The following is a 288,358-nucleotide window of genomic DNA, read 5'->3' on the forward strand; positions in this document are numbered from 1 at the left end:
TGCGTGTGAAGGTTGAAGGAATTGCATGGTGAGCATTGTTACCTGAAAGCTGCGCGCGTAAGGAATTCCACACTGCTTTTACCTTCTCAGCACTCAAGGGTTACACACCCACAAATGTGTGCAGCACATAAAAAAAAATTATGCTAACTTTAACTTTATTTGCATTTTGAATTCTATCATTTTCTGAAGGAGCATTGATGCTTAGTGAGTATGTTGATGTTTTCTGTCCAATGGGAGCATCTATCATCTCGCATGTTGATGTCTTTACAGAATATAGTTCGTTTGCAAATAGTACAGTGTGAATATGAACCGCACTAAAAGAAAAAGCAAAGAAAATTAGGTCCGCCAATCAACATTATGTTGATATTTTATAGTCTTAAAAATAATCTTGCTTATTTTCACACATTAATGTTACAGGTGTCACTATTGTTCCAAAACAATGAATCGCTCACCTTAATTGTCTCCATTTTCTCAACCTCATTAGTGTCATGTGTAAGATGGGAACTGTTCGAGCTGATTGTGACCGTACACCCGGGACAAGTCGTTTGTAGAAAACCCCTTACTAATTGAAAAAGCGCTGGTCCAGTGTGGGATTAGCTCGAACGGAACTGGTCTGAATTCTGTATTGTTATCAGTCTCATATTTATTGATGAAGTCATAAATGCCTTGCTTGTCTTGTGGCCTGATATCTAATAAACTGGTTCTTCCGGCCCCTTCTTCTCTTTTTTTTTTAGATATTAGACAGATTAGATATTGTGTCATAATAGTTGATGCCTCTATTGGTCGGATTAGAATTGATTTATCGGATTAGGTATCAGTAACTGCGGTAGAAAAACATGCTTGTCATTAAAGTGGATTGGAAATCCGATGGATTCCCAGCTGACCACTTTCAGTTGAATGGGCAGTTTGATGCTCAATGTTGCGGAACGTTTGTGATGGTAAGAATGTCTTTTTACAGTTTGATCTGCTCTGCTTCAGATGACAGAAGGCTTGTGTTTTTTACTATAGTATGTGTTTGTTGGACATGTTATTGATTAGAGTAAATGTTCAACCATAAAGTTGCTGTGTTATATTGCTGTCCTGTAGTCGCTGGTTCATGGCATCCAGGCTTCATCTGTCACAGTTGCATGTAATAATCGCTTTTATTCTCTCCACTATACACACAAATGAGGAAATTATTTCTTTGTTGTTTGTATGAGTTTGATTGTGGTTACATACAAATATTTTTATTATCAGTCCATAACTCTAACTTGGCAACAGGAGGTTGTCTGTAGCTTGGACATTATAGCAGTCAATTACTAAGTTATCATGTCTTTTATTTAAATAGGATTTTTAACCACAGAAGAACAGATGTGAATTGAAAAGATATTTTTGGATCTTGGGGCGAGGGACATCTTGATGTGGTAGCCCGACGACCGCATCCAATAACATTTCATTGCCTATTATTTCGATGCTCATTTGGTAGGATTTAGCTTTTTAAAGTTCCAAACAGGCAAAGGGGAAACCAGTGCCTCCTGGTATGATTTTTAAATAACATTTTAGCCGTCCCATTCCTTAGAATGAGACTTATTTGTTGCCCTGAGTGACTGAGGTCCAGTGTCTCTTGATTTTCTGTGACAATGTTACTAGTGAGGACTGGTGAGGCATCAGCAGTCAAGTTCCAACAGTCCATAAAGTTGTCGAAGTGCCAATTTCTGATCATAAAGGAGATTGCAGTGAAGAGCGAAACCAGGACAAGCAGTTTGGACATAAAATTCAAATCGTCATGTTGCCATTCTTCTGCATCATCTTTTGCATCATTCTTCTGCTGATGACTCATTAAATTAAGCCACAGGCTGTCTGGTCACCTCGAATAGGAAGAGGAATTAGAACACACAGGACCCCGTAACTCATCCAAGTTGGTAAGGCCTCAGGTTCCCATTTGGTAGCCACTTAAAATAATTACAGATTAAAGGCTTACTTATATTGTCTAGTGAATCGGTTATTCTGCAATGTTGCCGTCAAAGGCTCCATGTTACTCTGTTCTATGTTCAGTACAAGTTATGGAATTACATTAAGGGATGCGTGATAACAGTTTTATTTCCACCAAAACCAATAACCGATAACTTCTTGCTTCTCCGATCTGATAATAATAAACGATAACCAATCTTTTTTGTGTATACTGCGAATATATATGATGTTTTATCTTAAGATTTAAAAAAAAAAATCAATCCCATCCATATATCCATTATTTGATCGGCTCCTCCTCCATGCTGGAGCCTATCCCAGCCGTCTTCTGTAAGGATGGCGTCGCCGGCAGGGCCGGAAACGCCGAGGTGGACTCTTTAAGCGCAGACAAGGACAAGCCCAAGATTTTACCAAGGAATTTATTATTCCGGCAGAGATCAGTATTTACAAAGGGAAAACAATCAGGAATGAAACGAGGTGACAAAAACGAAACCGAAAGTGCTGGTGGGAAGTCCACACCAGGGAAATAACGCGATGAACAAAAAGAGCTTGCAAAAGGCAAGAAAACAAGGGCGAACGAAAATCGCTTACCGCGGAAGGGTAAGGAATGCCAATCCATATGCGAACGCGGCCGACAAGGGTTAAAGATAGAGACGGAGTCGAGGAACAGGCAGGAGGTCGAATAACACGTGAAGCACAAGACAAGAACAATCGCTGGGAACATGGACGTGAGCAGGATAATAATCCGACATCGAACCGTCGGACGCGGAGGGTTTAAGAGGACGAGGTAATCATGACGTGATCAGGGTCAGGTGCGTGGCTGGCGGGCGCGCTTCTCCAGGCGTGGCCGCGTGCCCGGGGAAGAGCGCTGGAGAAACGCCCCCGAGTCAGCTGGAAGAAACATAAACGAAGAGCACGTGAGGCATGGCAAGAGCAAACGGGTCATGACATCTTCAGGCAGTCGACGGGGCACACCTTATATTTGCTTGCCAGCCAGTTGAAGATTTTTCAATCCCGCTTCGTACTATTTTAGCAAGGTCGGAGGTTGACCAAAGAAAAAGTTGCCTGTGACAACATACAGTCAGTCACATTTTGATACTTTCTGAATTCTTCTCACTTCAGATGGTGAGGCAATGAGCGATCTCAAAATGTATCAGTTCCTGATGTTTTTTCACGTAGTAAATCTTCTCTGGTGGTTTATTGTACGTAACCCAAGCACAAAGTATAATGCCCGTGTTTTGCATTTTAATGAAAGCGGAACACATACAAAGTCTAGCCGGTCATTTATCACACTATAATGCTACCGTGTTCCTCATTCCCAAGTAGGCGCAAGTGCAGGGCTGTTCAATCCTGTTCCTTGAGGTCCACTTTCCCGCCTGTTTTCCATCTCTCCCTGCTGCAACACACCTGATACAAGTGATCACATAATCAGCAAGGTCTGCTGAAGCTGGATAACAATCTGATTATTTGAATCAGGTGTGTTGCAGCATGAAGAGATATAGAAAACAGACAGGACAGTGGACCTCAAGGAATAGGGTGAAGACTCCTGCGTGTGTGGAAACTACAGATTCTGTCCTCATTTTGAGGACATTTGGGGCAAATGAGCAGTTTCTTTCTGTGGCTGAAAAAAAACGTTTTTAACTAAAGACTCCAACTTTCAAGGTGATGTGTGGATGTTGCTCTGCCACTTCATGTCAGTCCTGTGATATGGCTAGTGTGGCCTGAGTGGTAGAGCGCTCATCTCAAACTGAAAGCTGAGGGTTTGATCGCCTGTTGAAGTGTCCTTGAGCAAAATATTGAACCCTCGCTCAAATGAGCTGTTAATTTATTTTCTTGACAATAAGTTACATTAATCATGAAGGTAGAAAAATGAAGCCCGGAGCATTTAACTCAAGGATCAGCTGAGGTATTACTGGTGTTAAAAAAAAGAAAGATGGGTGGGCAGTATCCCTCCAGTCATGAAGTACATTTAATAATACAAGTGCATGTTTTATTTAGGGGTGATTCGTTATCCTTAAAGTCGCAGCATTTTCATACAAAGAGAATTAAAAATCTTTTTTTTTGTTTAGCTGCAGAAAAGTTGTAAGCTGTACTAGACGTCTCTATCTGTAACCATCACTGTTGTATAATAGGGTGGAGGAAGGAGTGTATTACATAATCATCACCCTATGCAAAGTAAATGTGCGTGTGTGTGTGTTTGTGTGTGTGTGCGTGTGGAGGAGGTTATTGTAAAACAGCTGTTGTGGTGTTTCTAATTAATAAAATCCCTGTCCTGGTGATGTGTGATCCCAATACTGTACGATGTGAGAGATTAAAACGCAAAGGGATTTCACTGTCTTTCTCTCAAATCCTTTTCATGCCCTCTCCTCCCGCTGTCATTTCCATCATCCACCACTTTTGCTATCCATATTACTATAGATGTTATTGGAAATTGCATGAAAGATTAGAGAAGGACTGGACAGGACAAGATGGCGGCGCGCATAGACGCAGCGGCTAACAGCTCTCCCTCCCAGTGCTCCTTATTCAGTAACAGACCACGGGAGGTGTGGCAGGGTCTACGGAGCATCACCAACTTCCGTGGCGGCAGCACGACCTCTGTAGACCCGAGTGCATCGCTGGCAGAGGAGCTTAACTGCTTCTTCGCTCGCTTTGACTCGCCCCAACCGTCACACCCCCGCACTTCATGCTCCAACTCCCCCCCACTCATCATAGAGGAACACGATGTGAGGCGCGCGCTCCTGGCGGTTAACCCCAGAAAAGCTACTGGACCCGACGGAATACCAGGCAAGGTCCTCAGAGCATGTGCCCACCAACTGGCACATGTTTTCTGCAGGATCTTCAACCGCTCCCTGGCTCAAGCAGTCATCCCCTCCTGCTTGAAAACTTCCACCATTATTCCTGTCCCCAAAAAGTCACCAGCCGTCCACCTGAATGACTACCGTCCTGTTGCTCTCACACCAGTCATCATGAAGTGCTTCGAGAGGCTGGTTCTCCAGCACATCAGGGACTGCCTTCCTCCCACTCTGGACCCCTACCAGTTTGCATACCGGGCTAACAGATCCACTGAGGACGCCATCGACACTGCTCTGCATGTTGTGCTGGGCCACCTGGAACGACAGCAGAGCTATGCAAGGATGCTCTTTGTGGACTACAGCTCGGCATTCAATACGATCATCCCAGACATCCTCGTCGCCAAACTGGACACTCTCGGCCTCCCTGCCCTCACACGCATCTGGATTAAGGACTTTCTGACCAACAGACCCCAGACTGTGTTGCTCGGCCCCTACACGTCCTCCACCCGCATGCTGAGCACCGGTTCCCCTCAAGGATGCGTGCTGAGCCCTCTCCTGTACGCCCTCTACACCTACGACTGCAGCCCTGCCCACGGCAACAACACCATCGTCAAGTTTGCTGACGACACGACAGTGGTCGGTCTGATCTCGGAAGGTGACGAGACAGCCTACAGAGAGGAGGTAAAGAGACTGACAGCTTGGTGCAAGGACAACTGACTGCACCTTAACACTGCAAAAACAAAGGAGATTGTCGTCGACTTCAGGAGGAACAAGACGGTGCCGCCCCTCCTCTGCATCGAAGGCGTGTGTGTGGAGAGGGTCCACACGTTCAAGTTCCTGGGAGTACAGATCTCCGACGACCTTTCTTGGACTCACAACACCACAGCAGTGGTAAAGAAGGTCCGCCAGCGTCTGCACTTTCTGAGAGTCCTCTGGAAATTCAACCTGGACAGGAAGCTGCTGCTAGCCTTCTACCACTCGTCCATCGAGAGCCTGCTGACGTACTGTGTCTCCACCTGGTACAGCGGCTGCACTGAGGCGGACAGAGTGAGGCTCCAGAGGACAGTCAAAACAGCGCAAAGGATTATTGGCTGCCCTCTCCCCTCACTGTCGGACATCTACACCGCCCGGTGCCTCAGGAGGGCTCTCAACATCGTCAAAGACAATACCCACCCAAACTCACACCTGTTCGACCTGATGCCCTCTGGCAGGCGCTACAGATGCATCAAATCGAGGACCAATAGACTGAGAAACAGTTTCTTTCCGAGAGCCATCTCCATTCTGAACTCTCACACACACACGAGAACACCCTTACCTTGCAGAACAGCATTGTGATGAGTTTTTATATACACTATTCAGTACTAAATTCCATTGCACTCTCTTATTTATTTATCTAATTTATATATTTGTCTGTATTATTGTTGTATTGCACTGGAGAGGGGAGCCCTCTAATCTCGTTGCACACTTGAGTACAATGACAATAAAGGGATTTCTAATTTCTAATTTCTAAAAGGAGGTGTGCGGAGGAGTCCATCAAGCCAGAATTTCCACAGCTAAAATGTGAGATTGTGAAGGGTTTTGTACAATGTGAATATAGTTCATATTGTCAGCAGACATCGCAGCCAAATCAACACTTTGTAAAGCTACCGGGATCTGTGGGGAAAACGTACTTGCTCCTTTAACATAACTTGAAATCAAGCATTTACTGAGTCTTTTACATCTCTGTGGAGATATTTTGGTCCACTCTTCATTGTGGAATTGATTTTAATTCAACAATATTAGAGGGTTGGTCATGCATGAGCGGCCTTTTTAAGGCTATGTAACAGTATTTCAGTATCAGATCCGTGTCCAGACTTTGATTGGTTGTGCTCTAAAACCATTTTCTTTTGGTTTTGAAGGCCAATTGGTTCCTGCTGCAGAACACAAATGTACTTCAGCTTGAGGTCACAAGAATGAACACTCTCCCTTCGGATTTTCTGGTCAAGAGTCAATTTTTGGTTGAAGTGGAGGAGGGCCCAAATTGAGGGAAACAAGTCAGGAGTAACTTAAAGGGTAATTTAATGTAAAGAAAGCAGAAAGACAACCAAGGAACTTGAAAAAGATCAAAGTAACAAACGAGCGAAAAGGAGGACTTGGATTTGGGCTTGGGCTTGGACTCGGACTTAACTAACAAAGAACAAACAGACAATGAACCAACAAGGACTGAAAGGAACTAGGGAACTAAATACAAATAAATTGGCGACACAACAAGGAACACCTGGACAAGCCACAAAGGGTTGTCGGGAGCTGATTGGTCAACACAAGGGATTGGGAAAACGAACACAGGTGGACACAATAAGCATTACGAGAGACACAAAGGAACTCGAGGAGAAAAATGAAACTAACTACTGAACCAAAAAACAACAAACACAGATCATGACAGTAAAGAGCAGAATTTATGCTTACAATAACTTCATCTTTCATCGCATCAGTCCATGCAATATTCTTCCATAAGTATTGTGGAGTCATGCAAATGATTTTTGTTTAGTTTTTCTTGAAAACCCTTTTTGTTCTTTTAGCGCAACAGGCGTTTTCGACTGGTACTCTCTTCATTATCGTTTGTTAAGTTATGACCATTCGCCTTCACTGAGTCAAAGAGAGTTGCAGTTCTTTAGATATTGTCCTGGATTCCTTTGTGACCTCTTTGATGAGTCGTCGATGTGCTATTGGGTATATTTGTCGGCCAGCTGTTCACCACCTTTGTGTTTTCTCTATTTGCGGATAATGGCTCTCACGGTGCTTTGCTGGAATCCTCATGCTTGAGGAATGTCTTTTTTTAGACCTATAAATGTCAATTACTCTGTTTCTCACCAGGTCTTGAATTTCTTTGCATTGTGGCATTTTGTTGCAGCTTTTGAAATATTTTGTCTTGCATGTGCTATCAAAGTTTGTTTTTTTTTTTTATTGAACAGGTCTGGCGCTAATCAGGCTTGAGTCTAGTCAGTGAAAATTAACTCGGCTTTCCAAATAATGTGATTAGTCGCACTTAATTCAGGATTTAACAACTGTGGTGTGTGTTAATTCACACAGTAGTTTTGAAATGTTTTTTTTCCTTCATAAATAAGTAGATAAATATGTAGAATTTATATTTTATGTTTTCTTGTGTTATATTTGTCTGATATTTACATTTGTTTGATCATTTTGCACATTAAAGTGGGGAATTTGAGAAGGGAAAAATTTGAAAGCACGGCATATGGCGTCGAACATGAAGGAAACGTGATGTGATTATCTTTGTTGACGGAGTGTGTACATAATGCTTTTTTGCCGTTAGTGTGAATGTTGCATGTTACTCAACGTAGTAGGTAGATAACATCACCTGCCAGTTAGAATTTACTGTCTATTTGTTTTGTTGCTATTGAGATTTGTTTTCTTTTTTCTAGTCATTTCTAAAGTATTTTATACTCGGGGGAGATTGAGCGTTACCAACCTGTTTGACTTTGAGTAGTGTGAAGGCACTAACATTGAAACAACAGCAGATTAGCATAAATGTGAAATGTCCGCTGACCAAAATTGTGCACACATACTCTACTACAGAACTTAGCACAAAGGCATATTATACACATTCAACTTTACACTTTACGTGAAACAACCAAAAAACACTTAAAAATGTTTAACAGCGGAACTGGCACTAACAGCATGTAATTATATACTGGGAACATTGTAAAGATGTTTATGCATGGACTGGACATACTGGAAGTCAAAACTACAAACTGCAGTTGAAAACTTTATGAGAGAAAAAGCACTCCTGGGAAAGGAACAGTTTGTGATGTTTCAAGTGTGACGAACATAATTATATTGTGCCTCCTCAGCAGAAAACTGTTCGTCTGTGCAACATGCTGAATGCGTGATTTAAGTTGCAATGAACCATGGTGTGATGACAACAAGCTTTAAAAGGGAATGCAGGATTACAATGTCAGTTTCTGTTATGTTGTGGATCTCAAGGTGGGCGAGGGTGCACATACTAAAGACCACACCACAAACACATAAACAAAGGCTAAGGACCAGAGTTTAGGATGACGAGACCCGACTGTGCCAATCCGTAATAGGTCGAAAACACCATGATCAGTTTACTAGAGTACTCGGTAAACATCTAGTTGTCATGTACTTTTAGTCGTTTAATTGCAACTATCACAAATCAATTTTCATCAGAATGGCATTTTTTAAACGCCTGCCACTAAATCTACTTTTGGTGTATGTTTGTGTGTGTGTGTGTGTGCTTTTGTGTGGTAGGTGAATCAGGAGAATGTGGTGAAGGTGGGCCACAGACAGGTGGTCAACATGATCCGCCAGGGTGGCAACCGCCTTTTGATCAAAGTGGTGACAGTGAGCCGGAATCTGGACCCCGACGACACAGCGCGTAAAAAAGGTAGAATCCTCTCAAATTCTGCAGTCGGATTGTTCCAATGAAAAAGATGTTTAAAAAAAACATTGTGTCACAGCATCCTGACATATCAGGTTCATTTCTTTTAGTCAATTAAAAAATCATATACTGCTGAAACTTTTTCATATAATGCGTCATCAACCTGCAGTCTGCGATAAGTCAATTGTGCCCCTTTTTTATTGTCATTATTCCACATTGTAAACTGACTCATCTAGCGGATTCTGAAATGTCAACTTTATTACAAGACGTACAGTTTGAGCTATTGATATACAAACTGAAACTGAAATGAAAACTAAGAGTCAGAGAAGAGTTAAGCAAAGTATCTTCTGTGTATGTCCTCTACATTTAGGAAATGCACTTTCCTACCTTATAAAACATTTCTAAGGCTGTTTCTGGAGTATTTTAACCTTTGCATTATTGATATCCATTTTACTTCCTCACTGTCTACTTTTTTTCCTTTTGGTGCATTACAGGCACTTGTAAGGACATCTTTGTTAGATCTGCATCTTGTGACTGCAGTTTATCAAATGACCTCACGTGATAACGTAATCAAATTAATCAATAGAATCGAATCTTTGAATGATTTTATTGAGTGAGACACAATAAATGAATTAAAGATCACCTCTATTATCTTAACATCATGGCTGATACCCGTGCTAACTACTGTACGTCTGTTTGACCCTCAGCTCCTCCACCTCCAAAGAGAGCTCCCACTACTGCCCTGTCCATGCGCTCCAAGTCAATGACATCCGAATTAGAGGAACTCGGTAAGAGCTTGCTGGATTACATTTGACTCCAGACGCTCAGTGGTTGGGAAGTCATTGTCTAACATGTCTTCTCTTTTTGCTTGTGCCTTTATCTTATTCTAATTGATTGACTAACTAGTGGATAAAGGTAAGCGCTTTATGCTGCACAACCTTTCGTTGCCCATTTTGCCAAGCTTGTATCGCCACCAGCTTGCAGCAGCCGGATGGCTTTTAGTTGGCGATGGTGCTGTTCAAGTTTCCATTTAATGTACTCTATTTCACTTGAGCTGGCCTCTCCTTCTTCATTTTCTGTCCATTCTCGCATTAGTGCATGAAAGCCATTGGCGGCTGATAATATGAATGTGTTTATTTGACTGTTTGAGTTTTTAAGCATCTGCGTTGATGAGCATCGTCTCAGGCTAGTCTTATCGTTGCTGTGCTTGCCATTGTGCCAAGACGACGAGGGGATAATGAGAAAGGAAGGAGTGACAACGATACGAAAGAGCAGGATACAAAGCCATCATTAAATTAGCATGAGATCGAGGCAGATAGTGAAGTCAAATGAATGTATCCAGTTACTTGGTGACATGCAAAAGTGACGCCAAACGCTTTCCATATGGTGTAATATAAATTAGCGGGAAATTAGAACACAAATGAAAACACATAAACGCATATACAATAGATACCAGCAGAACAGCGACAGTTTTATGTTGAGTTGGAAGACAAAGAATAAAAATGTGTCTTCAAATAAGTTTTAAAAGTAGGCAGAGGAGGTTTGGCTAACATTCAATTGGAGGTCATTCCATAGGGAAGGACCAGCGACAAAAAAGGTGCGATCCCCTCTGAGGCTGCGCTTAGTCCTTGGTATATCCGGCAGCATTTGGTCTGCAGACCTGAGGCAGCAGGCAGATGCGTAGAGGTAGATGAGTTTGGAGAGGTACTCTGGGGGCCATTTAAAGATTTGAAGATGAACAGAAGTATCTTAAAGCGAACTCTAAAGTGCACCGGGAGCCAGTGAAAGGAGGCCAAGATTGGGGTTATGTGATCCGTCTACCGAGCTCCAGTTAAAAGACAAGCAGCAGCATTTTGGACCAGTTGGAGGCGCTTTAGGGAGGACTGGCTGACTCCAAAGAAAGTGCATTACAGTAATCTTGCCTAGATGTAATGAAGGCATGGATTACTGTTCATAAGTGCTGCTGAGAAAGAAAGGGATTCACTTTAGCCAGCTGCCTAAAATGAAAGAAGCTGGATCGAACAAGAGCTCTGATTTTCCGATCTAATTTAAAATCACAGTACAGTTTAAAACCCAAGTTTGAGACTGTTGGCTTTAGATAAGATGTCAGGGGGCCAAGGTCAACAGGGTTGAGAGTAGAAGGGCCACTGGGACCGAACAACGTAACTTCTTTCTTCTTTTTGTTGAAATTCGGGAAATTAAGTGCAAGATAAGACAACGGCTCTTTCAAAATGTGATTTTAAAATCCTCGTCTTGTGGAGTGCAGGAACAAAAAATAACTTTCTGCATTATTTGACTAATTAGCAAGGGGCGTGTGCAAGACGGTCTGTGTAGTCTCAGCAATGTAGAGCATAGTGTAGCGTGCTGCTTTTATGAAACAAACCAAAAGTTTCCGTGTTCTATCCATCCATCCATCATCTATAACGCTTCTCATTACTCGGGTCTAAAAAAAAAAAACATTGAACCTCCTACGATATATATATATATATATATATATATATATGTGTATATGTATATATATATGTATATGTATATATATATACGTGTATATATATATATATATATACATATATACGTATATATATATATATATATATATATATATATACATATATACGTATATATATATATATATATATATATATATATACATATATACGTATATATATATATATATATACATATATACATATATATATATATATATATATATACATATATACGTATATATATATATATATATATATATATATATATATACATATATACGTATATATATATATATATATATATATATATATACGTATATATATATATATATATATATATATATATACATATATACGTATATATATATATATATATATATATATATATATATATATATATATATACCGAAGCATTACAGTAAGCGGCCACACACCCAAGCGTCTCTGGCCAAATGAATACAATATAGTGTGCAGTCTACAAACACTCTTCCTTCTTGAAATGTGCGTTCACGACAAACAAGACGTGTCACAATTCTCCGTGAACTTTAGGGTTAGGGTCACAAAAAAGTTGCGTATGGCCCTTTGGCGCGAAGACAGAACCACATCCCTAGATTCTAAACACGCCCCCTAGGCAACAAATACAATGTCTACTGAAATGACATCAATGAATGTGATGAAGCCGGAAGCACATAAATGTAAGTAATAGATTTGTTTTTGATAGTAGTGACATGTGGTTTTATCGGATGTTCTCTACTTTGCTATAATGATGTGCGCTACCTTATATTACACCATATCGAAAGCGCTTTGTTACAGCTCCAGCTGTTGTGCACGCGGTCGGGGCTAGTAGGATAGAGGAGAGGCTTCTTCTGCATTGTTTGGCATTGTTTCGTTGTGTAATCAATAATGTAGTAATTATTAGGAAGTAATGCCGCATCTTCCTTAGAAGATTGTTTTTCCACCCTTTGTCTTCATCTCCCTCAAACAAGTTCAATGGGAAAAACAAAGATTAAGTTTAAGGGGAACTAATGGGATTGAACTCAATTTAAATCTCACTCAATTGCAGAACGTTACGTGCCAGGTCCTATGCGCCTTCACAGTGGGCGTGTTCATGCTCCCTTACTTTTGTCATCTTCCTGCGCTTTCTACCGAATATTAGGCCAAAAATATGAACCAATCATATTTGTCCAGTTTTGTTAAGATTATAAAATCTTAAAAAGCATTTTTATTGTACATGTATAACATATTTTGATTAAAATTGAGTTTACTACTAGAAATCATGCAATCAATTATGATTCCAAAAATTTGAGAGAGACAGAGAGAGAGAGAGCGAGAGAGCGAGTGAGCGAGAGAATTGAATTATTTCTCCAAGCAGCTCATGATTTATTGTACACATTTCATCACTAATTGCAGTAGTGTGCCCTGTGTCAAAGGTGAACATTAGGGCATGCAAAGCGCTCAAGGGTGAATTGACTTCTGCAGAAAAATGCTGATGAAAACCTAAACTTGGTCAGCATGTTTTTCTGACCACAGCTGCTGATTTTACATGTTCATGTTCCATTTACTTAATATTTCTGTTTTGTAGCGTTGATAAGTGACTGCATACAGAATGTATCATAGCAAGCCTGCTAGTGATGACAATAATAATAATAAGAAGAAGGTTTTATTTACAAAGTAATTAGAATGAAAGGAGTGTTTATTGGTGTGGCATTGAAACCCAATTTTAATGATGAGAAGCAAATTGATGAAATGTGTTTTCCAAAGAAATGGGGTCTGTCTTGTACTCGCAAGACTCAACAATGTTTTCTGTCACCCCAAGCCACTCTAAGGAAAAAGAAAGGTGGTAAGTTATCATAGGCATGCTAATACTACAAAAAAAATGTATATCGACTTCATTTTCTCCACCGTTCTGCGATGAACTAACACTCATTTTAATTTTTTTCCAATTGTGAGTGACTTTGACTTCAGTCAAACTAAATAAGGTCACTCAATGTCATAATGTTTTTGATTTACCGTGGTTTTTGGTAGTTGTCTTTCTCAGCCACTGCATGATTTGATGTCGTATCGTGAAAAAGTTCTTCTGTCTATTCGGCGCACTTGCTATACCATAATGTTTTGTTTTTTGTTCATTTGGATGTTTTTCTTTTAAGTATATATTGCACTGTTGGGATGCTATTAAATGGGAGTCCATCAAAAATTGTTTGTTAAATCTTTTATGAGCGATGACACACTATTTTTTTGTGCCACTAATATCAAAAAGCTGTCTAAAACATGTCATGCTGAGCAATGTAGTGTTTCTGATTGTGTTTGTTTGTCAGCAAAACAACTACAAAAACATTGTCTGGGCAAGTCAGTGCTTCTTAATTAGGGCTGACCTAAAAAAAAAAAAATCTGTTGTCTTTTCTTTTTCCTCATGTGTGTGTTTATTCTTTCCCCATGTGTCACTGCAGGCTTATGTGTTTGTGTGTGGGTACAGCACATGTGTGCATATGTGTTTGCGTGAGGAGAGAGAAGGTTTATTCCAAGAAAGAAAAGAGAAATGTTCCAGTCAGAGATAGGTTTCCAGGGCAACCGTGTTACATGTTGTTTGCTATGATGTAGCTGCAATCCAATTGGGAGGCGGCTTCCAGAGAAACGAAATGTTTATCTTTGTGTACGTGTGCGTGTGTGTGCGTGGACGTTGTGTGACTGTGCTGACTGTAGTAAAGGAGTTCAGGTCATTGATGCTCCTTTCCTTCCCTCCTGACTCCCCTCTCCCCATTCCTCTCCTCTGTGTGTAGATGCGCAGAAGAAGAGGATTGTTTTCCGAGTCACTCTAAGTAATCACACCCCATAATGCATGGAAGCTTTCGACATACTAAAAAGAAGCAGTCAGGGAGGTGTTGTGAGGCGAGATCAGGGCTAGCATGTAGCTTCTATGTGCAAAACATAAGGTGGGCTCTATCTAATGGCATCATCTCAGAGGGGGAGTTCAGTCCAGACAAGTATGCCGTTACTGTCTTTTTCATGTTGGAGATTCAACAAACAAAAGAGAGAGAGAGCGAGAGAGAGAGACCAGAAAGAAACTAACGGCATACTTGATCCACTAGATCAGCGGTCGGCAACCTTTGACACCAAAAGAGCCATTTGAACCCGATTTCCACGGAAAAGAAAACACTGGGAGCCGCACATCTAAAATGAAAAAAAAAAAAACTTCTACTACTTTACCGCAGCATGTTTCTCATGAAATCCACGTGCTACAGAGAAAATTACATTTTATTCATTTAATGAACACATTTTGAACATTTTGAATTCTTGAAAAATAATAACAATGAATGTCTCTTTCAAATAAATTAAAAAGCTGAATTTAAATTGTCCATGTAGCAAACGAAAGCAGAAAAATGCCATGAGGCGTCATCCTTATATCCATTTATCTTATCTAAAATGAAGATAACACTGTATATATTGCTTTTTCTTACCTTTACACTTTGTATAAACAACTATAGTGTGGTTATGTCTTATGAAGTGCTACGGAGAAAATTATGTGACGTCTATTTTGAGCGACGAAAAAATTGTCAGGACCGCTTCCCAGCCTGAAGCGGTGTAAGGTGGACCCTTAAGCGCAGACTCAGGAGGTAGGTTTGACAGGGCGTTTATTGAAGGCCGACAAGCAACACACAACAATCACTATAGGATCAATATTTATAAATTTACTAACCGCAAGGGTTCTATGATTACCACCGCCGGGAGGGCGAAACGGAAAACGCTGGGTGACCGGGTCACTCCAGGAAATAAATAAGGAAAGAACAGAAATCGCTTGCAACGCAAGGAACCAAAAAACAATGCTTACCACAAAAAGGGTGAAGACAAGACCAATTGGAACGAGAAAACTTAAAGCGAGCCGTAAAGTAGCTGTGAGCAAACCAAGGACAAAATACGCAAATGACAAAAACGAGAGCAAATCACGAGGAGAACAAACTATGAACAAGACCATGAGCAAGCGCATGAGCAACGCTTAAATAGTCCGTAATCAGAGTCCCAATGAGGCGCAGCTGTGGCGATCGGGAGCGCGTCCGGCTCGTGGCCGCTTCCGGGAGCGGAGCCGCCGGGCCACGCCCACTCGCTGGGAGCGCAACAGACGGATCGTGACAAAAATAATATCAAATAATTTAATTAATATTTTAATATTTCAAGATCACAATAATCTTCAAATTTAGAACTAAAATAATATAAAAACTAACACAAATAAAACACACTTCAATTAAATAAAAAATAAAAAAAAATTGTAATTTATTTTCCCAAGCCAATCAGAGCCGCATTATGAGGATGAAAGAGCCGCATGAGGCTCCGGAGCCGCGGGTTGCCGACTGCTGCACTAGATGAACAATGAATTCCTCATTTGGTTTTGACTGCGGAACAACCCCGATACGTGGATGATGCTATTGAGTCGGCTGCTTTGAAAGAGTTTGCACGGCTTCCACGGCTTGACACACCCACATTTCATCGCAGCTCACTGCCCCCCCTGTATTACGTTTCATCCGCAACTGATTGTGCAGGGAAGGTTTTTGTGAAACATTACGATAGCTCACATTTGGCTCACGAAATCATTATTGAAGCTTTGCAAACCTGAAACCAGCTTGATTGTTCGCCTTATTTGATCTTGACATTCTGCATTTGCTTTTTTGTTTTTTGCAGATAAAGTTGAAGAGATGACGCACGCCCAAAAGACATCGCCGGTTGATATGAAAATCGCAACAATCAAGCCACGCCCATCCAGTCGCTGCTTGATTTCACCCACTGAACTAAATGTAAGATTACAATAAAATACAACTTTATTTATATAGCTCATTTCACAACAGCTGAAGCTGTAACACAACTGAATTCAACTGGAAGTGTTTTTTTTTTTATTATTATTTTAAATGACAACACAACAGGTATAATTCTAGAAAATGTTTTGATGTGTTCATGGTAGATCACTTTTTTTTCTGTATATGGCCATTTGCAAAGGCAACTTGCTTCTGAATTCCATTTCCATTCATTTTAATGAAGGGAAATGTGAGAACTGAGGTTTCGACGTCACTAAATTTGAGCAGTTTGTGTTTCTTGATTAATTGATTTGAAACAATAATTGGATTTATTCAATTTGTTCAAACTAATCTAACTTATTTTCTTCCTTTGCCGTTTTGATGTTTTAAGCGCGACTTTTATCCCTTTACCCTTTACATGCTTCCTTGAACTTGGGACTTTTTTCTCACTGCTTGCCTGCTTCGCATACGTCCATTTGCAAACATGCTCTAATTAAAACCAGTTTAATCAGTTAATCATGTCATGTCTGCTCACCATCAATTCATGGGAGTGGTCTGTGCATTATTGTGTACTTATTGTACATCTACTACTAAAACATGATGCTGAATAAATTGCAAGTGATCCTCAAAATAATCTAATAATATCTCTGTGTCCTTGCAGAAGATTGTCTAGCTCTAGAACTGGGCTGCGGTCTACTATTTGCGACCTCATGGGACTGATTAAAAAATATTGGTCCCAGAGAATGATCGGCTCACTATCTACTTTAGCTAGACTTCTTATTTCCGCCAGGTTGTTTCTGTCCATTGTTTGAGTTTGCTGCAAGTTTATGAAAACTTCATCCTCAAGATTGCCGCGGCGTGCTGGAGCCTATCAGAGCTGTCTACGGGCACCCTAAATTGATTGCCAGCCAATCAGGATTTGGTGTTCAATTAACCTACCATGCATGCTAATAGAATGTGGGAGGGAACCTACTCCGGTTTTCTTTTTTTCCCGAAGAAAACCCACGCAGGCACTGGGTGGACATGCAAACTCCACATAGGAAGATTTAGGGCGGTTTCGGACCCACGACCTCTGCACTGTGAAGTAGAGATGCTAACCAGACGACTATCGTGCCATTTATGAAAGCCTTTCTCCAAATTTCAATCATCATCAACACATCATCCACATTTGTTTTGAAGTTCCTTTCAGAATATTACATCTTCCCGTGGGTCTAACTCAATGTCAAACTAATTATTCGGACAAGTGAGGCCAGCTGTTAGTGTAGTGTAGGAGTACACTGAATTTTTAGAAACAAATAAGTCATGCTCGGTAATTAACTATAAACATAATTAATGGAAAGGGATTCAAGGGACTCGTTATTTACCTTATGGCTAGTTCTTCTGGAGACAAGCAATTCTGTAATGATTGTTAAGAAGGAGGCTTATAGTTGTATCATTGTTGATGTCTTTGGGGAATAGATGTGAACCTTGGCCTTGTTCCCAGCGAGTGAATGTGTTTTTTAGGTATTATGTTGACGCGAGCCTGCAATAGCAATATAAGGTATAATACAACTTGGAGCGGTGGTGTGCCATCTTGTAAAGGTGTCATTATGACACTCCGAGGATTCCAGCCTAGGGCGATATATATATATATCGAGGCATATCACAGCAGCAAGGAGCCGCTCTTACATAAATCATTATCTCACAGCTTGAATTCTTTAAAGTATGTCCAAATTGAAAATTAAAAGACAATTACGATGATTGAACTTTGCAGCTTGTGCCGGCATTCCTGTGATGTTTATAAGTGATGGTGCAACTTAAATTGAAGGTGATATTGTGGCCTTAACTTTTTTTTGTGTCGTGCGTTTTAAAATAGAAGCAAAAACTCTCCACTATGCAGAGTTACAATAATACTATGAAACAATTTATAAAAAAAATTTGGAAAATGTGCTGTGCTAAAGAATACTGGAATAAACACTTGTGGTTTTTATTTTGCTTTTCTTGAACCTTCATCCCAAAATATTGTTTTCCTTCCCAAGTATGGATAATTTAAAAGTAGTACAATGTATTTAGACAAACAACCAATCACAGTCAGAACTATAGACTATTTCAAGTTTTCAGCGATCCTAACTTTTATGTTTTGGAATGTGGACGAAAGCAAGAGAAAACCGGGAAAAACCCCATGCATTATATGATTATATATACACAAACGAGGCGAGTAAGACAGGGAGTTCAAATCGCAATGCCCCGAGCAGTTAGTCGTTAGGTATCTAAAGCTGAGCACACCATCCGCGCCACGTGTGTAGGGCCATGCAGGTTCAGGAGCCAACTAATATAAGACATTAAAGATAACAGACAAGCCTTAAGAAAGTATCGCAAAACAATACAAAATAATAAATAAATGAATATTAATAACCATAAAATAAATAAATGACAAGAAAGAAAGGGGATCACTAGGGGCTTTCAGCAAGGTTCGACTGCTCTACTAATCTATAATCAACACAACTTTAAGTGGCTATGTCAACACTGCCTAATGTGCGTCATCAGTTCTCTGGAGCACAGAGTTGCGATTAAGTCACTTGGGTGCAGTTCACAAGCAACTCCTGAGACGTAACTTTCAAGTCTTGAGCAAGGCCCAAGTTCCTGTGGGGGGGCGAAAGAAAAAAAAACACGCAAGTCATATCGAGTCACTTCCTCATTTCAAGCAAGTCATTACTTTGTTCAATTAAGTCACAAATCAAGTCATCCAATCTTGCTCAGTCGCAACACATTTTGGAGTGATTAATTTATTTATTTTTTAAATTCACTAATCATGACACTAACTAGTATATTTACACAGTAAAAAACAAATAAACAGCAACTGAGATCATGATTGAATTTATTGTACTGAATTGTTGTTGGAAAAAGTAAATTTTACTTCATTTTGTTTCGAACCAAGTTTTTTCCCCCGTCATGAATGTGACATGTACCTGATACAACTCAATTGGAAAACAAATTGGAACCTTTTTGAGAAAGAAAGTAAAATTTAACAACTGAATAAATGTGTGCTTTGCTTCTCATAACTCGGGAGGGGGCTGTGTTCGGAATTAATCTCATTCTAAATGGGAGTCAGCACACGCCTGCCACTGTTTGAACATAAATTTAAATAAAGAGACTTGTTTTCTCTGCACAACTGAATGTTAGCAACATGCCACTTGACTTCTTTTGCATTCAGCAGTTGGCGACTAGGTTTCATGTACATAGGAGCTATTTTAAAGTACACTTTGCTTCACATCGTGGGGGGAGAAGTTGTGTTTCTATACGAACCGATCCGCAACCGTGGAAACGAAACACTCAGGCAGATTTAAATTATATTACTTAGCTGTGTTAATAATCACATCATTTTTAATGGTCCAAAACCTGTATTGGTAGTGTCAGCAAAATTGTGTGTTAGCTTACCTGTCTTTGTGGGTTTTGTTGTAGTTGTTGTGTCTTTAATCTTTGCGCCACAATCCATGCATTTTGAGCAAATCTTCATCGGCAACTTAATTCATCCATGAATGAATGAATCCAAATGTACTAATCCTTTCATCGCTGTTGGTGTTCAGTGTAGCTACTGCACTGTCTGGGTTGGCACGAATGAAACAAAGCTCTCATTTTCATTCTATCCTTCCTAAAAAGACAAACTGTGTTAAAATGTCCAACCAAAAAAAAAAAAAAAAAACAAGATGACTTGCAAGTCATGTAATCTAATTTAAGTCAAACAGTAAGGTACCAAGTCCCAAGTCAAGTCAAGCCATTCCAAAGTTTCTGGCAAGCAGGTCACAAGTTCTAAAAATAGAAACTCGAGTGAGACTCAAATCATTTGACTTGACTCTGCTGGAGCCAAGCTGATGGCTCTTCCTGTGCGCCGGGCTTTACTCATTGTCCAGCAGCCAGCCTCAAATTCCATTGATCTTTATTCATAACATGTTTTCTGTTTTTTGTTCCTTTTCATACCCGTGTCCTTCCAGTCTCAATGCCAAGTCGTAATAGACTTCCATGCGACTACATCCCACTGAAAGACAATCACGTCTGTCTGACTTGACATACACTTTGATTTAATGTATATACAGACTCTCAGCGCGGATGCTTAAGCAATAATGCGACTCCCAATCAACTGTAAAATCACCCTTTTAAAATATACTAATTGCAAAACTTGCTCGTCCTTCCTACATTCACTCTTGTGCATCTTATTTGTCATTCCTGTTTTTGAAATTTTCCCCCTCCTTTCAGTCTTTGTGTGTTTGCCTTTTGCATGACCAATAAATATTGCAGTATGTTCTGAAATTTAAAATGCTTGTTTTCTCTGTATGTAATTGACGTTTGCAGTCTATGTACCATGACCGTCAGGGAGTAGCAGTGGTCCCACCCACTGTGCCAGGAGCCTTTCTGGGATTACCAGAGAAGGGCATGCTTAGGAAGCAAAAGTCCATAGGTATGATAATAGTTATGCGTGTGTGTCTGTACTACATAAGAAGTTGCAGTAAATTGTGCCTTTACACTGTATCACTTTAATATCATATTGCTGCTCAGAGGACTTACTCTGTGTGCTCCAAAACTAATTATGGATGAAATACAATGATAAAGTCAACAAAGTGAACTCTTCATTGATAATACTGGAGGTTCTTAGGATGAAGATGAAGCATGACCAAGTCTTTCGCCACTGCGATGCAGTGCCGCAAGATGCTACTAATAACTCTGTGATTAACAATATTCTTATGGCAGCAAAATTTAAGGCCATTTTCCGACATAACATTCTTGAGTCTGCAACTTGACGACAGGTCTTCTAAATTTGACACTTCAAAATTGATCAGGTAAAAAAACAGAGCATCTCCTCATGAAGCAATGCTAGCTCATATCCATTTGTCAATAACGGCAAAACATTTTTTTGTCAATAGTAGTACTCTGACCTTCCATATCTATTCGATGGATGGAAAGTGAATAGATTTTGATTCAAGTTTCATGTTGATCATTTATTTTCAAATTGATTATTGTCCTTTTTCCCATTGGCAGTTAAAATCATTTGCAATGATTTTTGTGTAAGCGTACCATGCCCTTTAGCTTTACTTTAATTTGATGTTTTCTGACTGTACTGTCAAATGATAAGAAATAGGCTCACTAAATTATTATATACTACTCTAACTCTAATTAGTCATCCCAGGAATCGACTATCGCAAAATTTACCACTGATATCAAAACCGTCTTCATAACTGCATCTGCGTCTCCATGAGGGTCAAGGACATGCTGGAGCCTATCTCAGCTATCTTCGAATAGTAGGCGGGGTACACCCTGAACTGGTCGCTAGCTAATCTCAGCCATGGAAATGTATTATTTTTATTATGACTATTATTATTATTAACTGGATCTGGCCAAGAGGGACAAAGAAAATTTTGACTATTTTAGAACTACAAGGTTTCACAGTTTTGCAAATAAATTCCGTAAAGAATTCTTACTTCATTGTCACATTAATTAGCTTTATCTCTGGTTGATTTTAGTTTAATTATTTATTTTTTTAATTACCACGGAAAATCAACTTTCAACGGAAACAAGAATTGCTCTCCGCAGAATCAGGATTTTTCTCCACGGAATTGACACTTTTTCTATGCAGATTCCTGCGGGTAACTACCTAATTAATGGAAAAATACAATAGAAACCCACATTTAAATTCTTGGGCAGTTTGTTCATTCAATGTAAATTTTGTGGCCAATTTTGTTTTGTAATTTTATGGTGTTGCCATATTCTAAATTTCTATTTTCTCTCTGCCCACTTTCTTCAAGGTACAACGGAGGAGGAAAAACAAGGCTTCCTTACACCTCCTCTACTTAAATTTTCCCGCAGCCTCTCAATGCCAGATACTTCAGAGGATATCCCTCCTCCCCCAGCCATTTCACCGCCCTCGCCACCTGCCTACAACTCACCTGCTGGCTCAACACCCAAGAGTTACAGTACCACAAGACCCAGCTACACCCAGAACTCACCTAACGCCGTGACGACTATTAGTAGAACAACAGATATTGGTACATTGAGGAGGGGCTATCACAGACAGAGTTCAGAGCATTTTGAGAGCCCGCGCACTCGAGGGCGCACGCCCGTGCCTGAAAACCCTTACTCTGAGGTCGGCAATAAAAATTTGTATGTGCCAGCGAAACCAGCCCGAAGGAAGGGCATGCTTGTAAAACAGTCAAATGTCGAGGATAGTCCAGAAAAAACATGTCATATGCCAGCAAGCCCCTCGGGCCCAGTTTCCATGCCTACTACACCTGTAGAGCGGACATGCTCTTCCATCCCCATTCCTACCATCATTGTCAAGGAACCGTCCACCAGCAGCAGCGGCAAAAGCAGCCAGGGTAGCAGTATGGAGATCGAACCCACTACTCCAGAACACCCATCTCTAATGCCAACTATTGGTGGAAGTGGTGGTCTGCGTCCTGAAGATCCAATGTCTCTAGGCAACCCATTTGCGGCAGCTATTGCTGGGGCAGTGCGGGACCGTGAGAAAAGGCTTGAGGCAAAAAAGCACTCCATTGCGTTCCAATCAATAGATATCGGGGATGATGACCTAATTGGTCCTACCCCAACACCTCGCCTTCGGCAATCAAAGTCTATCGATGAAGGTATGTTTAGTAGTGACGAGCGACTTAGAAGAATGATGGCTCCCCCAGTGCACCTTGGACCTCCTGTCGGGGGAGGCAGTGGAAACATGACAGATTTCAACACTCCAGAGCCCACAGTTGTTCGGGAGCCTCTGAACACTAAAACAGGGCAGTGTCCCAACTTGGACAGCCCTGTTAGTCTCCCAGCCACTCCCCCAAAGAGCCACTACAGGGCCAATGGTACCTATCTTCATCCTGTCACTGGTAAACCTCTAGACCATAATTCTCCTCTTGCTTTGGCCCTTGCGGCTCGTGACCGAGCAATGAAAGAGCAACAAAATCATCATCAAAATCAGCAACAAAATCCTCCTCAGGTTACGCAAACTTCCAAACACGAAGCTCAGTCTCTCCCCCTGCAACCAAGCCACAAACCAGACCTCAACCAGCCGCTCTTTATTGATACCAAGTTGCGTTCTGGGATTGAGACGAGTTTTGCAGCAATCTCCTCGGCAACCATGGGCCGTCCTGGGCGAGGTGGATTGCGGAGGCAGATGACTGAGCAGAAATACGAGTCTGACGCGGCCCAGGAGGAGCGGCAGCATAAGGCAGTTGAGGAGAGGAAAAGTGCGCCTGCAGTTGTGACTGACGCACCCAAGTCAGCTGGGCTGTTAATGGTTCACACCAGCACAGAGGCAAACAACAAGTTAAATAACCAAGAATTGGAAGGGCAGGATAGCAACAGGCCGTCTGAGCTGAAAGACCCCAATCAACCTGATCCTCGCTGTGGCCCAACATTGTCTATTAATCCCCAGGCCTCCTCAACACGAAGACGTAGTATTCCATTAGGCGAATCCATGGATGAACCTGTAAAGCTACCGTTCCGTATCCCCCCTCCTCCTCTGGCGTCAGTTGACATTGATGAGGATTTTGACTTCACAGAGCCACTCCCACCTCCCCTAGAATTTGCAAACAGCATTGACATCCCAGATGACCAGGCTAGTGCCATTGCACAGATGCTTCAGCAACAAAGAAGGAATGGGGGACCTCTGCTACCCCCATACAATGTCCATGCCCCTCCACTTGTCACTGACCAACACAAACGGGTGCCCAACAGTTTCCCCCCAACATATCCCCCTCCCCCGCCCGACCCAGAGTCAGGGATCGGTGACTCTGGTATTGAAGAGGTAGACAGCCGCAGCAGTGGGGATCCTCAGCACATGGAGACCACCAGCACCGTGTCAAGCATCTCCACCCTTTCGTCAGAGGGAGGCTTCTGTGACGCCACTCTGGAGAGCCTTTATGCTACTGCAGATGGACATTCCTTCCTGGTGGATAGACCCCCTGTTCCACCTAAACCCAAAGGCAAATCAGTCATCAACAGAACCTCACTTTACCATGATGCCCTAATTGAAGAACCACCAGAATCTTATGTTTCATCACCTCAGGCTCCTCCAGCTCATACTTCGTCCTCTGAACCTCCGAGGACCACCACTCAAAGGACATCAAAGCTGTGGGGTGATCAACCTCCTGAGCTTCACAGCCCTCCATCTACACCAGACACCAAGAACACGGTTATCACAGAGTTGAGCTCCATTCTGCAGCACATGAATCGCGATAGACCACCCAAGTCAGGAGACAGCCTCGACTCCCCCACAGGGAACCAAGTGGCCTTTGGAACAAGGTATGTGATGACTCACTTATTTCTTTCTTTTAAACTTCTGGCTTAGTCATTTGTTGAGAGATTTTTTTCACCAATATGGTTATGCATATATCAGAAATATTTCAAAGTAGTGAGTGTTGACATTGGCCTACTCAACTAATCATTTTTTTGTGTTAGCAGTCTTAGATTGTGTGGTATTCCAGGTTGTTTGGGGCTTGTGACCCGTGGTTAAGAAGAATGCATGCTGAATACAGCTTCATGCCCATCTTCAGTTGAGTTGGTAATCGTGGAGAAAATCAAAATGTCTGCCAGCAAAAGAGCAACGACATTTGCTGCCAGCTATAAAGTATCAGGACCTGCGGATTTGGAATGATTATCTTGTGTCAAAGGCGTTGTGGACCTCACAAAATTTAAAATGAGATAAATTAAGTCTTAATTAACGAAAGTTTGTCGTCAGATTATGAGGACTGTCTGTTGTCGGTTTGAGAGATTCAAATAAATTACCCTATGGTTATAAAATATTTATGAAATCAATTGGTTTTTCGAGAGTTATGAGGCGTTCTTTGAAGTTTTGAAGTTTGTGTCTCATTATTTCATTTGCCTTATCTGACTTTTGGCCACTGCTTACTTTCCCCCCGTTTTTGTGAGAATGACAAGTGCAGATATGACATGTTACCTGATGATATTCACCCCCGTGTTTTAAGAGAAACAGAATCAGTCAGAATCCAGTTTATAAAAATCAAATATATGTGGGACAATGGTTTTGTGGAAATAGTCCCTAAACTACATGAGCTCATGTTTTTTTTAACCACACATCTCGGTATGAGGAGGGCCGGGATAAAAAGCAGAATAAATAATTCAATGCTAGCATGCATTTTGCATGGACAGTCCATCGCTCATCAGAGAGGTGTAGAAAGCGGTAGGAAAAGGGTTGATTGCTTTGGGCACTTCTTTTTTCTGTTCCAATAAACAGAGTTAGCTCAAAATGGTTGCATCCATTTTTCTTAATTACAGTGAGATGCCCAGCAGCTGCTTAAATCCTGCTTTGAATCACTCCATTCACGCTTCATGCCGCATGCTACCGCATTATCCTTATTTCCATCATTGTTGCTTGGTCTGTTGACCTTACACTTTGTACTCATTTCATTTTCAGCTCATCTCCATTTTTTCCAGTCTCCCGTAGTTCCTCCATCTCTTCTTTCTTCATGTTCCCCCAGTCCCAGTCCACCCTCACAGGTAGGGTCCATCGGCTGTTGTCAGAACACACTAAGCGCTCCACTTGTGTCTTAATTTTTATGTCAGGCATGGGACATGAATTTTACCATGTAACAATTTGATACGGCCATATTGTACCCAGCCATGCTCAAGAAAAGATTTTCTGGACTGTAAAGTTGTCAGTCAGTTTGGAAGCCAGGAATGTATCAAAGTGCATGTGTCAAGCTAGTTAGTAACATGCAGTGTTTTTTTTAATTTTTCATTTCTGTTCAATGCTTGTGAAAATTATGTTTCATTTTAAATTAACCAGTTGATAATACAATATAGTAGCCCAGTCGTCAGGCTACTTCGCTTTTGACTCTTCCTGGAGTTATATTCACTTGCGCTACCTGTATTGGATAATGTATTAAGACAAAGAATTTAAATACAAAAGTTACTGTGATATTAATTCTGTTTAATTATTGACATTCACAGTAATTGTAAATAAATATTCAAAAGTTTCAGAAATTTTCAAAATCAGACATTTGGGACCAAAACCAAAAGTCAACAGATTGAGGAAAACTGAACAACAGAGTGGCCACATGGGTAGTTGGAGGTCACACCTGAAAGAGATTAAGTTGTCTGAGGTGACCATGGAATGGATCCATTAGAGAGACGACAAATCTTTGACTAAATGTCTGCCATTCAAATGACTCCATCTGTCAATCCATCTGTCCTGGAATAAGGCAGTGCAACCCAAGTTGCACCTGATCCGGAATCAGTGCTGGAATTAAACACAAATCAACATCAACAATTTCTTGTCATCTCTTAAAATAATTAGTACGTAACTTTTTTTAATCATTATCGCTCATGAAAAACAAGAGGGGGTGATCTGAATAGACCTTTAAGTATTTGAATGCATTTTTATTCACGCTCGGGTGAAGAAAAATGTTGTATGCTGAATTGCCGATATCAGATGTGATGGTAAACACTTTTAATGCCACTCTCTATTAAGATGTGTGTTGTAACGGAATGAATTATGAATAATGCTTGTGAATTATCTTTTTTTCATGACCTTGATATCAATGTTTCTACTGCAATAGTTATGACAGCTTTCGTCTTGGGGCGCTGGTTGGTGAACACATTTCTGTATGGTATATAGTTGATTTCTGTTAACGCAATGGTCATCATTTGTTTAAAATGACATTTGCATGCAGTTCTTGACTAAACTGAGGGTTATCGGTGGGTGTCTAACTCATGACTACTCGAATGGAGCTGTTGCAATCAGATGGCTGTGGCATATCCAAAGCATATTACACAGGTCTCGAATTGCACAATCTTATATAGCTCAAAATATTGCACAATGGGTGACGTTTTATGTGAGTGTAGTTTGAGGCAATGTCGGATGTGATTAGTTCCAATAAAGTCACCGTTTGGCTGGTCTGATGAACACGTCCTATTCAGTTGGGAGGCCGAAAGCGGTGTTGAACACCCCGGTAGCGTCTACCAATTGCTTGTAATCTGTTGTTTTTGTTTGTTACTCTGAAACAATTGTGTGGTTGTGTCAGCATATAAACCGGCTCCTATGCACCACTGGGGTCTACGATTATCAGCCTCTGCACTCTGAAGATTGAAGAGTTGGAGGGTGAATTAGAATTCTCGTGTGTTTGCAAGGTAGTTTATTGAGGAAAAATTGTCAGAATTTCTGCCATTAGCGAGCACCAGATAGTGACAGTGCCCTCATGTTATATGCTCTACGGAGGGTATAGGTGGACCTGCTTCGACTGGCAAACAGATGGCAACATGCAAACAGAAGATGGCCTAGATACTCACATGGCCGGCCTCTCGCGCTCTTTTTTTTTTTTTTTTTTTTTTACCCTGACTCGCTTCATCTTCGGCTCGCTTGCTATTGTGCACAATCTCCTGCTCTCATTCTTCTTTGTCACTGTACTGGAATGAACATCTGTAGCAGTGGTAACATCCCTTTTTCTGTCCCTTCGGCTGCTGATAGGGATTTTTTTTTCTCTTTCTATCTTTTTTTATCCCTGTCTCTTAGCCTCCCAGATTAAATGTGCGTTGGTTGTGCCTGTGGACGAAACGGTTGCCAAGCAACCAGCTGATGAGAGCAGCCTTGAGGCATGCGGTGATGTCAGCCTGAGTTGGAGGCACATGTTTGCACGTGCTAGTGAGTGCATGCGTGCATGCATGTGTGAGCAGTAGGATGGCGAGCCTAACCCACAACAGAGTTCAACTTTGTATTATTCAGGTCACGTGCCACGCTGCTTTAGTAGACCACCATTATGTAACCGAGCGCAGCTGAGTGTGTGTGTGCGTGCGTACATGCGTGCATGTGTGAGTGAGTGAGTGAGAGAGAGAGAGAGAGAGAGCTTTTGCTTCTATAAATAAATGCAGCATGTGCATGTTCACCAATGAGTGTGACCCTATATGTGTGAAGCGGAGTGTGCTAGAAAGAAGCAAGGAATCGTAAGATGTGTAGGCGTGGTGCAAGTGAGGTCTCCCACCACCTCACCACATCAACATAGCTCTGCGTCACTGAAGGCCAGGACAGGACGTTTTAGAACTCCATCAGCTCGTTACTGCTGTACCGACTGTATTTCTTTCACTTTCATAAAAATATCCATCTCTCCTGCGTTACCATGTAGTTTAGTGAGACATTTTTTTGGGGGGTTTTTTTTGGACTGAGTAGCTCACAAAAGTGCGTACACCATAAAATTTTGGGAAATATTAATATTACTTTATTTGTCCAGTGAACAACATTGAATAAATTACAATTTTCTCTTTACAATGTAAAGCAGTTCGTGTACAGCTTTCATATCTTTATTGTCCCATCAAAATAAAAAGCGGGGGACATTGAGTCCAAGTGAACCATGTAACGCGCCTCCGTTGTTGAGGTGGCCAATTGGAGCTGTGGCTGTAAGGTGGTTGGTGCCTGTCGTGGCGGTCCCTGAACCCGCTGGTGGAAGCCGGCGTTAAGAGATGACATCAAGATGAAAGAGTTCAATCGGGCCTTCTCCGGAGGCAGATGATAGTTGGGCCAAGCAAGTTTTTGAGGCAAAAACACAAACATAGGAGGAGTTTGGTGAGACAATAGAAAGCGACACAAATTCTGGTCCTCCATCAGGCATCTCAGGTGGGCAAAGAAGTGCACTATAAATACTGTGTATAGTGGAGATGGGGCACTGCTGACCTCAACTCGAGACGTTGGGAGAATACTTCAAAGACCTCCTTAATTCCTCTGAAAGGCCTTCATTTTAGGATGCAGAGTCTGGGTCAGAGTCTCTCTGCGGTTGAAGTCATCGAGTTGGTTTAGAAACTTCTTTGTGTCAAAGACACGGGTGGATAAGATCTGGCCAGAGTTCCTAAAGGCTGGTAAAGTCTATTCAGGTGTGTTGGAGAGGAGGGTCTGTCGGGAACACAAAGCTCAGATTCAGGAGCAGTAGTGTGGTTTTCGTTCCAGCCGTGGAACAGTAGATCAGCTCGAGACCTTTGACAGGGTTCTCGAGGATGCTTGGTAGTTCACCCAACCAATCTACATGCGTTGTATGGACTTAGAGAAGGCATTTGTCCATGTACCCCAGGGGTAATGTGGGGGGTGATCGAGGAGTTTGATCCCTGTACGACCCGTGTCAGAGTTTGGTCCACATTGCCGGCAGTAAGTCATATTCATTTCCAGTGAGGCTGCCCTTTGTCGCCAATTCTGTTCAAAACATTTATGGACAGAATTTCTAGGTGCAGCCGAGGCATTGAGGGTGTCCGGTTTGGTGGTCTCAGTATTACATCTCTGCTTTTTGCAGATGATGTGGCACTCTTTTCTCCAACTCTCCCTGAAGCGGATCTCAGCTGAGTATGAAGCAGTTGGGATGAAAATCAGCACCTCCAAAGGGCCTCACACGTCCCCCTTGCTGCACAAGTCGTGCAAAATGTCATTAAAAAGGTCATTAATCTTAACTGTAATGTCCCAGCTGAGGTCAGTCAGTGTATCGAGTATCAGATGACAGTTTGAAATTGATTCAATAAAAAGTCAACTTAGAAGCGGTTGAAATGGTCCAAATCATAACTTTCTCCATTAACCCCCTTTCAAAGTGGGCAGCGGAAGAACTTTCCTTACCCGTAATGCACCGCGCAACCCCGATATCTACAAGTGATCTATTGATACAAAGGTTGAATAAACGTAATAAAATCAGTCAACAATGTAATAAGTTATTCCATTATTGGCCAAAAGTTATGTTATAGGTTCTGAACTTTAACTATGATGTTGGTCAGTTTTTGCGCTAAGAGTTTATGACATTTGTAAAAGGTAATATTTATGACATTATGGGTCGTTATTATGTTACGGACTCATATTACTTTATGAGCTTCTACGTAGCAGAAGGCAGACAGATGGCAGAGACTTGTCACTTCATTAATGCATTATGTTCTTCTGTGCCTCCTATCTCATGCATGTGTGTGCGTGTGTTGATACATGATGTTTACCTAATGTTGTCTCAAATGTCTTCTGTCTCCATTTCACCCAGTTGACATGATTTCCTGTAGAGAAGCTGGTGTTGAAAAGTGCCCAACATCATCCTATAAGTGGGCATGCACCTCAAATGGCCCAGTTCCGTTTTGGCAGAATGATCGACCCTCTTAGCCCCATCACTTGCCCTCAGGCTGTTCCATATGTTCCAAGCAAGGGGAACGCCATATCTAGGGTAGATGTGGAAAAATAAAGAAAGTCATTTTGATTGTAAGAATGTCAGATGCGTCCTGTTTTATGCCCTCAGCGTTGCTCTCCCATCAAAGTCAGACATTAATAGCACACTTGAGGCTAATTTACGAAGAGCTAAAATAGCGGCCACTAAATTGCATGTTCACATACTGTAACCCGTTGCGCACGCTGTTGACAATATTTGCAAGAGTTATGAAAACCCCCACCGTATTTAAAAGATGGTTTTGTGGTTTGGGGAGGGCTGAAGTTTGCAGTGATGAAATTGGAAGACAAACAAACGTACTGTATTACTAGATGGCATTGAAGAAATCGACAAGTGACATCCTCTTTTAGTCATGATTTCTTTTGTGAACACTCATCTGAGCCGCAACAAATAACACATATGCATAAACAAATACATTGTGGATATTTTCATGAAGTCTTGAATTAAAAAAAGGTTAAATGCCCAATAGTTGTTGATCCTAATCACATGTTTAGAACAACAATGTGAAGGTTTTATCCAGGTTAATACTAGGATTGGATTACCCAATGTCATCTGATTTCAGAATCCTTCATTCCCTTTTGATCAACCCATTTTCAAAATTGGATTCAATCCAATCAGCAAAATCCATTCATCTGACTTTTGAACAACAGGTTCTTGTGGTTACCTCCTTCAGCAACTTGAAATGGTCAAAGTTTTAAGCACAACTGTCTGTATGAATGCATTTATGCAATCCTGTTCTCCCACTTTGCAAACTATCCACCAATTTATTTTCTCTACCGTTTATCATGTTGGGGGTCACAGAGAACCGGAAAACAAACTATGTACTGCTTAGTCATTAGAGGCCACAAACACGACACTAACAGTCATTTACTACATTGGCAAGAATAAACATTGTTAAATTCATATTTCTTTCAAGCAACATATAATATTGTCATCTTGTAATAGCAAATCATCCGCTGCAAACCAGTTGGAAGGCTTGTAGTTGCTGTCCTGTCCCAAACTGTTTTAGGGTCAACAAAGAATTTGTGTACACTGCCATCTACTGCTATTTCAGTAGCATTACAAGTATGTGCTGATTAAATAAACGTCTTGATGATCCTCTTAATATAGGCGTCCCATATCCAGTATTTATTAACATACAATAACAGATCATATGTTAACAAATGACATTTGTCTAACATTATTTAGAAAATTGTTTTATTTGCGTTTGTTTCATCAGTTTCTGCTTGCTTCCATATTTTCTCTCAAGTGGAACGTATCCTTTCAAATATAGTTTTACTGTCAAAAAAGAAATAAGAAACGTTTGAATATTTTTATACATTGTGAATGGAGTTGACTAATACACTACACACATCGGTGTCAGTTGGTACTTTACTGGTGAAAAAGGTCCAAATTAAAAACTCAGAAAGGACTGTAGTTTGGCATTCATTTCAGAGATGAATTTATGGAATGCAAAGTGGTCATTCGGCTCATGAGATTTACTTTATTTGTATTATTTGCACCACAAATGCCATAGTGGTAACTTGTCCTGTCCTCTCTGCTCCCCTCAGGCCCCCCTCAGATGACTCAGGAATGCGTAACAGCGCTGCTGCCACCGCCGCCCTCACCTCCACGCCTCCGAGTAGCCTCCCTTCTCAGACACACCCCTGCAGCCCTCCCGACTCCGCCTCCTCCCTCACCCCCTGCTCCTCGCTCCCGCCCTCGGTGTCACCCACCCTCACAGATGTCTTCGGCTTGCCCACCCCGCCCATGGGCAGCGGCGGCGGTTACAGTCTGAGCTCATCGTGCGGCGGGAGCGGGAGCTCACGTTCGCCCTCGCCGCTGACACTCATGCAGGCGGTGGTGGCGTCGGGCAAGCCCTTCGCCTCCAAGCCCGTAGAGCTGTGGAGCAAATACGACGTGGCCGACTGGCTGGAGAGCCTCCACTTGGGAGAGCACAGAGACGCTTTCCTGGATAATGAAATCGAGGGCGCCCACCTGCCCTCCTTGCAAAAAGAGGACCTGATAGACCTGGGCGTCACAAGGGTGGGCCACCGCATGAACATCGAGAGGGCCCTCAAGCTGCTGCAGGACAGATAAGCCCAGAGGACGGCGAAGAGCGGGTCGCAGGAGACAGCGACGGCCCCACATTGACCAATCTCTTCATAGGACGTACACTCCAGTCGTGGAAGCTTTTGTCCAAGTTGATGCTGCCTCTTGCCTTTTTTTGTCCTCTCTCATCCTCACTCTCACCTGAGCACTGAGCACCAGTCCAGTCAGCCTCCCTCCTGCCGTCCCTCACATCAGGGGATTGTGGGGGGGGAAGGTGCCCGGTGACATCGAGGGGAGTGAGAGAGAGGCCAGAATGAGGGACTGTCTCTGGAACTTTGAGTCCTCAAACTGTGGAAGTCATTTATTTTACATGGACACTTGCGCTCATCCAACTGCAGCTTTGGAATACTACAGACTTTTTCCATGTGCCCCACGTGTGGGCACATGAAAACCAGCTGAGCTGGTCTTTTTCTTTTTTTTTCCTTCTTCTTTTTGATCCTTTTCTATCTTTGCTAGAGAATAATATGTGAATATTTCTTCACTAGAGTCCTACCAGAGTTATATTTCTGGGTGCATCTAAGGTTGTAGAGGAACACTTTTGGTTTTCACCTGTTTTTGTCGGAACCAGAACAATTAGCTCACGTTTCAATTCAGATGTGGTGGCCACACACACGCGCACACAATTACTGCACACAATTCTATTGACATTGTCTTCACCAACATGCACACGTGAAGAATGAATATACACACACTCTCACTGCAAACGCCTTCTCCTGCGAGAGTCGATTGTGGATCGAGGTGGTCGTTTGAGCCGTAGCTCCTCCAATTTGGCACCAAGCCAGCCAGCCTCCGTTTTGCCAGAACGCCAACACCAGTCGTAATGCCATCCAGCGCTTCAAGAATGCTAAACATATTGGAGCAGTTCACATCAGCGTGTCTGATGACAAAAGGGCACCTTGTCCTCTCTGTGTGAGTGTGTGTTTGTGTGTGTGGTTAATACGAATTAGGACATTCCCTTTCGAGAAGCCAGCGCTTCACTTCCACTAATTCCTTCCGTTGAGCAGCACTGTGAATCCCTGCAGTGTTGACCTCCATTACTCAAAATTGAGTTTATTGGTCATCTTCAAGGAACAGTTTGACTGATTAGTTAAAGGTGAGAGGTGGAGATGCATTTAAAGAGAAAGTAACGTGGAATTCAACTTTGGGGGAAACTCAATTTTCCAGTGCTAATTGGTAGGTCCAGAAGTATTTGAATAGTAACAAAGTTTTCTTGATTTCACAATGAAACAATTAAAATGTCATTGAACATAGACTTTAATCTTAACAGTCACCGTTTTGGAATTAGAGATAATTTTGGCATAGCACATCCATTTTCGGGGATCAAAAGTATTTGGACTCACAAGGTTATTAATTTTTTTAGGTTTGAAATAGATAAAAGTTTGTAGGTCTCAGGTATTCATTTGGTGTTTGGAGCTATCGAGCAAAAAACAACGTACAGTATACCTGCGAGAGACTTAGTGTCATGATTGGTATTTGTTATTTTTGGTTTAGTATTTAGTTTCATGTTTTGGCCTTGTGTTCCTGTGTCTTGTCTCATCTTGTCTATTGTGTCCACCTGTGTTTGTTTACCCAAGCCCTTGTGTTAACCAATCCGGTCCTTCCAACCCTCCAGGTCTTGTCCAGGTGCTCCTCGTTGTCTCGTCAATTTGTGTGTATTTAGTTCCCTGGTTGCTTTCAGTTCTTGTTGGTCCATTGTCATTGTCGCTTGTCCCTGTCGCTTGTCCCTGTTGCTTGTCCCTGTTCCTGTCGCCTGTTCCTGTCGCCTGTCCCTGTCGCCTGTCCCTGTCGCCTGTCCCTGTCGTTGGTTTTCTGTTTATTAAATTCCCTTTAAGTTACCCCTGCCTGGCTTCCCTGCGTTTGGGTCCTCACCAACCTCAACCCGGACCGTGACACTTAGGACCTTTGCGATTAGCAGTTTTAATCAAATCACGGAGGACAAGTCAAGTGGATGGTGGTTGAATGCATTCTGTGGTGAAAAACTGTATTCCAACCAGAGTCAAAAATACACATTCTCAAAATCTCCAATTAAGACATGCCTTCATCAATGTAATTCAGAAAGTTGGAATATGGCGCAAGGTAGGGCTGCTCAGATCTGATCAGCGTTTTATATTGGCGATTCCGATACCAATCATCCATGAGCGTGATCGCCCAATAGTGATCAGAAGGATTCAGTGTAAAATTGTGTATAAGACGATACACTATTCGATAGCCTTGTGTCTATACTGCTCGTCTTCTTTTGGATTATGGGTGAGCGGAAGCCTATCCAAGATGATTGTTTTTTGGGTCATACATAAAAATGATTAAATGCCTGACTACATCTTGGAAGTTTAGGATCAGATAAAAATATGAAATGCAAAAATGGACCACATGTTTTAGTTTGATTTCAATCTTTGTTTTGTCAAACTTATGTGACCCAGAGGTTTGGTAATGAGCATTAGAAAATGTGGTGAGGACGCAACGCAGAAGGAAAAGAAAATCATTCCAAACTGGTTCTGATTGACTGTCGCTACAGATATCGTCTGTGTTACAATGCGTGAAGCCAATAAGAATAATGTTTCAAATATTTAAATATACAGGGTCACTTTTAATCTATTTGATGTAACATCAATCATTTGATGGATGCTGGTCATCGTCCGAACTGATTTTGGTGGCTAACAAGCTAATGCAGCTATGCTAATGCTTGTTGTAAACCCGATCAATTAAAATTACATACATCTGAGCCCAAAGTTGAAATATCAAAAATCACCTTTTTTTCTCCACATTAACAGAATACTCACTTTGACATTTTGATTTTTAATTGTCAATTGAAAATGGGAACAACAAACAATGGATGCACTGGAAGTGTCATGTGTTGTCACACTTCACTTACTTTTAGTCAAATCTATAGTGGGAGTGGAGAAAGACGAAAACGAAAAATTGGGATTGACCAAATACTTCTGGACCTTAAAGGATTGTGTACCATTTATTGCAATGGTGGCTATATATTGAAAAGTTAGCCTTTTTAAAACACAAGACCCACTTTTCACGTGATATAAGACCACTTCTGCTCAAGCACTAACACGGTGTTCCAATGGAACTAATCAAATAAATCGCTGTAATGATTTTATTTTTGAAAGTGTGTGTTCATAGATCATAGTGAGCAATACAACCATAACGATTAAAGCTGAAAAAGCACAGCTCGACAGATTGATAGTGGGCAGGCGCAAGAAAACACACCATGAGGAGGCAGAGGCTGCAGAGTTGCGGCACACTCAGATTAGATTGATGTGCTACTCTACCAGAGATGAGCTGAACCAGTGATCGAGGGAAAATAAAAATGAAAAATAAACTTACTAGCTCCACATCCGTCCCACCCAGAGTTCCTGACCGGCCCTCACCGTGACCATGAAGTCAAAGTACAACGTAAAATATGCCATGATTTTATTTTGAAAGTTATGCTTTTACTTTATGTGCACGCATGTGGACACTAGTACAAATGAGGTAGCGAGCGAGAGCTACGACCTGCGTCTGCAGTGTTGCCAATTTATCGATGATTTCACTAGATTTAGCAACTTTTCCGGCAACTATTTTTTTCCCAAACAACGTGCCTAGCAAAAATGACAACAGTGGTCCGAATTTAGCGACATTTTTATTCCTGCACAGTACCAATATAATTGAAAAGTGTAAACGTCATTTTAATGCCCACTTGTAATTTTGTTTAAAATTTGTGCTCCCTAACTCTAACAAGACATACCATATATACACATGCGGCAATTTATTTAAACATGCTTTTTCGAAATACATTAAAAATAATATCGACAAAGTTGCTTGTTGGCTTGGCCCTCGGCAAGCATTCAGGTTTCTCCTGTAGCCCCTTCACAAAATTAATTGCCCACTGCTGATACAAATGAAAATTTTAACGTGCACAATTCAATGCAGATGTTTGCAAAACATTTGTCATAATGTTACTGCAAGTTTTATTAGTATGTCTTATAACGAGTCCAACCAAAACGTGATTGCTGAGCACACTAACTTTGGTTTGTAAGCTGCTTCGCTAGCAACACTTTGGCCTGTATGCTTTTCCTCTTCCGTTCTGCTTTCTTCAGTCTGTCCACTATAACTCACCAAATATCGCAAGTGAATAGGCAAAGTAATTGTGAAGTGGTCTGTTGTCACCATGAAGAGTTATTTGCCTTGAGGCATATCAAAATATCAACTATTTTGTCATATGGAGCCAGATGATAATTTTTTTACCCACACACAAAAAAAAAAGACCTGGAGGAGCCAGCAGTTAGTCTGGCTCAGGATTTTTTAAAAAGTGTGGACGAACATCAAATATATATTTAATTAGGGTTTGATTATACACAGAGTTAAAGCAGCTTTGTGTTTCCCCGGAATGGGAGTGAGCCCCTTCTCGTCCTTGAAAACTACAAGTGTGTTGTTTCCTGATTGCGGAACTGTCAATTGCAAGAGTGTTTTATGAATCTGAATCCAGAATTGAATCTTTCTTTCATCGTTTTCCAGTTCAATTCACCTAACGACTTTTACAAAACCAATATCACTGCAATATTACTCAATGTTTTTTTCATATTTATACAAAAGCTCTATTTAGATGAAACAACATCATTTTGAGTAATCAGGATGGTAGTAGAAATAGAGAAACCTCAAGTTGACTTACCTTAACATCCACTGTAAATTATGCTGCAATAAGATAGATTTCAATGGCAGGGAGCAAAAAAAAAAAAAAAAAGCGAAATAGTAGGATGCACACAGTAGTAGAGGTTTGTCTTTGAGAGAAAGAGTGTAAATATTCCTCTCATAGCCTGAGACTTGCCCGGAGTGGTTGACTGTCACAAAATATCCCTTGTCGGCTTCAGGGTTTTATGCTGAAAGAGCGTTAACGCACACATACTTATACTCGCTCCCTTGCCCTCTAACCACTGCAAGAAACAAGATGACACAGATGTTTTCATCAGCTTGGATTAAACGAAAGGATAGAAAGAATTGCAACTGGATCACTTTTTAGAATGATGGAACTGCCATGCTTACTGGCTGAGATGTACAAGTCCAGTACAGGGTTGAAATGTGTATATAAGAGTGTTTTAACAAAAGTAAACATGTCTAATTGAGTGCATGTATAAAATTATTAAAAGGCCTCAAGCAGAAACCTATTCTTCGGAAGATTCCTCTCTGACCTGACGGCCAAAGCAGCGCTTCATCATCCCAGTGAGGATGCCATAAAGGGAAAGTCAACCGCAAAATTTAATTTGCAAGACTATGTTCAAGGCTGGCCCACGCGTCTAAACATGACATTCTGGTTAATATTGTGTTGGTGGAATATTAGTTAAGCAACAAAATCCGCCCATTTTTAGCCATCTCAGGAGGCGGCCATTGTGTCACTTTCTATCGACCGAGAATGACATCACAGTTTCTGAGGTAACAATCAATCACGGCTCACCTGTTTTCTGAAACTGAGCCAGGATTGGTCATTAGCTGAGTGCCATTTTCAGTCGACTGCAAGTGGCAAAATGGCCGCCCGTTGAGATGGACAAAAAATGGGTGGATTTTACCGCATTACTGACTCCACAAACACAATAGTAACCAGAATGCGATGTTCAGACTAGTGAATGTACATAGAACATATTCTTGTACAGAAAGTTTTGGGGGTTGACTTCCCCTTTAAATAAAGTTCTGGGTCGCTATGGTTTTGTAGCCAAAGCGCCGTTCGCTACTGGGCCAATTCTTTTGGCATGTACTTCCTGTGTGATTTGATACATGGTCTGCAAAAAGATATAGAGTAGTTTTAAAGATTGGTTTTTATCACGCTTGGCTGCGACGGCCAAGGCACAGCCTTGGAGGAGTTGGATGAAACCGACAAACGCTCTGTGTTCTATGAACATTAGCGGCAGAGAGGCTGGCACGGGACAATGCTGCTATAAAGCCGCAACTTATTTTCAAACAAACAAACAGTGACGTGTCAGCAGGGGTCGAAAAGCACAGTATTTTTAAACATTTGTATAGAGTTCTATGACATTTTATAGAGATTATCTTGAAAAATATGTTCGGCACTGGTGTGTGGATTTGCCAAATACAGAAATATTAAATAGATACAACCGTGGATATTAGACTTATGGGTTTTGTAAGAAGCAATATTTATTCTGAATGAATCTCCTTTGTTGTGTTTTATTTTCCCATTTTAAAGTGACATATCACAGTCTGCTTACTTGTCTGTATTTCAATGAACTGTTGCCTAGATATGCAGTCTACTAATGTGGTAGATTTCAGATATGTTGGCCAATCAAGTGACCACAAAAACCAGGTATCTTCTGACCGCCACTTGCCTATTTGTCATTCTCTAAAAATCCCTGAGTCAAGAGAGTGCAACTTGTGTATTTTAAAAAATCTCTCTCTCTCTCTCTCTCTCTCTATATATATATATATAATATATATATATATATATATAAATCTGTACATGTTTAATATATGTCTGCTGGCCACCTTAGTAGGAAACTAAAACGACTACGTACACGTACATAAATGCACCAAAAAACAAACAAAAAAATTGTTGTGGCTGTTGTTGGTCAACAGGTCACTAAAGAGTGTTCTGTGTGAAAATGTAGAGCCGAGTAGATGTAGTAAGAATCTTCTGAGTGTCACCAGCCATGTTTCGGACAAACATGGCTCACTAAACCCACTTCCACTGCCACTGCCCCCTTTTGACGCTGCTCCCACTATTCTCATTGTTCAACATTTGGCTAACCCTGTGTCTTTTTCTTAAAATATTTTGCTCTCATTATTACATTTTATTCTTTGATTAAGTCTGGATATAGACTAAGCTGTTTTCAGTAATTTGTGAAAAGACTTGTGTTTGTTTTTTCTATGTTGCTGTAATTTTGTGCTTCAAAAGTCATCATAGAATCAACTAATTAATGAAATGAATAGAGAGAATTTTCCTGTAAGTGCACTCTTCATTCCCTAACGCCCCCTCAAATCCTCGAGAATTCTTGTATGGCAACCAAAAGTCACTGTAAGAATTAAATATAACATTGCACTAGTTTTGTTGTCCTCTCTCTCACTATTTTTGTGCAGGCAAGTCACAGTGGCCCGGCATGCTGGGAACGTAACGGATCGAGATAAATGAGGTGACATACAATATACTGTGTGGACCTGATCATTGCGCCTACCCGAAGTGAAAATGGAAGAAAATATTAGTTTGTCTCATTTTTGCGCCTTGAAAAGCTTCATGTCTCCTCTGAAGAGTTTCTGCGAGTTTCTAAAGCAGATTAATTGTGGGATTTATTTATTGTTCTTAATTACAAATGTTTACACTTCTGGAGTTCAAAGGTTCTGAGATATTTTTTCCACACACAGAAAACATGCAAAAAAAAGAAAAACTTCTGGACATTTCTTTGTGAATTACTATTGTGCTGAAACAGAAAGGGACCTTCACCCAAACTAGTCTAAGTAGAATGCACACAATTTTCAAAAAAGGTCCTAAAAGAAAGATGAAAATTGCCTGTCATCTGCATCCTACAGTTACTGTGGTAATGAAACAATAATGTAATATTGATATTATTTTGCCGGCAACAGAAAGCCTCTCTACATTTAAGCCATCAATTGTCAACACATCCCCATAAATACGTATATTATTTTCTGAATTATTGGGTCAGTCAGGGCCAGAGGAGTCAAGTAATAAAGTCAAAATATTTGTACTCTGTACTCCATACACACACGCGCACGCCGCACACCCTTTCCCCTTCTCAAGTCCAAATTGGTGCCAGTCAACAATGAAAGGACATTTTGTCCCTCAAATTGTTGCAGCTGAACACCACACTACCATTCAACCTTTTTTGAAAAGATGTCCATGACGTTACTGTGCTTAATCTGCCATCAAACTCCCCCGACATGAATCAGATGGAGAACCTAAGCGATGACGGATGCTATTAAACCGACTGGTTTCTGTGAGAACTAAGCAGTGCTATAGGTTGATCGCCTCAATACCAAGCCACGTTGATGCAGTAATTCATGCAAAATGAGGCCCAGCCTTCATAGAAATGAACATACTTTCCAAAAGTCTGACATTTGTTTTGGGATTTTTCATTTTTATTAAATCTATAATGTTATACATAATATATAATATTCAGATTATGAGTGTTTCTTTACAATTATAATTGTTTTCACCTTATTAATGATTCAGAATAACCTTTTCATTTCAGATCAGATCAATATATGCGGGCAAAGCCATCTATAGGTTGTGCCCGTGTGACCTCAACGGCTGAATAAATAGCCATGGTTTTTTTTGTTTGTTTTTTGCTTGCAATGATGTTAAAGTATTTTTTTAATTGATATTGGCTGTAGAATCAAAAGCTCTTGCGTTAATGACCTTCGCAGACTACACGATTTTTGTTGTTGTTGTTTTTCACATCGATCGCGCTATCACACCACAAGATAATATCGTTCTGTGTCTTGGACCGGGCAAGCCCACGGAAGAAAAATATAATGATTATAATCCTGGCAAAATTTTATGACACAAAGTAATAAATTTACAATTATCCATATATTAAATTTACAATGCGTTGGCGGCAACAGTAACACACTACTTGAACGAGCCTGCGTATCACTTGAGAATAACTAATTAGGCGAATTAGGATCTTTGCTGAGTCACCTCAGCAAATTACCATACTGTGTCCCAGAAAACTTAATTTATATTGATTGGTAGTTGAATTCCAGATAAAAAAAAACATCTGTATTATAAGGATTCACTACTCACTGTGAAATATTTCATAATTTGGATTATCTTTTTGATGAGGCTACAAATAGGAACTAACCTTAATTTAAGCATGATCCTTAATAGAGATATTCTACCACTTTTGCATATCCGATACTGAGATGAATATTGCTGCCTCGAGGATCAGCCAATACCAACCCAATTCTTCTTGTCACTCTAAAAGTTTTTAATTTGTGGATGTAATTTTAATTTGCTTGATAGTGACATCTAAAAAGTTAATTAGTTGTACTTGAGAGCCTCTGCGATGTGTTGGGCAATATACAAAATACCGTATTTTCCGGGTCATAGGGCGCTCTTTAAAGTCCCTAATCTTCCCCAAAACAATCAAAGCGCCTTGTAAAGCGAAGCGCCCATTATAAGGACTAAGCATCACTCGCGACCATCAACCCTTTTACTCATTGGGCTGTTCGGAGTGCATGTTAGCCATCCCTGCTGGTCAAGGTCTGAGTCACCTATGCTTCGAATTGACTGTGACTCATACATTATGTGACTATGGTGTTTGGGTGATGGTGTGGGAGAAAGCTGGACAAAAGGGCAGCTGTCCACAATGTTGTAGTCTGTCTTATCATTTATGTTATTGCAAGCAAGAAACGTCCCAGGTTTAGACAACAGACAAAAAGCCCAAAGCATAACAGCACATCTCTCTAAACAGCCATGTGATTGGCTGAGTCTGAGTGGCTCCCAAGAAGCCATTGCTATAATCTTTGTGTTATTTTTATTTCTTTTGGGTATATTGATGGCATGAGAGATACATGTTTTGTGTTAATCTTATTTCTTTGTTTCATTGTTTGCTTGTATGCTGAGTTTTTTTTTGGTTTTGATTTGAAACCGTGACTCTAAGGAGTGTGGTGACCAGTGAGGTCCCTCCCCTGACGTTGTCTAGTAGACTATTGCCAAGACACCTTGTATTGATTAGAGTCATTGTCATTAGCAATGATTCTTAATAGTTTCATGACATCTGTCAATGAAGTGGGGTGTGATACCTCTGGCAATGATCTCTTAGGGGATTGAGTCCTGATGAGCTAGCGCGAGCAGCCGAGCGAGCGCGGACAATCTACCAGTTGAACTAGCTGAGCTAGCGCAAGCTCCTTGTAGTGCGGCGCGCCTAGTATATGCATTAAATACGGAAATGGCACCCTCAACTGGTGTTGCGCACTTTGATGCAGCGCGTCTTATGACCGTAAAAATACAGTACATCAAATTATTAAAATAAGACACAAAGTTGACTGCTCAAGTTGACTTGATTTGCATGAAGCACATCATCTTGAAAAATGCATCGTGAATGTTGTTTCCTTCCTTTTTCCTTACAGCACTTGTCTAAAATGCAACAACGGAAGAAATCCAAAACAAAATAACACACTGGTTCATTTTGAGAAACACTTTTAATGTGGACCTGCGCGGCGTCACCGAAAGGGCCAATTAAAGGGCGAGCTCAGGACTGTTTGCTTAACTTGGCAAAGAAAAAAACAAAGAGGAGCTTTAACTGTATTTCCAATGAAGGACCGTATTTCTCCAGTTCTCGAAGCAAAACTGCTGCCCTTGTTTGTGTAATGCGGGTTTCCGGTCAAAATTGTTGCATTGGGGGAAAAAAAATGAATATTTGTAACTCCTCAAGGTCAAAATAGTTCAGCAATCTTGAAATAGTCTCAATCTGGAACCAAAGTAATAACATCTACGCCATTATACATTTCATATGTATTGAGGATACAGAAGGGGAAAAAAAACAGGGGTGATGTAACTCAAGCAGACAGAAGTACAGAAAAAATAATTCATTTGAAAAGGTCACTTTATTATTATAAAACCCCAAAAGATGGAAAAGAATGAAATCTCTCACACACAAGTGCTCACCAATGAGCACTCACGCAAACATGCACACACGCATCTATTTACGCTGCACAACCAACCAGCCGCCTGTTAAAAATATGTTATGTTTGGAGGATGCGCAACATTCCAATAACAATTTGATATAACACCTCCACTGCAGGCTTTTTTTTTTTCTTAAGGGACCTCACTGAGGTGGACACATCACCATGAGGGATTTTACGGTTTCTTCTAACAGTGCCACAACCACAACTCACCTCATGCCAAGACAGACACAAGACCAAGAATTTGGACACATACAAATCCACAAGACATGTCTACATCCAAAGAAGCCGCGCACAAAAAAAAAAAAAAAAAGCAATGTATTAAAAAATATGTTAGTGTCTTCAAAGCATCATAACTCTTGATCTCTCTGTGCACGATTGATGGCATCAACAATAATCAAAGATGAGCTGTAATGTGGTTTGCAATTTGCCAAAGAGTACATTTACATCAATGACCCCTTAAACGGTGAACAGTTTAAAGACAAAAACAAATGTGTCCACAATGGTGGACTCAAGCAGATTTGCATACAGTATTATCTTCGCAACAAAGCTTAAGGTTTTTATGCAATATCAAAAATCAAAAAAGGGGGCAATGAAGGAAACTGTGACAGCAAGCACGGAAGGCAAACCAAGAAAGGACAAGGGGTTATCATCATCATCATTATAATTATTCTTACGTTTTGGTCCCTGGTGGAGGTACTGGACAGGCTGTATTATGCCCTACGCAGTGACCACCTAAAATATTTACCTCTTGCAATGTTAACACACTGGTCTTTGGTAAAACTAAACTTAATAGGAGCTGTACCTTTTGTATTCTGATATACAATGTGTGGAAAATGCATCAGGTTGTTTTTTGTTCGAGATCAATCCAGCCAAAGCTTTAACTTTTTTTTTTTTTACTTTCATGTTCTCTCTCGGTGTTGAGTCATTATAAGGTAAGAGTGTAATTCAATCAAAGGAATCACGTCAATGTAAAAGAAAAACGAAAAAAGCAAAAGCAAATGCTTGAGGTGTAATGAAGAAGGCGCAAAAGAATGCTGATTTTGAAGACCTAAAATGTTGCACAGTGGCGGGGCACTCCGAAATGAAAGGAGAGAAAATAGACCAAAGCATGAGAAGTGAAGAAGTTGACGGCCTCTCCTTTATGTCAGCGAGTCATCATTGCCGTACTTCAACGTAATTGGCGGGGAAAAGACCGTAAGCCCCTCTGCAAACGCCACGCCACCAGCCTTCATCAATCATCTCAATGTTGGTGATGATGTCATCGGGGTCAAAGGAGATCTCATCTTCCCCAGCTGAAATAAAAATTGTACTAATTGGTCATGAACGTAGACACCAATCAACTGAAGCTGAGACACAAAAATGAAAAACAGTAATTCAATCCAATATTCAAGTATTGTCCCCAGACAAAGCTTACCATATTTTCCAGACCATGGGGCGCACCGTATTAATGGACGCAATCTCAGATAAATGTGCTCTTTCAGTATTAAGCTCATACATAGATCGCACCTTATTATTGGACGCAGAAACGTCACATGGCAGCAGAAAAAGCAATAGCTGGCAAGCAAGCACGAATGTCACTAGTCACCTCACTCCTTACAGTCGCGGTTTTAAATCAAAACCGAAACTATCACCCAACATCAACTAAACAGCATATAAAAAAAACACAATGAAATAACCAAAACAAGGAACAAAGAAATACAATTAATACAAAACATGTATCTCTCATGCCATTCATATCCCAGACAGAAATAAAACGAACACAAAACAAGCGATACAAAGCTTTCTGGGAGCCTCAGCCAAGCAGAAGGCTCGGTTAGAGAGATGTCATGAGTGGTGTGCTTTGGGCAGCGTGTGTTTTTTTTTTTTTTTTCCATAGGCTGTCGTGCAATCTTTGATGTGACTTGTTTTTAATAACATTAATAATAAGACACCTTTTATCCAGCTTTCTTCCACACGTACGTGCTGCTCTGCTGTCAACTGACTGTCTCAAACCGTCACCAACAGGGAGTGCTTTACACGATGTATTTCTCTCAGTCAATACTGCACTGTAGTGTAGAGTCAGACTTTGCCAACAAGGGGTGCCAACTAGCACGGTGAAATGCCTCCAGCTGGTCAGTCAGGTTGCTCAAGAGTGTAACACGTGTACAACTCTGAGGATCTTAGCCTTGTCAATTTGGGGGAAGATTTGGGACTTTAAAGTGCGCCTCATGCTCGTGAAAATACGGTACTAAGTTCACATGATAAATTTTGGCTAAAAGATTCCAATAACACGATGAACAGCATCCAATTAGTGTAGCTCACCTGCTTGGTAGTCATACAGAGCAACCGCGGTCACCCCGGCATCCTCACCGGTCTCATACTGCTGCTCCACTGCAATAGAACAGTCGTTCATTAAGATGGCAGACTGAGTGTCGACTACCTTGACTCATTGAATGTTATTATTAACAACTAATGGTGTGCATCTACTATCTCGCAAGGACCAGGTCAGTGACACTTGGCCTTGCGGTTCAGGGTTGGGCTACTTGAGCATCATAAGCACAGCTGATACATTCTATAAAGAAAGCTTACCTTCAGCAGGGGCCTGGTAAAGCGACTCCGGCTGTTCGTAGTGATCTTGTGGTTCTGGTTGATACACCTGCTCTCCATTCTCATCAGCAACTTCGCTGGTAAAATCATCTGCATTCTAATGACGATAATAAATTCTGTTATGTGTGCCAAATTAACTTGGACATCTGTCTAAAATGCGCTCACATTTACTGCTCATTAATTTAGCAGATAAAGACCAAATGATATATAAAAGTTTACAGTACATTAGGGTAGCAACAATTCAAAGCTAGTCATGTTTCTTTTGCCATTTTGAGAAGATGCCAACATACAGCACTGTGCTGTGTCATTGCCATCTAATATTTTCTCTGTACGAATGTATAACAAAGGCAAACGTGAAAGTTTGCAAGCCCACCTGGTATGCTGAAGAAAAGGCAGGCTGGATGGGTGGAGTCGGGCTGGGAGTGGGACTGGGGCTGGGGCTCGCCGCAACAGGAAGCGGAGAGGGAGCTTTGGCCTGCTCTTCAATTCGACGTCGCGCCTCCTCTTGCTCCTGCTTCTCCTTGGCCTGTCGACGTGCTCGTTCATCTTCAGCTCGCTTTCTGTCCTCTTCCTCCTTCTGCCGGGCAATATTCTCAAACTGGGCCTTAATACTTCCTGTGCTGCTGCCAGCTTGATGAAAGGAGGACAATTGGAGAAGTGAGAAAGGGGTTCAAATTATGAAAGCACTTATTTGACTGCACATTACATACTCACCATTTACACTTTTCTAATTGCACAACCAGATATCAGTTCTACCATCTGCGTAAAAATATGCTTATTGCAATGAATTGTCTGCTTAATTGTGTCTTTGAAGAAACTGGGGGAAAATGATGAATGCACTACAGTAATACCCCGCTACTTCGCGGTTCACCTTTCGCGGCTTTGGTGCTTCGCGGGTCTAAAAAAATATTCGGGGGCATTGTAGTTTTGCCGAGCGGCACGAGGGGGCGCTGGAGCAGATAGACGGCCGGCGTGCGCCGAAGAGGCGAGTGGACGAAGAAGAGAGTGGACGAAGAAGAGCACGTTTCCCCCGGACACGATTGGTGGCGACGTTTCGCGCGGTTCGGACCGTACCAGAGCCCGGAGGAGGCCGGCGTGCGTGGCAGTTAAGCCGTAGAGGAGCACCTTCCCCGGGCACGGGCGGTTCCAAGCGGCCCCTAAGTTTAACCGAATGGAAGCTCCGGAGGAGGAGGGCGGGCGTGTGTCACAGTTAAGCCGAATAGGAGCACCTCTTCCGCCCGGGCACGAGCGTAGCGTGAGGCTGTCAGTTATGAATGAATAAATAAATAAATGAAGAATGCCACCTTTCATTTCACTGTCATGATCCGTGCCTGTCATGCCGCGTGTGTTTTTGTTTTTTCAGCTGTGTGGGCGTTCCTCCAGCGATCATCTCGCGCCATGCCGTCAGCTGCTGCGAGATGCGCTGATTACACTGACTATATTGTGATTATAATAAATATCTTTGTATCACCACCTTTTTCCCGTGTCTGCGTTTGGAGAGTCCTGCTCAATCCTCCAGCTCTGCTGGAGGATCATAACATTCACAGGGCACACCTGACGGCGTACCAGCAGGTAAAAGTCGAAGTAATTAAATAAATACAAAAAGAAGTAATTGAATAAATACGAAAATAATGGCTGGGGAATAAAAAATAAGTTTTAATAATAATTTGTTTTTTTTTTGTTATAACATGAATTTCACTCTCTCTCTCTCTCTCTACCCATATATGTGCGAAGTATATATAAGTATTTTATTTATTTATATATTTTATTTTTTTTTTTTTAAGGTGCGCCGCTACTTCGCGGATTTTCAGTTTTCACGGGTGGTCTCGGTCCCCATTAACCGCGATAACCGGGGTATTACTGTACTTGGCTGCAACCAGCAGAGGGATTGTTGTTTCAGTCAACCAACTCAAGTGGCGTGAAGAGAAACAATACAACAATATGCTGTTGACTCTATCCACACAGACTTCTCTTCTGAGTTGACAACACTGGCATCAAAACTGTACTTTTGGCTACATAAACTCAATACCGGATTCAGAGCAAAAAGCAGAGAAAACAAGCTTTTTGTGAAAAGAAACGTCAAGCAGAACCTTGACTTTGATGATTTTGTTTGTGCTTCTGTTGACACAATTCAATACAACTATTTATATAGCGGATTTCACAACAGCTGGAGCTGTAACAAAGCGCTTCCCATCTGGTGTAATGTATACAAGCAGGAAATTACAACACAAATTAAACTCAACCTATAAAACAAAAACACAACTAACAAAGGGCTTTTGATGGGAAAATAACAACAATGAAACCCGTGACTACGAAAAGCAAGAGTTTTCAAGGGACGACAGAACTAAGCTGCTCATGCATGAATCTCACACATTGAGCACAACAAGGCTGACCACAATATTGGTGCTCATGAGTGATTGACAATCATGGACAAGAAAGTGAGGTTATATTTCTCAAGGGCTGCTACCAGTGCAATTAATATTAAAACGTCAGGGAAACACAAACACACCGAAACATATACAAATTGTGCATCTCACCTGGCACACAGAAGTGCTATTTGCTTGTTGTTTAACCCTATCATGGTAATTTATTCGAACCATTTATTTTTCTGTAAATTGTTTTTTACGTATCTATTTTAGATAGGCAGTATCGTTTGGAGTAGTAGTAGTAGTAGTGTTAAAATCTTAATACCTACCCCTTGTCATTATGCGGTTTAAAAACCCGAGTTTCATGGAAAAGCTGGGTGCCTACATGTTGAAAAACAAACCCAATGAAGACCCACACTTGGATGACAATAATAAGTTGGAAACATCCACAGCAGTGAATGAGTTCATTTTTAAAATCGCTTCAGTTTACATTGCATTTACTCATCAGTTGTCTGTTTTCATGCTTGCTACCCTCAGTCTACTCCTTGGAAGGGAAAAAAAAGGCAATGTAGGGAAAATATCTTCCATTTTTGTTTTTTACAGTGTGTAATCCAAAGAATTTAAAGAGGTGGTTTTCTCAACTTTCAAAGTCGTCAGATGTCACAGTGGTGAGTCTGAGGTTGCGACAAACAACAGAGAGTGATCAATGCTTACCAGCCTCCACAGGTCGAGTTTTCTGGTAAGACGATTTGGGCTTCTCAAAATCCTCGAATGTGCCTGCACTCTGTCAAGCACAGTCAAAGAAACGTGTAACATTAAATGTACATAGACACACGCATGCAAACATAAATGCACGTACCTTATCCATCCTGTCATTCTGGACACCAAATTTCCCTCCAAACCCTTTGGAGTAATCTAGAAAAGGAGAACAGGTCACAAATTGGAGGCTATATTGGACTTCACATCAATTATTTCAACCACAGTCAGTATCCAAACTTGTTTTTCAAATAATTATCCATCCGTTTTCTGCACAGCTTATCCGCATTTGAGCATTTCATATTTAATTTCTCATTCTAATCCTTTAGAGATACCTAAAAAAAGGATTTCTAGAAGACCTCATAAGAGTTCAGATGAAGCAGACTGTGGTTGAATTATTTCACACAATAGTAAAATGGCAGGAATCAAAAGAATGAGCTGATGGACTCATGCAAACCTGTATACGGGAGGAACAGAAAAATGCACAGCACAGAGACAATTTAAAAGCCAGGCGCTTGCAAAGTCAAGCAGCCATTTTGCTTTTGCTACAAACTGAAGATCAGCCATGGCGCAGCTTGATCTCTTCGGGAGGCATAGATAAAAACGCAATCATCAGACCGCTAAGCAACTATCATGCAACAAAATGCACTGGCCCAAAGTAAAAAAATAAATCAGTGACAATTATAGCAATGCTAGAAAAGGCAAAAAAAATTACATTTCAAAATCATTCAGCCCTACTGCAGGATAACATTGCACCAAGTCATAAAGAAGGAGAGAACATCCTGCCATAGATGAGTCGCATACTGCAATGCTGAAGCTTCATCAAACAATTAAAATTGTGACATAGAGTTACTAGTTGTACTAGACGGAGATTTACAACACGTACTGCAACTTAATATAAGGTTCAGGAGTAGGTTTTGGAGGAGAAGAGAGAAGCCACATTGCCACAGACTAATAAATTGTTTTTGAAAGCTAGAGCTTTCCTGGAGAATAAGAGAGCGGGTTAATAATAATAATATGTGCATTTAGAAAAGGCTGGGGATACTGACCACTCGCCTGACACTTATCTATTTGTTGATTTTTTTAAGCAACTTTGAAACATCCTATTAATACGACAGCTGAACTCAAGGCACAATTTTTCCCTTGCAATAATATGTTCTATATACCCACAATGGTCTAAACACTGATTCTGATGAATACGGAATACGAAATTAGTAGATGAACCAATTTACTATTAAAATCATCTTCGGGGGCTGCCATTTAGGGCCGCTACTGCTGTCGGCTGAAAATATCAGATTGTGAAAGTGCCACAACTGCCCTCAGGCTCGCATTGCGGACATCACCAAACCCAGAAAACGGATGAGCTGTGACATTCGCAACTCAAACCCATGGACAGTTTAATGGTCAACTTTGACTGCAGAGGACGGAAAAAAAAAAAAAAAGTGGATTGACTTATCTGCTTAAATCTTATCCCACGAATGCAATATTAATCAATTAGGCTCATGGGCACACATAGCACATTATATTGCAAAGAAAAAGCTGCCTTTAGTTCTACTTCACCATTAACCATTATTTATCTAATTTATATATTTGTCTGTATTATTGTTGTATTGCACTGGAGAGGGGAGCTCTCTAATCTCGTTGCACTCTTGAGTACAATGAAAATAAAGGGATTTCTAATTCTAATTCTAATTCTAATTCTAACAATAATGTCCTATAAAACATCCAGGCCTCAGTCAAACTGACATTGAGGGTGATGGCGCATATCAGCACTAGAAAGCTTGAAAAACAAATGTTACGTGAAAGGTTCACAGTGAACAGAAAGTGGAGTGCAGCCCAGGGTTGGTGGGGGTTAACTGAAAGAGGATGGCAGTACTTCAGCAAAGTAGGACATGGCCAAAAAAACAAAAGGAGGGGAGTTTAACAACATCAAAAAATATAAATAATTCAAAAAAAATATAATAAAAATCAATCAATGGCTATGAAGCGGATGATACTGTCTGTAGTTTTGTCAAGGGAAGGCCCAGGAGTGGGTTCTAAAATGGGAAACCAGAGGTGAAAGTGTTGAGGAAAGTCTTTGTGCCTTTCTGTGACTCATGCTTGGCCAGGTTCTCCTTGTACTCATAGCCCAGGGCACTCTGGTCCTGCCTCTCCACCTCTACCCCATATTGACCTCCAAACCCACGCTTATAGTCTGCAACATAACACACACACACACACACACAGGATGGACGACACAATGCAATACAAACATAGATAAGAAAGCGCAGACTTCTCAAGGATGAGACACAGACTTCTTGTTGCATGTTTCGGACACTGGCTTGAATTGGTTTTCACAGGACTGATTAGGCGATATCCTTTTGAATACTATTTTTTTTAAATGAGAGGCGGAATGCACCGCTACAGGATTGAAACGTGAACATTGGAGGTTCAGAGTTGAGAACCCGGAAGAGATGGCAATGGCATTAGGGACAATTGTATGTGTTTGTGCTCAGTTACAAGCGCAAGTGCCTGATGCTTAAATGGGATGGAATGAAGCCCCAGTCGAATAAGCAAGCAATACAACATCCCCTACCGCCGCTGGACCGAGAAGTGCATTACGATTACGGTTCACAACTGAGGACAGAGACAAAACGTTCGAGGTAACAGAGAGAAAAAGCTTGCACGTCTAATAATGCTGCCCTTACATGGACACAGAAAAGTCATTATGATAATGGCACATACAGTACAGAATGCAAAAGACATGCAATATATTCATATAGAATTGTATGCTTGAATCTAACTTTGACCAATCAGATGCAACCTTAAATGCACATCACCATCCAATAGCAGAACTGTATCTAGGGGCATTAATAACAAAGAACTCAATTAGATGAATGAATGCATTAATATTTTTCTGCATGAAAAATCCATCCATTTATATATATATTAAATAATAAAAATCCTAAAGCAACTAACAACAGTTAAAGCCCTATTTTAAAATTATTACTTATTAAGCATGGCATCTTTGCTTTTCATTCCAGTATCTTGAGGCCGGGCAGAGTGTCCTCCTTATGGGAAATCGAAATATGGTCACCCTACCTTTAGCATTCTCAACCTGCAATATTCAAAGTTAAAACAACACAACCTGCTTTATGTGAGAGTATCTCTAAAATAAATGCATGACATTTCATACTAAATTTTGGGCAAGGTTTAACTTTCCTTCTTTGTTCCTCTTTTTGGTTTGACTCACATATTGAGGAAGTAATCCTCCTTTGAGATATTGTACATCAAACAACAAAGAGAAGCGCAATCAGAAAAAGAGGAAGACATTTCAAAGCCCGCACAGGAACTATTGGACATTTTAATATTTATTTGCTTAATAAAATAATCATGGATTAACACAATGGTGAATCAGGCAAATTGTTAAACTTGAAGCACATTAGGTTTGGTGAGTAAAAATAGCACAACATGATAGCAAGACAACAAGTTGTATTTTTTTAATCTTGCCAAAATTCACCTTCGGCCGAGGTTGTTTTTTGACAATTTATCATCACTTTGTGAAATTATAACAATTTGGGACATTTCTACATCTGTGTAAAGTGTAGGCTAATTTTTAATCCTATTTACTGGTCTTCTTTAATTGTGCTCTTTTGTCCAACTTGTGAGCACAATTGATTACTTAATGAGTTTAAGGAAATCTTGTCTTTTTGCATTACATTTATCACACCTCAGCGCACCAATATAGATAAGCATGCATATGCTTCGGATCTGAAACTTCCTATTTCATGGGCGGCCATCAACAAAATCACAGCATGTCTTAACAAGACAAATACGGTACCTTTTTGCGACTCATGGAGCTGTAGTTTCTCCTGGTGGTCCCACCCCAGAGCAGATTTATCCTGACGGTCGGTCTGCACACCAAACTTGCCTCCAAAACCTTTCACATAGTCTGCAGACACATGACACAAACAGTTGTTGTCCACTCATTGAATAAGATTTTAAAAAATGCACTAGATTAATCACTCATTGGGAGATTCATTTTACACACTGTTGGATATTTTTGTTGTGGGGCATACAGAAGTGTCACCGTGGTTCAAAAGTAGTTCAAAAGCTTGCGGCATGCCGTCAACTCAATTTATAAAATATGGCTACCAAAAGCAATATGGGAAATTCTTGACGTGTCTTATTTTTATACTGCATTTTACTGTTACCCAAGCTTGCAGTCCTACAAAACATTGTCAAGTATGTCAGACAAGCAGCTACAAGAGAGTTTATCTGCTGTGCTGTGCTTTAAGTCCAGACAAGTCGGGGCAGACCACAAAACGTCTCATTTAGAGCTTGTGGGCACGCAAAACAACACTTTAGCAATGGCATTTATAGCAGAGTCGATGAAGATTTATGAGAAATCAGAAAGTTATATCAAGATTAAAAAAATAAAAGCAGAGAATTATGTCAAGTCAATTATGTTTAGCGTTATCCATGCCGTTCTTTTTACCTACGTCATGTTATAGTAATCCACATAACTGCAACAGAGCACACGCAGAAAACTGTCATTTATGTAGCGTTAGCGTAGCAAAGCTTAGTATATGACAAGAGTCTAGACTTTTTTTTTTTTTTTTTTTTTAATCGCACAGGCTCAGTTAGGTTTTTGAAAACACTTCCACCAGCTCCCTTCCTTTTTATTACACGCAAGGTGTTGTTCTAAATAGTCTGGTGGTATACAGAAGCACTATATATTTGGTCCATGTTCGACGATTAGCAAGAAAAGTTCCGATTGTACTGACAATATACACAGAATTTAAGATACATAAGGGTTGAGATGACGAAAAAAAAAAAAAACACAAAAACTGTTTAGAAATTCAATTCCTTTACAGGCATCAATTAAATATTTAAGAAATGTCAGCTGGGGCAACAGTATGGTTTGGACAATTAGGCAATGTAGCTGGTGTGCACAGTTGCAAGCCTTCTGAAGAACCCAGTTAATTTTGGAAGCCGATTCATTGAAGGGACCAACAATTAATCGATAGCAGTGGCAAACGCACAGTAAGGCAGATTATAAATTAGCTTGTGTCAAATGTCAGCTTGTTATTATTTATGATATGTTACCAACCTTTCTGAGACTCGTGCCTCTCGGTTTTGCCCTGGTACTCAAAGCCCACAGCACTCTTGTCCACTTTGTCGGTCTCCACACCAAACTTGCCGCCAAATCCCTTTGCATAATCTGCCCAAAGGCCACAAATGGTGCAGTATGAGCGATTCCAATGAGGAGAGAAGAGAGAAACAAGTTAAACACTGATGGTCCCAATCTGGAGGGAGTAGTGATGCACCGAAATTTACAAAGATTTTCATCTAAAAGGGTCCAAAGCAGATTTATGGCGTTTGACTTCGAAATCACACTGCCAAAATAGCAGTCGCAATGACTGAACCATGAGTCGAAAGCGTGTTGAACTGAGTGAATGAGGTGCCTTGAGACTGGGAATTGCGGTCAGAGTCCAAATTTCCTCAATGCACTGTCGGCCAGTGGCCCGGGTGGAAAAGGCTCCGTGGCTGCCATCACAGTGTGCCCACCACTCAAAAGAAACGACAGTGCTCACACTTTGGCAACTTCCGCACGGCATGCAGGGCCTGATGACCAATTTGGATGCTTTGTATTCCCTTATTTTGATGTACTTGCTTGTATACAAAAGCAAATCTCACTAATGTTCACGGGACGCACCCGTGAAGATACACACATGCACAGTAAACAGGATGTCACCAGGCGGAGTTAATATAGAAGTATTGTCTTGCACGTAGTTGTTCATTTTATTTCTTTCATGGACGATGACATTTACTGTTGAGAGGCTGAAATTTCGAGGAGAGCTACAGTTATTTACACTGTGGAGAAACTTTATACATGAAAAAAAAAAATTCACAGACAGCCATGGGGAGAGCACGCTAGTCGTATGCACCAAAATCTCTTACTGCTTCCAAAGACACCTGAGAAAGACTAAAAAAAAGGCCCCTCAAGAGAATGATATTTGGCAGAATACAAAGCTGCAAGTAGTGAAATTTGCATCTGAAAACTAATCTAGCAGTAGAGAGAGAGAGAAGTGAATGAGAAACTTGTTAGGGACGGGCGAAAAGCAAAAAGGCTCATCTTACTGGTAGATGCTCACAGCTCGAGGAATGAGTTCACAAGTGGCTGCTTGAACAGGCTGGTTCGAATTATGCTCTGGAGCGACTTGTAGTCCGGAAAATACGGTACTTGTCATTAATCATTACACCGCTAGGTGGTTGTTCAGGCGTAATAACCATGAACCAGTGTAATTAAGCCATTTTATGATCATAAAGTGTGCCCAAATAGAACAGACACTAAGTTAAACATGTATAATCCTAATTAATTAGGAAGAGTCTTATGTGTGTTAATGTTTGAAGTAAAGACACAAAATGAAAACAAACCTTTCTGGGACTCGTGTTTCTCAGTTTTGCCTTGGTAATCAAAGCCCACAGCGCTGCGGTCAACACGATCTGCCTGCACACCGTACTTCCCCCCAAAGCCAGTGTTATAGTCTACACAGCAAGAAAAACAGAGACGGTTGTTGAGGCACGACCTGCTGGTGTAGTTCACACAACTGCCACTGTCTCATCAAGTGAAAATAAGCAGAAATATAGAGGATGGATGCAGGAACAGTTCAGTAACCAAATTAGGGGAGACAGGCAGAAGCATGCCCCGGATAAGATTGCAAATTTCAAAATGTGGTTTGGGGTTAAAGTTCAGTTACCAAGTTGCAACATCACCTTTCTGTGAGGCGTGTTTCTCTGTTTTCCCAGCATACTCAAAGCCAACCGCAGACTAGCAGAAGAGCAGAAAAAGGAAAACAATATTAGGTCAACAATATATAAGTCATAAAATGACATGTACCGATATTGAAAGCCTTTTAACCCAGTTTTATTGAACTCGTGTCCTGCCTCAAAGTTCCGCATAAACGGACAGTAGACGGACTGAGGGGGGCTGCGCTGCTCTGCCCAATTCTACTTTCAGAGTCGGAGGATTAAAGTCGTATAAAAAACCCGAAGTGTATTATATTAAATAGTTATAGAAATTCAGCCAGAACAACATGAGTAAATAGTAATTTAAAAGTTCAAAATAAAACATTCTGATTAATATTGCGTTTGTGGAAGAACAATTAATCAGATTAATCCGCCCATTTTCATCCATCTCATTGTGGCCTTGTGGACCACCCTCTGCTATTGACTTAAGTTGACGTCAAACTGCTCTTGGGCTCGCATTGCAAACATCACAAAACCAAACAGAACAAACAGGTGAGCTGTGACGTTTACAATTCAAACACGAGGGCCGTTCAACGAGCAGCAGGATGAAAAGGGGATAGATTAAGCTGTTTATGTTATTCCACAAACGCAATACTAATCAAAATGAGGCGCACGGATGTTATTGCAAGCAATATATTATTGCCTTGGGTTCTCCCTTACCTGATGGGTCCTGGCCGATTTGTTTGGTGCAAAACTTGTAGTTTAGCTTCCTTTCGTGGAAATTACCTCAATATTGCCATGTGTCATTTCGACAAAACTACTTTTAAAACGTCATCAAATTTTAATAGGAGTGGAAATTCATCATTTGACTTCACACATTTTGAATAAATGGTCAGAAACTGAAATACCTGGTCCACACGGTCAGATTGCACTCCATACTTCCCTCCGAAGCCCTTCGAGTTGTCGGTCTGGGAGCAGTGCTTGGATAACTTGCTCTGGTATTCATGTCCCACGGCAGACTGTTCAAAACATACCACCATATTGTCAGGGCACAAAAAGGCATTCCGTTGTTTGCAGTGATCAAAAAACAGGTTGATAAAAGAGAGGAAGGGAAGGAGCAAAAAACAGGAAACATCCGATTTCTGATGTCCCTGATGAAAGCAGACTGATTATCGTTGAATTAAAACAAAACATTTGCTTTGACTTTGGGAAACCCAAATGATGAAGATTTTCTGAGATGTTACAGATAAAACCACTAACTTATTCATGTTTAATTTGTCTGTGCATTTTTGCACTGTTTTTTAAGAAAAGGGATGGATGTTAAAACATGCTTTTTTTAATTAATCTTTCGATTAAACAAATATTAAAATTGTCGTTAGTTGCAGCTTTAATTAAAACAAAAGCAGCACCTTGTCCATGCGGTCCTGCTGGACCCCAAATTTTCCTCCATATCCATGCGAGGCCTTGGGCATGTTGTTCAGCTCCTGCTGTTTCAAGCTTGTATGCTCTGTTGACACGGTTTCACGCAGCTGATGGATACTATATGAACGAGACAAATTATTAATTGACACAATTGTGGTTGGTCCTGTAAACAGACTAACAATTGTATTCTCACTTTATGTGCTCCTGATGTCCTGAACCTGCCACTGTCTTGGCACCCCAGCGCTGCTCCTTCTCTGATACATCATTCTGGAAATAAAGTGGAAAATAAATTTTATTAACACAGCAAAATGGTGACCCTGTGCAGCACACAAGCAGACATGGCTGAAGATGGTGTGTAAAGCTACCTCAAAGTCAGGGTCAGTCTCCCAGTCGTCACCACCATCATTTACAGTCACCTTAACGGACTGTCCTGCTGCTGCCTTCCACATCTTTGGTGAGCCCTTGTCAAACACACTTGAAGTACAAAAACACATTCAATGGAATCAATTATGCAAATAGAGGGAGCAGGTATTAACTCTGTTAAATTGGAATCCCTTTGGAAGTTAATAATACCTTGACATAATATACAGATCAAATGTTTAAATGACAAATAATAATGTTATGTTTTGACACTTTCTGATAATGTTCGAAAATATTTTTACTATTGTAATTTACAGCGATGTAGAACTTCACTACTGATGTGTTCAACATCAGTGCAAAGTCAATCAATGCTCATTTGGATAGGTAAGTGTCAAAAAGTGTACATTTCATGCACCCCCCCCAAGAAAAAATAAATAAATACATAAATAAAAACATTGCAGTCTTACACAAACTCCAGGAGAGCAGCTCACATAGACCAGGAAGCAATCCCGCGAGTGTGTGTTGCTCAAATGACATGCATGCCTATCTCCTAAAACACAACCACACCCTTCTGCGAATCGCGCACAAACAGTAAATATCTGTCATTTCCCTGACTATACCCGCAGTGGAACAATTAGGAACTATTTAAGAAGAGTTAATCAAGTGTGACCGAGAGAGGGTAGACACAAGAATCGTGTAATCCCCCAAATAATCCTCATTTCGGTTGAAATTGATTACTCAAATTAGGCGGCTGACCGAGCAGTTAGAAATGGCAGCCAGGGCATCTATATAATATAATACAATTTTATTCATATAGCGCATTTCACAACAGTTAGCGCTGCTGGGCACATTGGGAGTGACACCGCAGCACAAATAAAACAGCAATTATTTTAAACTGGAACTCCACATCTGTAACCTATTTTACCATTTGACCAATGACATTAAAATTTGACAACAGAAAACAACGGAAAATTGTGAACACCTTAGTTTAAGGAGTTATGTTGACACGCACTTGCGTTGTCAGCAGCGGAGCAGTGTGAATTCATGTGCTGGAATTGTGTGCGACTGTCTGTCTGCGGCATTTCCTGCTCCAGTTTTCCACTAAGCTAGCTGCTTATGCTAACATGCCAACTACGATTACGGAGTCGGCGCAAATTCGGAGAGGCCAAGACATTGAATTAAAATTTCCAAGCTCACCGTCCACGACAGATGGAGCTGCGTCCAAAATCCAGGTAGTCAGACCTTTGGGTGAATATAACGTGAGTGTCTTCTCCTCGCCCTGATCCAGATGGAGAGGAACGCTCAACGCTGTTGGGATCTTCCTGTTCTCCCTGTATCCCGTTGTCTGACGTGCTTACGTCACGAATAGGCGTGGTGCGCTGTTACGTAGCGCCTGTGATTTGTCGAGCTCCCGAGGTCAACATTACATAACCAAAATTATCTTTAATTATCGATTCATCAATTTCGAAACATGTTAAATTTGAGGACCTTTTCTCCGTACGGGGCAGATGAAAGCCCGCATCCCATGTGAGCAGCCCAGTCTGGACTTGCTGTGGTTCAGTTCTGACCCTGACGTTTCCGACCTTCTTCTTATATATATATATATATATATATATATATATATATATATATAAGTTATATATAAGTTATTGCAGAAAATGCAAACAGACATTCAGAGGAGGTAGTTTTACGTGTTTCGGAGTTCAAAGAGAGTTTCTGATATTCCATAAAAGGGTTGAAAAGGAGTTTCTTGCGCCTTTGGGTGTAAACGAGCTCCTTGAAGCTTTGATACTTTCCATGCAATCGGTTTGACCCGTGTCGAAGCCTCAAATGTGGTTCAAGCCCCTCTGGCACCCCTAAGTGGACATAAAGTGTATTGACATGCAGGTTTTCTTGTGCAGTTTTGATTAGGAAAACACTCATTTTTACATGAAAAGGGTGGAGGGAAATGCAGTAATTGAGTTTTTATTGTATTCACAGTCTAATGTTTTCACAGAAAAAAGTTTTATCTCATTTATTTTTATTAAATTATTGAGGGGTTTTTTTTCAAATGTTTCAGGGCTCAATCTGTTTCTTTTTTTTTGCCCCTATCCATCCATTTATACCTGCCTGGTAGGGGGCTAGGGTTCAAAACAGCAAAACTTTCCTGAACCCCTTGTCCCCCACAACAGAGAAGGGGTGGAAATCATGGATGACCATGTCACATGTCAACCACACCACTCCTGTTTCCTGACAATACAATCATGTGCTAATTAGAAAATGTATATAAATATTGAATCATACTTGTGTTGGAAAATTACACATGGATCGTTACATACTATCACCTGTGAGATTTGAATCCTTGACTTTGCAGACACCAGACAAAGGCCTAGATCACTGTACCACCACGAGCTGGCTATACCTAAGTTAAGTTGACACTTTTGTCCACTGCAATTGTGTACTCCTTCCAGACAGCCATCTCCTGAGAACACATCTTAAAAAGTCTTACTTAATTTGTTCAAATATGCAATCTCCTTTTCTGCTGTAACAATACTGTCAATAGCCATGATACTTTTGTAATGCACCTTGATAAGTTACATTGCATCTTTTTCTTATCAGTGGGACAGTGCTGTCATCATCTACCACTTGGAACGCTAACTGATACAATTTCTGGTTTCTAGGGTTCCTCAGCTTGACCATACTACCATTGTACATCACTAGTATAGACTTTGTCTCATCAAGTTTTACCTCAGCGTTTAACAGGTTAACAGGTAATACATTACACGTAGCTCTACAATCAATCAGGAACCTGACCACATTTTTGCCGAGAAGAGAATCCCTGCAAACAGTTTCCTGTCGTTTTCCTTGTTAGAGCTTATCATAATCACATTTTCAATTTGTCTCACATATCTAACTTACAGAATGCCCTCATATTCATTTTCACAGTCTGCTACAGCGTGAACAGGTGTCTTTCTCTTGACTTCTGGTCAAGCTTTGCATTTTGACGCAAAGTGCTTGTCCTTACTACACTTTCCATTTCTTGCTAAAGGCTGGTCATTTTTGTGTGTTTCTCTTGAGTTTCCTGTCGTCCACCATGTTTTCTTTGTCTATTTGATGCTGGCGGGAAGCTCCGTGCATGGCGTGAACTTCCTCCACTTGCCCGCTATGGCCCTGCAGTTTTCCAAAGTCAAGGACCTTTCCCTCTGTAGTCTTTCCCGCATGTTGGCATTATTAATGCTGCACACAATTCTGTCCGGAATGAGGGAGTTTCTCAAAGAGGCAAAGTTACAAGTTTTGGTAAGTAGATTCAATTCTGTAACATTGCTGTCAAATGACTCACTGGTTCCTTGGTTTCTTGTGAAGAATTTATATCCCTCCACAGTTTCATTCAGTGTTGGACTGCAGTGGGTGTCGAACCTGTCAATCATGTCCTCTAACTTCCCCTCAACCTGCCCTCTGTCCCCTATTAGCGTATCAAGCAGCTCTCTGCCACTCTCTCCGACCAGATAACTGAAGAGCCTCACTTGCTATTTCTCATCATCCTTGGCAACAGTTAATCCAACATAAAGTTGAAACTCGTGCCTCCACGTCATCCACGTTTTAGACAAGTTGCTGGAGTGAACACACCGCTGAACAAAATCCAATTTGATGCAGTACGACACGTGAACACCTAGACCATTGAAAGTGCTAAAAAGGGCTAGTACGTGCAATAGCATTAACAGATTTCATTCTTCTCCAAGTACAAATATTGGAATTCTATACCTGCGGATATTGATACAGAAAAAGGCGATTGCAGGGATGAAAATTCACCCCGCCTTTGCTTAGTCCATCCTTTTTAAAATAAAAAAACTTCTTGTCCTCCATCCCCAAAATGGAGCCTATCCCAACTATCTTTGGGCAGGAGGCAGGGTACACCCTGAACTGTTCACCAGCCAATCGCAGGGCACACAAAGATGAACAACCGTCCGCGCTCACACTCATACCTAGGGGCAATCAACCTGCCAAGCATGTTTTTGGAATATGGGAGGAAACCGAAGTACCTGGAGGAAACCACGCAGACATGGGGAGAGACATGCAAACTCCACACAGGACGGATGGCGCCGGAATCCATCCCACGCCCTCTGCACTGTGAGGCCATCGTGCTAACCAGTCGGCCACGGTGCAGCCCTTTATAAAGCTCGGAATGTTTCTAATGTTATATTAAAATGTTACGTCAAAGCAGGGGTGGGGAACTCCAGTTCCTGGAGAGCCATATCCTGCCTATTTTAGATCCCTTTGTGGTATATTTTGTTATTGATGTGTGGGTCTGGCTCAGCTTCCCTCCGGACAGGTCGGAGAGCATGGCAGAATTAGTAATGGAAAAAACTTCTCCGACACAGCCATTTTGGTTAGAAAGAGATTTTAGAAAAGAAGTCTCCCCAATAAGAAAAAGGGAAAGGGTTCCCCCTCTCTCATGCCTTCCCTTCTTATAGGGAATGGCCACACCGGACATGAATATCTAATTTTACCTTGTTGCATATGCATTCTCATTGTACTAGTCTTCGATTTGGCCCCCAAAGCCCCCTACAGTGAGAGCAGACGTAGTTGCTCTTTGAAGTGGCCTTCTGTTGCCATCCTAACTTCTACTATCACCTCGATTGCTCCACACCTAAATACTGGTCAAGCCTTTTGTCCTCCCGGGCAGTATCTTGTTTACATTGGAATTTCAATACAAAGGCTGGTCACTTCTTTCGTCTCCAATTCCCTCATCGTTATTTAAAGAGAATTACTCAAATGTTCATCATAGTGGATATAAAAATACACGACACCTTCCTACTCCAAAAAGACCTGATTCCAACAACCAGCACACCAAGAAGCTCTGTAGAAGCCTGAAACAATCCTGATTATGTGGGCACGAAACCCTGACTGCCTATATTTGGGACATTTAGCTACACTAAAGTCGGCTGAAAGCGGCCAGCAGGCGGGCATGGGTCTAATTGTATTTTATTTTGTTTGCTCACATTTATTAGTTCAGTACACAATAATTAAACTACAGACATACTTTAGTTCAACAGCCATCCTATCTGATATATGCGTTATATTGCGTCATAAAATGACAAATACAGATACAGTAGGAAAGGAAACGTTTGCATGGCAAGTTGATTGGACACTCGAAATCAGGCGTGGGCAAACTACGGCCCGGGGGCCACATGTGGCCCGTTAAACGTTCTTGAAAAAAATTAAATGAATAAACCTTGTTAATGTTTTATTTTCTAAATACTGTGTTTTTTAAGACAGATATATTGTTGTAATGCTTTTGCTCACTTTCATTAAATTAAATGTTTGTTTGTTTTCTCAGATGAGGTGAGGTTACCAGAACACTTCATCCATCTGCGCCTGGTCCGGCCCCTCTGTCAAATTTTAGAACCCAATGTGGCCCACCAATCAAAAAGTTTGCCCACCCCTGCTCGAAATTGTCCCTTGGTATGAGTGTGTGCGTGGATATTTGTTCATCTATGTGTGCCCAGCGATTGGTTGGCAACCAGTTCAGGGTGTCCCCCGCCTACTGCCTGAAGATAGCTGTGATGGGCTCCAGCACTGCTGAAGATAGCTGTGATGGGATCCAGCACACCCCGCGACCCTTGTGAGGAGAAGACAGATAATGGATGGACGGATGGAATAAAATGTGGGTCAATTTAGACGTTACAAATTATGCTGCCTTGATATCCCACAAGATGGCGCACTTGATTTATCGGCTATCCAACCAAGAATGTAGGTCACGCATACAAATGCTGTTTGTATGATTATAGAACTGCTCTCGACAGTATTTGTAACAGTAATAATCCCTTACTTTTTGTGTCGATGTCTGTATCTTTGCGCATCGTAATAACAGCTACTGTAGAGAAAAAAAACTCAAAATAGAATAACGGTGTGAAATATATATATATATATATATATATATATATATATATATATATATGTACTCATTTATTTATTTATTTATATATACGCGCACATATATAAAGACGAATAATTGTGATGACCAACGTATTATTGCTACTTTGCGAGTAAACTGGAAGTGTACGTTGGACACAATATTTAAAATACTCGTGTCATATTTGGTATTTTTTTGTATGTTGCTGTCATGAAGCTGAGCGTGGCAGCTTTCCCCCTCCCCTCTTGTTGGCAAGCCGGGAAGGGCTCCCCTGCCGTGGACAACCAGGCTCTTGAAAGAGCTCGCGGCCGTAAGCCCACCATTGGCTGTCCCGACTGCCCAAGCTGGCAGGCAGAGGCGTCAGGGAAGGAGTGGACTGACAGACGCTAACGACGTGGAAATACCAAAAAAGAAAGGATATAACAATGGGAACTCCAACAATAGGATTTTTGTGCAACTTGTGGATTTCCCAGCTCGACGAAAACTCTAACGTTCAACGTTGTCTGGAAGTTTGAGAGTTGATCCCGATGTGGTGACGCTACTGCTCGGCGTCGACGGGAAGCTAATGTTAGCCGACGCGCTAACGTTTCTTGAGCGATTAATCGTTTTTGTCTAGTTTATCGTCTTTCTTCAATATTATTAAAGCGTATTGGCACATAAACTCGAGAGATGTTGGCATTTGATCAACTTTTTGGTAACTCGGCGTCGTTATTTTAGCCAAGTTAGTCTTTTAAACTAGCAAGCGTTAGCTACCTAGCTGGCTAGTAGCTAACGTTGGCTACTGTTGACGCCAAACTGATTTAAAGCCAAAGAATTTAGCTTTAAATTAAGCCAAGGCTAGTAAGTGCACAGCTGTTTCTACGTCACCCTACTTGCTGTATCGTTTGCTGTCTACTTGTTTGAAAGCGATACATCCACCCGGAAGAGCTTTACTTTTTAAAGTCGTTTTTCGCTCGAAGGAAAACACTTGTAGATATGCAATCACTGAATCAATCACAGTTTACTTGCCTAATGCTAGCTAGCTCTGACTGAGTTAGTCGGCCGAAGTCGGAATCCTGCCCTCTGCTCGCTGGGCTTGCTTTGAGGCCTTGTCTACAGTGGAAACACATCCAAAGCCTTAACAGACACTATCCCAGCTTCTGAGAGGAATTAATATTTTAATGTCTGGATATTTGGTAGTCCTCCTCACGACGTGACAGGAATACCTGGACCTCGTTTTCCTGCCAGTGGGAAATACTGTCTATTGTCAAGGTATTTGGAACTTCATTTTCTAAGTGCACAAATTACTACTAACATAACGTAGTTGGACTCTATCATAAGCATCCATTAACAATTTAGACGCGTGTGACTAGTGGTTTGTGTTACAGGGGTAGACGTCCAACTTCTTTAAATATATAATAAAATACATATAATCTGTAGACTTAAATTGTTTTTCCCCCCTAGAAAATTATATTATAAATTATTTTTTTAATAAAATTATTACCTGAGCGTATTGCATACTTAATGAGCAATATAGACAATTTTGAAACTACTAAGTTGTAGGGGAAACTTGTTTAAAGTACTTTGAATATTGAGGTAAGTCCCAATGCAAGGTTTTCCACAGAGAGATTATGTTGACCAAGAATAGATAATGTTCCATTTATTTCAACTTTTGTCTTTTGGTGTATTTACACCCACCATCTGTCACTATACAGATGCTTAACCCAACCTCCGCCACCGTCATCTCATTAACTCATAACCTGTTGGACACAGATACCCTGCATAAATTGCAACAAGTATCGGTCTGGCATTTATTTGCCATATATGCAGAACCCAGCGTTGCCGAATGCTGTCAAATTGATGTTTGCTTTTTCACAGCAACACGGCATCCTGCAAACAGCTTCTGGGTGACATTAAAACAAATACTTTGAGCACAACAGAGTGAGATAACTTAGTTTCAGTCAAACTTTCAACTTAATGCCCACAGGCAGCACCCCCCACTATGACACCACTTTGACATTTCTAGTAATAACCAGCCTTTCCATTTTTTTCTTGGTCTCTGTCCTGAATAAAACTCATTGATACGGAATGGCAGATGTGACCTGGACTATTTGGCTATTCATGGCACAGAGTAATTTAGGATCACTTTACCTGATTACGTGTGATTTTTGTTTTGTTTTTAGTTCAGTTGAAGGCTAAACAGAAGGGAAGGCAGTTTGTTAGGTTTACTTGTAAGTATAATCTTAACCACACTTATCAAAAGATGCAGTTCAACAACAAGTAGTTCATGGAAGATAATTGCTTTTGACATGTGAGGCCATATAACTGGTGTTTTCCCAGCACCCACTACCTTATTCCTGGTTCAAATTGTTCCCTTGTTGGAATGCAAAATCCAATTCACATGATTCCAGGCTTTTGTCTCGCAATCTGTCTGAAAGACCTAAACCTCCAGGTTGTAGAGACTGGCTGTATTTCTGTAAAGCGTCTTTACACTGTTGTCATGGTATCCTTTGCCCATAAGCTTCCAAAAATGGGAATACAGTTGTTTTCTGAGAAGACCCAAATAGGGCTGTTTTTGCTGACCAAGTGTATTGCAGCAACCTTGAATAGTAAGCAGTTTCTGCTGATTTGTTTGATAAATAGGCTGTTGCAATAGTTATTTTTGTTGACTGTGTTGTGTCACAGCAAAAGCATTTTTATAATTATAAACACCAAGACATAGATGTACAGAATATTAAAGTTACTTATCTCCAAGTGTAATGTCAAATAAGTTTGCTCGTCACATTAATCTGTTTGCTTTCATGTGTTTTCTGTCATACTTTTTGGTTACATACAGGGAGGGAAAACTGCTGTATGAAATCTCCTGAATCTTACAAGCTGTATTTTTCTTATTGCATTATTAGCACAATGTGAAGCTTACCAAATGTAGTCAGTAAGAGCCTCTTTTTCATTTTAAACAGAAAATGGGCTGTCACTTGTATATGGCTTTTCTACCTTTGGGAATCAAAGCGCTTCACACTATTTACTCATTTACCTACCGATGACAGAGCATCAGGAGCAACTGTGGGTTCATTATCACGCTCAAGTACGCTTCGACATGGTCACAATGGCTGGTGATCAAACGCCCAATATCTGGGTTGGGATACAACCCCTCTCGCACTGAGCCATGTCGCCCTATAAAAACCTGTCTGTAAAAGCCCCCATTTGTCTTTTATTATTATGCTTTCATATTATTCTGATTCTTTTCCTGCCGGTATCCTAATTTGTCTTTCAATCCATGATTGTAGATGATGTGTGAAGTGATGCCCACCATCAGTGAGACCGAAGGACCGAATGGAGGAGGTGGTGCAGGTCGTCGAGGGTCCGGCTCCCCTTTACAATCTGACTCTGAAGGTCATTTTGAGTCGCTGATGGTGTCCATGTTAGAGGAGAGGGATCGTCTTCTTGAGACTCTGAGAGAGACTCAAGAAAATCTGAGCTTGGCTCAGGGTAAGCTGCATGAGGTCGGCCATGAAAGGGACTCCCTCCAGAGACAACTCAACACTGCTTTACCGCAGGTAAGAGGGAACAAGTACAAGGTATTGTTCATCCTGTCTTATATATTTTCTTGCTGATGATGACTTACCAAGCACACAGTACTGGAACTATATTTACTTTGCCCAGCTCCAGAATTGACCTGTAGGCATCACAAATGCGTCCAGTCACTAAAAGTGTTTGAGCTTAAAGGGAAGCTTCACTGACGTTAATATTAGCACTTCTACTTTATAATAGGTTTGCATGTAAACAAATTACATCAGTAGTTAAAAAAAAAAAAAAGAAAGAAAAAGTTTTAACGGGCAGTCCGACTCCATAGTCAAGTGTGGCCGCATATCATTTCGGCTGTTACGTTTCAAATTGGATGGCGTGGTGGAGGTTAAAAAACTGGGGTTAATCCAAATAAATGTGCATGTCTACTCACTGTAAATATCCTGACTGGTGCTTTTATGCTGTGTGCGCTCACCGTGATTAGCAAAGAAGCAGTGTGCGAGTGTGCCCTTCTCCTAGCCTCGTCTATGTACCTCTGCTCACTTCCACAGTTCCTCATTCTCATATAAATCCGCCACGGCGAGGTTAATCCTTTTGATATGTTGAAGTGGTCATAGGTAGGAATCTCCACATGCATTTTGGTGCCAGTTGATCAAAATGTTGGGACGTTTTAGTCAATGAAAGTACAATGATTTCCAATGGAGAGTTTGTAATCGGTTCTGACTCTTGTCCCATGGGGAGAGTGGAGGTGGTTACGGCCATATTCCTCATTAAAAGTAGGCATTTTTCAAGTTGTCACTTATTTCCTAATTTCTCCAAAATGAATAGTTAAAAAAGAAAATTTCAGTTTTCTGATCACAAAATATATAAACTGAGCTTGTTAGTGAAAAACGGTCCAGCTTGGAACGTGTCCTCCTTTAAAGAGATGCAAAGATCATCCTACACTTTCTCAGACCATAAAGTACTCAATTTTGAAGGAAAAAAATTATGCTGTCCATAGCTATTGATACTCATATTATTGGAATCAAAGTTATGATTTAGTTTTCTGATTTAGTCGTAAAATATTAATTCATTATCTGTGAACATCATTGTAAATTGTTTGGGTGCAGAAAGGGAAAAACAATCTGACATTTTGGCAATGATATCTGTGAGCAGGGCAATAATCAGCTGATTAGATCGTCAGGCCCATTAATCGGTTGGGGGCCGAACTAGAACCATTAAAATTTGTTGTTCTCCAGGGGGACTTCAAAATGGTGTGTGTTCCGATTTGAATTTAACATAAGTTTGAATGTCATATGTTAAATGTGAACACAACAACGTCCCCTCTTATAGAGAAGGTTATCACAGGTGTGCATCCTATGTTTGTTTTTATTTCTTCACTCAAAAGAATTTTGTTTTTGGTCACATCTGTTTTTAAATTTCAAAAACCTGTCATGTGAACAGGGTTATCCAATCTTTCTTTATTGACTGTATCAGAAGTCAACATAGCTGCGGCTCAAGGGCCTGTAGCATCGCTGTCATGTTGTTTTTCTTTAGAGCAAAATAGTTCAGACTGAATCAACATTGCTGACGTTGGTTTCAGCCAGGTAGTGCATATTTTGCCTCAAGTGCTTCTAGATGAGTCAATATCAAGCATCCATCCATCCATTACCTATCGCTATCTATCACAGCTGGTGTTCGGTGAGAGGCGGGGTACATCATCCACTGGTTGACAGCAGGGTCCATTTCCAAACAAGAAAATACTTCTTAAAATTTAATTAATGCCTCGATTAGTATGACGTTCCTTCCATAGTGCATTTTACTCTGACATTTGACAATATTAAGAAAATATAGGCCATACCCGTAATTTCGGCTAAGGCTGAAATATTAAATGTGCAGCTTTTAATTAAGCTAGCTAAGGAATATACTCACGTTTTGCTGACGATTGACAAATGATGGGATACTTTTAAAAAAATCACGCACTAAGTGACAGAAGTTTGTTTTCGTCCGTCTGAGAAATTGTCACTAACTGGGACAAGTACTGACTGATCTCAGTCATTTGACATACACCTTTTGGTTATGCTGATGTTTTTTTTTTATTATTTTTTCTCGGGTGGGGTGGTGTTGACAAAATGACGGTTTGACGAGTGCCTCACAGGTACCCAGGCTGCGGACGAATGACCGACCGGCAAAATTTCGTAAGATGCCTACATCTGACAATTTTGTTTTTAGTGTTGTTGGGTATCAATTAATTTTAACTATTACAATTAGCCCCGTCTCAAGCACATTAACTGAGCATGCTGTGAAAGTCGCGAGATAAATTCACGCGGATGCCGCTCACTTGAGGGAAAAACATCTTGCACTAAGAAACGACTATGGGCTTTATATTAAAAAAAAAAATCTTGTCGTCTTTATTTTAAATATGGGCTTTTAGCTCTGTAATATGTTGGTGGATGTTCGATGCCGCGATGTTACCTTGTCATAGGATCAGGTGCCTTTTATTGGAGTAGTGTTACAAGTATGCGTACATGATCGTATCAGGCTTGACACTCAATACAGAGACCAATGCATTGTCCATCTGTTTGATGGATTAATGAGTTGTGTTTAGAGCCACCATGTTCATTCAATAGACAGATCAGTTGTCAGTTAGCACTGATGAAAATTAGACTTAACTGATAAGGTTGAATGATTTGGGAAAATTAGCTAATTGCGATTCAATGACGATTAGCTGTTTGTGACGTGATGCAGCTTCAAGTTATAATTTTCAAACGTCTGTAAATAAGCAAATTTGTAGGGTCATGCTTAACTATCAACTTGAACTACATTGACTTCATATGTTGTTGCATTGTGGGAAATCCTCAACTCGTGTTAGGTATGACCGCACCATAAGTCATCATCCGCCGTGTTTTTATTTTATTTATTTTTTACTTTATTTTATTTTATTTATTTTTTTGAACAAATGAAAATGTCCACTCAGGTTGTGCGTGTGGGCCGCATTTTAGTTGTTTCTCTAAGATGGGTTTCCACGCATTTCCTCTGTTGTATGGAAGATTTCTTGGTTGTGCTGCAAGAGGCTCTCAGCACAGAGGTTAGTCTGATCAACAATATGTTGAAGCAGCTCATCTGTCAGGAACAGCTCTAGGAATTTGTCTGGCTGGTCAGAATCCAGATTTGCCGTGGTATGCCGGCGTTCAGGTGTGGGCGGAAAGTGGATTTTCTTGGGTTTTCAGTTTCCAGGAGGCCAAACAGGATCATACAGATCTGCTGTCTGCATGACCTGTATAGAATCGAAATGAAAGAAAAAATACTGTATCATTTAAAAAAAAAAATTGCTGCAGTACTTTGGAAAACAAACTACTTTGACCTACCCACTAAAAGATGGTGGGGGTGATCCTGCTGCTTAAGCCACAATCTATTGTAAAAAAAATCTGTACATTACCAAAGGACAATTTGTTGTTGCTGTAGTCTCACGTGACATTAATGAACACTCAGACACTTGCATTTACACTAGTGATTACATTTACATCAATCATTTTGTTTCTTATTCCACAGTATCCAATTTTCCCTGTTCTTTTAATTTACTCAGTTGTTTCAGTGGAACTGACAAAATGGCTGTCTTTTCAAAACAACTACATTGTCCGCTATCTTCATATTTACAGAATTAATTATATGTGCACACATGAGTACTGGCAATCGATTTCATGGCTTCTACACACGAATTCGACATTGGACGTTTTGGCCAACTGTCGCGTCGACTTAGAAGTCAGCACGTCCGACTAAAAAATGACAGAAGGGCACACCGCAAAAGCCAAAAGAGACGGCAACTATTCTGGACCTTCTGCGCATGCGGCCGACGTCGGTTTGGTGTGTAGAGGCCTTTCGAGTAAAGGCTGTGAACTGGTAAGCACTTGAGGCAAAATATGCACTACCTGGCTGTAACCAACATCAGCAGTGTTGATTCAGTCTGAACTAGTTTGCTCTGAAGAAAAACATGACAGCTGTGCTACAGGCCCTTGAGTTGCAGCAATGTAGACTTTTGATACAGTCAATAAAGAAAGATTGGATAACCCTGTTCATATGGCAGGTTTTTGAAATTTAAAGACATGTGACCAAAAACAAAATTCTTTGAGTGAAGAAATAAAAACAAACTTATGGGCTGATGGCAGGTGAAAAGGGTGTTATCTTCAATAATTGTCATGGGAGTCTTTTGGTCGAGGCTTGGGAATGACTCAGCTGCTCTCAGTTTATCCTGAGAGCAACCATTCGTGCGAAGAATCTGGATCAATGTCGCGAAAATTAATTGAGTCGCTATCTGACGTGAAACGTACTTTGTGGGTCGGTCGGCAGTGTGCTTCCTCAATGCCGCTTGCCCCGACACGTCATCTGTCAAGAGGGAGGCTCAGGAGAAGGCCACTGTGAAGTACCTGGTTGCTCACCCAGTGGCTCTGGTTCACCTCGTGCCTCTTGTCGACTGCTAGCATGCCTCCTAGATGCAGTTTTCGTTTTTTTCCCCTGTTATTCTCATTTTTAAAATTACGATCTCTTCATAGCTTTCAGGGCTTGGGGGGGGGGGGGTGGACCACAAATATTGGTCGAAACAAAAATGTAAACCTTAAAACGTCTAATTTATTATTGTTGTTATTGTTGGATGGATATCCATTATCTGAGCTGCTTCTGCTCACAAGGTTCACGGGCAAGGGCGTGATGACTGTTGTGTGAACAAGGAGCCGAGGTGAACGAGTGGACGGGTGTTAAGTAGAGAGTTGAACAGCGAGTGTGTATATATACCTTCAATATCTTAACAATGACAACGTAGGAAAGCAACCCACTATAACGTGTGCTCTCAGTACTAGCAGAATAATCTCAGAGCACGACAGAGCATCAAATTTAAAACAATAACGCAAAGCTAATAAAGCCAGCTCATATATCTTACCATTCTTCCAGTCTTGATGAGTCTAGTGCCCACTCCATGTCCGGTGTTCTGACAAAATGTCCTGCCCATGTGTATCGTCCTACTGGAGGCTGATTTGACAGTCGCACAATATTTTCGGTCTCCTGAGCATCTGGCTCGTACATGTATGGTCTAACGAACATAATTCCAACAAGCTCCTCTTCTTCCAACTCCAAATTACCTGGATCCCCTCAGATACGTTTGAGATTTCACTTTGTGAGTCAATTTTTGACTGGCTTAAGACACTTTCTATGGTCTTGGAATGACTTCACACTTCCAAGTTTGTTGCTCGGCAGAATCTCACTTCAGGAAGGCAATTATTTCGTCAAATTTACCAAATTAAAAATATTTTTTCATGCTTTATTAATTGTATTAGGTGTAATTACTTTAAATCTTTTTGTGTCATAAGTAATTTGTCATTTTCCGAACTTACTTCGCACAAGGTCTTTAAAATATAAAGTCAATGTCCAAGTGAGTCAATGTGAAAGTGTTTTTGCTTTATGATTAAGTATACTTTGCTTTTTATATACCCTTAATCTTGGTAAGGCAGTTAGAAACTGATTCTCATTCTCAGTGCCATCCCGGCTGCGAAGTCTTTGTGGCAGTGATTTATATACTTTATATATGATTTATTATTATTATTATTTTTTTATGAAAAACTTTGTCCATTTTATACATTAGCTGAATCTATTTGTAGCTGGCCATGTCAATTAATAAGGACAAAAAAGCTTGTGAGTAAATCACATTGTTTCTATTTGAGTTGATGCATTTGCTTTCATTTTGCCATGTTTTACTTTTCTGTCTGCAAATACCTTACCTGGATAAAAAAAAAGAACAAATTATACATTGCAACTTTTTATTTGTGCATGTTAAAATACAAACCAAACCTAGCCAGAAGTCAAGCTGAACTTTCTAGCCCTGCAATTGGCCTAACTGCATTGTCCGCAACTTGGAGGAGTGTCTGGCTTGCCACACATCATTTTCTGCTCCAGTGAACTCATGTCAGGGATTTCCATTTATGTGATTGAAACTAGGGCGGCACAGTGGATGACTGGTTCGCATCTAGGCCTCACAGTGCAGAGTTCGTAGGATCGAGTCTGACTCGGGCCTTACTGTGTGGAGTTTGCTCCTTCTCCCCATGCTTGTGTGGGTTTCCTCCGGGTACTCCGGTTTCCTCCCACATTCCAATAAACATGCCTGGCAGGTTGATTGGACACTCTAAATTTCTCCTAGGTAGGTGTGTGAGTGCGGATGGTGGTTTGTTTATGTGTGCCCAGCGATTGGCTGGCAACCAGTTCAGAGTGTACCCCACCTGCCCGAAGACAGCTGGGATAGGTTCCAGCAGTGGGGAGAAGCGGCTCAGATAATGGATGGATGGCTGACTGAATCGAAGGTCCGTTATACGTTTTCTGTGAACAGAAATGCAAAATTAACAGTTGGCAATAGCACTAACTGACATTTCTTGCTTGTTTCGGCAGCTATTGGAAGTTGGCTGTTGTTTCACTTGTCCGCTCTGGTCCCACATTGTTGGAAATTTTCCGCCAGCAAAGCTCAACTTGAATTGCGTCCATCAGTGACTGCAGAACTCGGCTAACTGGACTACATTTCCCATGATTATTACACACAAAAGCAGGAAGTAGTTCGAGTTACAGTCTGACGAAAACATATGCCTGCGAGCAATTAGATGCGGATGAGAATCAGAAAGCGAACATGAATGTGAAAGTTCATAGGAAGCAATTTAACACAATGATTGTTACATTAATCATGTAAGTTTTGTTGAACATGACCCGATCAAAAGAAGAAGAATTTCCAACCAATTCAAACCACTGGGCTGGCTGTTTAAATAAAGTGGCAAAAACAGTCTGTAAACTCATGACATTCATATACCGGTGACTATTTCTAAACAAGCGAAAGCTTGACGTGTTGAGAGGCCTAGCCAGAAGTCAAGCTGAACTTGTTGTTGTTGTTGAGAGGCTTTTGTGAAACAAAGGAGCGTAACAGCTGACCCTGGTTTGTATGAAAATAAGCCATAAAAATGTTTCAACTTTGGTAAGTTAGTTCTTAATAATTTTGGGCATTTTCCTGGAAAAAAAATCCTTTGAGTTATGTGACGTGGGGGATTAGCCAGGTAATCGATGAAATAATGGCTAAGATAATCAATTCTAAACATTTTTGTGCCAGCCCTAAATTGTAGTCTATAAAAATGCATCTGTTGGAATTACCACTTCAGCCTGAGTTAATAAATATATTTTTTTAATTTGGTAGTGCTCTCTGTATTAATTTAGTTTTTGCTTTTCCTTGAGTAATTGCTTTTTGGGAAATGTTTTTGTGTAATATTGCCTGTAGAAAATGTTTGAAAACAAACTTTTCACGTATTTAAATAATGTAGATAACTTATTTTGCACGTCTTGTGCAAGAGAAGCAATCTCTTGAGTTGGGTCAAAATATTGTGGACCCGCCTTCAAATGTACTTCAATGCTGTTTTGCCAACAGTACTAGCTAACTAGTGATGACTGCCACTCCACAGGTTGCTTGTCAGAAATTGAGAGGAAAAAAAACAAAAGCACAAACCTAACTGTATTTTTATGGATGGCCCCAATCATCTTTAGGTTATCATCTCCACTTTTCATGTTCAAGAGCTTTTGAAGAGACACAATGGTCACTTTAAACGAGGGCAAGTCTAAACGCTAAAAATTTCATTACTTGTTAAAAATATGCAGCATATCAAAGTTCTAAAATTCCTAGTGCTGAAAACAGTCTATCTATCACCATAGTTTGAATGTGTGCAGGTCCAAACAATGTGTGTAGAACGGGCAATTTATCCATTAAAATCAACAAACTTGCATAAATGTTTTTGCTTTCAAAAATCTATTCTCGCCCCTTAACTGCCACTCTGGCCTGCTGATGGGCACAGATGCACTTTGTGTTTGATCGCAGTTTCTGAGGCGCCTTTCATGCCTTGTGTAGTGCATGTATAGCTGAAAAGGTTTTTACGTTGTTTTGGAACACTGTGGCTTTAATGGGTTGGCACACATTTGTGTACTTCCCATTAATCCGTTCTTCTGTTCAAAGGCTTACAGGGCGGCTCAGTTAAGTTTAAATCTGCATGCCCCTCATTAACAAATACTGACACCAAATAAAACGTGTCTAGCTATATCCAATAAAAGTCTCTGTCCACCACACAAAACGATATTGTTGTTATTATTATTGTTATTATTAGCAGTAGTAGTAGGAAATGTTTGGATATTTTGTTTTGCAACAAGTGAAGGATGGTTTCTTAGTCTAACTCTGGCATGTCCTGCTCCGGTCCTCAGGGGCCGCTGTTCTTCCTGTTTTAGATGTGTCCCTCCTACAACACACCTGATTGAAATGATCAGCTCATCAGCAAGCTGTGAAGAAGTTTGAAAATAATCCTGATTGTCTGAATCAGTTGCGTTACAGAAGGGACACATCGAAAACATGACGATCTAATCTTCCCCAAATATTTTGAAGATAATCTGACAGAACAACAGCAAAGAAAATATGTTTTAATTTCAAAGAGTATCACAAATGACCTTATACTGTGTTCAGAGACATTCAGCAAAAAACTTTGCCTTGAGGGGCATTGCATAACTTCCGCTTCCGAGCCATTGTTATTTTTATGGAGAATGAACTGTTGACTCCTGTCTTGTAAATTGCAACTTGTGAAAATGCAGTCTTTTCTTGTACTTTTACTGCAGGCCATATTTGCAAATTCATAGACTTCCCCTAGCTTTCAGGGTTTATTTTTCTTTTGTCAGGGTAAAAGAGGTCCATTTACCATGACCAAGAAAATCTGTTAAGAAAAGCGGGGTTGAATTCTTTACATGGGAGTGAATCGAGAATCTTAAAAGTGCACTGTACTGCACAACCTTTGCTTCTGCTCTGGAATGTAGGAAGTAAACTACTCTGTAATTACTCAAAGGCCTGCCTCCACTGGCGTATCATTGGCTGGCAAAGAGCAGGCCTTGATAGCCAATAGACAGAATCCGGGCCAGGCTCTGTAAAATCTCCTTGACGTGGCTGATGGCAAAAAAATAAATATAAAAAACAAAAACCTTTAAAAAATAATAAAAACCAATCACTATTGTAGGGATTGTGTATATTGATTGTGTTTGTGTGTGTGTAGTAATAGTGACAGTGTTTTAGTTTCCCATCAATAGTGATTTTGACTTTTTAAACTAAAATAATAGGACACACAGTTTGGGTGAAACAAAAATATCAAAGCAATTTCCTCAAATAAGTGTACTGTGGAAACCTTTGAACAAGGTCGAACCAAACATTCGTGAGGATGTGGAGAAAGGTGCCTATATCCTAATATATTTTATACCATTGGGTCAAAATAGTATCATTGGTAGACAAGAAAAATCCAGCTCCAAGAACCATGGCGGTACCTCCAGTCTGTTGGTCATCTTTTTATCAATCAGGAAATAGCCTTCTGGAGAACATCAAAGGGACAAAGCAGTACAAATATAGGACGTTGTGAATTATTTTCACAACAATTCATCCTTAGTCGATATGTGCGCTGTCCTTCAAGTAATTGCAGAGGTGTGCATTTTACTGACGTTTGCTGGTCAGTCATTTGTCATCCGCCAGGGTTCTGTAAAATCCAATCCAAATAGCGCACTCCAATTGGTGTTTATGTGTAATGCTCTCGTGCTTCTCGTCCACCTCTTCCTCATCTTCTTGTTCTTCTTGGATTATTGGCGGATTACAGGTCTTTGGTGCATACCGCCACCTACTTTACAGGAAGCAAAACCCGTTTCCGTATTTAGTCAATGTCCCGCGATCAAATAATCGACAGTCTTGAATATAAATACTTTAACAAATATTTAACAGAAACACATAAAGTTTAAAGTGGAAAAATTCATAAAATGCATAACATACTAGACTAAAAGGAAACCTTGTAAAGTTGTGTTGTCAAACCAAAGAAGAGTGACTTGACATCTTGTGGGTTCGCCTCCTTAGCCAATCACAGCTGGCTGTCACAGTCCATGCAGAGATCCTATTGAAAACAGGAACACTCACTCTCCCACATTTATAGTCAGTGCAGTCCTCTCTAAAATCCCACAACAAAGACAAACGGGGAGTTGTCAAAAAAACAGGCGTTCATCTGAGACTGAGTAAGAGGTCAGTCTGTACTTAACCAGGTTAGTGACGATTACACTGACGGCCGAAAACGCACTTCTGTTAGTGCTTAGTCCGTTCATTTGAGGGAAGGCCCAACTCCGCTTATTGGCATATGCCATTGTTATATAGCATTACAAGAAGAACAAAACTTGCGTTTGCACTTGCGCAATACAGTGAACCCTCGGTTATCGCGGTTAATGGGGACCGAGACCACCCGCGAAAACTGAAAATCCGCGAAGTAGCGGCGCACCTTCAAAAATGCTTAAAAAAAAAATAAATAAAATATATATATATATATATATATATATATATATATATATACATACACACGGGTATGTTATAACAAAAAAAAACAAATTATTATTAAAACTTATTATTTTTTTATTCCCCAGCCATTATTTTTGTATTTATTCAATTACTTATTTTTGTATTTATTTAATTACTTCGACTTCTACCTTCTGGTACGCCGTCCGGTGTTCCCTGTGAAATGAAAGGTGGCATTCTTCATTTATTTATTTATTCATTCATAACTGACAGCCTCGCGCTCCGCTCATGCCCGGGCGGAAGGTGTTCCTCTTCGGCTTAACTACCTCGCACGCCAACCGGTCTCCTCCGGAGCTCTCGCACGGTCCCGAACGGAGCGAAATGTCGCCCCGCTAGTGCCCGGGCGGAAGTTGTTCCTCTTCGGCTTAACTGCCACGCACGCCGGCCGGTCTCCTCCGGAGCTCTCGCACGGAGCGAAATGTCGCCGCGCTAGTGCCCGGGCGGAAGTTGTTCCTCTACGGCTTAACTGCCACGCACGCCGGCCTCCTCCGGAGCTCTGGTACGGTCCGAACCGCGCGAAACGTCGCCCCAAATCGTGCCCGGGGGAACGTGCTCTTCTTCGTCCACTCTCTTCTTCGTCCACGCTCCTCTTCGGCGCACGCCGGCCGTCTAACCGCTCCAGCGCCCCCTCATGCCGCTCGGCGAAACTACAATGCCCCCGAATATTTTTTAGACCCGCGAAGCACTGAACCCGCGAAAGGTGAACCGCGAAGTAGCGAGGGTTCACTGTACTAGGTTATAGTTGATTTGGGATTGTACATGTTAGTGAAGGAAATGAAAACATGTCGGCCTTTAACATATGATATATGATAGGCTCAAAAGTGTGTTTATTATTAAGACATTATTGCCTTTGTTTTGTTCTAGGAGTTTGCAGCACTAACAAAAGAGGTGAACATTTGCCGGGAACAACTTCTAGAAAAGGAGGAAGAAATTGCAGAACTGAAAGCTGAGAGAAACAACACACGGGTTAGTTGAAATGTTGTCTTGCTTTATGTCGTGGAATGGGCCATCGTTTTTTACCGTCTTCTGTGTTGTTACTTATCTAATTCCTTAATATGCCAGACTGCCGTTGAACTAACCAATGAGAAGTCTTGAAATAAGCAGTTTTACATCACAATTTGAGAGTCAAAATTTACATTTTCCGCTTCATAAAAACCCATTGAATAGAAAAACAGAGAATCACAGACTCAGGTTTTTCAGATGAGACTGTCCCAAAAAGCTTCACTGGGCTGGATGCATTCACGTCACCTAGACGCTAGTAGTCAAAGGTGAAGGCAATCTTGGTGCTATTTACGTCGCACCAGCTAGCTAGCTAGCATCTTCAGCTGGCTAACAAGTGTGGCTAAATACGCTTGCGGAGTCACTGTTAAGTCAGGAATCATCGCCTCCATGGTTGTCATGAAGGCGTTAAAGCGGAGAGCATCCAACTTTGACCAGCAAAATCGCTGGACAACTAATGTGTGTCTGGATTCTGGAGAGAAAACCAGACTCACTAAGCAAAACCAGAAACTTGATATAAATTGAATTTCGTCACGGCTCACGTCATCCTGGAGGAATGGCCTCTTAGATTAAGTGTAATAATGTACTATAAAATATTTATTTCAGTAATGTTTTTTTTTCACAATAGTCCTAAATTTGGATTTTGACTTTTGAGGTCACACATTAAATGCTCCCAAAAATACATTACTGTGTACTCCCCTTTTTTTTTGTTTTTTGGAATCCATAATTTAGCTTTGCCATACAACCCAGAAATACAGGTAAACGGAAATATATTTTTTTGCGTAAACAATGTAAATAATCGTGCCATGAATTATACTTGAAATAATCTGGGTGGCAATGAATAATTTTAGGTTTGTCTGTATGATGCAATAAAGCAGTCACTATTATTTTCTCACATTATTCTTGGTTTGTGCAGCTCCTCTTGGAGCATTTGGAGTGCCTGGTTTCTCGTCATGAACGTAGTCTGAGGATGACAGTAGTGAAACGACAAGCTCAGTCTCCTGCTGGAGTCTCAAGTGAAGTGGAAGTCCTCAAAGCCCTTAAGTCACTTTTTGAACACCATAAAGCCCTTGACGAGAAGGTACGATTTGGATCTCTATTTCAGAGTTTATTCTGAAGTACAATTGTATGCATGCACTTTCATGACTGTTAAATGGTATCATTGTGTCTGAATGTTTTTTTTTTTTTTTTTCAATTTTCTAGGTAAGGGAGAGACTACGAGTCGCCTTAGAAAGATGCAGTGCTTTGGAAGAACAGCTCACTATGTCACACAAGGAGGTGAGATAATTTCTGTCGTCTGTCAATACTCATTTGTTGATGAACTGCTGTTCTTCAAAACTTGTTTCCTAATTCATTCTCTCAGTGCGCACAGACGCACGCACACACACACACCCACAGATCCACACACCCACACACAGGGAGATGGAGAGGCAGAGACAAACACCCTTGTCATCAATCTGGTTAGGTTTTTCGGGTTGTTTAGTGATTGATATGACTGCAGATCTTACTCATTCAGCAAGCCATGGTTTCCAATTTTGTATTTAGTGTTCATGTGTCTATATTGTGCAATTACAATGCTTTGATTGTAGTAAGGTTAGTGCAATTGTATTGTGTTTAGACACTAAATATGAAATGACCATTTACATCGTATTATATTATGAGTATACTGTACCACTACTGGTTCTTACAGCCCACCACAACCTGACTCCTGGTGGCGCTATCACAAAAGCCTAATGGCGGACCCTGGCTCTATACGTAAAAACCCCATTGTGCAGGCATCAGTTGCCACTAGGGCTGTTATTATTGAATATTTTTTAATATATTATTATGTTAATTATTCTATTAATTGATTGACTAATTGGATAAAAGGTTATTTTTCATTAAGTTCAATTTTTGTTCTTTGGTTTTTTTTTTTGGTGAAAAATGCAACGCTTAAACAATATCACACGAGTCTGACTTTTGTACTCGCCACTCCTTTTTTTAAACTGTTGCTGAGTTATTGTCAAAATTGAAAACAAATATCTTATATTAATCAAGCACAAGATAATCAGTCTGCTTACATGAAGGACTACAGAAATCAATGAATAATTATTGTTGAGTGGCTAGAATCAGAGGATTTGGGCAATTCAAAGTTAAAGAATGGCTATAAATTAATTACTAATCAAAATAGTTCTTGATTAATTAGATAATCGATTTGTTGTTGATTAATCAATTAATTTTGACATCACTAGTTGATACGTATTTCTAGCGGTTGTGAAATGCGCTATATAAATAAAGTTGTATTGTATTGTTAATGAAATATTGCTTTTACTGTACCAACATTATTTTATATCAACTGCTCGGGACGTTTTTCTTTTAATTCCATACAATTTATTGTTTTGTCCATTCTGAATCTGAGAAATAAGAACTGGTGCTAGCCGTCAATGTGTGCACATCCTTTTAAAGGGAAGGCAAGTCTTGAATTCTCCCTGTTGAATGGGATTAAGATTGACAAAAGCCCTAGAGCATGTTGAACTGTCCTAGATTTTTTTTCTACGCTTCATGATAAAGCACTTAATGCTACAGTCATCTTTTGTTCCTGAGATATGCGCACACCCACACATGTCCTCAAAGCCCTGGGCAGATTTTTTTGTTTTTTTTGTTTTGTTTTTTTAACCATTTGCTGTAACATAGTAACATGACATATTATGATAGAAATAAGAAATAAGGTCTCCATATTCACAGCTGATTCATCAATGACTTGATTCTGTGTTAACAAACTCTATCTCTGTAGTTGGCTTACCTCAGGGAGCAGAGCTGCCAGAAGAGGGGATTGGCAGATGGAACCAGTGAGGTCAACCACAACTCTGAAAATACACCAAGCACTAATGGAAAGGTGAGGTTACTTATTAGCATGTGGTTGAAAGACAAGCGTGTGAGAAAGCCAGTGGACAAGTGTCAGCCATATGTTTGGTTAATCTAATTAAATCATTGATTACAGTGATATGAGAAAATTATTTTTCATAACATGCTGTGTAAAATCATTCCTCATGTCCTGTAATAATTGAGCATGCATAGATTTCATCAATTAAAATTACATATATTTATCCAAAGTAAATGTGTTTTATCAATTCCGCCGTAAAAATTCAATTAAAAGCTTCATTCAAGCAACATAGATATGCAAAACTGAGAGGCATTCACAAGATTAATTGAAAAACTAAGGCTATTTTCACATTGCAACTCAAGATAACATTTTATAATAAGTGCAGACTAATAAGCATTAGCTAAGCATTTGTAAATAATGAAGTCATCATTTGTAAAGCATTTTTCTGACGTAAATAATCATTTGCATACAGTTTGTAAATACCTTATTATTCTTTCTGCTTTCATTTGTCATTTCGAGAAATGGTATTGGCAGAATAAAGTTAATGCTGAGATTCATATTACATTAAACACTGCAAAATTATTCAATGTGCAAGAGCTTCCTGTATATTGTAGTTGGATAGCAGAAAAAGTATCAGGTGGTACCTTGCAAAATAATGATGAGTAACACTTGTTAATAAGGTATTTACAAACTTTATGCAAATGAGTTTTCATGTTTCATTTTTTAAAGAATTTTTTAAAGAATCAAAATCAAGAATCGTTTGGATCGTTAGGAATCGAATTAGAAGAACCAGTACCAGAGTCGTCCAAATTTAAACGATGCCCACCCCAATATCAATTCCAAATTTGTTCCTAGATTTCAAAATCTCTAAATTGAGATTTTATACCGCCTGTACTGATTTGTAATTGTAATAGTTTCCTTGTCATTGAAAACAAATGTTCAAATACTTCTACACAAAGCCTTCGCAAAAGTAGCTCTGTCAGACAGCAGTCCCATTCAAAATATTTCCTTGGAATTTATCTATCAATCAATCAAATTTTATTTATATAGCACTTTTCATACATAAAATGCAGCTCAAAGTGCTGTACAATAAAAACATCCAAATTACAACAAAAAACTAAAACCCATTCCACCCACCCAACATAAACACAAGACACATCCACATACACGCCTGAATTCGCATACACACAGAACACTCGCATTCACACACTTAATAAACCATCTTCGTAGAAAGACAGAAAGACATGGCAAGGCACAGAGAAACCATATGAGAAAATGTACCCAGGGTAGGTCATCCGCGCTGAGAGGGATGACGGCCCACGGCCACAGGGAGCTCCGCCAACACACAGACCCCCGGCCCAGACTGACCGGGGTAGACCCTACACATAGTGCAGAGGGCCCCGGTCCGCCGGGCCTAAGGAGCCTCTGGGATGAAGCCCCCTGTGAGAAGGCCAGCCACACCTCCCAGCGTGGAGGCCCCCCTTGAGGAAACACTGAATAAAAACAATGATAATAGATAAAATGACAGTCCTGAATTAAAAGACTAAGATAAATTATTTAAAAGCCAAATTAAAAAGGTGAGTCTTGAGCCTCCTTTTAAAAATATCAACAGTCTCTGCGGACCTGATGTCCTCCGGCAGGCTATTCCATAGACGAGGACCAGAATGGCTGAATGCAGCCTCGCCATGTGTTCCAGTCCTCACCCGAGGAATAATTAACAGGCCGGTGCCAGAGGACCTCAGGGTCCGCGAGGGAAGAAAAGAAGGTCAGATAAATAAGATGGCCCAAGACCGTTAAGGCATTTAAAAAGTAATAGAAGCACCTTAAAATCAATCCTGAAACACACGGGGAGCCAATGCAGCGATTTTAATACTGGTGTAATATGTCTAGTTAGTAATTACAATATTACAATTGAATTACTGTTTTGAGCAAGTAAATTATGAGTTATTTATTAGTAATAATAATATTCTATTTGGCTCAAGGACTAACATCACATCAATAACTAGAATGGAGTAATAGTCAATTAAATTGTTTTTTACTAATGTATTTGATATCTTTCCAACGTGCACCTCTTCTTTTAAAATAGACTTGTAATATTGCATTACTCATTCATCCACAGCGGTCATCTGATGAATCACTCAGTCAGGAGGATGAGCCGATTCCTGCTTTCGGCAAGGTTGGAGAACTCCAGGAGGTGGTGGACCGTCAGACGTCTGATCTGGGCCAAATGAAGGAGCGCATGGTTGCAATGGCATCCCGAATCAGTGAGCTGGAGGAAGATCTGGACACAGCAAGAAAAGACCTCATCAAGTCTGAAGACATGAATACACGATTACAGAGAGACATCAGAGAAGTAAGCGCAATGTTGTATAGGGCTGAACCATTAATCGATTTTGGCTTGATCTTTAAAACGTTATAATCGAAGCAGCACACTTAATGTGCAGAACGACCAGGTGCTTTTTTTGGTTCCGGATGTGGAGTACACCGTTTCTTGCGTAACAAGCATGTATCATATTTGATTCTGCCGTCCCTGAGCGTTCTTTAAGAATTTTATTAACATCCTTGTAAAACTAAACACACTAAAGAGAATTCCACACGTTTTCTTTTTAAATGCAAATCATGCTTAGTTTTTAAAACATTGCTCGCGCTAATGCTTTAGTCAATAGAGGATCCCATTCAAATGCTAACGGGAAATTAGCTTTGACTTTGGGAGTGATATTCCTTCCTTCCTGGCAATTAATGTTGTTGTGCTTTTGTAGTCTATGGCTCAGAAGGAGGATATGGAAGAGAGGATCACCACTCTGGAGAAGCGCTACCTGGCTGCTCAACGGGAGGCTACGTCCGTCCACGACCTCAATGACAAGCTGGAGAATGAAGTAGCTAACAAGGAGTCCCTCTTTAGACAAGTAAGTTAGCTGACTATTATGATGTATGCTGCAGCATTTTAACTGAGCTAATGGCTTTGCTGAAAGCAGAGATCGCAAGTTGTTGGAATTTGAAGGTGGAGACGTCTAATATAAAGTAGTTGGAGCTTTTAATCTCCAAGTTGTCTGCCAACAGACTGCCTGCAGTTCTTTCGAAATCTGCTAATGAGTTAATGTTGTGTTCTCTCAATGCCTAGAGAAGCTTACTTCTTCACATCGCCGGGTGCACCGCTTCCGTATTTTTTGTCCCTTTTGCGTCTTTCTCACTCTCATCGCACACACACGGCTCCTCCCACAGGTGTAAAATATATTTTTCCAACTGCAAATACATACATATCTGGGTTTTATTTATTTTTGCTTGATGGTTCGAATATAAAGCTACTGGCCTGGATTTACAATAGAAGGGTCTTCGACTTTATAGCCGTGATTATTTCCTTCTTTCACAGACTGAGGACAGAAACCGGCAGCTCCAGGAGAAACTGGAACTCGCTGAGCAAAAGCTGCTGCAGACTATCCGCAAAGCAGAGACTCTGCCAGAGGTGGAGGCTGAGCTCGCACAAAGGGTAGCAGCCCTCACAAAGGTATTGGCATCTGCCCCTGGTACTGTATTTATACAAGTACTTATAGGCTACTTTACTAATTTTGTCAGTGTCAACAGTCAAACTGTTAATATTTTGACAATAATGCATTTGATCATTTTATTGACTCTTAAAAAGGCATTTTGCTACTCGCTGGCGACTGAAAATGTGTTGAGGGCTCAGGTAACAACCGATCACAGCTCACTTGGTGTTTACATGCTGAGTTGTGACTATTTCATCAGGTTCTGCTTCAGCTTAAAAGTATATGTGCATTTTAATCTTGCTGTAATATTTAATTTTTGTGTGGTCATGCCTTTACCTTCATCACTTCCTTCTTATACCTGTAGTGTGTTCCGTGCAGCTTTAAAGGCTCTAAGACTCAAAAGGTAGTCCAACTTTTTCAGATGGGTAAAATCTTTGATCTCCTCCTGGGTCCACTCAACTACATTTTCTTCTGTTACTGAATTTAACCAGGCATATATATGTGTATATACATACATACATTTACTTACTTACTTAGTTACTTACTGAGTTACTACATTATTAATCCGTAGAAATACAGTGCTGTGAAAAAGTATTTGCCTGTCTCCAAGTCTTTCTTCATTGCATATGACCCACTTTAATGTTTAAGAGCAAACAAATGTGAATATCAGACAAAGCTAATCCAAGTAAACAAATCATTTAAAAACTGCATTTTATAAGAGTGAAAAATACTTAGTTTAACTTTTTGGAAGGCTTAAATGAAACACAGCACTTGAGTTCTGCAGTAGGACTACGATCCAAAACACTGCGGCAAGTTAACTTAAATGGTTTGAAAAAAAAAGAAAAACAAAAGTAGGCTAAGTCCAGACTTGACTACTACTACTACTACTTACTTAGTTACTTACTTACTTAATTACCTAGTTACTTACTTAGTTATTTACTTAGTTACTTACTTACTTTGTTACTTACTTAGTTAAATACTTAGTTACTTTCTTACTTAGGTACTTACATACTTAGTTACTTACTTACCTAGTTACTTTACTTACTAGTTACTGACTGAGTTACCTACTTTGTTACTTAGTTACTTACATACTTAGTTACTTAATTAGTTTTTTTAGTTACTTGGTTGGTTACTTGTCTAGTTGCTTACTTAGTTACTTTCTTAATTCCTTACTTGCTTAGTTACTTCATTACTTAGTTACTTACTTAGTTAATTACTTACTTACTTAGTTTCTTAGTTATGTAGTTACTATACTTAGTTACTATACTTACTTGGTTATTATACTTATTTAGTTTATATACTTACTTAGTTACTATACTTAGTTAGTTAGTTACTTACTTATGAAACACAGCACATCTGCAGTAGGACAACAATCACTGTGGCAAGTTAACTTGAGTGGTTTGGCAAAAAAAGAAAAAAGTAGGCGAAGGCCAGACTTGACTCTTACTTAGTTACTTACTTAGTTACTTACTTTCTTAGTTACCATACTTACTTAGTTACTATACTTACTTACTTTGGTACTTACTTACTTATTTAGTGAATTATGAAACACAGCACTTGAGTTCTGCAGTAGGACAATGATCCAAAACATCGCGGCAAGTTAACTTGAATGGTTTGGGAAAAAAAGAAAAACAAAAGTAGGCTAAGTCTGGGCCTAAATTTGACTGAAATGCCGTGGCCTGACCTAGGGCTGGGCGATATGACCTCAAATCAATATCGCGAGAAATCGAGCAATTTTACCTCGATAACAATAAATGCACGATAAATTCCCACGTGGACTAAAATCAAAATAAATGCAGGAATTGCATATTGACTGTTTTTTTTTATTGACCAACTGGTACACTTTACTTTCAATGAAAAATAAAAGTACAAAAATCATTTGTATGAACATTCCAAATAGCTTGCTTTGCATGACTTGAACAATGTCACAAAGAAAAAGGGTACCTCTTGCAAAATCTTTTTCTGCAAATAGATTGCGCCAAGATGCTCTCATGATGTAAATAATGGCAAATAAAAAAATGCTAAATAAAATGAAAGAAAATGTCAATGCAAGCCAAATAAACAAGTGTGCATCATCAGGGAAAATGTGCCGTCTCGAGTACTCTGGTGCGCAGTCGCCACTTGTCGTCTATGTAATGCACAGTCAGGCTCAATCAGGGATCCATGTTGCGACCCGACCACAAGTCGGATGTAGATGCAAAATGCTTGACATGTCTAAGCACCCGGCCCGATGTAGTCCATATCGGGAAATACGGCTTTCATGAAGCGTTTAAATCCTGTGCGCGCCACTGTAACTAGGGGAGCTTTATCTTTAGCTATGTGCTAGGCTATCGCGTCCACCTCTGAGACGTTCTCTCCTATGGTGTCGCCTCCGTTCATGGGCTGTTGTCACTTGTCAAACCTTGCTTCTCACTCTGAACTTTCAGCACAGCATGGTTGTGTTGTGGGTGGTGAAAAAGCTTCTGGATTTGAATCGCCAGCAACGAGAGCGACGTCTGTTTTCTTTCTCGATCAGACGGGTGGAGTCACGTGACTAGAGGCGCTGTAGCGGTCTTAAAGGGGCATGAACTTTGCCGCAGACAGAAAAGGCTTTTCTTTTTTATTTTTTTATTCACCGAATTTACCGACATGGGCAAAATGATTTCGGTCATTGTAATAAATTTCGGTAACGGTAAATCTTCGGTTTATCGCCCACCCCTAGCCTGACCTTAAAAAGACAGTTCATGTGAAAGTTCTGTCATCGAAACACACTTGGTTTCAGTTGTTGCTGCTGTGGGTGGCCCAACCTCTTATTAGGTTTAGGGGGCAAGTACTTTTTCACATATTTTCACAGATATTTTTTTCACCTTAGTCAACACATTAACCATTTAAAAGGTCAATTTTTATGTTATTTATATATTTATTATATTGTTTTTTTTCTTTTGTTACAATTTTTCACTTTTTTTTTTTTAATTTGTGTTTATCGTTATGCTTTATTTGCTTGATCTTGAAACATTAAAGTAGCGAAACCATGCACTAATTTGAGAAGAGGGCAAATACTTTTTCAAGGCTCCGTACAACAGTATTACTATATATATATATATATATATATATATATATATATATATATATATATATATATATATATATATATATAAAAAACAAAAAGTCATTGTACTCTATGGTAAGGTGCTTGGTTAGGTGAGGTACCAGGACTAAATTTAAAAATGTTCTTATTTAGCCGAAGTTCTAGCCCTAATTACCCCTTGTCTTTAGTCCTCTGTTTTTTTATGTACTTGCTCCGTGGCTTGTTTCGCCACTCTTTTCCTCAAACACACAACCCTGCTAACACAAACAGGAAGTGCCAGTTGGTTTGCTTATAGACCTGAGAAGACCTGTTCTAATCACATGTCCCCACTAACTGGAAGAGCCTGTCACGTAAAGTGATATTCAAATTAAAGTAATGCTAAATGTTGTTTATATTCTGCTAGATGTCTGTCTTGATCCGTGATGAAAAAATAGATCTGCTTTTGGTGTTTTAGTTAGTTTTGCCTTGTTTTGAACTTGTGCATCATTTCTGCTGGAAGTTGCTGTTGTTTATGTAGAAACGTACTTCATGTTATATCTTTGTCTGTTGAAGTTGATTGCTTCATCCTTTTGAAGGACTTCAGCTTTGTCTCTCAACCTTCTCAAGGATGACCGCAGCCTAGCTATTAAGGCATTACTTTTGAGAAAACTCAAAATGGAAAGCCGCTGGAAAAAGTAATAAATGTGTTTTTATTGTATATCTTGCTCAGGCAGAGGAACGCCATGGTAACGTGGAAGAGAGCTTGAAGCAGCTGGAGGCCCAGTTGGAGGAGAAGAACCAGGAACTGCTCAGGGTAAGAAACGGGAAATTTGGGAAGTCCAAAGTTATTAAATTGCACCAATTTCCAGTTGGATTAATCAACATTTGCACTTTTTATTTGTCTGTTCAGGCAAGGCAAAGAGAGAAGATGAATGAGGAGCACAACAAGCGTCTCTCAGAGACAGTGGACAAGCTTCTGTCCGAGTCCAATGAGAGACTCCAGCTTCACCTTAAAGAAAGGATGTCTGCTCTTGAGGACAAGGTAGTTGGCATCAATTTATTTTTTGGATACTAATTTAGTCATATCCTAACTCCAGTGCAAATATCGCAATACTCAAGATGAATCATCATCATCATCATCTTTATTTTTTTTGTACACTCTTACAATACATGTAATTTGATCCCTGCATTTGACCCAACACACTGGTGGACACAGCAAACACACACTGTGCATTGTTTTAATGTGCCAAGCGGTACTTGGAGGGTGGGGGATGAGGTCGTAATATATATTCGGTCATTTCAAACTCAAGCAGAAAATTCTCCATTGCACGCTAATAGTAACAAATATTTTGGGCTTTCTATCTATTGATAAAAGCTGTAATATTTGAGGAGGAATGATGGGGTGAAATCATGTTGCTCTTTTATTATTTATGTTACAATATCTCGACAAATCTTCAAGTCTTCCATTCTTCTTTCTTATTCCCATAAGGCGTAAATCATAAACAACACATCTTTTGGCACCAAGACTTTTCTGAAGTCCTTGATATATATACAAATACTGTGTATTTCTTTTTTATCATCTTCCTTTGTCTAAAGTGTTAAAAAAATGTTTACGATCTGTCTTAATAGAAAAAATTAAAAAAACATTGTAATTAGTATGCTTAAAGGATTTTGTTGAACTCATACAAGTAAAATTATTTTAAGTTGTTTAGTTGTCAGCTGTTATTTCACTGCTTTTTACTGATATTTTAAGTTCTTGCCGCGGTATTGTTTCATTTCTTTTAAAGTTATATGAAGTATTTGACCTTTATTTTCAGCTGCTGCTTGTTACAAACAAAATTGTTGCTACAGCAAAATATTTAGCAAATAAATATGAGTCACTGACAATATTTCGATCATACGAAACTACGCTATGCCAAATGAGATGACTATACATCAGCAAATGGCCATGCTGCACTGCGCCAACGAAGGGTGTGAGCAAATTCTGTCGGTCGCACCAGTGGTAGCAGCGCAAAAGTTAGTGTAGAGCCCTGAGCAGGGGGGGTGTTGTTCTCCCAGACTACCGAAAAGAAAGAATTGGGAAGTTGAAAACACTGTTGTTTGCAACAGCTTTCGGTCATCTAGCGTATTTGTCTTAATGGACCGTCCACGTAGCTTTCAAGTCTTTGAAGGGCCGTGGTGCAAAAGTTTGAGCAATGTCGTGTGATGTGGCACTGTTGGTGAAATTTCTGAACGTGGAGCAAAACCCGCGTCTCGCTTAAACCAAGTTTAAGTGTTGTCATTTGCAAACGATTCAATTAAATGTACAAATCCTTTCAATTGGACGGGCAGATTGTCAGTTCAGTTGAGCTTCACCGCAAGCATGCCAGCCAGGAGCGGAATGATTGCGTTGTGTAACTCACTCATGAATCTTGGGCAAATAACGTGGACGGGCCGGGGAAGGACTGTTGACGCTCGAGTGAATGTAACTCGTGATTCGTTCACTGCAAATGATCATATTTACAAACTAAGTACGTATCTATTATCAACTGAATAATGAATCCCTGAAAGATTCAATGAACGAATGATTTAAATGAATAGATTCTAGGGATTCACTCCCGGCAAAATAATTGCTGTTCCTATTACTACTGCCCTCCTTTACTTTTTAGTAGTGACACATCATGGTGCACACGAGAGTCATTTTGTGTCTTATTGTTCTGTCTCTTCAGAATGCCCTCATAAGGGAACTGGAGCACACCAAGAAACTGATTGAGGAGTCTCACCATGAAAAGGTGAAAGAGTGTCTTTAAAGGTAAAAGGTTGCTCCGTTAACATTTTTTTTAAAAAAATGTCCCGTCCTACAGGAGCAGCTCTTGATTCAGATTGAAACGTTGAGGGCCGAGAATGAGCAGGGTAGAAGCAGGAGCAACTCATTATTACATGGGTAAGTGGGTTTGTGTTTAACCCCTGTCTGTCATCTGTGCGATCTTTGATGTTTCAAAGTAAAAGTAAACAGTAAATGTCCATAAACATAATGAATCTAATATTCTTACTGGTTGCTTTGTTTGGGTGGGTTTTGCTAGTCGATCACAGCTGGGAAGTACCCCTGACTTCAGATATCCAGTGTCTGCTTCCTCTATGATGGACAGTAACTCAGACCACTATGGCAGCGCTCTTGTCTTGCGACGGCCCCAAAAAGGAAGAGTAGCAGCACTTCGAGATGAACCATCCAAGGTGACTCATCTGATTTGATTATTTCATTATAGAAACGCATACACTAACATGGTATTGAATTATTTTGAATATCTAATGCATCAATGCAATGCATTTAAAGACCGTGTATAGCAGAGGTATTCAATTAAAAGTCACAGAGGTCCACGACAAAAATTTCTTCCAATTAAAAGGTCCGAACCAAAGTCCAACTTCCCTTAATGTCTAGCCTATGTTCACATTTTTATATAGTTTGATTATTTAGTCATTTTCAACAGAGCGCACTTATACACTAAATATTTCGCAATGTTCCCATTAAACACGTTTGCCAGTCAAACAAATATAAGGCGTTTATTTCACATTCAAGAAAAGTTGGCTCCGGGAACTTAAGTTTGCCACTTCCAGAAAAAAACTGTAAAATATCTCCTGCAGAAATATATCAAGTCCTAAGCATTGAATTAACATCTTTTACCTTTTTTTTCTTAAATCAAAGAGTGATGAGCCTAAAAAAAACGGAAAGCCTAATTATCCGAGTAAACCAGGTCAACATGTTCAGTACACAATCAATAAAAATGGCTGTCCTCATGAAAAAGTAATTAAAAATGAGCTTTGACCCCACCTTTTCTTTTGAATATTTTTTTAACTTCTCTTAATGAGAAACATTTGTTTGTGACTACCCTGCCAGTGACTTAATTCTGGGTTGCAACGGATTCAGGGCCATTGGGATTTGGTAGATTATTTCACACATCTGGGCTTTGTGTTTTCCTTTAAATAATGTTTGTGCAACCGTATTTAAGCACTCCTTCACAATTTCCCCATCACTGAATGTTTTTTTATGTTTCCCCAAAATCCATGATACTTTTAGTGAACATTCGTTTGCATGCTGCTGGGCTGTAAACGAAAATGTAAAAATCTGTTATACTGCACTCGAAGTTCGATGTTTTTGCGTGCGCTCACCTCAAACTTCAGCGGTTAACTTTGCAAAAAAGGGCGGTGCTTTGTTTCGTAGTGGCGCTTCGAAATGTTGCGACGGTTTCGGAGCATATGGTGCACACTGGTTTTGAATCGGCTGCAGCCAGAACGAAACTAAATTTCTCCGTCCATTCATTTAAAACAACACGCATCGACTTTGCTAACTTTTTAGCAAGGCATACTGTCAGCAGCATTCCCTTCCGGTCTGCTGCGCATTGGCAGTGGGTCGTAAACAAAAGATTTGATTGGCTCAAATCAGTGACGCCATTTCCGTATTAACTAGAATTGCAGCTTCAACGTTTGCGAATGCGCCCTGAAAAAAACCATCACAGATTGGTCATGGGTCCGGTCCGAACCATCCCAAATGGATCGCGGTCCGCCATTTGGTGATGCCTGATGTATAGTGATATGAATGTATATATTTGACACACCCGATGAGTAAGTGTTAACAAGCCTGCCAAATTGACAAGTATATAAAATCTGGCTTTAAAATGAAAACTTCTGACAGCTGTCTGCTGTAAAAACTGCAAACATACCTTGCTCGATTCTTACCTGTCACTTACACGCATCTCACAGTATGTGCCCAAAGGTCTGTTGTCATATATTGTATGAGCCACAATCTGAATACCGTGTGCCACTGTTTTCCTTAGATAATTAGCTTTCTGTTTCTTGTCCCTCTTACCATGTGTTGATCCACACACTGAAACAACAAAAACCTGTGAGCTTGTGTGTTAGCTACCAGCTATTCCAATTTGCAGTTAACAGAAACACTTGAGGGAAAGTTATGTTGATCAACGCACGGAGCAAGACAAATTGGACAGCCCTGCCGCCTGTCCGCTAGTCTGCAAGCCAGCAATCTACCTAGCCTGGTTAGGTAGCCACTAGTTCCCACTAGCAGACTAGTGGGGGGCTGGTCATAGTAAAGAATAAAAAATGTATGTTCTCCGTTACCTCAAGTCATTTGGGGCCTCACAGCAGATGTTTCTTCTGTTCTTCACCTTTCACGGCAAAATCTTGATTGAGACACCTGATTAAAATCTGTTCAAAGATTGTGGGCCAACCTCTGGGCGAACTGTTGGAAGCCGCCTATAACAACACCATGTGATTGACTAAGAATATCATCTCCGACCCCAGCCATGCTCTGTCTGAACCATGGGTCTTCAATTTTGTGTTTTTTTTTACCTTTACAAGGTCTTTAAAACGGATTATTTTTCTTTCTGAAATATTAGTTTGGTATTTTTTTTTTTTCCCCACTTATTTTTGGTTATCTCATACTTCTCTGTTTCTTGTCCCTCCTATCATATGTGCTTCCAGCAAATGTTGTAGTTGGTTTTAAAAATCTGTTTTGTCTTTCTGTGTGCTTCCGTCGGTGGATATCAGCATCACGTAAGTCACCATGAGGTAGCTAAATAAGCCGTGACGTCCACATGTCTGTTATTTATTAATGACTAATGAAGTATCCTGGTAACTTCTGAATCTCCCCTGTGATTCTTTGTTTTACTATATTTGTTCTTTTCAATTCAGGTGCAGACTCTTAATGAGCAGGAGTGGGAGCGTGTCCAACAGGCCAATGTGCTTGCAAATGTGGCCCAGGCTTTTGAGAGTGATATGGATGCCTCAGACCTGGAGGAGGATCGAGAGACTATCTTCAGCTCTGTTGACCTTCTGTCCCCAGGTGGTCAGGCAGATGCACAAACTCTGGCCTTGATGCTGCAGGAACAGCTTGATGCTATCAACAATGAAATTAGGTACTACAGCCACTGCAGAACCAGCCACCAATTGTTTTTTTATTTTGTTGCAGTGTAATTCACAAGCATTTTCTTGTCCTCTTTATTCTTTTAAGAATAATTCAAGAAGAGAAGGAAAACACAGCCATCCGAGCTGAGGAAATTGAGTGCAGGGTGGGCAGCGGCGACAACCTTGGAGGACGTTTCCGCTCAATGGGCTCCTTACCGCCTTCACTGTGTGCTGGCTCTCCAATTAGCAGCTCTCCTCCAGGCTCTGGCCACTCAACACCAAGACGTATCCCTCACAGCCCCCACAGAGAATTAGACCGAATGGGTGTGATGACGCTGGTAAGACTTGTCCTGAAATTGGTTTTCTCTATGGAAATGCCTGTGCGATTTAACCAAAATCTTAATTCCTATTTGAGCCTTCCATTGTTTCTCACGTTTATCAATTAAGAGTTTATAAATATTGCCCGCGCACATTGCTTGCTCCATGCAGGGCGTCTTACATATACAGTAACGAGGATTGATCCTTATTCGCACCATAGTTCTTAAAAAGTTTGAGCAGGTAATAAAAAAGCGCCATTGTTTCTGTCATGGCCATTTGAACTCAAAAATAATTTTAAAATGTTTTTTTGCATCCATAATGAGGCTTTTTCAGTTGATTAGGAATCTGCCACTTCTCTAGTATTTCCTAAAATGGCGGCCTTGAGGAGACTCAGCCTCAATTTGTGGCCGGGTGCATCATTCAATTGATCGAATAAACATCCATGTATTCTCTGAGCCGCTTATCCTCACCTGGGACTCTGGATAGTTGTTTTTTCAGCATAGCAGAGCTGTACGTGCTAGCATGGAATCATACCAGCAGGACCTGGCAAATGAATTGCAACAAGAAAGGAAGGTGTCCTTAAATCTTCTCTGTGATGTAATGCATGTCTTTAAGGCTGTCGTGAACAAATCTTTAAAGAATCCATTATCCTATCGATTATTTCACAGATAACTCGAGTAATGCCTCAGAAAATTATAGCATCTTCATTCTGAGACACATGCGTGGCACTGTATATGTATTTTACATTGTGAGACAACTACACAGCTGCAAGGAACATTGGCCCTCCCTCATCAAAACTTTGGCATATGCATAAGCACCCTGTAACTGGTGAAGCCATTCCTTCAGGACAAGCACAGCAGTATAATAACATGGTTGCACCACAGTAAGGGGTGAAAAATTGTTCGAAATCAGGCTGGAGCCTGGCTTTTTTTCCCACTTAACTGGCTCGTCCTCTTTTACCAAAGCTACACATTCTGAAGTAGAAAACAATTTAAATCAATTAAGTTGACAGACTTATGTCATTCACTGCATGCAGCTGTTGCTTCAAGCGTTTCGGCCTGCTCTTTATGCCAAAACATGATTAGCAACGAGTCGACATCCAATGTCAAAATCATTGTGGCGTAGTAAAGTCGACTAAAGTCTGTGAAATCCTAATTCGTGTGTGTGTGTGTGTATGTATGTGTAGTATTTATATGCAAGTTGTGGTCATGGAAGGTTTATATAGTATATCCCGGCATGTGAATTGTTAGAAATTTCTGGGAAAATATGGCATGAACAGGCACGATCATCTTAGTTTCATTAATTGCTTTTTTGTTTCAAAATTGGGCCATTTTGAAATGACTCATAACTATGTGCGCAGGTGTCTGTTGTTCTGCATGTACATGCATTGTCTAATTCAGGGGTGTCAAACTCCAGTCCTCGAGGGCCTGCATGCTTTCCATCTCTCCAGGCTGCACACCTGATTCAAATGAACAGTATACTTCTCAGGCTTCTACAGAGCTTGCTGATGAGCTGATCATTTGAAATCGGTGTGTTACAACTAGGAGAGATTGAAAGCATGCAGGAAAGCGGCCCTCCAGGACTGGATCTTGACACCTCTGCTCTAATATTTCATGCTTATAGATTTCCATCTGTTTGTTTAATTTTGTCAGGCTTTATTGTTTTGCTTATCCAAGCTGTCCCTTCATTACTCTAATGAGTACACTAACATGCTGTTTCTGTAACCATGTGACTGCCCCCCAAACTGTAGCATTATTGCATTGATCCCTACGTCATCCAGCGCTCCCTCTCCCAGCAGACAGTAACTTATCTACCTTTTGGAGCAACTGGCTTTATTCCACATCCTCAAGTTTGTAGCTATGTACCATATTTTCAGGTACTTGCAGATCTCTCTCAATTTCCCTACTTCCATTCTATGACGGGTGCAGTCTGGCTATAGTCTTCAACAGGGGTCTTCAATCCTGTTCCTCGCGAGCCGGTGGCCTGTCTGTTTTCCATCCCTCCCTGCTGCAACACACCTGATTCAAATGGTCAGGATCGTTACCAACCTTATGCATACCTTGTGGATTAGCTCATCATTTGAAACAGGTGTGTTGCAGCAGGATGAGCTAGAAAACAGGCAGGACACCGGCCCTCGGGGAACAGGATTGAGGATCCTGGTCAATTCTTTTTTTTTTTTTGGTGGGAGGGGGGGCGGAAAATTGCAACTGAATGTTTTTGACAAAGCAACATTGCATCCTACAATCAGATAATTAAATATACATATTCTTGTTTGACACAAAAGGCTCTGTGTGGATCGAAACAATTGCTATCGTGTTGGGTGTGATGTGAACATCCATGTCCTCTCATTACGTGCCTCTATATTACATCCCAAGGCGAAAAATGGCCAGCTCCATGTTGACAACGCCAAATCAACTGACAAGTTTAAAATTACACGGGTCTAAAACCTGGGGGAAAAGTCAGTCGACTTAGCCTAAGTCAGTTTTGGAGGGGAAAAAAAAGACTGAGTGGTGTTTGTACTTAATTGGCTTTTGAGGAATAATTGTTAGTACTGTAATACTGAGTTCTCGTCATTTCTGGACTGCTAATTCACCACTGAAATTGTTTAGAATAGCCTTTATCTAACCCAAGAGTCATCATAGAAAGCAACAATTTGGCTGATCAGATTTACTTTTCTGTTCACCCCACAATTTCCGCTTCCCGTTTCCCTTTTATAGTTTACTAATCTCTTCCATGCCCTGACCTCACAATGTCCGTAGAGGAAAGGAAATGAATGATATGCTATTTTGCTCTTAGGGCAAAACAAACTTCCATAGAAATGGGGCAGGCTGATGGTTTATTTGCTCTGCTAATGCCAGGCCTCTGTGGAATGCAGAGGGAGGAGGGGGTCTTGCCTACCTTCAAGGCAAACAATGGAAAAAAGACCAAATGTTGTGGCGTTTATTTATGTACATTTGGAATATGACCATGTGTAATATCACGCATAGCAGCCAGCTAGCCAACCATGTTTTTTTTTTAAGTTGGTATAAGTTTGATCCGCCAAAAACATTTCTTGCCAACCCAGAGGTTTTTTTTTAAGCTTGGCTGCACCTATCCAATTGGTCTGACTTTCTGCAATTTCCAGCTTGGTGGTTTGTTGTGTTACCATTCTATATTCACTTGTGTTGTGTGCCCTGGTGGTTCAAGAACATGTTGACCTTACTATTTACAAAATCATTCATTGACTGTCTACTTTGCCTGTGTTTGGTTAGTCAACAAAAACCGTGACTATCCACATGTTCCTCTTGGTGTGTTTGGGCATGGCTTGATTCCACTGGTGTTCAATCTTACTTCTCACTAACTGCTTTTCTCCTGTCTTTCTTTTTTTTTTTACCATGCTTCAGCCTAGTGACCTGCGCAAGCACCGCAGGAAGGTAAACTAGATGCCTGCTTCACTGAGTGTGTCTGCTATTAGTACCCTCACTCCCCTCTTGTCCCAACCATGTTTAGCTTTAGTTTCTCCCGTTCTCCTGCAATGATGTACAGTGGACCCCGCGTAGTTTATTTGTTTTTAACACTTTTATGACTCCAATGGGTTTTAAACAATTCCTTTACTATGACATAGTTAAAGTTAAACAACTTTTTATAGGACATTAGCATTGAGGTCTAGCCTCTTAGCAAGCAGAGGCCTTGCTAACCGGAGCTCGACGTGAGGGCTCATTCGATAGAAAACAGCTCCCCACGTCAATATATTGTCCTAACAAGCAAGCAACTCATTAGATGCTGATAGAGGTGAGTTCATCATTTTTAAAATATGATTTTCAAGGAAGATTGCGTCTTTGATCACTCTGCTGATCAGTAACTTCTTGACCATGTATTAGAGGTATGAGCCACCGTGTGGCGAAGTGATGCATTACCTCTGAATAGCACAGGTTTTCCAACCATGCATTTTATGTGAGTTACATATCGGTTTCTGGTTTTATGACTCAATATCGGGTTATGATCAGGAAAATCAATAGATGAATGTTTTGTTTGTTTTGTTTTGTTGTTTTATCCGAACTCTATGAAGCAGTGGTGTGTGCTATCAGGCCACCCACAGGAGCATCAATATTAACTCCTGCACTCTGCGTTGTGGTCGAATGTGGTTTTACAACAGACTGCGCTCCTACAGTAATTCTTAAGCAACATAGTTACAATTGTTGATGTGCATGTCTATGAAAAGGTTTTGGGGGCATAGTTTGTTTTCTATTTTTTTTTTATTAATATAGGCCATCACTTCTCGGCGAGCAAGTTATTTACATCAATTTGTGATTGGGCTGGGCCCCTATTTCCTGCAAATAGTGGAGGTCCACTGTACGCATTTGTCATCCAATATGTTGTCCAAACCCAACTGTCATCAAGAAAATGATAATCCCATCTATTTTTTTTATCAAGTGTATTTATCAATGGTGTGTTTATCTACCATCAATCTTTTGTGTCTGTAAATGAACTGTAAATGTCAAAGGAAGTGAATATCAACTTCAACTTTGAAGTGTTGGTTTAACTGTTATGTTTTTCCTGACACTCTGTTTAGTAGCCTCGATGTAAAATTTTCAATTTTACCTGTGGCCTTAAGTGTGAAATTTGAGTGCTCGATCTCATTAATTTCTTCTGCTGTGTACAGTCTGCTCAGGATGACAAAACCACTATCCAGTGTGAGACATCACCCCCCACCACTCCACGCTCTATGCGCCTAAACAGGGAAGCAAGTCATGCTGCGAGCCACGAGGACATAAGAGACATTCGAGGGTCAGCCTTCTCCTTGTTACTTAAAACATAGTTTATACCTGCAGTTTGACATGAAATGAAAAACTCATGTGGCATTGATCCCTGGATGTTTTTTTAATCCTTTTCTTTATTTTTAATTTCATTTACAGTCTTGGCGTACAAGATGGACAGGGGAGCAACCCCAGTAGCAGTAACAGCAGCCAGGACTCTCTCAACAAGGCAGCCAAGAAGAAAAGCATTAAGTCGTCCATTGGGCGCCTTTTTGGGAAGAAGGAGAAGGGCCGACCTAGCATTCCTGGAAAGGACTCTCATAGTCAAGGTGAGGTAGTAATGCGGGTAGCAGTGTTTAAATTCCTGTTTTGGTTTATATTGCTGCTATTGTGTTTTATCTAGAAAATAATGCCCGTAATGTGGATTTTCATATGGATAAACTGAACATGAAATATGCTTGTTCTGTACCGCACATGATGTGCAGGGCATTTGGGAGAGCATTTCATGCACAGTATATTCACAGTAACCTTTCCGAAGAAATGTAGCTGGACACATCTTTTTATTTGAGTTGTACACCAGCTTAAGAACCCGATAACAAACATGCCAGCATGCAAGAAGCTATGTCAGAGTAAAAAGGGCGCATCCACTCCTAAGGGTGAGGGCAGAGGTCAGTTTTCAGTTCAAGGACACCTCGACAGTAGTCATGGAGCAAATGGGCATCACTCCCAACAGCTATTTGTCATTTCTATTTGCTTGCAACAAGACTTGAACCGTGGCTTTCCAGTTCTAAAGCCCAAGTCTCTACAGATGAGCTACTGCCATTTTAAGTTTTATGCTTAAATCTAGAATCTTCTGGACCAATTTATATTCCTATATCATGCCCCAAATGCGTTGAAAATGTTGGATACCTTGAGAATGATACTTGAAGCTATTTTAGCTGTCTTAAAGGAAAAAGATCAACTCAAATAAATGTTAATTTAAAAGACTGTACAAAGCACAACACACGACACAGGATAAGAGTATTTAGTTTGGTTGTATATGGTTATATTACGGTTGTTGTTTTATGTTTCGTGTACAGTAGTTAGGTACAGTTGTGAAAGTGCTATATAAATAAAGTTGAGTTGAGAGCACAAAAATGAAGTTCAAGAAACCAACCGCTCTAGAGGATGGAATGAATCAATGCTTCAGGTCTCTTAGCAGCATTGAACGCTGTCCCCTTTGCTCTTAGCTGGTACTCCTGAGGCAGAGAGCTCACCTAAGGATGGCTTGGGAATGGGAACCTTGGGAGGCCCAGCTGAAAAGAACAGAAAACTGCAGAAGAAGTAGGTGTCACTCAATTGTTGACAGACTGTATTACCTTCAATTCCCAAATATACTAGTGGTCATTGTTAGACCTTTGGGCTTGCGCTCAGGCTACATTCAATTACTCTCACATTGCCTGCCCACCTGGCACCTGCTCACTCCCATCATCACTTTATTATTATTATATTCTTTCCATTCCACATAAGCCTTTCCGTTGCAATCACCTCCATGATGCCTTTTTTTTTTTCAAACGCCAAACAGTTGTTAGGACTTTGAGTACTTTTAAGTATCAATTCATGTTGCTATTTCTATTTAGTTTTGCCAACCCCCCCATTTTTTTATCCTCTTCTCATTTTCTGTATAGTCCAAAGACAGGGTAAGTTGATTCATTATTGCTTTATCTTTTTCTTCCCACACTTGGATCCTCATTGCTGCTGTTCTTCTGACTGTCTGATCACTTTTCCATACTGCTCTTTACCTAACATGAATGTGTATGCTGATTTGGGCTACTGTTTTGCTCCAAAAGCATGAAGTTCTGCTCAAAGGGAATATGGTTGCTTCTTTATATATATACGGCGGAATGCATAATCAGTCAACTTTAGTTGAAAACCATTTTTAGAACAATCTTTTTACTTGTTTTGTTGCCCTTTTGTATGCATGTTAAATGGTGAACTGTCCCATCTGGTGGCCATTGACGCAATTAGCATTTATTATAAGACGTTTCCACACCGGTTTAGTGAATTCCCTCTCAGAGTCCTGACATATGCCTTCCAGCATTCTCAGATCTTGACCGGGATTGTCCTTTAATAAAATTACTCCTAATAATTAACCAATGCTATATATGAGTTGAACGTAAACTTTTCTTATTCTTCATGCATGCTGTGGCACATTTCTGGTTTCTTAGTACTTAATTACCATAGTACCTTACTGGGACTGAGAGAAAATACCTAAAGAGAGGCTGACTACCATTTAGCTTTCAGATGCTTAACTAAAGAGCCATCTGTTTGAACCTGCGTAGTCAGGGCTTTGAAAAGGCTTAGGAGGTTTTGACACACTTCTGGCCTTCAGAGGCATCAGTGTTTTTTCATGTTTTCCAGATAAGAATGTCTTGTTTACTTGCACTGCTTGTCTCTTTGTTTTTGCCTGCCATGATACTGAATGTGTTTGGGTGGGATGGTTTTTTGTGCTTAAATTTGATTTGGTTAAATTTAACTTAACTTTAACTTTAATCATTTAATGTTTTCAATAACATTTTGTGTATCAGGCACGAACTGTTAGATGAGGCGCGCAGGCAAGGGCTGCCTTTTGCCCAATGGGATGGACCAACTGTTGTCGTTTGGCTGGAGGTACAAAATATGATCTGAAAAATGATTACAACAATGAACTGTAATGGTTTTTATGTGATGAATCTGTCTCCTATCTCTCGTCCTTTGTCCAGCTTTGGGTGGGCATGCCTGCTTGGTATGTAGCCGCCTGTCGTGCCAACGTGAAGAGCGGAGCCATTATGTCAGCACTTTCCGACACTGAAATCCAGCGGGAGATTGGCATCAGCAACCCGTTGCATCGTCTGAAACTTCGTCTTGCCATCCAGGAAATCATGTCGCTCACCAGTCCTTCTGCCCCTCCCACCTCCAGAACGGTATCTGACTCATACATAAGTAACACACTAACAATTCTTCTTCCCATTGAGCATGTTACTCTCACAGGATTAACATATTAAGCATTTTCTTTTTGTTATAACAACCACTGCTTCCTGATCTTTTCTTTTCTGTCCTGCACCACTCTGCCTTCTCTGCACACTTCACTCACTTGTGATTGGGGGTGTCAAATGATCAGACCACAGGAAACGTTTGGGTCACACATGAAGAAATGGAAAGTTTGGCAGCTACACCTCCCACGGTTAGTCTTTCTGGATTGGCTGAACACTCGTTTGTTTCTCACAGCTTTGATGACTACTGGACCTGTTCCAAGTTGGCCAAAGTTGGCCATATAGCAATATCTGCCAATTGACAGTATTGTTCTGGCTTCATTGTCATTTGCCACTCTACACAAACAAAAACAAAAAAAAAGACTAAACCTTGTGCGCTACTTGGAACAATGTCTTATCCAGGCAGTTTTCCTGGAATGCATTTGTGATGGGCTTTAGGACTATGATGTAATATGCATCTCTGCTCAGAATGAGTACTGTCATTTTCCTTGACTGATTTTTGCATTAAAATTTGACTTCCAGCTCGTCTAACCCAGCACTGCAGTCTCACTAACCCAGCCTTTCTTTTCTCGTCACCATGCTCACTAACCATGCTAACCCCAGGAGGATGACGAAAGTAGCTGGGCCCAGGTTTGAACATATGCATCTCACCCTTTCAATTGTCTTAAGCTCGACTAGGCCTCTAACGATATAGTATCAAAACCAAAATTGCGAAACTCAAAAAACTCTTCACTGTTGCAGTCCAGCCAAGAAGTTTGAGAGGAATGGGGGAAACTGCCAAAAGATAGGTTGTGCAAAGCTTGTAATATTATATTTAAAAGACTTGTCAGCTAGCACTGCTATCAAGCTGCATCAACAAAGTATTGAGTTAAAATTATGAATAGTGGATATGTGATACTTTTAGTTAATGTTTTTTTTTTTGTGATTTCAACAATTTCCTAAGCTTTACTTCGTGTTGATATTAGGGGGAGTTGTGGTGAAAAGTTTTGGGTGAGAAAATAGTGCATTCTATTTAACAAAGCATTGCAAATACTTTTCACATGTACTGTGTGGACTAGAGACTGACATTTTTGAGGGTTTCCCATGAGATGGGAGTCAACTTACCCTTTAATCACAGAATTTGGACCGTAGCGGATAAAACATTCACAGGAGTAGCGAGATTATCCAATTTATTATTTACATTTTGTTGGTTTGTTTATTTATTTTTATTCTAGACATTGGCGTATGGAGACATGAATCATGAATGGATTGGTAATGAGTGGCTACCTAGCTTGGGTCTACCACAGTACCGCTCATATTTCATGGAGTCCCTGGTGGACGCCCGCATGCTTGATCACCTTACCAAGAAAGACCTCCGTGGACAGCTGAAAATGGTTGACAGTTTCCACAGGTAATAAATGGAGGAGAGCGTGTGTCCATGTCTGTTTAGTATAGCAAACGGCTGCATATAACTGATCAACAATGGTCACATTTCTGGTCAACAGGAACAGTTTTCAGTGTGGAGTAATGTGTTTAAGGAGGCTCAACTATGACCGCAAAGAGCTAGAGAGGAGAAGGGAAGACTCTCAGCTGGAGTTTAATGGTAACAAAAGCAGTCATAAATATGTATACATTTTATATTCACCTTTGAGACAGAATTATGGAAAAATAGAGTGCATAGTAAGTTGCCTATGTCTGTTTTCAGATGTACTGGTGTGGAGTAATGAGCGTTTGATAAATTGGGTTCAGGCTATTGGGCTGAAGGAGTACAGTGCCAATCTTTATGAGAGTGGTGTCCATGGTGCACTGCTCTCTCTGGATGAAACATTTGATCACAACACCTTGGCACTCCTGCTGCAGATTCCCACACAGAACACTCAGGTATATTAGCACACCAACATGCTAATTTCCACGCCTTGAAACAAACCACAGAATAATACATAAACAACAATGAGAATAGAACATGTTTTTATTTTTTTTCCTATGATCTTTTTGAACTTGGTAATTCATGCAAACATCCCAAACAGGGAAATAATCTGTCTGCCTTGTTCACTGCATTTTACTCAAAAGCATCGTGTTCAGTAATGCAAAGCAAGCAAATAGGAAGCAAGCAGATGAAAACACACACCTACAGGCAGTGACCAATGCAACACGAGGCGTTTTCAAATCTGTCTTGTGAAACGCTCTTTGTATGTTCCGAAACAAGTTTACCAAGTAATAAAGCAAATCTGAGTATTGATTATAGCAATGTCAGCTGGAGTCAAGCCAAGCAAGCACAGAGAGATCCTCAGTCACTGTGTGTGCGCGTAAGTGTGAAAGGAAGTGCAGTGTTGAGACTTCTTTTCTACTTGTGGCAATGCCGCATACAGTTTACCTTTTTATTTGCTTGCAACCCACACACGTTAACAAATTTGTTGCAGTTTCACTCCAGCCGGAGGGTGTCGCTATGGCTAATATTGACGAGGACACCGCAGGGTGGAGTTTCATCAGCAAGAGTGCAAAAGCATCATCACAATAAGCAGCTGATGTAAAACGTGTGGCTCCCCCATAGCTTCACCTTAGGCACATCTTGTTTTGTTGAGTGACTATTGTCAATAAGGCAGCGGTTCGCCTTATTCTGTCGCGGACACAGTAAAAGCAGGATGAAAATCCTCTTAGAAATTACAATAGTTACAGAGAGATCAACGTACTTTTCACATGTTGTGCCTTTTTGGGAAATTTTGACGCAGAATATGTACATTCTACCGCATTATGGAATTCCAGAACTTACAGTACAACAGCAAGAAAAGCACCATACAGGCTTCTCTAGAGCTGTAGTATATTAAAGACCATCTGACGTTTCGACTATCCAGTAGTCTATTTCAATATGTAATGGCTAGAGAAGGCCGAAATGAGGAATTTCGAATGCAAATGAAGTGCATTAGTTGACAAAACTAAACTTGCTCTTATTTTGATGCCGCGTCTGACTCTGTTCAAAAATGCTTCCAATGCTATATTTTTCATCTGTAATCCTGCAGGCGGTGGAAGTGCACTGACTGGGTGCTTACTGTCACACTCGCTGTCACATTCTTGTCAACCTAGTGGATGCAGGCTGCTAATGGGGTGGAGAAAAAAAATTAAAATGCAATCCGTTTGCGGGAACTGATTGAAAATTGAATGGAGACTTCCTAACCCTCTGTTTTTTTTTTTTTTTTTGCATAGTTCTGTTAAATAACAAACCAACCAACTATTACCCAAAATGTGATGGGAACATGCCTGCCAGTTCGCCAATCTTTTCTCTTTTTTTTTTTTAAATCAGAGATGCAAATTCACTATTACATTATACTTTTTTTCACTAGCACATCAGTCATATAAATAGAACAATAGAATATGGAATGTAGTAATTAGTGCTGTCGAGTGATTATTTTTTTTAACTAATTAATCACAAAAAATTCCATTATTGATTGTGATTGATCACATTTTTCCACTACTATTTTTTGCGAAGCTTATAACAGAAATTTACTTGAACAATATCTTGGAATTGATGCAAAATCACCAAATATGAAGTATATTTAATTCAGACTGTTCTAATAGCTTTATTGGATTCTTGAATACGATCTAAATGGAGACATCTTTGCAGACATTTATTTTGTAAAAATTTCTCAAAACTGCCCACAAGCACTACAATCCAGCAGTGTTGGCTTGCAAGGCCCAGTGGTAACTAAAACACAGTGTTTTGTTCTGAGATGTGCTAAAGACAGCTAATATGGCACAATATTTGCAAAGTATGCAAATTACTTTTTAAGTAAATCAAACTGAGTTAAAAGATTTTGGATTAATCACCAGAGTTAATGCTTTAATTTTGACAGCCCCAATAGTAATATAATAACATTTATGAATTAACGGTTAGGTTCAGTAACAGATGGAATTTTTGTATATACTAAGGCACAGATGCCCATTACGTCGATCACGACGCCCCGGTGACAGTCATGGAGCAGAGGGGCGCCTATTAGTGATGTGCCTCTATTAGTATTAGTGATTAGATCAAACCATACCTGTTAACAAACAGCTGTTTAGTACATAAAATGGCCACTCAAAAATTATTTTCCTTCCATCGCTTTGGCGCCCTTTAGCGTAGCGCCCCTGTGCGCCTCATATGCCGCATACATACTTTTGGCGCTTCTGTGGGAACGTGTAAGCTAAGCATTTACAGAGTGAAAGGAGGATTTTTGTTTTGCGGCGAGCTCCGTGGCGGGAGATCTCGCACTGGCTGAAGAGCAAGCGGGCGGTGTGTTAAGGCATGCGCTCGCAGTTTCCCCGGTGCTGGAGAATGTTGCCCCGCAGGACGGAGGAGCCATCCACCACCACAACCGTCAGCCGTCGCACGAGCTAACAAGAAGTCCAAGTACCTTCCCAACGTGGCCAATATTCATTGGGAGGTGTGCGCAAGGCTCGCTATCAGCAGCTCCTGTCCGGACTCTATGCTTGACTCTTTCCTTTCAGCGCAAGTCGTCAGGAATGCAATGGACATTAAATGTGCGCGAGTTGTATTGTGCAGTATGATTTCATACAGTTATGCAAGGGATATCATTATATACTGAACCTTTAAAGAATTCTATTTTCCAATCTATAAATAAAGTAGGTAGATCACTTTGACTCGGTTATTCTATAAGTAGCTCGCATGGTGAAAAAGAGTGGGCACCCCTGTTCTAAGGCATGGTAAAATCCGTATTGTGCAAGCTTTTATAGGTCAAACTGAAAAATTGAAAATATCTGAAAAACCTAATGTCCTGGGAAAAAAGTAAAGAATTGTCTTTTTTGTTGTTTTTTTTTTTAAATAAAAATAACTTTTGGAACGATTAAACCATCTTTGATTACTAATAGCTGTTGACCATTTTAATGTAATTGTGGTATTCCTGTGTAAGTAATGTGGCTATTGAAATGTGTACAGTGAACATTTGAGCTGGGGTTCTGATTTGCAGAGAACAGCTGGTATTTACAATGTTGTTGAAAAATAAATAAAAGATGCACCATTTCTATTCTTATCTCCTAATGCCCTTCTGCCTCTCTTTTAGGCCAGAGCAACTCTTGAGCGGGAGTACAACAGTTTGCTGGCTGTTGGTACCGACAGGAGGTTGGAAGAGGTGATGGAAAGTCTATTAACCCAAGTGACATTCGACATGACAGAAGAAGCCAATTTCTTTGCCCCCATTTGTTCCAGGATGACGACAAGAACTTCCGTCGAGCTCCGTCATGGCGAAAGAAGTTCAGGCCCAAAGACATGAGGGGGATGTCTTTGGGCGTGTCAGACACTCTGCCTGCCAATTTCAGGGTGACGAGCAGCAACGCATCAACTGCCTCCGCACAGCCAAAGAGGAGCCCAATGGACGGTAAGTGAGAGTTGTCACTGCATGTTTGCTGTGCTTAAAAATGCCTTGTTATTATTGTGGTATCATGAGATTCTGTAATGTCTCACTTTTCATTCTTCTTGAATGGCCTGCCCGCTGTGCATTATGTGATGCTGTGACTAACGGCATGTCTTTGCATGTGATTTTTGCCAACATGCACACACAGGAAGCCAGTCTATACAGAGGCTGGACACTGCTACTGTCAGGACCTACTCTTGTTAACATAAACCTCACACAACGGTAAGATCACCTCACGCAGGCACACAATTGATGTGGCTTGCATCTCATCAAGCGATTCTCTTCACAAGCAGAGCGTAGCTTTGTTGACCTTTTCAGCTCCAATGACGCACGTTTCACACCTTTTTTCTGTCCTCTTTTTGTTTCCCTCTCTGTCCTCTGTTGTGGTCCCCTTCGTATGTCCTCTCAGTTTATCCTCATTATTTCTATAGGTAACCGCTGGTCAGAAGACGAAGGGGAATTCCCTGCTTTCAAGACCAGAATGATGAACTAACACATTTTTTAAGGACACTAAAATATATCACAGAGAAAGATCTCACTCACCAGTCTCTGTGTCCCCAGAGGAAACTGTGTAGATGTATCCGCATTTCTTATTTATGTAAACCAATGGGACATTTATATGATTTTAGAATATAATGTAATCTTTTTGCATCAATCCCTTTCAACTTTTTATATTTCCTCACTGTGCTCATCAGCTCTCAGATGTATGTAACTGAATGATTCAACTGTCTGGAGTTTGTATATTTCTACCAACAGACATTTTATCTAATCTTTTTTATAATCTTTATTTGACCAGATGTATGTTTTTCCTTGTTGATTTGAAATATAATCAAAGTTTAAGTGACTTGTGACATAATTTAATTCAATATCGTTACCCTTTTTAACTGTTTGTGTTTGTTGCTTATTACTTTTGTTTTCTTATGCAAATGTGGCTGTTATGTAGGTCAGTGGGTGTGTGAATATCAAAAACTGCTGGAGACCATTTTGCAAACTGCTCAACACTGTGACCATCACCATTAAAATAACTGCTGGCAAGCCAGGTGATGTGACGACACATATCACGTGAAACACAGTATCATGCGCATATATATATATATATATCACGAAACTAAAGCCATATATCAGTAGCAGGAAAATAAAACTAGGGCCACTTTAAATGCGAGTGAAAGTTAAATCCCAGGTTCTCTATTGTTCTCTTGCATGCAAGAACTCTTTTCCCTTTCCTTGTCCCTGCCAATTTTTAGTTGAAGGGACACCAACTACAAAATTATTTGCACGTGAGGATGTTTAATATGCAGAAGAACTGAAGACTATTTGCTTGGGTGGACCAATTTCACTGAAGCCTCTGCTAATCCCCGCTGCAAGTAGACAGACTAAAAACATTTTTTAAACCTTTTACAAAGACTTTATACTCAGCCTTATTGTTTATTAACTAGACTGTCTTCTGTGTCTTTATTTATGATTACTCATTTATGTTGTCTTTACGATCATAGCTTCAGCTCTATACTGTAGTTATTTTTCCCCAACATATGTCTTGTCTACTCTCACATTGTTTTTACGTTAAGCTCCATCCAATTGGAAGAAAACAGCTTTCTTTATCACTTAGTGTAGTCGAAACTACATTTTTTTTTTTTTTTTTGTAATTTCTCTCATTGGTGCCCTGTGGAAATCATGTTGCTTTTATAATTCCTGCTCTTCCCTTTTGAATTGTCTGTTCATGTAACAATGTACAGTCCGAGTACTTATAAACTATTTTTATCACAGTATTATTTATTGCTTACTTTCAATAAAATACTGAAACAGATTTTCCTTTTCAGATAAAGACCAAAACTTTATTAAAAACTTGAAAAAATTATTTGGTCTTGGCATTGGCATTCGCGTTAATTAGGACATAAAGTAAGGGCTTATCTTGAGAACACAAAATTGCAGAAAGGGAAAAAAAGTACAAACACACAAATAGCAAATTCAGATTTCCTTTTCTGGATTTCTTGAGCTGTCAAGTTTTATGGGAAGGACCATTGGACGCAATCCTTAAAGGGACGCGTGGTGTGTGTTTGAGGACGTCTATTTCAGATAAAGACCTCATCAAACACCGCAGGTGGTCTTCTTGAATGGCTGAGGGGCATGTGCTTTTAGCCAGGGCCGCTTTGGGCCCGGTTGGTCCCATTATTTTGACTTTATTCGTGACATTTACAATGACTGTGAATGGACAAGTTGTGATCAATGGCAGTGAATGAGTTAATAACAGCAAGACCCGCAAGGACAGAAGGCAATGGAGGACGATTATTTTAATGAATAGGGACGAAAGTGTAAAGACAGCAGGGTGCCCAGCTCGCGGACGGAGGACAGTGGACGGCCTGACAAAATAGGGTAAAGTGCCCATCTATGCTAATACCCAATGTTCATTTTGAGTTGTAAACATACTCATGTGAACCTGACCTCACAAAACAAGCAAACTCTTGATGTTAACTGCTGAGAACTTCTCACAATGTTGACGTGGACAGTGTTATTCCAAACAACTGGAAAAACCAGACTGAATGGACATTTGTTTTTACCATAGTATGTATGATTGACAGTTTAATCTTTATGCAGTCAAGCTGTTTTGTTTTCTCTTCACAAACGGCTTTAATTGGCCCTTTGCCATTCATACAAAAACTCAGTGCAGTCAAATAACATTTACAATTTTTGTCCTTTAAGTGCCGCATTTCATCTTTTGGGCATCCCCAAGTCATACACAATGTGTTGACATTGACAATATACATCTGTTAAAAAAAAAAAAAAAGGCATACTTTTTTAATTGACTTGTGCATATATTTGATGGCAAAGAAAGCAAGCAGGGGCTTAGAAAGATTTCGCTGCCATATGACGTTTGTTACAATCTTCTTTTCCGCTTAAACAGTGTCACTTTGCTCTGCATCTACATTTTTTTTTATTTTATTTATTATTTTATTTTGGAAAAAAAGCACTAGAGGTTGTTTTTATATTAAGTAGGATCAGAGAGAGACATGACAAGTATCCCCAAGTCCAATTTGCTCATGTCAATGGTGGAGCAAAATTGTTTGGTAGGTTTTTCAGCACTGATATGCATTAGGATGTGTCATAACCTCCTTTCGGGAGATGTGGTTAATTGGGTGATGTGGGCTGTCAAAATTAAATTGTTAACTTGAGATTCTTTTTTTTTTTTAATTATGCAGTTTAATATTTTAGCTCCGCTAACTCAATTTGATTTACTTTATATACTTTGCAAAGCCAAATTCAAACACTGTATCGTATTCGCTGTACATCTTTAGGACTCAGAACAAAACACCCTGCTCAAGTTTCCAGTGGACCTTGCAAACAAACACTGCTGGAGTGAGGTGCATGTGGGCAAATTTTGAGGATTGGTTAGATAGCATTCAAATATCAAAGAAAGGCTATTAGAAATATATATACTTCATATTTGGCGATTTACAAGATATTCAAGTAAATACCTGTTACAAGCTTCACAAAAAATAATAGTTGAAAAATGTGATCAATCGCAGTTAATGAATTTTTGGCGATTAATTAGTTAAAACATGTAATCACTTGACAGCGCTACTTATAATACAATGTAGTTCTACTGAGATTCACTACCTGATAATGTGTATGGTAAGCATTGTTTTTAGTCCTACTTTTATTAGCAAACTTTTCTCTTAGTATACTGGCCCTTATCCAGTTAAATGCAAATAACTTTGTCTATAAGAGCTTATTGCCATGACAACATTCACAACCACATGGCTAAGGTCCGAACAAATCCAGGCCTTTGTCAAATCATTCGACCATGAACCTGAATAGAGAAGGCCCTGTCATAGATTTGTGTCAGTTTGAGGAATAAGGTTGGTTGGTTAGTTACAGTTAACTAACTAGTCCCATTAAGAAACCAGAAGAGACTTCTGATCCTCTCCTTTGCTCTTTCGTATGTAGTAGGTGACAACCACAGCCGACACTACCATAGATAACGTGCACGCACTTAGAAAGACCATAGTGCTGATGTTGGTGCTGAGCATCTCCTTAATTTCCTGGCGTACTCTGCTTTCTCCAGAAACTGCCAGAAGACATGAATGCAGATGTTAAATGATACACTAAGCAGATAGAATCAAACATGGGTTCTACAGTATATTTATGCACCTGGCTCAGGAGCGTCATTCTTTTTCATCACATCACCATAGTCCAAGTCGGCATTCTTTCTCACGTTAGCTTGAATCATTTCAGCATCATTTATTTTGATCTCACCGCCGTTGTGGTGTACAGCTCCAGTAGGAACAACGTCACTCACAAACTGAAAAGGACCCTGAGTCAGGGTTTGGGTCGAGGTCTGCATGCCCACTGCTTGCCTGCGCCTGCGGAACTGCTCGTTCAGACAGCCCATGGCACATCTGGAGAGGAGATCGTTGAAGTCACACATGAGGACCGTGCAGGTGATGTAGACCTGTAAGATGGCACGTCAGTATTATTTAAGGAGCAAACATTCAATGAAACCACTTTGTAATAGTCAGTTCTCAACTGCTGGGTCGGACGTCGATCGGCCGAGTTTTTGCTTTGACAAACCCGAAATGTGAACGCTGTATGCTGGTCGGTGACTCAACTGTTTTTACAAGTTAACAAATATCCTTTTAAAAAAATGGGCTTAAAACTGTTTATTAGCACTCTTAGCTGGAGGTGACTGTCTATCTAAACATAAAGAATTACCGTTATGGGGGCCCTTATTTTTCCATTAACTCATTCACTACCAGCCGAGTAAAAAAAATAAAAATAATCTTTGACGTCTTAAGCCGTCAATGGCAGTAATTTAGTTACTACAGAGTGAATGTCAGTTTAGCAGGTTGATCAACTTGACTCAAAAACTGCTGATCTTGCTGATGATCACAATGTGTAATACATACAGCAAAATAAATCTTATCACATAATGCCAGAGTAACTTACACAATATACTGCAGTTTTTTAGCATTCAATCAGACCCACATTAAAATCGGAACTTGCTGCCATAAAAAAAAAACAGAATTAACCATTAAATATGTCCTATTAACATTTAATCAGACATACTGAACCCAGCATGTAGTGCCAAATGTAAATGCAAATGGTTTATTGTTGACTTTCTTGTAAGAAATAAGAATGTATAAGCAATTGGAAAGGCAGTTAAATGAGAGAGAGGTCGAATTATGTTCTTCAGTCACCTGATCATTGTCTTCGTTAAATCTGAAAGCTTCCAACTCCAAGTGGTATGACAATTCATCAACCTTTTTGACCCTTAAAGACTGATCCTTGACACACCTGGGGAAAAAAATGTTAGATGCAGTAGAAATTAGCCGACACTGTGATTTACTCATTATTATTTGTTATCTTTAATAAAGATGGATTGCATTGTATTTACGTTGATAGCCCAAAAGGTGTACAAATTATGGCCCCAGTCTAAAGCCAGACCTTTTTCACCCCTATACCGCTGAAGAGTAATGGTTTGGGTGTAATAAATAAATAAATACTGAAACAAAACAAATCTCAAGTGGGGCGTCTTGTGGTTGAATAGAGAATGAGAATAAAGCATAAAAATGGAAAACATACGAAAATGATGTGAAGAATATGTACATGATGGCAAGTGTGGTAGAACAAGGTTTTGTGGAGCCAATTTCAATTGTAGGGGGGAAAAAAAACAACTTTCTGTTTTCAAACGCAGTTTGGGTCAGTACTCACCCCTCCTTGACAAGGTCATAGAAGTCATCATTGTCAGGATTGTCCTCAGGTGTGGCTTTACATGAGTCCAGGAACAAACTTGCATTGGCTAGTCCTGATTCTGCCTTCAGGCCCAAATAAATGTTTTGAAGTAACTCGACCTGCACTGGATAAGCACTGGGCTGCACCTTCCTTGTGAAGTTGCCGTCTGTATAAACGTCAAATGAATAGCTAAAACTGTCAAATCTAGAATCACTGAAAATGTAATCCGTTTTCTCAAGATTATAATTTGAGGAGATGCTGGCTGTTTTGGGGAATTGGCAAGAAAATCCAATTATCACCGTCTTTCTTCGGAATACAATTTTCATCGGATCATGTAAGCTGTGGATCTGATTCTTGAAAAAAATGAACTTTTCTTCATCCTGTTTTTAAGAGAAAAGGAAAATATGTGATATTGACAGAAGAGAGGAAACAGACAGCATTTCATATGTGCTTTAAAACAACCCATTGTTGCAGAATAAGTTTGATCAATGTGGAAAATACAATATGTAGAAAAAAGAAGTCTCTACCTCAATTGTGGTGCCGCAGTTGCTGAACAACATTGTGCCAATGATATGTGTGTCATTGTAAGTGACCAAGCATGACGGGTCATTCAATGAGAGAGAGTTCACATCCACATCAGGTAATGTTGATCTCTCGATAGCAACCATCATCTGATTGGCGGTGCATGTCACAACTGTTTGACCTGTTTGCACTTTTTATGAAGAAAACAACCAATCAGTCAAAGATCATTTTAAATTAGACCATAACAAGTATTCTCCAACGTTGTGTGATATATAAATATATATTTTAAGAATTTATTTCGAACATGTATAGAACCAAAATGGCAACGTAATAGAGTAACTTGTGGGGAAAAAAATTGAGGAAAGCAGCCCAGAACAAAAGTTATATAAATAATCAACAAAACAGATACTAAATTTTCTCATTAACATTCCCGATCTCTCACATGTTCAAAAAGGAGCAAGGGTAAATATGAATTGATCTTTTTCTACCCATTTCTTCCTTTATTTCATTACATTTCAGAATACTCGTGTCTGTACATCAAATGAAATGTAATAACTACTGTAATATTCCAAGTTGCAATACACCTTCCTGTCATAATACCATCTCAAAGTTGTAAGTAGCAATATGCGCAGTACTTATCCATAATATTTTATTCACTTTCAATGTATTACTGACCTATTAATACACAATGTAGTTCCTACACGCCTTTTGCTAAACAATCCTCTCTCAACACTTATTTTACCATGCTAACACCAAACTGTTCAGCTAATTGTACTTTGTGGTGTATTTTTGGTTGTAGAATTGTGTGTCACAAGATGATGTCTTTGGTCTGTGACAAGAAAGTTTATTGGTATTTTATCATGGATAGCATATATTTTTTCTGTATTGAACGTAAAACTGAAAGAACACATCAGCAATTAATACATACTGTGCAATAATATTTACATATTACAAATTTATGGGGCAGGCTGGAAGGACAATCATAAACAATCATCCTTTCATCTGCATGGGGAACAGTGTTCATATGTGATTCGATTTTCATTCGACTTTAAACAGCATAAAGTGGAAATTTAGAGTGTTATAACTCCTACATAAGTCGACTTCTCCTCACTGAGTCGCGATAAGTATTGTGTAATAAAGTAAATTACAATTCCCAAACGACTGTTTGACCTTCCTTCGTTTTATGAATAGTTTTATAAATGTTGTTTTAAAAATGTAATTTGTCATTTTGTCTTGTTCAAAGCCTTGTTTTCATTTTATTTCATTAATGAATTTTTTTTTCAATTTTAGTCTTCGTCAGTTCCTTAGTTTTTGTTGCGTATAATAAATAATAAAATCATAATAAAATCAAATATCAAATAAGATAATTTGGAATAACAAACCATGAAAGAACGTTGGTTTGCTCACCATGACAACAACACACCTCATCTCTGATTGGCTGAAATACAAAGCAGATACCGATAGATTTGATTGGTGTTGTTATTTTTATGATCAACAACAAAAATGAATCAAACATTGTCAATATCATTGAAGTCTCACGATTCATTTGTCTCTGCAGTGAAGCAGACCGGTACAACTCTGTGCGCATCACTATGTTGTGGTGTCCACGTTAAGGTGAGTTCAGCTTTTCCATGTTCACCGTCGCTGAATTCTTTTTTCATGTTGTTGGGGCCACTGACCTGAAAGCCATTAATGCTTCGAGAAAACAAAGACGGACAAAAAATGGGAAGTAATGATCTCTGAATGGATTGAATCTCAGTAAGGTAAATGTTTAAGAGATAAGTAACACAAGCAAGGAAGACCTACGTAGCACGATGAGCCTGTGCTTTGGCACGAAGAATCAACTTGGCACCAACTGTGGCATGAAGCTCAAAACCATGTTTGGGTGTTGGGTCCAAGAACTTGGGTTGCACATGACCAAGGTCACAATTTGGCAGTGAAGGGAGGACTGAAACAAAGACAGAATTATTGAGACACCAAAAAAACAACAATTGACTTTACTGGCAGCTACTTTATTTGTGCATCTTGCAAAGAAAAGCAATGTTACTCTTCGGCCATGAGTGTAGTTGACGTCTGACACTTTCCAAAAACTGTCCCCTCTGTTTTGGGAGACAATCAAGTTAAAAGTAACGGCATTGGAAGTGCTATTTAAAGAAGCAGACAAATATTTATGAGTTACAAAAACTTTACCGTACATGTCTAAGTATCTGCTGAGTGTTAGTTACTCGTTTGTTCTTTTTTTATTGCACTAAACTGTTGTCAACCTTTTTACCACCTGCCTCTGTCTCTGCCTTTTGGTGTCCAGACTAAATAATCCATAATTGACTTCTCCTTGTGACTGTCTCAAATCAAAGTCAGCCATCAGATCATTCAGAAGCTCCAAAATTGCATTGGGCTTTGGCTGCCGCCTCCCTCCTGCCTTTCCAATCATCTTTTCGTTTTAGCTACAGTATCAGAAAGTTTTTTATTCATTGTTGAGTTAGGTAAGGCTACAACACTTTTTAAATGGGTTTCTAAAAGTTGACCAGTCTTTTACTGTAAAGGCTGTGTATGAGAAACATCTTCAAAGTTCTGATCAGCTCGTAAGTTTTCTTGATTTATCGAGTATGAGTTTGTGAAAAGGTCCAATAATTTATTCTCGAAAATGTCCAGTATATATTTTTGATGTAAGGGAATCAGCAACAAAAATGATCAAATCAGAGTTGAACCTTGATAGCAATTCTGTTGTTGTTAAGATCTTTTCACACGGCACTCACTCAGAAGCGTGTTGACAACAGGACGGACAGACAGCAGCACCCTGGTGGTCAGAGTGCCCATATTTGGAAGTGTTTGACGTAGCAATCTACCAGGAAGTAAAGGCGGATACTTTTGTCTCTAGTTTGAACTTGAAGTAGATTGCACCTCAACAAAATGTATCTTTCCTTGTTGTAAAAGAAAGCCCTGGCTTTCTTCATTTTAAGAAGGACGAGGGCGAGATGAGAAGCGGAAAAAGGAAATTGGTGCGTCCTTTACTGATGACTTGACATGCACTTCGGGTCTTAAATCTCGTTTGTGACCTTCAGTTCCACAGAGATCGATTCAAAGTATAGTTGAGGTTGAGCAGGGAGCAGTGTCACTGTCTGCATCTATTGCGTGTCCCAAATGTCGGGACACTCAGACATTGCATTTGTTAAAACACAGTCTAAAAGCACAAGGTGGCTTAGTGTCAGAAAACTACGAACAATTGTTATCAAAATTCACATGTGCAGCTCGACTTATGTCCACGTCAACATCTGAAAATATCAAAGCAGTCGCCGCTGTATTTTGGATTTTATGGGCGTTAAGCTTTTTCCTTTGCCCTCGATTCACTGGAGCAAAAACGCATATGTATGTGCTTATTTTTATTATTGACGGGAAAATCACAAATTTAAAGTACAATGTTCACCATTTGGACCCAAAATGTTTAATGAACAATAAAAGGGTTTATTAAGTTATTTGTTGGAACTATAAAGTCAACCCAAAATGTCAATGTGTTCATGTGTTTCTGAACGTGTCCGAAAAAGATCAGAAAGAGAGCACAGAGAACGAATGAGAGCGCAACACCAGTGCATGGCTGCCGACTTTGAAGAGGGTCATCTGGTCTATACAAGAAATGATTCCGTTTGGGGGAGGAGTAAATGTCGAGATTTTTGGGATGCTGCCCTTTATCCCTTTACAGTTCACCCTCCACCTGAAAAGACAGTTATCTTTTCGGGTGCTCCAGTTGGTCAGGAGGGGCATCTTTGTCAACCTCAATGGACAGATTTAAGGAGAGTTGAACTGTATTGTTGAAGATGCACTGGCAGATGAGAATGACAATCTGAGTCGGAATGTATATGGCTGTGGATAGTAATTTAATTGTTTCTCCTGTCAATGATGAGTTGTCGGATATTCACCAAGAACCTACAAAGGAAACCGGGTTGCCCTTCGTCTTTGAGCCTGCCAGCTTTTTAGAAAATATTTCAAATAAGAGCAACATTATCTATTGTGTATTTAATTGATCATGGTTTTATGATTGCTTTTTGATCTACCCAGCTGTCTCTTCGGCATCACGTGTAAACTCTTCACAATTATAGAATATAAAGAATCACTTACTTTCGAGCAAGAACTGCAGCTTCAGCTTGCAAAGAGGTGATGCGTTTTCATCGGAGTTCTCCAAGTATATCGATGTTCCATTTGCAGAGGATAAACTGATTCGTTTTGTGGGAAAATCCTCAAGCATTAATTCAAATACGTAGACACCATCACGGATCTGTCCTGTCTTTTCTAGTGTACAAGTATTCTGGGGAAACAAAAAGTGAAGCAGTGGAAGTTGTTACCATTCATGTTTAAATAATTTTTTAACAACTTTTTATTCTGAATGTAGAGTGGTACAGTCGACCCCCGCATACTGACGGTTCCGCAAATGTGTCAATTTTTTTCAGAGTTTTTCAGTTTTTTTGTCCCCGCAGCATTATCCCCCCCCCCCCGCACCACCCCGTTTTCATCAGCATTTTTTTGCACAATATTTTGTTTTTTAATAAATAATAATTCTCTCCCCGATGCATTTCAATGGCTGTCAATTATGTGGATTTTTTTTATTCGCGAGGCGGCCCAGTCTCGATCTCCTGTGAATAGCGGGGGTCAACTGTCTACAGATTTTTCAATGTTGTGAGTTGGCCACGCTTCCATAAAAAGCTACAAACTATGTTTCCCTTTTATTAACGAGGTACCGTATCCCAATATTCAGGAATTACCTCATTTAGGGTAATGTTGTTATGAACTGCGGCATCTGCAGTCAAGTGACACTTCACATGATCTCCATCTGGATCATATGCTAAAAGAGGAATATTTGCAAAACAGTTCTGGGGCACCCTGCATAAAAACACAGACATAATTCATCATTAAATGAAAGATGTGTCCATGATAGAGTGCTCACTGAAAAGTACAGTAAGTGTTTTGACCCATCCATCCACTTGCTGACAACAACTGTACTTCAATCACATAGTTAATTCAAAATGAACTGCTTAATCGTGTTGGATGTGCTTATGTGTTTTATTGCATATTGAGTCTTAGGAAACAAGTTTTTTACCTTAGGGAGGACACTGTAGTAGTTACGGGACAGTTGTTAAGGGCTCCAGTGTCAGATCGTATTCTGAGGTCCACATGTGCATGGGCTGTCCAATTAGTTTTCATGTCGTTGTTAGTTGCCCAGCAGCAACCTGTGTTACTGAAAAGAAGTATTGTTCTCTTGTTGGTGTTGAGCATAAATACACCTCAAAACAGCACATTTTCAACATAACTGGTAGTATGGTGCTATTGTGTTGTGACACAAATGATGGTGACGAGAATGAAAGGGACTGACAATCCAAAATTGACGACTATCAATTTAAAAGTTGCCTTGACTTATACTGTAAACCTGTTCCCTCGCATCCACATAAAGAAATACTGTGTTGGTCCAAAATTAAGTGTGCGAGTTTAGCACAGCAGGTAGACATAGAAGAGGTACAGTCACAGATTCATTGTCGTCAAGTGGCATGTTGGTATCAATACGATGGTACTTGCTTTTGCTGTCAATGATTAGACAGGATATGATATTTATATTCTTTACTTGAAATAGCTCCATTTTCTTTATTATTGTGTGATGATTTGTTATAAAGCTATTATGACAAGTAATCTTATATAAGATAAATATAAATGTGGTATTTTCTAATACAAATACATATTGTAAATATACAGTGAGTCACTATCTAATAGATTTTCATTTCACGAATTACGTGTAACTTCTGCTAATATAAATTACAAAAAAATAAAAATAAATCAATGGGAGGCCAATAAAAATGATTTACCTCAGAGACATATGGGAAGCATTCAATAAGACGTTTGCCAACGTAAGTCTGTCCGATTGACACCACCTGTCCTGGCCTGTGTTGTCCTGGTCTGTTTCTGTGACAATACTGTTGACCAAGCTGGTACACGCCTCACATGTAAAAGTTGATGGATGAACACAGTTATTCCTGCCGTTCTGTCTGTGATGGCAGACCACCTACAAAGACAAGTTGTGGAGAATACATCAGATGAGTGTTTCAACTCATGCCTGTTGCTATTATTGCACAACTTCAGCTTTGAATATGGACTAATATTGTTTGGTATTATATAAACTGTTCAATTCCTCCCATACATCCATTTATATGTTGTGGGTAAAAGGAAAGCTAAAGTGTCAATCCCAGATAATTTAAGATAAGACTAATTAGTACAGTATACATTTCATCATCTCTCAGGCGCAAGACTGACACATGGAGGTAGAAAACCATTCACCCTCACATGCAGACCTACAGTGGAACTGAATTCTATAAGGCTGTTCAAATTTCATTTTTTGTGAAATAAACAAAAAAAAAAGAGCCAGAGATAAATAATTTCAAACATTTCCACCAGCAATGAAACCAATAACCTGTACAATGCATTGAAAAAAAAAAAACATTTTAGAGAGGGTAAGTAAAAAACACAAAACTGATCAACAAATCTGCATCTGTGGCTATGATTTGGAATAACCACTCACATTCAAAGTCATGTTAAATCGGAGTCAGCACCAGTGAGGTCTGTAATAAATTACAAATTCAATTTTTTATTTTATGAACTGACTCTAATGATTCAGCTCACTGAAAAGAACTGTCATGGCCATCACTATGACAACGTAACACGTCACCACAAAATGTGTGTGTTTTCAAGTTGTGACCAGTGACTAGTATAAAACATTATTTTTTCCAATCACGTAATCAAACTACAATTATTTTTCTTTGGTTTATCTTATCCATATCACTTAACTCCTGCTTTCGCGTTGAATGCACCATTTATTGATTAGTCCAAGTCACGCAAAGCCTTAAGTTAGAAAACACAAACCATAACATTACCATGAAGTGGAGCACAATACCTTAATATTTCCAGCAGGTTCCTTGTGTGGCTTCATAAAAATAATGCTGTCCCCTCGAAAATCTCCAGCTGAAGTTAACCCCAATACTGCCAATAGCATCAGGAGTAGGACGCCTCCTGCCATGGTGTCTTCACGAATCTGTTCAAACCTTGCTTTCGTTACTTTCGCAGCTCTGAAAAGGCGTTTCCTTTGGAGTCCACCCAACAGGTCGAACCTGATGCCGATTGAAATGTTTTTTTTTCTCACCCCAAACATCCCTTTCTTAATCTCATTTTTTATAATTCTATCCTGAACTTCAGAAAGTCATTGTTCCATGAATTGACCTAACCCCTGACAGCAAGAAAAATGAAATCTGATTGCACTACGCTGTTTTATATTTTCTTTCTATAGAAAAATGGAGGATGGAAGATGAACCCAATGTAGCTCTTATCTCAGTCGAAGGTTTCAGACATTTAATTATTCAAATGAGGAGATAAAAGATATGGAGGACTGAAAGTGCCAAAATTAAATAAATAAATACACCTTGAAATGTTAAATTAAAATTGTCATTAATGAAATGTTTCATTTATTAATTAATTATGGAATTAAATAAATAAGTTTGTAATCAATTAAATTACCAATGATTGTATGTAAAAAAAATATCTATATAATTATTTCGGTATTTAATTAATTATTTCTGACCATGCATCCATTATCTGTAACACTTCTCCTCACAAGGGTCGCGGGGGGTGCTGGAGCCCATCCCAGCTATCTTCTGGCAGAAGCCGGGGAACACCCTGGACTAGTTGTCAACAAATCGCAGGACGCACAAAGACAAACACTCAGACAAGCGCTCACTCTCATACCGAGGAGCAATTTAGAGTGTACAATCAACCTGCAGTGCATGTTTTTGGAATGTGGGAGGAAACCGGAGTACCCGGAGGAAACCCACGCAGGCACGGGGAGAACATGCAAACTCCCCACAGGAAGGCCGCAGTCGGAATCGATCTCATGACCTCTGCACTGTGCGGCTATTGTGCTAACCAGTCGGGCGTCCGTGCCGCGTAATTATTTATGTATTTAATTAATTATTTCATGGACCCACGTTGCAGTGTTTCATGAATTTATTTTATCTGTCAATCTCGCCCATCAGAGTTAGTGGGCGGGGCTAAACGCTGACTAACTCAAATCTTGTCTCAGCCATTGCTGTGGCCTGGAGTGGTTGCCAACATGGCGGCTAGGACGATGGCGGACTTTAATGGGCCACCTTGATTGAGCGGTCGAGGCTTTCATTTATTTGTTTTGCTTGAGTATTCAAACCAATGTAAATGTGAATAGTGTCTGTCAGTGTGCCGGAATATTGTCATGAGACACTTGGTTGGCATCAATCCATTATTCTGGAATTAAATTGCCTTGACTTGATGAGCAGCCCAAGCAATCAGGTGTTAGGACCTGGCCACCAATTTTTAATGGGTGAGTTTGACAGACAAAATTATTTAATTAAATACTACAATGCAAAAGGCCATGAAATAATTAATTGAATAAAGGAATATTGTTTTATATATTTTTTACATATTATCATTGATAAGTTAATTAATTAATGACACATTTATTTTATTAATCCACATTTAATTAATAACTAAAACATTTAATTAATTAAACTTTTATTTCATTATTTAATGGTACAAATTACTACTTAATTAACAATTATTATTAAGGGCTCTATGCCAATTGTGTAATCACTAATATACAATGTTTCTCCAATTAATGTTGCCCCAAAACCCTCGACAATTCTATGCCGCATTGTGAAACGAAGTGGCCACCCTTAGACGACATTATATTCGCTTCTTGGCACGACATTGTCATCGTTCTCCTGTTTCGTCTGGGACACGTTTTCAAGTGTATAAAGTATCGCTTCGTCCAATTTGGGGCACATGACTTCCCGTAGTTACGTCATTGAATGGAAATTGTCGGAATAGCAAGATGGCTGCCGAACCAAACAAGACTGAAATCCTTACTATTTTCAAACGACTGAGATCTATTCCTACCAACAAGGTAATTCAATACGATACATTTATTGTACGTGTACCATCCGGTCGATGTGTGGTTGTTTGATAGTTGTTGTCGAGCTTCGTGTCTTCTGAAGAGGCCCAGCTCTTCGGTCGGAGCTAGCTATGGCTAACAGCTGCTAGCCTGCCGGTTAGGCAGCAAACATAAAGGCCACGTAGACGATTTGTGCTGGCCGTTGGAAGCGAATCACATATGGTACACGTGTAACACCGAGAAAAGGGCCCAAATACGAATTAACCGATCCAATTTTACAGTAATACGTCACGTTTTTAAATGGGCTGGTGGAGTTAGAAAGTCATTTGACATATCTATTTTATATCGTGGTCGGCTTCATTACACGTCACTCGCCATGAGTAGTTCTTCTTTTCCATGACTTGGTTTAAATGTTCCCACGTACTGTACTCATCCCCTCTTAAATATAAATTAGATTGCCAGAGTTTTAAGTTTACGTTTGATTGAATTGACAGCGCTGTACTATAGTCTCTCCCTTGCCTCAAAACCTTTATATTTAGCATCATGATTAAAAATGACAATACAAATTATTAGTAATAAAATCAATATTTATTTATGTATATCCCCTTGACCGTGTGATTGATGTTAAAGCCAGAACAGGCGATTTCAGCTCATGTATGGCCTGGCCTCTTAATAGGTTGTGCATGAGATCATTAAATTGTGTTTGTGATCACGAAAAAGACAATTTTCCAGTCTCTATTGTAAAAAAATGTTGTTGTTTTTTTTTATAACTTGGATTTAAAAAATACTATGATTATTTACTGTCACCCATAAGTTAATGTAAGATGTGGAGCAAATTTAAGAAGCATTTGTTTTTTAGAGCTGCAAATGTTTAAATTGCTGGGCTTATGCCATGTTCCTCTGCAGGTGTGTTTTGACTGCTCTGCGAAAAACCCTAGTTGGGCGAGCATTCCTTATGGCGTCTTCTTGTGCATTGACTGCTCTGGAATCCACCGCTCCCTTGGTGTGCACCTCAGCTTCATCAGGTGGGCTGCAGTGTCTTTTTTTTCTGTCACAAAAAGAATTAGAAATGTACAAGTGCTGTTTGTCTTTCTGCAGCATTCCTACACAAGTATGGAAAAGTAAAGATTTAAAACATTTCCAGGTCTGGAACGGTATGGAAATATTAGAAAATATTAAGTTTCCAAGACTGTTACTACAGTTTGATTTTGTAGAGCAAAAAATTTAATTTAATTTCGATTTTAATTTAAAAGATGTGAGTCCATCCAATCAAACTGAATAAAATCATCCATCCATCATCTGAGCCGTGTATCATTCCACTTTAAAATTGACCCGTTCTTTAATCCATGGCACACCCCATGCATTGAGATCTGTATCGAATTGCCTTTTATTGGAGGGACGCACACCCCTAGTGTACACCATAATCTAATATTTCAACTCAATCCTATTATATAGTGCTTTCACAACAGTTGTGGCCATAACAAAGCACTTTGCAGAACACAAGATAAAACCATAATTTAAACCAATAAAATGTTTTTCTCCATTCCGACATGCTCATTTGTTGTTTGAAGCAGTTAAAGAGTAGCGATTCGTAGTCTCCTTTCACCACTTGATAAGTGATGTCAGGATCACAGCATGCTTGACGTCACTCATGTCTGCTACAAAAACGTTTGAATGTAAATGACCAACTATAGCGTCTGCTTTTTGAATTTAAAATTGTCACATTAGAAAATGTAACTGCTGCTTACTAAATCGTGTTTACATTCCCTTAGTTATAGGATGGACCTCAGCCATTACAAGCGGGAATAAATTGTTTATGTGAAAGTTTGTATTCCGACTACAAAACATAACAAACATAATGGCAGCCATGGTATAAGCGGGTTGATGCCTTCGAGGTGTATAATTATCATTAATTCATGGACTTCTTCGAGACACCCATCCTCTGTAAATGTTACAAATTATTCAAATTTTTTTACTGGGAAGTCTAAAAATTTCAAGTATGTACGAATCCTGATGATGTAATTTCTCTTGATATACCATTGTCTGTTACTACTGTAAATACTTTGTATTTGTCCCTCACATTGAGGATACTTTGCTTCTTTTTGTTTTGTCAGATCCACTGAGTTAGATTCCAACTGGAACTGGTTTCAGCTTAGATGTATGCAGGTTGGAGGCAATGCCAATGCAGTAAGTTGACACTGTCCTGACAAATACTAGTCTCAAGTTTGGCCTGAGTAAAAATAGTGTAAATGTATTTTTTTAAATAATGAACAATTTTGTCAGTTTTCTATCACTGCGTCCAAGTGCAATGTTGACAGGTCTAGACATACTTGAGATAACTCAATTTTTCTTTCCCTTTTGAAGTCTGCATTTTTCCGCCAGCATGGCTGCTGCACAAACGACACCAATGCCAAGTATAACAGCCGTGCAGCACAAATGTACCGGGAGAAGATTCGACAGCAAGCAAACGCTGCACTGTCCAAGTACGGAACTGATGTGAGTATAAGCCGAGCAAAACCAGTTGGGAAGGATGTGCTTGACAGATTTTGGAAGTTGCCGCTGTATAATTATTTATATGCTGACAGGCATCGTTATGAATCTTGACTAGAGTATATTTGTCTAGTGTCAAGAGGTAGATAAGTACGTGATTGTCAGTGTGCAAGCCACATTGTAGGCTATGTTCAGAGTCCACAGGTTGTATACTAATGCCAATATCCAATGATGTACAGCTGCCAATACGCTATCAATATAAACGTTAGAATTCTAAATGTGGCCATAATGGATGTGTTTGTGCCCATCCTTGCTTTTTCAATTGTAGCTATGGATTGACTCTTCTGGGGGAATCACTGCAGCATCTCCGGAGAAAAAAGAACAAGACTTCTTTGCAGAACACACACAGGTAGGTTAGGAATATTAAAATCTCATAGATTTTGACACCAAGTTTGGTAGAGCTGCTCAGCAAAAATAGATGAGAATTCCATTCGCCTTTCACACTCAAATGAATTGACATGAGAAATGACTCATTTGAATGTCACTTTTTGTGTTCTTACTGCCACACATCCTATTCATGTTTCAACGTCAAGGGACACTGGTCAAATCAACATGTATGGCTTGATTGGTAGCAATTCAGTTATTTAGACGAAAGAAAAAAATTAAAAGCTGAAAAATACTGATATGTTGGTTTATTGCACGTCACAGCAACATTTTCAATCCAATGGGGTCATCCATATTGGCTACTAATCATAGAAGTTTATGTCGTCTTGCTGCCCCGCTAATCATTTTTAACAGATCTTAGTACCAGTAACTTATTCCTGACATTATTTGAGACCAAAATGCACATGAAGGTAGGCACATCACTGTTCACAATTACGCTGCATGCACCCTATTTATTGATTTATTTAACTAATACAGACGTCAAGCCAGCCGCCTCAGTGATTGTTTATCCTGTGCATTGTTTTGGGGCCAACTTATTCATTCATTCATTCATACATTCATTATTTGTTTTGATTTTGCCCTAACCGTGTTGGCGTTTTGCTGTGGTGTGTGCTGTGAACAATTGGTGTGGCGGATGGCTTGACTTGCAGCCGCCGATGCTACAAAGACAGCTTTTGATGTACAGAAAATGATATACGACAGGTAATTTTAAAATCAGGCTATCTATGCTGTAAGAAAGGGCTATCTAAAAGTGACACACTTCTGAATTTTCCTGTCTACCTTTGTCATTATTTACAGATCTCTATAATTTGCATGATTTACATGAGCTCATGTATCCTGTTGACAGGCACGGTGCAAATTATGACATTTTCCATGCCAAGAGAAATTTTAGACTCAGGCTTAAATGCCTCCGTTATCATGATGGAATTCCATCATTTGGAAGAATTAAGTGGGGGAAAAAAAACACACACATACCAAAAAAAAAATATATATATATATATATATAAATATATATATATATATATATATATATATATATATATATATATATATATATATATATATATATATATATATATATATATATATATATATATATATATAATTATATATATATAATTATATATATATATATATATATATATATATATATAATTATATATAATTATATATATATATAAATATATATATATATATATATATATATATATAAAATAAATAAATATATATATATATATATATAAAATAAATAAATAAATAAATAAATAAAAACTGGCGGTATCATGGGCGCCGATTTGATGAGCGCCTCGCGGGTTGTCTTCCTCCGGCGTGTGTGCTTTGTCAAAGAATGCATAAATAAGTCAGAGGCCTTGCCGGTATACTCTATTCTATTCTAACGTCATATGTGCAGGCTTTGGCGATTTGGACAGAATTTCACATTTTGACATTTTTGCCAGATATCTTGATAATGATATTACTGAGGTAATTGAAAACTAATGATTTTTTCCCCAACAAGCTTAAACCACATTCCATTATTTTCGTCTTCAATTGATTGACGGGTAACGAGAGATGCCATGTAACAAGTTGGGTCGAACCATTCTAGTATGGGAGAGAATCTGGGTGTTTAAAATCAGGATATTGAATGAACTACTGAATAGAACATTTGTTTTATGAACTTCTATCTTCTTCCTGAAACATTTAATTTAATCAATAATTATTCTTAAAGGATTTTTGCTGATTTGTTTTTATTTTAAATCTCACGTACCCCTCGGAGCTCCTTCAAGTACCCCCAGAGGTACTCGTAACCCCAATAGAGAACTATTGCACTAATACATGTGAAATTGTAATTATGGTCACACCATTTTTTAAAACACAATATATTTGCTCTGTATATACTGTATTTTATTGCTTGAATGTTTATTTTTTACGGATGTCTCGCAACTCGTTTGTGTCCTGTTCTTCTGCGGCTCTGCGTTTCCCTCGCGGGCCCTTTCTCCTGCCGCAAGATGATTCTCATTGGCTAGCTTTTGATCTTCATCTACGTCAAACTTAAAAGGCGAAATGTTGTTGGTTGGACGGAGCTTTACATGCAACAAACCTGTGGCAAGGTCACATGATCGATATCGTCCTAATTTCGATGTTAATACCTTGAATGTTCAAATCTAAGTTTCGATACGATAAAGACATTTCGCCCAGTTGTGCTGTTGTTGTGGGGCCTCGTCACAAGGAATGGGTCTATTCCAGCTATAGACCCTTACCATGTGACATCAAATTTGTATTTTGCATGCAAAGGCTACCATGCTAGAGGGCAGGTGGTCGATTGAGATTGTGTCCGGAGGCAAAACAGTCACTCAGTCCATTCTGTATTCACAATGATGGTGAACACCTGTGCTGTTTACGGTTGCTGTAATCAGTCACCTCGAGATAAGAAATCTTATTTTGTGATACCTGGCGTGATTCTAAACCAGGGGGGAAAAAAGCTAAGAAGTTGTTACAGCGACCACTCTGCACTATGGTGATGCACAAAAATATGCTCTGTTAATTTTACATCATATATATTTTTTCTTTTCCATGTGCTGTGGGGTGCAAGAATCATTTTTGATTGTAAATTTGTGGCAGATGTGTTAAGAGATCTATTTGTTAACAGCTAACAAGCTAAACTCATCTGAACGACAAGATTAGTTTATTCGGACAAAAATTATTTAAAGGGGGAGTCAACGCCCCAAAATTCTTTGCAATAATATGTTCTATGTACCTTCACTAGTGTAAGCATGGCAAATTTACTAGTATTTCGCCATGAGCCTTTTTTGTCATTTCATTGATTTATGCATTCATTCATTCATTAATTTATTCAGTCATTCATTTGCTGTCCTGTGAAGAACATGTCCAATTTCAATGTCCAATTTAGTATTTTTCTTTTATTTTTTGTTCATGTTAATGGGATGTCTGTAATACAAAAACCCTATTCATGTGAAATGGAAAAATCTGAATAAAAAGGACTTGTTCACAGGGTAGCGCCGATATAATATATCTCACGGTCATCGGGCCAAAACCCTGTACCTCCAAATAGTCAAGTTTACTATTGGTTTGACTTCACATTTGCAGATGGCAAATTTGGACATTTTCACACTTAAGAGTTTAAAAACTTTTTTGTTTTGTTTTTAATGTTTTCAGTCTTGTCATGACTGGAGCATGACAGCAGCCTCAGAGTTGGAGCAGAATGGAGCTACTGTCTCTGTGCAGCTGAAGGACAACATGGCCAAAAGCCAAGATGACAGCCGTGAGTAGAACTCTCACCGTCAGAATCATTGCACCAGTTTTAGACAAAACCAAGCCATTATGTGGACAACTCCAACTCGCAACACTCGGCACAGTGCTCATCATGTATAATACTAGGGGTTTTAAAAATGGGGGATGCAACCCCTGGGATGGGGGGGGCGGTGTTATGAAGGGGGCGTGGGTTCCATTAAAACTTTTTGTTATAAGGTTATGCTACATGCAAGGCTCAACATTCCAGTTGTATGTTTCTATGGATAGTCGTTGCAGTTTGCATGGTCAGGTGCGGCTGCGTAACCGGTGCATCTGAAACGTTGGAAGTGGTAATTTTCCTTTTTTTTTTTTTTTTAACTTATTTTTTTTCCCGCTCAACACACGCCCACACACAATGTGTGAGGTCAAATAAAAACAATGTCGGACAACAATATCATTGCTCTTTGGGACCAAGAGACATGCAGCACAGCAAGCTTCCTTCAGCGGCCGAGTCTGAGACAAAAAAAGGAGCAGTGGGCTTGGAGAATTGGGAGCAAGGAAGTTGGAGGATTCTTGTGAGTGGACTGAATTGTTTGTAACTTTTAGCCAAGATACCATTTAGGAGCCAACACAACCGTTGGGCACCAGATTGTCTGCCGATGTGTGAACTGTTTTTTTTTCCTTCCATTAGAGGAGACGTTCCCCTCCCGTTATGTGTAGTCACCACTGCATGCAAATGCGTTCGAGAAAAGTGCCGTTATAAGGAACGTTAAATTTTAGCAGACCTTATTTATTTGTTTTTGGTGGTAAAATCGGCCCGTATAATTTTTCAACTGGAAAAGTTACCACTGCAGTGATTACTTATGTTTGTTGATGTTTTTGCATGACTCACAAGAAATAATGTTTGAAAGTTAAGCTTATGTATATGTATTGAAAACAGTTCAGTTAGTCTTTGGGGAGGGAGATGGGAATGATGGGACTGAAAATAATTTAATCTTCATATGGGGGGCGCTGCAAAAAAAAAGTTTGGGAACCACTGTGTTATACACGTGCATAAAAAATACCAAGAGCAATTTCAACACTTTTTGTCTCTCATTTCAAAAAGATAAAACAACATTGGATAGATTCAGGACAGAAGAATTAAATATTATGAGCTTTTAGTTTTTGCAATTTGATGATTATTGCCTTGAATATTGGAAAAGGACCAACATTGAAGTCAATTGTTAAAATTTACCTATAATGCATTGTGGTCTTTTTAATTCTATACGTGTTCAAAATTCATCGTTAAAATACCTCCCAGTTTCAATAATCTGCAGCAAATCATTAATATCATTAATATGCTGTAGACATGTAACTTCAAATGATTTGATAGCTGTTTGTTCTGCTTCATCCAGAGCCTGAGGAAGGCCCGAGCATCGATGGTTTGAGCACATCACCCAAAGTCACAGTTGGTGAGCTTGTCAAGTTTTCTCTAGCACATCACCGTCATAAAGTTAACGCTTGTTCTAAAGACTCCAAACTCGGTTGTGAGAGAAAGTGGTTGGGCCCTGTCCTTTTCTGACGTGCCGCTTGGCATTAGAAGCACAATGACATCCAGTGATTTGATAAAATACTGGCTTTCGCAGTTAGACGCTCACTGGATAGATTCGTGTACGCATTATGGCACATGTGGCGTAGCATAGCAGTCAACAAAAAATACGGCTACCCTGCTCCACTTTCTCCTCGATTTGTTGCTCCTAAAAATAGTCGGACTGACCCCCTACTACTAGATAGCACACCCCTACCTGGCATTCACCACTTAGTTCAACAGCAACCAAACTCCACTTGACATACTGGATTATGGCTAACACTTGTAATCGCTCACATTCCTTACCTGTAATTTGTTTTTTTTCTGTTCAGACACAGCCAAGAACACACCCGTTTTTCCCGACCTTGTAAAGCTACACAAACAAATAAAATTTGGTACTCAGTTAGTCCATGTAATAACACGCCCAGGTCATTTAGGAATTCATTACATATGCTATACAACTAAAGAATTTAAATGGAGCTGTCATATTATATTGCTTACTCATGTCAATGAAATCGATGCAACCGGCTACGTACAGTATTTTACTTGTGTAGTAAAAGTAGCCCCGAGCACTTTGTAATCGCTTCCAATTGCTGCATTTTGCACGCTGATTGTGGGTTTGTCCTATCCCATTCACTAGATTCCATGCGATTGTCGTCACAAGAGCAATGGGAATCCACAGGTGATTTTTGTGCCTGTGCAATTTCTCTCTGCCATAGAAGCTGAAATGTGCTTTGCCTGTCGTCTCATTGCTTAGTTACATGATCCTAATCTCACTCTGCTGCTAATTGAACGTTCAGAAAAAGCTCACAAAAATGCTTCATCTGCTTTGATTAGCTACACGTCAGTGAATTCAACATTATCACTTCTTGGTATGGCGACTATTTTGCCGCTGGCGTCTAATACGCAGCAGCACCTGGACAAATGGAAGCCAAGGACATTCGACAATGCTCAGAGCTGACAGCTTGGCATGTGAAAGATGAAAAGATTTTCTTCTGCATTGTCATTTCTCTTTTTCTCATGACACATGTTCTTCAGAGGTCAAGCATGACTGTGAGTAGTCTGTGAGCTGAAACTTGCTCATCTTTACTGTTATGCCAGAATGTCACAGCAATTGACTCATTCAGGATGTTAGCAATCTTTACAACTTTACGGTTTACGGTCCAATGTTGCAAGTTCCTAACACAGATTCTTTCATGCTTCCGATATTATGCTTGACTTTATTAACAGGTTGCACTTAATTTTACAGAGGTTAAGCCAACCATTATTGGGAAGAAGAAGCCAATGGCTGCCAAAAAAGGGGTGAGCAAGTATTTCTGTATTTCACCAATCCATAACACATCCAATATGAGTGTTAGCATCAGTTCTGCTGAAAAACTCTAAGTCATTTGGATGGTCATGGATGCATTTAACGAAGATGCCGACCTTGTTTGCTACGTTCTTATCATGCAGCTGGGGGCAAAGAAGGGCCTCGGCGCCCAGAAGGTGAGCAGCAAGAGTTTTTCGGAGGTGGAGAAACAAGCCCAAGTGGCTGAGAAGATACGAGAGGAGCAGGCAGCCGAGGCAAAAAAACAAGCAGAGGAGTCCATGTGAGTCTCCCCAAGAAGGATTCGGCCCTTGAAGAGAATGTCAAGCATTTCCAAACCCGCATTTTGGCCTTTGCAGTGTGGCTTCCATGCGTTTGGCCTACAAAGAGCTGGAGATTGACAGAAAGCTTGAGGAAAAAAAGCTGAAGAACCTGGAGGGCAAGAAGAGGGAGCAGGCCGAGAGACTGGGCATGGGCTTCGGGAACAGGAGGTGACAAAAACACTTTCTTACTTTATTTCATACTTGCCTTTGTGATCTTGGAACTTTTGACACGCTATTAAGACGACGAGAACCTGGATGGGACGTGTCGTCACTCTTCGCAAACATGCGGGCCAGCCAAGCTATGCTGTTTGCTGCGTCATTTTACGGGGCTCCAGGATATATTTGTATTTATTTATTCTTTAGCTATGAGCACAGTAGCCCCTAATTTAAAAATTGAGGAATTCCGGGAGAAAATTGAGTTTTCAATTCACCTTTTGTTGACACACCATAAGCCTTAAATTGATGTCATGCAGTTTAAATTCTAAAAATGTCAAGCACATTTTCTCGATTTACCGGTCAATCTTCGTTCCTACCCTCACCGATGGTCACGAGCTGTGGGTTGCGACCGAAAGAACAAGATCTCGGATACAAAAGCGGCCGAAATGAGTTTCCTCTGCAGGGTGTCTGTGCTCTCCCTTAGAGATAGGGTGAGAAGCTCGGCCATCCGGGAGGGACTCAGTGTCGAGCCGCTGCTCCTCCATGTTGAGAGGAGCCAGATGAGGTGGCTAGGGCATCTGTTTAGGATGCCTCCTGGGCGCCTCCCTGGTGAGGTGTTCCGGGCATGTCCCACCGGCAGGAGGCCCAGAGGACGACCCAGGACACGCTGGAGAGACTACGTCTCCCGGCTGGCCTGGGAACGCCTGGGCGTCCCTCCGGCAGAGCTGGAAGATGTGGCTGGGGAGAGGGAAGTCTGGGCTTCCCTGCTGAAGCTGCTGCCTCTGTGACCCGACCCCGGGTAATGGATGGATGGACATTTTTTGATGGGCAGTGCAAGTGTAATCTGCTAATTTTGCACTCTGACAATTTGCCTTTTCTCACACACATGAGGTTTATTGGGGAGAGGTTAGGCTCTGATGACCTTTGGTTATTGTTAGTTGCAGCATTTAGGCCTTTTCTTTGGAGGGGGGGTTGTCAGAAACTGTACTGCCCCCATATATTTATGATAAGATGTCTTATATTTTAAAGACATACATTTATGGCTATGACTATATCCTTCAAAGAATACAAAAGTATTTAAATATTTAACGTTGCACTGACAACCCAACAATGCAGAAGCAATTTTTTTCCATCCTTAAAGATAGCGCTCCCTAAACTTTTTAGAGCCTCTGACAATGTGAAGGCATAGTTTCAAGGACCACTGAAGTAACGGATGCAAAATATCACTCACCATTACTGACGCTTTATTGTTACTGGTTGTGTGCCGTATTCCAAGTGTTACAACAGTTGTATCAAAACATTTTCAATGACTAAAGTAAACCTTCAAGCACACAGTTGTTGTCCGTGTATTATTGGACATGTTAATCTGGTGACAAAGCGTCACTTTGCCTCATCTTTAGGCTAGTGTTGATCAAGCTAGCCGAAGCCAGCGACATCAGGCTAACCCAGATTCATGCCACTTTGTGTTTCCTTCCCGGCGTGCGCCGGCCATGTTTCTTCTATTTAAGCACATCCTTTTTCTGCTAGCGTTTTCCGGTCTTTTGATCCGAAATGTGGAGCAGAAGTGTGTCAGCAACCAAAAATATTTAATTAAATGAATAAATAATCAAATCCAGTCGCACTGGGTGAGTGAATGAAAAATGTGCAGTCTCATATTCAAGTGGAAATCTGGAGAACTGAATTTCATTCTTAATTTCTTAAAAATTTGAATTCATCTAGGAATTTGTTTATACACATTTTTATTTCAATGCAAAAAATATTGTAATTCAGTCGTGGTACTCGCGTTGGTTTGAACATTTTCTGAACATATTTTACAGCTGAATGTTGCTCAATGTCTGACGCTGCTAAACCGCACGAATTCCAAATGATTGACGAAACGTCTCTTTGGAAAACTAGCTCCTCTTAGGGCACTGCATGACGTCAGTGTAGACCAGGAGGACCCAACCAGTTGATCGCGGTCGACTGGTTGGGCCGGGGACTGCTCCCAAGTTAACCGCGTGGGGTGTGGGGGGGTAATGAAGGTGTGTGTGCATGTTGTTATATATTTTGTGTTAGTGTTCACTTAACAGCCTGAGCACTATGGCTGAACAATTATGAAAAAAATATTAGTCACGATTACTTTGATTTAGATTCAAACCACGATTATTACGATTATTCATTTTAAAACTTAGTATTTATTTAACTACTAAAACTCACCTACCCAAAACTCTCATTATAGCCTCATGTCCGTTCATCTCTGCATGTTGGACAAGTTATTCTTAAGCAATCGTCTTTTTAAGTAAAAACTGACCTTCTGAAGTTCAAGGCTTGGATTTTATGCCACATTATGTGGAAATATTTACTTTAATCCTTCAAAACTCAAGCCCAACTGTGCACCCTACCAATCTCAAGGCCGCAACTTTTTTTGTAAGTCAGACACGAGTCGGTGGCCCAGAATTTTATTTCACTGGTCAGCGCTTTGTGCTCCCAAACCAGAAATTTGTTGGCAGGGCCAGATGGATCCCCAAGTTGATCCACCAAAAATAATGGATGAATGCACATCTCTGACACCATCACCCTCAACCCCGCATATACAAAAAAGCAAAAAAAAAAAAAACAGAACTCGATGCGTGTGTGTAGACTGGTGGGATCAGTTATTTAATTTTTGTTAAACTAGTTTATTTTTCTGTTTTAGTGCTGTGTCACATTCAGTGATGTCTGAGATGCAAGTGATTGAGCAGGAAACCCCAGTGGGAGCCAAGACCTCGACTCGTTCCAAATTGGATATGTTTGATGAGCCCGGTTTCACCTCTGGACCCCCCAAGTACATGTGGCATCTTCGCTTTGCGCCTCTTGTTTGATTCTCTTTGCACTGTAAACATTAAAATACGTGCTCCGTTTTGTTCCACTGTCCAGATATAAGGATAACCCCTTCTTGGTGGGGGACAGTTTTGGGTCCCGCTGGGATGCAGATGGAGGGACCGCCTCCTTTAGCACCTCCTGGACTCTGGAAAAAGAAGAGCCCAAAGAGGAAGTCACCATCTCCAGTATTCAGCCAATAGGAGAGAGGTATTAAACAGCTCTTGTTGTGAATTGTGCATCTCATCCAAACATATAAAAATTAATTGTCATTTTATACGTTCAAGACTTCCCAGTAGAAGAAAAGCTGAGGTGTCCGCTCCAGTGTCGGAGTCGAGCGAGGCCAGGCAGAAGTTTGCTAATGCAAAGGCCATCTCTTCAGACATGTTCTTTGGCCGTGAAAGCAGTGCTGAGGTGAGTGAGCCCTTCAAATTGGGTTCGAAAACATCACCTTTGCTTAACCCTTCTGTACTGCTCGGGTGAAATGTGCCCCGTTTGACAGCAGTGTCATTCCTTCACCCTTGATGGACTTTCCTAAATTGACCAAATACACCAGAAGTGCTTCAAAGTTTGTCAAATTTGACCCATGTCCACTACAGTGGAATTAAGATTGTGTGTTAAATGGTGGAAATTTGGAGAGTGTACGTGACATAAAAAAAGTCTACGGGACAGTGACATTTGCACAGATATGTACAAAACTAAGACAATGACCTTCCTTAACCTTGAACAGGATATGTGCTGGAAAAGAAATTTTGTAATGTTTTATGGATGAGATGTGAGGGATTGATTTTGGTTTCTTCATGTCAGTATGAAGCAAAGAGCCGACTGGAGGGCATGTCTGGAAGCACAGCCATCAGTTCAGCTGACCTGTTTGGAGATGGAAATGACCATAAAGGTACGTCGTATCACTACTTGTAACATTCTGCTGTTGTCAGTCAAGGAACAATTGGACATTGTGTTTTTCGTTTCTTGTCATCCTGGCCTCAGGACGCTCATCGGGCTTCGACAGCGTTCTTCCTGCTGGCCCAGACATCACCCAGTTCAAACAAGGAGTGAAGACTGTAGCAGGCAAGATGGCCGTCCTTGCAAATGGGGTCATGAATACCATCCAGGTGAGTCTTGATTGGTGTGGAGCAGCACTTTTTTAATGAATGTTGACTCACGTCTGCGCAATGTTTGTATGAGCTCAGGATCGCTACGGCTCCTACTGAGCAGTTTGGAGAGACTGGCACCGGTGGCAGGAAGAGCTACAAGCGAGATGACCGCCGGCCCCGTTTGACAGATGCATTTGGCCAGGGATGAAACTAGGGATGGGTACCTCTGGTATTTGAATTGGTTTGGTTCCGATCCACTGTACCTGGGAATCTACCAGTACTCAACTGTACCAATTTTCTGTACTTTTGTGCTGTTGTTTGTGGCAAAACGTGTTTATTTAATAACAATTATCATTTTTTTAATATATAAAATGTGACAAATAACAATGAATTTAAAACACATGAGACGAAGGGGATGGAGTAAAAATGAATGAATAAAATGTTACAATTTCTCAAGTATAAATTATACAAACATTGAATTAATATTACAAAGTGCAAATCAAAGTTCCTTGCAATGAACAACACAAGGAATGAAGTTACATCATTGTCTTCGTTCCTTGTGCTGTTGTTTTTCAAGAATGCAATGCCTGCTGCACACGGAATGTAGAGTTGGAGCCCAGCTTGGACTAAAATATTGGAAAAAAAATTGACAGAAGTTTTCAACGAGAACAGAGAAAAACTAGAATCATATTCATCCTTTGAACTTTTTATGTATTATCATTTAAATGTGTATATGTATTGAAACAATGGTAAAGTTGCACACGTTCCCGCATGATTTGAGTCAATGGGGGAAGACGGACGGTGTTGGCGTCGGATGCCGCGGACAGGCACCTGCCAGAATGAAAGTGAGGAAGCCACCCGGCACCGATTTCCAGGAACTAGAGAGATTGCCAACCACCTGCCGGCGCTAACAGAGAGAAGTACAACCCCAGTCGCCCTTACTCAACCAAAGCTTGCTAGGCAGTGCAAAGCTTCACTATTTCTACAATATACTTCAGAATTTGAGTTTGTTTGGCGGCAGGAAAATCTCGCTTCCAAACCCGGAAATGTATATTTAGCGTTGGTGATATTCTGATGTCGTCATGCTGGGCTCCATGCACTGCTGCGTTGAGGTGTGCCATGGGCAATCGCCAACCCTTGTACTCCTTTAGAATTGAAAAAGTGTATTTTTGATTTCATGTGAATCAGTGCTCGATAGTACTGACCTAAACTGTCCGGTCAGTACTACTACGGTACCCATCCCTAGTTGAAATGAGAGAAGGGAAGCTGAAGGCTTTGCATGAAGAAAAAAATCTTCCTTCTCACTCACCATCTTTTTAGAGACTCTTGCTGGAGTGAGTCAGTATTTTGCTCTCTCAACATTTGAGTTTTTATTTTCATAAAGCAAACCACGTGTGGTTGTAGTGAATCTGAAGCAAGAGTTGTATCTACAGTTGAACATTTTTTTGGTCTTAGATTTTCAAAAAAGTTGTCAGAGTTAATTCTATATTTTCTTTGGTCTCTGATTGTCATCAAATACTTCCATGTTTTGTCTTGATTTGTCATTGTGATACAAAATAAAAGGTGCCACGGTATATTTTAGCATCACTTTGAACTTTGCGTTCGGTGTTCAGGCCAAGTGTTTGTCATTTTGCACAAAGCACTGAATGCTGACGATCTCCAGAAGCCGTGAGCTTGGACATGTACATTTCTGTCTGATAATTAAAAGTCTGATATCCTGATGTCTTTTTCTTTTTTTTTATTTCAACATTTATTCAAGCACACGATTTCAACAGTATGCCTCAAGCAACCACTTGGTTAAAAAATCTCCATTGCCATTGGATCCGGCCAGTTACATTTTTGCTCGTGATGATAGTCCAAAACATGTCTCCTGTGATGAGGCGCCCTATTGTTAGTTGAGCTGCAAAGAATCTCTGATCATAAAACAATATTCACAAGACTTATTAGTAACTGATCTATGGAGTAATAATGCATCAGACTATATGGCACTTTTCTGGACACTAATGCGCTCACAATGGATGTTACAAATGAGTGCACAGACTCAGTAGAATGAGGTTGTCACGTAGTAACCCAGTATGAATTAAAGAATGAGGAACTACACAGTTTTTGATAGTACAACAGCTGAAAAAGTGCTTTTGCAGTGTCACTTTTTTTTATGTGCACCGTGTGTCAAAAACTGCATAGTAACTGTTAGTGTCAACTGATTCCATGCAAAACCTGTCTCCCCAGCATCAAATCGTTTTGTAACTGTCCGCATTTATCAAAGGAATTGTTGAAATGTCTTTCAGTTTCTCAGTCATGGTTTTTCTGTGGGCGCATTCTCAGTTTTGCTGCAAACGTCACAAAATGTTGGACGAGTTATCTGACATGTAGACAGTCTCCACCTGTCAGAGACGCAGCTGCAGTGTTGTGCTACAAATGCTAAGAACTGCAGCCAAGGGCGCTGAGAGGGGAAAGACAAATTGTTACAAAATATTTATTTCAGATGGGCTTCTCCATCTGACACTGGACAACATTTCTATTGTCTAGACAGGATTGATGTGTCCTTCCATCTACTTTGTGGTTTTCTGCCTTATCCCCAGTTGTAGAAGTAGATCTTCTGCCAGGTGGGAAGGTAATCCATGAGAGGCCCTGAACAAACATCCATTTTTTTTTAGAGAGGGACAATAACACTTGAAATAAAACAACCAAACACTTTGAAAACACTTTTTACAATTGCAGGTAATTATCATGGAAACTGACTTACTAGACCTGGTGATCAATCAACCTGAAAATTAAATACTTTTTGATGTTGATTGTTATTGTAACTGTTGTATCTGACTTTGTAATACATCAATCCGACTGAAGTCAAAATTCAAATTAACTTCCCAGTGAAATATTTTATTGAAGTGTACAGTATTAAATGCCGGATCTTTATAAAAATAGGATTTCCATCCAAATACCGTATTTTTACGGCCATAAGACGCGCTGCATCAAAGGGCGCAACACCAGCTGAGGGTGCTATTTCAGTATTTAATGTATATATTAGGCGCGCCACACTACAAGGCGCTAGCTCAGCTCCAGCTCGCGCTAGCGAGCTCAGCTCGCTCTAGCTAGCTCAGCTTGCTCTAGCTAGCTCAGCTTGCTCGCACTGGCTAGCTCAGTTTACCCGCGCTAGCTAGCTCAGCTCGCGGTGGCTCGCACCAGCTCCGCTTTCTAACTGATGCTAACTCACCAGGACTCAATCCCTTTAAGGATCACTGCCAAAGGTATCACCCCAAGTCAATGACAGACGTCCTGAAACTATTAGGAATCACTGCCAATAACTCTGACCCTAATCAATAAGAGGTGTCATGGCAATTCGTCTACTAGACAACGTCAGGGGAGGGACTTCACTGGTCACCACACTCCTTAGAGTCACGGTTTCAAATCAAAACCAAAAAAACTCAGCATACAAGCAAACAATGAAACAAAGAAATAAGATTAAGACAAAACATGTATCTCTCATGCCATCTATATACCAAAAAGAAATAAAAATAACACAAAAAGATTATAGCAATGGCTTCTTGGGAGCCACTCAGCCTTAGCCAATTACAGCAATGGCTTCTTGGGAGCCACTCAGACTCAGCCAATCACATGGCTGTTTAGAGAGATGTGCTGTTGTGCTTTGGGCATTTTGCAGTCTGTTGTCTAAACCTGAGACGTTTCTTGCTTGCAATAACATAAATGATAAGACAGACTATACACATTGTGGACAGCTGCCCTTTTGTCCAGCTTTCTCCTACACCATCACCCAAACACCATAGTCACATAATGTATGAGTCACAGTCAATTCGAAGCATAGGTGACTCAGACTTTGACCAGCAGGGTGTGCAAACATGCACTCCGAACAGCCCAATGAGTAAAAGGGTTGATGGTCGAGAGTGATGCTCAGTCCATATAAAGGGCGCGTCGCTTTACAAGGCGCCTCGTTTGTTTTGGGGAAGATTTGGGACTTTAAGGTGCGCCCTATGATCCGGAAAATACGGCATTCAATTTTTTTGGGGTGAATTACTGGACACATGCAAAACGAACAGTCGACTTATCTCTGATTGTATTTGTTACTATTTTGTGGATGAGGGGACTCAGCCATGAGATGACATCATACACACTATTTTGCATCCTCAATAAGGACCTCAACATGATTACGGGGTGGCATTGTGTTGCTGTTGGCGGCAGCAGTTTGTGACGGCAATAACAACTGGCCCAAACTCCTGTAGCTGCCATACCACTAAGTGGCAACTTCAAAATAAAAGGAACTAAGGCATTGATGTCCATGTATTCTAAGGTTTATTTTGAAGCTCGCCTTCTCACCGGGTTACCGTCATGCACAACCATGAATGTCGTTGCTGTTTTCCATCGAGAATGGCATGAATGTTCCGATTGGGAACCTTTAGTGGCCAGGGGACCCTAAGCAGCTGCTTATTTTGATTACAGGCTGGGCCAGCCTTGATTCTAATAGTATATTTAAATTCCTTTAAAAAGGATGTAAAATATTAGGAGTATGGAAGTACCTCAATAATTGATAAAATAAATTATAGCAATTTCAGTGTTGTCATGTTGAAAGTGTCATTTTGAGAAAAAAAAAAACATTTCAAATTTTAGCACATACCTCTTACAAAGGTCCATAGAAACCAGCACCTTATAAATATGATATTGACTGAACTTTCATTACGTGTTGAAAGACCACTCAGAAGTCAATTCCAATAGCTAATAAGGGCATATCTAAGATTTTAACCTTTTAAAGCCCAAGTCAACCCAAAATAATTCTTTACAATAATATCTTTTATGCACCTCCATTAGTCTAAACATGGCATTCTGATTAATATCTCATTTGTGGAATATGACTTAAGCAGCATAATTCATCAATTTTTGGCCATCTGGGGGGGAAGGGGGGGCATTTTGTTACTTTTTGTCAACTGAAAATGACATCACAGTTGCTGAGGGTTCAGGTAACGACGAGTCACGGCTCAGCTGTTTTCTGAAGCTGAGTCATGATTGGTTGTTGTCTGAGCCCTGAGCAACTGTGACGTGTGATCTAATCCAATTTCAGAATCCTTCTTCCCCTTTTGAACAACCCATTTTCAAGATTCGGTCAAATCCAATAATCAGATTCTAGTCAGATTACCTGTGAACAAAATATTGATACAATTTATGTGAAGGTTTACAAGTTTCTATTCCAGTTACTGTATTTGTCAAACGACGACAGGAAATGAACAACTCATCATGATTTTTAAAAGTTTCACACCAGAGACAGTCATACTTACGTGCTATGAGGCCTATTCCAGGAACATGCTTGGCCAGAAGTTGCAGTAGGAAGAGAATCTTTTCCCTGCAAAAATAAAAAGAACATTATTTTACTCCGATTTATTTAATTTTAAACAACTGTGACTTTTCTATCATCGAGGTCCGCCGTGGAAGACAGATGATGTCTGACAGAAGTTGAAATTCAGTAGCTGAAATTTCCCTTAATAAATTTGGAATTATTCTGTTCTCTGGTTGGTTTTCAACAGCAAAAACAAAAGTTGGACTACCAAATGAGGTGTGAACCAATCTGAAGACATGAATACATTTAGGAGCATACTGCATATTTGTATTGACGCGTTCTGAAAGATGTAAAGTGGTAGTGGTGATATTAACATATCAAATGCACTTTTATGATCATCAAACCGCGAACCAGTTAAAATGAACATTGTGTAACAACTACAGGTGATCGGATCACCTGTTGTGTATGTTAAGTTGAACTAAAAAAATAAATCAAACATTGTCATATGTGTGTGTTTAAACCAAATTGTCAATCACTAATCTGGTAACTCTGAATTAAATAATTTTAATGTAGCACCTTCATCAATCATCAAGGACTTTTCCACCATTTTGCTAGAATTTACATTAGTGCCCCATAGTGGTGATCCAGATTTAGTGCAGGTATTAAATCTCAAACTGTCGTCCATTTATTAAATATATTTTCATAAGATTGTCGCTACAACTGGTATGGATTTTGTTCATGAAATACAGATTGATGAATGTTTTCCCACATCAGTACCATAATCACCAGAGATGGGCATTCCGTCCCAGGGATGCAACAGGCCGTCCATCCGGGACTCCCATTTGTTCAGTGTGTGCTTGGTGGCTTTCAAGCATACTCACTCTGAATATCTGTCATAAAATGGTGAACGGACAAGGTAGTAGAGTAGAAGAAAGGTTCTTCTCCTCATCTCTTCCCTCTCCCATTTGTTGTTAAATATTCTCTCGTGGAGCACTGCAAAGCTAGACAGAAATACGGAAAAAAAAAGGAGGCAATGAAAATTCTGAGTACTTTTCGAGAAGTGTCAAAAGACAAAAACAATAACATCCTACTTTGACACTTTGGACAATAGTTTTATGGAAAGAACATATTTTTCTTTGGTATAGTTAAAGGAATTATCCAGGTGTGACGACCCATTTGTCATTAACAAGCGTAGTTTAAATATTTTTGGATTAGGAAACTGAACTTAGTCATCATTTTCATTTTTATCTATTCATTTTGGGAAATTTGGAAATAAGTGATGACTTGGAAAAAAAAACCGCCCCCTCCACTCTCTCCATTTTACACTTGAGTCATTTGAAGGGTCCGATTACTAAACTCCCCATTGGAAAATCATTGTACTTTCGTAGCTTATTATGTCCAAAACGTGATTAATTGGCATCCATGTGGACATCCCTACCTATGACCACTTCAACATATCAAAACTATTGGATGGTTTTCAAAAAAACGTTCCAACATTTATGGTCATGCCTGACACCAGTTCTATAAAGATTTAGTCCAGATATGAGGGGGGAAAAAAGAGTGATTTACAAACCTAGAAAGCTCCAGACCTGCGGAGACAAGCCATGGCTTCCAGGATCGTTTTCCGCACAGTCCGAGGCTGAGTACTGCAGTCAAAAAGGACACATTAAGGACAACTGCCTAATTTGAGCTTCAATAGAACATTCACATGTTTTCTAGAGTGTAACTTTTAAATTGTGTTTTTCTTTTTTATGCATGTGAAAATGGCTTGTTCGTAATGTTCGTAAGAGTTAAGTGCATCATCAACGTTAATCAGGGTTTTTTTTAACAAGATTTTACAACACCTCAGGCTAGCAGTTTGACCTCAACACAAATAATGAAAGAAACCTCACGAGGATTCAACCAATTAAACAGTGATTGGTGGGAAATCCGGTCATACATTTTAATAGCATTAATCCTCATTAAGAGCTTTGGGTGAAATTGAAGCCTATCCTGACCTATTTTGGGGTACGCCCTGGACGCGTCGCCAGCAAATCGCAGGACACAATGCAATGAACCATTCACAATTTAGGACCAATTTAGATCATGGCTATCAGACTTAAGGCCTAGGGTCCACCAACTCACATTCTGCTGTATATTTGTGATGCAAACCAAACTTTTCTTTTTCAGAGATGGTACAATAAGCAAGGATACAATGTACAAGAGGTCGACTGATGTACACAGTCTCAGCGATGGTCTCTTGGAGCCTCAAAGGTGTCGGTTTGCTGTGGAGCTTCTCTTCCCTCAAGTTCCGACTCATCTTCTTCTCCTCACTGGCTGCGCCCCACTGCCGAGGCTGCGCGGAGGGAGCTGCCACATCACAGAGATGTGGAAATGTGGAGAATGTGTCTTTGACAGATTTGACCTGGCAACAGGTGTTCCTAATATAGACTTGCATGTAATTTAGACAAAATGTTTGACCAAGTTTGTATGATGCAGTGCAGTTCCACACAGCTGAAAATACTGTCATTTACATAATGGAACGTAAATCTAACACTCTAACGGTGGAATATTTCATACACATTCATTGTTTAGGAATGCAATATCATATGCATTTTTTTTTCATATTTTTTGTCAGATACTAATTTGGAGACTGAAGTCCAAACAATATGGCCTAAAATTCACATCATGGAATACGTTGAATCACTGCACATTAATTGTGCCTATTGGAAAATATACTTATATGTAAAAAGTATGATGGAAGTATCAAGTAAAATGTGAAAAGTCAATTATTTTAGATTTAGCATTTCCTGTTAAAAGAGGCAGAAAGAAACTGGTTTATTCCTCTATGCTTCTTTTCATTCACATTTTCATGTAAAACATGACAAATATGTCTTCTCTCATTACAAAGAGGAGACTCATGTGAATGTAAATTATGCAAATTGTAGAGATCAGTAAATAAAAACAAAGTGAGACAATTAGTGAGTGTCTTGCAGACGACGCTTACTGCTGCCCAGGGATCTGATGACGCGGCCTGACCTCTGACCCACAAAGCAGGCATCACCTTGCTGCTCCACACGACCATCATCTGTGCACAACAGGAAATGAACACAAGCAACTGCCTACATTATCTTTGTTGGGTCATCTCATTTTGGGTTGTAACATATAAATGTTTCGTTGAAGATGAATACATGTTACAATATTGGGGGGGGAACATGTAGTCAAAATGTCAAGCATAAAAGAGAGCCACCAGAGTTTACATCACTAACCTTTGCCTCCTATCTCCGCACCCCTGTCAAGGGGAATGATGGGCGGTGAAGTCTGGATGCCCGATTTGTACCACAAAAGAAGCACAAGGCGAAAAACTGCCCTATGGGATTAATGGGAGAGGAAAAGTTCATCAGATGAGGACCAGCAAATGATAAACGTAGGTTTGCATGTAAAAATTATATCAGTACTAAAATTCACCCTCCTATAAGACCCTGTTAATAAAAAATAAAATGATTACTACTTTCTGTTTCCTGATCAAAAAATATATAAACTAACCTTGTTAGTGAAAATTAGGGGTCTCCTGATACATTTTCCACTTCCGATCCGATACAGATGTTACGGCCTATAGTAATTTCCGATTCAGATATCGGCTGATACGATATGAGCAGGAATGATACATGTAACTTACTGTTGATCCAGTCGTTTATTTTTTTGGTATAAATTGTTAGAAGAGAGTCGATCAAGTTACACTGTTATACAGAATAACAATAGTCAGCACCGGTAGCGATGAGACGATATGACCCATTTATTCCAAACATGGGGTGCATCAGACTATTAACTGGATACATACATACCCTTACTAGTTACTTGTTAAAAATGCAGTTAGCAATGTAATCCAAGTACCATAATATTAATGTAATTTGAATACATTTAATTACTTTTGGATTGCTCCAATATGTTGACGAAACGAATACAACCAAAAACAACATAATATGATCTTTATTTTTATATCTTACTAATGTTTTTCCGATCTTATGGCTGTTTAATATAAATGGAGGCAGGCCAACAACAGTCGTGCTGGCTGACAATCGAGGCGAGTATGAGCTACGAATCTCATTCAAGTGAATGACAGCTGTGCGTAAGCGTGTGATTTTTTTTTTTTAACCGCAAACTTCAATATTTTTTAATAACTCCCAGTCCGTCTTCACAAGCTCCTTTGCATAAATGGTTGTTTTGATCACGTGGGCCATGCACGCTTGCTCTCGGTGCTGCTGGAGACAAGAATAGGAGCAGACTCCTGAATGGACAGCTTCTCTATGAGTGCTAATGTCGGACATTTTGCATGGAGTCCGATAGAATCTGATACGGGCTTTTGGGCTTATATCAGAACCTGATCCAATAGACATTATCGGATCGGGACACCCATAGTGAAAATGGGCCATCTCGGCTGGATAATTCCTTTAATGTGGAGGTGCATCACTGTCACCGTCTAAATAATTTACTTCTGGATCCAATTATTGTTGTATTGCACTGGAGAGGGGAGCCCTCTAATCTCGTTGCACACTTGAGTACAATGACAATAAAGGGATTTCTATTTCTATTTCTATTTCTATTTCAATTGTATGTACAGTACAGTCACCGCAAATGCTGAGAAAAGTCACTTACTTCAAAATTTGAATGAGTCCAATGACCAGCCAGCAGCCAAGTTCACCGCACAACTTTTGGGTGCCCATCTCCAGGAACACCTCAACATACTCCAACACAGACAGCCAGGTGAGGATTCTCTGCTGTGAGATGGACTGGACCACAGAAAATTATTGTGAACATTACGGCCACAAGACGTCTGCACAAATCCAAGCATGACTTGTGCAAGGAAAAGAAAGAGTACAATGATTAATCTGGATTTCTGTAATTAGTCTCTCTGTTCAAGATCTTTTTGTATCTAAAGACAGTTTCTTCAATCCTCATCCATCTTGAAATCGTTGGCGCTTGAACAATGAAAAAGCCATCAACCTTAGTCATGCTCACCACAGTCAGGGCACACTTCAGCCCTTTGCGCAGAATGCTGTCATTGAACAGAACCAGGAGATTGGAAGCAGAATAGACTGAAAAAAATCACAAATATTAACACATGCCAATAATAAACTAAATGCGCAAATAATTGTTGCTTGGGGGAAGCTAAAAGCTAAAATAATTTCTGTTCAAATAGTGTACATACTGCAAATTACCTGACTTCCTGTTCTTTTTAATCACTTCGGTCACCTACTTTGCCATGTTATGACACAACCGTTTTTTTTCCATTATTTGCATTATTTTATTCTACTACATGAAAGTGACTCTTCACAATTTACATGAAAATGTGGTTGACTTAACATAATACGTAAAAAAAAAGAAAGTCATTACCACCCATTGCATCATTTTACCCATTGCTTTCAGTTTTCTTCTGACTAGGTTTCAGTTTCACTTTAAGACATATTGGTTGAATATAGCAAACTGTTTCTCTCATCAACTTGTACTTCTTTTATAGTATCTCTACTGGACAGTTACAGAAAAGTACACATATAGAACATCCTTTCAGTCACACAATACAATAATTGTATTTTATGTGACCGTATGTGCCTATTAAAAGCTAAAAGGAAATCCGAGGCCGAGCAAGACCTCTATTTATATGAAATAAAATTCCAGGAGCATTATGGACTGTGAACAATCTAGTCGTGTAATCATATCAGTTTGTATCGACCTCCTGTCCCAACAATTCTGGTTATAAATGAGAGGATGGACAATTTGGTGCGTGCAGCACCTTTAGATTTATTAAAGAATTGGGTTTGTGTAAAGGCCATAAATTTTAAATAGAGGCAATAAAATAAAGTTCAAAACCTCGTGTTTTTTCGTAGTTCATGTACCAATGCGATTTCCAACCATTTCAATGGTGATTTGAGAGTGTGGTGACGGAACAAATTAAACTCGTATCTCAAGGCATGCACATTGAGTTAACTGAAGACTCAAAATTGTCCTTCGGTGTGAATGCGAGTTTGTCTAGTCTGTATGTGCCCTGTGATTGGCTGACTGGCACCAGTCCAGAATGTGCCCTGCCTCTCAGCCCAAGTTATCCGGGAGAGGCTCCAGCACACCTGGGACCCGAATGAAGACAAGACACATTAGAGATTGGATGGATGTGATTGCACAAACCTATTTTTTTTCTTATGCAACATTGCATGGTGCCGTTCTCTTTTGACTTGGTGTCAATTGGGTTTGAAAAAGATGTGTGAATAGTATGTATTTGACATAGTGTAGTGCTAACACGCTTGGGCTGAGTTTGATTTGCTCTGCAGTTTGCTGTAGTGTTTATTAGGACTTCACCATATTGTAAAAACGTGTGATATGGTTGCTGAATATCGCAATATCGATATTATTGCAATATTTCACATTTACATAAGGAAATGACATTGTTATTATCTAATAAAATATTTTTCAGCAAAATAAATGTTCTGAGCTAATTAAGTTATGATTCCTTTAGATAATATCAAACTATTGGGTGGCGATACGCATTTAAGTGGTCTTGTCTTTTTTTTTTTTTTTTGCATATTGAATGGATGAATATCAAGATATCAATATTTTTTTCAATATATTGTGTAAGTCCATCATGCAGTCTTGTGAATAGAAACACAAAGCTAGCCGATCATAAATTAATTGATCCCAAATTGAAGGATGCAGTCTCTAAATAAATAAATAATGACAAAAATGGACATACGTGTTTTTCACAGGACGCTGACAATTTTCAAGACTCACTGCCTAAAGATGATTTAAAAAACTTATTTTATAATACCCTTTCCATACATTGCATCATTCTCCTTCCTTTCCGTTTCCTTTTGACATGCTTTCATTTTCATTCTTTCTCATTCAGGATGGTAATTCTATTTGAAGTGCAGTGATGTAGGTGTGTCTCAGTAACTATTTTCATTGAATAGTTTACTGAGTTATTCAAATGACCACCTACTGTTACACTATAACATAGAAAATAAGGCTGTGCAATTAATCAACGATTACTAAATTGGCATAATCGTAAAAAACAACTATTATATACAGTATATATTATTATACACAGAACATTGTTAAGATACAATGTGTAATACTATAGTGAGTATACTTTTGTTCAAAATTTCGGTGTTCTGTTTATTTAGATGTTACAACAGTTCCATGGCAATTTATAAGTGTATAGCAAGGAAATGCCAATGTACTGTTTTTTTTATACAAGGAAATCATACTAGAATTTATACATTTTGACTTTTTTTTATTTTAAGATAAAATAAATATGATTGGTCTTAATATTGTTTCCATTTATACATTTACTTTTGTCTTTTTCTACGAGAATAATCCAAATGAATATTTTTTCATAATTGTGCAGCCCTAATTGAAATAATAAATATTATTATACTGAACCTTTTTTTTATGAATTTTGTTTCGTGCGGCTACTGAATTGCAAGTACATGTAATATAACATGTAATTGAATTAGCTTATTATTCGAATATAAAGACTGGATTACTTGACCATTAAGAATCATAAGAAAGATGGAAATATGAGCCACAAACACAACGGGCAGTAATTTTCAGCTCAATATAACATTGGAATGGAGAACAATTGTTCAGAACATTCTGAAATTAACTGGCCCCTTAAAAATAATAACGAGTCAATTAATTGTTCATTCTTTTTTTTCATCATAGTGGATCAGAAACAGTTCATCTAATGTCAAAGTGTGCATTTGCCTTGAAACCCACCTTTTATTGACAATGATTTAGCCTAATAAAATAATAATAAGTTTGTAAACGGAAAATATGAAAATAAAGAGTCAAGTTGAAGCAGATCAAAAGACTGAGAACAACAGTCAAATAGTTTTATGTCATGTTAATGACATGCATATCGGTACCGACCAAATGCCTACTGAGTGGATTGTAGTGTATGCTGAACATTTTTGCCTCTCATCCATGCGCTCATGTGATATTGTGCAATGTGCATGCAGCTTTACTCAACTCACTTGTATTTATTAAGCACTTTAAGGCAATCATCGATGTAAACAAAGTGCTGTACACAACGAGTAACTTTATGAGTAATCATTTTATTATCAGTTTATTGGGTATTACGAAAGATTGTTGAATGTTAATATTTTAACAAAGTTTAAACTCACCCACCCCCCACCCCCAAAAAGGTGGGGGGGTTGGTGGCACTTAATATCTAGAGTTATCTTTGTGTTAAATATTGCAGGTAAATGACTAAGATTTTTCTTACCAAGTTCAGATAGTTCATGGGAATCTGCAAATCTTCCTGTAAAAAAAAAAAAAAAGGAAAAAAGAAAAATAATCAGCGTTTGATGGTGGTGGTTTCCTGAGGTGCAGTGCATTTTTATGTTGTAACCATTGTTCATAATCGGGGAAGTCCCTCACCTGCGATCAGGTAAGAGATGGTCCGAACTGTGCTCTCTATCTGGGCCGTTGCAGTTGGGTTCCTTCTAACGTACTCTTTATAACGCTCATAAATCCGAGTCACTTTATCAATGTGCTCTTTATAGCGAGACATTTTACAACTAACACAGATCCACACTCAACATTTAAAGGTTGTTCTAAACAACGTTATTTATTAAAATAGATGTTGCAGTTACAGAAGCACAAGCAAACATAATGCACTTCCGCCTACAGGACACATTTCCGTAGAAGTGGTCCTTGCTCTCTTTGAGTCCCGCCCCCCGAGTGCTTAGGTGAACATTAGTTCCGACCATATGTATTTAATGCTCGGTTTCTTCTTCCTGACACGTTATTGTTGCATCAGCATCCAGCAGCGTAGCAATGTCGACCACAGGAGAGCAAGGTACTTTTTCGACTTGATCACCATTGTGGCGTAGTTCTAAATGATCCTTTTAACTGTCTTGATCACTCATGTAACAGTACGTAGCTTCGCTCCTTACTGTAAAATATGGGCTTGCCTAGATGGCTTGACAATCGGAACACGCGAAACTCATTGGCAAAACCTCACCTTTGATATAAATAAGAGACACATTTAAAACATATATATATATTATTATTACTATTATTCCCAAGTAATCCCGTTCTACACGAAATGGACATTTCGCCCCGAAACTATGTGTTTATTTATTTGTGTGTTGTATATTTGTCATTATTGTTTTAATGTTTATTTTTTGACGTCCTGAGCTTATAAACTTTGAAAGTTTTGATTATTTTCTAGTAACTAGTCACCTGTTTAAACAATGCAACACGAAAGAAATTAATCTGATCTTTTCTTATTATTGTGCAAGATTTAGATAACCTTTCATAAATCCCAATTGAATTAGTTTACACATTTTAACAATTTATTACTGAGATGTCAGCTGTTTTCCGAGACATGTTTTTGCGGTTATAGGCTGCTGCAAGTCAGTAAATTTGATTTTCGTTCATCACAAATGTGGTCCATGTTCGATTTAAATCTTCAACTCGAAATCAAAATGATTTTTGGTTATGGTCCCAGTTGCTGGTGTGTTTGATCACAACTTAATTAAACTGTAAGCCCATTTTCTTTCTGTAGAGTGTTGACGGGTCTTTAGTTGTTGTTTGCTCCCATCACTTCTTGTGTATTTTTGGTTTCGTTTTGACGGGATCGGCTTTATTTTCATTCTTAGTCAGTGGAGGATGCTCACAGGAAACCGTTCGCCTTCGCTATTAGTGTGTATGATAGAGCAAAACCTTTACATACCATTTTTTTCAATGATCCAAATACTTGCTTAGGTTTATTTAATTTGTTTCTGTCTGTTGATTTCAATTATTGGTTTATTACACTAATGGTTTATAGAAATAGAAATAGAAATAGAAATAGAAATAGAAATCCCTTTATTGTCATTGTACTCAAGTGTGCAACGAGATTAGAGGGCTCCCCTCTCCAGTGCAATACAACAATAATACAGACAAATATATAAATTAGATAAATAAAGAAGACAGTGCAATGGAATTCAGTACTGAATAGGGCATATAGAAACACATCACAATGCTGTTTTGCAAGGTTAGGGTGGTCTCGTGTGTGTGTGTATTTGATCGTATTCATAACCATATTATGTCTTCATTTTGAAAGACCATTGCAAGGTCATTTTGTGTGGATAATAGTTTTTTTTTTTTTTTAAATGTATGACCAAGATCTTGGTTTCATTTTTTTACATCTAAAACATTCTTTCATTTGAACTGGGGTTTGTAAAAGTTGTATTTGAACTGTACTATAATATTCAAAATATGAAAACTTGCATCACTTTATGACTATATCAGAATAGTGTGATTGCTTATTCTGCATTGGTTACTGTGAAAGCATCTTTTCTTGTTGTTGTTTGTTTGTATTTTTTGTAAGGAGTAAAGCTCCTCATTTTTTAGCCATATGGTGCATTACATTCCGTGTTGCATTCTGTCATTTGTAAATCTACTATTCACTAAAGTAAAATCCAAATTACACCTTGAAACGGTAATGCATGCCATCATAGCAAAGATGAAATCAAAATACAGTCGAAGACAAACTGATCTACCAGTTGCCGCATAACTTTCAGGAGGTTTCTGCTTCATTTGCACTGTCCTTAATTTTTCCTTCACTGGGTAAACTAATCTAATCGCAGCTGCCCAAGGGGGAGACCTGTCGGGGTGTTACTGTTTGTTTCAGGCTGGCTCAGCCTAGTCTTATCTGCAACTATTTGCTTTCTTTCTTTCTATTTTTCAGCCTTTGAGTATGGCTTCTTGTTCCAAATAAAAGAGGATGCTGCACTGGCAGTGGCACTGAATGACTACCTAACCACTCGCAGCTACCTGGCTGGTTTCAGCCCTTCACAGACTGACCACAAAGCATTTAAGCTTCTCCACAGGCCCCCAGACCCACAACATGTCCACGCTCTGCGTTGGTACAGACACATAACATCCATGCAGCAGGACCTGAGCCCAGAAAGCAGCAGTGAGTAGACAGTTGAAGACCTGAGCAGTCGAGACTTGTCTGTGGAACCAGCTAGGATTTTAAGGTCCTCAGGCAGGGAATGTGGCTAGTCACCCCTACAAGCACGATCGCTAGCAATAACGCTTTCGCGTTTGCCTTTCATCATACGCACAATTGCATATGCTACTTGTTGCATTTAATTGCAAAATGTACAAACATTCAAATTAAAAAAAAAAATAGTTGAGTTGAGATATTTTATACTTTTGTTGGTTTATTGCCGGGGTGTCAAATATATGGCCCGCAAACGGGTTTAATGTGACCTGCGAGTCACTGTTCAGTTAGGCTATAGTTACTTTTATATTATTTAGTTGAATACAAGTAATATACATCTCTGTACCTAATTCAATACACTTTCTCCAAAACGGCAAATCTGTTCATTTGTATCGAACATTTCAATGAAGTGGTCAAGGTGTAAGCCTTTCACTCAAACATTTTATTGTTATTTACAAGCCATGCTCACATGAGCATAGCAAGTTGAACAACTGGCATCTTTGTCACTATTTAACTTACAAACTTTGATTTCTAAAGAAACAAACATCTTGCCACATAAATCAAAATATGTTAAATATGACACCTTCTGCTACTGCTAACATAAACACATATGACAAGAATTAACGTCCTTATACCTTCATTGATTAAATGCATTGCACCACACAATGCATTCTGGAAACAGTGACATACCCGTCTTTCCATGTTTGTAAATATCACAAAACCAAACTATTTCAATGCATGCGCATTGCCTTTGATGGCTGGCATTAACATGTGTGAGCTGGCCTGCTCCTTATTATGGCAGTTAAAGCGCTCTTCAATTTGTAATTTGTAAAAAGCTAACATGAATGATTGCTGAAGTGATAGAAAGTGGGGAACTACACAAGCATTCACCTAAGCATTGAGCTTCGTCACTCAGCGCAGGTAATAGTTTTCAATCGCCGCAAAGTGATTCACGCACTTGAATATTCGGCTCAGTCTTATAGTGCATTTTAAAAATTTCATTTATTTACTTTTTAGCTTAGCTTAGCACACAGTGCTCCAATATTTGACGTGACATCATTTCTTGTTCGTGACTTTTCTTTTTCTTCTGTCAAGTACACTTTCACTATGTCATTACGTGGGTGCCACCCAGTGTTCAGACTAAGTCATCACAGTTGAACGTTCGCTAAACAACAAGATGACAAATTTGGTATACGTATAATATAATGGTAAATGGGAGGCATTTGTCAATGTTACTTGAAGTCTTTCTGTATTCAATTCAATTCTTTGCACTTTATAGTATTCCTTGAACATATTTTGATTAGGACTTTTTCCTGACACTTGATAATTGATTTTATTTTTAGTTCTTATTATTCTATATTCAATATAAAGTGTTTATTTTATGAAAACATTTCAAAGTATTGCGTTTTGTTATAGATCATGATTTCAATGGTCTGGCCCACTTGGTAATAGATTTTCTTCCATGTGGCCCCTGAGCTAAAATGAGTTTGAAACCCCTGCTTTATTGCATGCTACTGTATGCTTGCAGCCTTTGCATACTTTTTTAAATTATGGTTGAATAGTTTGAGTGCTGTAGATGGAGACCAGTGCTAACGTAGACCCCGAAAGATTATTGTTTTTGACAGATAAATGCACAATGAAATAGGCACTTAATGCGCGCAGCACAGTTTTTTTTTTTCCATGTTTACTGTCATTGAAAATCTGTTTTGGTCGTTAATGATTCAGTGGAAATGCCAAGTAATTTTTCCACCTCTTCCGACCTTGATTTGGCTCAGTGCTTGAATGGGCCCTGAAAAAGTAACTGATGATAATATGGTAATAATTTTCAAGTTTGACACACGTTTTATTACAGACATCCATTTAATAGTCAACATTTTCAGCCATGTATTGTTGCCTGGAAAGACACACCCAAGGCACATCTAAAAAGATGTTCCAGTTCAGTCACAAAAGAATTCCAAACAGTCAACAGTGTCACAATGTCTAATTGGTCTACTCCCACAAAGGAGGCTGCTCCAGAGGGAGATTGCAAAAATGCCAATTCTGATTCACGTCCTGACCGTGTGACGGCAGGACAAACTGCTTGAGTGGTCACTGTCAGTCTCCAACAGGAGAGATTAGGAGCAGTCATGGATGTTATGTATCATGTTAGAAATATGCTTTCACATGAGCGGTCAATATGTACAGTCAACATTTGTGAAACTAAATCCGAGCCCAACTAAAGTGCATCTTTCCTGCTCTGTAAAGTAAGTGCACTTAATTAATGTAGTCCAATAAAGTGATGGGACTTGTGCTTTCACGGTTTATTGTCTTATATCTAAACAACAACCCAATTAATTTAGAATCCTTGTTTGTGGAAGGTGGACCGAGGAATGACATCGCTCAAGATCAGTGTTTTGCATGGAGTGTATTGACAGTCGCCAAATGAAGTAAATGTTGGCCCATCTTTAATATTTCTGACTATCTGATTTCAGGGAAAGGAAAGAGAGTACAGCCTCAGTGGTCTCCGCCATCTGGAACAGCTGTTCCCCAACTTCGACTCTATAATAGTCTAACCAGAGCAAAGGTATGGAAGATATTTATTTGAAATAAAATGTCATTCACTAATGTTAAAAACTTACCAAAATTCAAGCAGCATAAACCTTGGTTAAATTTCCTTAAATGAAATTCAAACATCAAGGCTGATCAAGCGCAGTACTGCATTTCTTAAAATATGGTCACCGTCAACTGCCTGCCTTTCATAGTATATAAAATTTAGAAAGAAAAAAGAAAATGGACCATGACCATTTGAAAGCAACATGATTATTTTAGAATGCTCTCTGAGTTTCAATGTGTATGGTATTTGAGAAAGAAGACAAGTAATTACAACATTTTGCCGTCATAAAAATACTGCACTGATAATATAGCAACATTTTCAAAGAATGCAAATGCAAAAACCAGTCAGTACAAAAAAGGTACAACATGAGAGCTTAATTTAGCTGCCTTCCAACGATTTTGAATATTCTTTTGTAACATCTAAATAATTAATTTGAGAAAATTCTTATTTCTTGCGCTAGGTAAAGTCCTTAAAATCCTCCTTGTGGATTATTACATAACAAGTATAAAGCATCTCAACACTTTTACTGTACTGAGTTATGACATTATTCAACACTTACTTTGATTTTTAATTTTTATACCCGCACATTGTGATGAAAAGCATCACTCATGTCACTCTGCACTTTATCATATTTGTATATTATTCATTTATAATATTAATAATAAAAAGTATTATTATTATTATTGTAATTATTATTGTTGTTATTATTATTATTATACAATTCCCATTTACTTACATTGTTTTCCGGACACTTCAATTTGGACCTATTCGTGACATAAAAGGTGTCCTAAAATCCCGAATCCTTAACCAATTTGTGCAAACCAGGGCACATTTTAGTCTCTGACTAATGATAACCTATCCTATATTTTGATTTAGATGTTTTGAATTTTCTTTTTTTCACACTTTACCTTACATCGTATAACTTGGTGTGATCTCAGGTTTTGGATAGGCGTGATACTAGTTAAGCCACTGCGTGCATGTCTGATGTTGCACAACATTGTCGAAGAAATACTCAGTTTGCATGAATGCCCAGGCACACGGAAAATTAGGAGGAACGTTAAGTAACAGTTTCATGCATTACTCTTGTGTTCTGTTCAGCGTCAACATTCAGCAATGTCAAAGTAGACAATGCTCAAGCATTTTATCGTCGTATTAATGCCCTTAAAAAATAATGGCATGTTTTTGATTATTTTCCATTTCAGTCCTGCACATTATGATTTGTGAGTGAAAGGCATGTTGTAAAAATATCTAAATAAATTAAAGAAACTGAACTGAAAGTAAGGATGCAGATGAGTTTTCATTGTTTTCAACAGAACACGCACTCATCAACTATTAACTCCGCTCCTGTGAACTCTTTTAGGAGCTATTTGTTCCTCAGAATGGAAACAAGGTCACATGGTACAGCTGTGGGCCGACAGTGTATGACGCCTCCCACATGGGACATGCCAGGTAAACGGGACCCAGTGAAGAGCATTCCACCTGCCCAGACCACCTTCCTTCATACTAATAATTTCTGTCTTTCCAGATCATACATCTCTTTTGATATTCTGCGGAGAGTACTGAAGGACTACTTCAAGTATGATGTTTATTACTGCATGAACATCACAGACATAGATGACAAAGTAAGTAAAAGCTTAGAAAGAATGACTTTTCTAGTTTGTGGGGGTCCAATTTTCTGAATAGAATTTTTGAGCGAAGAGAAATAATGATTGCTTATAGAATATCACTTATTATGAATATCAGATTAAAAAATTACAATGCTGCGGAAAGAATTGTTTTCTGTGAAATGCCTCGCCCCCAACTATGACGTGACCCCAACTTTACCTGTGCATTGTTTAACTCGATGCTGAGGGGAAATGTTCAAATATTGATGTGATTTAAAACAAAACTGCTGGTTTTAAAAGAAATTACAACTCTCCATCACATGGTCTCATTTTTTTGTTGCTATTCTTACACTGCAAAATTTCTTCTTGTTGATGACAAATGATGGCATCCTCAAGTCTGTTATTTAAAACACAAGCATTTTAACCAACACTTTGGTGAACAGATGCTCACGAGGAAGCTGACAAGAAAGCCTTGATTAGTGTCATGTTTAGTACAATTTGTGGACATTTTTTTCCACTCAGGGAAATTAAGGGATTGTGATTCCAATTATGAGCCTGTTCCACGCAGATCCGTCCAAGAAATAGATTTGTATCTTTTTATCTGTGTCAGATCATTAAAAGGGCACGTCAGAACTATCTTATGGACCAGTACAAGGAGAAGCAACCACAAGCTGCTCAAATACTGAAGGATGTGCTGACTGCCCGAGTGGTGAGAAGTTACACAAATCAACTTTGGTGTCATGAACTCTAAGTTTGTGTGTTACAAACAAATGAAGGTTATTCTAAAAGTTTAACTTGATATTTGAGTATAATGCGTTAGCAGTGGCAGTATGATTTGAAAATGTTTACCGTACTTGTTTTCCCTCAGCCATTTAAGGCCCGTTTGGCCTCAACAACTGACGCCGACAAGAAACAGATGCTAGAAAGGCTTGATGCCGCCATCACTGGCGCTCTGCAGCCTCTGCAGGCAGCGTTGGAGAGTAAAGCTGCAGATGATGTGGTGCAACCTCTGGCCCAGGTAGGAATTGACCTTAATTGCAGCAACAAATTTATTTCCTACTATTTTACATTTAGTGATTGGCAAAACAACTGTGTAATTTCATTTGACCTTATCATAAAATATAATAGATGAGGATATAGTTTCAGTATTCGGCTGTTTAACATGAAAATCCACTGGTAAAGTGTTCTTTCCCTTAGGCACTACTGGTTAATTCCAAGGACATGCTGTCTGACTGGCTAGACGGTCTGTTTGGAAGTGAAGTCACAGACAACTCAATCTTCGCAATTCTGCCGAAATTTTGGGAAGGAGAGTACCATAAAGACATGAACGCCTTGAACGTACGTAGCAGGGTGCACTTTTATCAGAAAGATAATGCTGGGTGACAAACCACTCTGCGTCTATCCTGTAATCTATCAAACATGTAAGGACGGAATTGAGTCAATGCTAAATATCAAATCAAGATTATAAAGAGAAAAACTGACACTGTGTAATGTACATTTCAGAAGAAAATGGGGGGAAAAAAACAAATATTTAAAAAAATGACCCGAGAGTATACTCGACTGAACTGTGCTAAAATGATCTTTCTGTTCTCCAGGTTCTTCCTCCTGACGTCCTTACCCGTGTCAGTGAGTATGTGCCAGAAATTGTGGAGTTTGTGAAGAAGATCGTCGCAAATGGCTATGGGTAAATAAAACAGAGGGTGCCAAGCAATGGTTATTTGCTTTAAACACACAACCGACATAATTTCAATTGAAACGCTAATAAGTCAAATGCTGTGTTCAGGTATGAATCGAATAGCTCCGTTTACTTTAACACGGCAAAGTTTGATGCCAGTCCACAGCACTCGTATGCCAAACTTGTGCCGGAGGCAGTCGGAGATCAGAAGGCATTACAAGAGGGAGAAGGTAACATGTTTGGAATTACTGTATTGCATTGCAGAATTTTACAAGACTTACTGTATATTTTGGTGGATTTTTTTTTTCTGTCTTGTAGGTGACCTGAGCATTTCTGCTGACCAATTAAGTGAGAAAAAGTCACCCAATGACTTTGCCTTGTGGAAAGCATCCAAGCCAGGAGAGCCTTCGTGGGATTCTCCTTGGGGAAAGGTGAGAATCGTTTCCTTTCTGCTTCCTAATTGAGAGCCTTTTGTGAAGAGTACAATTGATAGAAGTCTGAAAATATATTTTGAACGTTTTAATAGGGAAGGCCTGGCTGGCATATTGAGTGCTCGGCCATGGCTGGCTCCATCTTGGGGGAGTCTATGGACATTCATGGTGGTGGTTTTGATCTCAGATTCCCCCATCATGACAACGAGCTGGCTCAGTCGGAGGTGCACTTTTTTTTTCTTCATTAATGTTCAATGTTTTGTAAAACATGGCCAGCTCAGCTGCTAATAATTGACGAAATCTAATTTATGCTTTTGTTCTTCCTAGGCTTTCTTTGAGAATGATCACTGGGTTCGTTACTTCTTGCACACTGGTCACCTGACAATTGCAGGGTGCAAGATGTCGAAATCTCTGAAGAATTTCATTACCATTAAGGATGCCTTAGCAAAAAACACAGGTACATCTTTTAGTTATTTTTTTCCCTCATAGTGAAATCAATAATCACATTTTTGTTACTATGTGTCATTTTACTGACTAACTTATTTGAGTAAAAGGTATTGACGCCAATTTTACTCGATGTGACTCTGGTTAAACGTAAATGTCCAATTTGTATTATTGGTCCAGAGGCTTTCTTTTACTGTTGTAAAACACCAATGTCATGCAAAACAAAACTCTTATAGCCAGGCTTTTGTTAGACGTTTACATGCACTTAAATAAATACAATATTGCATAAATTGAAACCACATTTTAAAACATCTTAATCTGACTCTGTTAGAATTATTTAGAAGTTGCATTCACTCAATCAGCCTATTCGTTTGGAATTGGAATTAAAGCCTCATATACATCAATTGAGCAAACGTCTGATCTGGCTTTTTGCGCATGGTCCAGTTTATTGGCAGAATGATTGCCATTAGAAACTTTACATTCATTCCCAAGAGAAGAAGATAACGCCTCAATGGGAGCATTTTTTTGACCAACTAGGAAATAAATATGTGCGACAGCATCTTAAATAAGTCAATATTTGAAAGTATATTGATGTTTAATTTCATCATGGTCATCATATCTCAATGCATTATTTACCTCAAGTTTTTTCAGACCTATTTAAGCAATTTAGCTTTTTTTATGAGATAGTTTCACATTACTGTGATATCTTGAGAGAAAATTTGACACTGAATTGGAAATAGTCTAATAACTTTTCCTGATTGTTATTGCAGCCCGCCAGCTCCGTCTAGCTTTCTTGATGCATTCGTGGAAAGATACCTTGGATTACTCCCCCAACACTATGGAGTTAGTTGTCCAGTACGAGAAGTTCCTGAATGTATGTGATACGGGCCAAGTGGATCTTTCACTCAAAATAAAATAAAAAAGTTTATCCTAAATGGTATTTTCTAATGTGTTGTTTTCATCCTTTTGTGCAACAGGAGTTCTTCTTAAATGTGAAGGACATTCTCCGTGCACCGACTGACATCACTGGGCAGTTTGAAAAGTGGGATGTAGCAGAGGGGGCACTTAACAAAAGGTTGGAGTCAGTGTCGAATGTAGAAGCTGATATCCTCTTTGCATAGATGGACACTTTTCCCAATTTTGCCGGTCCGTCCCGCGTCGTCCATCCGCAACCTGGGCACACTTTCGTCCTCCGTCATAAAAATAATATCCCTCTGTCGCCCTCCACCGTCATCTTCTTAAAGTCCTTCAGTCCTTGCATTTAAGCGTCCCTATGTGCTTATACTATTTTGTTTTTGATGATACATTTTTAAAGGCAAACAACAAAATAACCACATACTGGAATTTTTTTTCTTCAGTGGAAAGGGCGTGTTAGTGTAAATGAAATATCATTAGACGACAGCATAACTGCTAGACTGCCATCTAGTGGTGATTGGTGATTCACATATTCGCAGATTTTCTTTTATTTTTCCATGTTTTTTAACATTTTTATAACAGGATCCACCCTCCATGTTCATATGTGGTATTTGAAGAACTATTTGTGTTTCTAAAAAAAAAAAAATAACAAACTTCATCCCATCGCTGCTGTAAGATGTATGTGTTCATTTTGCAACATGGAGTTTACACTCCGTAACACTGATTTGGGGTCTTGCAGCCGCAATAGTACTACTCGAATTGACAAATTTGTAGGTGTTCCTGCTCTTTTTTTTCTTTTTTTTATACAATACAACTTTATTTATAGAGCGTATTTCACAACAGCTGGAGCTGCAACAACTGCCAGGATGGCCGAGTGGTCTAAGGCGCCGCGTTCAGGACCCAGTCTCCCCAGGAGGCCTGGTTTCGAATCTCGAATTTCCCCATTGTGGGACTAATAAAGGGAATATTATTATGGCTGCCAGGATGGCCGAGTGGTCTAAGGCGCCGCGTTCAGGACCCAGTCTCCCCAGGAGGCCTGGGTTCGAATCTCGAATTTCCCCATTGTGGGACTAATAAAGGGCAAATTATTATTATTATTATTTCCATGTGGTGTAATATAAATTAGCGGGCAATTAGAACATGACAGTAGCAAATAATTGTATGATCTGTGTTCCCTAGTTTTTTCGACAGGAAGTCAACGATCCACCAGGCTCTGTGTGACAACATTGATACCCGCACAGCCATGGAGGAGATGAGGCAGTTGGTTAGCCAGAGCAACAGCTATATCGCCAGCAAGAAAAGTGCCAAGCTGAGACCCAACCGAATGCTCATGGAAAGTATCGCCATGTATCTCACCCAAATGCTCAAGGTGAGAAGATTTGTAATAAGGCATCTGGTGCTCTAAGCCCATTTCACTTTTTTTAGCTCGCATTGGTCACTCTGTCTTGGCACCTCCTGTTTTACTACTTTCAAATTCCCATGATGTCAAATTGTTTGGTCTGTGTTTATGTCTGACCCTCTCATAAAAAGTTGTTGATGTCTTCTAGATATTTGGTGCAATTGAAGGTTCAGAGCCCATTGGTTTCCCAGTTGGAGGACAAGGACAGGACGTTGACGTAAGATGTGATGCCTTTTTTGTTTTTTCTTTTATTGGGGAGGGGGGTGCAGGTAAGGACATGACGATATGCAATAATAATTGCAGGGTTGCTCACTCTCTTTTAAATCTACTTCAAATATCAGGTCATACAATACCACATTATCGGCTTTTAATGAGTGGCTGCTAATTTAATGGCAAACACGGCATTCTGTTTGCTTCATATATGTGTGCCTCACCTGCCATGAATTTCACCACGGCATCCTCATGATACGTTTTGTCGGTGAAACAGTTTTGAGACCACCAAAGAATATATTTTCCCTAATATCATTGTGACGGTGACCAAAGATTTCCTACTTTAGTCGTTTGTAATATTTGTTGGCCAGCCTGGACACAACTTATGTTGTTACAGCATTACATTTGTCATTCATGTGCAGGTAGTCAATGACGCCCATTAAAACTGTTTTAAGAATCAAATCTCTTTTGCTTTCAGAAGAATTTGATTGAATGTTTTGTAACAATAAATTATTGTATGCAACTACAAGATTTGTTAACACTACAGCCAAATACTGTTGCTGTATAGTTGACACATGTTGATGTTTTAATAGGATTGTTATTGAATTATTGCCACTTTTTTGTTTTATAAAGCACATCGTTACAGCTGCAACTGTAAAAAAAAAAAAGTGTTTTACAAATAAAATTGTATTGTATAGCAACTAATGTTAAAAAATTCTGAGATTATATTTTTGTTGTTTTATTTTTATTTTTTTTTTATAGCTGGAGACCACTGTAATGCCTTACCTCTCGGTCCTCTCGAATTACCGAGAGCAAGTGCGAACAATTGCCAGGCAGCAGAAGGGTAAGACTCAGAATTCTGCTTTGCTTTGATTTGTCTTGCAACATTTTAAGTGGAACTTAAAAATAGTTTTAAAAAGTGTTTTTTTTTCGCCATAAGTGTAAATATTAATTTTTAACTTTATCTACCAGTCATAGAGTTGCTGCAGCTTTGCGATGAAGTCCGTGACGTTACATTACCAGAGCTGGGTGTCCGTCTTGAAGATCATGAAGGTAACATTCATTTATAATTTGATCAAGTTTTGCCAGTCAACTGCTGCATGAGTTGACAGTACTATATGATAGAATACAGTTTATGTACACTTTGTACGTGTGTGTGTGCGTGTGCGTGTCTGTGTGTGTGTCCGTCATCGTCAGTCGGTACAAAAAGGATTTTGTGTAAGCATTCACAATACATTATAAATGTGATTGTGGTCTGTCTAATGTGTGAAAATATTGCATCCCCAAAGTGACTTCCATGAGACGACGTCACTCAAGGCGTATTGTTTACGGAAGTAAATGCGGTCCAGCGTGTCAGGGAATTTCTGCAGAAGCGTGATTCGATAGGAGGTGGAAATATAGTATTTGGGGTAATGATGGGTGTGGCTTTTCCATCTCATTTCATGGAGATGTCACTAAGGATGTCATTGCCGTGCGTAAAATTAATGAGTGGCTGAATTATTATTTTCACCATTTTATGCTTCATGTTTCAAGTGGGATTAAATCAAAGTAAAATACAAAATCAACACTTTCACTCAAAGCAACTTTGCATGTTCGATCTCCCAGCGCCAGCACTCTCACTCAATCACATTTTAGGCTCTGGATGACTTCAATGACAGATACACGTGGCCTGGCATGTTCAGGCTGCGGTTGCGTTCCAAAGAAATCCCATATATATCCAATATAGGACCAAATATCAAAGTGGCCCAAGTCGGATTTGAAAAAATTGCTATTGAGTCATTCAGGCTCCCATAAGAAAAATCTGATCCAGGTCGCATACAGGCAAAAAAAATATGATCTGGGTGGCCTTTCCCTACAGTGTGGACCTAAAATGTCCGCCTTAGAGTTCGGAAGTGCAGGGTTCGCTTCCGGCTATGGCTTTCCTGTATAAAGTTTGCATGATCTCCCCGTATCTGTGTGGGGTTTCCTCTTACATTACAAGAACATGCATGGTCAAATAATTTACTGTAACCCAAAAAAGATATTTCTTTTGTACATATCACAGTTTTAACACCAATTCAGTTTTATTAAAGACCTAATGAGCTTTATTCATCATGTAGTTATGCAGTGTGACTTTGTTGCAGGACTGCCAACCGTGGTGAAACTGGTGGACAAGGAGATTTTATTGAAGGAAAGGGATGAGAAGATCAAGGTAAGAAGAGGTGGAAGCATTTACATTGCAATGTGTGACTGAGGACAAAGGCTTCCCTCGTGGGAGAGTTGACTCAAATTTGATTGGCCGGGATGTGTGGCTTCATAGTATCAATCCAGCCGTTACCCGAACCACTTCTCCTCATGAGGGTCGCCCGCGTGCTGGAGATTTGATAAGTTATGTTGTTTTTTGTTTTTTTTAAATCTGCATTTTGACACTGTTTGCCTTAAAAGTTGAGTTTTTAGGCAGGTAGCTAACAGGAATAGAGGAAGTTTGTTTCATTCACGCTAACGTGGCAACGCAGCCAACGTCACTAGTTGGTGTGAAGTGGCGACGTTAACGCCAACAGTGTGGGAGCAACTCAGAGGTTTATTGACTTGAATTAAATAATTATTTCGTTGATGACAAAAACAAGATAGCAAAACACGTTTTGCACCTCATGAAATGAAGAAACAACAAAGTCGAACCCGACAAAAATCGAGTGACAAGGAGTGGTAATAGTTTGTGAAAACTGTTGGAACAGTTCGTTTCGACTATGGCGTTTTCATAAACATAGTCTCGCCACCACTACCCATTTAATTTTTAGAGATAATATCCTTTTGTGGAATGATAAGTGAGAAAATAATATTTTATCACTCCTACGTATTTTGTGACTGTGCAAGGTTTTCTGACTTGACTTGCTTGAAATTTGGTGGCAACTCGACTTGCTTTAATTTTATTTCGATTTTTTTTTTTTCCCACATGATTTGTGACTTGCAAATATGACTTTTTCCCACCTCTGCTTACAGGCCATTTCAAAATGGCTTTAAAGAGTAAGTGCCAGAGTATATCCTGGTGGCAGAACGCAAGTGATTATCGCTGAACTGAATAAATCCAACGGGTCAATATAGACCTGGTCGAAAACGATGTTGGTAATGTGAGACGATTACAAAAAAAGTCTGATTTGCCAAGCATTGCCAAATTAAATATTAAGTGGAATTAGATCCTTTGTTGCTGTACCCCTGATGATCTCTCATGGCAAACTGATGAGCACATCAATCAGATCAGCTGGTCAAAAAACCTCACCAAAGTCATTGAATGACAAAACAGAATCACAGATTCACAGATTCCCCCCCCATAATTGAACTGCAGTGACAGTCCCAAAAAGCTTGGCTGGGCTGCTCGCACATGCATTAACATGGCGCAAGACGCTCATGTTACTTACGTGCGGTAGTCGAAGGTTGAGGCATGCTAGATATTCCTGACTTGAGGCATCTGGGGAGTCAGGTTCATACTCGCCAAGCGCACTGCTCGCCACACTCGTATTCATGGGCAAGGTTCTTTAATAAGTAAAATGAGATGAATAAATTAGAGGCCCGTTAATTGATGTATAGTATTTGAATACAAGACGGAAGGTTTGAAGTGCGAGCTATTGTGTTTGCAGCTGGAGGAAGAGAAGCAAAGGAAGAAAGAGGAGGCTGCCAGGAAAAAAGAAGAACTGGAGGTTAGTTTTGACCTCTTCAGCTCATCAAAAATGTACTTAACATTTCATCAAACTGCAATGTTCCCTGATTTGTTTGTTCGTGGATTTTGTGTTTCAGATGGCTAAGCTGGCCAAAATGAAGATCCCTCCATTTGAGATGTTCCTTGCAGACACGGACAAATATTCCAAATTTGATAAAACGGTAACACATTATCCAAGTTTTGTTACTACATCTGTCACTTTGTTAAAATGTCCTTTTGACATCCCGAAGCGGAAATATATGAACCAATTGTTTTGGACGTGTGTGCAGATTTTGTAATGTCATTTCTTCATCTGTCCACAGGGCTTCCCTACTCATGATGCTGAAGGGAAGGAACTCAGCAAAGGACAAGAAAAGAAACTGCGCAAGCTTTTGGAAAACCAAGAGAAGCTACATAGAGAGTATCTTTTGAGCAGGGGCGTGCAGTCAGGAGAGGCAAAAAATAATTAAATGATCTTTAAAAGTTCAGTTCAATGGTCTGTGTTTTTTTTTTTGTTTTTTGTTTTTTTCAAGCCAATCGCGTACATTGTGTCGGCCATGTCAGTGTTTTTGTTGTTATTTTCTTCCCTCCTTCCTGCCATGTGCTTTTCTGTTATTGTTTTGTCAGCTGTGTAGGGGCGTTTCCCTCTCAGCCTTTTCGTCCTCACCAGCCACGCACCTGTTCCCTGTTAATCATCACGCACCTGATTCCCATCTGCTCCCCTGATCACTCTGTCTATTTAAACCTCCCAGACCGACAACGCGGTGTCGGGTCATTTGCCGCTCTTCATGGACTTCCACGACCGCGTTTGTTTCCCTGCCAAGTTCATGCTCTCCGCCCTGGTCTCCTGTCCCTGTCCGCTTAGTTTGTTCCCGTCTCGTTTTGTTCCTTGTCCTTTTGGCCGTTCAGTCTTGTTTAGTTTGCCTGGTTATTTTTCACCCTGCCACGTTGTTTGTCCCTGTTTGAGCTTTTCAATAAATCCCCTTTAAGTTACACCTTCCACTGCTTCCTCGCATCTTGGGTCCTCCCCCCTCCTCGCCGCAAGGCGATCCTGACACATTGTTTCCAAATCAAATCTGCAGTTTTGTATATTACTCAATCTATCCTTAAAAAATAGTCTACCATTTGAAGGATCACCTTCAAACATCAAGTACAAAAAATGCTAGATTAGAGCCTAGGTTGTGAAACGGGGTTGCAGACATTTGTGGCCCATAACCAAGTCCGTACATGAATCACATGCTGATGTCAGTTATTAGCTATTTATCCACAGCATCCTAAATCTATTTTCAGCTCCGTTCTGATCCGTAACTATCAGTCACTTTTATACAATGTATCCCTACAAATGACTCAAAATTGAATGTGTTGCTGAGAAAACATGAATGGTCACCATTTAACACTGTTAACATGTTCAAAGGAGAGGAAGAGGTAGAAGGAAAGAACTGATCCAGTTCTTCCCTAGTTGTTTGTCCTATTGACTTGTTTCATATTTATACAGAAACAGGCCATCCATATCCCAACAAGTCAACATGTAAACGTAGTCAACTGCATTTATACTTCTACGTACATATGTCCAGAGGTGGGCATTCCGGTCCGTCCGTCCGTCACCGGTGGAAGTGCATTTTCGTCCGTCAGTGTCATGATTACTAACGGAGTCAAGTACCGTCGGACATTTCATCCCGTCTCTGGCTGATGCTCATTTCTCTGACAGAAACATGCACAGTGTGTCTCCTCTGTGTTTGTTGGTGAGGATGAATAAACAAGCCCCAAAATACCTGCAATAAGTTAAATTCATGAAGTGAATAAATGAATTATTTGCTCTCAAAAATGTCTTTAAACAGAGAGAAATGTGTGAAAATGTTAAGATTTTTTTTTCTCAAATCAGCATTAAGTGTGTGGTGAAGTACATTCGTATTCTGACACGGTGAGCGGGTCGACAGACTTGAACGGAATAGCACAATAGACATTTGATTAATAGTAATTAATAGTATTTTTTTTTCCTTCAGCGTGAGACGATTCCTTGAAACAAACATGCCAACTTTGATTACATTTTAGAATGGAGCCAATTGGAATGCAGAACACCATGTTGTTCATAGCCATACGCTGTATTTAAAAAAAAAACAAAAAAAAACTGATTGAAGCAATGTGAAGGTAACGAGACAGGCTGATGGATTGATGGGTATAGTTTAGTTTAGCTTGACAAAAATTATGGACTGATGATGACGGAAGGGTGGCGTGGCTGCTGACGAACGACCGACCGGCAAAATGTAGTAAATTGCCCACCTCTGCATATGCATACAGCATGCAGGACAGACGCACACATTCTGGCACATTTGTGTTATATTCTCATACTCGTAATCAATATTTCATTGCATTACACGCAATCTCACTTCTTCCGTAACAGTTTCAGAATTTTGTGACAGAGCAGGTTATTGTTTACTTTGCACATTGTGTTATTTTAAACTCTGCCAAATCATAAAATTTCAGAATGTTTTATTTGATCAATAGTGAATTTGTTGGTTCAGTATATTTTGATGGATTAATTATTGTAATTGCTCTTTTGTAGTTTGAAAACACGGAGAATTCAATATGGAGAATTTAAAAGCTTGACCACATTTTCATTATTAGATGTCTACGTGAAGGCAAACCTAGGATGCTTAAATAAGTTTCATAAACTATGGAATGACGTTATGCAGACTTTTTTTTTTTTTAATATCCAAAGACAATATGGTGGCCACAGTACATAGGTTAATGTCACTAAATAATTTTGTTAAGTATTTATAAATGACTTAGCGCCTTTTTTTGACACAATACTAGGTAATAGGTATGTTGATACGACTCTGTGTGACAACTTTAAAATATTTACCTGTTAGTCATGTAATTCTAAAGACCCATCATGCATTACTTATGCTCATACAGGATTCCTTGAGGAAGACTGGTGTCATTTGTCTGTCAACAAATACCAGTGTTTTATTTTATTGGAAATGTCTTCAAATAAAAACTGCAATATTGTGTTGTTGTTTTTTTTTTGGAGGGGGGGGGTTATTCTTCTATTTTAGGAAGTTTATGTTGTCAGTTAAAAATTAGATTAATCATTTTTCTTAGAAGTCACCCAGTATCAGGCTTCCCTTGTATCCTGGAAAATGAGAATAAAAGTCAAATGTGCCAGAAAAGTGCATATTCTATATTGTAGTTTGATATCAGCCAAAAAAAAGTATCAGGTGGTACCATGCAAAATGATAGGTAACACCTTACAATAAGGTATTTACAAACTATATGCAAATGATTATTCATGTCAGAAATATGCTTCATGAATGATAACTTCCGTATTTACAAATGCTTAGCTAATGCTTATTAGAGTGTACTTTTTATGAAGTGTTACAGATGAATGCTTTGTTACGTAGACACAATTATTACACTTTTGTTGTTTTTTTTAAACATTTCTGTGACCAACCGTTTTTCAGGTACAGTTATTTCATGCTCAGTTACGTCACGGGCATGTAAATTATAAATATGATAAATAGAAGTGCCTATATCTAGTCAAGATTATGTACTATATACTTGAAGAATGTCAGAAAGTGGCAAATCGCCCTAATTAAATCAAGACGCCCTTCTATGTCAGATGTCTGAGAATATGGACGGCGTATATAAAGTGTTGCAGAATGATGGATGTTTGAGCCATTGAAGTCATGAGCTTGGCTGTTACTGTATTGTCTCTTTATGGTCACGCCTCATCTGTCAGCAAAAATGGACATGCCGGATAATGTATGAAAGTGTTTTTATGAACGTCAAACAGTGGCAATCAATGAACTTTCATCAAATACGTAATGTTCTTCTAGATTGTCATTCTAAGTGTCCCCTCGAGTGACCGTCGTTTCATGGTAGGATCATACCAGAAATTTTATGCAATCATTTTCACTAATTAAACATCCGCAGCGGTGGTTGATTGACTTTTCTGCGATAATTTAGAAAAAAATCGAACACAAGAAACCCTGAGAATTTTAAGCAAGCACAATGCTTAATTCATACTCGTGCAATTGTGGTTGTTGCGGCATTTACACTCAATTACATTGTTCACTGTCTTTATGATTGTAAACTACTAGGGGTGTTCCGATCAAGGTTTTATGCTGCGGATTCTGATATGATCATCCATGAGTGAGATCGGCCCGTACCGATTCCAATACCGATCACTTGGATTAGTTGCACATTCTTCAATTTTAGAGCTGCAAATTAATTTTTATAATCAATTAATCTGTGGATTTTTTTTTTAATGACATGATTTGAGATTGGCATTGCAGATAATGTACAAACATTATACAATATTACACTGGTCAACTAATTTTTACTAAAGATTTTTAATCAGAGCTGCAATTACATTTTTCTTGGTGATTTAGATTTGCTTTTTGCACTGATTCCGAATCTGCCATAGTTTTTTCTAGTAAATCAGCTAACATAACGGATGGTAAAATCTGTATTGCTGAAGCTATTGTAGGTCAAACTTAAAAAAAAAAAAAAAGAAAGAAAATATCTCAAAAACCTGATGTGCTAGAAAAGGCTTCTTCTTTTTTTTTTTTTTTTTTAAAGCAGCACCAAAAATATAATTACACATAAAGCCATCTCTGATTAAAGTTTGCTGTTGACCAGTTTTATGATTCAGTTCCTGGTTTGGTCTATAACTTGTCAGAAAATAGGGAAACATATTTATTATTGTCATATTTGGAATAAGCACAAAGATAATCAGTATGCTTCATGGAGGACTGTTGCGAGGCGTAAACGATTCTTTATAATAAAAAGAATGGGAAACCTTTAACGAGACTTTCGATGTGATTCTTTTGTGATTGTCAATGAACAGCATTGATTGACATATACTAATCATGTTTTTTTTCCACGAAAATTGGCCAATCACGATCGGTGTCCGAGCTGCTATAAACTACAGTATCTTCCAAACAAGAACACATGAGTATGAATATCATTTAAAGGTGATGATCATTTTGAATGTACAGTATTTCGTCCATTCCAATCTTGACATACATCCCCAATCATGATTTCGCAAATCCAATTATACATTTGATTTCAAACAATTCCACGTGAATAATGTAGAAAAAAATTCGGCCTACTAGTGTTTAGCGTTCAAATGCCGGCAAACGTTCGTATTTCACACGTGACATTTTAGCTTTGTACATGACAACAGCGCTGATCATGCCAACAACCGCGAGAAGACATCCCGCGATGAAGATGAGGTTCATATTGAAATTCATCCCTAGAGAGAAAAAACACACCATTTTTAGACAGAGAAACAATTCGGAAAATAAAGTCATACATCATGTCATCCTACCTGCGCGTCCAACACCCTCTGTTGATCTCTTCAGGCGCAGTGGTCCTTGCGAAACAAAATGCTTGGCACTCTGGATGACAGCCTCCCTCTTGACGTGATGATGGTTAACATCTGTCCAGATGGTCTTCAGGCATCCATGTGAGCACCTGGTGTTGGGGTTTCCTGCCTCACACATCAAGACTGAACAGCTGATGTACACCTGAAGAAATTAACAAATGAATTGAGTGCTATTGACAGTAGTTAGTTTAAGCCCCCTCACTAAAAATGCAATAGATGTTTTCTAAAATCAAAATCTGCCTGCGTTCGGATCCTGCTCAGTGGTGGAATAAATGTGAGTGCAAATGGTTGTTCATCTGTGTATGTGCCCAACAACTGACTGGCAACCAGTCTGCCTTTTGGCCAAAGTCAGACGGGATAGGCTCCAGCACCCAAACAGGACGGTGCAATTTGTTGCTAAAACGACCATGTTTTTTTCTTTTTTCCTTGCATGAGCAATGTTGATATAGATAGCTTGATACTCACATGATCATGCAATCCAATGAACTTGAAGGCCTCCATGCTGAACTTGAATTCATGTTTATGAGCGCGCGTGTAGATCTGAACTGTCGTATCCACCGCACATCTAATCAGAGCACATAAAAGCATGATGCAATGTCTTGAAACAGGCATGCACTATTTACACTGGACAGTAGATCACAAAAGTGACGATTTCTTTCTGCTTGACATGTATATATTTCAGTTCAGTAACGTTCAAGCACTATAGTCAATTCTACAAATATAGCCCGAGCAACAAGACGACAAACGAGTTGTAAGCGTACCCATCTTCAATGATGGAGTAAGTTGGCCGAAAGTTGGGGTTGTCATATGGAGCGGCTCGGCAGGATTCCACAAATAGTTCAGTGTTGTTGGTGGCAGAGGAGGCCTCAATCTTCATGTAAATCCTGCTTCCTAGTTCATAGTCCAGCGGGTATGAGGTTGGATTCATCATGGTTTGGAATTGGGCATCTGGGTAGAACTCAAACTGGTAGGTGAACATGCCAAAGCCCTTTTCCCAAACTATGATGCTTTGTCTGTGAGCAGTGAAACTCTGGGACACATTTCCTCGTTTGGGATACTGGCAGTGGAAGCCGACTTCCAGCCTGTGCGTCCTGGTGATGGTGTGCTGAGGGTTGTCCACGGTGATTATTTCATTCTTGAAAATGAGATTTTCTTCATCCTCCTGCAGAGCAAAATGTTACTGATTCACTTGTGAACTCATAGTCAAGGTTTTAATTCATTAAAAATTCAATCCATTACCGTACCTCCAGCTGAGTGCCACAAGAGTTCAGCGGGATGACAGCAATTACATGTGTGCTGTTGGAGTGTCTTTGGAGACTGCACTCAATGTTGCTGGGATCATTGAGACGTAGGTGATCCAAATGGATCCAGTGGAGTGACGCTTTCTCCACTTCCACCGTCATACTGGACTCAGCGCAGGTCACCTTCGCTTTAACTGAAACGGATCGCTTGTTTGTAACCGCTTTGAGTTGAAAACTGCAGACATGTTTTTTGTTCCTGAATTACTTTCAAAACTAACTGCCGGGACTAATACATGACTTACCTGTCTGCTTCTCAACTTCAAGCAGAACGCATGTCATTTCAGATTGATAGACGAATCGATTGGACCTGCACAGAATTGGCGGATACATTGTTAAGATGATTTTTTTTTTTAAATCACCGAAAAGAGTCATTTACTTTTAATGCGTCGATGAAGCTTTGCTCAACTGTATTGCTATTGAACAATATGTTTCTTACATTCACTGGTGCAACTAGAGGGGAGGTTGCAGGGACACTGCCCCCTTGAGATATCCTTCAGTCCCTCCAGGATTATTTAAGCAAAATCAAGAAAAGACTGTAACATCGCACTTAATCACAACTTTGTCCAAACACTGCAACTTTCCTGCAACTTTTTTTTTTTAATGCACGTTTCTCATCTGTCTTTCTATTTCATTGCACTGGTTTTCTTTAGCAATGCCACCACTCAACAGTATCCCAAGCTGTGGTGCAGTGCCTCCATCAATATGCCGTATCAAATGAAAATGTCAAAGTGTTTGACACAGATAATGCAGCCTACATGAAGGCGGCCTATAAAACGGCATTGCATTCATTGTTTCCAAAGTCCATTCACGCTATATGTGTGGCACATATAAGGGACCTGATCGGCGAGACAGTTCGAAAACCATTCGAAGAAGTCAATGCCTTCAAGTTAAGCTTTTCACAAATGTTCTAGCAGCCAGGCCCACGAAAAAGAAGGTACCTCCAGTTTATGATTGAAAAATATCCCAGGCAGAAAGCGTGGCCCTAAATCCACGTGCCACAAGATGGAATTTGATAGTTTTGGCACTTTATTTGATATATTTCGATTATAATGTGTACGTACATCAATAAAAATAATTGTACTTTTGATTTTAAGAAGAAATTATTTGCACTTCTCCAAGTAATGTGAACCTGCGTTGTTCAATGATGAGCTTATCAGTTTAGAAGCTAAAATGTGTTTAAAGGTGAACATGCGTTAACTTCTGCTCTGTCAAGAGATATTTTCCCCGTTCTCAATAAAGAATATATACATTTGGAAATATCTGTCGCTTTTCCAAACACCTTTTGTAACAAAATCTACAAAATATTTTCCGAAAGTTATACTTTTTGTAAACAAGTTGGGTTTTGAGCAAAACATTTTTAATCAAAAGGGCAACTTTTATTGCAACTCATAGAAAGAAATCTTTCGAAATCAGGCATTTTAGCCCGTAACAAACATAAAATATATCAGCGAAATCTTGGAGGGACTGATCCTTGTCCCCCTCAAGGATAAAAAACCCTTGCCCCGTCAGTGCAGACATTAGGCCGACTAAGACGTGAATTTCTATTTAATTGTACAATATTAAAGTGGTGATGACAAAATGAGCATTGCACTCTCCCCTCTTAGTGTGCACAATTACTTACCTCGGATATTCGGTAGTGTAATCGTGATGATATGCGTAATGATATGAGGGTTCCATTGTGGTTGTAGCAGACCTGCAGAATATATAAAGCGCTTAAGAATTGCTTTTACATATTATTACTAATAGAAAAGAAGTTTCAAAACTAACCTTGATGTGACCGATTCAACAGCGAAGCAGAGTGGATAATGTCTCCCCTCATCGCCAGGCCTGGGTATCCACCTTATGACAAACTCATCATATGTGGTTCTGTGCTTATTGATATTCTTCGGCCCACTCATTATGATGTCATGTAACCTGGATCATTAAAAAAAATGAAACAAAAAAAATCTATAATTTTGCTCAATATGGAAATATAATTCTATTGTAGTTCATTTGTAAGATGCTCATGAAACCAATAACGTAACAAAACTATATTCACAATATTCCTGTTCCCCTTTTATTTTCCTTTTTTTTTGTGCACTTTGCCTCAAGTCCTTGTCCAATGTCATCTGTCATGTTGCCTCAGGTGTTCCTCGCAATTCTTTGTCCACTTGCTGTCTCAACTTTATGGACTTTTCTATTCTATTCTTTCTTTATTCGACATGATTATATCTATTTTCCTTTTTCTGTGAATATAATTTTCGAGAATACCCTGCATTCTTGTTTTACCTTGCCTGCTTCCGTGCACTTGGTTCCTCCTGCCTTTTTTTTTGCTTTTCCCACCAAGACATAACCTCAACCATGACATTTGCTTTTCACTTACTGTGCATACATAACTTGCGCTTTGACTCTGATTTCCACTTCTTTATCAACCTCTGCATAAATACGTTTTCCATTCTGGGGTGTTGGATACACGAGCCTTGGTATGTAATGTCCCTCTTGACATGAAGGAACAGGAGGATCCACTGAAAGCCAGTAAGATATTGATTTCAATATTGTAAGGTTAAGTATTTAATATTCTGATAAATGTGCTGTGCTAGTGCTAGTATTTCCTACACAGTAGAGTTGTTATTTGTTCATTTCCCTAGCTATAATACAATAAAATGATCAAAAACTCTTATCTCTATGCAGTCATATGATTCATATACTGTACCATGGCCATATCTTTTCTTAGTCCAATAAGACCATGCTTACCCAGTAATGAAAATTGCAAGGGTAGTTTGCTGAGAGATGGGGTTGGGGTGGATGGGCGTGATGTAGTGGTTCTCTCATGCCACCACCACCGGGGTGTTGTTGCTGGTGTTGTTTTCCACAATGCCCAGTGGGTTGGTGTTGGTTTAGCCCGAGAGCCTTGACTTTGCCACCACGGATCTGGGCTTGTTGTGGCCCAATGTGACCAAGGTTGTGCTGTTGTAGATTCCCACCACCACCGGGTCGATGGTTCTCTTTCAGTTGTAGAGTGTGTAGGAGGCGCTCTTTTCTTCGTTGTAGTTCGACTTTGCCACCTCGGGTCTGGGGTTGTTGTGGCCCAATGTGACCAAGGTTGTGCTGTTGTAGATTCCCACCACCACCGGGTCGATGGTTCTCTTTCAGTTGTAGAGTGTGTAGGAGGCGCTCTTTTCTTCGTTGTAGTTCGACTTTGCCACCTCGGGTCTGGGGTTGTTGTGGCCCAATGTGACCAAGGTTGTGCTGTTGTAGATTCCCACCACCACCGGGTGGATGGTTCTCTTTCAGTTGTAGAGTGTGTACGAGGCGCTCTTTTCTTTGTTGTTGTTCGACTTTGCCACCTCGGATCTGGGGTTGTTGTGGCCCAATGTGACCAAGGGTATGTAGTTGTAAATTCCCACCACCACCAGGTGGACGGAGCTGTTTCAGTTGTAGAGCCTGTAGGAGGCGCTCTTTTTCTTGTTGTTGTTCGATTTTGCCACCACAGGTCTGGAGTTGTTGTGGCCCAATGTGACCAAGCGCGTGGTGTTGTAGGGTTCCACTGTACCTTTCTGGGTGGAGATGTGTGCCAGTACCAAGAATATGGATTGTATGCTTGCCTCTTTCTCCTGGCCATCAGTGGAGACTTGGACGAATGGGAGCCATCACTGTAGGTTAAAGTGATGGGCTGTTGTGGAAAGTCCTCCACCACCAATTCAAATCCATAAACACTGGGATTGGATGAGGCATAGTTGTAGTGCAAAGTGCAAGAGTCCTGGTGAAAATAAATAATCTTATTTATGATTTATTTATTTACATTTCCATTTTGCAGCTCCAGTTGTTGTGAAATGCGCTATATAAATAAAGTTGCATTGCATTTTATTGTATTGTATTTCTATTCCAAGCTAAAATCAGACTTTCCACAAACCTGATCCAGATAAAAGCCTACAGGACGAATGGACGAACTGCATTCTCTAGTCGCAACGTTTCCATATCTGCACCGTACTCGGTCACCAGCATCAGCATCAAAGGCCATTATCTTGTATGCCCGAGGGCAGTTTTGAGGAACACTTGAGAAAACAAGAATTAAACATTTTTCCTTCATGCCTTGTCACTTCATCACATTGAAAATGATTGCAGCATGGGTTACTTTCATTTCATAAGAAAATCCTATTCTTTGTACCAAATACTAGACATCCCAGTTTGTCATACAAGGTTAAAATGAAAACAATTATTTATCATATTACATTTCACAGGACAGTAAACTAGACAGCAATTGTATTAAAGGAGTCTTTCACTGAAAATCAAGAACAGTTATGTGGCTCTCGCAATCATGGCATTTATTTTGCACCCTAATGGCAGTTCCTTCCTAAAATGTAGTAATTAGAGTGTTTGTTCCTTTGATTGTTACCGAACAAAAGGTAGCATCCCGGTTGCTGGCGATTTGTTTGGCTTTCTTGTGTCAGATCTTGTCCCCAAATCCACAGTGGTCAGTGTGCGCCAACTTTTCATGGGGTTCCTTTTTGGAATCCAGCAACAGCTGTTTGTCCTGCGAGGTTTGGGAATAGAAGTCCGGAAATACTGATACTCGACTCAATATGCAGGCATAACAATATGACTGAGTACCGAAATTTATTTATGAGAGACAAAGTTTGCAGATTTTAAATGACCACGATAAGGAAAACTCTTACAGCATAGAGAAAGGTTTGTTGGATGGGACGCGTCTTGTGATCACAGTTTCGGCTTCACACCATTGGCTGGTATATTTCGGCGAATTGGTGCTGTTGTCAAGTACAACTCTGTGCCTACTGACTTCATATCCACAGTTGCCATTGTAACAATGCATGTTTTCAGACTGGTGACATCCATCAAAGGTTGTCTTGGTGCTAATGTTGACCTGTAAAAAATAATCAAATCATATTTTTTTATTGGGGTGGGGGGGGGAGATTTCACTGGATTATTTTCCCTATTTTCATCCAATGCATTTCAATGGGTGTCAATTTTATTAGTATTTTCACTATCCACGGGCCGATCCATGCAGTCCCTATCTCGATCGTAGTGTTCAATCCTTTCGTGAAGTGTTTGTCATTGTTGTTTAAAGGAGATACAAAAGGTATAAGGTGATGTGACAAAATTCACCAAATAACTACAGATCAGAAGATATATCAATGGGATTGATCGAATACAATCACTAAAATCAACAATGATAAATGTGTACGACATATTTATCTCACACAGAATGACAGAATCCTTGATGATCAAATAATTAAATTCAACCACTCACTGTAAATGTTCCATCAGAGTTTTTTTCGCTGTAGAAGGTACTTCGTCCTCCATAATAGCGTAATGCAGACACCGATGAGATCAGCAGCAGCTGCAGCAGGAGCACTGATATGGAAGCCATGATGCCCCAAACTCAAACTGGCTCTGGACTGCCTCCTTTTTATACACACAAATCCAGAGTTCCCAGTGAACATGGTACACTAAATTCACAGGTATGTCCAGTATGTTTGATAACAATGGGCTAAAACTGGTTTCAGTGAGCAGACAAACTAGGTTATTTTTCTAGGTTTAATCCTTTTTGGACAGCTGGCAGCTACAACTAAACGTACACAGTAACAAATAATGCTGTGATGCATATCTGTGAAACTTATTGTGTGAAGAACTTGTTTTGTATCTCGATATGGAACACGTCCAGAAATTCTGTATTTTTTGCAATTTAAAATAGAATTGGATTTCTCCTGTCATCAGTCATTATTCCACCGTATTGGGTAACAATGAGTCATCTAAGTTGAGGCCCTAAGCTTTTTGTTTGTCATTATCTCTAAGCAGAACCAAACTTGTTGCATTGAAATTAATATCTGCATCTCCTCTTTTCAACTGAATGGGCACCTTTGCATTTTGCTTCATTACATTTTTTGTACAGATGCTTAAAGGAAACCAAGTGGTTGCTCGTTAGCACGTCTAACAACTTGTACAGATTACATTCATGATTAATAAATGTAATTGCAAATCAAAAGGCAATGCTTGTCTCATATCAATACGCAGATATTAAGACTGCACATACATTTGCATGGTGTTCTTAAGTGTTATTGAACTTTTCTTCCAATCCACTCTGCACAAACAAGTCAAGAGTCTGGTTTACTTTGTTTTGATTGAATGAGCATTAACTTTGTGAGGTTTTTAATGGAAACAAAGAGGTGAAGAAAAGGTGCATTACTGCGCATCTGGCTTAAATGACAGAATGAATAAGGCTCGGCTCGTGAGAAATACACTGCTGATAAAACTAATGTGGTTGAGCCTGTTCACTTGAGTTGAAGTCAATCCAATATACCGCAAAGGAAATTATACAAATCAAATTAAAACAATAAATATTTTGAGCATAACATATTGATAATGTTATAGATTTGATAAACTTTGCACTTTTTAAAGAAAAAACGTTTCTATTCAATGTCCAAAACTGCACAGGTGACAAACAGTATTTGTGATCATTTGTAATCTCGTTGCACACTTGAGTACAATGACAATAAAGGGATTTCTATTCTATTCTATTCTATTCTAAATTCCAATTCCAATTTTGCGTCTATATGGTCTGCAGTTTTAGAATGCTGCTGTTTCCTTTTTTTCCAGTTTGACTGGAAACACTCTTACAAGATTATTTTAGAAGAAGAAAAGCTAATTCATCCACTGTAATGTTTGTTGGTGAAATGAAATTTCAATTTAAGTTGTCACAAATAAGAAAGACTATTGGAAACTGTAGCGTGCGAATAGAGAAAACAGAGGAACATAGAGGGCCCTCTTTTTGTGCCAATGATATTGGTGCGCGCAAAGTGCATTTATACAAGTAAACTGCAAGATCTCCCTTTGTGGATGATGCAGTCGGCCGTGCATGTGACGTGGGCAATTGGAGAGCGCCTTATACCTGCACCGTGTGTGAACCCCCGCTCATAGCCCCCCATAACCCATTCACCCACACACTCATAGTTGTGCTGCAATCAGAGGCTGCTATTAAAATATTCTAGAAATGATAATTCCCTCAATTACTACATTGATTGAGGGATAGTCCCAAGTTGTTGTCATATAGATAAATGAAATATAATGACATACCCCACACGCGTACATATAGTGCCATGTCTGTTTGCCGATACAGCTTGATCAAATCCACCAAAATCGCGTTTATCTGCGCCACCAATTAGACCTGCTGTTAGTGATTCTAAAATCTAGTCTTCATTTTGTCACCAAATTGCTAGATTTGCAGGGGATGTGGCACCTCTGCCTACCAGAATGCCTAGCAAGGCATAGTGCAGTCTACCAAATTTACAAATTCTCAGGGGGCACGTGCATCACCTCCATCCAACAGAACGACCCCAAAAAAGTGGTGCAACACAGTCCCAATCAGTGACCCCTTCTAATCAGATATTCTATTTACTGGTAAGCTTCTGAAAATAATCCACCACAAAACTAGCATACCATTATCAATTGAACAAGTGTGCATGGTACGGCTTATATCTTTTAGAATAATTCCCACAATTCCAACATGAGAACTCTTGCAAACATTTTGCAAATTATAGTACAGGAAAGTCAAATTTTAGCTCAACAAACTTGTCAGTGGGCATTACTTTGCACCATATTTTTTGTTTGTCTTGTGCAGGTTTTAGCATAATAGAGAATAGTGGTTCATTAAATACAAGCGTATTGAGTGGGGATTTACCACAAGGAAGTAAATGGTCTGTTAAAAAAACTAAAAGGCTTCACTAAAACAGCACCGCAAGTATTATCTGACATGGTTATGCTGATGACGCCACAAAGGATTTACTTGGGCACGGCTATTTTCATGGTTCAATGCATTTTAAATATCTACTTTCGTTTTCTGTCACGAAAGTGTTTGGCTCTGGATAGGAAGGCATATACAGTTATGGAAAAGTATAGTCGTGTCTTTGGGGGCTCCTTGTACTGAACAGAACACAAAGGAACCGAACGGAAACATTCAAACCGAACCTTCTCCCCCAATACTTCTCTCCCTTAATACCGTTTATCTTGTTCAGGGTTGTGGGGTGCTGGAGCACATCCCAACTGACTTTAGGTGAAATTTTAGACTATGGAAAGGAATACAGGTCACACTCCAGAGTGCGAACAGCTGATTCTGAGCCAGGACTAGCTGCTAAATTGTCGACGGTAGAAGAAACACACTGGGTTTCAAAAATACAAACAATATGGTAAAAAAGATTACAGAACACAACTATTTGCACCAGTACTTGGGTTTGCTGTATTTGTTCCTCCTGTTGAAGTGGGACATTAAGTGCAGGGGTCTAGTTACATCAAATCATGTATTTTTTGTGAAGCTAGCTGTATATTATTACCCTTATAAACACAGCGCAAGCTTGAAACCCGCCAAATGTGGTTAGCTTATTATTTTAACAGGTGTTCAGCATTGGTTAGCCCGCCCAATGTGCCCACAGCGACACGGATTATGGTTTAAATTTCGCTTTGCACAATCACATAAACAAGAACCTTTGTAAAATGCAACACAGGCTTGATTCTAGTTAAGGTAAGATGTTTTAAGACATACTTTAACTTATTATTTGACAATGTTTCGTCATCTTTAATTGTCCTGCTGAGTGTCAGGTGGCAGAGTGCATTCCGCGGCGCTAACAGCTTCTGAACACAGCTGTTTACTATCCGCTTATGGGTGATGCTGCGATGATGCGCAGCCAGTCAGCTCATGGCATAAATCCACTTGTGATCTCATTGGTCGATCTTGTGCCTTGTATGAGTGGTAGGTACAATGCCTCTGTATCAAGTCATCTCTTTGAAACGACGGCCATAAAAAAAAAAAAATGCAAAGCAGTGAAGCCGCAAAACATGACGCACGAAGTGGCGAAGGAACACTGTACTGTCAATTTAGATGTCTCATCTCCTTTAGCTCATCAATACAACACCAATATTTGTGCTTCTATGAAGCGGATAAAGAATGTGACGGTATTGTTATATTGTCATTACAACATGTTGTTTAGTGTTTACTTGAGGCTAGTCGATTTAGATTTAGCGTAACCTTGCAGTGTCATTTTGAATGTGGCCTTCTCGAGGTATTCAAGGATGTAATGATTTTAAAGTGTAATGATTTAATTCGGTTTGATTAAATGTGATGATGATTTGATTCAATATTGAATGTCTGCAACTTTTGTGTTTATTAATATGCAACAACATGTAAAAGAAAAAAATGAATCAGTTTATTAAAGTGAATACAGTAAACAGCTCTGTAAAAATGAGTCAGACAGTCAATAGATGAGCAGAGTTAATTGAAGCGGACTTTCCTCATAGACCCCACAGTGTTGCTCTGACTGCCCCAATCCGAGAAGTTGTTGAAGTCTCGTTTCTCCAGGATGTAATGAGGCCCTCTGTAGTTTGGCTCCTGATACACAACCCACCTACAGCACAGACACACAGATTAAGCAGAGTAAATTTGCAAATTAAATGATGTGACAAAACAAACCCTCAATTGCAAAGTGGTGACGTTTTGTTACGTGTTGTCATAAAGTAGTGTATTGTGAAAAGGCATGCAATAATTTGCACTGATGAATTACTGTTGAAGGAAAATTGTGAACACTTTCAAATTGCCTGAGTTTCTGCATAAACTGGTCATAAAATGTGATTGGAACACAAATAAAAGTGAGAGTTCAAGCTGGCAAAATATATGTGAATCTTTGGACAGTATTTGAAACTGGTCGAGACTCCTATGCCGGCATTAACCTCTTCCAGAAGTATTCTGTGGTTGCTTATCAAACTTGATCACGGTAAGGAGGAATTTTGAGGGATTGCTCTTTACAAAACATTCAGCTCAGCAATGGTCTTCGGATGTCTAGTACAAATTGTTACTTTGGAGGGTATGCTGCAACCAGGTTGTGTCCAGAACTTTGAGATACTCCAGAAATCAACTTTTCTTCTATTTAAACATTTGTTGAGTTCCATTTGTCTTAGAGAAAGCAAAAATGTTTACGGTCGCTGAGCAGCTTGAAATTGTAATCACACTGTTCACCACATTGCATACTAGAGCCTGCCTCCAACCACTACACTGTACTTTGGCATAAGAGCGGCACCAGGCAAAAAGCAACCACAATACCAAATTAGTTCAAGAAAATTCTGTCTTTCAAGTTGGAAGGAGATGTGTTCACTGCCTGGTTTGCTGAAAGACCATGAAACATAACAAACTAAGCCGTCACTTTTTAAAAGATTGATGAACATATGTACGCCAGTTGCAACAGTAAAAAGTTCATATTTTGTCTATAAGTAATTTGATGATTTATTTTTCCATGTCAACTTCAACAATAAAATAGCTGGCCGCCGTGTTCTTTAAACACGACACCAGACAACCGTAACGAGTTTCAATTTTGGACTAGACTACACAATGATATACACGCACACGCACAGCTATGCCTCTGTGGTATTAATCCGGAAAGAATGAAGCTGTATCGTTCTCAATACTATGAAATATAAATACTTTTGATGTGAAAGATGCGACGCTGGCTGGTCTTTTGATAGCACAAAATACTCTCAGGATAAAGAGTGGACCAGGAAGTGCGACACAGTCATGGGACCCTATTTTCTTTCTGGGTGCAAGTATAGCGCAAAGCACAGTCTTACTGTTAAAGGATAATGTAAATGGCAGTCAATTTAAAACTGAACAAAGGTTAGACTGCTCGGAGCCACTTTTGTGATCCTGGCATGGAAGTCCATTGTTTCAGAGGGGTCTCGTTCACACCTCCTGTGGTGCAGCTGTGATCTAATCTTCCTGCATTCCTCTCCTGAGTGTCTGGTCATTAGCATGGTCTAAACTTCGGTTACACTTAAAGGATTTCATACATTTGACTATTAAAGGAATATAAGAGTTTGAGCTTAACATAGTTCATTAGATGTTGGTGCATCCAATGTATGAAAATGTGATATTGTAAAATGCTGAGAGTGTGACTGGTGAAGCGCAACAGAATGGGGGTTGCAAGAGCGTGCACGAGTGGAATGTTTCAGGACAAAGGGTGATAGCAGCAAGGAGGGAGCGAGACGAGATGAAGGAGCAGCCATCGAAAGATCACAACCAGGAGGAGCCACCACGGGATTCGGCGGGAGGAGAAAGACCAATGAGAGCAAGCTAAAGTTAACTGCAACATCACATAGCTAATAGAATCATGCCAGAAGGCCTTTGTCTCTGTTACATTTACATATTGTACAGTATGAATGACTACTGGAAAAACTAAAAGTTCTGTTCTGTTGGTGGCACGAGAGGTGTAGACTTGTATTGAGAGGGATCCGAGATCTAGGTGCCATGTAGAAAATCTGTATTGGGAATAAATCCACTTTGTGCGTGAAAATGCCGGCTTCCTGATACCTTTCTATTGCAGAACGAGCGCGCATATTGTTGGATGAGTGAGAGTTGGTTAAGGTCGCAAATTGGAGTCAGATTACTAATTCGAGTTTACATTGGTTTAAAATTAAATTCTAACATTGATATAAAGATAAATTCCAACACTGTGCAAAGGGATTGTGTTTTCTTCACACACAATAGCGACACTTTTACAATATTTTTTGATGACGATTATAATATACGTTTTATATACGTAATTATAATATACGTTTAATCAATGATTCAGAGGGATTGTTTCACGCTCATGTCGTTTTTTATGAATGAAATACACGACGTTCACCACTCACAACTGCAGAGCACCGATTTGTCAAATCGAATGATCAAACACACTAATATCACGTTATACCGCCATTTTTGGAACCAAATTTGCAGAAACGCCCAGTGAGATGCCGAACTGAATAATTGTCACTGCATGAAAATGACGATGCGCCCACTTTTCCGCCAAGCGCAGACGACTTTCTGTCACCACATCCTCAGGTGTTTCGGGAACGAGCCCAGATGAGGGCAACATAGGCCCAACCACGCTAGACTAGACTCAATTGCGCTGGTACAAGAAAGAAGTTACGCCTGTTTTTAGGACGAGCGCGCAGGCACCAGTCTACAAAAGTAGGGCCTCTGCTGTTCGTTGCAAGCCACACAAAGATGGACAATGGTGCAAATAATATCTCCTCCAACGTGTGTAACGAACAGTGCTGCTTTTTGTTTGTCGTCTCAGTTGTTAATTGACGAGTGTGACTTCAAGGTGCCTCCGGCTCAATATAGACACTCCACATAGCGTTGTTTTTTTAAATGTCACCTGCGTGGCGTGTCTCCTCTCCAATTGTAAATAACTCCTGTTCGTGAAATGTCCATCGCACACGTGCGAGTGCACGTACCTGCATGTTCGTGTGTGGGCTCGACAAAACTTGTATATAAACCTTTACCGTCTCCAAATTTTGAAACGGCTGCGCTACACCTGAGATATGGCTCTGCTACTTGGGGTGAGTATATTGCTGCCAGCAATTTGCTGATATCTCCAAAAGGAGATTGAGCCCCTTTGTGAATTTTTGAGTGATAAAACTTTCCTCGGATTTTTCAAGTAAATATTTTTTACAGTGTGCATTGATGCAACATGCACACGTGAGTATCATTGGACATACCCGTGTGTTGAAAATGTTGCTATAAAAGTGAAATATAAGAATGTAGAGATGTATTTTTTTAGCTCTTTTCCGTTTTTCCAAGCTAAACTTCAAGTTGTAAATTAAGTACTACCACGCACACATAAAAAAATTAATGAAGCCTTCCGTTAGAAGTAGACAAACAACACTGATACCCTCAACACACACACACATACACACACACACAAGAAAAGTTGACAGTTCGTTTGAAGTGTGTGAGGAGTTACAAAACGTGTGTCCAAAAACGAGGATATAGTCAACACTTCTCGGTGTTCCAAATGTGTATGATGGCTTGGACAAGCGGCTGTACAGATGGCGTACCCCATGATGCAATGGGGAGACACTGGCTTTGTAGGGCTCCTAAAAAGCAGAGTGCAACGCTACTGCACTGTTATATTGTACAGGTGAGTCAGCCAGCCAATTAATTTGGGGATTTTGAAAAGCTGAATAAGGTGTTTTTTTATTCTTTTTTTTATTTTTTATTTGCTTCAATGCCTTTGCAGTTCAAAGGTTATTTTATATATGCATTTGAACGTTCACTTATATTAAGATACTGTTCTGTACATTGGTATAATAAAAATAAAGTAGACATGCACATCTTTTATCCATATTTAACATTGATTTTTTTTCATATATCTGGTTAGGAGCAACCAGTCATATGTGGCCCCTCAGGAGCATTAATGAAAAATTTCTGTACTTACGCTCCTCCTAGCACACGAATGGAGGCGACTCTGTTGAGACTGTAGCGGCTCATCAGATTAGGAATGTCATCCAGGATCTCCATCTTCTTACCGGAGAACCCGGCTCGCTCAAACAGCTGAGCTTTTGCAGGGTTGTTGTCCTACAAAGAAACATTATCCAAATGCAAGTTATTTTAGTGTTCTGATTTTCCATTCAAAATAACAGCCTCCTGAAGAAAAGACTCTTTCTGCAACCTGCAGCATGAGGTGTTTCGTCTGCAACTGCCACAATGTGGTATGTGTGCTCTTTCACCTGCTTGACCGCTCGGACGGAGGAGACGAGATCGGCCTGTGCACACCACTTGTCAAAGCAGTTGTACTCGCCATGATCAGACATGTCCCACAGGTACTGGCGACCTCTGAAGTTGTCATGTTCGTAACCGATCCATCTGGAGTGGGCGAAGAGAGGTGAATGAGCTGCAATTTTATTATCAAAGCTGAATTTAGTAAAATAGTGAAAGTCAAATTCATTTAGCCCATCAAATTATCCATTATGCATTCTAGTTTAATAATGGTCATTCATTTTGGACAAAGTATAGCATTCAGAAGAGATATAAGAAAAGAAAACAGGAATATTATGGTGGCAGAGAACTGTTGTTTTTCTTAATCATTTTGTATTTGTTTTTACAGATTTGAATTTTGATTAGAGAAAGCAAAGCGAGCACTGATTTCCATTGAGTGGGGCAGCCCTGCATTGGAGTATTGCAGTGTCCTCTTTTCACCTCTAGATTGCAGTGTGCACTTACGCTCCACTCTCCACCTGCACAGAGTTGCATTTCTCTGGGAAATTCTTGTCACTGAGCCTTGCACAGTCTGAAGTCAGGTCCAGATGTCTGCCTGCAAAGTTACGTTGCTCATAAAGGGTCACCTAAGTGGAAAATAAAGACGACAGTTGAGCAGGATGTTATGTCATGACGTGATCAGGCACAGCATAATACGGCATATTTCTCTAAATTTGGTAAAATGTGATTTAGTAACCGATTGAGAGCAGCCATGCTTTTTAAAAACAGAATATTTCCACCTCTCCGTGTAGAAAAAAAAAAAACCCTTTGCATTCATACTGCCTGATTTGTTTAAACAAACAAACAAAAAACACCCATATCCAACTGCAGCATAAGTGTGTTTTTAACTACACGTCAAGAAGAGCAAGAACTAAAGACATGAAGTGACTTACCCTCCCACTGGACCCGTAGAAGGCACGTTGGAGCACAGACCCCAGTTTGCTGCAGATAAAGACAATCGTGAGTTTGATCACATAATATAGCCAGTAATGACAATCCCTTGTATTTGTCTATTTGAGAATATCATCAATCCCATTCAATTTTGGATAAGTTAAATAACTTTGCACTTGAAATGTGCATGTCCCCTCAGCCATTTTAGATGATTTGTGTTGTCACTGAAAGCACAGCAGGGGTGAACAGTGGATCCAAGGGCCCAGCTACTTGTACTGACCTGAAATGAGGACCTGCATGTGCAACACATGGCTGTCAACATACCTGGTTGGTGGAACTAATCCTGGGACCTTAGTAAAGACGTTCATGTCCGCTCAGTGAGGCGACAAGAAAGCTCCTTAAATAGAGCATGTTAGGTTGAGCTGACAGTTGCTAGAACGCTCGCAGTGGTTCTCTTAACAGTTGTCCAGGGCTATAGTTATGCTAAGCGCACAAGCCCCATGGGTTTCTCTGTCAAAATGAACACATCAGGTAATAAAATTGCAAATGCAACAAGGTGAGAGAAGCATCTCACATTCTGACATGTTCATGTGTGCACAGAAAAGTGCCATGCCAAGCTGGTTTAGCTTTGAACAATTCAGCATTTTGTAGAAGAGCCTGAAAACAATACACTTCATGATAATGACTGTATTCATGCTTTGTGTGTCGCCCGAGTTCTAGGCTGCTGTGTTCACTGAAAAGGTCACGACCCTGAGAGGCTGCTCACTGTAGTGCTCCCAGCTTTGGAAACATACAGCATTACTTTTGTTGCCATTGCATAGTGACACAATCGTGAAACGTACAACCAACAGACTGTCATACAGCTCTCACACATCGCGTTGATGCAGACTGTTCGGGAGAAGAGTAGTACATGATAATGCATTGAAAGATTCTGCCACAGATGATACATGGGTGAAAAACATGTGGGGAGAAATATTCTGCCAATGTAAAATGTGTATTTGAAAGCAGTGTACAGTAACTCTTTTGAATATAAGTAATGCAGGTGCAGCATGTTGCAGTAAGTTTAACTCTTTTATTGAATAGCTATTAATCAAAAGATTGCTCACATTCTTGGTCAAGGTTGACACAGTCAAAGAATAAATGTTGAATTTGTATTTGGTTTGAGGCCCTATAAATAGTTTCACACATTCTCCATATTATGTCACAAGACTTGTGGAATTTGTCTGAGGGCAAAGAAACAACCCTAGCAGGCAACTTTATTAAATAAAAATGACTTTTACCAAGCCTAGGCATTCTGTTTAATTCTACTTTTCTTCCATGGTTGAGTAGAGTCAACACAAAACTTTTAAGAGATGATGAGCCCTGATCTGTTTTTGCACTTAAATTAAGAATCAAGACTTGCATTAACTTTGCTTTCAGTGGCAAAATCTACTTGCTCCAAAAGACTTGTTGGGCACAGCAGAATTTCACACTCCATTGATTTTAAATGGAGATGTGTGTGTGCGCACGTGTGTGTGGACTTGCTGTATGTGAGCTGATGAAAGCAGTAAATGTCCTGGATGCATCTCCGTTTTTTGTCACTGGTCACTGGTGATAGTGGTGCCCATTCATCCTGTCCTGTATATCGGAGACGTTTCCATTGCTTTGGAGCACCTTCTCGCCAATATCCAATGCAAGACAAGCAACAGGTCAGACACATTTTGTGGTTGTGAATGTAGGCGGACCAGCCTGGCCCATTGTAGGGAGAGACACAGCAGAGTGGACTCACGGAGAACTTTACCTGCTTTTCATTTGTCACTGTATTTTGGCATTTTCAAGATACAGCCATAAAATATGTCCCTTGTCCTGGCGGTGCTGGACAAGCTGGCATATTTTCTTTCTCTAAAAGGGTTTTGTGTCAGCGTGTCTTACAGTTGGCTCAAATGAATCAAGAATAAAAACCAGGAATCTTTTTTAAACTGATTCCAGAGGTTAGGGCTTGAGTAAAATGCTTTTTGTTTAACATCTGGACATCTGACATGAGTGAGTTAAACTCTTATGTCCTCATTTGAGCCTTTTTAGGGTCCAGTGCAGTTTTTTACTGCGGTTGTTCTCTACTGGAAGGCGTGATCGAATACAGAAGGCTCAGAAGCAACCATCACAATGCGGTGGTGCTTCCTGAAGTTGTGCCATGTGCTTGCTCTGGTGCTGGGTGTATCAGCCGGGGAGGACTTTGACTGGACGAAGACTGAAAGAACATCTTTCTACTACGGAACCTTCCCAACAGGTAAGTGTCCAAAAACAACCTCCATTGACCAAATATCCTAAACGTCAAGGAGTAGGGAACGTCTTTTGTATAACCAACACTTGAGAAAATAACATAGTTGTCCGGAGCACTTCTTCAAAAAACACTGATAATCGTTCAATATACGTTTTGGAAGAAACACGGCAGGAATGGGGTAAAAAACACCAAAATATTTATACATGTATAAAAATAAATGAAAAAAAAACATTGAAACATTTGTGTGTACCAAACCAGTATGCAGGGGTTGATATTGTGAGGAACGCTTCCCAGCCAGGGCTGGGAAGCGGTGTGGGTGGACTCTTAAATCGCAAACAAGGGAAAATATGGTGGAAACAATATTTATTGTGGCCGGCAAAAAACAATTGGCAGGCGATAGGCAAGGAGAGTTGCTATCAGAGACAATAGAGGGTCTATACTTACAGACGTCGGGAGACGTGAACGAAAAACGCTGGGGGAACAATCTTCCCCCAGGAAAAGCAAAACGAGTAACAAAAGGAGCTTGCAACGCAAGAAAACCGAAAACGAGAATGTCCTTCCTCCAAAGGGTAAGGTTGAATCCAATCATCGAGAAAACACAAAGCGAGCCGAAACGTAGCTGTAGAAATAAACAAAGAAACAACAAACACGATCAACACACGGAGCAAAGTTTGGCAAAGAGTCTTTGCCAAAGACTATAGCAAGGCACAAGGCGAGAGCAAGTAGGTCAATAATCCGACACGCAAGCGTGCGTGTCGGAGGCTTAAATAGTCCACTATTAAGTGATGATGGGTTGCAGCTGGGGAGTCTCGTGAACTCGTCCGCTCGCGGCCGCGTCGCCGAGCAACGCGCCGTCGACCACGCCCACTCGGCTGCAACACAAAGGCACGATCGTGACAGATATTAATGTACTCTACTGTATTTATTTATTGTGTTGTTCATTGGTGTTGTCATTAACCACAAACCAATACAAAAATGTCATTTGAAATTATCACCTCCTTTTCAATACGACATCGGTTTGAGTTCGGATCCCAAATTAAGATTTTGAGTTGCTTTAACATCGGTATTGCAATACAATTCAAGTGCAACAACAATTTAACAATATACCAGTGGCGGGCTGTCAAGGCCTTCTCTGCTGGCCTAACATAATCAAGAAAAAAATGGTCATATTCTTCACATTGCTGTCATATTATATCCTAGCGTTGTATTTTTAGGTGAGAGTTTTTGTCCAATCAGAATTCCGCTAGCTCATGTTGCTAGGCAGGTTTCACAATACCAGTAGCACACACTATTCGTCCGAGGCCTTCAGATGCAATTGTGCGGACATCTCTTCTGTCAAATCAATGGACTTTCAGATTTGATAGACAGTTGCGAGAGCCAATCAGATCACAAGTTGGTTACAGTGAGCCTTCTCGCTGGCCTTACGTTGAAGGCGATGAACGTGTTTTGTGATTGGATACTCATTTGTGAGGGGGCAGCGCTCTGCGGAATCAACGCGCCGTCAGTTGTAACTGGCGACTTTTCGAATATCTAAAATATATTCTTGCTTTTTTAAACCACAATGGCCGAAGGCGGGAAAAGTGTGGATTTAATTGCAGACACACCTGCGAGGACATTTTCAAGATGGACCTTTCAGGAAAAAGCTAGGACGTGCGTAAGTGTTTTCTTTATATTATTTCTCCAGCTGTGGTGTCATAAATGACCGTATTATGAGGGGGATTTATTCAAGTAGGACTAAGTACAACTTCACTGAAGGCCCAGGTGTGAAGTGCACAGACCGCCACTGCAATATACTATGTCGATATATAATTTAAGTAGCTAAAAAATAAAATAAAAATAAAAGTTCCCCCAAACCCGAAGTCATTTGTTGAAGCAGTTTTGGAACCTGTTTTGTGAATACAACTGCTAGAGATTTATAATATTGATCTATAATATAATAATCATCAACTGCTAGAGAAGATGAAATGAGTTCCAGGGAATAAAAATTAAATAATTCATAGTTTGCATTAAATGTGAATTGTATATATAGTCTCAGGCTTTACTCAATCTTATATAATAAATTCCAATACAAAAGTTGTATCAAAACCTCTACCTTCACAAATATATTGTGGGTAGTAGGTATTAATTGAGTACTGCATGCTAGCGTATGTTTTTAAAAAGGCAGCAAGAGCAAAACTGAGTTTGGTTGTACTTTATTGAAGTATTTAACATTCCAGGTTCTCTCTCATCATCGTCAGATTATGCAAAAGAGTAACTCTAGTGACACTGATTTTCTCTGCAGGTTTCACCTGGGGGGCTGGCAGTTCTGCATATCAGACCGAGGGAGCTTGGAATGTTGATGGCAAAGGAATGAGCATCTGGGATGCATTTTCCCATAAAAAGGGAAAAATATTCCAAAATGAAACTGGAGATTCATCATGTGATGGTTATTACAAATTTAAGGTGAGAAAACCCAAAGAGTGACATTGAGACTCTTGAAAGAATACAAATAACCAAAATGTTCCGTCTCCGTATATTTATCTACGTCTATGCTCCCCCATTATTTTCCCTTTCGTTGTACTTATTGGTCAAGAACAATAAAGCACCTATGCTTATAAAATCCTTGAGGAAATGCATCGAGGACACACACACTTGAATAGGCACAAAAAAAGGCAACAAAATGACATTTTTATAATGTGTTCTATTTGCTATTAAGGATGACGTCAACTTAATGAAAGGGCTAAAGCTGAATCATTATCGTTTCTCCATCTCCTGGCCAAGAATTTTACCAAGCGGACTCAAAGGTAATGGACACATTAATTTGGCCGCAATTGTATTTGTAAAACATATATATGTATATATATATATATATATATATATTTAAAAACAGTTCATATGAATAAACTATAATTACAGTGAATGTGGCTACACAATTTTTTTTCAGGTGAATACATCAATGAAAAAGGAATTAAATATTACAATGACCTGATCAACATGTTGCTGGAAAATAAGATCACTCCCATCGTTACTTTGTATCACTGGGATTTACCACAGGTTAACAACCAATTAATGACATTTATTTTTTAATTTTGGAAAAAATAATTTCAACCTAAAAGAAAAAAAAACAAAAATCTGATGTGGTTTTATTATCCGATCTCCCAGGTGTTACAGGAGAAATATGGTGGCTGGCAAAACGTCAGCATGGTCAACTACTTCAACGACTTTGCCAATTTGTGCTTTGAAAGGTTCGGCAGCCGAGTAAAGTATTGGATCACATTCAACAATCCCTGGGTATGTAAGGACAAAAATGACATGCCGCCTTCACTGTCATGAAAATGGAATTGTTGTAGAAGAGCTTTTTTTTCCAGTCGATTGCTGTGGAAGGATATGAAACGGGCGAACATGCACCAGGTTTGAAGATGAAAGGAACGGGAGCTTATAGAGCTGCACACCATATCATCAAGGTAATTCAGACGACTTAAAAGTGTTTGTGTGTGTTTGTGTCCAAGTCTGATTCCAGGCTTGTAACACTCAAGTCTGGACTTGACACGTTTTTTTTTTGTCTTGGCATTTGACTCAGACTTGTCATTGGACTCGCAAAAGTATGTTTGGTCAAAATAAGATAAAGTTTTTCAAATGATCAATATAGTCATCTGATTTCTTAACCTAACCACGAGGGCCATATCAAAGCCAAAGGTTTTTCAGTCATGTCAGCCAACAGCGGCGTTGGAAAATTTGGTTTTACCAACGATCAAGCGTTGCCCACAACATATTAAAGAAACACACAACCCGCTGATGCTATATGAAGATGAAGACAATTTCCGACACATACAATCATGTAATACTTGGAGTGGCACCACAATAGAGGTGACAGACATGGTTTATAAAGCTAAGGCTTTCATTCTATTTAATACGAGTGCTAATGAAATTTCACTATTGGTGGTCGTGAAAATAGTATTTTTCTGTCTTAAGGTTTACTGTAATCATAAACATAGGCGTCGCCAGACCCCTTTTACTGGGGCACATGCTCCATTAACAATGAGATGTGCCCCAAGGGCGGAGTGACCATTGGACTGGCCGGTCCGAGCAGAGTGGGAGGAAAAAATTGTGATCTGCTTCACATAAAACACATGAAAGTAGGACTTCATTAAGTTTGTACGCATAAAAGATGCCATCAAGTTTGCACCGCCACTGCACCCATACACACATTTTTCCCTGGGGTTGCGGAATACTGCACGCACAATGCAGTTTAAGGTCAGAAATATATATTTGTACATTTATTAAAATTTCAAGTATAGTGGTTTTAGTAAGAGTGCAGCAGTAGTGTTGGGTCAGTGTGTGTGTGTGTGTATCGGTGTGTGTGTGCGCAGGAGGAGGCAGATATAGGGCAGTGGTCCCCAACCATTTTTCCGCTATATAGCCGTTCATAGTCCAACTAATATTTTACTTACCGGCAACCGTTCGTTACATTCCTGTAACTGAATCCTAAGCCAGTAATGTTCTGTTTTTATAAAACAAAGTGCACGTGAAAAAAATGTGAGTACGTGGTGTTCGACTGAAGATGGCAATGAATGGCTTTCATTGGAAAGTCACACACAAACACAAAAGTTACAACACAAATTATCTGTCTTGCGCCTCCTGGTGCAACACAAAATGTCATCAATACTAAGCACAAGCCTTGATTTCTTCGATTAATTGTTGCTCACGAGGATCTCAACACCATTTCTTTTTTTTTTACGACAGGCACACGCTAAAGTTTGGCACACATATGACAAGGGATGGAGGAGCAAACAAAAAGGTATAAAGAAAAGGAAAACAGATGACTCACAATGGTCACATTGCTGTCATATGTATGGCGGAAACCTCACATGCCCAAAATTCAGTCAATTTCACTTTTTTTTCACTCATTGATACTGTGTTAATTTGTAAACTACTTACTAATCTGAAGTGTTGAAAATGCAATGTTAATGGCTCAAGAAACACTTTTTTGTGGTTTCCTGTACGTTCAGGTCTAGTTGGCATCTCGCTAACAGCTGACTGGGGTGAACCAGTGGACACCAGCAATCAGAAGGACATTGAAGCAGCCGAGCGATACATCCAGTTCTACTTGGGCTGGTTTGCCACACCCATCTTCAGTGGAGACTACCCTCTGGTTATGAAAGAATACATTGGTATGTCTTGCTCACGTATCACAGACTATTTACTTCGGATTTTCCAAGTATTCGTTAGTTCTTTATACTTAAACTTTAGCTTGAGTATTTGGACAATGACAGAGTTTAACCGTCACACACTAGCACAATCGATTTGGAATAAAACGATCTAGTATATATGATTGAAGTGTGGACATTAGGGATGCATTTTTATGGCCAAGAGCAATCAAATTTCAATCACGATCCTTAATCACAGTTATTCAACATGTTAGGAAAAACATCTACATAATTGTGTTGCACTTAATGCTGTCAAGTGATTAAATATTTTTACTAATCAATTCCGCAATTAATCATATTTTCAACTACTATTTTTGTGCTGCTAGTAACAGATATTTAATTGAATAATATCTTGTAAAATCCCCAAATATGATGTATATTTGAATTCAAAGACTATTCTAATAGCTTTTTTGATCCTTGAATACGATCTACAATACAAAACAACTGAGTCGTCTTTACAGGCATTTTTGGTACAGTATTTGAATTTGGCTTTGCACAGTATGCATTTTTTTGAGTAAATAAAACTGAGTTCAAATATTTAACAGCTTTAACATTTTTTAAATTAATCTCCAGAGTTAATGATTCAATTTTGAGCATTATTTATACGACATTTAAACAAACAATAAGTAAATACTTTTCAGTGTAAACTTAATAATAATTAAAACAAAAATACATTTAAAATTTACCAAAGGCAACGGAATATTAATGCTACTATCTTGTTTCAAGTCACTTGCCCTGAATTCAAAAGAAGTCAAGAAAACAATGGATGTCGATCACTTTCAAGAGCTCCTCACCATGATGCTCCTCGTGTCTTACAGTATATTTATTGTCTGTGTGTTTGTGATTAAAGCAGTCTTTAAAGGAATGAACATGCTCAAGTGGATGACTAACAACTTCGCTAAAATACAGTAGATGCGCGTAAGTCAGGACATGCAGAAAACTGCACTAACTATAGTAAGAGAACCATCTTCTGAGCAACTCATTGGACTTTTCATGAACTTTAACTGGATCAATTCATTGGCTCACACACAAACACTTACAAAATGAAAGGATTGGAATCTTGAACAGGCATTGTATTGTTTGTGGAATGTGAAACAAGTAACGGATCCCAAGGCTTGCAACATAAAAGCTGAATAGGGATACAGCTACATTGGAAGATCAACCGATGGAACAAAACTATACAGATGTAATGGAACTCCAACAACTGAAACCTAAAGAGGACACCCATAAAGTAGAGGATAAGGACCCCACGTTGGAACAACAACTACGAAACAGGAAGCTATGCTTAAAACTGTGACAATAGAAGCTAATGCAGCAACACTGGCTCAGGAAGCTATGCTTAAAGCTGCAACAATGGAAACTAATGCAGCAATAATGGAACAGGAAGCAATGATCAAAGCACAGATAAAAGAATGGGAAGGTAGGCTTCAACCAGCAACCAGAAGAACAAATGCAATGTTGGAAGAAGTGAAGCACAGTGTTGAAAAAAAAATAAGCACCAACTTGAAACGCTTCAACAGAACGTTTTACTCAAAGTTATGGCAATTGAAGAGAAGACCAAAGCAGCAGCAATAGAATGGGAAGAATGTAAAGACACGCTTGAAGCAGCTGAAAAAACAGCTAAAGCAACACTGGAACAAGCATATGACGCTCAGAACATAGGCAACGGCGTTGCAGCATGTGAAAGACAGACAAGCGTCAAAGATGACCTAAACAATTCTGTGACACAGCACAAGAACAATGCGACTCAGAGGTAGGACTTTTTCAGAGAGAGGATCTCTAGGCTCGAAGGAGATGAAGAAAGGCCCAGTGCATGGCAGACCTGTTTTGGAAGCGCTGGATGAGAGAGAATACTTGCCTGAGTCCAAATGCGCCCAACGTGGTCTTGGGCATCAAGAAACTTCGTGCCAGGGGACATCGTTCTGATTGTGGACAACTGCACCAAGGAACTCTTGGGTCATGGGCAAGAGCAAGATGCAGAGGGACTGTTGATCTAACATAATGTGTTGTAATTATTTCAAGGCATAGAGAACAATTATGGGCCAGGTTATGTATGTCACTTATATCATTTTCTACTTTCTTTATGTAATCATATATTATGTCCAGTAAAGGCTTCCATATTGGACATTGTGGGGAAAAAAGGCAAGTGTTGAGTTGCGCTGATACATGGGTCTCTTCCCGTGACTTTCTGTATCTTTATTGGCTAAAGCGGTCTTTAAAGGCATGCACAGACTAAAGTGGATTACTCACTAACGTTCTTCAGTTTCAACATGAAATGCCTTGTCTTTGTAGTATATTCAACTTAATTTAGTTCAAAGAAGATTTTCAAATCATTGTGTTAATTTTGTGTTTTTTACAAAACGTCCGAACCTCATTGAAATTTGGGTTTGTGTTTTAGTGAAACTCAAAAATTTAAAGTGAGAGTTTAAACTTTCAGATGTTTATTCAACTAATGTGGTGGAATGTGGAGTGTCGCTGTCCAAATACCTTTGGACTGAACTGTGTATCTTCCCACCACAAGGCAGGAAGAGTGGCCAACAGGGTTTAGGAGCTTCGCGGCTACCCGTATTCTCAGCCCAGGAAAGGAGTTACATCAGGGGTACCTGTGACTTCCTGGGCCTCGGCCACTTCACATCTCGGTATGTCACACAAAGAAATTATCCATCCAGCATTGGAGACAGCTACTTTTTCGATCGGGACCTGGCGGAACTGGTGGACCCAGAGTGGCCTGACCCTGGCTCTGAATGGCTCTATTCTGTGCCCTGGGGCTTCAGACGCTTGTTGAACTTTGTCAAGGTACACAAAATTTGCACAGAAAGAAAGAACATTTATCATTCCTTACGACTAGACTGAATAAAATGTAAGTCACTGAATCATTTATCAGAATAAAACATAGCAAAAAAAATGAAAAGTGAAATTCCAAAAACATGCACGGCAGGTTGATTGGACACTCAAAATTGCCCTTAGGTATGAGTGTGAGCGCAGATGGTTTTTTGTCTATGTGTGCCCTGTGATTGGTTGGCAACCAGACCAGGGTGTACCCTGCCTACTGCCCGAAGATAGCTGAGATAGGCTCCAGCACCACTCGCGAACCTTGTGAGGAGAAGCGGCTCAGATAATGGATGAAATACTAAACCCATGTTTAGGACACATGTTTCATACAATTACACAAATATAAATGGTAGAGGTGGCACAGTGGATGACTAGTTAGCATGATGGCCTCACAGTGCAGAGATCCTGGGATCGATTCCGGCTCCGGCCTTCCTGTGTGGAGTTTGCATGTTCCGCCCATGTCTGCATGGGTTTCCTCCCACATTCCAAAAAACATGCATGGAAGATTGATTGAACTCTCTAAAATGCCCCTAGGTATGAGTGTGAGCGCGGACGGTTGTTCATCTTTGTGTGCCCTGCGATTGAATGGCAACCAGTTCAGGGTGTATCCTGCCTACTGCCCGAACACAGCTGGGATAGCCTCCATCACACTCGCGACTCTTGTGAGGAGAAACGGTAATGATGATGGATGGATGGATGGTAGAATAATATGTCGCATATTTGGAAATCTCTCCTATAGACTCAGTACGGAAACCCAATGATCTACGTAACAGAAAATGGTATATCTGAAAAGACGCTGTGCACTGACCTTTGTGATGACTGGAGGATGCAGTACTTCAAAGACTACATCAATGAAATGCTTAAAGGTGAGGCCACCATACCAAAAATAGCACGATTCGAAGTTACATAACATTCCTGTTTACTTGTTTCAATTGATTTGCGTTGCAGCTGTAAAAGACGGGGTGAATGTGAAGGGCTACACTGCCTGGTCTCTCCTGGATAATTTTGAGTGGGATGAAGGCTTCACAGAGAGATTTGGCCTCTACTATGTAGACTTCAGGAACAAAAATAAACCACGGTACCCAAAGGCTTCGGTCCAGTACTATAAACGCATCATCAGCTCTAACGGCTTTCCAAATCAGAGAGAGGTCAACTGCAACAACTCAATAACACATTTCAGATCATTTCTGCAAGACTGTATTAAGTGTATTAAGTGAAGTTTTTGGATTCCTACAGGTGGAGAGTTGGAAGAGGAAAGCAATAGAGACATGTTCTTCCAGTAACCAGCTCCTGGCAGCAGGTACCCACAACCCAGCTCTTTTACGGCAGGGACTGGTTAGCCACATGGAACCAAACACAAGCTTATTACTTCGCTATCTAATGGGGATTTTCTTTGCTTTGCCCCTCCAGCTAGAAGAAAATCCCAGGGAGGTCAGGAACATTCAGGAATGCAAAAGACTTGGCCAGTTCATGATGAAGTTTAGGTACAAGTGTTGAAATTGCAGATGTACACTCTTCTCCCAGCAGACGTAATTGATTTGCTCGCCACGCCAGGATAAAATGCCATAATAGACGTAAATCTGCAAATTATTGATGAGTATCATAAGAAATTTTGGTGTCACATTCACATATCACTAATAATAAATGCAGTACAAAATATTACATTTTATAAAATTACAAGACAATGACAGCCAATGACCTTTTATTATGACAGCTTGCTTAATTATATGCAGTACCAGTCAAATGTTTCGAAAAACAGTACTGTGTCATTTAGTCATATGAGCAATTGTACCAAATTTTAACTAGCAAGTCAACAGATTACAGATACCTGAGGCACATCTGCACCTTTAATGCAATCCAACTTTATCAAGGAAAGAATGTTCAGTTTTTTTTTTTACTCTGTGACAGAGATATTGATGAACAATATGTATGCGGTTGTCATTTTGTAATTTGCTGTGTTACCACATGAATAGAGAGGTCTTTCTAATGTTTAGTCCACCTGATTTAGCTACAGTCGAGAAAAATATGATTCAGCGTTGTTTTTAGGAACAATCACAATAGGTAGTAACTGATGGTGTCGTGGTACAGCTGCCTGACTTGTGTGCGGGCAGCGTGGGTTCGGTTCCCACTCAATGACTCTGTCTATGTCTGTCCTGTAACTGGCTAGCGACCAGTTCAAGGTGTAGTGCGCCTTTCACCCGTAGTCAGCTGGGATAGGCGCCAGCACCCTCCCACAACCCTGTATAGGATAAGCGGTGTGGATAATGACAATGACATTCACTATAATAAACATTTTGAGAAATGAACTCCCCTTTGAGAGTGTAAATCTAAACTGAGTTTTATTGTCTTTATAAAAGACAGACATATAAATAAAATGCATGTTGAATCTTGTTAAATTGAGCAGGTGCAACTAATTAAGTGGTCAGAGAGTATATGATAATTATTAATGACATGTACTTTGACTATTGCTCATAGTATGGAGGTACTATGAAGGCAAGATTTCCCGTAAGAGTTTGTTCATCTCATCAGAGCTCTTTCTGTTAAGACGATAATTAATAGAAGTAGCTCCACAAAAAGTTGCTGATGTTTCCATCTCTCTCCTGTGTGTTTTAGATCCTCTGATAGGCCACATGGAGATGGTGACAGAAATTGTGGTTCCCACTGTGTGCACACTGTGCATCCTCCTCAGTGCAGTCTTCCTCATGTTCCTGCTACGAAGACGCTTCTGAGACACTCAGATATCCTCCTTTGACATTATCAGACCTCAATGGCCATGTAGAAAGGAGGTCAAATCAGGTCAATCTGAGAATGACTTGGAAGCAGTAACTTGATGATCTCTTAAAAAACAACTCTTCAGACTATAAGTGGAATATCAAAATGGCCTATACCTGTCATGATCTGCAAGAATGGATTAAAGTTTGGTATTTCACTTTGATTTCCCCTCCCCAAAAAATGTGTTTTGTCTCTGAGAAATTTCAAAACATAAATAAATGTTGTAGTGTTGCACCCTGTACATTCTTAGACTTAACATTTTGGCAGAGAAATATTGAAACATTTGGTTAAATAGTCACAGAAATTAAGCAAACCAAACAATTGTTGCTTGTTTAATAAATATCAATTAAAGTTAAATTGTCTACTTCATTGTAGAGTTCAAAATAGAGGAATGCAATATGTTTCATAAAAATAGTATCTAATCAGTAAACAAACAAAGGGGAAGTCAACCCAAAAATGTTTTATGCTGGCTAGTCAAAACATGGCATTCTGATTAATATGGTGTTTGTGGAAAATGAGTAAAGCAGTAAAATCCACTTGTTTTTGTCCATCAAAGGGGCGGCCATTTTGTCACTTCTGTCAACTGAAAATGATATCACAGTGGCTCACGGCTCAGTTAATGTCCAATCATGGCTAGGCTTGCTTCAGAGAACAGGTGAGCCGTGATTTGTCATGGCAACTGTGATGTCATTTGCAGTAGACAGAAGTAACAAAATGGCCGCCCTCTGAGATGGCTAAAAACCTGCTTGTGCTTAACATTGGCACTTATAGAATAGGTTTGCTGTAAAAAGGCCATCAGGACTACCCCCCACCCCCCAAATACTCTGTAGTGATCTAAAGTGAACGTTTGATATGAGTTTGACCCACCGTATGTATTAAATCTCTCCATCCATCCATTATCTGTACCGCTTCTCCTCACAAGGGTCGCGGGGGGTGCTGGAGCCTATCCCAGCTGTCTTCGGGCAGTAGGCAGGGTACACCCTGAACTGGTTGCCAGCCAATCGTAATCTATTTGAAGAATATCTGAGTCGCCCAAAAATATAAAAAATGGATCATGTAAAACAGGGATTTCAAGCTAGTGTTGACGAGTGTTCGTTGCCACAAGCACTTTGAAGATCTCTGATTTCTCAACCGTTTTGCTCAAGGGTTTGCAAAAAGGTAGGTGTGATTACAATCCATTTGGAAGAAGTGTAGTGTGTTGTGCGTGACTGACGTCTGCCTAATGTGTGTGAATCTTCCACATCCAATATGGCGGGGACCTCAACGTATGATTCTGCAGGCAAGTTGTCATCTATTCAATGATTATGACCATTCGTACCGGAAGTCGTTGTCGGCATTGTCCGTTGTGTTGGTTTTTGGTGCTCATTGGACTGGCTGATTGGTAAGGCATATCTTTACCCTAACTTGTGCTGTCTTGGAAGTTAAGATAATGTTGAATGCTTGTAGTTTCAGTAAACGCGTGCCGGAACGTTACAAGTGGTTTCTAAACATACGCTTAACGAGAACCTAGCGATTTGATTTGAAAGTGCTTTAAAAAGACAGACGTAAGTGAAGGTGTCATATAAACAGCAACAGCATTTAAGCGTTTCGCTTCATATCCTGGTTTGGTTCCCGCCATATTGCTCAGGCGGAAGTACGGGATGATAGTAGAGCAGGTACGACAGCGCATGCGTGCGGAAGGGATTATAGGTGTATGTTTTTTTTTTTTTTGCCAAAATGAAAAAGCTGTGATGTTTAAAGTTCCTTTAGTGTTTTGGGGTGTTCATTTTGTCATTTTCCCCTTTTGAATTGCGCTACACCGTTTAATTCTCAATTTCCATATCTAGCTGCTTAATGTTTAGGTTCGACTTAGGGTCATAGTGCTACGATTTAATTTTGAAATTTATCTCACAGTTTTTTTTTTAATGCTACTTACTACATTTCTTCAGTTGCAATGACACATATTACTATAACTGAAAGAAATTTTATATGCAATTATGTTTATTATCTTTTATTAAAACAAAACAAAAAAGGAAGAACAACAATATAATGTATGCCAGTAAATGCTTCTATGCTTTGCCAAAAAGCCACTTTGAAACAAAACATGCCCATTGATGGTTTACCCGTGATGTCACATACTTGTGGACATGCCTCCATGTGCAAAGATGAAGACTTAAAATGCTGCCATTTTCATAACAAATAATGCAATAGACATCTCATAAAAATATTTAGGAAAGTTCTTTGAGCTATATTAAGGCAAAAAAAGACGATATAATTGTCTTTTTTCAATGAATCAATGACTTGAAATTACGCCTCATAGTGATTGCTGTGTCAGTAAAATACTGCTGTGGTGTAGTTCAAAGTCTTCAAGTCAACAATGGAATACATATGCTATTTACAATGCATTTTTATGAGCTGCTTAGTTGGAAAATGTTTCATTAAGCAAGTTCTCAAGTTTTTGGCCCTACAGTCTGTAACTGTTGGACTTATTTAAATAATACCGCCCTTACACCAAGTTTCTCCACCCATGACTCGGCAGCTACCTGGGTGAAGATCCACCATTTTCCCTTGCAGGCGAGTGACGGACTACACGGAACTGCTATTATGTCAAAGTCAAAAGCTAAGCAGACCTGCCATGTGGTCGGATGCTTAGATCGTCACACATCATTACATCGCCTCCCAGCCAGAGAGGACGTCAGGGCAAAGTGGATTCATTTTATTTACAATGGAAACATCCCGCCTTCTGTCAGCAAAAATCTTGTCGTTTGTGCCAATCACTTTGCGTCTGACTGCTTTAGCAATCTTGGTCAGTATAAAGCCGGACTGGCGATGAGACTTTTTATAAAAGATGGATCAATACCAACTGTCCGTGGCAAAGATACAGATGAGGGAACTGTAAGTATTAAAAAAAACATTTATTTCATTACTTAAGACATTTAGCACAGCTAACACTTGACATATCAAGAATCAACTTGTCCATGTCACCTCCCGTGTAGTCTGCAAAAATGTTACTTCTACTACTATAGATTGTTGTGTGGATGTAATTTAATCATTCTCCTTGTATAATGTCACAGTAGATTGAGATATTAGATTTAATGTTAGACTTCACCAGCAAGGCTCTCATACCACATCCTCATCCTGCTTTTCTGCAGCTCTTACAATTTGTTATTGCTGTTCTGAAACAAAATATGTTCTCTGTCCTGTAATTTGGGAAACGGGAGCAATTTGCAACGTGTATTATTATCAACACACGGGTACAAAGGATAGACTTGATTTTTTTAATGTCCAGTTTGTTAAAACCAGTTATTGTTGGTTCGAAATTTAAATTATTGTTAGTGTTTATTTTGTTTTGAATTTAGTTTTTCTACATTTAGTTAGTTTGAATTTGTTTTCAGCGCGGGTTTTTGTTTTTGTTTTGTTTTTTTCACTTTTAATTTTAGTTATTTCGGTAGTTTTTGTTTACTAAAATAACCTTGCTGAAGACAGATTAACTATTATGTATTCACCTGTTTGTGCACACCTTGAGGAAAGAAATACTCTTTGATTTCTTTTTTTTTCGACCGAAGTATGACATCACTATTCAATAGAAAAGGGCGCATGATATATTCACCCAAATATGCCGACAGCAAAGCTTTGTTGGAATTTTATCTCTATTCTTTGATTTTATTTGCTTTTTTTATCTGAGCTGTTTTGATGTTACTGCATTTATCGGCATTCATCATAATTCCTAAAATCTTTTATCGGGTCAATATTTATCATGCATACCTAATATTTAAAGTTGCTTGTCATACCCCACAGCAATCAATACAATGTTTTGTGTGTTTTTTCGACTGCTAAAGATAGTTAATTAAAGGAATATTGTCATGGAAATTGGATGAATAAATAGTTGCTGTTTGTGGTGCGTAGGCAACCAAGTCTGCACTGGCCGCTGTGGTACATCACGTGGCCTGCCAGACAGACCCTCCGGCCACACGCAGAGTTGGCACGCAGCTGTCCATGCAAACGCTGCAACGTAACTTCAAAAGTCTAGGTTTGTTGATGCAATGTTGTGATTCTTCATGTCTATCTGCAACAATTTCCTTTATTTTTCATGAAGTTGTCCTGACTGATTGAAACTCACTCACAGTGACTATACAGACATAAATACAAAGATAATAACGAATGGCCACCAGAGCGTGCTAACCCATCAACAAAACTGAAGCAAGTTTTAATCTGCCATCTCTTGACAGATCCCTTCAAAAGACCTCATGCACCAAAATATAAAAATATTCAATAACTTGTACTGTGACAGATCGACAGGGGTGCTGCAGAAAATTATTCAATTATACCTAATTTGAAAAGAAATTATTAATTACAAATATAAGTTGTTTTTATCTATGCCAGCAACATAATTGTGACGGGCATAATTGCATGCTGTTCCACTAGATTGCAGAAGATTGGTCGGATGTATTATTGCACCCCATGGTATAACCTGGATGTGTAAACTCGCCATCATGAGAGCTGACCTGATGGAGGAGTAGTTATCTTGGACCCTCTCCCTCCATCAGACAGATGATAATTTCCATGTATATAGAGCCACACATGCACCCACGCAACAAAAAACAAGAACTCTCTCAAGTCTAGTAGAAAAGTACAGTATGTTCTGTCTACCATTCTAATGAATATCCTTTTTTTTTTCTCAAGGGTCACTGGAATCACTGCCCCGCAAAGAAGTTGGTGTTAGAAGCGCAATGGCTGCTTCCACAAGACCATGCAAAAGAGCTCGCTTGGAAATGGAGGAGGATGAGGAGAACCCACAAGAGGGTAGCTCATTAGTGGACATTACAGACCCACTGGATCCTACCTGTGAGGACCGTGTTTTGACTGAGTCAACAAATGCAACGTGGGTTAATTACCTCACTACAGGCGGACCTGGGGTTACAAACGAGTCCCATTATTAGGATGGCGATGTAACCTGAATTTCTGTGTAAATCGGAATTAACGCTTTAATACTCCCTAAATCTCTCCTTGTGATCTCCATGCACAGTACAACGAGAGAACGTCACTCAATGTAGTGTTGATGGAAGTACATGATGGTCCGGCCGGTAGGGGCCACTGATGTATCTTTTTATTATCTCATATCTATAGAGGCGCGTTTCAAGGGGAGGCAAAACTTTTCAATCTCATTTCATGGATACGTCACTTAAGATGACATCGTGCCATTAGTGTCTCCGTGGCTACAACGATCACCTCAAATGTCCACTCTATGCTTAATGTTTAAAGTGGGATTTGAATTAAAGTTAAATATAAATAAATACTTTCCATGCAGTTTGTGTCCCCGCCTGCATGGAGTGCATGATGTCTCAGTCGGATAGATGTGACATGGCTGTTCACACTGCGGTCGTATTGCAAAAAAAATCTGATGCGTAGTTGATCTAGGACCACATATGAAGGCGACCCACGTCAAATTTCAAAAATGGATTTTGACTGTGATAAAAATAAAACAAAACAAAAAAACAGTCAGATGTTGATTGCATATGGGCAAAATCCCCCCTAACTGTGTCGCATTAAAATGCCAGACGAGACTCGAGATATGTAAATTAGAAACGGCGCAGGTCGCGTACAGCGTAACCCAAGGACTGCCTGTATTTTGATAATTCGTTTGATTACTCTACTATTTATTTATTTATTTTTTCGCTGAAGCAGTATGGACATTATTCTTTTTTTTAATTTCAAAATATTGTTGTTCCCATAGGCTGGAGTCTTCTGATGCTGTTCATAAGATGGCAGCATATATTGTCCACCAAAATTGCCTACTGGAGCTATTTGAACTGTGCCCTGTGTGTCAACGGGTTACTAATGTGCAGACAAGAAGCAGAGGCACATTCGTCTCTGTAGAACAACAGTGCCGGCACTGTCTGTACTCCAGAAAATGGAATAGTCAGCCAATTATTGGAGACACACCTGTGGGAAATCTCCAGCTTTCCGCTGCTGTGTATACTACTGGTTCGTCTTTCTTCAAACTTAAAAAGGTAATGGATAAAAACTCAAGTTGTGTTTAGAATGATCTACTCTGTTGTGCCCTATCAGTGAATTTGCCGTTTTGGAGTGCAGTTTGAATATATCATCACTAAAGAGTCGTGAACAACCCATGACTAATTTTTGTTATTTAACTTGTTTGTCCAGCAGAAGCAATTGAGAAAAGACTCATTTGTGATGCAGACTAAAGCAAAACAAAATAAGCAAATGCAACAACACACGCTATTCAAAGTCATATTGTGATATATTTACGTTTAATAGAAAATGTTGAATAAAGTTTTCATAACAGGCTAAAAACAAGTGCAGCGATCATGTACAGTATCCGCCATTAACCTTTTAAAAGATATCGGAAGGAATGAGGTGAGGGGGCGGACAGCAGCTGGTGGCCGAGCTGGCCAGGGTTGGCCCAAAAATATACCTGCTGTTGATGACCACCCGACCTCTGTCCAGGAAGATAAATAATTTTGTTGTCGGTGTGCACATAGGCAAGTGAGTTACCAGTAATGTGTGTTATATTTTAAAGTATTGGATAAAGTATAGAACCCTGTGGGATATCTTTAAGCGGGCCCGGACCTCCTGCGTGGCATCTAAAAATCCTTTAGTTTTTGCTCAGGGAGTAGTGAATGATTCAGAACACAGCCTTGTATTACCAAGTTACAATGAGAGTATAATTTAGAATGTGCTCATCATGTCTCATTCTGACCTTAGATCTTCCGGGCAATGCAGCTGAAGATGTTTCCATACGACACCTTTCAACGACACACACGGATGTACATAGAACCTGCTATCATACACAAATGGAACACGGAGCAGGCCGGCATGCTGCAGCACCTTAGTCAACAGCAGAATGTCATCATGGGTGGCGACTTACTCCTTACGTCTGATTCGGCAGGTAACCGACACGTCAATTATAGTATAGAATCTTTTTGTTTTAAGAAGTAGTTACTTTCCCAAATCTGACTGTGATATGCAAAATGTAATTTTTGTGTGTCATTTTCAAGGTCATTCTGCCAAGTTTGGCAGCTACTCATTGATGGATCTAAGGACCAACACTATTGTTGATGTGCAGTTGCTTCAGGTGAGTAATGTAATTTTTGTTTTTTTGTGATCGTTCACTCGACTTATGCGCTGTTTTTTGTTTTCTAATCAGAGCAATGAAGTAGGTGGACCCAAACACATGGAGAAAGAAGGTCTGAAGCGGAGCCTTACTGTCTTGGAAGAGTGTGGCGTGACTCTGCAAAGTATTGTCACAGATTGTCACCCTGAGATTGAGAAATTACTGGAGGAGGCCAACATCACGCATTACTATGATGTTTGGCATATGGAAAAAGGTATTTGCGCCACTGTGCTCATTTCTTAGAGAAAATGCACCAGGCTGTGATTACCTCGCTAGCTTGTCTATACTGGACAGTATTGACTGAATTACTAATAAGTCTGTTCAACATGTAATAATTAAAATATTTGTTTTTTTTATTAGGACTGTCCAAGAAACTGGAGAAGATTGCACAGAAAAAAGAATGTGAGAAACTGAGCAAGTGGCTTTGCAGAATAAAGAATCACATATACTGGACAGCAGTTTCTTCTCCATTTGGACCCGAAAGAGTGGCTAAGTGGACCTCAATACTTAATCATGTCCAAGACATCCACACCCATGAATATCCCTTTTTTTTCCCAGCGTTTGCATCTACAAAGCACATCGACAGACAAGAGCAAATGGTTGACAGCAGGTACGGTTAATTGTATTCAAAATAAAAGCAGTCCAACATGACTGAACAGATAACTCACTGTTTTGGTAAAAGATAGAGGAGAGAGGTTCATTTCGCACACATGAGGAGAAGCAGAACAGATAATGGATGGATGGATCTTGAGCAAGGGTTGCAACGTAGCTTGTTTAAATTGTTGGGGTACTAAATTAAAGAAGACAGACTGCTGTAGATAATAGCCAAGACCGATTTACCATTACCTCCTTAAAGAAGAGAGTCATGAGGGGTGCCAGATGGCTTAATCTTACAAACCAAATCCTCTAAAAATGTCCAGGAAACCATTTCAAAAGAATTTAACACTAGTGAAAACGAGACATTGACAGCGGGTTTAACAGTCCTAGCTGTAGAAACTTTATCAATGAAACATTTCAGGAATATAGTCGACATTTCAGGGGAAAAGTCTGAGCAAATAGGCTGAGGGGGTTTAAGTACAGAGTCAGTACTTTTAAGTAGTACACGTGGGTTGTGGCAGTTAGCCTGAATATGGTTTGATAAATGTTCTCTGTTTGGGCTCTTTAACTGTGACGTGGTAGTTGCGCCAGCAGTCTTTCCAGATTTGATAAGAGACTTGCAGCTTGGCTTTTTTCCACATGCGTTCGGCACACCGGTTTAGCTGCGTGACTTCTGTCGTTAAACCAAGGTTCAGGTCTAGCTTTTGACTGCAAAGTTTTTAATGGATCCACCAAATCCAGTATAGCACAGCAAGATGAGTGGAACCAAGAGGTGTTCCTCCGTGCTTGAAGAGGCCACACAAAGCTAATTAAAGGCGTCAGCGAAATATCCGGCAGTGAGAGAGCTGAAAATCCGGAGCGGTAGATTTAACAGCGTCGCAGGAAAAGGAGACATTGAAGAAAATAGTCATGTGATCGGAAAGCAAATTGTCCAAGACATTTGAATTTGACACCGGTAAACCATAAGCAAGAACTAGGTCTAAAGTATGTCGTTGTTCATGTGTCGGGCTAGTCACATACTGTGCAAAATTAATTTGCCAAAGTTTTATTTATTTTTTTGGACAACGCTTAAAATGAATATTAGCAGTGGTTTCACGCACGAGTCGACAGGGTCCAGGATGCGCCACGTTGGAGTAAATGCGTCCGATTGGGAACGAGGAAAGGTCAAAGAATGTTTCAATTCCCGTTCTAGTTTTCCCGCCGCGTCGATGGCGCTTCCGACCTGAAAGGTGTACATGAACTGCAGTGACTCGGTTTGTATAGACAAACGTAGACACTTCTGTTACAAGAACAGAACAGTTAATTTGTTTCTATAATGAAAAAATATAAATACATTTTCCCAACGTTTTGATTTCAATTAGGATATAATGTGAAGCATTCTCAATGCACTGAAATACAGACAATTATGAGGATTTGTTTGAGGGCATGTATAAACACACAATAAAATTTGCACGTGAAATTGTGTTTGCTTTTCATTTTCACCTTTGAATGATATTTTTAATTTAATTTTTTTTTTTAAATCCCAGGAACACCAGCCTTCTGCAAATTGGAAAAAGTGTTGACAAGTGAAAGAGTTCTGAAAGATGTGCAGAAATTGAGCCCTTACTACCAAACATCATCCCTGGAGGCTTTTCGCAGCGTCATTTTGCGTTTTGCACCCAAAAATGTCTTCTTTCCTTTTCTTGGAATGTTATGCAGGTAAGCTGCAATTTAATATGTTCTTCTACTATTGAAGGGCGATGTGTCTTTATATAAGGGGACAACCCAAGAAATTAGAATATGCTGGAAAACTTGATTTCAGTACTTTGAAACTTGTATGCTATATAAATGTACTGCACAGAGTAATCCGATTTATTTATTTTTTTCATTTTGAAACAAGTTTTGCGAGAAAACTAAAGTAGCTTAAAAATGTACGTTGACGTTTACTAAAATATTTAAAAGAAAAAAAGAATTGTTTGGAGGAACTTGATCAATGCTTTGAATGATGCGTGGCGGAGCAGTTTTTAACCTGGATTTAAAAGCATTTACAGTTTGGGCTGACTTGACTTCTTTTGGCAGCTTATTCAATTTGTGTGCTGCATAATGACTAGATACTGCTTCACCACGTTTACTTTGAACTCTGGGATGCACTATCTGACCTGAGTCTACAGACTTCAGAGCCCTACTAGGTTTGTAGTCAATCAGCATTTATTAAATGTGATTTATAGACCCGTAGCAGAACTTTAAAATCTATTCTGCAGCTGATTGAGAGCCAGTGTAAAGCCTTTAAGACTAGAGTAATATCAGAACCCGAGCTGGAGCATTTTGAATGAGCTGCAGCTGTTTGATGCTCTTTTGTGGGAGTCCAGTGAGAAAACCGTTACAATAATCAAGTCTACTGGAGATAAAAGCATGGATAAATTTCTCCGGGTCTGCTCGGAGCATGTAACTCCTACGTCAGGATATGTTTTTAATCTGGGAAAAGGCTGTTTTAGTGATTGATTTGATAAGATTGTTAAAAGTCAGCACATCAAGATTTCAGAGTTGGACATTGGTTTCTAAAGAAAGCAACTCAAGATGGTTTCGAACAGCAATCCTCTAATTTATTTCCAAAAACAGTTTCCTCTGTTTTGTTTTGGTTCATTCAGTTTTTTTGTTTTTTTATTTTAAGCACAGAAATTGGTTAGGATTTGGCCTTCTTAAATTTTTTGGGTTGTTTAACTAATTTGATTTCCATGTAAATTGAACTACTAAAATAAATGCATGTTTTTATAATCTTCTAATTTGAGATGCACCTGTACATAAAGTTTCTATACTGTATACATCGGTAAATATATTTACTGAACGCACAATCCCCAACTTGCCTAACATTTTTTATTTTATTTTTCTTGGATCTTGCCAAGACTTTACCTGGCAGCATTGCACTTCAATGAAAATGCTGGACGCCCTCTAGCAACTTCAACTCTTGAGGAAGGGGGATGCACAACTAAACCAGGTAAAACAGACTCAACCTTACCCAAGTTAAAACTATGTTCATGCTGAAGGTGTGGGTCAACCTTTTTTTGATGAATGCAGATTTTCAAATAATTTTATCTTTTCAGATTATGTCGAGGAGCTGTTAGACCTCATTTTTGATAAGGTGTTCCCTGATCCTGCCCCTTATTTGGATGAGGTCCTAAAGATCCCGATTCCAGCAGACCTGCCAGCCTCGTTTGAGCGACCGGATCCACAGGAAGTAACCTAACAAATGAAGTATTGCTGTTCCACCACGGACAGGTCTGAATCCTGCATTCTGTCAACGGGACTTTGGGGAATTCTGTTTGTGTCTGCACAACCACATGGCCGGGAATTAGCAGCCTGATCTGTCAACCCAACACCTGTTTGCAAATCTCCTCTTTGTAACGGCTGGGACAAATTGCTCCTTTATGCTGTAATAAAGTATCCTTTCAGTGTGTCTGCTGTGAGAGCTTTGTTGTTGTATAGTTTTTTTTTTTTTTTTTAAAACAACAATCATCAATTAATAAAGAGTGATGGGAAATAAGGATTTTGCAATACATTTTAATGATCCGACTATTTCATGGAATAATTGACGGAATATAATCGCCTCCCTGTAGTGGTGTAAGAATCACTGAATTCAAAGTTCAAATTGCATAATGTTATAGTGGCCTTTAAAAAAATCTAGCGTACACTACATTTGTTTAGTACCGTTTAGTTGTATTTAACTTCTAAGTGCAAAACATCTACAAATGACTGTTTGTTTTGAAACATTTAGGTCCATAAACAAACCTTGTGCAATAAAAGTGTTGTATAATTTATTAAGTTAGGTTTTTTTTCCACCAAGTTCTAGTCAATCACAGTTTTCATCTTCAATCTGTTCATTATGTTACAGGCACATGTAATAACATTAAAAACCTATTTTTTTTAAGGAATAAAGTCTCTGGTTTTTTTTTTAGGGGGAGGGGGGGACACTTGTGCCTTCGATTGACTGATTAGTTGAGCTTTTTATTTTGAACATGCAGTACTAAAAACAATGAAATATAAAATCTGCAGAATCAGAAATCCCTTTATTGAAAGAAATGTATTATACTGTAACGTTGTCTACTTCGAGTCTAAAAAGGAGTAGAAAGAACTTATATGGATCCTGCTCCTTCACCACCTTGGATAAATTATCCATTAATTAGCATCTGAAAATGTATTTATACATGCAGATACTGTAATATATGCATCATTTATGCACAAAAATTGTGTAAGATTCCATTTGTATTTTTTTTTTGTCTGAAAATGCTTCGTTTTAGTTTTTTAGAATTTTGTTATCATTTCATATCGTTAACAAAAAGTGTTTTGTTTTAGTTTTGGTTCTTTCATTAGTTCCGTAATGATGATAACCTTGACTTGGAGAGCCAAGGTTGTACATTTACATTGTAAAAAGTTGGAAACCACTGCACTTTGTTGTTGTTAGATTCCCTTGAGGGAGTGCAATTTATACACACAGAACCAAATGGAAAATATTTGTATGGCAAGAAAGAAAAAAAATGTTGCTAACACTTATTTGACATTTTCTGTAGGGATTGGACATCATGGTTAAAACTCTTGAAAATGACAGCTTTGACACATTCTCTGCTCTTCCTCCACCCTTGTCCCCGGGCCAGCGAGGCGACCCTTTTGGGAATGGTGAGAAGTAACACATGAGCTACCGTTCATATCCAAACAATAATGGCGCCCTTGGCCCAATGTTGGAGAACCACATGACTTTGTTGCGCTTCATGCAGATGAAGAAGCTGGCGAGGTGTCCAAGCTTGCTGAAGTTCCTGCTGCCAAAAGGAAATCAGTCAAGAGACCACAGCCCAAACTCGACTCCTACAGGTTGTTTTCCTCCCTTACGTACTTGATTATTTTGGAGTATAGTTTTTGACAAAGGGGGTGGTAACCCGGGGCAAATACCTGCAAATGTTTTTCGCAAAAGTAACAGAACGATTACTTTTCTGGTAACTAGTTACATTTATGAAGAAGTAATTCCGTTGCAAATACAATCACCTTTTTTGGAAGCTAACACTACTTTTTGCATTAAATGTGGCAAAAAAATGTATGGACTCTTTATACTAAGGTATGGCTTGATATGTACAAACATTTTACTGCTGATCATGAAGGACCCAGTGTTAAATGTTTTCTCCTCAGGCTGACGTCTAAAAAAGGACTTCCAGCTTTGCGAACACTCTTTGACAATGTCCATTTCAAAGGAAAAGGGCACGAGGTGAGACTCTACATCTCATCTCTAAACAGAAACATAGTGAGCTTCACTTTGCGTGTGGTGTTGCTCTAACCAAGGCAGAGGACGTGCGGCTGCTGATGCACAAGATGGAGAACTGGGCGCACAGGTTGTACCCCAAACTTCAGTTTGAAGATTTCATGGACAAAGTGGAGAATCTGGGCGCCAAGAAAGACGTGCAGGTAGGGTGGACAGACGCATGTTCAAAACGTCCTTTTTCCTATGCTATGCTGTGCTTGCTGCACTTGTCGTTGTCTGATCTGTTTGTCTTCTGGCAGACTTGTCTTAAAAGGATACGCCTGGACATGCCAATGATACATGAAGATTTTACTGGTAAGAATTCTTAGGAAAGTGGGCCATGGCTTCAGAGACCAGTTTTTCTAAATACTTGAAAATTCAGGTGACGACGAGGCTCCTCCTGAACCCGACATCTTGGGAGATTCCGATCCATTTAGCAGTCCGAGTATGCCGATCCACTCCACCCCAGCGCCTGCTGGCCCACCGGCCCCCTCGCTCACAGATGAACAGCGCCAACGCATGGAGCTGAATAGACAACGTGCCCTGGAGAGGAGGATAGCTCGCCAGCAGCAGCTAACGGGTAAATGTCAACTGATCCAAAAACAAACTGATGAATAAGCCAACTAATGCTAAGTGTGAAACATCACGGTAATAGTGGAACGTTGTAAATTGATTTACAGTGTGTTGGTCACATTTTCTGGCATCCCGAAACAGAACTGGGATGTCTACACATTGAACGATAGCACACATACAAATATTCAAATAGTGTCAAATTCATATCGAGCTGTACATGCGGACATATACAGAATCATAATTTTTTTTCCACCCATTTGGGCAAAACGGTCAGTTTACTAAATTTTAAAATTATAAATATCTTGTCATATGGAGTAGCAAAAGCTTAATTTTATGAAAAACAATGTTCCATTTCGTTTATTATACGGAGGGTAGCGGTCAGAATGGCCATAAAGTGACTCACACATACGCATGTAGAGGCTGCTGCAGCGTACGTAAATTGGTGCAACAACACACAAATGAAGTGGAAAACAATCATGGTAAGCCAAAAGGTTCTTCTAAAATAACTGAAGTCTACCTTGCCTGCTGTAAAGCTGCCTCAGTGAACGGCATACGAGTTGAGAACAACAGGCAGATTAGCAATTATGACGCATCCAAGTGCCCTAAAATCAAACCACCTACAGGATATATCAAAATAGAATAAATCATTGAATAAAGATTTGTGCCGTGAATAAAATCAACATGCGGCGTCACATCAGTGGTGAGTGTATATGTTCGATTGTATGCTTCAAACTACTGAGCGTGCACCTCGGTCACACTCCGTAAGGGAATGTGTGATGTCTGAGAGGGTGAGAGAAGTGTGTAATTGCTCAAGCGCGCAGCTTAGATGGAACATTGGCTCCAACATTAATGTGAATGAATATATTGTGATCCCTCAGACTCGCAAACAGTTGACTCATCGTTGCAAGCAGGCGAATCCGCAGTGAACACCTCAGAATGTGCTGTCAGTGTCGACCATTCGAAAGGACAAGATGATGATGCTGATGAGCCAGCCAGCATCAGCAACCCCCAGCAGCCGAACAATGCTTCTCCGTCATCCTCTTTGTTGTGTGAGAACGTTGTGCCAGAGCCCAACACGCCAGCTAACAACAGTGACGACGCAGACGAATGTTGAATAATGTTAACTACTTGACTCAAGTTAGCTTTAAATCATTGCATTTAACTATACTTACATCACACTTACAATGTTGTTAAATGTTGGAATTAAAAGAGATTTCATGTTTCATCTGTTGCAATTACTTTTCACTTCAAGTTGACTATAAAAGCAAATGCTATCAGTTTCTATTATCAACATCCAAAAGAAGTGAATAGAAAAGACTAAAGACTACAGCACGGTGTCACCGGTTACCAATTCCAAGTGATCTTTTTTCCTGTCAAGGTTGCTTAACTGCTGATCAAAAGGAAGCATACCACCTTAATTAGCTTATTGAGAATTAGTTTAGGTCAGGTCTTGCCGTATGTTTGTATTAACTCTTCGGCCAGGAAAATACAATCACAATGGTTGATTCATCTAAATTTAATCTAAAAAAAATAGATAATACAACTTGTGTTACAAAACATGACTCCTGATCAATGTATCACTCATTTGTATGTAACTAAAAGTGAACATGTTTAAAAATACGTCTAGGTTTCTTGTTAAAAAAAAAAAAAAAAAAGGTTGAAAACAAGTGTCTTCAGTCCACGTCCAATTAGGCATTTAGAGTACATGATTGTCTCAAGGCTGTCGCTGTACATTCCAGGTCCATCAGTGAAAGTTCTCGAATCTCCTCCAACATTAAGTAGAGGTTGGGACTTTTGCTTTGGCAGAACTCTTGCTCGTCTTTGGACAGTTTGTGCTGCTGGGTGGCCTTCCCCCGAGCCTGTTGGGACGCCTCTTGGGCTAAGCGGACCACCTCCTGAACCAGCTGGCTGCGGCCATGCGACTGAGCCTGATGGAGCGCCACACTCTGGTGCGGCCCGTTGCTGACGAGCTCAAGGTTGACACTGTCGGCGTGACAACGCGACGACTGAATGGAAATACGAACCTGAGGAAAGAATAGAACTCAAGTTGGATTACGTCGCCAGTGACAGGGGGGGGGGGGCTTGTGAAGAAGTTACCCGAGTTGACAATTTGTGCCATGGCTGATAGGTTTTTCAAAATGTGAATTGTAGATAAAAGAAAGCGGAGAGGAATTGCAAATTACAGCACACAAACAAATACATTATCTAACTAGTGTCTACTTTAAATGCTTTGAAAGAGAACATTTTATTGGAGTTTTACAATCTAGATCAAGTGATTAAAACAGCTGTTGGACATTGTATCGGCATGGTCTTCATTAAATATGGAAACATGATCTATTAAAAATCAGCAATGTAGTGTATGACTACAGCCTTTCCAAGCTATTTGGTGACTTACAGTGATGTGGCTGAAGAGTGTGAAGGTGGTGGTTCCAATGGGGGCTGAGGTCGTGATCCGGTCCGAATAGCGGCGCACGCAACCGGTCTGCCACTCGCATCCGCCGTCCTGTCCTGCAGCGAGAACCTGACCTTCTCGGTTCTTTAGATACACGGGCCCCTTCATGCCATACCTGCGCACACAACATGTTGGATGTGACACCGTGATAGCAGGGCCAAGTAATCAATCATTCATTCATTTTTAATCATTCATAATTTCATCTATTTTAACATTTATGTATCTAGTGTCTTTCTAATTTTATATAGTATTCTGAGGTTTTGCAAGGATTAACTAAAGAATTAAAATGATGGCCATGGTGCTGAGCATCGTAGCATCACAGAATCAGATTTTTTTTTCTTCAATCAGAAAACAGAAGAATGATTACAAATGTTATCTTGAAGGAAACGAGTAACGTGCCGGCAAATCTCTAGTACCATGAAGTAGTAGGTTGTCAAATATTATACCATCTAGCTAGCCGGCTCAGTAGCTGTGTCAAACTGTACCATGGTGATTTGAGGCAAGTTGTACTACTTGGTAAATGTGACTTTAGAAGTGAAAAACTTACTGCGGCACAAATGCCAGCACGCCGTTGTCTCGGATGGCGTAAATGACAGCATCGGCCACGCAGCTCTGGTCCTTGTGAGGGTCCCTTTCTTTGAAATACAGACACTGAAACAACTCAGTGGACACCTTCTGCGCCTGCTGGGCTGCCTGGAAGTTTCACATGACGGTCATTCACTGAATGTACCCAACAGAATACATTCTTGGAAGACAAGCAAAACCGCGCTGACCCTGTTCTTCTTATTGACATGATGAGCCAACTCTTCCAGTTCCTTGTTACTGGCTAGCGCTTTATCAGGGTTACGCCCGCTCTCCACATCAATGGCTGCAGTCAAAAGGCGGTGCACCACTATGTCGGCATAGCGACGAATGGGTGACGTGAAATGTGTGTAGCGGTCCAGAGCCAAACCTGAAAAGTGGCATTTAGTCACAGATTAATACCGTCGGTCATAACTTTGTGTTGTTGCCTCGCAATATCCAATCGTGACTACAAGAATGTATTATTTTACATACCATAGTGGTAGTACTGGTCTTGGGGAATGGCACCGGTAGAGAAATACATTGCCTGAGACATGGCATGGGTGGCCATCATTCTTAGCAGCTTGTTCAGCAGTGGGTCCTGTGGGTCCACAGCCTGGTCCAGAGAGTCGGCTAAAGACTTATTGGACCTACACAAATAAATAAAAGAGAAATAGGCAAAGAGCGACAACAGGAGTCTTTAATCCTGGACCTCGAGGGCCGCTGTCCTGCCTTTTTCCATCTCGCCCCGCTGCAACACACCTGATTCAAATGATCGGCATTTTTATCCAACTTCTGCAGACCTTGGTGATTATCTGATCATAATACACAGATGGGGATTTCGTCCCTGGGATGCCCATTTTGTGGACAGAGGCCAAGAAGATTTTTAAAAAGGATGGACTAAGCAAGGACAGATGTGCTTTTTCGTCCGTCCTTTTAATAGTCCCGAACCGGGTCACATACCCACAGACGACAATCTCATTGACAGAAACACACCCAGCCTGTCTTGCAGGTGTAATCTGCCAATACACTACTTCAGAATAAATGTAAAATATCACGACACGCCAGGCCTACGGGGGCCAGGCCCGCCCACCAAGATGCCTTATATTTATATTTATAATAATACATTCTTTAAATGTTTTTATGATTATTTAATTTGATCATAGAAGCTGCCCTGCAATTGGCTGGCAACCAGTTCAGGGTGTCCCCCGCCTCCTGCCCGAAGGTAGCTGGGATAGGCTCCAGCACCCCCGTGACCCTAGTGAGGAGAAGCGGTACAGAAAATGGATGGATGGATGGATGGATGATCATAGAAGCTACGGAGGGTGATTACGCACTTGAGCTTCCAATATCAGTAAATATTCTCACCACCACACCCGAAACTGAAATATGACACATACGCATCAAATATGAGAAATTGTTGCGACAAACCTGGTATCGATTGTGAATCCCCTGCACTTGGCGCTGTCAACCAGCTGGCTGAAGAACTCCTGTCGTGGTGACGGGTGATGTCGAAGCAGAGCCTGATGAGGAAATGCCTCCTGGATCTTGCGCGCCACCCAGTGGTTGGCGTAGATCATGCACTCAGCCACTGTCTCGTGGATCTCGAGGGGTTGGCGTGGGACCAGAGCCGTGATGTTCTTTTCACTGTCCAGCTGTGCACGCACCTGCAACCATAGCGTTGACATAAAGTGGTCAAAGAGCAGTGTTAGAATAATATTAAGAGGTTATTATACATTTGCCATGACGCAGCTTTATTTTAATACGTAGTGCATATAACATGTTGCAATTTAGTAGAGTGGAGATACAGGAGGACACCGCTGCTGCAGGGAGGTGCCTGCAATTGGCAGGGCGGCGGTGCTTCTTCAGAAGAGAGGATGACGCAAACAGCATCGTGCTGAATCCTGATAAAAGAAGTTGACGTCAAAGTTTGCTGCGACCCACGACGGGGTACCATGTTAAACCGGACTGAACCAGCTTTGAGTAGACGAACTGTACCACCTTTGAGTGTAATCTGATTCTCCGACCCTATAAAAGGGAATGTGACAAAAACATCGGGGAACAGAAGGGAGATGAAGTTGCCAAATGAACTTTGTTAACCTCTCTGTCTCCACTTGAGCTGATTGCCTCTCTTCTTTTAGCTTATGAACACTATATGTCAAATTGGTGAACCTGACAAGCAGAAATATGTGCTTATGGAATGATGAGTTTATGGCAAGTTAAAATACAGTATGAAAAAGTAAATCATACCAACAACTTGGCTCCCGCTCGCACTCATGCACTACTCATACCTCCACCCCTTCCAGTTCCAATGCACCGCCTTGATCTCGCTGCGCCCGGAGGTGTCGTGCCACGTGGTTTAGCATCTCCAAAGCCTGGGTGAGCTGAGCCAGCTTGGCGTTCTTCTCGTCAGAGCTAAGCCGGGTCAGCTCCGGTACCTCGGCCTGCTCGCCATTGAGAAGGGCCTGAGCCAGCTCATATTGGAGCTGGTAGGAGGAGCGGATGACGGTGCGACCATACCACACATTGTTGACAGCGAGGGTGTGCGCGTCCAACTCCCACAGCACGCTCATTGCATACCTGGATTTAAGACATTTGGTGTTGAAACAGTATTAGAAGTTGCACTTATTAGATGCAGTACTTGAACTCCAGCTAAGTTGCAGATTTTCAAGCAATCGTTTTATTGGGGTTTTTTTTAATTATTGAGGAAAGTCTGACTATTTAGACTGCATATACAATAAATTTTCACCTATGAATCATAATGGAACAATGAAAACGGGGGTTCATTGTATATCAGGGTGAAATGCACTGACCTGTCAAGTCCTCCCAACAGAGAGCAGATATCTGCACTGAGAATTGCTGGCAACATGTCATACCTGCGGTCTGCAAGGTAGTAGGTTGTAGCCCTGAAACACATGTGAGGCTCTGAGAAGTGTGCCAAAATGGGACAAATGCCTCAGGATGTGACACAACTGGATGGTATCTTCATTTGTTGGGAATTAACTCATTCACTGCCAGCCCAGGTAAAATGAAAGTACGTCTATATCCGTCAATGGTAGCGAATGAGTTAAACGTGAACTTAAACTTAAAATAACGATTTTGCTACTTTAAAAGTTTTCATCTCATTAATAATGAATGGTATTCATTCATGTGAAAATACTGATCATGCGTTTTCACAATAATTTGGGAATAAATACGGCAATTATAAATATTAGTGCTGCAACCATTTGATTATTTTTATTAAATTAATAGATAATTTTTGGTAATCAATTCACAATCTCTTCAATTTAAAATTGTCCATGTTCCATGAATTTCAGCCTCTCAATCATAACTATTCTCTAATATAAGACCTCTAAATAAGCAGACTTTGTGTTGAACCAAGAGAAATCTTTTACAAAGAGTCACTTTTAATTTGGAAAATACTTTTTTGCCCTTTGTTTCTGACATGTTACAGACCAAACCAGTGCCTGAACCTTAATTTGTTTGTTTATGCATTGTCAAAATGAAATAATTACAGCCCTAATAAACGTGCAGCACTATTTCTTTACGTTTTAAAAGTGTTTTTTCAAATTCAAATTTTTACAACATTCAACTTATACCATGCTTTTTTACAGTGCTTTAAGAGCAGCAATTTAAATAGAAAGATGCGTACTAATATGTTAAGTTGCACTTACTGTGTTCTTTTTCAGTTAAAATTTTACCTTAGCTTAGTCACAAAAAGTTGATCACGAATGAGTACCAAATGTTCTTTGTGGGAGAAAGACTATGAAAAACGTTATGCATACCTTTGAACAAAAAATATATATTTAGTTCTGTTGTGAAACATTAACAAATTACATCACAAAAAATGTTTTTTTTTGTTTTTTTTTTTTTCAAAAAAGGAACATTAACTGTTTCAGCAAGATGATGATTTATCTTGACCAAGGTAAATTTACAGCAATTTCAAAAAACCTCAGACGGGATTTGAAGAAAAAAATCCAAACAATGACTGACAAGAACAAGATGTCATTCCTCCGCATGGACATACTCCTCCATCAACAAAGATTCTACAGGCACATTTCAATCTCTCACCTTGCGCGTGCCTCCAAGTCCGTTAGAGAGCCTCGAGAAACAAAGTGTGTAACATCAGCAATGTGGACGCCGAGCTCCAGCACCTTCCCTCCTGCGAGGCTGCGCACAGACAGCGTGTCATCGACATCCTCGCAACCCGCGGGATCGATGCTGAACACCAAGTGACTTTCCCTCAGGTCCCGTCGCTCAGCCACCTGAGAAGGCTCAACCTTCCAGGGCTTCTCAGGAGAATTCACAGGCATTTCTCTCAGCTGGGGAGAAGCAGACAAAACATACAGTAGGATTGAAAAAAAAAAAATGGAATCGAAATGAAAGAGTGCCGTGACCTCTGACCTGTGCATCGGAGAAGGGAGGGACGTGGATGCAGTTTTCTATGAGGATGGTCTGCACTTCAGTCTCCAGCTCGCCAGCCCGACCCAAAACCTTCACGCTGTGTCCATTAGGATAAAGTAATGTGCTTTCCCATGAGTCAATGCGCACCACCACTCTGTGGTCCTAGATAAAAGCCCAGAGGAGAGTCATATTTTGCTTATTCAATCAAGAACGCACATACATAAATACTCGGAAAACGGTTTACAGATGATTGATTTTCTGGTAGATAGCAGAATTCTTGCTTCTCAGAATCATAGCACACATGCACACGTTCCAAACAGTTACACTTCTGCCACGTCAGAGTATTTCATTTTCTCCCATTGATGCCATCGCTGCCCACCGTCTTTCTTAAGATTACGTCATGAACGCTGCGGGGCAGTTGTTTGGAAAGCAATTTGGATTCTTTTGTAGCTTCCTGGATGAGTTGTCGATGCACTCCAGGAATAATTGTAGTTGGCCGACCACTCCTGGGAAGGTTTGCCACTGTCTTCTCAATTTGTGGAAATGGTCTCTGACTGTGGGTCGCCATCATCCAAAACCCTTGGAAATGATTTTGTATCCTTTTCCAAACAATTTGATTTCAATTACTTTGTTTCTCATTTGCTCTTGAATTTCTTTGGATAGTGACATCGTTTCTTTTTGGCTTGTCTCGTAGCATACCTTTTCTGACAAATACAAGTTTTCTTGATTCAATGTATCTGGTGATAATCAGGCCCAAATTTGGCAAGTGAATTTGAACTCAGCTTAAGAAAAACTGTGGTTTTCCACAACTTGTGAGTTAACAAGTGGGTGGGGAGAGGGGCGTGGTCTAGTTTGATCGCTTCTCCACTTTTTTTGTTTTGTTTGTGACAGCAATGCAAAATAACACCGGACACCTGCACAATCAAATGCAATTTCGATTGTGCAGTTACACAGTACTCATATAGGTTTTTTTTTTCCAAGATGGGAGAGTGTTTTTCCTTTTTTTTTGTGAAGTCAGAATATTTGAGAGACCTCTGTAATATGCAGACATTATTATATTTGCAGTGATGGTGGCTCAGTTTGGTGCTCATTTGGATTCATCTTTTCCTCAGCAGTTAGAGAAGGATCACAACCAGGGCTGTTGAAATTAATTATATAGTCCATGCATCACAATATGGACACGAAATAATTGTCTAACAATGCAGTTGCAGACCATAATAATTTGAAACAAATATTTTGAGTTTGACTTTTATACTGACTAAAACTAAAATTGACTGTCAGATCTAGCGCAACAAAAAATTGTGTAATTAATGCATCGCGATAAAGAATATAAGTGAATCATTGAAATAATAGCATTGGAACCAAGAGGCCAGTGAAGATTCACAACTTGAATCACAACAAACCTGTGTGATATTTTAGTCCTGAAGTTTTGGCGATCTAATCTACGGCATTGGCCTTCGGCTTTGCCAGCACTATTAAAGGAAAAATAATTACATCTCTCTTTATTCCCTCTTCTGACAGCTGTCTTTGAAGACTTAAATCAAACTAAAAAAACCTTGTGGTCATTTCTACCACTGTAAAAGTCAAACCAGACCTGCAACGCGTCGGCCTGCTGCGTGCTGATGCGGATCTTCGGGATCCGACAGTCCCACGGCACAGTCAGAATGCGCTGAGAATTCCTGCTCTGGGACTGTGTGCTCTCCCTTGGAGGGAATGTGACCACATAGTCCCGCCAATTCCTCTGCAGGATCCCCACAATGCTTCCTGCAAGTTTTATTATTCAGACAATGGAATTAGAGAACAATTTTTGACAAAACAATCTCAGTTTCATATGTGAGGCCCCACCTGTAGGCATCGGTTTACTTTGGATGACCTCTCCATTCCTCTCATCCGATTGTCCTTCTGTCAGGGCACTAAGCTTGCCTCTCCATTGGCTCTTTGGCAATAACTCCACCACGACCACATCGCCATGCACGGCCCTGTTACGATTCTTACTTCCATACACCAACACCTCACTGCTCAGCTCTACAGCAAATGAAGGACAGGGCAAATAATATTGGAGAGTAAATCACAACGACAGTTAAGAGACAATCTCGCAAAAGAAGAGGAAAAAAAAAAACATACACAGGCAATGTGTAAAACATTTCACTATCTAGCGTAGAATGAAACATAAAAGGAGGAGAATATTTTCATTGCTGCAATACTGCACCTGTATTTTTATTTGAGAGACCCTCTGTTCTGACAGAAGCTTCCGTCTGTGCTCTGTGTTTGTTGACATTCAGAGTTCCCTGAACAAAAAGGGGGGCATGTGGGATTAATGTTGTTGATCTGAGGTAGATTTCTGTTAACAAAATGTGAATGGTACGGAAAACGATAAGATGACGAAGACCCATAGGTTCCTGACTTGGGCAACTTGGAGAACAAATTCATTCAATCAATAATAAAATATATTGGAACATGATAAATGGTATACAGTTAGTATGGAGTAAAGTAGTTGTAATCATTTCTGCTGTCTTATTTCATAAGATTCTTCCACAATCCACAAATCTGTGCCGATTGACTCATTAAAAGTTTCCCATAGTTACAGTATCTCTTCAATGCAATAGTTGGACAAAGGTGAGGTGTAATATCTCAACATCGCGAGATGGTGACGCCACATTCCAACAGTCTTGTCAAGGGGACATGGATGACATCAAGATGGCCGGGAAGATGGCACTGCGGAGGACGCCGCAAGAATCCATCCAGGACTCCACAAAGTCATGGCAGTGATGTTTGATAATATGTGTTAGACTCCAGGGAGATAAGCTTGGAGGGGAAAACAGGAAATATGCTGCATCTTTTGTAATATAAGACCTGCACTTTTCCTGAGGTATAAAATTGCACAACCATTTTCTGCTCTACAGGTGAGGAGAAATGTTTTAATTCAGCTCTAAATCATACAGAGGGACTCCTTATTCTCTTTGTTCGAGTTTCATGGGCAACAACTTAAAAAAGTTGAGAAATGTTGGATCATCATGCTAAGATAGTTACGATTCTAATCCATTCTAGAGGTTGTAGCATCTTATGTCATAATTTTCCTGAAAATTTAGTAAAATGTGGGAAGTCATCCCAAAAAGCTTCCTTACAACAAGATGTTCAATGTGCCGTCACTAGTCTACACATGACATTCTCATTAATATTGCAGTAAAATTCACACATTTCTAGCCATTGGGAGGGACGCCCCCCCCCCTAGACTAATGGTAATTGACTTTTTAATTGCATTTATACAAGTAGTTGGACCTCTGAAATGACTGCTCACCCATCAAGTGTGAAATTACACCACCAAGAAAAATTTTAGCTGCCTAAAGCCGAAAACGTGTCCGTAAGTTGCTCCTTAATATTGTGAAGTCACAATTCAAATAATTTGAAATGATACCACCCCACAGACTTTTTCTGCCCATAACTTGGCAACTAGGCTGCGTGAAGACTCCACATGTTGCTTGACAACGGGGAGTACTATTATGTCAAAGCCAAAATGTAAAACGGTGGCATTTTACTACTTTTAATCTAAACACTTGGGAACTGTTACAAATTCCCCCCCCAAAAAAATGCACAATATGCCTGTTTGAAAATCTATTTTGAGATTTGGATATGCCCAAATAGTAAAGTTACAAGCCCTCCCAACACCAATTTTTCCAGGCGTGTGATAATGTGAGGTTAACATATCGTCCCCGTAATATGGCAACCTCCAATGTGCAAATTTGATCAATTACATGTTTTTTCACAAATTCATATTTGCCCAGGCCCACCAATCTAAAATGGCTTGCCCTCTTTGTCAATGCAACACGAATGGTTCAACAACCATGAAAAGTGATGCTTTTAGAGGTGCGAGAATTCCGCCCTACGCCAGCGATATTCATCTTGAGCCAGATTCTAGTTCAACAAAAAGAACCAAGATATAAGGCACTGTGTTCCAAAGACAACTAAGCGTTGTAAAAATATCAAGGTGGCAAAAATGACATACTGGGGTACTGCTTAGAGTCAGATGAAACCAATTTCATACAAAACATAACGTCAGGCAAGACTATTTATGACTTTCTGTTTACTTTTTAATTTGACAAGGACAATGTAGTCAAAAGTAGCAACAAGCTGGCAGCTGATGTGACGCAAGCATGTATCAGGTTTGTCAAAGTCATTTTTGGCACTGGCCACTTTGAAGTCACGCTTTCCCTTAGGGCTGTTATGACGACGAAAACAAATGTTTAATCGTCTCATCAAGTTAAAACATATACACAACAAATGGATGTATTACTAGTTCTGAAATCAGAAATAATGGATTCGTCAATTATTGTTCAAGTTACCGTAAAAGGATAAAAAATATTATTGCAAAATCTCAAAAATATCATTCATTAGACATGGCAATTTGAAATTCTTTTTTTTTTTTAGCAAAGAATCGTGGAAGTTGACACCAGTGATTTGCTTTGGCAGACCACATAAAATGATGTGACAGGCCAGATCGAGCCCGCAGGCCTTGAGTTAGGCATGTATGACGTAGAGTCTCTGTATGATATACTGTCCACAAATATCTGATGATTGTGGAACGGAAGAAGCCGAAGATACTAAGAGACAGTGATTGTATAACTAAAGGTAGGTCGTGTGTTATTGGATTTACTCTAACTTCACTTCAATTCCTTCAAACAGCAAGTACTTTTAAGGGCTATATAAATAAAGTTGTATTGTATTGTATTGTTGGATGCTTTCGTTGTTATCACTTAGGCTAGCGACCATTGGTTAGCCCGCCGCAGGTATGTAAAGTTCAGAAATCACTCGGATTGCTTTGCTTGAACTCAAACTTGTGTTTAAAAGCCCACATTTCATTTTCAAACTGTTATGTACTGATATTGGCATTTCGATATGATTGAAATAAATCAAATGCCAAAAAGCTGAAGCAGAAAAAGACATTGTGGTTACCCAACATGCATTACGTTTTGGACAAAACACACAATAATCTCGAGAGAAGAGGTACTTTTCAACTCTGGGTTCCACATACTGTACAATCCGTAAAATATCAGTTATCTTAGAATCTTACTTAAAAAAATCTTTGCACCATTAAAGTCCTGCTGCTTTAAGATACACCAGCAAGCGTCAAGCACAAACAGAGAGATGATATACCTGAATATAGCGTCCAGACTTGATACCAGCCTCCAAGACTTCAGCCGGTAGGTGGTCAGCAAACTCTTTTTCTGTGCACTCGCTCTCCTTCTCCTGTAGTGCCTGACAAATGGAGCTGTACAATTCATGAGCTGCCCGTAGTTCTGACCAGAAGTTCTGGAAATATTCCTAGAAAAATAATGACCCAAATTAAAAAGGCCGGTTTTTGCTATAAATGATTGCAAATGACTGGTGCTTACCATACAATTTTAATACATTTCATAGAAACACACTGCAGTTTATTGTATTTATAATTGTTTTAAATTCATCATTTAAAGGGGAAGTCAACTCCCCCAAAATGCTTTGCAATAAAATGTTCTATGCGTCTTCACAAGTCTAAACATGTGATTTTGATTAATATTGAGTTTGTGTCTGTGGAAGATGAGTTAAGCAGCAAACTCAAGCGATTTTTCTGCATTTCAGGGCGTGGCCATTTTGTCACTTCTGTTGGCTAAAAATGACATCACAGTTGCTCAAGGATCAGGTAACGGCCAATCACGGCTCAACTGTTTTCTTAAGACGAGTCATGATCGGTTGTTAGATGAGAACCGAGCAACTATGTCATTTTCAGTCGACAGAAGTGACAAAATGGCCGCACCTTTAGATGGACAAAAATGGCTGGATTTTACAGCATAACTCATATTCCACAAACACAATGTTAATCAAAAGCGGAAATTTGTTATTTCCAAAGTGCTTAACAAAGTGGTAGTCCTTTAAGCAAATTAATTAGTAGCGAAGAAGTCCATAGGTCTCCGCTTGAAGGGGCGCCAAGCCTTGGTCACATGGTCGTACGTGTGTACAAACCCCTTGCTGTACACAGTACATAAGCGAAACAGTCTACCTGTTAAAGGTAAAGTGCATGTCTAACATTCTCTATGGGCAGTTGAATGCAGTCAATAGCACAACAGAGCCCACTCTCTCTAAGTCGGAGATCAGTGACGGCACGTGCCACTGCAAATGTGCCCAAAGCATTACAGCTGTGACGTGTTCAGTCCTGTACCTGGACAGAGATGACGTACACTCCACAATGGAGGTTGCTGTACTGAGCAATGACGTCCTGGTCCTCTGTGATCATCACTACATCCATCATACCAGCTAGATGGTTATAGTACCAAACTGCTGCGGAGTACACACACCTGCATTCACAAACAAAACATCAAGTCAAGTCACTACATCATCTATGCTGTGAGTGGAGTGGAAAAATGTACAGTCATTTAGAAACTTATAAGAACACTACTAATTACATCTATTGCAGATGATCTTTTAAATAAAAGTAATAAAAAGTTTAAAAATGAAAAAACATTTTCATTGATAAAATAAAAATGCTTAAAACCTTAAAAGTGTACGTCCGGTATTGATGGAGAAACAGAGCAATATTCAAAAGCCTGATAAATAAATGAAGTTCACATTTTTGTGTCTTATATTTGCCAAAATAATCCACCTGGTTAATTTCAATGCATGGTGCCATATTAGGAAAAGATGTGCCCCCACAAGTTACTATTGGTCATATGCCCAATCAATGCCTGAAGATGTAAATCTTTCTTTTCTTTTTTTTTTTTCCTTTTTCCTCGCAAGGTGACCCAAATAAGCCCTCGTAGAAAAAAAAGAAAAATAAAAGTCCAATGTTGGGCATGCCACGAGCTGGTGTGTCAGCGCCGGCCTCTTCCTCATCAAACAGCCAGACGTCCGGGCCAGTTAGGCAGCATTGAACGTTGCATCCAGACTCAACTATTTATTTATTTATTGAAACAAAAAAGGCTACCTGATCTGCATCCCAGACAGGCTTCCATCTTGCGGCGGCTCATTATTTATTATGTAATGCAGCATAAGCCGTCTGACGCAGCAAAAGCAAAACGGGCGTCGTCAATGACGATTTATGGACCTTCCGTCAGTATTGACAGAATGGCCATCGCTGGAAAATTGCGAGAATGACTCAGAGTGGTCAAAACCAAGAAAATGGCGTCTTGAATTGGTGGAGAAAATCGGGACAGGATGGCTTTGAACGGCGCTACAGCTCAAATTCTTGCAGGCAAGTATGCAGTTTTTCTTGGTAAGCCATATAGATATATTTTCCTTCAGCTCTAAAAACTAGTTCAATCTAACTAAATGAAAAAAAAGTCAGAAAATATTTTTAAAAAAATGAAACTAGAGTTAAAAATCCCAAATTATTATAACCTTGCTCGAAACACAGATAACCTCAGAGGAACTGCCATAAAAAGAACTAAGCCACATAACCTGGACATGCCAAGAACACGCCATTTTTGCATTAAATCCATTTTCTGTAGCGCTTGTCCCTAGCCGGCTAGTAAGAACATACTGTAGGTTCAAATGTGCAAAATGCAGCATGCTGGACTCAATAAGGAGAGTCGTTGCTTTTCTGTGCAGAACTCAATTTAGATCTGCACACATCACCACCAACATCAAATGTTTCAGGAGCAGCTTACCTCGTCTGCCACTGTTCTTGACTCTCCCCATTCTCCCGCTGACAGAAGGCAAACTCTTGAAATTCATTCGCAAACAGAACACAGTCATGGCGGGGGTCTTTCAGCAGGTTTCGCAGGCGGTTATATTGTCTGCTCAGAGACATCACACCAGGAAGAAAAAAAGAGGGAGACAGGCAACAATATTGAACAAATGAAAATGTTTTCGCTTGATAACAACACTTTGAAAATAGTCAGGCTAAAGTGGTAGTAGAGGTCAAAATAATCGATTAATTGATAGCTAATGCCACAAACAATTCTTTTAAAAATCGTTTATTCTATCCATTATTTCATTGATTGCCCTCTCGCCTCTCTCCAATGTTAGGAGCTCTCAAAACATCAACACATGCATACAGAATGTTTTCCATATATATATATATATATATATATATATATATATATATATATATATATCGCAAAAATATCCTATAGGTCAAATTAAAATTGTCCAAACGCTTTGATTTCAGCCTCTCTGATTTCTGTAATCCTTCACAAAAAAAGAATTATTATTGTTTTTGTTTGATCAAAATAACACTACATTCACATTGCAAGGTGTGATATCTAGTTCTGATTTTTCTTTTTTTAATCTGATCTTTTTATGGACTCGTTCATATTTCAAAAACAAACATCTAATGTGAACGCAACGCGTCCACAATGTGACATGCATGCACATAAGGCACGATGTCGAGTGACATGCAAAAAAATAAAAAATACATCACGTGGTAGTGGCACAGAGTTTATGGAAGTTCCCATGTGTATGGGGCTTATTTTATCATCTCATATCACCAGAGTAGCGCGATAGGAGGAGGTAGGAATATTTTGGGGATAGAAGGCCACGCTCCTCAATCTTCTCATTTTATGGGAACATCTACTAAAGATGATGTCACGTCATGCTGCTTGTAATAAATGAACCATCTTTGAATTATAACTATCACCACATAAATCAATTTAGTGCTTTATGTTTCAAGTGGGATTAAATTAAAGTTAAATATAAAAACACTGCTATTCCTGAAAACAACTGCAGATTCATGGACAATTGTCAGCAGTCTTCCTCCAGAGCGTTCTCTCCCGCCCGGGGGAAGCTTTGGGCTTATGATGACCTATAGGTCAAATGTGTGCGGATGACCTTTCAAACTGCAAACGCATCGCAAACATATCCAATTTATGTCCATATACGAAAGAGGGCCAAATTGGATTTGATAAAAAATCTGAATTGTACTGTTCACACTGCGCTAATAGATGCAGATCATTCACCACTTGGGGAAATCTCTTTTGCCAGAGAGCATTGCTGCTGCTTCACATGGACACAAACAATCAAAATCAAAAGCACTTGGGTAGCAGGGATGGGCAATGAAGTGTTTGAATGATATCACACTTTCAACATTTAGTGTATAAATGGTTCACCTTTCGAGAATTAAAAAAAAAAAAAGTAGCTTGACTCTGTTGAGTTGCCATACTGCATGACATCTGCTCTGCTGCAGATTAGATCAGTTGAATGTTGTTATTAAGACAACTGTATACAAAAAATATATATATAGAAATAAAATGTGCTATTTGCCATCCTGTCAATGTCAGCCGTTCTGTTAGTGTGGTGGACGGGCTACAATATATCAGCAATTCATCGTTTGTCCTTCTCTTCATATGGACTGAGTGAGTGCTTCAGCAATGCTGCATTTGTTGTCTTGCTATAGAGCAACTGCGTATGCTAACTTTGGAGGTATACAGTACATCCCGAGCTACGAGAAGCTGCACTTCGTCTCCATGACATGTTTTTGCTTGAATAGTGCCAATTTCTACTTCCGCCTTCAGCATGAATATTGGCCGCTGATGTGCTGCTCTTTCATAATTGTCTTAAGTTATGCTTGCATGACAGATTGTATCTGACAGTCACATTTTTTCCCAATACAATGAAATGCCATTTTTGTAACCGGTCAGAAATTATACCACAATTATCATGGACTGTATGATATGGCATCAATTTATTTGATACTGATTTTAGTCTAAAATATGTATTGACTTGGATTAAAAAGAGAAACACTTTCAGCAAAACTAAACTCAATCGATGCCCTGTGTTCAAAGGATCAGAAACTGTCATTTCTGACCCAATATGACATCAGCATTAACTCAACCAGCTACGTCCACATAACATTGGAAGTAAAACTTCATCACATTAATGATGCAACATTTTAAAACGGCGCAGTAAGCAGAAACGTTCACCAAATTGCAATGAAACCAGTCATGTGGGACTCCTTATTTCAACAATATTCATCAAGCTTGTCAACAGCACTCCTCAATGTTGGTGTTGAAGAGATGCATTTCAAGTCACCGGCTCATTCTCATTTAGCTTCATCAGCAGAGCTCTGATTTAATGAGTCTGACCGCTGTCAACACTTGTACAACAGCCTTGCTGGACCCAAAGCACAAATATAGATAATTGATCACGGACTATTGATTCTAATTTATTCCATAGAACAACTATTTGCATTGAAAGTTGATCAAATTTCAAATTAAAGTAATCACTTTTGCACCAAGCTTTTGCTATCAAAGTTCTTATTGACTGTTAAAAGTTTATGCCAGTCTTTCTTATTAGAACAGACATACTATAACAAATTTAACATACAAGTAAACAATTGACAAGACAAAAATAACATGAGGAGGCGATTAGCTCCTGTCTCGCGTGGTGGATCTGTTTTTTAATATTATTATTTATAATATATTACATTTATGAATACCCTAGTGAAGAGAAGCATCTTAGATAAAAGATGATTTCTATTGTCCGTTTTGAAGTGGTTAGGTAATATATTGTTTGGCATCTATCTAATAGACCAACTGTGCTTCAGAAATGATTTGAGTGGAATAAAATAAAAGGATCACTTCTCTCATGTCAGACAAGTATTTAGTTCTTGGAGAAAAAAAATAGAGCTAAGCAAAGCAAAGCCAACAATTGTTGGTGTGTAGAGGCTTGCAATTCAGCAGGTAGGCTACTTTGTAAGTTTTACCATTTGAAAAAACAAGTATGGCCTTTGAGTAACCTCAGTGTGTAATAAGACCAGAGAATAAAACCATCACACTTTAACTCTTTGAAAACTATAGATACTATAAATTAGAAAAAAAAAATGAAGTATACATGCCTGCGTCCTTTGCAGTTATAAACAGCTTGGCAGGCTGTCTGGGTGAAGATGATCCCCTGCAGCTCTCTGAACTCCAAAATCTCCTGGTAATCAACCACCACTCCGACATCAGGCACCACGTAATGGGTCAAATCTCCCGGCAACACCTTGCCATCTGTGAAAGGTGGATGGGATTCAAAAGGGTGGCGTTTTTACTCCCTTTTACAGCCACTAGAATATTTTGAATATCATGTTTCATTTTCTTGGCATAGCAACATGTACTGTCATAAACAATTATTTATTTACATTCTTGTCAATGTGTAATCCTCAACACTAAAACATCAATTGTGTCATCCAATATAGGAGCTGTTTAAAAAGTGACGTCATTATACACAATAATACACAATACATTTGGAACTACTGTATGCTTTTCATTTGTATGGTTGTAGTTTGCAATAACTCCACGACAGCACAGTGTTCCAAAGCCTTACGGGTTTGTTAAATGCCACGCAAAAGAACAAAAATTACCAAATAGTAACTTCACAAATGATGCTCGTTGTCTATCTGCAGAACCTTTAGCATTTAACTCAACTGATATATTCCAATAATCGTGCCTAACAGGAACACACAATTAAAAATAAAATTTCCTTCTTTCTATTAAGCAGTGTGTATACATTTTAAATGCACAAATATCAATGGCATCTTAATCCCTGAAAAAAGGATTCAGCCGATTAAGCATGAAAATAATGGCAACCCCGGCACGTCAGGGGTTTTCAATCCTGTTCCTCGAGGGCTGGTGACCTGCTTGTTTTCCATCTCTCCCGCTGCTGCAACACACCTGATTGAAATTATCAGATAATCAGCAAGGTCTGCAGAAGCGGGAGATGTGGAAAACAGGCAGGACACCAGCCCTCAACGAACAGGTTTGAAGACCCCTACTGTACGTTGTTATACTGGACATTTTTTACATAATTCCTGTGACGTATTATGTACTGTACACTAGACTGTTCATTTTGAAACCACCATCCATTTTAAATTTCTGTATGGCTTCCTCAAGTATTCACATAAATTATATACTCCATAATGCCAGGTCTCATGTTCTTCCTTTGAAAAAGAAAAAGAACTACATTTAAAGCGGCAGTGGCTCGCAATGCAAACTTTACTTTACCAAAAACCATGATCGATAGTCACTGAAATGTACATATATATATATATATATATATATGCATTGCCAAATCATATCCCGAAAGTCACAAATTGTTGTATTTTATTCACGTCGTAAGCGTCACCTCTAATTTAATCGTGATCGATTGTCACACAAATACAAGAGCACAATTGCACATGTTTATGTGTCCCCACAACATAACCGGAAAATATTAGAATGTTTATTTTTATTTCATTCACCTGTTGTGAAATGTGGTCTAGAAATAAATTTGTATTCTATTATAATGTATTGTGCTTAGATGCACAATGCAACATCGAGAGCCCGGCTCCATGCAGTCCATAAAGTCAAAAATATCGCGACTTTCGTTATAATAATTGGCCACGCCTATTAGTGTGCACGTGATTTTGGGTGACAATCGATCACGCTTTTCATAAGCACGAAAAACTACATAGACGCGCTTTGAAGACTCGCGGGCTAGCTGCATTGCAAACCTTTGCCGCTGGAAATGTCTCTTCTTTGTTTTCTTTCTCGAAGGAAGAAAGTCAAACCTGACTGTCGGAGTGATATCTGAATTTTAGGACAACTCGACGATAACGTGCGGCATTTATGTAGCACAAATCCAGGAAAGAAATTCAAGATGAACAGTTTACAGCATCAAGGTTCGCTGTGTGAAGATGTGCCTCAAAAAGCCCGTTTACTGTTTGGATTACGTTTACCATTGTCACAGCTGGCAAGACACAGAGAACTGTAGCACGGAACTCGCTCCCTCAAGTAATGTTCGCGGACAACACGGACCTTTCGGCCCCGACTGCTCTTCAAATGGAGAATTTTTTCTGTCTTAATCATTTTGTGAGGTCAAGACGGAGCCATGTACGCCTTAGCTCAACTTCGAGGAAGTGCAAAGCGGGGTATAAACAAATGACGTCACGACGCAACGTCAAAACGTTATTGCCGCATTCAAGGACTATTGGATATAACGGTGTCGTTTTCTTTACAATACAATACAATGCAACTTTATTTATGGAGCGCATTTCACTACATCTGGAGCTGTAACAAAGCGTTTTCCATATAGTGTAATTGCAAATTAAAATAATGTATACAGTACTGTGCATATGTGTGTATATACTAATACACATATACTGTGTATATACTAATTCACACGCACACTGAAAATTCAAATTAAACCACCTCAATAAAACATTTTTCACTCTGGGGGTGTGTGCGTGTGTGTGTGTGTGTGTGGGTGTATATATATATATATATATATATATATATATATATATATATATATATATATATATATATATATATCAGAATACCCTTTATTGTCATTGATCCCAGTGAACAAAGTGATTGGAGAGCTCCCCTCTCCAGTGCAGAATAACAAATAATTTAATTAAATATATCAATTAAATTGAGTAAAAAGCCAGCATGGTGGATGACTGGTTAGCACGATGGCCTCACAGTGCAGAGGTTGTGGGTTTGATTCCGGCTCAGGCCTTCCTGTGTGGAGTTTGCATGTTCTTCCGGTGCAAGCGTGGGTTTTCTCCATTTACTCCAGTTTCCTCCCACATTCCAAAAACATGCTTGGCAGGTTGATTGGACACTGAAAATAGCCCCTAGGTATGAGTGTGAGCGTGGATGGTTGTTCGTCTATGTGTGCCCTGAGTTGGCTGGCAACCAGTTCAGGGTGTCACCTGCCTGCTGCCCGAAGACAACTGGGATAGGCTCCAGCACCCCCGCGACCCTTGTGAGTAGAAGCAGTAAGGATGGATGGATGGATGATTAAAGATTAGATAGTTAAATAAAAATAAATATGAAATTAAATGACTAAAACATATTATGTTCCCATTCTACGAGGTAAGGGTACTTGCAGGAATCAATGTCTTACAGTGTTCACTTGGCATGACATGGCAACAGGTGGAGTCTGTTGTACATTTTGCCATCAAATGGAAGAGCATTTGTTTGTTCTGCCTGTCACTATATGTCACAGGGATAGATAAATGAACAAAGATATATTTGAAATTGAAGAAGATCATAATTTTATGACCAAGTGAAATTGGGTAATTTCTCACAGCATCCCTGTATGATCTTTTATAGCACGCTAGGTTGCCAACACCACTTGGTTGTGAATCACTGACCTCTTGGAGTAATCTTAACATGTTTCTTTTCTTCATCAATCTTGCTGTGCACAAACTGAGAACAGCATGCATACAATATTATGAAAAGTGACCACAAGGACTCTACTCTAATAATACCCAACACAAAAGCTGTATTTTACAATTTCTGACATTATCAAGAGAATGCTGAACCTTGTTCAACCCTAAGAGAAATATTAGTTCTGAACACATTCAATATTATGATAGTAGTTTACAGTTGTGTAAAACCGCACTGCATCATACATATATCCAATCCATTACTGTCTAATACCCAAGTTTTAAGAAGTGGTGAGGGCCCCAGACTATCCGAAGTGCGCCACAACAAGAGTTGTTAAAAATTGTCTTACAAATTGTCATATGGAATACAGTAGCTGCCCTTAATTATCTTTACCAGTTGTCAAATAAAGAAGTATAGCGATGCAGAATTCCCATTCACAATTTAGCAAAAGTCGAGGCACTCTAGTGGTGTGGGTGACTCATCTCGCTACCTCTGCTACTCTTTGGCTGCACCGGGAGAAAGGCTGCAGCAAGAGCATCAGTACAGACTGAGCACAAGTTCCAACTACAAGCATTCTTAATTTAGACTTTGCCTTCTCTCGGAAAAAATATATACAGATGTAAAAATGATTACCATCGTCCTGGCTTTGCAACCAAGTTACGATAATTAACTTTCCCGAGGACGCATCGCAAAGGTAAGCGCTCATGCTTGTTATAGCTCCCCCTGCACAAATTGATGTGGTCCATGTATGGTTTTGCGTTTATTATTTAAAAGCACTAACTCAATCCTTCCTTTTTATACGCCGCAACGGATAATTGTTTTCAGAAACTATCAGAATCTCAATGCTGTGACTTTTTCCAAGCACCCGAATTTGGCAGATGATGAGTTTACTCTTAACGTATAGAATTGTCCAATATTATTACCTGTAGCAGGCTTACTAAATGTTTATAATCTATATTTAAATATTTCAGAACCTACACTTGATTGCGGTCGCTGATAGTGTAGTAGTGTACTGACTGTGTGTACCTTGCAACTGGCTGGCGACTAGCTCAGAGTATAACCGCCTTTCGCCCAAAGTCAGCTCCAGCAAACTCCCGCGACCCTGTACAGTGTAAGCGGTGTTGAATAATACACGCACACGCACACTGAATGCTTCGACAAAACGCGGGTGAAGTAGGAAGGCAAGATCCTCCCAAATGGTAAGTTTTCATGACATTTGCCCAACTTAACTTAAAAGTAAAGTGAGGCCTGCGTTAAAAGGTATGTATATATATATATATATATATATATATATATATATATATATATATATATATATATATATATATATATATATATATATATGTATATATATATATACATATATATATATATATATATATATATATATATATATATATATATATATGTATATATATATATATATATATATATATATATATATACATATATATATGTGTATATATATATATATATATATATATATGTATATGTATATATATATATATATGTATATGTATATATATATATATATATATATATATATATGTATATATATATATATATATACATGTATATATATGTATATATATACATGTATATATATGCATATATATATATATATATATATATATATATATATATATATATATATATATATATATATATATACATGTATATATATGCATATATATATATATAGCCTCTGAGGCAATTTTCTAGCAAGATGGACGTTCCAGTAATGGAGATACTGTATTTGATACTAATCAGACATGTCATTGTTGTTTGTTGTTCTTGCATTGATTCCCTTGCGGCTTCACGATAGACAGACTGTCATTGATTCCTTTGAGGCAGAGCAGAAGTCGGACTTTACGGACTCTGAAATTGATAGTACCACTAGATGGCGGTCTTGAGCAAGAATGTCAGGCTGGGTCTCTATGGTGGCTTCTGTTTTTCCAACACTTGGCCTTTGAGTAGCGGGTTTTCAAGGTATTGTCAAATAAATTGAACATTCTTTATATTTCCTCCCAGTGACCCGAGAGCCTGAAGCAAATAACCTAGAGAGTAGTAAACACAGTGAGTGACAAAGCCTGGCGCGTGCTTGAGAAAAGTACCATTCAATTTCTGTTTTCGTTTCTGCTCAAGTTATTCCATTTAGTGAGATAGCTGTGGTGAGTGTGCTCTACATTATGTCACCGAAACATTTGTCACAAATGTGCCCTTGCAATAACAGTAATGCAGTGTTTGACGACTCGGTAGCTCTTACTTTAATTAAATGTTATTCTTTTTGAAGATGATGCTGCAGAGGTGGCTGCTTGTTGCCATTGGATGTGGTGGTGGAGCCACAGTTAATCTTAAAGGCTCAATCCAGGAACACTGCTGTCAGGAGTGTGTCTATAATACACACAGAATGATGTGAATCAACTAAGATGTTTTTAAATCAACCATGTTTAGTTGTAAGCAGAGATGAAAAAAAAACGCATCAATTGCTCAATCGTGTAATTTCCGTTAACCCAACAGCATCATAGTGACCATGTAAATCAAAGTGTACAAGGCAACTCACAAATATGGGCGACACGTTTTATGCATGATTTCAATGCATACTTCCTGATGTATGAGTCAGAATTTTTTTTTGCTTCGGTTGTCGGCAGTGTCAGTGCCCCAACCAGATGCATTTCATAGGTTACCGGTCTGAGATACAAACTCATGATTGTGTCAGTAAGGTAAAGAAAGTTGATAACAAAATAAAGTTTTATTAGGAAGACAGCCTTGAGATATTTTCAATCTCATCATATTTATAGCCATTGATTGACATGTTAATACTCTAGTTAGACAAAGATTTGTGAATGACGTGTGCCCTTCAGATATACTGCACAGGAATAAAATTGCGACAGGCAGTATAATCTCCCTCTGGGATAGTCATAACACACATTTTTGTAGTCACTAATGTTGTTCGGATTTCAAAGCACGCAAAGTGCCGAAACATTTATTTAGGCTCTCCATTTTTCTTTTTCATTTCTATGGTGTATGCATTATTTACATTAAAATAACACCTCTTTTATGAATATAAACACACCTGGGCAGAAAAATATCCTGTAGTGCATATACATATACATCATTTATATAAGACAAATCAAACCCAGGCAGGGCTAGTCAGTAATTCTTTTACACAATTTTTTGCTCAAAAATATTTGTAATCTATGTGTTCACTGAAAACAGAAATTGAGCTAAACGATGTAAGTAAATGCGGTTTTTAAAGTCAAATGTCTCTGTGCTTATAAATTTGCAACAGAATTTTTAGAAAAAAATTGTAGTAAAACCTCAGAGGTTGACAGACGGTAAAATCTTGTTTGACGCCAGTTCAAAAGCTAAGAGGAACACAGGACACAAGATAATACGTATCACACCAGACCTCAGTTGAGCGAGCATAGAATGAACTTTGCAAATGTTTTTACTCATTCATGCATCTTATTTAAAAACAAGGACCATCTTAAACAAGCCGCGTTGTTAAGAACATACAAGGACCTGCTTTCAAAAGATTTAAACTCCATTATCCAAGTTAAGATTGAGTGTTTTACTGAGAAGGAAACTACTGGTACATAAGAAAAGGGAAAACACCTTTTCTTATGTACCAGTAGTCTCCTTCTCCTTACACAAGTGACATTGACGTAGTGTAAATTATGAACTGAGTGAAGGCCACCAGCAATGCACATATTTGTCACAAAGGCTAAAGGATGTGTATTTTATTGTTAGCTTATTTTCATTGACAGTTTTATGGAGGCCAACAAGCTATCATGTTTATTTTGTTTTTCATTTTATTAATTGTGAAAATGTTAATGCGTGAAGCTTGCTCATTAAACGAGCCAATTATTTATTGTACAAGGGCATATGCTGTATAACCAGAGGCTGATCATGACTCATAATATTAAAAATTGTGACTTGACAAGCCTGAGTGGAGGGTTCCAATACAAATTTCACGTCATGAAAATGAAAGTGTGTTCTGCTGTTGGTTCTGTCCATCTTGGTCATATTTGTTAACCTGTGACAAAGCAGCCGCTATGTTTCCAGTCTGCTGAACCCTTTCAACTCGGAAGCCTCCATGTTCTGTCAGATCAATACATGTAATCAGAGTTGATAAATGGGCAAACTCTAGCTGTTGTTTCTCAAGGTCATGTGATATAGTACAAAGATGTTTCAGCAACTGCATCAAGAAACCTTTGCACAAACTCACGCAATAATTCACCCATCTAGGTGTATCCTCTCTTTGAATACAAGTATGATGTGTGTATTTTTTACTAATATCAGAAGTGGAAATCTTACATTTCATTTTACAGATTATAATTGGGTGGTCACGCAGGGCAAAATGTTTTGGAGACGGCGTGATGAAGTCTGAGCTCTCGTCCTTCCACTTGAGAAAGCAAAAGCTAAACATCAGTCATGAAATTCAAATAGCACACGAGGTGAAGGTAAAAGGGAGAGACCATTAAGGGCAGCTGCCCATCGGCTCTCTTATTCATTCTGATACAAAGACAAAGTGGTGGAGAAACGGCAAAACAGAAAGGCAACATGAAAGGCTCAAGAGTGCTTCTTCCCTTGTGGGCGCTCGGAGTGGACAGGAAAGAAGGATGATGGACTTGACCCATGAATATGCCCCTCGGGGCAATTGGCAGCTGAACACACACACTAGACAGTCTATCATTCAGTGTGTTCTTACTTATCAAGAATGAATACTCAGCCTTTTAATTGCTTCCAAGGGTTCAGGGGTTGTTGTGTGTTTAGAGTTGCAGGATTTGGAGGACACATGCTTGGAAAGCGAGACAGGTGCGTTTGGTGCGGCTAAGTCACAGGTTTCTTGGCAAGTTGAATCATGAGTTTGCATTTTGCTTGATTTATTGTCATTGAAAGTTTGTCCGGAGACTTATGACAGTTTAACGTCTCACAAATCTTGTATTGCTCATTGCACATCATTCTGACGTGATGATAGATAACCTTGCTAAGGACTCCAATGGGTTGGTCGTATAATATATTTTAAAGATACTTCATTTGGATCAGATAAAAGAAAAATGGACTTTCCACCAGTCAATCACGGTGCTTGCACATCGAGGCACGCAATCATTCACACTCACATCCGCACTTTTGGACACTGTTGGCTGGATTTACATTGCAAGACCTCATGCCTAATTCAGACTTGGAAATCTGATTTTTTTATTTGACTGTCCAATACCATCCACATTTCAAGCGACATGACCAATATCAGTGTGTTTACAGTTCAATAGACAGCCGCCCAACAACATATGTTTTTATTTAAGTTTTTCGAGCAGACAGGTGCGTTTATGTCACTGATTTAGGTATTTCAATGACGTCAGGCGTGATTGGCGTGATTGGCTCTGGCGAGTTTTGCTACAATCGGATTGGCATATATCCGATACCTTTTGAATTTACAGCCACATTTAGAAGAAGCCTGATTCGAGTCTTAAGATATTCAATTCAACATAATTTTTTTTCTCTTCCCGCTGCCATGTTGAATATCTAAATTATGCCACTAAGGAGCAACAAATGGGAATTGGGCACAGAGCTGACACAACCCCCTTTCAACTTGTCAGTTGAAGATGGCTTTTCCTTGATTTTTTTCATGATACTATTCTATGTGAAAGATAGAGATTTGGAATGAGGGGTTGAAATTGACTCGTAGATTTTCCAGCTTCCTTGGTTGTGTCGAATGTGTATCAGAGGCAGGATAGTTGCTGTCTCAAAGGGGGCAGGGGCAAGCCCAGACTTTGTGTTGAAAAGTAGTAAGCAAGTATTGTATACGTCACACCAGATAGTAGCGCGGATGTTGGCATCAATCAGTGTGTGGAAAGCCAAGGAAGCCATGTTAAAGTACAGTGCACATGGAAATGGCAATAATTGGCTTCAGTGAGTTCTGAGTTCGGGGGTCCTCTATCAGGCACCGGCAAATAAATCGCTCCGCTTTTGCGCATCTGATGAGATTGATGCAGAGCTACAGATTCACTCGAACAAAAACTATTCAATCTCACTATGGAGCATCAGTGAAGTCTCAGTTTCTTTATCACTAACTGCATCTCCCCTCCTCAAGTGTATCTGTTTACCGGTTGGTATAAATGCTGCCATTTTGGCTGCCCTAACACCAATCCCACCAGCTAACCCCCCTTGAATTTTTGGGATTCTTGTGTGATCTTGTAATTCCTGTTTTCTGGTAGGCTACTGTGATTTGCACAGACAGAGGAACAAAAATTGATACTAGTCATCCCAATGCACCTTAGTCAAAAAAGCCTCTACATATTTAGATTTTTTTTGTCCGAAAACACGCAAGAAAACAATAGAATGTGACGAAATGCGGTTGTTTAAAATTTAATGGCCATTTACTGTATTATCATATATTCTGTCTCAACGTCTGCCTTGGGAGTTAAGTGAAACTGCATTATCTCAGAAGCTGCTGAAACAAAGGAAAGCTGCTGCTGTTAAACTTTTTATTTACTGGAATATTTCTACTATTGTTGGCTTCGGACTGATTTTCTATCAGCTGTAAAACCAAGCACATCATAACCAATCCTGGTCAAGTTACTTCCAAAATGTTATATTTGACAGATTACTAGTTACTTGCATGTGAAAATAACATTTCTTTCTTCTATTACTGTCTTGTGATGAGTTACTCAAGTTTAAGTTACTTTTATCCATCCATCCATTCTCTGTACCACTTCTCCTCACGAGGGTCGCGTGGTGTGCTGGAGCCTATCCCAGCTATCTTCGGCCAGTAGGCGGGGTACACCCTGAACTGGTTGCCAGCCAATCACAGGGCACATATAGACAAACAACCATCCGCGCTCACACTCATACTGAGGGGCAATTCAGAGTGTCCAATCAACCTGTCATGCATGTTTTTGGAATGTGAGTGGGAACCGGAGTACCTGGGGGAAACCCACGCAGGCACGTGGAGAACACAGGAAGGCCGAACCCTGCACCTCCAAATTGTGAGGGGGCCGTGCTAACCAATTTCCCGCGTGCCACCTATAGTGACTTTCATGTTACTTTTTTTTTTTTTAAATTGACTTTTTTTTAATGATTTTGACACTAAAAGGAAATTGTAAAATTTGCTATGGTGCTGTAATTGATAAAGTTAACGTAGAATGGGGATATGTAACTGCATAATGTGGACTATAATAGGAAATGTTTTGATTCGATGTTGGAAGCTCACTACCTCTGATCAATATTTGTTTCAATAAGATTTATTTTTTCAACATCAATATTGGAACTCATATGTCTAGTCAATAAATAATCCCAGACTGTAAACCATAACTAAAATTATCATAATTAATTTGAAACGCAAATTATAGTGATCGATGAGGTATAATTGATAGATGGCTACATAGATAGATAGATAGATAATTAAATAAAAATTAGTTAAGGGCGGCATGGCGCGACCAACTGGTTAGCATGATGGCCTCACAGTGCAGAGGTTGTGGGTTTGGCCTTCCTGTGTGGAGTTTGCATGTTCTTCCCGTGAGCGCGTGGATTTCCTCCGGGTACTCTCGTGTCCTCCCACATCCCAAAAATATGCATGGTAGGTTGATTGGACTCCCAGAATTGCCACTCCGTGTGTTTGTGAGCAGTTGTTTGTGTTTCCTGCGATTGGCTGAGAACCAGTCCAGGGTGTACCCCGCCGACTGCCGAAAGATAGGTGAGCTAGGCTCCAGCACCCCCCGCGACCCTTGTGAGGAGTGGCTCAGATAATGGATGGATGGAATTCAGCTCGCTTGTGTTGATTCACAGTTTTCATAATAAGCCTTCAGAATGAACCATGCGGGCGTCTGTGCACTGTGAGTTAACAGGCTCTTCGAGTGGATAGACCGTTGCAATAGCCAATCAAATCATGAGTTTGTTACAGTAAGCCTTCTCGCAAGCCTCATGTTGAAGGCGCGAACGTGTCCTGTGATTTGCTGATCAGTTGTGAGAGGACAGCGCTATGCAGAATCAACAAATCCAACCCTCACACTTACCCGGTGACCTCCGTGACACTCACTCAACAAATCAAAATGGCGGATGCGCATAAGGTGGAGCTGCGGGTGGCACACTTTTTACAGCGGCTGCTTATTGTGATGATGCTTCTGCTCTCTTCCTTATTATGTGGTGTGAAGTGACTTTTTCTCCTTGGACTTGGCCTTCAGATGGAGCTGTCTTCTTCGTAAACCAGTTTTGTCAGGTTTCCTTATGGAACACCCTGAGAGCTGGAAGGATTAGAGTGGATTATACTAAATCGAGTAGAGCACAGCATGACATGCTCATTGTAAAATGAATCCCTTCCTGTTCTGCTTGATGGGGCCAGGAACTGACCAAGCAGTCACCGCTGCCAACACATCTCAATAAGATGCATTGTGTTCTTTACATCAGGGGTTCACAACCGAGGACACGGACCAATAAGTACATGTCCGTGTACAGTACATATCATTGGCATCGGGTGGAATCCTTCTTCTTCCCAAATCATCCCTTTTCAGGAGACTACAAAAACAGCAAATTTGTTTAACCAATAATGTATCATTCAAGTGAGCAAGTCATTTTAAACTGGGTAGATTGTCAATACTATGTTAAAAAAAAGTACACACTGGACTGTCCAATAATTTTTGTAAAAAATAAATAAATAAATCACCAAATTTGAACATGGAAGGTTCTGGCCCGACGCCAGCTCTATGGATTATGCATATGGGAGAAATATTGATTATCTCATGGAAAGGTGTAGGGTTGACTTCAGCTTTGAAGTTGATGCCAACGCAGCCACAATGCTGGAGTAACTCAGTGCATTTTCATTAAACGGTGACCATGCAGCTGTAGAATACAAGGTTAAAAAAATGAAATAAAAAAGGACACATGCCAAAATAGAAAATAATGATGACAAAAGATCATCACGGAAAAAAAAATAATACTAGAGAATAATGTGCCAAAGGAAGTGGACAGAGCCACAGCGGAAGAGAACCTGCCCTATACGAGGCAAATGTACAGACAAAACCAAAAAAAAATATCTATCCGAGGACAGACAAACACAACAGTGCGTACTCAGAACATCGGAAAGTAAAACGTAGCGTAGCAAGTAAGGGATAAATTAAATACAAAGTGTGGCGACAAAGTGAGTTTAACTCCAGGCTGTCTTAATTGCCAGCAGGCACGCTAAGGAAGTATGCACAAGAGTGCATCCAAAAGTGACAAAACCAAAAAGCAAACAGCAGACAGAAAAACAGCAACATACCAAAAGATATGTAAGTCCAGTAAAAGAAATGTTCACCTAAAACACTGTACAGTCAGACTGAACAAATATTGACTTAGCATAATTGGTGACTCATGATTATTTTGAACAAAATTGTAATCCTGATTGTTAATCACAATTATTCATTTAGGAAAAACCAATGTATTTTTCTTGCTCTACTTTTCAACAAACAATACGTATTCTAAAACGTTTTCTGTGTAAAATGAAACTTTCTAAAACAATAAATAAAAAAGAAAATACCAATCAAGCTCCTCATCTCCAATTTTTGTTGTGCAGTACGCTCTTCTCTCTACATGACTTGCTCTCCTCAGTTCACTGAGTGACTTTACGCCTCCCACTGGAAGGTGTGATCGCTTGCTTGTTCAGCATTTTGATGAACTCTTTAGAGCAGTGGTCTCAAACTCGCGGCCCGCGGGCCATTTGCGGCCCGCGGGGTGATAGTTTGCAGCCCCCGCCTTATTATGAATGTTTAATGTTCGTGCGGCCCGCGAATTTGATATGACTGGCACTTTACAGTGTAATTAAAGCTTTATAACTACAGAAGTAGGCCTACTCATCCCAGAACTATGGTTTATGCTTAGGATCTCTGCTATTTGACAAGATTTTGATTTGATTGACAGGAGACCCATGCGCGAACAGGATGTGCAGTCTGACGGAGCTTTGCATCAGCACTAGCACAGACGGGACTAATTATAAAACGCAGGATTACCTGGTCACAGTGGATAAAATTGAACCGCGGATTATTGTTGGGCACATCTTCAGCTTTAAAACGAGGGTAGGATTGTAATTTTCTTTCGATGTTTTAGTAGGGGTTTGATTGATGAATGTTCCACTCATGTTCAGGACAATTCATGTTCAGAAGAAGATTAAAGAACTGTTAATACAGACATTTGACTCATTATTATTATTATTATTATTATTATTTATTACTGATTAATTTTCTTATTAATTCCTTATTTATTTTTAAATCTTATTTTGTGTTAAAAAATAAAAATAAAGACATTTGAGAAGATTAAATTTTTTAAATTTTTTTCTTGCGGAAAACCTGATGCGGCCCAGCCTCACCCAGAGTCTGCCTCTAGTGGCCCCCAGGTAAATTTAGTTTGAGACCCTGCTTTAGAGCATGAATGCGCACACGAACCCCAGTGGCGACTAGTTGTAATTTTCAGAATTTTGCAACGCTAAAGTTTGGTTAAGTCTCGAGAGGAAGCTAGCGGTGCTATCAGCACTGTTCAAGGCAGCAATTAACTTTTGGCCGTGTCATTTTGTGTAGTGTAGGCGTAGACCCTGAGTGGCCTTGGTGAAAAAAAAAAAAGTCAAGCTAGCACTTATCGATGAAATTGAAATCTATAATGAGCGACTTACAATTAACCTCACAAAATGCTAATCGGGACGCATTGTATATGCGTATCTTGGTGACAAGTCTTGGTTATTAAAGAAAGCAGACAAGTCATGTCAGAAAGTGCTCGTAAGCTGCTCATTAATTTTAATGCAACCATGTAAAGGCATTGCTTTTGTGATGTTTTCAGAGGATGAAGTGGGCCTAAATAGAGATGTCCACACGTTTTGGGGCTGGTTAGTCCCATTATTTTAACAGTATTAGAGATTTTTGAATGAGCAAATTGTGATCCGTCCCTTGTGTGACTCCCACGAAAACATGGAGGCGAGGTTCACGTAGCCACATTTCTCATTGCCAGAAAGGGTTTTTAAAGGCATTCGTTTTGTCTTGATTTCTCCAAAACAAATTAATAAAATTGAAATTTCCTTATAAGAAAATGCATAAATTGAGCTAGTTGTTGGAAAATGGACCATAATTGGAATATTTATAGATAGATATATCTCCATCCATCCATCCAGCTTGTCCCTGCTGTCTTCGGGCAGTAGGTGGGGAACACCCTGAATCGGTACCACAATTTCGGTTCAATGGGTGCTGATATAGGTACAGCAGTGCATCATGCCGTATGTCATTTACTTCCAGTGACGCAGCAGCCAATTAGATTGGGGTCAATCCAGCCATGGAGAATGTTTTTTTTTCTGCTCCGTTTGACTTTGCAATTGTAAGCATTGCCAGTGATCGCGCCTTTATATATCCAACGCAAGATGTCGGGTTATTTAAACGAATGTTGAAATTACAAATGGCTGGAAGTTGCTATGTTCATGACTGAGGTGTTTTGTCTTGCACAGAAATTTGGTTGCCTCCAGCTAGTTGACCATCTGTCGTAAAGAAAAGTGAGAGGCATATAGACCAACTAACGGTTATAATTCCCACAGCAATATTTGATTTGAGTATAGCGTAAAGCCCCTCAAATTGAAGATGAAAGTCTGAAATTAAAGCATGTGTTGGTGGTTTCAATGGATATCATGTTGGGAATGTTTGGAAGCAAAAATATGTCAATTATGTGTGTTCATGTCCCGTGAATGACGAGATGACCAAGTCAACATTCGTACATCTGCTGAGAACATTCACACAATGATCTTTAGGTAGAGAGTAATAATACACATCATCAATACTCTACTCATATTAGATATGAATTATGACACATCTTAGTCTGTGTAAATATATAAGATTTTATATAATAATTTGACCTTTTATTAAAGAGTGTAATTATAAGATCAGTGTTTTACGACCTGTAAAACCAAGGCACGTGTTTTGCCTAAGAAAAATCTCATGGCAACCTACTAAAATAAATAAATAAATAAATAAATAAATGAAAAAAAAATATATATAATATATATATATATATATATAATATATATCAGGGGCGGCACGGTGGACGACTGGTTAGCACGATGGCCTCACAGTGAGAGACAGCATCGGGCGTGGGTTCGATCCCGGCTCCGGCCTTCCTGTGTGGAGTTTGCATGTTCTCCCCGTGCTTGCGTGGGTTTCCTCCGGGTACTCCGGTTTCCTCCCACATTCCAAAAACATGCATGGCAGGCCGATTGAACACTCTAAATTGTCCCTAGGTACGAGTGTGAGCGCGGATCGTTGTTTGTCTTTGTGTGCCCTGCAATTGGCTGGCAACCAGTTCAGGGTGTCCCGGCCTACTGCCCGAAGATAGCTGGGATAGGCTCCACCACCCCCCGCGACCCTAGAGAGGAGAAGCGGTACAGAAGATGGATGGATGGATGGATAAAATATGTATATGTATATATATATATATATATATATATATATATATACACACACACACACACGACCACCCGTACCTTGCAGAACAGCAACGTGATGTGTTTTTATATATCCTATTCAGTATTATTTTCCATTGCACTAACTATTCTCTTATTTATCTAATTTATATATTTTATTATTGTTGTATTGCACTGGAGAGGGGAGCTCTCTAATCTCGTTGCACACTTGAGTACAATGACAATAAAGGGATTTCTGATTTCTAATTTCTGATTTCTGAACATTCACAGACTTTCATCCTAGAATCCTGTCGTACTGGCTGGATGCGCAGTAAGACAATAAAGATGACCTTCAGTGGCAAAAAGTGCTGATTTGTGACTTGCTGTGAATTGGAAGCACCTGCATGTGGTTGGATATGAATTCTTAAGCAATTATCTAAAGCAACTTCAGAGACCAATTTTGTGGCACTTTTGCTTTAATGTTTGCAGCAAGGTGACAGCAAAATACTGATTATGAATGGCAGTCCTCTGAGGTTTTAAACACTTGCGAGCTATGATATGTGATCTGTCTGAGAAGGCAGTAAATAATAAGAACGGTTGAAAACCATGAATTTATCACACGTCAATCTTTTTTGTTTGGATTACTTTTCCTGTTGAGGATGAGTTCTTGAGAAATCAAGTGGTTTGATTGGAACATATTCAGCTTTTTTTAAACTGTAATTTAACATCAAATGTAATACGGACTAAATTTCTGTTTTCTTTATCAATGTAACCCGAACATATTGAAATAGCCCTTCAATCCCAGAATATGGTAGGCTTTGGCAGCAGTTGTAAGCATTCAGTAAGATGGCAACTCAAAAAGAAAATTGCCTCGAGCAAGTCCATCCTAAGAATGCTTTCTGCAATGCAGTAAAGGCTTTCCCAAATCGAAAAATAAACCTTACTCGGTTTGACACATCCCCACACACAAACAGTAGCACACCAAACCACCTTAGCTGTTTAATTTAACCATTGGCATGTCTGTAAAGTTACACTTATCATCCAGTTTATCTCAAGGAATGGTGGACCATCTTATTGTTGGCTGTGTGTGACTTTTTACAAATAGTGCTGATATGTCTTCTAATGTCTGCCAGCACACTCTGGGGGATCTCATGATTCACTGACAGCCTCTTGGCTCAACTCGTCTTACCGTCTGTCAATAAGCTCAGTGGATCTGACTAGCATGAGAGTAAGTGAACTTTAAAGCATGATTAGGGGAGGGTGGGCAGCAGAGCAGTTAGGATTTATCACCTTAATTAGGTTTAATTGCTTATATTTTCAGCTGTAAACCAGGGGTTGTCATGACAATTTCTCTCTCAATTACAAAATGCTTCTATGACAAAACACTGGACGAAGCTACTCACCACTGTCACCTACGGAGGTCACACAAATTAAAACCCTCTTTTAATCACCGGCTAATGTGGCTTGTGAAATTTTGGTTGAAAAATCCATGTGTGCGACCTCTTTCTTTGCAAACATTCTATGTTATACCATGGAGAGCCACAACTATTAATACAAAGCGGCCAATATATGTACAAATAGGTTTTCAGAGCTGAATTTAGCTGCTACAGCTTTTTATCAGGTGTGTTTTGCAGTCCAGAAATTGTGTTGGGAAGTGTTTATCAACACCCGTCAAAATGAATTCTAACGTGCATTTGACAGGTTGGCGGGTGTTAATTTATAACCCGGGCTACTGCAACAGTTTTTCAGTTTGAATAATCAACTAATCGACTTTAGTATGTCTTAGTCACTCAACTACGGTCATTTTTGGTGTTAATATTTGTGTTAAGTGTTTTAAGTCATTAGTTGATAGACAATAAAGGCAATGACCGCAATTGTTTTAATGGAAATTTTTGTCGTTTTTAAACGTTACATTTTGCTGCTGCTTCAACCTTAAATAAAAGCATCCAGTTTTACTGCCTTAAAACAGACCTGTGTAATGTAAAAAAATAAATGTGCTGCTTATTTATTGTGTGTGGTGTTCAACTAACCATCTCACAGTGGAGAATCACTTGTGAAGGAACACAAACCCTTTCAGTTAGGCAATAAAAATACTCAAAATTCTCATCTCAAAAACATGACAATGTATTTGAAATGGCCGTAAAACAAGCAAAAAATTAAAATAATAATTTCCTTGCAGCGCACTCAGTGTAGTAAGGTAGAAAGTGAAATCAAGTTTTCAAACTAAACACAATAAAGGTTGAGACTCGTTGCATTTTTTAGCTGTTCAGAAAATCATCATCTGGTTGTTTTAGTGCGTGTGCATACGATTTAATGCTCCCATAGCAACACAGGCACTGTAATGCACATTGTGTCGCGGTTCTAGGAACCGTGTGGGAAGGAAGGAGGACCCAAAAGCGACAGGTGAGTGGGAAACAGGGTTTATTGTAGGCTGGAGTGGGGATGCGAGCTGGAGAGAGTCCACCACCAGGCAGGCGTCGTCAAGGACAGCGTCGAATGAAGCCGACGGGCAAGTGCCGGGTGGCGCGGACGAGGGTGCGGTCGAGCGGGGCGCGTCGGGAGGCGAAGTCGGGCTGGCGTGGTAGCGCGAAGCACGGCGGAGCGGAGAGCGCTGGCGGGATGCTTGCCGGGCGGAATCTCGGAGGCGCTGGCGTGCGGAGCGGAACCAGACGGGTTCAGGTCGGCTAGAGGGGGGAGACGGAAGAGCAGGGGTCAAGCAAGCACGAGAGCACGACGAGTCAGGCGATCGGGAAACAAGACGAGACATGAGCCAGTACCACGTGAGGTGACAAGATAATCCGGCGTCGGACTCCTGGCGTGGCTGGTTCTTAAGCCGGCGCTGATTGCCGGCAACGAGCTGCAGGTGCGCCGGAGCCGACGCCCACTTTCTCCGGAGGAGGGCCTGGCTGGGTGGATCGTGAATCTGTAAACAAACAGAACTGCCACGCCCTCCTCCCCGACCCGAACCGTCACAGTACCCCCCCCCTAACGGACGCCTCCTGGCGTCCTACCCGGCTTGTCCGGGTGAAGTGCGTAAAACTCCCTGATGGGGGCGTCGGTCAAAAACAGTTTTCGGGAGATCCAGGAGCGCTCCTCCGGACCGTAGCCCTCCCAGTCCACCAGGTACTGGTAGCCCCGGCCCCGGCGCCGAACTTCCAGGACTTTTGCCACCGTGTAAGCCGGGTGGTCGTCTATTATCATGGGGGGTGGGGGGGGGTGCAGCCGGAGGGCTCAGAGGGCTGGAGGATACCGGTTTGAGGAGGGAGACATGGAATGTAGGGTGAATTTTCAGGGAGTCGGGAAGCTTGAGTCGAACAGAGCATGATTAATGATTCTTTCGACGGGAAAGGGACCGATAAAGCGAGGGGCCAGCTTACGAGACTCGACTTGTAGGGGAAGGTCGCGTGAGGAGAGCCACACCATCTGGCCAGGCACGTAGTCCGGGGCTGGGGACCGACGGCGATCAGCCAGTCGCTTGGTCCTCTGGGCTGTTCGGATGAGGGCGGCCCTCGCTTCGGCCCACACCCCCCGGATCCGGCGGAGGTGCTCCTCCACGGAAGGAATGGCCACGGTATGCTCCTGGTCTTTGAAGAGAGGTGGTTGGTAACCAAAACAAACCATGAAGGGAGACATACCTGTGGCCGTGGTGGAGAGGGAGTTATGGGCGTACTCGACCCATGGTAGTGCGTCGCTCCAGGAGTCCGGGTTGCGGGCCACCACGCATCGGAGGGCGGCTTCCAGGTCCTGGTTGGCCCGCTCCGTCTGGCCGTTGGATTGGGGGTGGTAGCCCGAGGAGAGACTGGCGGTGGCCCCGACTGCCTTGCAGAATTCCTGCCAAACTTGTGAAGCGAACTGGGGGCCCCGGTCGGACACGATGTCCTCCGGGATGCCGTGGGGTCGGAAAACGTGTTGGGTGATGAGTTTGGCGGTCTCAAGCGCGGTGGGCAGCTTGGGCAGGGGGACGTAGTGGACGCACTTGGAAAACCTGTCGACCAGGGTGAGGATGACTGTGTGTCCGTTGGACGGAGGGAGGCCGGTAACAAAGTCTAGGGCGATGTGCGACCAGGGACGACTTGGGATAGGCAGGGGCTGGAGGAGGCCGGCGGGGACCGCGTGGGAGGCCTTTCCGCGGGCGCAGACGGAGCAGGCTCGCACGAATTCCCGGGTATCCTTTGCCATCCCGGGCCACCAGAAACGCTGCTGGAGGAAGCGGAGAGTGCGTGCCACCCCCGGGTGGCAGGTGAGTGTGGATGAGTGCCCCCATTGCAGTACCTGTGACCGCACGGTGTCGGGAACGAACAAGCGGTCGGAAGGGACTGGGCGCGGGTCCGGTTGCTGCTCCTGAGCGTTGCGGACGACCTGCTCGATGTCCCAGGTGGCCGCCCCCAGTAGACAGGCAGAGGGAAGAATGGGCTCCGGAGCGTCAGGGCTGGCAGGGGGCGAGAACTGACGTGAGAGGGCGTCCGCCTTCCCATTGTTCGAGCCGGGGCGGAAGGAGAGGGTAAAATTAAAACGGCTCAAGAACAAGTTCCAGCGTGCCTGGCGGGGGTTGAGTCTCTTGGCGGACTGCAGGTATGCCAGGTTTTTGTGGTCGGTCCAGACCAAGAAAGGGGTCGAGGTGCCCTCGAGCCAGTGCCGCCACTCCTGGAGAGCCCATACCACCGCGAGGAGTTCTCGATTGCCCACGTCGTAGTTTCGCTCGGCGGGGGATAGGCGCCTGGAAAAGAAGGCACACGGATGAACTACCTGGGTACCGGGATCCCGCTGGGAGAGGACGGCCCCCGCCCCGGTGTCGGAGGCGTCCACCTCCACGATGAACTGGAGAGCGGGGTCTGGGTGCCGGAGTACGGGGGCGCTGGTGAAGGCCTTCTTCAGGTGGGTGAAGGCCTGGGCGGCCGCCGGGGTCCACTGGAATGTGGTGGCTGTGGACGTAAGCGCGGTGAGTGGACTGGCGACCTTACTGTAGCCCCGGATGAAACGGCGGTAGAAATTTGCGAATCCGAGAAAACGTTGAAGCTCCTTCCGGGTGGTGGGCTGGGGCCACTCCGCCACGGCCTGGATCTTGGCCGGGTCGGGGCGAAGTTGCCCCCGGGCGATGATGTAGCCAAGGAAGGGCACCGAAGGGACGTGGAACTCGCATTTCTCGGGCTTCACGTAGAGGCGGTTCTCCAGGAGGCGCTGGAGGACCAGTCGGACATGCCGGCGGTGATCTGCGAGAGAGCGGGAGAATATGAGGATGTCGTCGAGATATATGAACACGAACCGGTTGAGCATGTCGCGGAAAACGTCTGTCATGAGGGTCTGGAAGACGGCGGGGGCGTTGGTAAGTCCGAAAGGCATCACCAGATACTCGAAGTGCCCCAATGGTGTGTTGAATGCCGTCTTCCACTCGTCCCCCTCCCTGATGCGGACCAGGTGGTACGCATTTCGTAAGTCCAACTTTGAGAAAATCTGGGCCTCACATAGAGGTTCGAACGACGGGTCGATGAGGGGGAGCGAAGACTTGTTTTTGACAGTTATTTGGTTTAGTGGTTTGAAGTCGATGCAGGGGCGGAGCGAGGCGTCCTTCTTTTTCACGAAAAAGAAGCCCGCGCCCAGAGGAGAAGACGAGGGGCGGATGAGACCGGTCGCAAGCGACTCACGGATGTACGTCTCCATGGCCTCCTTCTCTGGCCTGGAGATGTTGTATAGACGGGTGTTGGGCAGGGGGGCCCCCGGGAGGAGGTCGATGGCGCAGTCGTACGGACGATGGGGGGGAAGGGTACGGGCAAGGTCCTTGTTGAAGACCTGCGCCAGGTCGTGGTAGTCCGGGGGAACGGAGGAGACGTCAGGGGGAGGGGGGGGGGGAAGCGTAGAGGAAGGGGCCGGATCCGCTGAACGCAGGCAGTGGGAGTGGCAGAACTCACTCCATCCGGTCAGCACGCACCTCCTCCAATCGATGGTGGGGTTGTGGGTCTGGAGCCAGGGGAAACCTAAGACCAGGGGGACCTGGGGAGAGTGGATCAGAAAAAATCTGATGGACTCCCGGTGATTTCCCGAGACGATGAGGGTCAGGGGAGCGGTCTGTTGGGAGACCCGGGCGATGAGATGCCCGTCCAGCGCGACCACCCTTCGGGGGGACAGAATGGGTTCCATGGTGATGCCGAGCTGGCGGGCAAGGGTCAGGTCCAAGAAGCTGCCGTCGGCCCCCGAGTCGACCAGCGCGGTGACCGAGCGGGGGGTGTGTGGACCCAGCAGCCGGGCGGAGATGGACATCCGGGAAGAAGAGCCAGAAGCGGATACCAGCAGGCTCGGCGTTGGGCTCTCCCTCAGCGACGAGCCTGCTCTTTTGGGTTACTGGGACAGTGGATCAAGAAGTGGCCGGGGAGGCCGCAATACAGGCAGAGCTGATGGGACCGACGGCGCTGGCGCTCCAGCGGGTCCAGAGTAGTTCTTCCTACCTGCATAGGCTCCTCCGCGCCGGTGGATAGCTGAACCGGCGATGGCGAGCGAACCTCGGGTCGGGGAATGGCTGCCCGGGCGGCGACTCTGGCGGGGCGTCGGAAACGATCAGCCTGCCGGTCCCGCAACCGATGGTCCACCTTGATGGCCAGGGCGATTAGTTCTTCGAGAGTCGTGGTTTCGTCACGGATCGCCAGCTCGTCCTTGAGGGCGTCGGTCAACCCGTTGAGAAACGCCTCGCGGAGAGCCGGCTCGTTCCAACGGCTCTCGTGGGCCAGGATGCGGAATTCCACCGAGAAGTCGGCCGCGGAGCGGGAACCCTGTCGGAGGGAGAGGAGCCGGCGGGACGCCTCGCGCCCCTGCACCGGGTGGTCGAAGACACGGCGTAACTCCTGGCTGAAATCCGCGTAAGTAGACATCGCCGGAGACGCCGCCTCCCACAATGCGGTTGCCCACTTGGCGGCGCGGCCGCGAAGCAAGTTGATGGTATAGGCGATCCTGGCCCGCTCGGTAGCGTAACTGTGGGGCTGGAGGTCGAAAACCAGGGAGGTGCTGAGTAAGAATTGGCTACACGAGCCCAAGTCCCCGGAGTAGGGTTCGGGAGTAGGAACGTGGGGCTCTCGACCGCCCGCATAATGCAATGCGGCGGCCGGGGGGGCCAGGGTCGCGTCCCTGGGGAGGTTGGAGGGGGGAGCGAGTGAACCCACCTGGTTAGAGAGGTGCGAGAGCTGGTGTTGGATGGCCTGAAGGGAGCCCGGAACTTCCTGCAGCATTCGATCATGGCGCTCGAGCACGCTGCCCTGGTGGGCAAGCGCTTCGCCCAGGGGGTCCGTGGTCGCGGGGTCCATTAACTTGGCCGGATTATTCTGTCGCGGTTCTAGGAACCGTGTGGGAAGGAAGGAGGACCCAAAAGCGACAGGTGAGTGGGAAACAGGGTTTATTGTAGGCTGGAGTGGGGATGCGAGCTGGAGAGAGTCCACCACCAGGCAGGCGTCGTCAAGGACAGCGTCGAATGAAGCCGACGGGCAAGTGCCGGGTGGCGCGGACGAGGGTGCGGTCGAGCGGGGCGCGTCGGGAGGCGAAGTCGGGCTGGCGTGGTAGCGCGAAGCACGGCGGAGCGGAGAGCGCTGGCGGGATGCTTGCCGGGCGGGATCTCGGAGGCGCTGGCGTGCGGAGCGGAACCAGACGGGTTCAGGTCGGCTAGAGGGGGGAGACGGAAGAGCAGGGGTCAAGCAAGCACGAGAGCACGACGAGTCAGGCGATCGGGAAACAAGACGAGACATGAGCCAGTACCACGTGAGGTGACAAGATAATCCGGCGTCGGACTCCTGGCGTGGCTGGTTCTTAAGCCGGCGCTGATTGCCGGCAACGAGCTGCAGGTGCGCCGGAGCCGACGCCCACTTTCTCCGGAGGAGGGCCTGGCTGGGTGGATCGTGAATCTGTAAACAAACAGAACTGCCACGCCCTCCTCCCCGACCCGAACCGTCACACATTGTCTTCAAAAAACATTTCAGGATGTCTGCGTGCGGGTCTAACAAGCGCATTGGTTCACATGTTCCCATCAATAAAGATGCTGAACACATGCGCATTAGTAATCCAAATGGCTATCCTGTGAAAGCAAAAAAAAAAAAAAAAAAACAGCAAACAAACAACATTCAAAATCTTCACAAGGCAATCATCTATCATCATACCTGGCAAACCACCAATATGTGTCTGCTAATTCTATGTTATTGGACTCTCACCGAACCACAATTGCTGTCTCCGAAAGCAAAGAATCTTTTTGGCATTCATTTCAATTCCCTCTCTTCTTTGTGAGAAGCACTTTGGTTCCGGCTGTTTTGTGTGACACGTAATCTATACACGCCATGGTGCCTTTGCCAGAAAACTGTTGTGCTGAATCAAGTGAAATCATTTGCCGGGTATGCTACCAAAGCATGTCTGAGCGCCAACGTGGAGATTACGCTTTGTTGGGAACAAATGTTATACATTCGACTATCATGTGGAACAAAAGACTGTCTCAAACAAGGAAACAAGACAAACTGACCAGTACAGGAAAAAAACTGAAATGTTAGTTACAAATTGAAGCAGAAGGAAACGCTAATTTATTGAAGATAAGCTGTCACTTAAGATCTATAGAGGAGCAATAGAGTCAATGAACACAATAAGGGTGACACTGACAAGGTTGCTGTTCGGCCGCAGCCGACAGCGTTTGGTGGACTCTAGAAACGCTGACCAGGAAAGGAGGTTTTGACAAGATGTTTATTGTGTCCGGCAGCAAGCAATTAATCCACACAGAACCTACTGCATGAATCCGCAGGGGAGCTAAATAGAGGCAGATCTCGTAAATTACACCCGAGACGAAAACAGACAACGAAAAGCGCTGGTGGGCGCAGCCGCACCAGGAAAGAAAAACGAACACTAAACTTAGAGCGCTTGCAAGGCAAGGAAAATACACAAACGAGAATGGCTTACCGCGAAAGGGAAAGCAAAGTCCAATGAGCGAAAATGCAAACAGAAAGCGAGCCGGCGAATAGCTGAGGCTGAGGATCAAACGAACAAACAACACACGGAGCAAGAAGGGCAGAATCAAAACGTGAACCATGAGCATGAGTGTCGCAGGATATAATAATCCGACGCCGGTTGCTTCCCGGTGGCGGCTTAAGTAGTCCCGTAATTAGTGGCGTGATCGGACTCAGCTGCGGGGCTCGTCCGCGCGTTTCTCCCAGCTGGTACGGCGCGCGCCGGGGGGAAACGCCCACTCGCTGAAAGCAGGTAAACAAGGCACGGATCGTAACAGTACCCCCCCCTTAACGGACGCCCCTTGGCGGACCACCTGGTTTTGAAGGGTTAGCGCAGTGATAGTCGTGGATGAGGTCGGGACACAGGACCCAGGAGCGGGGAACCCACTGACGATCCTCCGGGCCATATCCCTCCCAGTCGACCAGGTATTGGAAGCCCCTTCCCCTGCGCCTGGAGTCTAGGATCTCCCGAACCTTGTATGCTGGTGCCCCGTCGATGATCTCTGGAGGAGGTGGGGGGGCGGAGGGCGGAACCATGTCGCAGGTAGGTGCCGGCTTGATCAGTGAGACGTGGAAAACCGGGTGAATCCTCATGGTGGGGGGCAGCCTTAGTCGGACGGAGACGGGGTTAATGATGGCTTCTACTTCGAACGGGCCCACGTACCTTGGGCCCAGCTTCCGGGAAGATGCCGCCAAGTTGAGGTCCCGGGTGGACAGCCACACCTGGTCCCCGGGTTGGTAGTCGGGGGCCGGTCGCCGGCGGCGGTCCGCGATGCGCCGATTTCGTTCAGCTGTCCGGGAGAGGGCCGCCCTGGTCTCCTTCCATAGCCTGTGGGCCCGCTTAAGGTGGCGCTGGACCGAGGGGATTTCTTCCTTGCCGGCCTGGGTGGGGAACAGCGGTGGCTGGTACCCGTAGGCGGTCATGAAGGGCGACCGCCCGGTGGCTGACGAGACCAGGGTGTTGTGGGAGTACTCTACCCAGGGCAGGTGATCGACCCAGGTCGAGGGCTGGCTGTGGCAAACGCATCGGAGGGCTGCCTCAAGGTCCTGGTTAGCCCTCTCGGATTGACCGTTGGACTGTGGGTGATAGCCCGACGACAGGCTTGGCGTGGCCCCCAGTGACCGGCAAAACAGCTTCCAGACCCTGGAGACAAATTGTGGACCGCGGTCAGACACCAGATCGTCCGGGACCCCGTGCAATCTCACCACGTGCTGGACGAGAAGGTTGGCCGTCTGCAGGGCGGTGGGAAGCTTGGGCAGGGCGACGAAGTGGGCTGCCTTGGAGAATCGGTCCACCACCGTCAGGATGACTGTCTTCCCTCTGGATGCGGGAAGACCTGTGACGAAATCCAGTGCAAGGTTGGACCAGGGGCGGGCAGGGACGGGCAAGGGGTGCAGTAGTCCCGCTGGTGGTTGGTGGGAGGACTTGTTGGCGGCGCAGGAGGGGCATGCTCGAATATAGTCTGTGACGTCGACCTTCAGTGAAGGCCACCAGAAGCGTTGCCCGATTAGGCCCAGGGTGCGGCGAATGCCCGGGTGACAGGCCAGCTTGGACGCGTGACCCCAGGTGATCACTTCTCCTCGGAGCTGCGCTGGAACGTAGAGGCGACCCGCGGGGCATCCGGACGGGGCGCCGGTCTCCTCCTGCGCCTCTCGAATCTGCTGCTCGAATTTCCATTGAAGGGCCCCCACCAGCCGATGAGCCGGGACCACGCTGGGCGGGCCCCCCTTCTCCTCTTCTTCCCCGGAGTCGTGGATACGGGACAGGGCGTCGGGCTTGGTGTTCCGAGAGCCGGGGCGGAAGGTGAGTGTGTAGTTGAATCTACTCAGCAGGAGTGACCAACGTGCTTGCCGGGGGTTGAGTCTTTTCATGGAGCTGATGAAGGACAGGTTCTTGTGGTCCGTGTAGACCATGAAGGGCTCCGGGGTACCCTCCAACCAGTGGCGCCACTCCTGAAGTGCCAGGACCACGGCCAGCAACTCCCGGTTTCCCACGTCATAGTTGGTTTCCGCCGGAGAGAGGCGGCGGGAGAAGAAGGCGCAGGGATGGAGCTTCTGGTCGACCGGGGAGCGCTGGGATAAGACGGCCCCCACCCCTGAGTCGGACGCGTCCACCTCTACAATAAAGGAGAGCTCAGGGTTAGGGTGGTGCAGAACCGGCGGATGGGTAAAAGCCCTCTTAAGGTTTGCGAACGCGGCCTCGGCCTGACTATCCCACGCGAAACGGATCTTGGTGGAGGTCAGGCGGGTTAGTGGCAGAGCCTGACGGCTATAGTCCCTGATAAAGCGTCGGTAAAAGTTTGCAAAGCCGAGAAAGCGCTGGAGCTGTTTACGCGTCGTTGGCGTCGGCCAATCCACTACCGCGCTCGTCTTGGCGGGATCAGCACGGAGCTGTCCGCCCTCTACAATGAACCCGAGAAATTGGACCGAGGGCTGGTGAAAGTCGCACTTTTCGGCCTTTACGTAGAGGCGGTTCTCGAGCAGGCGTTGTAGGACGGTTCGGACATGCTGCTGGTGCTCGTGAGCGGAGCGAGAGAAAATAAGAATGTCGTCGAGGTAGACAAAGCAGATAACATTAAGCAAATCTCTTAGGACATCGTTTATCAGCGCTTGAAAAACCGCGGGTGCGTTTGACAGACCGAAAGGCATGACCAAGTATTCGAAGTGGCCTAACGGGGACTTGAAAGCCGTCTTCCATTCATCCCCTTCCCGAATGCGGACCAAATGATAAGCACTGCGGAGGTCTAATTTAGTGAAGATGGTCGCGGATTGTAGGGGGGCGAAGGCGGAATCTAACAGAGGGAGCGGATAGCGGTTCTTGATCGTTATTTCATTTAAGCCCTTGTAGTCGACGCAGGGCCGGAGCGTCTTGTCTTTCTTTTCTACAAAGAATAAGCCGGCGCCCACCGGTGACTTGGAAGGCCTAATTAAACCCGCAGCCAAGCACTCAGTAATATAATCCTTCATGGCTGCCTGCTCGGGCTGGGAGACCTTGTAAAGGCGGGCCGACGGAAGGACCGCGTTTGGGATCAAGTCGATCGCGCAATCGTAGGGGCGGTGAGGTGGCAGGCACTTGGCGCGCTCCTTGCAAAAAACCGCGCTGAGGTTGTGGTAGATCTCGGGGACGTTTTCGAGGTTCGGTTTCTTAATGGGGTCGGGCCTAACCTTTAACCCCTCTTCGGCGGACCCCAAGCAGCGGGCATAGCAGAAGGTTCCCCAATTCAAGATCGACAATCGTTCCCAATCTATCACTGGATTGTGCGCCCTCAGCCAGGGAAGGCCAAGGACGAGTGGGGCGGATCTAGAGGGCATGACCAAAAACGACCGCCGTTCGACGTGGTTACCCGAGATCTTAAGCGACAGCGGCTCCGTCAGTCGGCGGATGGCCGCCAGGACGCGACCGTTGAGGTCGTACGAGGGCTCGGCCCGCTCCAGTTCAGTCACTGCGCATCCGAGCTCGGCCACCAGGCCGGCATCGATAAAACAGTCGTCTGCTCCCGAGTCGATCAGCGCGCGCACGCGGACGGTTGAGTTCGCGCCCGAGATCTCCCCCTCGATCTCCATTCTCAACGCGACCCGGGAGTTACCGTCCCCCCGTCCTGGAGCCCCGACGCCGGGCGGCTCCTGTCCGGGACGGGTTACCGGGGAAAGGTCGGCCGCGCACTCACAGTTGGCGACGCTGTCGGATGACGAGTCACGGCGAGTAGCTCTCTTGGGGCATGAAGCCACGCGATGACCCTGGAGACCGCAGTAGAAGCACGCCCTCGTCCTCCGGCGACGCTCCCGCTCGAGTGGGACCAGGCGTCCCGCGCCCAGCTGCATCGGCTCCTCGGCGGCGGCTGGCTCAGGAACCCGGAAGGCGGCTGGGTCGGGCCAGCGCTGTTCGGCCACCCTCTCGCGGCGGCGCTCTCGGAGGCGGTTGTCCAGCCGGATCGCCAGGGAGATGAGCTCCTCCAGCGACGATGAGTCCTCTCGCACGGCCAGCTCGTCTTTGAGTACGGAGGTCAATCCCCGCCGGAAGATCGTCCGCAGGGCGCAGTCGTCGAAGCCGCTCTCCGCAGCCTTAATGCGGAAACCAATGGAGTACTCCGCGACCGATCGGGACCCCTGGGTGTAGTCCAATAGTCCGGCACCCGCCTCCTTTCCCCTGATCGGGTGGTGGAAAACCCGCTGGAACTCCTCCAGGAAGGCGGGAAGTGACGACCGAATTTCCGGACGAGCGACACTCACGGCCATGGCCCACGCACTCGCTTGGCCAGTCAGGAGGCTCATCATGAATGCAATCTTAGAGCTATCGTGGGCGTACGTGAGGGGTTGCTGGTCAAAAATCAATCGGCAGTGGTGGACAAACACGGCGCAAAGGCCGGGCTCGCCACCATAGCGGCTGGGGTGGGGCAGGCTGGGTTCTCTAATCGGCAGTCCCGGTGGGGGCGCGCCGGACGCCGCGGCGCCCGGGACTGAGCCGGAGGCGAACGAGGGACCTAAATGAGCATCGTAAGTCTCTAGGCGTAGTGCCATGCGCTCGATGGCTTCGCGCAGGGCCGCGAGCTCATTGCCCTGTTGACCGACTAAGCGTCCTTGATTGGCCACAGCTGTCACGATCCGATCGCGGTCAGCAGAGTCCATGGTCGGATTATTCTGACAAGGTTGCTGTTCGGCCGCAGCCGACAGCGTTTGGTGGACTCTAGAAACGCTGACCAGGAAAGGAGGTTTTGACAAGATGTTTATTGTGTCCGGCAGCAAGCAATTAATCCACACAGAACCTACTGCATGAATCCGCAGGGGAGCTAAATAGAGGCAGATCTCGTAAATTACACCCGAGACGAAAACAGACAACGAAAAGCGCTGGTGGGCGCAGCCGCACCAGGAAAGAAAAACGAACACTAAACTTAGAGCGCTTGCAAGGCAAGGAAAATACACAAACGAGAATGGCTTACCGCGAAAGGGAAAGCAAAGTCCAATGAGCGAAAATGCAAACAGAAAGCGAGCCGGCGAATAGCTGAGGCTGAGGATCAAACGAACAAACAACACACGGAGCAAGAAGGGCAGAATCAAAACGTGAACCATGAGCATGAGTGTCGCAGGATATAATAATCCGACGCCGGTTGCTTCCCGGTGGCGGCTTAAGTAGTCCCGTAATTAGTGGCGTGATCGGACTCAGCTGCGGGGCTCGTCCGCGCGTTTCTCCCAGCTGGTACGGCGCGCGCCGGGGGGAAACGCCCACTCGCTGAAAGCAGGTAAACAAGGCACGGATCGTAACAGACACGACTGCAGTGGGTCAGTGTGAATCAAACGACAATGGTGTTTGATGGATGCTATGGATGTCATCCAAACTGATTATGTATTTGGAAAACAGTCATGCATTTCCATCACATTCAAACAAAACTGCCCAAGGATAACTTGTTTGGATTTTGAAATGTGTTTTTTGTTAAGTAGCAGCATCTGTTCTTAGGACTAATTGTCACCAATGTTACTTTTATTAAATGTAAACGGCAATGTTTTCAGCAGATTTTTAATGCAGTTAACAGTCATACAAGGGTCATAATAAGTTAACCACTGTCAAAAGAATGTTTCAACAAAACCCTTTAAAAATCTTTGTATAAAAGATGGCCCAATGAGCTTTTCCTAAAGCATTTAAGCACACCCTGCTGGTTGAAATCTGAGCCTACTGTGCGCAGACTGTGACAACTAAATTCTGTGAATACCTCATTTGGTGATGGTTTCATGCGGGTGAAAACTGGGCAAAAGGGCAGCTGTCCACAATGCTGTTGTCTGTCTTATCATTCATGCAAGCAAGAAACATCACAGGTTTAGACCACAGACTGAAAAAAAAAAAAAACACAGCCCAAAGCACACCACTCACATCTCTCTAACCAGCCATCTGATTGGCTGAGGCTGATAGGCTCCCAGAATGCCTCAGCAATCTTTTTGTGTTATTTTTATTTCTTTTTTGGATAGCACCCGCACAGCGCGCATGGTGTGTGATTGAGATGCAGAACTAGCACTCCAAACTGACCTTGCGCCCTTTATGGCGCGTCTGTTGGCCGTGGAAATACAGTACTAAAGTAATGTCAAATGCTAAAACACTAAAACATCACATTTGTTAAAAAATGATAATGTTTATAGCAGCAAGTCAATCTTTTAGTGGTCGTCATTTCCAACCACAGTTGTACTTTAACTCCCCTGGGATTTTTTTTTTAACAGGCTTTGATACAACCAGTCTACTTTTGGAATGAGTCTTGCCTCCCCCAAAAAGGCTGACAAAAAAAAAAAAAAAAAAAAGAAAACCAATGTGTAGATTGAATGTTTCAAACCCCTTGAAAGTGACTTCTTGTGAGCCAAATTTTAAAATTGTATTTTAGTAAATGATAGAGTTGATTTTTGCTTTGAAACATCATATTTGAACTCAATCCTAATGAAATGTTTCCCAACCAACAAACAAATTGGGTTGTATATAACGTGTACGTGTTTAATAAAAGCACTTTTGTGTCATTTAATTGCCAAGGTTTTGCTTGACGTTGTTAAACACATCCTTGTTTTCATGCTACTGATTTTCGGGTTGGTGCAAATCCCACCAGCACACTTTCCTTGAAACGCAGACACAGTAGAATACATAATAAGCCTTTATTAACATCTTATCTCCTATTCTTTGTTGAATGATTCCCCCCTTAATGCATGTGCAATGAGTAGTGAAATCCACCTTGAAAATGGCCTTGTTTGGTACTTGTGTTCGCTAAATACTCGGTGTGCCCAAGGTGCTGACTTTGTTTCCACAATTTCTTCTTATACACATTTGTTTTAACTCTCCTTGCCAAGGAAGATGCATTTGTACTCAATCTTGATCAGACTCTAATTTGCAAAGTTGTGTAGGATGAAGGAAATTTCAAGTGTTATTTTCAGGCCCAGTCAAATTGTTCATGGATACATTCTATAAATCTACGCATAATCCATCCGGTCAGATATAGCCGGGATTGATCCTTAAATGCCCTGTGCTTAATCAGCACCATACTTAGGCCTTTAATCAATACAAAGGTGGGAGGAGGGTCCAGCGTGCCTGACAAATTCCAGCGGGTAACTTATGTGAGCTGCACAAGGGCTTTAGAAATACAGTACCTCACAGGCTACAGCACCTTGACTGCCTGACAGACTTCACTCATGAATTACGCAGCTGCCATAGCGGAGCTCTCCGGGGACAAGTGCCGACTGGGGTGTCGAGAGTTTGCATCAGTTGTTTGTTCTAATAGAACTTCAGAGAAGCTCAGTGTCTTTGTGTGACTGCTCTTTAAGACATAAATGCCATTCAAATCTGGTATGTGGCTTCAGATTTCAATCAAATGGCCTCAAATGGAAAGCAGGACTTTTGATGCGATCAGCCATCGTGCTGCTGCATGTCTCCCTGCGTCTTATGTCCTGTCCTTTCTTCCAGAGATTTCATCACTTGAATGAAGTTTTGAATGTCACTGGAGTTTTTGGTGAACACTGCAGTAAGGAGAGGCACTATGTTTGATCATTCTACTGTCAGCCTTTGCTCGCTTCAGCCCTTGTGTGTTTGCCACCCGCGATATGTACAGTCCTCTTTGGTCGTACTCTCAGCGAGTAAGCAAGGAAAATGGGGCACGCGTCTTTCTCAAACCAGTCAGGCCACATCAACTATTCATGCTGCACGGACGGCAACCCAATTCAGACTTTGTTAAAAAAAAAAAACGTAGCGAAAGTAAACAGCAGTCATTATGTGCTTCATACTCATTATGCAGCATTGTACAAAAAAGGACAGACTTTCTTTTGCAGTATGTGCATGAGTGTAAGTTCATTAACACTGCAAACATTTGAAAAGCATGGTGGATTTTTAGGAATGCATTAACCTCAATAAAATATCAGGCCAGGGAAGTCAGGTCAATTACCAACATTTTTTTTTACTCATAGTGATTATATTTGGTATATATATAATATTAATAACCAATTAATTGATAGTTTTTTTTCTCCTATCTAATTTAATAATAATCCATGTCTGGGTTGTCTGAGTGAATATAGCTCAGCTTCTCACAACTGTCATGTTGTTCCTTAAACCATAAACTACATTATCAACAACATTCAAAGGCTTCTTTTTTTCCACAGCTAAAAAGATCATTATAACGTACACTTAATCCCAGAGCAAATAATAGTTTGCACGCTGAGAAAGAACAGTAGAGGAAGCTCTCTTAACCCTAAGTGCTCCATTTTTTAGGTAGAACATGACATGATTGGCAATTCGCATGGTGAGCTCTTGTTTTGGGGGCAGCTATCAGCAGTTTGTGTGGCTGCCAATAGTTGATGTGAACATGAGAGTCAAAATGTCTTTAACATTACTCAACCGAGTCCATTGCGCTGTGTGTGTACTTTTCTAAATGCTCCACATTCTTTTCATCATTCAAAGCATATCCCAAATAGCTGGACTAGCTGCATTTGCAAAGAAAATGTTATCAGTAAGCTGACTTGGAATACACAACGCTCATTAAGTTTGAGGACAAACAGAGAGTTTACTCAGATCTCTGTAAAACCATGTTAGGGATTTTTAGAGCTTCCATTTATATTGAAAAATTCCGGGGACCAAAGAGGTGGCAGGCGAAAAAAGGCTTTTCAGACTGGTAGCCCCCCCAAATCATCCTTGAAAAGCTTTTTTTTAAATTTTTTTTTTACCTTATTTGCTGGCAACCTTTATTCCACTGGCCAACATTTTTTGGGATTATTTATTTTTTATTTTATAGTGGCAATTAATTTATACAGTAGGAGGAGTTGGTCAAATCTATCAATTTTGAACTTTGAAGTCCAATGCAAAACTCTCTTTTGCTGATAACTGTCATGACCCGTGTTGGTCATGTCAGTGTTTTTGTTATTGTTTTTCTTCACCTCCCTGCCATGTCTTCATTCTGTTTATTTGGTCAGCTGAGTGGGGCGTTTCCCTTCAGCACTCATTCCCCACCAGCCACGCACCTGTTCCCCGTTAGCCTCACACACCTGATGCCCATCTGCTCCCCTAATTACTGGACTATATGAACACCTCACTCCAACAACTCATTGTCGGTGCATTGCTCCGTTTGGACTGTCACGACCGCTCCCTGATCTCGATCTCGATCTCGATCCCGCTCCCTGATCTCGATCTCGATCTCGATCCCGCTCCCGCTCCCGCTCCCGCTCCCGCTCCCGCTCCCGCTCACGCTCCCGCTCACGCTCCCGCTCCCGCTCCCGTCCCTAGTTTTGTCACTGTCTTTGTTCCTCGGTTTTTTGTTCTGTTTAGTCACGTTTAGTTCGTCTTTATTTTGCACCCTGCCACGTTTGTTTGTCCTAGTACCTTGTTTGCCTTTTGGTTTTGTTTTGTTAAATAAATTCCCTTTAAGTTACCCTTATCCCTGCTTCCTCGTATTTTGGGTCCACCCCCTCCTCGCCAACCGGCGAACCTGACAATAACAAGGTGGGGGAAAAAAATAAAACAGGAACTTTTCAACAATCCAATAAAATCAGGAGTGACGGAAGAAAAATATTGAAAACATGACAGTTAAGAACAATCTGTAGACGGTGTACAAATGCTTTCCGTTTCCCCCTTTTTTGGGACACCCTATACTTTGTTTCATGTGAAAAACATCTCTTAGATCGTAGCTTTAACAATGTAAAATATGTTGATGTTGTGTTTTCTTTCAGCTCTATTATCTCCTGTCCTTCTGAAGTTAGTTTACTTAATATATCTCTTTAGTAATGTGATCATATTTATTTATGTATCAAGTTCATTTATTTTGGACGAGCGACATTTATTCTTAAGCGGTCTGGAAATAACACTTTTCCCAACTGTATTGTGATACATTACTTCTTTCTTCTCGAAGGTCTCCTAAGTGAGTAAACAAACCATTTTAGCAGTGAAATCTCACCAGAGGTTGTACAATTTGAAATTTGATAATCAATTCTTAAGGAAATACAGCTCCTTAAGTCACACAAAAGTTTATGAATGCCCAAGTATTTAGAAATTATTTGAATTCATAGCAGTTAGAATCCCGCATCATCCTAGGTTAACTTTTGATAAGCATAAATATTTGAGAATTAGAAAATATTTCACAATTGAGACCCTTGTTTTTCAGCAATATTGGTCAAGGTCACACTGTTCCATCAGTGAAACTATATACAGTTTGTTGAGCCCTCTCAGAGAAAACATCCATGGATTCCAAGGAAACACTTTTGGCTTTTTAGGTAGCATTTATTTTTAGCTGATGACATACTCATGAATATTTTTCATGATTATACAAAATAAATGGACTTCCTCATTTTTATTATTTTTTTAGCTTATCATAGATTCAGCAGCACCATGTATTATTTCTTCTAGCTTGTCACTATTGATTTGTTCAGCTACTTTTGTTGATCTTGTTCTGCAAGTTTGATAAGCGTTAATAATTTAAAACCATCTGCAGCGAAACGCAAGAACACCGTGATCAACAAAAGTACGACATCTTAATTGCTGAAGGGACTAAGCTGATCAATTTATTGACATACTCAATGACTATTAATTCCATCATTCTTGTCCGGGCTCGATTACCTGTCGTTGGCTATCAATCTAGGCTAGATGAAAGGAAGTGAATGGGCGGATTAGGCTGATTTTTGTGGCTCGCTGCATTGTCAATTGAGCATTGCACAATGGAGGCAAAAGATGTCTCATGGCATACACTACCTTTTGTGTCACTGCTGTCATGCTTTACTAACTACTTTAACAACAGATTCTTCGCGTGTACACAATATCACGGTCCATAAAATACAAATAAAAGGTCCATACTGTACATTAACAAACTTGTGAATTTTGACAGGCTAGATTAGGCGTATGGATAAGATAAGACCTTCAGTTTGTTAGTGTTAGGTGCGGGCAGCATGTTGTCAAAGCATGGCGTCAGCAATTCCTTGCAAAACTATCACCAATTCTACAATGCCAAGAACTTAAAACTGAATTTAAAACTTGATGAGTGCCTGAACGTGACAATAGGTTAACATTGTGTCTCATGCTCAGGCCTACTGGCAGAAATGTACTATAAAGACAGCAATGTCAGTTTGTTACTCTATCCCAAGTTGTTCTAACTTCAACTGCTTATTTTGGGTTAAATGGTAAATATCAGTTATATACAGTTTATTCACTTGATGTATATTCATGATGTAGTCACTCCCACTGTGACTGTTGACGAACTATACCTGTTTGACAGTGGTGGTGGTTAATTTAGAATTTGCCTCTCCAAAGACCCGAAGTAAGGGAATATGTCTTTGATGATCCATTTGATATATTAATCAATTCTCTTGTATCTTTTGTGTCTGCTGTTAAAACACAATGTGTTCTCTGCTGTAGCGTAATGACCCATTTTTCTAATACCTTTATAATATCATCTGCTTCTGAATTTCATCTCCTCGAACCTATCTCAATCACATGAAACTTCATTACAATTTTGTGTCTAGCAAAGAGCCCAGCGAGACCATCCAGTAAGCTTGCTCTGTCAGCAAAATGGTGTTGTCCATCATTATGGAGCCACGTAGGGGCCACAGGGGAGTGAACTGGTCAATGAAGCCTTCAGTTCCTTAATAAAGCGCTGAGTTTAGATGGCTTTGCTGGGCTGTGGCAGGTAGACATTTCATTAAGATCTTAGTGGCTCTTTGGTGGCACATTGTAGGAAAAAACCTGGGATTAGTATTGTTAACGGAAGTGAAGTGGTGGTTTAGCATTCATTAAAAGTTCAGGATCAGATATACTGTAGCTATTGTGTTTCTTAATGGTGTATTTTTACAAAGGCTGCAGTCGCTAGAGGTATACAATACATTGTTATTTATATAGCGCTTTCACAACAGCTGCAGCTGTAACAAAGCACTTTAAAAAATTCTAACATGTTAAATATCACATTCATATCACATATTCTCCTCACAAGATAAGTAAGTATGTTTGAGTTATCAGCACATTGCGGTCTATCTTTTTTGCGTTTAACACTTTTATGATGTTCTCCAAAATGATTGTAACCTTGCTTGGACCAATATTTCTAAAATGCAACATTCAACATTAGCGTCAAATCATTATTAGACAATGTAAATTACTGTGACTGAATGTACATGTATGTAAGAGCTTTTTAGTTGGACTTGCAAACACAAGTACCGCACGAGTAAATCAATTCAGCAGATTAAGAAGGCTACATGAAGCACAATTTTCTTAAGAGACATTCTAGGAAATAATAATTAATCAATAATGAATTTGCTCAACGTGGGTAAATATTCGGTGTCATGTTACTGAGTAAGTGTACTATCTTTAGCACAAATTTCTTGAAGTTGAATTAATTACAATTGCTCCAAGTGAGTTCTTCTGTCATTCGTGTCTGTCGTCTTTTTCAGTAATGCACCACATTGGTTCTTATTTACTACGAAATGCATAGAAATGTTCTTAGTTTGTGCACAAGTTGAAAAAGAAATGCCCATCAGATTAAAAAAAAACCCTGGCCCTGTTTCCCTTTAAAAGTCATTTGTTAGACACATCTTAGCCACAATGCGAAGGTTTAAATTTGCAAGAGGTGGCATCACATTGTTCATAACTTTCCTAAGCTTCATCCTCTTTTCAAAAGGTTGGTATCATGTGAAAGCTTGCTCGACACAGAAACTGCCAACATGTAATGATGATGTTGATCATTTTTAATTAATTCCAAAATTAAATTAAAGAATACTACTCACAAAACGTACATAGAAAAAGGAATTAGCGTCAGACACCCGTGTATAATGCGTTTTTTTTTTAACTTGCATTTCAACTGTATTTAAGAGCACACTACGTTCCTCTCTAGAAACATTCGTTAGGTACATTTGATACGAATCTTTCTCCATAGATTTTGGTCTACGAGACAAAGTGATGACAGAACTACAGTAGCAAATTTTTGGGGAAACGAGGTACTTCATTTTACATACCTTTACAAAACAACACCATACAATAAAAGTATATTCATACGGTGTATTTCTCAACAGCTGCAGCTGTGACAAAGAATTTTACATATTCTCAAAAATTGGTCATTGTTTGTGCGTGTTCTTAAGTCACAGAGTACGCACAAATTCAAGGAGGAAGACATCGGCGAACCACAGCTTTGAGCGTTAAATATGCGTACTTATGATTTAAGCACAAATTTGTGAAGACGCAGTGAGTGAGTGAGTCCGATTGCCCTCTGTATAACTTCATAAATCCAGTGTCTGTTCAGTGTCTCGGTTGCTCTGTTTAAACTCAATGTCTGACAGTTTATGACATTATATTCAGTTCAATATTAATTTTTGCCTGCGAATAACTCTATGGCTTACAATAACGGTTTTATTGCTTTTTGTTGAAACAAAAAAGAAACTAACGAGAGGCAACAACCCCCCAACACAAGGCCAACATACAGTTTGTTAATCAAATTGATTGTCTGATACACATTAACGTGGTATACACACACACAGACACGCATGCACACACATCTACACACCTACCGCCTACACACACACACACACACACCCCCACATGCAAGCCCACACACCCCCACACCCCCTCTCACAAACACACGCACACACGTGTACACGATTGCTGACTGGGCTTCTGCAACTGCTTTGGCATTTGTGGATGTGGCAATTATGGTTCTCCATAGCAAATGAGGCCATTATGAAAAAAAAAATATATATATATATATATATAAGCGCTGTCAAGTGATTATTTTTTCATATTAATCACAAAAAAATTCCATGATTAATCGTGATTAATCACATTTTTCAACTACTATTTTTTTGCGAAGCCTGTAACAGATATTTACTTGAATAATATCTTGGAATTGATGCAAAATCACCAAATATGAAGTGTATTTAATTCAAAGACGGTTCTAATAGCTCTCTGATTCTTGAATACAATCTAAATGGAGACATCTTTACAGGCATTTTTCTTCTAACTGTTTCTCAAAACTGCCCACAAGCACCAAACTCCAACAGTGTTTGCAAGGCCCAGTGGTAACTTGAACACAGTTTTGTTCCGAGACTTGCTAAAGATGTACAGCTAATATTTGCACAGCGCAATATTTGCAAAGTATGCAAATTATTTTTGAAGTAAATCAAACTGAGTTAATTGAGTTAAAATATTTAACTGAGTTAAAAAAATTTGGATTAATCCCCTGAGTTAACGCTTTAATTTTGACTAGAGAGAGAGAGAGAGACAGAGAGAGAGTGAGAGAGAGAGAGAGAACATGCTTATTTACTTTTTGAAATTTTTTTAATATTAATTAGAATAGGACTTTCCAACATAGTTTGAAAAAGGGTATCCTGCACATTACCAACCCAAATTTATCTCGCAAACGTTAACAAGGATATAAAGTATATAAAAGAATTATAATGATGGCATGACTCCTTTAAAACGTGTTCAACTAATATATATCATTGGCTTGTTTTCAAGGAAAGGAAGGGGAAATCATATCAGTTGACCACATTTTAATAATTTGCAACCGAAAATGAAGTTGTTCTTTCAGCTTAGGGGCCATTGTTAATAATACAACTGAAGACAACAAAACAATAAACGTGAACCACATTTAATTATATTGTGGTCATTTATGGCCTAATCATTACTTGTGACTAGACATGAGTGTGAGTTCTGTCAGAAAAATTTAGCCATACCCGTGACTCATGGGATGACCACAACAAGTCGAGCCATAGCACTTACAGACACTTGTTCGTGTCTGTCCTAACATGCCCCTGCAATTAATCTTCTACACGCAGTTTTTCAGCCTTCCCATCATTTTTTTCTTCTCTATTTCAACTCATGGGAACAGTCGAGCAGCTGCGTGATTCATCCAATAAAACAGCACGAATGAGAGCAGCCAGCCTCGCATTTGTGTGTTTTGTCACCGTCATGATTTTCTGGGTTTTGGTGTGTTGTGTCCATTGAAGAATTGGAGCAAGGATACAAGGATGACTCTTTCTCTGCTGTCAAATGCTAAAGCTATTGTCAACAAAATTATGAGCAAATCATTTGAAAGGTATTTTGCTTTACACTTCCAGTTGTATACCCTTCTGCTCTCTTTCCTGTTGACAACCACTTTTATTCAAAATAGAGCAGTAGTTGGTTCTCGCGGAGTTGTGTTTGCTATTTTGCATTCCCAGAAGTGATCGTGTGCCTGCAGCATAAAATGTATGAGATATGAACTCGGTGCACCACAAACAATACCAGTGAGAAGGTTTCTGTGAATTGTGTCTCATTGTTTCTGCATAATTGACTATAAAGTGAATATGCAAATTAGATTTCTTTACACATACACATACATACCTACATTATCTCTGAATTATAAATGCATGAAAATACACAAGTGACTGCAGGTACATAGTGATTAAAGAATTGCTATATTTTAAACAAAGAAATGAAAGAATTCCTTTGCAACTTTTTCATCGTCCACTCTTGTAACTCTTCAAGACCTTCTGCAATATGTTAATATGTGTCTGTAGGATTTCATTCATGGCTTAATCTACCGTACTAGGTAATACCATTTTTTCTATGCCGTTTCTTTGCTTTTGTACTATCTCATACTTTACTTCTATCTCATGCACTGATTTGCTCGCTAACAGCCAATCAGTGTGATCATTTGTCTACAACATTTTGCACACTTACGAAAGTAAGGAATTGACTTTCCATAATGTGTCCCTACATCCTAAATAATGATTGCTGTGATTTTCACTCCATTCCATCTTATCATATAAAAGAGCAAATTTACTAATAAATGTATGGGAATGATTTTACTGTGCACAAGTTGCATATGTATGCAAAATCACTTTTGGATTCATGACACGTGCGGGCCGGTCCATTTTCTTCCCACAAGGCTATGCAGGTATATTAATGAATCAGAATTCATCCTAAATTAAACCATGTGCTTGTGGTGCCCTCATTTAAATAAACTATGCCCATTTCCCCACAAAAGGCATCCATGTGACAGATCTAAGCCAAAGCACAGAGGCTGAATTATTAATTATTTTTTTTTGCACGAAAACAATCAGAACTTTCTTCATCTTTAACCAATTTTTCAGTGGTTCATATCATCAGAAAACAAGCTAAACTTAGAATCCGACAACATACAAAAATTATGTGAAGAATGTTTATTTGAGTCTAATTTCAAAGTGGAAAATGCTATACATAAAACATGCCTAAATCTTAGCATAAATATTATCCGAACAATGAACAACACTGCTAGGTGTTAACTCTAGCACAGCATAAAGGCATTTGTAGCAGATAGAATTCATGAAACAAGAGTAAGAACTACTGACACAAAATCTAAACGTCAGGAAATGCGTGCATGTGTACTTCATAGATACGCAACGTTATAAACCTTGGATTAACCAGGAAATGCAAGCGATTTAACTTTCTTTTTTTTTTCGGGGGCCACGGTCAGCGTACTGCGGTTACTCGCTGAGTGACAACTGCGGACACACAGAGCGGCAAATTCATTCTTATCCGTCCCTATCCATACATGGATTGCAGAGGTCCACTGCAAATCCATTTAATTGCCATTAAGCAAACCAGCACAAATAGCAACATTTAAAATCTGTATTTGTATGTGTCTGCTATCATAGGGACCAAAATGATCTTTTTACCTTATTTTCATGTTCTTCTTCCCACAGGAAAGAGGGAGGAGGACAATGGGGGGTGCTGGTGCCTTCCCCCAAGTGCTGCTGTTCGGCCTCATCTCTCTTGTGACCTCGCTGAACCCAGATGACCCCAACGTGTGCAGCCACTGGGAGAGGTTAGGCTCCGAAACTCAATCTCCAATATACTGTACAAAATGAAATAATACCACTTAAAATAATGCAGTGAACTAATGGATCTCGGTTACAAATCAAGGCTGGCAGTTTTGTCAGTAATCAAGCAAAAAAGGTTTACTCCTGAGGACAGACTGAGACTGTAAATTCACTATGATGCTAATGTGACCGCTTGAGTGGCCTCACCACTCAGTGCGAGAGCGAAAAATCACAGTGCAAGTTCTGACCGGGGTAACACTGAGTGCAGGTTCTGTGATCAATAACCTCTCTGCAGATATCGCACCTTGTGATAATTTTCACCCCTGACAGTTCACTCCAATCATGTTTGGAGAAGGGAAAAGGCTCACAATAAATTCTACGCACCCAAATTTTATGGTATCAGGAGTCAATTGATTTGTGTAGCTTTTTGAACCAGCCACTGTAGATGTTACATCATCTTGAGATTTGTAGTTTCTTTGTTTCTGTTGTTAATGACAGTAAACGCCAATACATCATAGTCAAAATGACATCTGATGATTGAAGTGTGAGTTCAGGCCACACACACGCACACACACACACGCACACACACACGCCCGCCCACGTGCACACACACCCACTCATACATACATATGTCGAAATTAAAGCGTTAACTCAAGATAAATTTTTTTTTTAAATTAACGTGATTAAATATTTTAACTCAGTTAACTCCGTTTTATTTTTTTCAAACATGAATTTGCATAACTTGGAAAGCCAAATTCCAAATTAGCTGTACATCTTTAGCACATGATCTCAGAACAAAACACCTTGCTTAAGTTACCAGTGGGCCTTGCAAACCAACTCTGCTGGAGTGTGGTGCTTACAACTAGATGTACTGTATAAGTTTTGAGAATTGTTTCTAAAATAAATTCCTATAAGGTAACTCAATTTAGATCGTATTGAAGGATCACACACTTCATATTTGGTGATTTTACAATAATTACAAGATATTGTTCAAGTAAATACCTGTTAAAAGGTTCACAAAAAAATAGTCGCAATTAATTACAGATTTTTTTTTTTTTACGATTAAATAGTTAAATATGTAATCGCTTGACAGCACTAATATTAGCTACCACTGGGCCTTGCAAACCAATACTGGAGTGTGTCGCTTCTGGGCAGTTTTGAGAAATGTTTCTGAGAAGACATAAATGAAGTATACAATCCACAAAAAACATTTTTTTATTTTTATTGTGTGAATGTGAACTCAATTTAACATTCTTTTAATTGAAAATGTTAGGATGCCAAAGACAATGCCACACGTTCTAATATAATACTTAAATAAATGACATAATTTAATTGATAAATCCTTTTAGTCTTGAATACCGTTTTGTTGGCCTTCACTCACCTTTGAACATTGAAGATTCTGCTGTACAAAGCTCTCCTGATAATGAAATCTTTTTTTAGATGACAAAGGTGCTGTCACTTACGTTGCCAACGCATACTAAACGTTCTGCATGTGTTGTTCCTCTAGTTACGCTGTGACCGTCCAAGAGTCTTATGCACATCCGTTCGACCAGGTCTACTATACTCGCTGCACTGACATTCTCAATTGGTTCAAATGCACAAGACACAGGTATGAACATTTTGTGTTTACTTATTTACTTTTCAGACGAACGCAAGGGTTATGTATTTTATGTTATGTTTATTCATTAGACTCTTTTATTTGCATGATTCAGGAATATAAACAGGAAATGTGCGTGATGTCTAACAAGAAGAAAATGCTGACTTCTGTTTCTTGTGAAAATATCAGACATGAATAAATCCTAGCTCATTTTTGAGTCAGCATGAGTGTGACTTCTCAGGTTTTAAGACACAGAATCATTTGTTCCCAGATCCCTCCTGCTGGTTGGTTCTGAATGTATGTATAGTACAGTACAGTAGTGCTGTAAGTGGATGTGACAGGCAGATATTCATTGCAGTCTACCTAACACTTGGCAGTTCATCTCTGTCTGATGTGGTCATTTTCATGAAGGACTGTCAGCGTATTGGCTTTAATGATCACATTAAGCTTTATAGCCACCAGTTAAGCTCCTTCAGCTAGGAGCTGAGTCATTGAACTTAAGAGGGGGAAAAAAAGTCCAAAAACATCGTCCTTGAGTGAGGAGGAGAGACTCGCTTGATCATTTAAGTTCCTTTCATCTTTTCTGAACATGTGTGATTGAATCATCTTTTTATGGGACCTCATTCTGAATACAATAATAATATTTGATTTTCTACCTTGATGTTTTATTAAATTAAGTTGCATTATTTTAATAAAGATATCATGACATTCAGTATCACGTGCTCACACACGCACACATTTTAAAAAACATGATTGCAAAACTATTTAAACACAGGCAAAGCAAATTGTTTAAATAAATTGCAATAGGAAATACTTGGAAATATTAAAGAGCGCAATCATATAACATGAGCAACATTAACAAATATTTTTTCCAGGTTTAATTAATTAGAGTTGCACTTGAAAATTACACTTGCCAGCAGCTAATTTTATTCAGAGATTGCTTTGTCCCTTATTTTACTTTTGACGCTGATTTAAAAATGTCTTTCCTGTGGTTCTTGCACCTTTGGTTTTTGAGATATTTTCAATTTTTGTTTTTAAGTTTGACCTATAAAAGCTTGTGCAATATGGATTTTATCATGTGTTGTAATTTATAGTTATGACATTTCAGGGAAACAAATCATCAACAGGCTCAGCACTTGAACACTTTCATAAATATTACTAAATACATTACTGTAGTACATAATATATTATTGTTGTAAAAATCTCATGTGCTAGAGAAAAAAAACAAGGCAGATTGGGAATCAGCACAAAACAATAATACAAAAACATCTAGAAACGTTGACTCACATATCTGATTAAAGACATTTGTAAAATAATTGTGTTGCCCAGTGATACTTTACTATCAAACAGTTCCAGGATTAATTTGTTTGCAGTTGAGATTGGAGTTTTGGCAGGGAGGAGAAGTGCCGAAGCTCTCACGGTGCACATGCACAGCATGAGTGATTATGCTCCATAGAACAGTGACAAGCTGGAGTTGTGGTGAAGCTGTAGATCCTGATGCCTCAAGATATGTGGCGACTCCTAGTTTTTCCTCTGACTTACATACTTTATATGATGCCTCTACTGCAATTATTAGTACAAACTATAGCAGGACTTTGCATTATTACGGTTTATGAAAATAATTCACATGTATAATTTGCGACTAAGAGAAATTAAACAAATGAAGCGAAATGATTTTGTTCTACTGGAAGATATTTGTTAGTCACATTATGATTGACTTTAGGGCATTTGGTTGTATGGGAGTTGAACTTTTTTGTCTGGTCAAAATGCTTGCTGCTGGCTGTGGCCGAGCTTCTTGCATGTTTGACATATTTGCTCTTCAACAAAATAGTTCCACTCTGTATATCACTATGTTCAAAAAAACACGATTGTATCAATATGCCAATGTTGTTTACCAACTTCCACAATAACACGATGCGTGTGCGCGTGCGTGTGGGGGTATGTGTGTGTGTATGTGTTCATATTTTATACAGGATCAGTTACAAGACAGCCTACAGAAGAGGTGTGAGAACAATGTATAGGCGGCGCTCTCAGTGTTGCCCGGGTTTCTTTGAAAGTGGAGACCTGTGTGTTCGTAAGTTGTGGCATTTTTGCATTCATTGCATGTACATGATGTGGATCCCATGCATGACAACTAATAAGAAACAAGAAAGCCGCTACATTTCACCACTTACAATATATAATGACAACTACCTGTATAGTGTTATGTTTAGCACTGTGATTTTTAGATGTTGTGTTTAGATGTGTTGAATTATGGTTAAGGCTTAAATATGTCATATTATTCTTTTTTGGTATTCAGACTCATTGTTGACCAAATATTGTAAACTACATTACTGTGTCGACATGTCACAATTCACACATTTGCCGTGAAGCTCCTTTTAATAAAAAAAAAACAACAACACTAAAACACTGAACAGCTGGATGTGCATTCAAAAGTTTAGAGAAGGTAAATTGATCTAGTGATTGAGTGTTATATGATATTATTCATGGTGTATATATATATATATATATATATATATATATATACATATACTTATATACGTATATTAGGGCTAGGCGATATGACCTCAAATCAATATCGCGAGAAATTGAGCAATTTTACCTCGATAACAATAAATGCACGATAAATTCCTAAAAAACTAAAATCTAAATAAATGCAGGAAATGCATATTGACTGTTTTTATTATTGACCAACTGGTACACATTACTTTCAATGAAAAATAAAAGTACAAAAATCATTTGTATAAACATTCCAAATAGCTTGCTTTGCATGACTTGAACAATGTCACAAAGAAAAAGGGTAACTCTTGCAAAATCTTTTTCTGCAAATAGATTGCGCCAAGATGCTCTCATGATGTAAATAATGCCAAATTAAAAAAATGCTAAATAAAATGAAAGAAAATGTCAATGCAAGCCAAATAAACAAGTGTGCATCATCGGGGAAAATATGCCGTCTCGAGTATTCTGGTGCGCAGTCGCCACTTGTCATCTATGTAATGCACAGTCAGGCTCAATCAGGGATCCATGTTGCGACCCGACCACAAGTCGGATGTAGATGCAAAATGCTTGACATGTCTAAGCTCCCGGCCCGATGTAGTCCATATCGGGAAATACGGCTTTCATGAAGCGTTTAAATCCTGTGCGCGCCACTGTAACTAGGGGAGCTTTATCTTTAGCTATGTGCTCGGCGATCGCGTCCACCTCTGAGACGTTCTCTCGTTTGGTGTCGCCTCCGTTCATGGGCTGTTGTCACTTGTCGAACCTTGCTTCTCACTTTGAACTTTCAGCACAGCATGGTTGTGTTGTGTGTGGTGAAAAAGCTTCTGGATTTGAATCGCCAGCAACGAGAGCGACGTCTGTTTTCTTTCTCGATCAGACGGGTGGAGTCACATGACTAGAGGCGCTGTAGCGGTCTTAAAGGGGCATGAACTTTGCCGCAGACAGAAAAGGCTTTTCTTTTTTATTTTTTTATTCACCGAATTTACCGACATGGGCAAAATGATTTCGGTCATTGTAATAAATTTCGGTAACGGTAAATTTTCGGTTCATCGCCCAGCCCTAACGTGTATATATATATATATATATATATATGTATGTATATATGGGGGTGTGGGGGTGGGGGTGTGTATGTATTTCAGCCATATTAATAATTCCACCTTGTTGAATTTGCATTATAGTACATCAAACCGAGTTCTTTTCACATGCACCCAATAGTAACCTGCAGTATTACAGCTTTTATAGCTGACATTGCCGCATCAGCATATGTCAGTCAATTACTACTTAAGTTGACCACTCACGTCTTTGTTGCCATTTGAAAACAAATCTCAAGCAGGAATTTGTTCAGATTTATGAAAATTGAAAAATGATGATTTTGTGATGATGATAATCACTGCATACTTCTCCTATAATCAGTTTGGACAGTTATAGCTTTATATTTTATGCGTTTCTAATCAAGCATATTTATTCCATCCAATTTAACATGAAACTGAAAGGTGACCGGCACCTATCAAACCACGCTGTTGTTTTGCCTGTAGCCATTTGAGTCAGAGATAGTTTTTGAAGATGACTGAATATACTGAAAAGTTTTTGCTGTAATATGTTTAAGTGGGTAATTTATTCTCTCTTTCTTGAACCTTTTTCCAAAAGGTTTTTAAACCAAATCAAGATGACTGAGTTAGCTGTGGTGAAAAGATCCTTTTCATTTCCTGTATTACACTTGCAATGAAATGATAAGGAGTAACTGTTTTGATATTAGGGGGACAGAAAATGGAAGAAATGTAGAAATAATTTACGAACTGTTGTTTTAAGACAAATCTTTTCGATTTACTGTAATCACCTATCTTTATCTCATACTGGTGTACTTTCCCCAAAATAAATCAGTGATCCACCCAAGATGGTAAATTGTATAGCACGTTGCTGCTTTTTCGTAAGTGAATGGGTTGCCCGGAGGCATACGATGCTAAAGCGAAACGCATTGTGTGTCTTCATTCAGCATTGGCTTGTAAACAACCTAATTTGAGTCTCCTGTAGGACCTGGACAAATAAGCCACAAGTCTATTGTGCAGCGTTGCCGCTGTCATCCACCCACTAACACGCGTACGCACAACGCCTGCTTTGAATGCGAGTCGCGGCCTTGCTATGTACAAAGCATGCCTTCTAGCTTGGCTAACATTAACAAATTAGGACAGTTCTTTGTTGTACCACATCCTAGACATGAACAAATTGAAAGGTCCCCCTCTTTCATAGAAAAGAAAGCTGCTTGAGGCCGAAATCAAAATTGACGGGCTTTCAAAGCTGTTTTGCAGAATTGTTTTTGATTTACTTTGCATCAAACATTTTATTGTGAACTCAAAGGGTTCATTCATTTATATTCTATATTTATATTCTAAATACTAGACTGAATCCGTTTAATGCCCATTGTACACCAGTTGGAAATCCAAAGGAAATCCTGAAGCATTTTATTATTATGTCTCTCAATGTGGAAATTTCATTCAATTGACTGTATGTCCAAGTTAAGTTAGGTTTCTATTTTGCTTCTATATTTATCCAATTCACTAGCCACCATAAATACTGTACAGCAGAGGTGCCCATTAACAGTGTTGGGGAAGTCACTTCCAACATGTAATATATTACATATTACATGTTACTTACACATGAAAAGAATTAATTTCTTTACAATATTACTGTCTTTGTAGAGTAAAGTTACTTTTAAGTTCTTAATATTTAATCAAGGCTTAATCTATTAACGAATTAAATTGACACTTTGAAAGGAAAATGCAAACTTTTCATCCATACTGTAGCTGGCAAAGTTAAATCGCATTGAAGATATTTAACTACATAGTGTGGGCTATAATGTTAAAAGTTTGGACTCTTTGGGGGGAGATCACGACCTTTGATCAATATTTGTATTCTTATTCATTGTAATACAAAACAAAAATAGCGTACCAAAGCGAAAGGACACATAAGGTTCTGAGTCAACACGGATCCGAACACAGAACTTGTCGAAGTGAAGTGTGAACATAATCGGTGTGACCATATAATTAAAGTAATGTTTGATGGCAAAATTTGCACAATCACTTGCATTGATCATATTTTGTGCGCAGACATTTTATCAGTCTTAAATTGTGCACGTTTCTTTATTTGTTATTGAGCAGGCACTTGCTCAGACGGAGGGAAAGAAAGACCGATAAGTAGCACATCATATCTCTGTGACAGAGGAGCAAAAGTCTCCACGCTGTCAGCCTGTCGTCTGCCTAACACACGTCCTACCTGATAAATGATGCAGTATTCCTCGTCTGATGCACGTGTGAGCCTCACAAAATGAGCTGCAAGTGATGATAGAGGAGAAATTCCGCCTGTCGAATTTCAATAAGTTGTGCATTTGATAATGAAGATGAGACCACTGATCTTTTCACGCCAAGTGTGTGTGGGGTTTAGTTACAAATGACACACAAACTGTCTACGCAATCTTTTATTTTTGACAAGATGATTTCCTAAGCCTTCAAGTTGCTTTTGTTATACATAATGCACATCTCTTACATTTCAATGGTAGTTACTTTTGCTTTTGCTCCTAATTTACCTCCATAGGCTATGTTCTCAGGGTCATTGTCCAGCTGGAAGATGACCCACTATCCCTGTCTCGGGTTAACACGAGACATTTTTTTTCATCCAAGATATCCCTGCATATTGTTACAGTTATTGTTCCCTCAGTCCTGACTAATCTTCCAGTTCCCCCTGTTGAAAAACATCACTACAGCATGACCACCACCACACTTCACTGGGGAGATGGTTTTGGCCAGGTAATACGCAGGGCCTGGTTTCCTCCAAACATTTAATTAGATGACAATCTCACCAAATACAATTTTGGACAATCAGAAGCAATCATTTTCTTCTGATGTCAGTCCCTAGTATAGTTAAATCAGATCATCGGGGTCTTAAATCGTGTAATGTGTGTGATAATTGATTGCGATTAACATGGTTTTTATTCTGTTTTAATCTCAGCCTTGTGTACTGAGGAGTGTGCCCACGGTCGGTGTGTCTCTCCTGACACCTGCCAATGTGAGCCCGGCTGGGGAGGTCTGGACTGCTCCAGCGGTGAGTTCAAATTTAGTTGTCTGCTACCAATGTGGTTGCAATGTGTGCCATTCATTGCAACATTGCATGAGGTCACGAAAAAACAATGTGAGGGCAGTGAAGTGTTGGATACATAACGTGGGGCTTCATCTCATTTTATAAAAAAAAGAAAAGAAAAAAAAACTAAACTGGGAGTGACTTGACAATTTTGTACTAATTCTCTTCTTAACACACATTAAATTCCATGGTAAAAAAAAACAAAACACTGTGAAGATCAAACAAATAACCAAAACTTGACAGCATCCTTGAACTCATCAACTTCATGTGGGGAGAACAAATATAGGTTCTCACGCAGTAGGAGAAACGAAAAGGAATTATTCTGGGAAATTACATACAATGTTTTTGAGCAAAGCTATTTTGGATTCGGAGCAAATCCACACATTTACATGAAAAGCAGTTATTTTTGGAGGCCGAGATTTGTGCTTTGTCAGTTTTTGACATTCGCTGAAAAGTAAAAAGTGCATTCTAGGGATGGTAAATGGTCATTCTGCTGAATTACATTGGATCATCAGTCTCATTATTTTCTAAAGAACTCTGCAAACTCTCTCCCAGCCTGCAACCTGTTTGTGTTCGGTCGTATTGACACATCATCAGTCACACAGCCACCACATTGTTCTGCCTTGCTGCCTGGGGATTAAGGGACTGAGGCATGTCTAAAACAAGGGTTAGGTAATTTTGCCACCTCCTACAGGCTGAGCAAAGGAAAAACATGACATATCGACTGTCACTTTGAAGATAGGAGCGAATCAGACTGAAAAGAAATTCAAAGCATGTAAGAAGGAAACAAATTACGGTCAGATTTTGTTTCTAGACTTTAGTGGCTTGTTTTCCGTTTTTCAATTTCCAATTTTAACGAAGAAACGGGATGACTCGTTCCTGTTCATAAAACGTGAATACCTTGAAACAGCATGATGTTTGTCTCAAAAATGTGTGCGCGCGTGTGCCCGCTGTTCCAAAAATGTTCATTCAACAGTACACATGCAGAATTGAATATTTACAGCTGAAAAAGCATGATAAATACTCACTCAACATTAACAAACATGTTAAATCGCTCATATGAATCTCTAAAAAACGTGAACATCACGCACATATTTCTGGCATAGATGGGCACTATACCCTATTTTGCAGGTCCGTCCTCCACACTAACGTCCTTAATGCACCGTCACGGTCTGTCTTAATTTTTGTCCTGTCAAGGCGCAACTGTCCTTGCAATTAACCCTCCGTCCCAAACCGTCCAAAAAACAAACAAAAAAGCTTCCATGAATGACACAAAGCGGAGGTCTCATAATTCATAAACATTACTTAAAATTCTTTAGTTTGCAAATTTCCTATTCACCTCTTTTTACCATAATTTCTGGACAACAAAACTAATGATTAAAAGCCACAATATCTAAATTAACCATAATAACAGATTTATACTTACCTTAGCCACTTCAGTTGAATAACCGCAAGCATCAAAGTTATTAAATGGGGGATTATCTACCTTGTGGCGCTAACGAGGTAGTGAGGGACAATTGCCCTTTTATTATTGAATGCAGTGGCGGGCCGTGCATTTCACACGTAGGACTTCAATGAAGTTCTACTTAGTCCTACTTGAATGAATCCCCCTCATAACACCATCATTTATGACACCACAGCTGGAGAAGTAATATACAGAAACAAACGTACACAGTACTGAGTGAGTGTTAGACGGCCAAGCTTCTCTTGAAAGGTCCCTCTTGAAAATGGCCTCGCAGGTGTGTCTTCAATTAAATCCACACTTTTCCTTCTTTGACCATTGTGGTTTAAAAAAAGCAAGAATATATTTTAGATTTTCGAACGGTCGCCAGTTACGACTTCCGGGTGTGTTGATTCCGCAGAGCGCTGCCCCCTCACGAGTGAATCTCCAAACACAAAACGTGTTCGTCACCTTCAGCGTAAGGCCAGCGAGAAGGCTCACGGTAACCAACTCGTGATCTGATTGGCTATCGCAACTGGCTATCTACTCTGAAAGCTCATTGGCTTTGACAAAACACTAAATTTAAGATCAAATATAATTGACACAAAACATGCGTTTTAAATGCCATTTACATCTTTAGTGTCAGGTTTCGGTCGCCGGTGGGCGAGGAGGAGGTGGACCCAGAGGTGCGAGGAAGCAGGGAAAAGGGTAAACTAAAGGGAATTTATAAAATTAATCACTGAGGACAAATAACATGGCGTGGACAAACAAACGTGGCAGGGTGCAAAATGACTATGACGAACTATACTTGACTAAACAGAACAAAAACCGAGGAACGAAGACAGTGACAAAAACTAGGGACAAGAGCGGGAGCAAGAACGGGAGCGAAGCGAGAACATGAGCGTGAACGAGATCAGGGAGCAGTCGTGAAAGTCCAAATGAAGCAGCAGGAGTAATGTTCCGACAATGAGTTGTTGGGATGAGGTGTTTATATAGTCCAGTCATTAGGAGTGCGGATGGGCATCAGGTGTGTGAGCTGACGGGGAACAGGTGCGTGGCTGGTGAGGGCGAGGTGCTGAGGGGAAACGCCCCTACTCAGCAGATCAAAACAATAACAAGTGCACATGGCCGGGAGGTGAAGAAAACAATAACAAAACCGCATGAACATGAAAACAATAACAAAACCCCAGTCATGTCCGACGCGGATCATGACAGTACCCCCCCCTCAAGGGACGGATTCCAGACGTCCCAAAAAAAAACAAACACTGAGGAAAAAAAAAAAAAACACAAAAAAGGAACCCCAAAATTGTCCAAGAACGAGGGTGGGCGGAAGGGGTCGGGAGGTGGGACCAAGGTCCGCGAACGAGACCGGTCTGGCGGATGTCCATGGGGCCAGACCAGCGAGTCCCGACGGGGCCATTCGGGCGGACGTCCGGGAGGCCCGATCAATAAGTCCACCCGTGGCCATTCAGGTGGACGTCCGGGCGCACCCGAGACAGGAACGTGGAGCGGCGGCTGGTCGTCGAGCCCCGCCGAGACAGGAACGTGGAGCGGCGGCGGGTCGTTGAATCCCGCCGAGGCAGGAACGTGGAGCGGCGCCTGGTCGTCGACCCCCGCCGAGGCAGGAAGGTGGATCGGCGGCTGGTCCTCGAGCCCCGCCGAGACAGGAACGTGGAGCGGAGGCTGGTCCTCGAGCCCCGCCGAGACAGGAACGTGGAGCGGCGGCTGGTCCTCGAGCCCCGCCGAGACAGGAACGTGGAGCGGCGGCTGGTCCTCGAGCCCCGCCGAGACAGGAACGTGGAGCGGCGGCTGGTCCTCGAGCCCCGCCGAGACAGGAACGTGGAACGGCGGCTGGTCCTCGAGCCCCGCCGAGACAGGAACGTGGAGCGGCGGTGGACCGTCGGACGCCGCCGAGGCCGTGACGAGAAGCGACGGCGCATCGTCGAAGGCCGCCGAGGCAGAGTCGAGAGGCGGCGGCGTGTCGTCGTCCACCGCCGAGGCAGGAGCCAGGAGCGACCGTGGGTCGTCGAGCGCTGCCGGGGCAGGCCCTTGCGACGGGCGCAGGACAGGCGCCGTCGGATCCTTGACCGGAAGCGGACGCGGGACAGGCTCCGCCGGAACGTGAGCTTGGGGCGGACGCACAATGTGCTCCACCTGAACGTGAACCTGGGACGGACGCACAACGTGCTCCGCCTGAACGTGAACCTGGGACGGACGCACAACGTGCTCCGCCTGAACGTGAACCTGGGACGGACGCACAACGTGCTCCGCCTGAACGTGAACCTGGGACGGACGCACAACGTGCTCCGCCTGAACGTGAACCTGGGACGGACGCACAACGTGCTCCGCCTGAACGTGAACCTGGGACGGACGCACAACGTGCTCCGCCGGGACATGGACTTGGGGCGGACGCGGAACGTGCTCCGCCGCAACATGGACTTGGGGCGAACGCACGACGCGCACCGCCGGAACATAAACTTGGGGCGGACGCCGGACGGGCTCCGCTGAAACGTGAGCTTGGGACGGACGCACAATGTGCTCCGCCTGAACGTGAACCTGGGACGGACGCACGACGTGCTCCGCCGGAACGTGAACCTGGGACGGACGCACGACGTGCTCCGCCGGAACGTGAACTTGGGACGGACGCACGACGTGCTCCGCCGGAACGTGAACTTGGGACGGACGCACGACGTGCTCCGCCGGAACGTGAACTTGGGACGGACGCACGACGTGCTCCGCCGGAACGTGAACTTGGGGCGGACGCAGGGTCTGCACCGCCAGAACTTGGACTTGGAGCGGACGCGGGACATGCGCCGCCGGAACAGGGACTTGAAGCGCCGGAACGGGGCTCAGCAGCTGGCGAGGAGCCGGAACGGGGCTCAGCAGCTGGCGAGGAGCCGGGACGGGGCTCAGCAGCTGGCGGGGAGCCGGGACGGGGCTCAGCAGCTGGCGGGGAGCCGGGACGGGGCTCAGCAGCCGGCGGGGAGCCGGGACGGGGCTCAGCAGCCGGCGGGGAGCCGGGACGGGGCTCAGCAGCTGACGTGGAGGCGGCGTGGGTGGCAGCAGCTGACGTGGAGGCGGCGTGGGTTGCTGCAGCTGACGTGGAGGCGGCATGGTCTGTGCCGCTGACGGGGAGGCTGCGGCGGGCCGGGCGCAGCAGGCGGGCCGGGCGCAGCCGAGACGGGGGAACTGATCCCTATCAGCCTGCCGCCATAGGGAATCAGGGGAATGGGAGACACGAGGGACCGAGACTATGGGTGCTGGTGAACGTGAGCTATGATGCGCAAGGGGAACGTGATCAGGTGCGGAAAGCGACGGTGGACGAGGGGAGCGACGGGACCGTGACTTACGTGACTTTGGACGTGGTGAACAACGCGAGGTAACGTGGGAGGTGGTCTCAAAAAACTCAAATGACGAAGGTGACAGAAATGGTTGGGGGGGAGGAAGGTGACGGCTCAAAAATAACTCAGCGTTGCGCTGGGCGACTAAGAGAGTGGCAATATATTCAAAATCATAGTCGTGATCGGGATCGGAAAAAATGTGAGGGGCAAGGTGCTCAAAATCATACTCGTAACCGGACTTACTTGAATCGTGAGGGGGTGAAATGGCTTGGTTCTCAAAATCATCGTCATAATCGGAATCAATAATCAGGTGAGGGGGTATGACAGGGAGGCCGTCGATTTTAATACCGTGAGACGCAGAGGAAGCAACAGACGAGGTACGGGGCTGGTCGGCAGGCTGATGAGGGCGGTTGTCCGATCGGCGACGACGATGACGTCGCCGAGAGCTTCCCGCAGGGTCCGTAGTTGGTCGGAACATTCTGTCAGGTTTCGGTCGCCGGTGGGCGAGGAGGAGGTGGACCCAGAGGTGCGAGGAAGCAGGGAAAAGGGTAAACTAAAGGGAATTTATTAAATTAATCACTGAGGACAAATAACATGGCGTGGACAAACAAACGTGGCAGGGTGCAAAATGACTATGACGAACTAAACTTGACTAAACAGAACAAAAACCGAGGAACGAAGACAGTGACAAAAACTAGGGACAAGAGCGGGAGCAAGAACGGGAGCGAAGCGAGAACATGAGCGTGAACGAGATCAGGGAGCAGTCGTGAAAGTCCAAATGAAGCAGCAGGAGTAATGTTCCGACAATGAGTTGTTGGGATGAGGTGTTTATATAGTCCAGTCATTAGGAGTGCGGATGGGCATCAGGTGTGTGAGCTGACGGGGAACAGGTGCGTGGCTGGTGAGGGCGAGGTGCTGAGGGGAAACGCCCCTACTCAGCAGATCAAAACAATAACAAGTGCACATGGCCGGGAGGTGAAGAAAACAATAACAAAACCGCATGAACATGAAAACAATAACAAAACCCCAGTCATGTCCGACGCGGATCATGACATTTAGTGCCGCAAATGCTGGGTGCACATCAAACAAGAACCTTTACTTGACTCTTGCTGTCACATGAAGCAAATTCACAGATGAGCTTGGACCACACTGTAGAGACGGCTGTATTTATTGAAGTTTATCCCTTTGCTCAAATGAAACGCAATTTAAGATGCTTATTTTGCCTCTCAATTGCTTCATCACACAGCCGGCATATCGCTTACGTGTTTTTGCCCGCTTGAGACTCTCCCATTCTCTCTCTCTGTCTGTTTCTCTAATGCGCTCTCAGTTGAACTCTCAGTTCAAGACCCAGTACACGCAACAGCATTACAAGATTTCATAATGCATCGACTGCAAATATTTGAATTCTGTACACACAATACTTTACCCGGTTAGGGATGATTAAAGGGACGGATTAAAACCCACTTTCGACCTTGCTTAGTTCGTCCTTTTTAAAAAAAAAAAAAAAAAAAACTTTTCGTCCCTCATCCTCCCTCCTTTGCTTTTTTTGTAAGCCAAACGTAATCACTGGTAATTACTGATCCATTTTTCAGAGACTACACACTGTCGATTTTATAGATGATTAAGATAATTCAAACGGAGGGACTGACTGCTTCATCCAAGGAGTATCTTCACGGAAGCGTGATGGCAGCAATTAATTGATCTAAATCGTAGTTGTTGGGTCTGTTTGCGAGTCATTTTAACGTTTTGCCCCTTATTAATCTCCGAATTTCTGCAAATTGATCGATAGAGGTGCCAGTGCCATGTCAACCATGCAGAGCTCAGGGTGTGGGGAAAAAAACTTTTCATATGCGGAGGCAGCCGTTCATGCACTCCACTGTTTTTACGTAGTGCACATTGGTAAACACACAGCACCACCACATTGTCACCAAACCCAATGTCCAATTTGACCATTTTACCGCTTTGATTGTGAGCCTGAATATCGCAATCCAGAAAATAAAATTTCAGGGGTGTGCGATTTCTGATAGCTTCCACTGTATTGTCTTTCATAGAGACGTCACCATTTGCCTTGCTATGCTAATTTATCCTCTAAGCTTCGGACATAAAACACAGCTTCCATTGTTGGCATCCGTGTCGTGGAAAGCCTGTTTAGGTGTGCAACAACATAAAGCTGCTTTCAGCTTTCCATCATCTGCAGTTTGCACTCACACGCATTCCTATTCCTCTCTCGCATTGACAGCTCAACCGCACATAACCAGCCAGATGCATTTGCATCCTTGCAGATGTTGTTCTTTGCATGTACTGTTATGTGAGTTTCCCTAGAAAGTATTTTGTCCAGAGCATTTCAACCACCAAGGTTGACTATTTTACAATATCCCATCATGTCATGCCTGCATTCTGGAGGCGTATTCCCTGAGAGGTGTGCCAATCTTTCCTAAATACAAATAAACAACCAAACAATAAGCATGTTGGGCAATCATATCATAGAAAGCTGATCAAAAATTTTCCTACAGTCAGCAAATGTTATTAACATTAATAACACTTCACTTCGTCTCGTGTGCAAGATTAAACTAGACTACAACCACAGTTGTTTTCACCAAATGAATTCCAATTAAAATCAACTTGCACAGAATTATTAAAATATTAGCATGCATATAATAGTTGCTGTAGTGGGACTGATTTTATAGGATGGCACTTCTGAATGCGTTATGGCATTATGGCCTTGCTGTGCAAGCAGGGCCAAGACCCTGCACTGGATACCAGGAGAGAGGAAGGGGCACAAGAGAACAAACGAACAATAATGCTTCTTTCTACACGGAGAAGCATTGCAAGACCCTTCCAAAATGACCTCCAGCAGGCCACTTGTGTGCATATTTCAATCCAAATCGTCAGAAACAACAACATTCAAATAACGATCACAGACAGTTGGTGCCAATGCTGGTTTGGTACATCTAGCGCAAAGTTTGGTAAAACCTGAGCACCTCCATCATTTCACTGTAATAATGTCCATACATCAGCAGTATGCAGCTAGCGTTTCCTGGATTCTTGCCATAAAT

At 40.6% G+C, this 288,358-nt stretch overlaps 13 protein-coding genes, 1 long non-coding RNA gene and 1 pseudogene across 36 annotated transcripts in view; 8 read left to right on the forward strand and 7 right to left on the reverse strand.

Moving 5' to 3' along the window:
* LOC148336711 (SH3 and multiple ankyrin repeat domains protein 2-like) overlaps nt 1-39,691 on the forward strand; it is a 225,084-nt gene extending 185,393 nt beyond the window's left edge. For both annotated transcript variants that reach the window (XM_088295368.1, XM_088295369.1), the window contains 7 exons: nt 9,009-9,144; nt 9,846-9,926; nt 13,444-13,467; nt 16,299-16,411; nt 20,738-20,843; nt 22,186-24,682; nt 32,118-39,691. In XM_088295368.1, the coding sequence (XP_088151494.1) occupies nt 9,009-9,144; nt 9,846-9,926; nt 13,444-13,467; nt 16,299-16,411; nt 20,738-20,843; nt 22,186-24,682; nt 32,118-32,646 (3,486 nt within the window). In that variant the 3' untranslated portion in view covers nt 32,647-39,691. The remainder of the gene's footprint in view (nt 1-9,008; nt 9,145-9,845; nt 9,927-13,443; nt 13,468-16,298; nt 16,412-20,737; nt 20,844-22,185; nt 24,683-32,117) is intronic.
* Nucleotides 24,171-33,462, reverse strand: LOC148336712 (uncharacterized). Its single transcript, XR_015843102.1, has 4 exons — nt 33,349-33,462; nt 30,350-30,562; nt 24,442-24,549; nt 24,171-24,351 (listed from the first exon to the last, which is right to left on the reverse strand). It is a non-coding gene; the product is annotated as an uncharacterized LOC148336712 (long non-coding RNA).
* A 3,759-nt stretch (nt 39,692-43,450) lies between the features above and the next one.
* On the reverse strand, nt 43,451-58,880 carry cttn (cortactin). Of its 2 annotated transcripts, XM_088296014.1 has the most exons (16): nt 58,713-58,880; nt 57,521-57,629; nt 57,349-57,422; nt 57,143-57,272; nt 56,642-56,752; nt 55,761-55,815; nt 55,422-55,532; nt 54,094-54,204; nt 52,822-52,932; nt 51,085-51,195; nt 49,105-49,160; nt 48,960-49,029; nt 46,253-46,509; nt 45,862-45,976; nt 45,595-45,663; nt 43,451-44,585 (listed from the first exon to the last, which is right to left on the reverse strand). In XM_088296014.1, the coding sequence occupies exons 2-16, from the start codon at nt 57,602-57,604 to the stop codon at nt 44,449-44,451; spliced, it is 1,602 nt and encodes a 533-aa protein (XP_088152140.1). In that variant the 5' UTR covers nt 57,605-57,629; nt 58,713-58,880; the 3' UTR covers nt 43,451-44,448. The 2 variants fall into 2 exon arrangements, with proteins under 2 accessions (XP_088152140.1, XP_088152141.1); XM_088296015.1 differs by lacking the exon at nt 51,085-51,195.
* A 5,185-nt stretch (nt 58,881-64,065) lies between these two features.
* ppfia1 (PTPRF interacting protein alpha 1) lies at nt 64,066-108,909 on the forward strand. 10 transcript variants are annotated; one of them, XM_088295421.1, is made up of 31 exons: nt 64,066-64,659; nt 66,675-66,944; nt 78,179-78,280; nt 79,230-79,394; nt 79,517-79,591; nt 81,087-81,188; nt 83,296-83,529; nt 83,936-84,082; nt 84,547-84,681; nt 88,438-88,521; nt 88,618-88,749; nt 90,416-90,478; nt 90,551-90,630; nt 90,770-90,920; nt 93,393-93,616; nt 93,712-93,943; nt 97,307-97,336; nt 98,566-98,690; nt 98,819-98,988; nt 99,889-99,982; nt 101,227-101,308; nt 101,401-101,601; nt 101,799-101,861; nt 102,274-102,300; nt 102,885-103,060; nt 103,155-103,252; nt 103,355-103,530; nt 106,704-106,772; nt 106,850-107,018; nt 107,203-107,276; nt 107,464-108,909. In XM_088295421.1, exons 2-30 carry the CDS (start codon nt 66,675-66,677, stop codon nt 107,256-107,258), a joined length of 3,732 nt encoding a protein of 1,243 aa, XP_088151547.1. In that variant the 5' UTR covers nt 64,066-64,659; the 3' UTR covers nt 107,259-107,276; nt 107,464-108,909. The 10 variants fall into 10 exon arrangements, with proteins under 10 accessions (XP_088151547.1, XP_088151543.1, XP_088151544.1 ...); XM_088295417.1 differs by having other exon boundaries at nt 103,155-103,530; XM_088295418.1 differs by having other exon boundaries at nt 103,155-103,530; nt 107,486-108,909.
* A 1,238-nt stretch (nt 108,910-110,147) lies between these two features.
* Nucleotides 110,148-120,378, reverse strand: LOC148336715 (uncharacterized). Its single transcript, XM_088295427.1, has 13 exons — nt 120,232-120,378; nt 119,150-119,346; nt 118,393-118,530; nt 118,058-118,175; nt 117,417-117,603; nt 115,110-115,251; nt 114,843-114,998; nt 114,686-114,741; nt 113,309-113,493; nt 112,761-113,161; nt 112,247-112,343; nt 111,201-111,501; nt 110,148-111,117 (listed from the first exon to the last, which is right to left on the reverse strand). The coding sequence occupies exons 1-13, from the start codon at nt 120,352-120,354 to the stop codon at nt 110,945-110,947; spliced, it is 2,274 nt and encodes a 757-aa protein (XP_088151553.1). The 5' UTR covers nt 120,355-120,378; the 3' UTR covers nt 110,148-110,944.
* A 1,750-nt stretch (nt 120,379-122,128) lies between these two features.
* arfgap2 (ARF GTPase activating protein 2) lies at nt 122,129-137,441 on the forward strand. 2 transcript variants are annotated; one of them, XM_088295430.1, is made up of 17 exons: nt 122,129-122,265; nt 123,160-123,278; nt 124,368-124,440; nt 124,618-124,749; nt 125,072-125,152; nt 128,362-128,467; nt 129,831-129,887; nt 130,644-130,685; nt 131,253-131,305; nt 131,456-131,592; nt 131,669-131,800; nt 134,463-134,591; nt 134,684-134,836; nt 134,914-135,040; nt 135,434-135,521; nt 135,614-135,738; nt 135,817-137,441. In XM_088295430.1, the coding sequence occupies exons 1-17, from the start codon at nt 122,194-122,196 to the stop codon at nt 135,835-135,837; spliced, it is 1,647 nt and encodes a 548-aa protein (XP_088151556.1). In that variant the 5' UTR covers nt 122,129-122,193; the 3' UTR covers nt 135,838-137,441. The 2 variants fall into 2 exon arrangements, with proteins under 2 accessions (XP_088151556.1, XP_088151558.1); XM_088295432.1 differs by lacking the exon at nt 130,644-130,685.
* Nucleotides 137,442-138,012: 571 nt separating this feature from the next.
* On the reverse strand, nt 138,013-149,710 carry pex16 (peroxisomal biogenesis factor 16). Its single transcript, XM_088295433.1, has 11 exons — nt 149,414-149,710; nt 149,259-149,294; nt 146,003-146,079; nt 145,640-145,773; nt 144,253-144,353; nt 143,991-144,071; nt 143,198-143,353; nt 142,578-142,650; nt 141,886-142,005; nt 141,006-141,070; nt 138,013-138,351 (listed from the first exon to the last, which is right to left on the reverse strand). Exons 1-11 carry the CDS (start codon nt 149,544-149,546, stop codon nt 138,293-138,295), a joined length of 1,035 nt encoding a protein of 344 aa, XP_088151559.1. The 5' UTR covers nt 149,547-149,710; the 3' UTR covers nt 138,013-138,292.
* On the forward strand, nt 149,703-165,402 carry cars1 (cysteinyl-tRNA synthetase 1). 2 transcript variants are annotated; one of them, XM_088295428.1, is made up of 23 exons: nt 149,714-149,834; nt 151,713-151,940; nt 154,442-154,533; nt 155,924-156,012; nt 156,089-156,185; nt 156,778-156,876; nt 157,036-157,185; nt 157,365-157,505; nt 157,763-157,851; nt 157,951-158,072; nt 158,161-158,273; nt 158,369-158,497; nt 158,601-158,730; nt 159,488-159,591; nt 159,695-159,792; nt 160,812-161,001; nt 161,180-161,248; nt 162,004-162,085; nt 162,214-162,294; nt 163,365-163,432; nt 164,856-164,915; nt 165,013-165,096; nt 165,238-165,402. In XM_088295428.1, exons 1-23 carry the CDS (start codon nt 149,813-149,815, stop codon nt 165,382-165,384), a joined length of 2,484 nt encoding a protein of 827 aa, XP_088151554.1. In that variant the 5' UTR covers nt 149,714-149,812; the 3' UTR covers nt 165,385-165,402. The 2 variants fall into 2 exon arrangements, with proteins under 2 accessions (XP_088151555.1, XP_088151554.1); XM_088295429.1 differs by lacking the exon at nt 151,713-151,940 and having other exon boundaries at nt 149,703-149,834.
* Nucleotides 165,403-168,672: 3,270 nt separating this feature from the next.
* LOC148336719 (uncharacterized) lies at nt 168,673-177,018 on the reverse strand. Its single transcript, XM_088296059.1, has 14 exons — nt 176,853-177,018; nt 176,260-176,465; nt 175,980-176,117; nt 175,497-175,638; nt 174,338-175,343; nt 173,967-174,108; nt 173,372-173,518; nt 173,226-173,297; nt 171,847-171,911; nt 171,548-171,738; nt 171,065-171,465; nt 170,769-170,868; nt 170,247-170,445; nt 168,673-170,171 (listed from the first exon to the last, which is right to left on the reverse strand). The coding sequence occupies exons 1-14, from the start codon at nt 176,970-176,972 to the stop codon at nt 170,035-170,037; spliced, it is 3,066 nt and encodes a 1,021-aa protein (XP_088152185.1). The 5' UTR covers nt 176,973-177,018; the 3' UTR covers nt 168,673-170,034.
* Nucleotides 177,019-180,776: 3,758 nt separating this feature from the next.
* crybgx (crystallin beta gamma X) lies at nt 180,777-186,537 on the reverse strand. The gene is made up of 6 exons (XM_088297224.1): nt 186,378-186,537; nt 186,056-186,104; nt 185,628-185,749; nt 185,135-185,270; nt 184,843-184,982; nt 180,777-180,996 (listed from the first exon to the last, which is right to left on the reverse strand). Exons 1-6 carry the CDS (start codon nt 186,419-186,421, stop codon nt 180,864-180,866), a joined length of 624 nt encoding a protein of 207 aa, XP_088153350.1. The 5' UTR covers nt 186,422-186,537; the 3' UTR covers nt 180,777-180,863.
* A 1,070-nt stretch (nt 186,538-187,607) lies between these two features.
* Nucleotides 187,608-199,245, forward strand: lctla (lactase-like a). 6 transcript variants are annotated; one of them, XM_088296125.1, is made up of 14 exons: nt 187,608-187,741; nt 188,254-188,319; nt 190,595-190,755; nt 191,009-191,096; nt 191,237-191,346; nt 191,455-191,583; nt 191,661-191,756; nt 193,036-193,090; nt 193,302-193,463; nt 196,021-196,295; nt 197,071-197,197; nt 197,280-197,479; nt 197,568-197,631; nt 198,945-199,245. In XM_088296125.1, the coding sequence occupies exons 3-14, from the start codon at nt 190,663-190,665 to the stop codon at nt 199,058-199,060; spliced, it is 1,515 nt and encodes a 504-aa protein (XP_088152251.1). In that variant the 5' UTR covers nt 187,608-187,741; nt 188,254-188,319; nt 190,595-190,662; the 3' UTR covers nt 199,061-199,245. The 6 variants fall into 6 exon arrangements, with proteins under 6 accessions (XP_088152251.1, XP_088152249.1, XP_088152248.1 ...); XM_088296123.1 differs by adding an exon at nt 197,742-197,815 and having other exon boundaries at nt 187,648-188,319; XM_088296122.1 differs by having other exon boundaries at nt 187,648-188,075; nt 188,157-188,319.
* Nucleotides 199,246-200,431: 1,186 nt separating this feature from the next.
* Nucleotides 200,432-211,437, forward strand: LOC148336722 (uncharacterized; annotated as a pseudogene). The gene is made up of 13 exons (XR_015843210.1): nt 200,432-200,484; nt 201,622-201,977; nt 202,989-203,112; nt 203,766-203,964; nt 204,817-205,093; nt 205,809-205,992; nt 206,102-206,178; nt 206,251-206,431; nt 206,578-206,827; nt 208,341-208,512; nt 209,697-209,788; nt 209,895-210,069; nt 211,359-211,437. The product of XR_015843210.1 is annotated as an uncharacterized LOC148336722 (transcript).
* Nucleotides 211,371-213,764, forward strand: tipin (timeless interacting protein). The gene is made up of 7 exons (XM_088296019.1): nt 211,371-211,464; nt 211,563-211,656; nt 211,969-212,044; nt 212,119-212,241; nt 212,338-212,392; nt 212,460-212,657; nt 213,529-213,764. Exons 1-7 carry the CDS (start codon nt 211,371-211,373, stop codon nt 213,762-213,764), a joined length of 876 nt encoding a protein of 291 aa, XP_088152145.1.
* A 387-nt stretch (nt 213,765-214,151) lies between these two features.
* On the reverse strand, nt 214,152-232,882 carry dis3l (DIS3 like exosome 3'-5' exoribonuclease). Its single transcript, XM_088296560.1, has 18 exons — nt 232,729-232,882; nt 230,869-231,022; nt 227,702-227,830; nt 226,258-226,393; nt 225,219-225,386; nt 222,277-222,355; nt 221,913-222,092; nt 221,662-221,831; nt 220,068-220,229; nt 219,735-219,985; nt 218,477-218,569; nt 217,955-218,243; nt 217,095-217,330; nt 216,159-216,313; nt 215,876-216,054; nt 215,650-215,795; nt 215,046-215,217; nt 214,152-214,674 (listed from the first exon to the last, which is right to left on the reverse strand). The coding sequence occupies exons 1-18, from the start codon at nt 232,856-232,858 to the stop codon at nt 214,339-214,341; spliced, it is 3,165 nt and encodes a 1,054-aa protein (XP_088152686.1). The 5' UTR covers nt 232,859-232,882; the 3' UTR covers nt 214,152-214,338.
* A 1,806-nt stretch (nt 232,883-234,688) lies between these two features.
* LOC148336725 (multiple epidermal growth factor-like domains protein 11) overlaps nt 234,689-288,358 on the forward strand; it is a 115,029-nt gene continuing 61,359 nt past the window's right edge. For 2 of the 4 annotated variants that reach the window (XM_088295641.1, XM_088295644.1), the window contains exons 1-5: nt 235,311-235,368; nt 272,177-272,298; nt 273,801-273,902; nt 275,864-275,964; nt 280,392-280,484. In XM_088295641.1, coding sequence (XP_088151767.1) covers nt 235,366-235,368; nt 272,177-272,298; nt 273,801-273,902; nt 275,864-275,964; nt 280,392-280,484 — 421 coding nt within the window. In that variant the 5' untranslated portion in view covers nt 235,311-235,365. Of the gene's footprint in view, nt 234,864-235,309; nt 235,369-272,176; nt 272,299-273,800; nt 273,903-275,863; nt 275,965-280,391; nt 280,485-288,358 lie in introns of those variants that run through there. The other 2 variants (XM_088295643.1, XM_088295642.1) reach the window with 2 other exon arrangements.

Source organism: Idiotropiscis lumnitzeri, chromosome 5 (assembly GCF_059441095.1).
Source record: "Idiotropiscis lumnitzeri isolate Australia: NSW breed Sydney's pygmy pipehorse chromosome 5, RoL_Ilum_1.0, whole genome shotgun sequence".
In the NCBI taxonomy this organism is placed as follows: domain Eukaryota; kingdom Metazoa; phylum Chordata; class Actinopteri; order Syngnathiformes; family Syngnathidae; genus Idiotropiscis; species Idiotropiscis lumnitzeri.

What these genes read in the sequence shown, in the direction of transcription:
- tipin (XM_088296019.1), top strand. Translation starts at nt 211,371, where the DNA reads ATGGTTAAAACTCTTGAAAATGACAGCTTTGACACATTCTCTGCTCTT. An exon ending in GCGCCAAGAAAGACGTGCAG is followed by an intron (nt 212,242 to 212,337) that starts GTAGGGTGGACA and finishes GTCTTCTGGCAG; the next exon opens with ACTTGTCTTAAAAGGATACG. An exon ending in TCGCCAGCAGCAGCTAACGG is followed by an intron (nt 212,658 to 213,528) that starts GTAAATGTCAAC and finishes GTGATCCCTCAG; the next exon opens with ACTCGCAAACAGTTGACTCA.
- ppfia1 (XM_088295416.1), top strand. Translation starts at nt 66,675, where the DNA reads ATGATGTGTGAAGTGATGCCCACCATCAGTGAGACCGAAGGACCGAAT. An exon ending in TTCGAGATGAACCATCCAAG is followed by an intron (nt 90,921 to 93,392) that starts GTGACTCATCTG and finishes TTTTCAATTCAG; the next exon opens with GTGCAGACTCTTAATGAGCA. An exon ending in GCTATCAACAATGAAATTAG is followed by an intron (nt 93,617 to 93,711) that starts GTACTACAGCCA and finishes TATTCTTTTAAG; the next exon opens with AATAATTCAAGAAGAGAAGG.
- cttn (XM_088296014.1), bottom strand. Translation starts at nt 57,604, where the DNA reads ATGTGGAAGGCAGCAGCAGGACAGTCCGTTAAGGTGACTGTAAATGAT. An exon ending in AATCTGACCGTGTGGACCAG is followed by an intron (nt 55,816 to 56,641) that starts GTATTTCAGTTT and finishes CTCTTCTGCTAG; the next exon opens with TCTGCGGTTGGCTTTGAGTA. An exon ending in GAGGCACGAGTCTCAGAAAG is followed by an intron (nt 52,933 to 54,093) that starts GTTGGTAACATA and finishes ATGTGTCTGCAG; the next exon opens with ACTATGTGAAAGGTTTTGGA.
- arfgap2 (XM_088295430.1), top strand. Translation starts at nt 122,194, where the DNA reads ATGGCTGCCGAACCAAACAAGACTGAAATCCTTACTATTTTCAAACGA. An exon ending in ATGGGCTTCGGGAACAGGAG is followed by an intron (nt 131,801 to 134,462) that starts GTGACAAAAACA and finishes TTTCTGTTTTAG; the next exon opens with TGCTGTGTCACATTCAGTGA. An exon ending in GCCGTGAAAGCAGTGCTGAG is followed by an intron (nt 135,041 to 135,433) that starts GTGAGTGAGCCC and finishes TCTTCATGTCAG; the next exon opens with TATGAAGCAAAGAGCCGACT.
- lctla (XM_088296121.1), top strand. Translation starts at nt 188,196, where the DNA reads ATGCGGTGGTGCTTCCTGAAGTTGTGCCATGTGCTTGCTCTGGTGCTG. An exon ending in CTACGGAACCTTCCCAACAG is followed by an intron (nt 188,320 to 190,594) that starts GTAAGTGTCCAA and finishes TTTTCTCTGCAG; the next exon opens with GTTTCACCTGGGGGGCTGGC. An exon ending in TAACCAGCTCCTGGCAGCAG is followed by an intron (nt 197,632 to 198,944) that starts GTACCCACAACC and finishes TGTGTGTTTTAG; the next exon opens with ATCCTCTGATAGGCCACATG.
- dis3l (XM_088296560.1), bottom strand. Translation starts at nt 232,858, where the DNA reads ATGATTAAGACAGAAAAAATTCTCCATTTGAAGAGCAGTCGGGGCCGA. An exon ending in AGTCTGGACGCTATATTCAG is followed by an intron (nt 222,356 to 225,218) that starts GTATATCATCTC and finishes CTTTTTGTTCAG; the next exon opens with GGAACTCTGAATGTCAACAA. An exon ending in GACTTGGAGGCACGCGCAAG is followed by an intron (nt 218,570 to 219,734) that starts GTGAGAGATTGA and finishes CATGTGTTTCAG; the next exon opens with GGCTACAACCTACTACCTTG.
- pex16 (XM_088295433.1), bottom strand. Translation starts at nt 149,546, where the DNA reads ATGTCTCGCTATAAAGAGCACATTGATAAAGTGACTCGGATTTATGAG. An exon ending in TGCGGAGATAGGAGGCAAAG is followed by an intron (nt 144,072 to 144,252) that starts GTTAGTGATGTA and finishes TGTTGTGCACAG; the next exon opens with ATGATGGTCGTGTGGAGCAG. An exon ending in CAGTCGACCTCTTGTACATT is followed by an intron (nt 142,651 to 143,197) that starts GTATCCTTGCTT and finishes TTTTGACTGCAG; the next exon opens with TACTCAGCCTCGGACTGTGC.
- LOC148336719 (XM_088296059.1), bottom strand. Translation starts at nt 176,972, where the DNA reads ATGGCTTCCATATCAGTGCTCCTGCTGCAGCTGCTGCTGATCTCATCG. An exon ending in AACAAACCTTTCTCTATGCT is followed by an intron (nt 176,118 to 176,259) that starts GTAAGAGTTTTC and finishes CAAACCTCGCAG; the next exon opens with GACAAACAGCTGTTGCTGGA. An exon ending in TACTCCATCATTGAAGATGG is followed by an intron (nt 170,869 to 171,064) that starts GTACGCTTACAA and finishes TGCTCTGATTAG; the next exon opens with ATGTGCGGTGGATACGACAG.
- LOC148336715 (XM_088295427.1), bottom strand. Translation starts at nt 120,354, where the DNA reads ATGGCAGGAGGCGTCCTACTCCTGATGCTATTGGCAGTATTGGGGTTA. An exon ending in AACCTGCTGGAAATATTAAG is followed by an intron (nt 119,347 to 120,231) that starts GTATTGTGCTCC and finishes TTGTCTTTGTAG; the next exon opens with GTGGTCTGCCATCACAGACA. An exon ending in GAATGACGCTCCTGAGCCAG is followed by an intron (nt 111,118 to 111,200) that starts GTGCATAAATAT and finishes GTCTTCTGGCAG; the next exon opens with TTTCTGGAGAAAGCAGAGTA.
- cars1 (XM_088295428.1), top strand. Translation starts at nt 149,813, where the DNA reads ATGTCGACCACAGGAGAGCAAG. An exon ending in GGGATTCTCCTTGGGGAAAG is followed by an intron (nt 158,274 to 158,368) that starts GTGAGAATCGTT and finishes ACGTTTTAATAG; the next exon opens with GGAAGGCCTGGCTGGCATAT. An exon ending in ACGAGCTGGCTCAGTCGGAG is followed by an intron (nt 158,498 to 158,600) that starts GTGCACTTTTTT and finishes TGTTCTTCCTAG; the next exon opens with GCTTTCTTTGAGAATGATCA.
- crybgx (XM_088297224.1), bottom strand. Translation starts at nt 186,421, where the DNA reads ATGAACGTCTTTACTAAGGTCCCAGGATTAGTTCCACCAACCAG. An exon ending in GGATTAGTTCCACCAACCAG is followed by an intron (nt 186,105 to 186,377) that starts GTATGTTGACAG and finishes CTTTATCTGCAG; the next exon opens with CAAACTGGGGTCTGTGCTCC. An exon ending in TCTACGGGTCCAGTGGGAGG is followed by an intron (nt 185,750 to 186,055) that starts GTAAGTCACTTC and finishes TTTTCCACTTAG; the next exon opens with GTGACCCTTTATGAGCAACG.